General features: G+C 45.5%; 1 protein-coding gene and 1 long non-coding RNA gene across 2 annotated transcripts in view; one reads left to right on the top strand and one right to left on the bottom strand.

Moving 5' to 3' along the window:
* LOC116990218 overlaps window positions 1–9,928 on the bottom strand; it is a 25,221-nt gene extending 15,293 nt beyond the window's left edge. The window contains exon 1 of the long non-coding RNA XR_004416474.1: window positions 9,793–9,928. This is a non-coding gene — a long non-coding RNA (uncharacterized LOC116990218). The remainder of the gene's footprint in view (window positions 1–9,792) is intronic.
* A 76,159-nt stretch (window positions 9,929–86,087) lies between these two features.
* LOC116990052 lies at window positions 86,088–208,208 on the top strand. The gene is made up of 15 exons (XM_033047578.1): window positions 86,088–86,148; window positions 95,717–95,977; window positions 117,272–117,388; window positions 126,519–126,620; window positions 133,140–133,241; window positions 139,285–139,386; window positions 142,358–142,471; window positions 158,401–158,508; window positions 160,625–160,738; window positions 170,887–170,982; window positions 180,864–180,971; window positions 188,042–188,131; window positions 203,623–203,721; window positions 207,464–207,510; window positions 208,016–208,208. The coding sequence occupies exons 1-15, from the start codon at window positions 86,088–86,090 to the stop codon at window positions 208,073–208,075; spliced, it is 1,581 nt and encodes a 526-aa protein (XP_032903469.1). The 3' UTR covers window positions 208,076–208,208.
* Window positions 208,209–288,358: the final 80,150 nt, after the last annotated feature.

The raw sequence follows: 288,358 nt of genomic DNA, 5'->3' as shown, positions 1-288,358 counted from the left end.
GTTCACAAGAGGTACAACCCCCGGGGACGTTGGCATTCCATGCTTCCCTCCCTTTCTCACTGTCTCCCACCTTCTCTCTTCCAGTACCTTAGGTGTAACAATCTTACTGTAGGACTTGTCGAGGAACGACTCCGTTTCTCGGACAAACCTGAGGGCATCCACTTGCTTCTCCAGTTCCCCAACACGGCCCTTCAGGAGCTCTACCTGGATGCACTTCTCACATTTGTAGCAGCCAGAGGCACCAGCAGTGTCCTTGACCTCCCACATACTGCAAGCATCGCACTGAATCAGCTTGCCTGACATCTCCTTCTTTCGTCTCTCCCTTGCCAACGGTTTGCGTAGCCTCCTCTCCTCAGCCTCCTCTCCTCAGCCTCCTCGCCGAAGACTCTCGAGCCAAAGACTCACACTTTTCTCACAGGGCACTTCCCTCACAAGGCTGCTCCCTCACTGCTGCTTCCTAAGAGCCGTCTTGCTTATATTGACTGATTCACATTCCCCATATTCCAGACAATAACCATCGCTAACCAGAGTTGAACCACCTGCCTTTAGCAGGCAATGGCATTGCCATCCCAATATCACTTAGGTTAAGAATGGAAACAGGAATAATCCAGGAAATTCTAGGTCAGTGAGACTCATGCCAGTGGCAGAGGAGCGTTGGACAGGATTCTTAGGGATAGGTTTTATTCACATTTAGAAGCTTTGTACAGGACAGGGTTGTCTTGCAGACTTGCCCATGGGTATTTGGTGCAGGTGACTAAAGTGAGGAGGGTAGGGCAGTGGATGTAGAAAGAAAGAATGGCAAGTGCTGGTTTACAAAGAAGGACACAAAATGCTAGTGTAATTCAGTCTGTTCGACAGCATCCCTGGATAACATGGATAGGTGATGTTCAGGGGCAGGAGCCTTAGACTGATTGTAGGGGGGAAGCAAGCTGGAAGAGAGGATCGGCAGGAGAAGCATGGCAGGTTACAGGTGAACTCAGGTGAGGGGGGTTGATAGGCAGATGGCCAGAGATGAAAAAGCACTAGATGTAAGACAAATCCTTGAAGAGTTGCGAATTGTGAAGCCAAAGGAAAGGATCTAGGTGGAGGGGGAGGAGAAAAATAGGTGTGTCCAAGTTGGGCATGGGGGGGAGAAGGAGGGTGTGGGGGAGAAAGGGGGGGAGAGAGGAGAATGTTTGTTAGAGGGTATCTAACATTGGAGAACTAGATGTTCATAACTTTGGCAAGGCCCTTATCAGCACTGATGTACAGAGGAATCTTGGGGCCCAGCTCCCTGAAGTAGCGTGGTAACGAAGGCAATATGGTACGCATCCCTTCATAGGTCAGGTATAAGAGTCAAGAAATCATGTGTAGGAACTGTAGATGCTGGTTTAAACCGAAGATAGACACAAAATGTTGGAGTAACTCAGCGGGACAGGCAGCATCTCTGAAGAGAAGGAATAGGTGACGTTTCGGGTCGAGACCCTTCTTCAGACAATAAATCACATAATGTTACAGGAAGTGTGTGAAGACTCTGGGGAGGGTGCTGAAGAGGTTTACCATCATGCTGCCTGAATTAGAGGATAATAGCTATGAAGAGGTTGGATAAACTTAGATTGTTTACGTTGGATTGTTGGATGCTCTGGGAGACCTGGGTAGAAATAAATATAATGATGAGTTGCATAGAGAGGCTGGACACCATTTTCCCCTAGGATGGAAATGTCAACAATTATAATAATGTCAACACTCCGAGCCAGCCTGGTCATAACCATTATTCTAAAGCTGGAAAGATGTGTTAGATTGGTTCCCCAATCAGCATGGATCCACTTCTGACTCAGTAAGTGTCAAGTGTGTTTCATTATCATATGCCCTTAAACAGAACAATTAAAGTCAACTTACAAAAGCACCTCAGGTTTGGAAACACATGAAAACAAATATTCAATAAAAAAACAATATAGTACAAAACAAAACAAAAGCCCAACATCTCCACGCAAGGACAACAGTTCATTGTTCGCGGTTTAGTTGGTGTTTGTAATAGTGTTCAATAGCCTGATGGGTTTTGGGAAGAGGTTGTTCCTGAACCTGGAAGTCATGGTTATCAGCTCCTCTACCTTCTTCCTGATGGCAGGAGTGAAATGAGAACATGGCCAGCTTGATGATGCTGGCTGCCTTTTTGAAGCCGTGGGGAGATCAGGTGGGGAGACCAGGAACCATGATAGACCCTATGGTGGGGAGATCAGGAACCATGATAGACCCTATGGTGGGGAGATCAGGAACCATGATAGACCCTATGGTGGGGAGATCAGGACCATAATAGACCCTATGGTGGGGAGATCAGGACCCATAATAGACCCTATGGTGGGGAGATCAGGACCATAATAGACCCTATGGTGGGGAGATCAGGACCCATGATAGACCCGGGCAGTGTCCACTGATAAGAACAGAAATTACACTTAAACTGAGCCAAGAGGCTGGGATTATTTTTACCAAAAATAAACTTTATTCAGAATAAAAAACTGGATACAAAACATATGCAAAATATAACAGTGCAAAATATAACTCTTTTGACATTCTCAATGTCTATATATTGATCAGTGTCATATTCCACAGTTCTTCTTGGTTTCTTGGTCCTCCAAAATATTCCAACTGGAATTTAAACTGGAGGTGGTGAAGGGAGGGATTAAGCCAGAAAGGGTTATTGGGAAGAAAGAGCTACTTTAAATGTAGTTGCATCTGGTTGGGTAACTATAGTTGGGTGGAGATTATTCCATGCTTTAATTGTGCGTGGGAAGAACGAATTGCTGTACACATCTGTCTTTGTAGCTGGGATCACAAATTGGATCGAATGCCCTCGTCTGCTCCTAATTGGTTTGGGTTTGGTGTAGGTCTTGTAATCTATGTCGAGCTGACCATTTAACATTATATAAAAACAGGTCACACGGTGAGTTTCACGTCTGTCTTGGAGAGGGTTCCACCCCAGAGAATTCAGAAGTTTGGTGACACTCGCTTCTCTCTCATAGGTGTTAGTAACAAATCGAGCTGCCTGTCTTTGGACACGTTCGATGGAAGAAATATTTTTATTTGTGTATGGGTCCCATGCTGCAACTGTGTAGCCCAAATGAGGTCTAACGAGGGTGAAGTATAGTTTCTCCTTGACAGAAGTTGAACAATGATGAAAGTTGCGCCTCAGGAAGTTTAGGACACCTGTTGCTTTCACTGTTGCATGATGAGTCTGACCATTCCAACGCAGATCATTCTGCAATTTGATGCCAAGATACTTGGTTTGTTTGGATTCTTCAAGGGTGGCACCAAGTATATTGTAAGATGTTTCGCCTGGATTCCTCCTTCTGGTGACACGCATAGTTTCACATTTGGAAGGGTTGAACTGCATGCCCCATTGTTGTGACCACTCAACCATAGTATCGAGATCCTTTTGGAGAGCATAGTGTTTAGAAACTATCCTAAACCAAGCACCCATGTCATTCATCTGGTCCCTTGGGGTGACATCCCTTCCCTTGTGTGAGGGGTGTCTTCACCAGATTGTTCCCCTCAATGTCCCACTGTGGAATGACCCTAAACTGTGGTCCACCCCCACAGAGCCTTGGCGTGGTCTACACCAAGCTTCAGAGATGCCCTCAGCGTGTACTTCTGCAGTGTGAAATAGGCCAGTCAGCAACATTCCTGATGGACATCTAGCTGTGCTGGGACTCTAACAATGCTCTGGCTGGGAGGGCCCATCTCACCGCCACCCAAGCAAAGAGTTAGAGCTTTTTTGTGTGTTCTGGCGATGAGGCGTATCGGTAGACAAGCTGGGCATTCTGACTGCAATGCGTCTGTAGAGCTAGCTTCTTTCAGACGGGCCACTGGGGGAGGGGTTGTCAGTAATATCATCAACCACAAGCAACAGAGAAACAGAGTGCAGCCTCCCAAACCGCAGACTCACTAACATGGGGAATAAACAGCCAATGAAGCTATAGCTTGTCACCTGTTGCCGGGTAGGATCTGTTTTTGAAGTCTGGTTGGGACTAAGATATGTAGAGATCATCTGTATCTGAGGGAATGGTAAATAGAGGTGAAGGATGGCAGCGAAAGGGGAACATAATAACGCACCTATTGTCTCTCCACTTACTGGTTAGCAAACAGTAAATGCTTTTCACTGTACCTTGATACATGTGGCTATAAACTAAACTCAAACGCAAAACCGTGCTGGAGGAAGTCAGTGGGTCAGGCAGCATCTGTGGAGGGAATGGACAGATGACATTTCTGGTTGGGACCCTTCTTTCATCTTTGTTGTGGGGGTAGAAAGCTGGAAAAGACACATGAGGGCAGGACAAAGATGGGCAAGTGTTGGGTGGATACAGGTGGAGGTGGTGATTGATGGAGGGTTGGAGTGGGTGACAAAAGAATCTACAAAACTGTCTCACATCTCACGCCCACATGTCTCTGTATTTATCTCTGGCCTTTGTTGCAATCATCTATCTACCAAAACCCCCCTCGCCTGTGTCTACCTGCCGTGCTCTGTCCCCTTCTCCCCTCAACTACAATCAGCCCAAAGTAGAGTGTTGACTAGAAACATCATCTATCCATGTTCTCCAGTGTTGCTGCTAAACCTGCTGAGTTACTCCAGTACTTTATGTCCTTTTGTGCATTAACCAGCATCTGCAGGTCTTTTTTTCTAGGTTTCGACAAAAGCTGGAAGTGTAAAGAAGACAAGAAGGCGCTAGATAAGGAGAGATATCTCCCAAGTTACCTTTTTTTTGTGTTAATGTAGAATCTCATAGGATTCTGCGATGACATATCTGCCAAGATATTTGTGCCCACCTGATTTCTTTAAGTGCACTCCTATATTGCTTCTGCTCCTCAAGGGAATTGCTTAATCACAGCAATCTATACCTGACATATACCTCCTTCTGGATGTTGGAAATCTGAACTAACGGAGAATGTTGGGAATGTCCAGCAGGTTAGGTGGCAACTGAGCTAATGTTACAATGGATGATTTACATCAGAACCTGTCAGTAACCGGCACAAACTGGAACGGCTGGTTATCTGAAATTGAACCATGGTAGATGAAGACAGAAGGTGGGGTGGTGGGGTATGAGATTGAACGGTGGGAAACTGGAACAGAGGGTTTGTGGAGATTAGAAACAGCAGCAGATGATCCATATGGTGGTGTTGATATGAGGAAGGACAAGGATATAATTATGGAGATGGAGATCACACCAGGGATTTGCAGGGTTCTGATGAGTAGGAGTCAGGGGTGAGGACAACAGATACTGTAGTGATGATCCAGAGGGTGGGAGTGGGTGAGGAAGGGAAAGGAGGGAGGGAGAGCTGCGAGGGACCAGTGGCCATCCCAGGCGCTGAGAGGGTTTCAAGATGTCAGAGAGCTTGTTCAGATTGCTCAGTGGGGGAGGGTTTGGCTGGAAATCACCAACTCCAGGCAGTAGAGAAACAAAGTAAACCTCTCACGTCGCTGACCCACAAACTAACAAAACTAGCCAATACAACAGTGTGGTTACAGTTTGTCACGTGTTGCCGGGTAGGATTTATTTATGAAACCTTGTTTGGATAAAGATACGTCAAGTTTGTTTTAACCCCATATGTACTGACAATGGAGCAATGGAATACTTACTTCCTGCAGCTTTATCAGCCCATTAACGCAGCAACACAAATAAATGTACAATAGATTTATAATCAGTAATTGCAAAACTGATCAAAGTGTAAAACTGTTGTCAGCAGTGGAACCAAACCCAGTCCATATTAGATCATCGTTGCTGAGGTAGGATTGTGGTTAGTGTGGTGCAATGTTTAAGGGAAGAAGCTTCTTGCTCTTGAACATGGAGGGAATGATTCTCAACATTCTTCCCAATGGTAGCAGTGAGATGAGAGCATGGCAGGATGGTGGCAGTCTTTGATGATACTTGCTGCCTTATTCAGGCAGTGCTACCTGAAGTTCAGTTTGATGGTTGGGGGAGGGGTCAGTATCCATGAAAGACCAGGCAATGTCCGTCATTTTCTGTAGCCTTTGTTCCTGGACATGCCCCTGTGGTCATGTTCTCAAAACCTGCACGGACCAACTCACGGGAGATTTTGTGGACATCTGCAACCTCTCAATACTGAGGTGTAAGGTTCACACCTGCTTTAACAGGTTATTGATAATACCGGTGTCCAAGAAGAGTAAGGTGCATGTCTCAATGACACATGGCAATGATGGCAGTAATGTCAGTGGAGATGATGTGTTTTGAGAGGTTCGTTGTGGAACATATTCACCATCTCAACAAGAACCTGGACCCACTGGACCTGCTACAATAGATCAATGGGGGATGTAAACTGGCAACAACACTTCCTCCTTGATAACCATTAGGTATCTCAGGAACACCTCAATGCTGCATGCTGAGCCCCTGCCCTAACCACGCTATATCCATGACTGAGTAGCAGAACACAGTTCCAACTCCATCTTTAAATTTGCTGACGACACCATCGTTGTTGGAGGAATTATTGGTAAAGATGGATCAGAGTATAGGAGGGAGATCAATTATCTGATTGAATGGTGACAGAACAACAATGTTGCTCTCAACACCAATAAGACCAAGGAGCTGATTGTTGACTTTAGAAGATGTTGGCTAAGGATCCACTAACCTGTCTTTTTCATCATATAGTTGGAGGTGGACCCACGTAATAGTGATATTTCATGAATCAGGAATGGTTCCAGATGATTGTGAAATTGCCAATATTACTCAGTTGTACACGTAGGGAGCAAAGTAGAACAGTGGAATCACTGGGCTGACCAGAGATGCTTCATTCCTTCCATTCCTTCCTTCTCTCCAGAGATGCTGCCTGACCCACTGAGTTACTCCAGCATTTTGTGTCTACCTTCGATTTATACCAGCATCTGCACAGTGGAAACTATAGGCTGGTTAGTCTGACTCAGTGGGCCGAATGGCCTGATTCTGCTCCTATCACATGTGACATTCCACCCCCTCACTGATCCACTTGAGCCATGACCAGTTTTTCTGCCACCTGTTGTGTCACTGCTCTGTGGGCCAACAAGTGTTCATCCTGATGGCCATCTTTGTGTGTGACTGTATCAGGCTGTGTGTAGAGGCAAAGCATGTGAGCACGTGGGCACTAAGTGTCACGATCTGCTGAGGCTCCATCTGTCCCTGGTGTTGCGAAGGATGGGGCTGGGGAAGATGCCGCATAATGTCCTTCATGGAAAGGTTCTTTCAGACCAACACCCTTGACCACCAGGCCATCGGGCAGTGGTCAGCAGGGAACGTCTAGCAGACATTGTGGGGAAAGGATTAGATGGATGCTGTGGCATGGTTCACCAAGCAGACTGCCCAGCTTGTCTAGTGATTGCCTCAAGGGGTCTCCTAGACAGATCCTTCCTGCACCGTCGGAATCTTACTACCAGCACATGCTGTCCTCAGGGCGGATGCTATGGAGAAGAGATGGGTGCCCATCCCTTCCCAGAGTGTGGATTTGTGAAGAGAATCTGCAGAATGATTCAAGGGTCCCGGGCATGATTTATCCCATACAGCTCCTTCACAGAGGACTCTCTGATTTATGTTCTGCTCACAGGAACACATTCGGAGATGGACATCAACTGCTACTGGAAGGTCATCAACTCTGTGGAAGATGCTCTTCGGTCTGATCGAAACTTGCTGATCAACTAGCAGAGCGTAATGTCCATCAGGGAATGTTGGCTACTGGCCTGCTCCAGATTACTGAGGGACACACTGAATCTTGGTGCAGCGTATGCCAAGGCTCTGTGGGGGATGACCACAGTCTAGGGTCCTTCCGCTGCTGGACATTGGGAGGGGCAGGGTATGATGAGATGTCCCTTAAACGAGGAAGGGAGATCACCCCAGAGGGCCATAAGAGTGGTAAGGGTACCTGGTATTAAAATAGTTCTGTGAACACTACCAAAGGAATGTACCCAAGAAAGGAAAGAAAGTTAGTGTAGAAATAGCAGGGGCTATGACAGAAATATTTCAAATGTCATTAGAAACGGGAATAGTGCCGGAGGATTGGCGTACTGCGCATGTTGTTCCATTGTTTAAAAAGGGTTCTAAAAGTAAACCTAGCAATTATAGACCTGTTAGTTTAACGTCAGTGGTGGGAAAATTAATGGAAAGGATACTTAGAGATAATATATATAAGCATCTGGATAAACAGGGTCTGATTAGGAACAGTCAACATGGATTTGTGCCTGGAAGGTCATGTTTGACTAATCTTCTTGAATTTTTTGAAGAGGTTACTAGGGAAATTGATGAGGGTAAAGCGGTGGGTGTTGTCTATATGGACTTCAGTAAGGCCTTTGACAAGGTTCCTCATGGAAGGTTGGTTAAGAAGGTTCAATGGTTGGGTATTAATGGTGGAGTAGCAAGATGGATTCAACAGTGGCTGAATGGGAGATGCCGGAGAGTAATGGTGGATGGTTGTTTGTCGGGTTGGAGGCCGGTGACTAGTGGGGTGCCACAGGGATCTGTGTTGGGTCCACTGTTGTTTGTCATGTACATCAATGATCTGGATGATGGTGTGGTAAATTGGATTAGTAAGTATGCAGATGATACTAAGATAAGTGGTGTTGTGGATAATGAAGTAGATTTTCAAAGTCTACAGGGAGATTTAGGCCATTTGGAAGAGTGGGCTGAAAGATGGCAGATGGAGTTAAGTGTGAGGTGCTGTTAAGTATGAGGTGCTACATCCTGGCAGGACAAATCAAAATAGGACGTACATGGTAAATGGTAGCGAATTGAGGAATGCAGTTGAACAGAGGGATCTAGGAATAACTGTGCACAGTTCCCTGAAGGTGGAATCTCATGCAGATAGGGTGGCAAAGAAAGCTTTTGGTGTGCTAGCCTTTATAAATCAGAGCATTGAGTATAGAAGTTGGGATGTAATGTTAAAATTGTACAAGGCATTGGTGAGGCCAATTCTGGAGTATGGTCGCCTAATTTTGGTCGCCCAATTATAGGAAGGATGTCAACAACATAGAGCGAGTACAGAGGAGATTTACTAGAATGTTGCCTGGGTTTCAACAACTAAATTACAGAGAAAGGTTGAACAAGTTAGGTCTTTATTCTCTGGAGCGCAGAAGGTTAAGGGGGGACTTGATTGAGGTCTTTAAAATGATGAGAGGGATAGACAGAGTTGATGTGGACAAGCTTTTCCCATTGAGAGTAGGGAAGATTCAAACAAGAGGACATGACTTGAGAATTAAGGGACAGAAGTTTAGGGGTAACATGAGGGGGAACTTCTTTACTCAGTGGTAGCGGTGTGGAATGAGCTTCCAGTGGAAGTGGTGGCGGCAGGTTCGATTTTGTCATTTAAAAATAAATTGGATAGGTATATGGATGGGAAAGGAATGGAGGGTTATGGTCTGAGTGCAGGTAGATGGGACCAAGGGAAGATAAGTGTTCGGCACGGACTTGAAGACCGAGATGGCCTGTTTCCGTGCTGTAATTGTTATATGGTTATATGGTATCGTCGCTGAGACTGTCATAATATTTCACTGTTCTTGTTTTGTATATTTTTTTTTATATTAAATAAAGTTTATTTCTGGAAATAAAATAGATGGATCCTTCACTCATATCTCCTGTGTCCCTTTGCCCTGCTCTTGCTTCCCTTCCCCTAAACAGAACAAGGACAGGGTTCCCCTGTTCCTCACCTTTCACCACATCAGCAGCCGCTTCCAACACATTTTTCTCTGACCTTTCTGCTGCCTCCAACTCAGTGACCGCTTCACAGAACTCTTGCGTTCAGTCTGCCAGATCTCTGAGCTGCTGACCATTTTAATTCCTCCACCTTCCAGTCCCATACTGACCCTTCTATCCTGCACCTCCTCCATTGCCAGAGTGAGGCAACACACAAACTGGAGGAACAGCATCTCATATTTCGCTTGGATAGCTTACAACCCAACAGTATAAACACTGAGTTCTACAACTTTTGGTAACCTCTAACAAAACCACCTCTTTCTCCCCACACCCTCTTTCTACCCACACCCCCTCCCCCCAAACTAGATCTGTGCCTATTTCTCCTCTCCTCTCCAACTACATTGTTTCCTCTGGCTTCACAATTCGCAACTTTTCAATGCACTTGACTAGGGATTCACAACCATCTCATTTGTTTAAGATTACTGTATTTACCTTATTTACCCCTCTCCCCTGCCCTCCTTCGCCTCCTCTATTTACCCCTCCCTCAGACACATCAGCTGCATCAACAACCACGAGGGGGGGCAGTCTCTGCAGACCTGGGACTGGGGGTGAAACCTCCCGGGTCCCAACCAGGCCACAGAAACAAATCCTACCCAGCAACAGGTGACACGCTGTAGCCGCAGTATTTCACTGGCTGTTTATTCCCCATGGTAGTGAGCCTGCGGTTTGAGAGACTGCACTCTGTTTATCTTCCTCTTGTAGTTGGCCATTTTCCAGCCAACCCCTCCCCCCATCTGAATCAGATCTCCTCTCTCCCAATTCCAGGAAACACACCGGCATCTCTGGACAAAGTCCCGTGCAGCACCTCCCTCCCTCCCACCCACTCCCAGAAACAACCCCCTCCTTGTCTTTCCTTCACCACCCCACCATCTGTAACATTGCCTACAGTTTCTGCTCTCCTCACCCACACAGCTACCACTCTGTAATCACCTGTCACAGTCGATCACCCACCCACCCCGGGGGAGGGAGGAGAACACACACTCATGCTCGACGGCCTCTCGAGGTGGCAAACCATTTGAATTCTCCTTCCCATTCCCAAATTAAGAGAGAGCTAATTAGGGCTCTTTAAAATAGTGGAGTCAGGGGATATGGGGAGAAGGCAGGAACGGGGTACTGATTGGGGATGATCAGCCGTGATCATATTGATTGGCGGTGCTGGCTCGAAGGGCCAAATGGCCTCCTCCTGCACTTATTGTCTATTGTCTCTAACAACCCCAATCACCTCTCCCCATGCCCACTTTCTCCCCCTCTTGTGCCCATCTATACTCACACCTCTTTCTCCCCTCCCCATCTACCAACATTTCCTGTCTTCACAATTCGCAACTCCAATCCTTTTGACCCACTAGGAATTTCATACATTCTCCATTATTTCAGATTTCTAGCACCTGTGGTGTGTCCCTCCCACGATTCCGACGTCCTTGGTTACTCCTCTCCTCTGCCCTCTTCACCTCCTCTATTTACCCCTCCCTCAGACACATTCACAACAGAGGGGAGCGGTCTATGTAGCCCTGGACTGGGGTGAAAACTCCTGCGTTCAAAACAGGCCACAGAATTAAATCCTACCCGGCAACAGGTGACACACTGTAGCCGTGCTATTTCAGTGGCTGTTTATTCCCCATGTTAGTGAGCTTGTGGTTTGAGAAGCAGCAGTCTATGTCTCTGCTGCTTGCCCTTCCCCCTTCCCCCATTATCCATCTGAACCAGATCTCCTCTCTCCCTATCCTGGGAAACATACCAGCAACTCTGGACCAAGTCCCGTACAGCCCCTCCATCCCCGTCCCACCTTGTCCTTCCCTCCCCACACCCACCCTCTGGATCATTGTCTACCGTTTTCTGTTCTCCCCACCCCTCCGCGCTCGCCTGTCACAGGTCGATCACCTACCCCCACCCCCACCCCCCCCCCCTCCTCACATCTACATCCAGCACACATTAAATGATGGGACCCTGCCAGTGATGGCCAGTTGGACCCTGTGGTGCAAGTCCATAGCTCCCTGAAAGTGCCAACATAATGTGATGGGGTGGTGAAAAATGCGTAAAGCATGCTTGGCATCTTCAGTCGTGGCACTGAGTATAAAAGGTGGCAAGAAAGGTTGCTGCTACTGCGTGTGACCTGTTGCCGGGTAGGATTTGTTTCACCCCCAGTCCCGGGTCTGCAGAGACTGTCCCTCAGTTGTTGATGCAGCTGATGTGGCTGAGGGAGGGGTAAATAGAGGAGGTGAAGGAGGACAGGGGAGAGGGGTAAATAAGGATGTCAGAACTATGAGAGTGACAACACCACAGATGTTGGAAACCTGAAATCAAGGAGAATGTTGGGAATTCCCAGCAGGTCAGGCAACGGCTGTGGGCGAAGAATCCTGAACTAATGGTATTGTGGATGATCTTACAGCACAACCAGTCCCAACACTAACTGGAATGGCTGGTTATCTGAAATTAGCCATAGTCATGGATTCTTATCATATAACACAGAAGCACGCCCTTTGGCCGATCATTTCTATGCCAACCATCAGGTACGATCATTACCAATTCCAATTGCCAGCTCTTGGCAAAGGCAGAGGTGTGGGAGTGGGTGGATGAAGGATTATGTGAGGGAGACAGTGGGGTGGAAGTGGGTGAGTGGGCATTGAACATAGATCAATACAGTACAGGAACAGTCCATTTGTCCCATGTCTGTGTGGATAATTAATCCTATCTGTCTGCATATGCCTTATATCTGTGCATTCCCAGCCTGTTCATGTGTCTGAAAATGTCTCTTAAATATTGCTGTCATATCTGCTTCCACCACCTCATCTCTCAACACATACTAGGAAACTACCATCCTCTGAGTGAAACGCCTACCTTGTAAATATCCTCTAAACATACCCCCCTCTCACCATAACGCAATACATTCAATGCTATTTATCACTTCCATCCTGGGAAAAAGGCTCTGACTGTCAACCCTGCCTAAGATCAAAATACTGGAGAAACTCAGTGGGGGAGGAGGTACATAGATACATAGAAAATAAGTGGAGGAGTAGGCCATTCGGCCCTTCGAGCCTGCACCGCCATTCAATATGATCATGGCTGATCATCCAACTCAGTATCCTGTACCTGCCTTCTCTCCATACCCCCTGATCCCTTTAGCCACAAGGGCCACATCTAACTCCCTCTTAAATATGGCCAATGAACTGGCCTCAACTACCTTCTGTGGCAGAGAATTCCAGAGATTCACCACTCTCTGTGTGAAAAATGTTTTCTCATCTCGGTCTTAAAGGATTTCCCCCTTATCCTTAAGCTGTGACCCCTTGTCCTGGTCTTCACCAACATCGGGAACAATCTTCCTGCATCTAGCCTGTCCAACCCCTTAAGAATTTTGTAAGTTTCTATAAGATCCTCCCTCAATCTCCTAAATTCTAGCGAGTACAAACCGAGTCTATCCAGTCTTTCTTCATATGAAAGTCCTGACATCCCAGGAATCAGTCTGGTGAACCTTCTCTGTACTCCCTCTATGGCAATAATTTCCTTCCTCAGATTTGGAGACCAAAACTGTACGCAATAGTCCAGGTGTGGTCTCACCAAGTCCCTGTACAACTGCAGTAGAACCTCCCTACTCCTATACACAAATCCTATAAGGTGGGAGTGGAACAAAGCCTGGCAAATGATGGGCAGATGGAGATGGTTGGGGTAAGTGACTAGACTAGAGATGAAAAGGAAGAAAAAGAGTATCAGATGAGGGGAGGAAAGCAGTGAAATATAAAACCGAAAGGAGGGATATGGTGGAAACGCCAAGGAGGAGGAGAACACAGGTTCCACCAAGTCTGTCCGGATGTCGTGGTGGAGGTGGGAGCCTCCCGTGCTGGAGGTGGGAGAACACAGAACCTGTGATCTCCTCCTCCTTGGCGTTTCCACCATATCCCTCCTTTCGGTTTTATATTTCACTGCTTTCCTCCCCTCATCTGATACTCTTTTTCTTCCTTTTCATCTCTAGTCTAGTCACTTACCCCAACCATCTCCATCTGTCCATCATTTGCCAGGCTTTGTTCCACTCCCACCTTTTCTTGCCACCTTTTATACTCAGTGCCGCGACTGAAGATGTCAACCATTCCCCTTCATATTCCTATACTGAGCTAACTGTCGTGGGCTTTCTCCATTGCCAGAGTGAGCCCACACATAAACTAGAGGAACAGCATCTCATAATCTGCTCGGGCAGCTTAGAACTCAATAGTATAAAGGTTGAATATTAACTAACCTGTAACATCCCCCGACCCTCTCCCCACATCCACTTTCTACCCCTCCTGTGCCCACCCAGACTCGTGCCTATTTCTCCCCTTCCCTTCCACCAGCATCCTTTCCTCTGGCTTCACAATTTGCAACTCTTCAATCCTTCTGACCCACTTGGGATTTCCAACATTCTCCTTTATTTCAGATTTCCAGCATCTGTGGTGTGTCCCTCCCACAATTCCGATGTCCGTATTTACTCCTCTCCCCTGCCCTCCTTCACTTCCTCTATGTACCCCTCCCTCAGACACATCCGCTGTATCAACAACAGAGGGGTGAAACCTCCCGGTCCCAAACGGGCCACAGAAATAAATCCTACCCGGCAACAGATGACACATAGTAGCCTCGCCGTTTCATTGGTTGCTTATTCCCCATGTTAGTGAGCCTGCGGTTTGAGAGGCTGCACTCTGTTTCTCTGCTGTTGCCGATTTTATAGCCACCCCTCCCCCAGTGACCTGTCTGAACCAGATCTCCTCTCTCCCAATCCCAGGAAGCACACCGGCAACTCCGGACAAAGTTCCGTGCAGCCCCTCCATCCCGGTCCCACTTTGTCCCACTTAGTCCGGTTCATTGTCTCCCGTTTATCCTCTCTCCACCCATTCCCACCCCTCTGCCCCCACCTGTCACAGGTCGATGTGCCACCCATCTACACCCACCGCTTTGCCCTTTCCCACACCGCATCCAGCACACGTTAAATGGCAGCACCCTGCCTGTGATGGACATCAATGCCATAGCTGCCTGTCAGTGCAATTACAGAAATGTAATGCTGAGGGGCTCCATAAGGCACTGGTTAGGTCACATTTAGAATACTGTGAGCAAATACGGGCCCCTTATCTGAGGAAGGATGAGAGGGTCTAGAGGAAATTTACAAGAATGAGTGGGTTAGCATATGATGAGCGTTTGACAGCACTGGGCCTGTACTCGCTGGAGTTTAGAAGGTTGAGGGGGGAACCTCATTGAAACTTACAGAATAATGAAAGGCATAACTAGAGTGGATGTGGAAAGGAAGTTTCTACTGGTGGGAGAGTCTAGCACCAGAGGTCATAGCTTCAGAATTAAATGGCTCTCTTTTATAAAGGTGGTGAGGAAGAATTTCTTTAGTCAGAGAGTAGTGAATCTGTGGAGCACATTGTCACAGACGGCTGTGGAGGCCAAGTCAGTGGATATTTTTAAGGCAGAGATCGACAAATTCTTGATAAATAACAGATGTCAAGGGTTGTGGGGAGAAGTCAGAAAATGGGATTAGGAGGCAGAGATCAGCCATGATTGAATGACGGATTCGATGGGCCGAATGACCTAATTCTATATCTATCACGTGAACTTGTGATAGGGTGGTAATGAATGTATATAACTTGCTTGCCATCATCAGTTTACAAAGAAATGGGCCCGTCTGCAGTGTGTCACCTGTTGCCGGGTAGAATTTGTTTCTGTGGCCTAGAAATAAAGGTGAATGTTGGAAATCCCCAGCGACTCAGGCAGCGGCTGTGGGAAGAGGAACTCTAAACAAATCTTACAGTGGCTGATCTTACTGCACACACTGTCCCAACACAGACTATAAACCTGGTTATCTGAAATTGTTGGAGTGAATATCGAGGATTTTATTCATAGTCCTGGTCAGCAGAGAATAAGAGACTACTGCAGGCCCCGGGGCAGTGGGCATTGTAACATGTATCCCATACTACTGGATCAGTATTAAACTGTGGAGACCAATGTTCCACACGGATCTGTGTGGGACTGCTCTGATAGTCTGATTCCAAATAAATTCAAAGCCCCTGGTATCTTCTAACCTTTCCCACCCAAACCATCCCCTCCCCAGGTACCTTCCCCTGCAACAGCAGAAGATGCAAACCCTGTCCCTGTACCTCTGTCTAACCTGAAAGGACTGTTGGAGTCCCTGGACAGAGCCGAGGGAGGAGGTACAGGGGAGGGGATGGTTTGGGTGGGAAAGGATGAGTTAACCAGGGAGTTGCAGAGAGAACGGTCTCTGCGGAAGGTAGAAAGGGGTGGAGATTGGAAGATGTGACTAGTGATGGGTTCCCGTTTCGAAGGATTATATGTTGTATGCGACGGCTGATGGGGTGAAAGGAAAATGCTCGGTGGACTCTGTCTCTGTTGCGACTAGGGGGAGGGGAAGCAAGGGTGGAGCTTTGGGGTACTGAGGAGACATGAGTGAGGGCCTCATCTCAGATGTCTTGGTATTGAGCACCTCATCTTGTGCGCAGATGTGGCATAGAGGGAGGAATTGGGAATAGGGGATAGAGTCTTTGCAGGAAGACACAACATGCTGGAGTAACTCGGTGGGACAGGCAGCACCTCTGGAGAGAGGGAATGGGTGACGTTTCGGGTCGAGACCCTTCTTCAGACTGATGTCAGGGGAGTAGGCAGGCCAGAGATAGAATGTAGTCTGAGACAATAAGACTGGTGGGAGAACTGGGAAGGGCGAGGGGATGGAGAGAGAGAGAAGGCAAGGTGGTTTGAAGTTAGAGAAGTCAATGTTCATAATGCTGGGGTGTAATATGATCATATTTCATATTATATAATATGTAATATGTAATATGATGTAACAAGCAAAATATGAGGTGCTGTTCCTCCAATTTGTGCTGGGCTTCACACTGACAATGGAGGAGGCCCAGGACAGAAAGGTCAGATTGGGAATGGGAGGCGGAGTTAAAGTGCTGAGCCATCGGGTGTTCAGGTAGATTAAGACGGACTGAGCGGAGTTGTTCAGTGAAACGATCGCCGAACCTGCTCTTGGTCTCGCCGATGTAGAGAAGTTGACACCTGGAACAGCGGATACAGTAGATGAGGTTGGAGGAGGTGCAAGTGAACCTCTGCCTCACCTAGAAAGATTGTTGGGGCCCTTGGATGGAGTCGAGAGGGGAGGTAAAGGGACAGGTGTTGCATCTCCTGCGGTTGCAGAGGAAATTACCCAGGATGGGGGTGGTTTGGGTGGGAAGGGACGAGTTGACCAGGGAGTTTTGGAGGGAGTGGTCTCAGCGGAAAACAGATAGGAGTGGAGATGGGAAGATGTGGCTAGTAGTGGGATCCCGCTGGGTATGAGATAAAAGATTGAGGACCAGGCAAGTCCCGAGAAAACAAATGTGGCTGTAGTAATGGGTCTGGGTTAAGATGTGGTCGTAGAATCCCAGTCTTTACAGGAAGCAAGTGTAGTCGAGATAGTTGTGGGAGTCAGTGGGTTTTAAAAAGACGTCAGTCGATAGTATATTTCCTGTGATGGAGACTATGAGATCATGAAATGTGAGGGAGGTGTTGGAGATGGTACAAGTAAATTTGAGTGCAGGATGGAAATTGGTGGTGAAGTTGATGAAGTTGATGAGATCTGCATGGGTGCAGGAGGTAGCACTGATGCAGTCATCAATGTAACGGAGATAGAGTTTGGAGATAGGGCCAGTGTACGCCTGAAACATGGATTATTCAATGTACCCTACAAAAAGGCAGGCATAGCGGGTGCCCATAGATACCCTTTGGACTTGGAGGTAGTGGGAGGAGTCAAAGGAGAAGTTGTTAAGGATGAGGACCAGCGGGGTAGAATGTTAGTAGAGGGACATTAGATGGTTCTGTGGCCGCGGAAGAAACTGAGGCCTTTAAGGCCTTCCTGGTGAGGGATGGAGGTGTGGAGTGTCTGAACGTCCACAGTAAAGATGAGGGAGTGTGGGGGTCAGAAAGCAGAAGTCAAGAAGGGTTTTGGCCCGAAACGTCGCCTATTTCCTTCGCTCCATAGATGCTGCTGCACCCAGCTGAGTTTCTCCAGCATTTTGTGTACCTTCGATCTTCCAGCATCTGCAGTTCCTTCTTGAACACGTCATTAAAGAGACCAAGGGCATGTGAGGTATCTTGGACATATGTCAGGAGAGATTGGACCAGGGGGGATAGGATGGAGTCGAGGTACTTGGAAATCATTTCCGTGGGGCAGGAGCAGGCAGCACAATGGGTCTGCCAGGGCAGTTGTGTTTGTGGATTTTGGGGAGAAGGTAAAACCAGGCTAAGCGGGGCTGGGAAACGATAAGGTTGGACAGCCTGAATGATAAAATTTGAAATGGTCTGTGAGATTATGACCTGGTGCTCGTCTGTGGGATCATGGACCAAGGATAAGTAGGAGGAGATGTCTGAGAGTTGTCGCTTGGCCTCAGCGCCAGAGGTCAGCGCGCCAGACTACCACGGCACCTCCCTTGTCGGTGGGTTTGATGATAATGTCGGGGTTGGTGCAGAGTGAGCGGAGGGCTGTATGTTCAGAGGGGGTGAGGTTTGAGTAGGTAAGGAGAGTGGAAAAGTTGATGATGGTTGATGTCACGCCAGAAGTCAGAAATAAAGAGGTCTAGAGAGAGTAGAAGGGCATTCAGGGCAGTCCAAGAGGAGGGGGACCGGTGGAGATGGGAGGAGGTCATCACTGGATGGCAATGTCTCCTTCCCATAGAAAAAGGCACGGAGGTGGAGGCGATGGAAGCAAAGCTTGTGGCGGACCCGGAACTCGTTGAGGTGGGAGCGGAGGGGAACAAAGGTGAGGCCTCTGTTGAGGACAGACTGTTGCGTATTGGAAAAGGGGAGGTCAGGGGGGATAGTGAGGACACGAATAGGGTGGGGTTTGTGGGAGGAGGGCAGGTGAGTAGACGGAGTCCAAGGCGTGGTCTGGTGGGGTGGATGGTGGGTGTTCAGAGAGGAGGGCACCGTGAGGACTATTGTATGGGTGTGGTGTGGTCGGGGTAACCTGCTTAAAGGTGGGGGAAGGGAAAAAACATTAATTACTGAGGTTCCCTGGAGGAGGGGAGGACCAGTAGGACCCAGGATAGTCAGACGTTGTGTTGTGTCTGTGGGCACTGGAACTCAGGAGAGATGACGGGTCCGGCCCGCTGGTGGGTGGTGGGCAGGTGACGGTCAGTCGCTGGTGGAGGCCCCCAGGGACTGGAGTAAAGATGTGGGTCGGTGGCAGCAGCATCGGTGGCACCGAGGAGACGGTGATGGGCCGCAACTTTGCTACTTTTAAGAAATCCAATGCCTCCATCTTAACCAAGTGCTGACTTCTTCCAACTTCCTGAACGAAGGCAACCTAGAGTGTACAGCCCTGCATGGGTGGCTTCACCAATGCCAAGAGTGAATGGAGAGAGAGGGGGAGTCCCCGCACTTTTCCCATTCCTGAAGACCGGTTTATGGCCCATTACATTGACCCATCCCGACACCCTCTTTCCACCAGCAGGGACCAGGTGAGCCCCCCCCCCCCCCCTTCGCTGAAAGGGAACGGTTGCAGGGGCTTTGGTAAATCTATGGATGGGCTCCCACTTCCCAAGACCCAGCTGCCAAGGACCCTCAGCATGTGTCTTTCATCCAACACCCTCTGCCTCTGGTTCCTGATTCCAGCCGCTGTAGCTGGCTTCACTGCTGAAATCCTTCTGTCCCAACTGTGAGCACCACACCCTCTCTCTGCATTCACCCAGGGCATTGGGGGGGACCACACCTGCAGTGCTGTGCACTCTCACTCACCTTGGTTCAGGAAGTTGGAAGCAACTCGCAGAATGTTTATTATACCTGGGCTGGGCGGTGCCTGGGCATCAAAGGTTGGGCAGGCTGGGCTTGTTGTGAAGAGCAAGGCGGTGATGTAATTAAAACATCCTGAAACATTGTGAGTGTGGGGAGAATATTTCCTCATCTGTGTTTGGTCTCACCGATGTAGAGGAGGCCATATTGGGTGCAATGAAGACAGTAAATGAGGATGGAGGTACATGTGAATCTTTACCTCACCTTCTGTAGGTCCCTGAATAACGGTGTGGGAGGAAGATCACCAGATCCACACTCCCCTTTTGAATATAGCTCCAACTTCCCTTCATCATCCTCCTCCTCGGTCCAGTATTCACCTACTGGCCACAGCTGCACCACTCCAACTATCCCCTCTGTACTGGATCACTCTCTGCCCTAATGCAGAGTCTCAACTCAACATGTCATCTATCCCTTTACCTCCAGAGATGCTGCTCAACCCACTGAGTTCCCCCAACAGATTGTTTATTGCCACTAAATCCTTTGTTAGGTACACAATGAATGGCGGTGCTGGCTCGAAGGGCCGAATGGCCTCTTTCTGCACTTACTTTCTATGTTTCTATGTAACAGCTGTTGGATGTGGAACATCCTGAGGTTTGCTCCATTATTAATCACATTGGGAAACCACAGATACACTGAACCCCCCAGTACGAGATCAGGGGAGGTTCCAGACTGGCTTCTCTGCCATTAGTACATGGTTATAGACATAATTGTTCTGTCAATCTGGGGTGTTTGTATATCCAGAGAGCCATTCCTTAATACAGTGGTAAACGATGGCTGCAAAAAATTAAGAAGCTAAAGGAATTCAGTGGGTCAGGCAGCATCTGTGGAGGGAGAACAATGGAGAAGGTATCAGGTCCAGTGAAGGCTGCAATGCATGTCTGGATTCCCATTAGAGAGTTTGAATGTGCTGGGGTATCTTGTCAGGGTAGATATGCTCCCAATGTACATGTATAATTCTGCAGAACTATCCACCTACACACAATGTTGCAGTAACTCTCCCACAGGGTCATCTCCCACATGGACTCCTCCTGAATGTTCTGCAGGAAGGTCAGTAAAAGGCACTCTGTAGACTTCCCAAAACATGTTGGTCAAAACATCAAGATGTCCATAAAGGATAGTTGCCGACTGGCCCATTTCGAGTGCAGAACGTGCAAAGGGATGCACTGAAGGTTGGTGCATTCAACGTAATGGTTATGTGAAGATGGACCATAGTCAGAGGTAATTCTGCTACCAGTTATTGATGAGCTGTGTACTGTGCAACAAACACTCATCAAACGCAGAACATAGATCAATACAGGATAGGAACAGGCCCTTCAGCCCACAATGCCAAATAAGATGCCAAGATATATTAATTACCACTGCCGCTTGTGGTCCATATCCCCCTATTCTCTGCATTTCCATGTGCCTATCTAAACACATCTTAAATGTCACGATCGTATATGCCTCTCATAGAAACATAGAAATAAGGTGCAGGAGGAGGCCATTCAGCCCTTCGAGCCAGTACCGCCATTCATTGTGATCATGGCTGATCGTCCCCTATTAAGAACCCGTGCCTGCCTTCTCCCCATATCCCTTGACTCCACTAGCCCCTAGAGCTACATCTAACTCTCTCTTAAATCCATCCAGTGACTTGGCCTCCACTGCCCTCTGTGGCAGGGAATTCCATAAATTCACAACTCTCTGGGTGAAAACGATTTTTTTCACCTCAGTCTTAAATGACCTCCTCTTTATTCTAAGACTGTGGCCCCTTGGTTCTGGACTCGCCCAACATTGGGAACATTTTTCCTGCATCTAGCTTGTCCAGTCCTTCTATAATTGTATATGTTTCTATAAGATCCCCCTCATCCTTCTAAACTCCAGTGAATACAAGCCTAGTCTTTTCAATCTTTCCTCATGACCATCCCGCCATCCCTGGGATCAATCTCGTGAACCTATGCTGCACTGCCTCAATCACAAGGATGTCCTCCCTCAAATTAAGAGACCAAAACATAATACTCCAGATGTGGTCTCACCAGAGCCCTATACAACTGCAGAAGAACCTCTTTACTCCTATACTGAAATCCTCTTGTTATGAAGGCCAACATTCCATTAGCTTTCTTCACTGCCTGCTGTACCTGCACGCAACTTTCAGTGACTGGTGTACAAGGACACCCAGGTCTCGCTGCACCTCCCCCTTACCTAACCTAACGCCATTGAGATAATAATCTGCCCCCTTGTTTTTGCCGCCAAAGTGGATAACCTCACATTTATCTATATTATACTGCATCTGCCACGCATCTGCTCAATCACTCAACCTGTCCAGGTCACCCTGCAACCTCCTAACATCCTCTTCACAGTTCACACTGCCACCCAGCTTTGTGTCATCCGCAATCTTGATAGTGTTGCTCCTAATTCCCTCTTCCAAATCATTAATATATATGGTAAACAGTTGCGGCCCCAACACCGAGCCTTGCGGTACTCCACTCGCCACTGCCTGCGAGTCTAAAAAGGACCTGTTCACTCCTACTCTTTGCTTCCAGTGTGCCAACCAATTTTCTATCCATGTCAACACCCTACCCCCAATACCATGTGCTCTAATTTTAGTCACCAGTCTCCCGTGCAGAACCTTATCAAAGGATTTGATAAGAACACACCTGGGGTATTGTGTACAGTTTTGGTCTCCTAATCTGAGGAAGGACATTCTTGCCATAGAGGGAGTACAGAGAAGGTTCACCAGACTGATTCCTGGGATGTCAGGACTTTCATATGAAGAAAGGCTGGATAGACTCGGCTTGTACTCGCTAGAATTTAGAAGATTGAGGGGGGATCTTATAGAAACGTACAAAATTCTTAAGGGGTTGGACAGGCAGGAAGATTGTTCCCGATGTTGGGGAAGCCCAGAACAAGGGGGTCACAGTTTAAGGATAAAGGGGAAATATTTTAGGACTGAGATGATAAAAACATTTTTTAGACAGAAAGTGGTGAATCTCTGGAATTCTCTGCCACAGAATGTAGTTGAGGCCAGTTCATTGTCTATATTTAAGAGGGAATTAGATGTGGCCCTTGTAGCTAAAGGGATCAGGGGGTATGGAGAGAAGGCACAGGATACTGAGTTGGATGATCAGCCATGATCATATTGAATGGCGGTGCAGGCTCGAGGGGCCGAATGGCCTACTCCTGCACCTATTTTCTATGTTTCTATGTTTCTTTGCTTTCTGGAAGTCTAGATACACTACATCCACTGGCACCCCTTCATCCATTTTACTTGTCACATCCTCAAAAAATTCCAGAAGATTAGTCAAGCATGATTTCCCTTTCATAAATCCATGTTGACTTGGACTAATCCTTTTACTGCTATCGAAATGCCCCATTACTACCTCTTTAATAATTGACTCCAGCATCTCTCCCACCACTGAAGTCAGGCTAACTGGTCTGTAGTTCTCCGTTTTCTCTCTCGCTCCTTTCTTGAAAAGTGGGATAACATTAGCTATCCTCCAATCCACTCCCATTGTGCGATCCAGGCACTCACCAATCTCTGCGTAACAAACTTGCCCTGCACATCTCCTTTAAACGTTGCTACTCTCACATTAAAGTTATTGACATTCAAACGGTGTATTGTTTAAATATGAGTCGTTTTATACACTGAATATAACTGTGTCACTATGATTGTACAGATCTGACCACACCATGAATGTGGAGACTGGACAACACAATGGATGTAAAGAAAGCCAATTGAAAATGTTATGCAACTTCTATGAATGAAGTTTATTTTTGAAGTAAAATCTCTCTTGAACGAGCTCTTGTGCCAAATAAAGCCCCATCACGTTTCCTGATTTACCGTGTGTTTCTTTCAGTTACTGCAGGACAGGGGATTGCTGTGCTAGATGGGCCTGTGATTGCTGGCATTGAACAGAATAAGGACAGAATGAGATGATCTTATTCGCACCCAGTCAGCATGGTGCCCACCATCCACTGGACATGTGACAGCAACTCGCTTCTCCCTCCCAACAGCAGCCCTGGATGCATTTGGAAAGTTAAAGCAGGGCAGGGCTTGCATAGTGAATGACAGAGGCCTAGAGTGTGTTGTGGTATAGAGGCCTAGGGTACAGGTACATTGCTCTCTGAACGTGGTGAAAAAAGTAGACAGTGTAGTGAAGACAGAAGAGATTTGGCATGCTTACCTTCACTGAGTACAAACATTGAGAGGTTATGGAACAACTGAACAAGTTGATGGTGAGACCACAGAGTACTGTGCACAATTCTGCTCGCCCAGCTATTGGAAGGATGTCCTTAAAATGGAAAGGGTGCAGAAAGAATTCACAAAGATGTTTTCAGGATTTAAGGGCTTGAGTTTTAAGCTGAGTCGTAGACAGTTGTAGTGGCATCCAGCATGGAAACAGGCCCTTCGGCCCAACTTGCCCACACCGACCAACAGTGGCGGACTGGGTCTAAAAATATTGGTTGCCAGGAGACAAAGGGGACCCACCCACAACTACAATGCTATCATTTAACAGGGGCCCACTTGCCATCACTTGCTATCACTTCATCAGGGGCCCACTTGCCATTGGGCAAGCTGACACCCTGGCCAGTCCGCCACTGCCGACCAACATGTTCTATTCACACTAGTCCCACCTGCCTGCGTTTGGCCCATATCCCTCTAAACTTGTCCAATCCATGTACTTGTCTAAATGTATCTTAAATGTTACAATAGTACCTGCCTCCTCTGGCAGCTTATTCCATACACTCATCACCCTTTGTGTGGAAAATGTTACCCATCAAGTTCCTATTAAACCTTTACCACTGCACCTTAAATCGATGTCCTCTTGTTCTTGATTCCCCTACTCTGAGCACGAGACTGTGTGTCTACCCGATCTATTCCTTTCATGATTTTTTACACCTCTATATTAAAAAAAACGCACCCCTCATCCCCCTGTGATCCAAGGAATAGAGTCCTTGCCTGCTCAACCTCCCCCTAGAACTCAGTCCCTCGGGTCCTGGCGACATCCTTGTACATCTTCCCTGTGCCCTTTTCAGTTTGATAACATATTTCCTATAACATAGTGCCTAGATCTGAACACAATACTCTAAATGAGGCCTCATCGATGCCTTATATAACCGCAACATGACCTTCCAGTTTCTGTACTCAATATTTTAACTGATGTGCCAAAAGCCTTTTTGACCAACCTATCTACCTGTGATGCTACTTTCAATGAACTATGTATGTGCACTGCAATATCCCTCTCTCTACAACACTCCCCATAGTCCTACCATTCACTGTGTAGGTCCCGCCCATGTTAGCCTTCCCAAAATGCAACCTCTCACATTTCTCTGTATTAAACTCCATGAACCATTGCTAAACCCACCTACCTAACCGATCAAGATCTTGCTGCAATCCATCTTCACTGTCTACAATATCACCCACTTTTGTGTCAGTTGCAAACTTGCTAATCATTGATGTAGAATTGTAGATGACAAGTAAGCATGTGCCCAGCACCGAACCCTTAGACACACTATTGGTCACAGGCTTCCAGTTCAGAAAGCAACCTTCCACCATCCTGGACTATTTTTCCTGGAGTAGAGGAGGCTTAGAGGTGACCTGATGGAGATTTATAAAATCATTTCATAATAGCAATAGGAAAAATAATCACAATGTTTTCCCAGAGTAGGGGCATCTAAAACTAAACAATGTGAGAAAAGAATCCTAGGGGCAATTTTTCACACAGAGGATGGTGGGTATCTGAACAGAGCGGGCCGAAATGAAGAGGTGAACACATTTACAGCAGTTAAAACACATTTGGACATGGATGGGAAAGATAGCTAAGGATATGCGCCTAACGCAGGACATGGGACGAGCTGAGGAAGGCACCTTGTTTGGCTGCTGGAGAAACTCAGCGGTTCAGGCAACACCTGTGATGACAGAGCGTGTGTGTTTCACTGCTGTGTAGCGCGGCTTCTATGACTAAACAGTGCGCCCTGCCCCGGGACCGCGGACCTTGGACCGCTCTGTGTTTGGGAGGGGGGAGCTTCCACCCCGAGCTGGCATCCAGCCGAGAATTGGCCCGGGCTGGTCAGACCTGCGAGACAGGGACTTTCCAACAAAGCATTCGGTTCCCGCTGCTCCTGGACTGTGAATGGCAGGTGAATCTGCGTGAGGAAGCTGCTGGAGGCGTGACCGTGATGGAAAGTCCCGGCTCCGCTTCCCCGGCCCCTGCACTGATCCCTGTCCGGTAACAACTGCGGGCGGTCTGATTGGAGCAGCGGGAACCCAGCGCTTTGGTGGAAAGTCCCTGTGTCACAGGTTGGACCAGTCGGGGCTCAACCCTCGGGGCAATGACAGCTTGTGTTTACAGACCAGAATAGCAACGGGCTGCTTTATTGTTTGATTTCAGATATCACATTCATCAACAGACTCAGTCTGACAGACAACACACTCTGTGGCTCGGGTCACGGGTGGATCTGCCGAAGTCAGCATTGAATCACTCAGGGAGATGTCAGCGGCAAACAAACCACACATTGTGTCCCGGGATCAGTCCCACCTCACGGAACGCCGTTAAAATAAAGCCCAGCAAAGTAGACCTTGTGTCGGGAAGCATTAAAGTGTCGGCAATCGGAAGTCTATCATCTAGTTTTAGAGCAGATAATTAAAGAGAAATGCTGGAAGACAAGGTTATTGGGCGAGAGCCCCGGCTACTGTGGGAGTTCCCACCCGACAGACAATCGGTCAGCAGTCGCCGGACAGAGAGCGCCGCTGAAAGTTTCCTCCCGGAGCGGGCAGTCCCGACCCTACACTCAGGAGTGAGACCCAATTTACTTCTACAGGGCTAGAATACAAAAACAGGGATGTCATTCTGAGGCTCTATAAGGCGCTGGTCAGGCCGAAATTGGAGTATCGTGAGCAATTTTGGGCCCCATATCTGAGGAAGGGTGTGCTGGCTCTCGAGAGGGTCCAGAGGAGGTTTACAAGAATTATTCCAGGAATGAGTGGGTTAGCATATAATGAGTATTTGTCGGCACTGGGCCTCTACTCACTGGAGTTTAAAAGGATGAGGGGGCACCTCATTGAAACTTACCGTATAGTGAAAGGCTTGGATAGAGTGGATGTGGAGAGGATGTTTCCACTGGTGGGAGAGTCTAGGACCAGATATCATAGAAGGCGTGGAGGCCTTAAATGGATAGTTTAAAGGCGGAAATAGACAGATTATTGATTAGTACGGGTGTCCAGGTTTATGGGGAGAAGATAGGAGAATGGGTTTAGGAGGGAGAGATGGATCAGCCATGATTGAATGGTGGAGCAGACTTGATGGGCCAAATGGCTTGATTCTGCTCCTATCATTTATGAGCATACAACCACATACAACCACCCACCACCCCTCCAAGTGGCAAATAATACACCACCCCCTCAGGGGGGCTCACCCATCACTGCCTCTCCATCCCACTCCAACATCCATCTGGTGAAAAAACACAGGGGCCCAACCTCAGGTACACACCAGTGACCAGGTGTGTGTACACAGGACAGGTGTAGGGCCAGTGACCAGGTGTGTGTACACAGGACAGGTGTAGGGCCAGTGACCAGGTGTGTGTACACAGGACAGGTGTAGGGCCAGTGACCAGGTGTGTGTACACAGGTGTAGGGCCAGTGACCAGGTGTGTGTACACAGCACAGGTGTAGGGCCAGTGACCAGGTGTGTGTACACAGGACAGGTGTAGGGCCAGTGACCAGGTGTGTGTACAAAGGCCAGGTGTAGGGCCAGTGACCAGGTGTGTGTGCACAGAACAGGTGTAGGGCCAGTGTCCAGGTGTGTGTACACAGGACAGGTGTAGGGCCAGTGACCAGGTGTGTGTACACAGGTGTAGGGCCAGTGACCAGGTGTGTGTACACAGGACAGGTGTAGGGCCAGTGACCAGGTGTGTGTACACCGGACAGGTGTAGGGCCAGTGACCAGGTGTGTGTACACAGGTGTAGGACCAGTGACCAGGTGTGTGTACACAGGACAGGTTCCCCAGCCTTCACCGTTTACTCAACATGCCCACACAGTCCATTTGTCACGTGCACCAACCTCCAAACGATTAGTATTGATATTGGTTTATTATTGTCCCCTATACTGAGATACAATGAAAAGCTTTGTTTGTCTGCTTTCCAATCAAATCTTACCACATATAAGTGCAATCAATCCATAGACAAGTACAACAGGTAATGCAAGGAGTAAAATACCAAAATGTACAATATAGTGGTCAGCATTACAGTGTTATAGTTACAGAGAATGTGGCAGTTTAAAACAGACCAAGATCCAGAATGAGGATGTTGGGAGATCAGGACCACACACTATATTATGGGAGGCCATTCAGTAGTCTCATATCAAAGAAGAAGAAGCTGTTCTTGAATCTGGTGCTATGTGCTTTCAAGCTTTTGTGTCTTCTGCCCAGCAAAAAGTAGGAGTAAACGGGTCCTTTTCAGAATGGCAGGCAGTGACTAGTGGGGTACCGCAAGGCTCAGTGCTGGGACCCCAGCTATTTACAATATATATTAATGATTTGGACGAGGGAATTGAATGCAACATCTCCAAGTTTGCGGATGACACTAAGCTGGGGGGCAGTGTTAGCTGTGAGGAGGATGCTAGGAGGCTGCAAGGTGACTTGGATAGGCTGGGTGAGAGGGCAAATGCATGGCAGATGCAGTATAATGTGGATAAATGTGAGGTTATCAACTTCGGTGGCAAAAACAGGAAAGCAGACTATTATCTAAATGGTGGCCAATTAGGAAAAGGGGAGATGCAACGAGACCTGGGTGTCATGGTACACTAGTCATTGAAAGTAGGCATGCAGGTGCAGCAGACAGTGAAGAAAGCGAATGGTACATTAGCATTCATAACAAAAGGATTTGAGTATATGAGTATACCTGGAGTATTGCGTACAGTTTTGGTCTCCAAATCTGAGGAAGGACATTATTGCCATAGAGGGAGTGCAGAGAAGGTTCACCAGACTGATCCCTGGGATGTCAGGACTTTCATATGAAGAAAGACTGGATAGACTCGGCTTGTACTCGCTAGAATTTAGGAGATTAAGGGGGGATTTTATAGAAACTTATAAAATTCTTAAGGGGTTGGACAGGCTAGATGCAGGAAGAATGTTCCCGATGTTGTGGAAGTCCAGGACAAGGGGTCACAGCTTAAGGATAGAGGGGAAATCCTTTAGGACTGAGATGAGAAAAAAAAAATTCACACAGAGAGTGGTGAATCTCTGCCACAGAAGGTAGTTGAGGCCAGTTCATTGGCTATATTTAAGAGGGAGTTAGATGCCTTGTGACTAAAGGGATCAGGGGGTATGGAAGAGGGGGGCACGGGATACTGAGTTGGATGATCAGCCATGAACATATTGAATGGCGGAGCAGGCTCGAAGGGCCGAATGGCCTACTACTGCACCTATTTTCTATGTTCCTATGTCTAAGAGAGTGGAGAAAGGGAATGACCACTGTGAAAATAATTCTGAATTAAATTTGCAACTCTCCAATGGCAAGTGTCTATGACGGAAAGATCCTGGTGAACATCCAGGCAACATCCTCTGCACCCTCTCCAGTGCAAGAACATCCTTCCTATCAGTGTCGGATTTAGATGAAGAGAGGCCCTAGGCTATTCCACTTGTGAGGCCCCTCCCAATCCCCCATTCCCACGACTAGAGGAAGATGAAAGAGTGTTTTAAATAAGTTGAGTAAAACCAAGGATGATGAAGAAATCTGCTTCAAAAACTGTTTAAAAAAAGAGTATGCTTTTTCCTATTGTTAACAAAGATGCTATAAATAAGCTTAGTTTTATTACTAACCTGACAGTGGCAGCCACAGCACTACACAGTAGGTTTCTAGCAACAATTATCAGCTCTACCCCTAGCATTGCTCCTTGCCAACTTCCTAGTTCAAATATCTTTGCACTTTCCTAATTACCCCTGAGTTTTGACTTTTGAAGCCTGCCAGTATCCAAAGTTGTTCCCTGCACCCGCCATCGCTGTTTACTGGAGCCCGTGTGAAAGTTTGCCGGACCCCGGTGCTACCAGATTGACACCGATGTGCAGCCGAGAGTGGCCAATGAGATAAGAGGCTGGAAAGCTTTAAAAAAAAAAATGTATTGCCAGTGCTAGTGTTGAGTTATCGGCATGAAACAGTTTTATTCTGAAATGCAAGGAAAATTACTGAAGGGTTGTTTAGAGACTGCAGTGCGTTGTGACAGCCTATGACAGTGTCAAATATATTATACACCTTGGCCGGAGGCCCCCTAGATTTTGAGACCCTAGGCTTCAGCCTATCAAGCCTATAGGTAAATCTTGCACTGCTTCCTATAGTGTGGTGACTACAGTTGTGACTGAAATAATGTTGTAGAAATTTGGAGCATAACTTCCATTCTCCTGTGTGCTGTGTCCAGATAATAAACGCAAGTACCTCATGTTTAAATTACTACCATATCTACCCGTGCTTCCACCTTCAGGGATCCTTGCACTCGCACACCAAACATCGTGTTCCAATCCTCCTTCTGGTCTGACCATTCAGTGTGTCTTACCTTTATTGGTCCCCCCAAAGTACACATCACAATAATGAAGATTAAATTCCATGTCACATTGGCTGAGACCATCCTTCTCACAGTCAACATACCAATTTTCCTGCATTCTGCAAACTTAGTAATCACACCTCCTTCATTGAGACTTATCAACCTTAGGGAAAAGAGGGACTCCTGTGTTTTACAGAGACATGGCTCACCCCTTTCTCATCTGACTGTGCCATTCAACCTGAGAGCCTCTTGCTGCATTGGATGGACTGCATATCATCCTCAGGCAAAGTAAAGGGTAGAGGTGTCTGCTTTCTAATTAACTCCACATGATGTAACTAGTAGCGTGGATAGGGGAGAACCAGTGGATGTGGTGTATCTGGACTTCCAGAAGGCTTTCGACAAGGTCCCACATAAGAGATTAGTATACAAACTTAAAGCACACGGCATTGGGGGTTCAGTATTGATGTGGATAGTGAACTGTCTGGCAAACAGGAAGCAAAGAGTAGGAGTAAACGGGTCCTTTTCACAATTGCAGGCAGTGACTAGTGGGGTACCGCAAGGCTCAGTGCTGGGACCCCAGCTATTTACAATATATATTAATGATCTGGATGAGGGAATTGAAGGCAATATCTCCAAGTTTGCGGATGACACTAAGCTGGGGGGCAGTGTTAGCTGTGAGGAGGATGCTAGGAGACTGCAAGGTGACTTGGATAGGCTGGGTGAGTGGGCAAATGTTTGGCAGATGCAGTATAATGTGGATAAATGTGAGGTTATCCATTTTGGTGGCAAAAACAGGAAAGCAGACTATTATCTAAATGGTGGCCGACTAGGAAAAGGGGAGATGCAGCGAGACCTGGGTGTCATGGTACACCAGTCATTGAAAGTAGGCATGCAGGTGCAGCAGGCAGTGAAGAAAGCGAATGGTATGTTAGCTTTCATAGCAAAAGGATTTGAGTATAGGAGCAGGGAGGTTCTACTGCAGTTGTAGACCACACTGCTTGGTGAGACCACACCTGGAGTATTGCGTACAGTTTTGGTCTCCAAATCTGAGGAAGGACATTATTGCCATAGAGGGAGTGCAGAGAAGGTTCACCAGACTGATTCCTGGGTTTATGAAGAAAGACTGGATAGACTTGGTTTATACTCTCTAGAATTTAGGAGATTGAGAGGGGATCTTATAGAAACTTATAAAATTCTTAAGGGGTTGGACAGGCTAGATGCAGGAAGATTGCTCCCGATGTTGGGGAAGTCCAGGACAAGGGGTCACAGCTTAAGGATAAGGGGGAAATCCTTTAAAACCGAGATGAGAAGAACTTTTTTCACACAGAGAGTGGTGAATCTCTGGAACTCTCTGCCACAGAGGGTAGTCGAGGCCAGTTCATTGGCTATATTTAAGAGGGAGTTAGATGTGGCCCTTGTGGCTAAGGGGATCAGAGGGTATGGAGAGAAGGCAGGTACGGGATACTGAGTTGGATGATCAGCCATGATCATATTGAATGGCGATGCAGGCTCGAAGGGTCGAATGGCCTACTCCTGCACCTAATTTCTATGTTTCTATGTTTCTATGGTGCTTGAACGTGACAGTCCCCATAACTGAAATATCTTACGGTGAAGTGTCGACCCTACTACAGGTTGAATACTGATTTTCCGACACCCTCGGTGTAGGAGGGAATTTTGTGCTATACCCATTTACTCAGATAGGCACAGGCACAAAATAAAACAGTTCGTAGATCAGTGGTGAGTCTATTGAACAAGTTGGTTTATTGAAAGCCTTATCAATGCACACCGGGAACACTGATGAAACCCAAAGTAAACCGCATCCACTGACTCGCCATTGTCTATCCTGCTATTTACCTCGAGGTCGGGTCGGGCCGGGGACGAGGTCGGGTCGGGCCGGGGACGAGGTGAGGTTGGTTCGAGGACGAGATTGTGTTGGTTCGAGGACGAGGTCGGGTCGGGCCGGGGACGAGGTCGGGTTGGGCCGGGGACGAGGTGAGGTTGGTTCGAGGACGAGATTGTGTTGGTTCGAGGACAAGGTTAGGTAAGTTCAAGGACGGAGTCGGGTCGAGGACGGGGTTAGGTCCGGTCTGAGCCTCGAACGGTCGAACCTAGGATGGAGCCTCGGGTCGAGACAGGCCAAGGACAAGGTCCGGCTGAGGATGGGGTCGGGCTGAGGTGGACGGGTTATGTCACCAAGAACAAAGGGGCACCTAGTGGGGGGGATGAAAATGGATGAGTACTTTTAGTTACTTTTTCCGTGCATTTGTGGCGACTCTTTTGTGTACTTTGTGTCATAAACCACATCGACTGTGCTGTACAAAGAATTTTACTGCAGAGATTACCCAGCTTGGTACAAGTGACAATAAAGTATCATCATCATCATCATCATCATCATCACTCCCTTGGGAGAATGAGGAAACTCAGCATGAATGTCTCCAATGACTCTAACAAACTTCTATAGGTGCACCATGGAAAGCGTACTGTTGGGTGGCATCACAGCTTGGTTTGGGAGCAGCTCTGCTCAAGACCAAATAAATTACAGAGTTGAAGATGTAGCCCAGTCCATCACACAGACCAAACTCCTCACCATTGACCAAGCTATGTTGGAATACCAGCCAACATAATCAAGTACAAGGCTCACTCTGGTCATTCCATTTTCTCCATGTTCCCGTCAGACAGAATGTACAGAAGCTTGAACGTGAACACCAACCGACTCAGGAAGAGCTTCTTCCCCTCTGTTATCAGGCTACTGAATGGTCCCTCCCATAAGCTAGGTACTGTCTTTTTCACCTCTACCCCATTGCAGACATTGGACTTTGTGTAAGAAAATGATGCATTCTGCACTCTGTATCTACTTTTTACTCTACCTATTATACTTATGTTTGACTTGAAAGTATTCTTGCACAGTATTATCTGATCTGATTGGATAGCATGCAAAACAAAGATTCTCATTTAACTTCAGTTCATGTGACAAAATAAACCTAAATGATATTAGAACAAATTTGGATTGTTTTCTCTGGAATGTCAGAGGTTGAGGCCAGACATATATATAGAGTACACAGACATAGACATATATAGAGTACACAATCACAGACATACATAGAGTACACAGGCACAGACATATATAGAGTACACAGGCACAGTCATATATAGAGTACACAATCACAGTCATATATAGAGTACACAGGCACAGACATATATAGAGTACACAGGCACAGACATATATAGAGTACACAGTCACAGACATATATAGAGTACACAGGCACAGACATATATAGAGTACACAGGCACAGACATATATAGAGTACACAGTCACAGACATATATAGAGTACACAATCACAGACATATAAAGAGTACACAATCACAGACATATATAGAGGACACAGGCACAGACATATATAGAGTACACAGGCACAGACATATATAGTACACAGTCACAGACATATATATATAGAGTACACAGGCACAGTCATATATAGAGGACACAGGCAGAAGTTTTTTCTGCAGGGTGGTAAAGTCAAAGACTAAAGGGCATAATTTTAAGGTGAGAGGGCCAAACTGCGTAGGAGATGTGAAGGGCAAGTATTTTATACAGAGGGTGGTGGAGGCAGATATGATAGTGGCCATTACGAGTCTTTTAGATGGGCACATTGAAATGCAGAGAATGGAGGGATTACCTGCTTTTTATTCTACCTGTTATACTTATGCAGAGTTATTAGTTTAAATTTGCATTATGTTCAACACAGACATTGTGCGCCACTGTTCTGTGCTATGTTAGTCAGATCAAAATCGTTAATGTTTATAAGAATTAGTAAGTGCCCAGCTCCACTCGTTCTAGTTAGACATCCAATCACAAAAGTACCAAGACCCTCTGTCTTTAATTACCTGCCAAATTTAGATCTAATTAGCTCACTTGCCCTGTTCCACAGGCTCTAACCTTTTGGACCAGTGTCGCATGTGCAACCTTATCAAAGGTTCATAAACCACATCTACTGCACTGTCTTCATTGTCAGACAGGATCTCCCACCAACTAGGCCAAGCTGACTGTGATTAATCTCTATCTTCGCAAGGGTAGATTAATATTGTCCCTCAGATATATTTTTCCAATAATTTCCCCAGAACTGACATAAGGTTCAAGAAGGGTCTCGACCTGAAACGTCGCCTATTCCATCTCTCCATAGATGCTGTCTCACCCACTGAGTTTCTGCAGCTTTTTTGTCTACCTAAGGCTCACATGTTCTCTCCCATCTCCTCGTTTCCCTAAGCTGCAGCTTGTCCCTGTCCAACCAGTCACTCTGGTTTCAGACAATGGGAACTGGATCTGGGCTGGAAAGTCCCCAGAAGTGAAACCAGGAAATAACAGAAACCATTGAGTCCTGTCACATCTACCGCTTCCCTACCAGTATTCCCCAATCACAGGCCTAGTCCCTCACGCGTCATCAGTTGCCGGGTGAACTGCGCTGTTGACGGTGTTTATCTGCCCTAGTGGTGAGGATTGACCCCAAGAGGCCGCTGGTGGGACTGCAGATAAACCACTGCTGCTGTCTGTGAGGCGAATCATTCAATGACTGATCAAGTAACAGCGGGATAAGCAGCATCTGTGTATAGAAGGAATAGACCCTTCTATCCAGAGATGCTGTCTGTCCCACCGAGTTACTCCAGCATTTTGTGTCTGTCTTCGATGTAAGCGATCTGCAGTTGTAAGCGATCAAGCCCGTGCTGTTTGATCCACGGCCCAGGTGCATGAAATACTATAACAGTGCATGGCTCACTATGCTCATGGTATTATTGGTTCCATAAGTCTGTAGTACGAACACCCTCCATGTACAGAGTACATCACCTCCTGGGATGAGACAAACTTCATGTGTCTGAGAGATTTCTACACGGACTCAGCCCCTCAAGTCCAGCAGCAGAAGGACCCTAGACTGTGTCCTCCACCATTGAGCCTTCACGCTAGCTGCACCAAGCTTCAGTGCGTCCCTCAGCACATACGAAATTCACATATTATCGGAGCAAATTAGGCCATTCGGCCCGTCAAGTCGACTCCGTCATTTAATCATGGCTAGTCTATCTTTCCCTCAGCCCATACAAAGTTCATAAATTATTGGAGCAAAATTAGGCCGTTCGGCCCATCAAGTCTACTCTGTCATTTAATCATCGCTGGTCTATCTTTCCTTCTCAACCCCATTCTCCTGCCTTCTCCCCATAACCCCTGATACCCTTACAATCAAGAATCTGTCAATCTCTGCCTTAAAAATATTAATTGACGGCCTCCACAGCAGAAGGCTGTGACAATGAATTCCACTACCCTCTGTCTGTAGAAAATTCCCTCATCTCCTTTCTAAAGAAACGTCCTTTTATTCTGCTATGGCCTCTGATACTAGACTCTCACACTAACCATACTTGCAATTTAGACTTTTACTTTAGTAGTAAAGGAATGAGCCTTAGTAGTAAAGGAATGGGTAACATTCCCCGATGGACATCTTCCTGTGTGGGGAGACCAAGAAGTTTTGGGCAGACAAAGCAGTGTCGTTAATCAAATTGATGGTCTTCCCACAAGGTTTGATGTCTGTTTCCAAGTGTGAACCTGTGAAAAGCTTGTATATCAGAGAGTCCTCTGTTACGCAGTTGCTCGGGATGAAGTGACAAGGACCCATTCATTCTACTGCCTGAACTTCTTAGAAAATATATAGTCCACAAGGATCCTCTCATCCTCACTGTTTATATATCCTTAGATGACTTTATTGCTAGGATCGCTGTAGGATAAGGAGTGATCTTATAGTGTGTATAAGATCATGAGGGAATGGACAATGTAAGGGGAATCAAGAACCAGAGCACATAAGTTTAAAATGAGGGGGGAAATATTTAATAGGAACTTGAGGGACAACTTTTTCAAAGAGAGAGTGGAGGGTATATGTAATGAACTGGTAGTTCAACAGGAGGTAGTTGAGGCAGGTACTATAACGGCAGTTAAGACATTTGGGCAGGTACATGGATAAAAAAAAGTTTAGAAGGATATGAGCCAAACACAGGCAGGTGGGATTATTGCAGACGGGGCATCTTGTCTGCATGGGCATGTTCGGCCAAAGGACCTGTTTCTCTACTTTATGACTCTGACACTATAGCCTACCCCAGGCGCATTGGTTGTATTACTGTGATGGTACAAGAAAGAACTGACTGGGAGGGATCCTCTGACCACCAGCCTAGGTAAGGTCCTGGTGCTCGTTAGTGAATCATGGCGATAAAACATTTTGCCGGACAAGCTGGGCAGTCTGCTCAGTGAACCACCCCACAGGATCCATTAAGTTCTTCTTCTGCAGGATGTTCCATGCTGACCACTGCCCGCTGGACTTGTAGTCATAGGTGTTGGTCCAGAAGAACATTTCCACAAGGGCCAATAATGCGCCAATGTCCAGCTGACTGTCACATTGTGTGGCATCCGTACCAGGTTTATCCTTCGCAACACTGGACAATTAGACTTTAGAAATACAGTATGTAAACAGGCCCTTTGGCCTTCACCGAGTCAGTGCCGACCAGTGATCATCCCATTCACTATCACTACATCCCACACACTACACACTAGAGACAATTTACAATTTTTACCAAAACCAATTACCCTACATACCCGTAAAAGTAAAGACTCTATCCCCTACTCCCAATTCCTCCGTCTATGCCGCATCTGTACCCAGGATGAGGTGTTCCATACCAGGGTATCGGATATGTCCTCATTCTTTAGTATAACGGAGTTCCCCTCTTCCATTATAGATGAGGCTTTCACTAGGGTCTCCTCGATATCCCACAGCTCCGCTCTTGCTCCCCCTCCCCCCTGGAGCAGACACTCTCCACTGGAGCAGACACTCTCCACTGGAGCAGACTCTCACCACTGGGGCAGACACTCTCCACTGGAGCAGACACTCTCCACTGGGGGCAGACACTCACCACTGGAGCAGCCACTCTCGACTGGGGCAGACATTCTCCAATGGAGCAGACACTCTCCACTGGAGCAGACACTCACCACTGGTGCAGACACTCACCACTGAGGCAGACACTCACCACTGGGGCAGACACTCACCACTGGGGCAGACACTCACCACTGGTGCAGATACTCACCACTGAGGCAGACACTCACCACTGGGGCAGACATTCTCCACTGGGGCAGATACTCACCACTGGAGCAGACACTCTCCACTGGAGCAGACTCTCACCACTGGGGCAGACACTCTCCACTGGAGCAGACACTCTCCACTGGGGGCAGACACTCACCACTGGAGCAGCCACTCTCGACTGGGGCAGACATTCTCCAATGGAGCAGACACTCTCCACTGGAGCAGACACTCACCACTGGTGCAGACACTCACCACTGAGGCAGACACTCACCACTGGGGCAGACACTCACCACTGGGGCAGACACTCACCACTGGTGCAGATACTCACCACTGAGGCAGACACTCACCACTGGGGCAGACACTCACCACTGGTGCAGATACTCACCACTGAGGCAGACACTCACCACTGGGGCAGACATTCTCCACTGGGGCAGATACTCACCACTGGAGCAGACACTCTCTACTGGAGCAGACACTCTCCACTGGAGCAGACACTCTCCACTGGAGCAGACACTCACCACTGGAGCAGACACTCACCAGTGGGGGCAGTCACTCACCACTGGGGCAGACACTCACCACTGGGGGCAGACACTCACCACTGGAGGCAGACACTCTCCACTGGGGGCAGACACTCACCACTGGGGGCAGACACTCTTCACAGGGGCAGACAGTCACCACTGAGGGCAGACAAGCCACTGGGGCAGACACTCTCCACTTTTTCCCCATATCCCTTGATTTCTTCCAGTGAACATCCAGTGAATATGATGAGTAGTTTTGGGCCCCATATCTGAGGATGGCTTTGGAGAGGGGTCCAGAGGAGGTTTATGAGAATTATCCTGGGGATGATTGGGTATGAGGAGCGTTTGGAAGCTCTGGGCTGTAGTTTATAAGGATGAGCGGGCATCTCACAGAAACCTATCCGAGTTATGAAAGGCCTAGAGAGAGTGGACATGAATCAGTCTGAGGAAGGGTCGCGACCCAAAACGGCACCTATTCCTTCTCTCCAGAGATGCTGCCTGTCCCGCTGAGTTACTCAAGCATATTGAGTCTATCTTCGATTTAAACCAGCATCTGAAGTTCTTTCCTACACAATAAGAAAACTAAGGGGAGGAGGATTGAGATGGGGTGAGGGTGTCTCCAAGGGGAGAGATGGACTGAGATGGGGGTGGATGTTTTCTGAGGAGACACTGGCAAGAGGGATGAGGCTGGTGGGTTGAGGGAAAGTGTTGGGAGGGACGGGCTGAGATAGGGGTGGCTATTTCCTGAGGTGAGATACAAGGGCTAGGGTGAGGAAGGGAGAATGAGGGGAGGTTCTGGGAGGCACAGGCTGAAATGCAGATGGTGGTTTCTCGAGAGGGGATGCTGGGTGTTTGAAGGGAGATACTGAGAGGTTCGGGCTGAAATGGTAGTGTGTGTTTCCCGATGGAAAGGGATGGGTTGGGTGGGCAGGAGTTCCTGCTGGCTCCAGGGGTCTGTGGTACTGATCTGGATCAGTGAGCCACATAGAGGGTGGGTGTAGAGGGGGAGCTCATGACACATCAGGAGCAGCTGCAACAGAAGCCTGACACCAACCAGGACAGAGCAACTGCTGTTCAAACACTCCCTTTCTCCACACCCGGGGTCTCAGCAGGGCAGGGGTCCAGCAGATGTGGAGATGAGCATGATGCTGGAGTGTTGCTCTGGGTGGGTGGGCACGGTGTGGGAAGGGGTACGAGAATCTGGCAGAAGCGAGTGAGTTCACCGTCAGACGGAGCTTCTGTCAGCCCCCATCTCCACTGACATCCTCCCTCAATCGCTCAGCCACCACCCATATCCAGCATGGATGCGGTGGTATGTGAGAGCCCCAGTGCCCATCCCCACATGCAGGTCACCCCTCACTCCATCACTGGGATGATCTCCACCACTTCACAAAGCCCCTCTGCTTTATCCGCTAATGTGAAGGGTGGGGTCCCAGACAGCAAGGATCGGTGTAGCACCAGGGAGGCCACGTCTGATTCCATCCATGTGAGTGACCCCAGTAAATGAGGTGAACTTGTCTCCCATCTCCTCACTCCCCTGAGCTGCAGTTTGTCCCTGTCCAACCTGTCACTCGGGTTTCATACAATGGGAACTGGGCCTGGGCTGGAAAGTCCCCAGAAGTGAAACCAGGAACCAACAGAAACCACAAATTGCTGGAGCAACTCAGTGGGTCAGACAGCAGCTGGGGGGGAGGGAATGGGCAGGTGATGTTTCAGTCTGATGAAGGGTCCTGACAAGAAACATCAATGACCATTCCCTCCCCTGAAGAAGCCTGATCCGCTGCCAGCGATCCTCGAGAGCTTTGTGTTTTACTCAAGATCCAATCATCTGCAGTTCCTGGCATCAATCCACAGAAACTATTTACACCATGTCATGTTTATCTCTCTCCTACCAGTATTGTCCAATCACAGGCTGAGACCCACATGCGTCATCAGTTGCCGGGTGAACTGCGCTGTTGGTGGAGCTGATTTGTCCCAGTGGGTGCGGGCTGACCCCTAGAGGACGGTGACAGAACCACTGACGGACCACGACTGCCCTCACTCACCCGGTCTGTGGGACACCTGCCGTTGGGGGGGGGGGGGGGGGGGGGGGGGGGGGGGGGTGGGGGAATCATTCAATGGAGCAGACACTCACCACTGGAGCAGACACTCACCACTGGGGGCAGACACTCACCACTGGAGCAGACACTCACCACTGGAGCAGACACACACCACTGGGAGCAGACACTCACCACTGGAGCAGACACTCACCACTGGAGCAGACACTCACCACTGGAGCAGACACACACCACTGGGAGCAGACACTCACCACTGGAGCAGACACTCACCACTGGGGGCAGACACTCACCACTGGAGCAGACACTCACCACTGGAGCAGACACTCACCACTGGAGCAGACACACACCACTGGGAGCAGACACTCACCACTGGAGCAGACACTCACCACTGGGGGCAGACACTCACCACTGGAGCAGACACTCACCACTGGAGCAGACACTCACCACTGGGGGCAGACACTCACCACTGGAGCAGACACTCACCACTGGGGGCAGACACTCACCACTGGAGCAGACACTCACCACTGGGGCAGACACTCACCACTGGAGCAGACAGTCACCACTGGAGCAGACACTCTCCACTGGAGCAGACACTCACCACTGGAGCAATTTAAACCAGCATCTGAAGTTCTTTCCTACACAATAAGAAACCTAAACCTACTTGAAGGCCGAAGAGCCTGATTCCAGGCTGTATAACTCAATGACACTCTGATGTGAAGGGCCGGTGTTATTCCTTGTGTGTGGGGGGATTCCTGTGAGAAGGGAAGTAGTTGAACGGACCAAAGTTGTGGAGGGAATGGTGTCATCGAAGGAGGAATGGCAGGCAAAGTGAGGGGAGGGGTTAGTCCGGAGGGGCTTTCCTGGGGGAGATACTACGAGGGAGGGGGTCAGACTGTCGGAGGGGATTTGTTCCCTGAAGGAGAACTCAGTGAAAGCCAAGGTGGGTGGAGAGGGGGGGGGGGGAGGGGAGAACTGAGATGGGGTGAGGATGTCTCCAAGGGGGGAGATGGACTGAGATGGGGGTGGGTGTTTTCTGAGGAGACCCACTAGGGGTGGCTATTTCCTGAGGTAAGATACAGGGGATGGGGTGAAGAAGGGAGAATGAGGGGAGGTTCTGGGAGGCACAGGCTGAAATGCAGATGGTGATTTCTCGAGAGGGGATGCTGGGTGTTTGAAGGGAGATACTGAGAGGTTCGGGCTGAAATGAGAGTGTGTGTTTCCCGATGGAAAGGGATGGGTTGGGTGGGCAGGAGTTCCTGCTGGCTCCAGGGGTCTGTGGTACTGATCTGGATCAGTGAGCCACATAGAGGGTGGGGGTAGAGGGGGAGCTCATGTCACATCAGGAGCAGCTGCAACAGAAGCCTGACACCAACCAGGACACAGCAACAGCTGTTCAAACATCAAACAGCCCCCATCTCCACTGACATCCACTCTCCATCGCTCAACCACCACCCATATCCAGCATGGATGCGGTGGTATGTGTGAGCCCCAGTGCCCATCCACACGTGCAGGTCACCCTCACTCCATCACTGGGATGATCCCCACCACTTCACAAAGCCCCTCTGCTTTAGGGCACCAGTGTATCCGCTAATGTGAAGGGTGGGGTCCCAGACAGCAAGGATCGGTGTCACACCAGGGAGGCCATGTCTGATCCCATCCATGTGAGTGACCCCAGTAAATGAGGTGAACTTGTCTCCCATCTCCTCACTCCCCTGAGCTGCAGTTTGTCCCTGTCCAACCAGTCACTCGGGTTTCATACAATGGGAACTGGGCCTGGGCTGGAAAGTCCCCAGAAGTGAAACCAGGAACCAACAGAAACCACAAATTGCTGGAGCAACTCAGTGGGTCAGACAGCAGCTGGGGAGGAGGGAATGGACAGGTGATGTTTCAGTCTGATGAAGGGTCCTGACAAGAAACGTCAATGACCATTCCCTCCCCTGAAGCTGCCTGATCCGCTGCCAGCGATCCTCCAGAGCTTTGTGTTTTACTCAAGATCCAATCATCTGCAGTTCCTGGCATCAATCCACAGAAACTATTTACACCATGTCATGGTTTTATCTTTCCTACCAGTATTGTCCAATCACAGGCTGAGACCCACATGCATCATCAGTTGCCGGGTGAACTGCGCTGTTGGTGGAGCTGATTTGTCCCAGTGGGTGCGGGCTGACCCCAGAGGCCGGTGGCGGAACTGCAGATGAACCGCGACCACCCTCACTCACCCGGTCTGTGGGACACCTGCCGGGGGGGGGGGGGGGGGGGGGGGGGGGAATCATTCAATGACCGATCAAACCGCTCTACTTGCGAGGAGTTCACTGCTCATGGGTACTATTGCCTATGTACAAGATAGAATGGTGCACACCTGCCTGGTCCATGGCAAATATAGCCACCTTGAGAGCACCTCACACATGATGATCAAGTTTTAACCAGTTCTCGGGTGGGATACCAAAGATCCTCTAGTATCTTTGATTGCTTCTGCGCTGTCGGTTTGGTGCTGCTGGTGCTTATCGGCTAGATCCAAATGTAGTTGCTTGTTTTGGCCCCTCCAATCCAGATCCCTTCACGTAATAAGACCAGATGATGAAAGGGACAGGTAATTGATTGGGCCAGTTGCCGAAGAGCATAGCCTTGCTCTTCCTGCGGTTGACTCTGGCTGCTACTGTTAAGACATGTCATAGCTGCTAATCAATCTGCGGACCAACTATGGATCCCTGCAGAAGACGAGACATGTCCATGTATATGGTCCATCAGCTTTGATCTGAACCCCCACTGTCTGGCAATGTTATCTCGCTTAAGGTATCATTGGATTATCCTGGCAGCCAGTCCTTACCTCAGTGGGTACAACATATAATTCTCCAGCATTTTTGCCACCTCCAACGGGATCCCATCACTGGCCACAACTTTACATCTCCTCCCCTTTCTGCTTTCCGCAGAGACCGTTCCCTCCCTGGTCAATTTGTCACATGTACCTCTTCCAACCTCATTGACTGTAGGTGTCTCTTCCAGGTGTCAACTTCTCTACATCAGTGACACCAAGCGCAGGCATGGCAATCGTTTCGCTGAACACGTCCGCTTAGTCTGTCTTAACCTACCTGATGTCCCCTCAGCACTTCAACTACCCCTCCCATTCCCAATCTCACCTTTCTGGCCTGGGCCTCCTCCATTGTCAGAGTGAGGCCCAGTGCAAATTGTAGGAACAGCACCTCATATTTCACTTGGGTAGCTTACACCCCAGCGGTATGAACATTGACTTCTCTAACTTCAGATAGCCCTTGCTTTCTCTCTCCATCAACTCCCCCTTCCCAGTTCTCCCACGAGCCTTACAGTCTTCAACTACATTCTATCGTTGACCTGCCCCCTCCCATCACATCAGTCTGAAGAAGGGTCTCGACCCAAAACGTCACCCATTCCTTCTCTCCAGAGATGCTGCCTGACCCGCTGAATTACTCCAGCATTTTGTGTCTACCCTATAACCTGTACGTCTTTGGAAGTAGGAAGACACCAGAGTGCCCAGAGCAAACCCACGTGGTTACTGGGAGAATGTACAAACTGTACAGAAAAGCACACAGTCAGGATTGAACCCAAGTCTCTGGCGCTGTAAGGCCGCAACTCTACCGCTGTACCCACTGTGCTGCCCACTGTGCCCATGTGCTTTGTTTCTTTGCAGAACCTGATACAGTCACACCTGAGTTTGGCCATCAGGATAAGGGTGATGACGGGTATGCTTTATCCACATTGCCAGAGAACTTATACAGCATAACACTGGGACTCATTTATTTTGATCCCCAGACTGCCAGGGGGCGGATGAGTGGCAGTCCGGTACCTGACTGAATGGACTGAGGGCCTGTTTGGCAGCTCCATGAGCCACAGAGTTTACAGCATGGAAACAGGCCGTGGGTGGTCTTTCAATCCCCTCCCCCTGGAGGGTGGTCCCTCTCACCTCCCTCTTCTCCCGTGAGGGTGGTCCTTCCCGCAGCAATTCCCCTGATCCCCATCGGCAGGGTGGGGTCCCTGTAGCCTACGTCTCCACTCCTACAACTCCACAGTGGGTCAGGGGCTTCAATGGGAGCTTGGTCTGGGAACAGTGTGTACTGGTCTCTGGCACCTATGGGGTTTTCGGGCAGTGTCCAGCAGCCCCACCAATAGGTGCAGAGAGGGGTCCAGGCACCCGGGGGCAAGGTGCCCGCTGTCCTTGTGATGGGGGCGGCAGTGTTTCCACTTCCTTCCCAGTGTAATCCTCACACGGGGTCAGTTCTGTGTTTCTTCTCTCTCCTGATCCCAGAGCTCAACCGTATCCCACCCATCGCTCTGTTGACTCAAAGCAGACACTCACCACTGGGGGCAGACACTCACCACTGGGGGCAGACACTCCCCACTGGGGCAGACACTCTCCACTGGAGCAGACACTCTCCACTGGAGCAGACACTCACCACTGGAGCAGACACTCACCTCTGGAGCAGACACTCTCCACTGGGGGCAGACACTCACCACTGGGGGCAGACACTCTTCACTGGAGCAGACACTCACCACTGGAGCAGACACTCACCACTGGAGCAGACATTCACCACTGGAGCAGACACTCTACACTGGAGCAGACACTCACCACTGGAGCAATTTAAACCAGCATCTGAAGTTCCTTCCTACACAATAAGAAACCTAAACCTACTTGAAGGCCGAAGAACCTGATTCCAGGCTGTATAACACGATGACTCTTTGATGTGAAGGGCCGGTGTTATTCCTTGTGTGTGGGGGGATTCCTGTGAGAAGGGGAGTGGTTGAACGGACCAAAGTTGTGGAGGGAATGGTGTCATCAAAGGCGTAATGGAGATGGCAGGCAAAGTGAGGGGAGGGGTTAGTTCGGAGGGGCTTGCCTGAGCGAGATACTATGAGGGAGGGGGTCAGACTGTCAGAGGGGATTTGTTCCCTGAAGGAGAACTCAGTGAAAGCCAAGGTGGTTGGGGGGGGGAGGACTTAGATGGGGTGAGGATGTCTCCAAGGGGAGAGATGGACTGAGATGGGGTGGGTTTTTCTGAGGAGACACTGGAAAGAGGGATGAGGCTGGGGGATTGAGGGAAAGTGTTGGGAGGGACGGGCTGAGATAGGGGTTGGTATTTCCTGAGGTGAGATACAGGGGATAGGGTGGGGAAGGGAGAATGAGGGGAGATTCTGGGAGGCACAGTTTGAAATGCGGATGGGGGTTTCTTGAGAGGGGATGCTGGGTGTTTGAAGGGAGATACTGAGAGGTTCGGGCTGAAATGGTAGTGTGTGTTTCCCGATGGAAAGGGATGGGTTGGGTGGGCTGGAGTTCCTGCTGGCTCCAGGGGTCTGTGGTACTGATCTGGATCAGTGAGCCACATAGAGGGTGGGTGTAGAGGGGGAGCCCATGACACATCAGGAGCAGCTGCAACAGAAGCCTGACACCACCCAGGACACAGCAACCGCTGTTCAAACACTCCCTTTCTCCACACCCGGGGTCTCAGCAGGGCAGGGGTCCAGCAGATGTGGAGATGAGCTTGATGCTGGAGTGTTGCTCTGGGTGGGTGGGCACAGTGTGGGAAGGGGTACAAGAAGCTGGAAGAAGCGAGTGAGTTCACCATCAGACGGAGCTTCTGTCAGCCCCCATCTCCACTGACATCCTCCCTCAATCGCTCAGCCATCACCCATATCCAGCATGGATGCGGTAGTATGTGAGAGCCCCAGTGCCCATCCCCACATGCAGGTCACCCCTCACCCCATCACTGGGATGATCCCCACCACTTCACAAAGCCCCTCTGCTTTAGGGCACTAGTGTATCCACTGATGTGAAGGGTGGGGTCCCAGACAGCAAGGATCGGTGTAGCACCAGGGAGGCCACGTCTGCTGGAGCTGGTGGATCTCCAGTTTGAGCGGTTAAACAAGGCAAAGGTTAATGGGGGTCAGCAATCAAGGTGGTTCTGGCATTAATAGATATCAGGGGGTGCTGTGGAGTTGATTCCATCCATGTGAGTGACCCCAGTAAATGAGGTGAACTTGTCTCCCATCTCCTCACTCCCCTGAGCTGCAATTTGTCCCTGTCCAACCAGTCACTCGGGTTTCATACAATGGGAACTGGGCCTGGGTTGGAAAGTCCCCAGAAGTGAAACCAGGAACCAACAGAAACCACAAATTGCTGGAGCAACTCAGTGGGCCAGACAGCAGCTGGGGGGGAGGGAATGGGCAGGTGATGTTTCAGTCTGATGAAGGGTCATAGAATCATAGAATCATAGAAAGTAGGTGCGAGAGTAGACCACCAGGTCCGTCGAGCCCGCACCGCCATTCACTCATGGCTGAACACTAAACAGACACACTTACCCACAAACAGTAGACACAAGACACAGAACACAAGACACTACCCTCCCCTTTATACCGCTATCACCCCTCTCCACCCCAAGAACCGCGTGATCTCCTGGGGGAGGCAAAAAACCGGATAAAAACCCAGGTCCAATTCGGGAAAAAAATCCGGGAAATTCCTCTCCGACCCCAATCCAGGCGATCGACACTTGTCCAGGAGATCACTCAGGTCTACTATACTAACCATACCTAGGTCCATATCCCTGCCCTCTCCCCGTAGCCCCTTATCCCCTTGGCAGCTAAAAAACCATCTATTTTTGACTTAAATATATTTAACGTTTCTGCTTCCACTGCTCCCTGGGGCAGTGAATTCCACAAACTAACCACCCTCTGGGTGAAGAAGTTCTTCCTCACCTCAGTTTTAAAAGAGCCCCCCCTCACTCTGCAACTATGTCCCCTAGTTCTAGCCTCCCCGATCATTGGGAACATCCTCGGTGCATCCACCCGATCAAGGCCCCTCACGATCTTATACGTTTCAATGAGATCGCCTCTCATTCTTCTAAACTCCAAAGAGTAGAGTCCCAGCTTACTTAACCTTTCCTCATATGTCATTTTTGGGTCCTGACAAGAAACGTCAATGACCATTCCCTCCCCTGAAGCTGCCTGATCCGCTGCCAGCGATCCTCCAGAGCTTTGTGTTTTGCTCAAGATCCAATCATCTGCAGTTCCTGGCATCAATCCACAGAAACTATTTACACCATGTCATGTTTATCTCTCTCCTACCGGTATTGTCCAATCACAGGCTGAGACCCACATGCGTCATCAGTTGCCGGGTGAACTGCGGTGTTGGTGGAGCTGATTTGTTGCAGTGGGTGCGGGCTGACCCCTAGAGGACGGTGGCAGAACTACAGACGAACCACGACTGCCCTCACTCACCCGGTCTGTGGGACAACCCGGGACGTCCAGCCGGGTTGGGAGGGGGGGGGGGGGGGGGGGGTGCAGTGGCGGACCTACATTTTGGGGCCCTGAAGCTTGAACTGTTATGGGGGCCCCTTCGCAACCAGCAACGAGGTCTGGATAACCACTGTTATCTTCTTCAATAGTGTTGTTCCACGATAGGCTGGCTGGGCCCCCAGCGGGGTCTGGGGGCAGCACCCTGGTGGGAGTTCAGGGGACAAAATGCTCCTGCATTTTCAATAAATTGAAAGTGATTCTCAAGCTTTCTGCTGGTAGTTTACAAAACAGAAGCTTAGAATTTTTCTAACACATAAGCAATAAAATAACCTCGAAAATATATATATTTCATGAAATAGACAATAGACATTTTTATGATCATCCACAATCTGTACCCCATTCCTGCCTTCTTCCCATATCCCTTGACTCTGCTATCTTTAAGAGCTCTATCTATCGCTCTCTTGAAAGGTTCCAGAGAATTGGCCTCCACTGCCAATCCACTCTTGAAGATAGCGGAGTCAGGGGATATGGGGAGAAGGCAGGTACGGGGTATTGATTGTTGATGATCAGCCACGATCACATTGAATGGTGGTGCTGGTTTGTAGGGCCGAATGGCCACTCCTGCACCTGTTGTCTATTCACAACTCTCTGTGTGAAAAAGTCTTTTCTCATCTCTGTTCTAATTGGCCTACCCCTTTTTAGGGGGTTGGACAGGCTAGATGCAGGAAGATTGTTCCCGATGTTGGGGAAGTCCAGGACAAGGGGGTCACAGTTTAAGGATAAAGGGGAAATCCTTTAGGACCGAGATGAGAAAAACATTTTTCACACAGAGAGTGGTGAATCTCTGGAACTCTCTGCCACAGAAGGTAGTTGAGGCCAGTTCATTGGCTATATTTAAGAGGGAGTTAGATGTGGCCCTTGTGGGTAAATGGATCAGGGGGTATGAGGAGAAGGCAGGAACAGGATACTGAGTTGGATGATCAGCCATGATCATATTGAATGGCGGTGCAGGCTCAAAAAGCTGAATGGCCTATCCTGCACCTATTTTCTATGTTTCTTAAACTGTGGCCCCTGGTTCTGGACTCTCCCAGCATTGGAAACAAGTTTCCTGCCTCTAGCGTGTCCAAACCCTTAATAACCCTCATACAGCTGAAAAAATCTTTACACAAAATATGTTACCGGAAATGCCTCCTTGCCAAGCACTGAGTTGAGAATAAACGTTTTCACCCAGAGTTGTGAATTTGTGGAATTCTCTGCCACTGAAGGTAGTGGTCTCGTCTCCTTCAGCAGCACCCACTTCTCTTCCCGTCACCTACACACCTACACCACGACTAATCCCCTCGCCACACTAAACCCCTCACCTTGATGATACTTCACTACCAAACTTCTCACACCTAAACCTCGCCTCAATTAAACCGTACCTCTCTAAAACTCGCCCCTCAAATAAACCTCACACCTTAACCCCACCTCAACAACTAAACCTCCCACCTCACATCTAATCCACGCCTCGCCTAATCGCTGCCTCTCTCCCGCTCTTCATAGCCACCCCCCCCCCCCCCCTCACCCTCCACGGTCGTTGGCGGCACTTCACATGAACGGAACGGCTCCAACCAGGGGGGCAGGGCTGAGCGCAGAGAGCGGTGCAAGTGCATTCCCCGAGAGAGCGGTGGGAGGTGACGTCAAGCCCGAGCCCCGCCCGGGGCAGCGGGATTTAAATTGGAAGAATATGCTTCTGGGGCCTCTCCGGGAATAGAGGCCCTAAAGCTTAAGCTTCATTAGTTTCATAGTAGATCTGCCCCTACCGCGCTGCTTGCCCCACAGTCGAGGAGCAGCTGGTTTCCACTGCTCATGGATACCATTGCCTATGCACAGGATAGAATGGTGGACACATGCCTGGTCCATCGGCAAGAATGAGACAATAGACAATAGGTGCAGGAGTAGGCCATTTGGCCCATCGAGCCAGCACCGCCATTCGCTGTGATCATGGCTGATCATCCACAATCAGTACCCTGAAGATAGATGACATTGTTAGACAGTGGGGGTTCAGATCAAAGCCATGGACATGTCTCGTCTTCTGCTGGGATCCATAGTTGGTCGCAGATTGATTAGCAGCTATGACCAGTCTTAGCTGATATCGCAGCCAGAGTCAACCACAAAAAGTGCAAGGCTCTACTCTTCGCCAACTGGCCAAATGAACTGCTTGTCCTTTTCACCATCAGGTCTGATTACCTGAAGGGATCTGGTTTGGAGAGCCCAAAACAAACAACTACATCTGGATGTAGCCGATAAACACCAGCAGCACCAAGCGGGCAGCGCAGAAGCAATGCTCCCACTCGAGAACTGGTTAAAACTTGGTCACCATGTGTGAGGTGCTCTCAAGGTGGCTATATTTGCCGCAGGTGTGGCTGGTCCCACGCACCTCTGTCCTGGCAATCACCTGGGCTGTCTTCCAGTTCATCTGGCGACCAAAAATGGAGCGGATCCAAAGGTCACAATGCACAAATCCACAGACATTGGGACAAAATCGCACACAACATCTCTCTTATCCAGGCTGTGCATAGATCCAAAGCCCGTGGGCACCAAGTGTTACCTGTCCCTAGTGATGCAAAGGATGGGCCCAGCGTCATTGCTGTGCAATGCCACAGTCAGCTGGACATTGCCACACCACCTTGTCCTTTGTGGAAAAGTTCTTCTGGACCAACACATTTGACCACAAGTGCAGTGGTCAGTGTGGAACATCCAGGCATCAAGATATAGCTTGGCAGACATTGAGAGGGATTCTCCTTCAGTCACATCCTTCCTCTTGAGTCTTATTCCTGATGCACACTGTCCTTGGACAGGAGCTATGCTATGACTGTTGCCCACCTCTTTACAGAGAAAATTGCAAGGGTCCTTGTCACGTTTCATCTTGACCAGCCTCGTATCATATGACCCTCTGAATTACCGGCTGTTACCAGGGATGCATCTGGAGCTGAAGACCATCACTTCAGTGAAAGATACTCCTTGGTCTGCCTGAAATTTGTTGATCTCCTAGCACAGCAAGCTGTCTGCAAGAGAATGTTGCTGACCGACCCTTTGCAGACTGTAGAATTATTTGCTGAGAGATTCTGTGAAGCTAGATTAGCCATCACAATGCCATGATGGGGGAGGACCACTGTCAAAGTGTCTTCTGCTGCTGACATTGAGAGGTTGAGTCCAGTGGAAACTCCCCTCAATGAGGGAAAGGACTTCACTCTAGAGACACATGAATGTCAATGGGGCAATGCGCGAAGAGAAAGAAAGGTGCTAACGCTACTCGTTGAATGCATAGACAATGAAAATGTACTAAGAGTTTTGTAAATATTTGTGTATTTAAAAAAAATCACAAATTAAGTTTATTTTTGAAATTAAAAAAGATGAACTCAAAGGTATCAAAGGTATTTTATTAGTCACATACACACTAGGTGTAGTGAAATGCTTATTGCCATTTTGCAGCACATAAAGAAAGACCAGACATAACATTAATAAGAGTTTTAGAACATAAAAAACATCCCCTCACAGTGGTTCCCATTATGAGGGAAGGCACAAAGTCCAGTCCCCAACCCCAGTTCACCCATAGTCGGGCCTATTGAGGCCTCCACAGTTGCCTCTACGGAGGCCCGATATTCCAGGCCGTTCTCGCCGGGTGATGGTGCTCCGGCGTCGGGAGAGTCCTCTCCGTGGCTTGGGACACCTGGAACGGCCGCTTCCGTACTGGAGGCCGCGGCTTCCGAAGCCGACAAGGCCGCGCCGGTTGGAGCTCCACTACTGGCGATCTCGTCGCGAAATCCCAGGCTCCCGGTGTAAAGTTCAGCACCGCCGCCCACAGCTGGCCGCTCCACAGTCCCGCAGCTCCGCGATGTTTTCCTCAGCGAACTTCAGCTCACCGGAGCTCCAGCGTGGCGACCCGGGCAAGGCATCGCCCGCTCCGTGATAGCGCTCCAGCGCTGTGCCGCCGCCAAAGCTGAGGTTCTGGGCGGTCCCTGACAGGAAACGCCGCTCCAGGCCCGCTGGTAGGCCGCGAGGATGGGCCGAAGCTGCTGCCCGGAGAAAAGCTGCCTCTCCGACCAGGTAGGGACCCTGAAAAGTAGTTTCCCCCTCCCCCCCCCACATAAAAAAGTCTTGACCTCCAAACAAAACACTTTAACTAACTAAAAATAAAAATAAAACGATGAAAAGACAGACAGCTGCTGGCTGGGCAGCCATACACAGGACAGCGCCCCACTCCCAGGACTTGGCAAAGGTATTGTACTTCCTATGTTGATGTTTGCGTTGTTCTCAAATGCAGAATACTTGCCTGCACAATCTGTAATAGTGAGGGACAGAATTTGCGCTCAATCCATGACTCTCAATATCACAACAGAACTATCCAATGTATTTGTGACATTTAGTTGCTTGTAATTCCCATATATTCCACCCTTACCTGTTTCACTCTTGCTCTAAATAGTTTATTGTTATATTCTTTCATTCTATATTCTAATTGTGATTTCAAAATTCAATATTACAGCTTCAATGTTACTGCCAAATTATACCTTCTTTTTGCCAGTTAGATATGCTCTCCCCCTCTGGCCATCACGGTGGGGCCACCGCAATACACCAGTACACTGTCCAAGTCAGTGTTAGAATTCTAAAGCACCAAACTGTGGCTGGTGGTGAGAGTGGCTCTCACCGTTAGATCATTCCCACACTATCAATGCAGAATGCACGGGTCCTTGTCAAGATACACAGCAGCTGTACTACAGAGGATTCTCTTATCTATGAACTGTTCCCAGGCACACACACCAAGACAATTGTCAATGTATACACAGCAGTACAGGGCAGTTTTACATTTTTATATGAGCTTGGAGCCTGGATTAGTGCTTGGAATTGTGATACTGTGGCCAATACAGAAATAATGTAGGGTGACACAGTGGCAGAGTTGCTGCCTTATAGCGCCAGAGACCTGGGTTCGGTCTTGAGTATGGGTGCTATTTGAACTAAGTTTATACATTCTCCCAGTGACCATAAGGGTTTTCTCCGGATGCTCTGATTTCCACCCACACTCCAAAGGCATACAGGCTTGTAGGTTAATTGACCTGTAAATTGTCTCTAGTTTGTAGGATAGTGCCTGTGTACAAGGTGACCGCTGGTCAGCATAGACTCGGTGGACCGAGGGCCTGTTTCCATGCTGTATCTCTAAAGTAAAGTAAAACTAAAGGAAAGTACAGAAACGTGGTTGTGAGATGGACACAACTGGCAGCTCAGCAAGCCTGGGTTTCAATGTTTCAGATGTGATGGAGAGGGGGGTAAAGGTGGTGTTTTGCTAATCAGGGTGAATGTCATGGAGGTACTCAGAGAGGACATATTGGAGGGTACGACTACTGAGGCTTCATGAGGTGATCTTAAAATAAGAAAAGAGCAATGACATTACATTATAGGCCAGCAGGAGATAGAGGATCACATGTGTACACAGATTATAGAAGGATGTAAGAACCACAGGGTTGTTGTAGTGGGTGATGTTATTTTCTCCAATATTGACTGGGATTTACTCAGGGGAAGAGGATTAGACGAAGCAGAATTTGTTAGGTGTATTCAAGTATATTTTCCGAAATAGTATGTAGATAGTCTGACTCGAGGAGGGAGCATACTGGGCCATGTATTGGGAAAGGAGCTCCTGACTGGTGTTGCAGTGGAAGAAGAATTTGGAGATAGTGATCAGAACTCCATAAGTTTTAAGATTGTTTTAAATTGGGACAGGTCTGGATGTTGGGGGAAGGTACTTAGTTGACACAAGACAGATACAATGTCGTTACGCAGGAGATAAGAACCATAGTTTGGGAGCAGTAGTTATTGGGTAAATCCACAAATGACAGTGGAAGTAATTTAAAGGCTAGTTGATACAAGTATAGAATGAGCATGCTTTACTGAGGTAGGGGGATAAGGATAAGGAAAGGAAACCATGGATGACCAGGGAGGTTGTAAACTTGGTCAGGCAGAAAAAGGAAGTGTATGTCAGGTTTAAGAAGATGGCATCAGATGGAGCTTATGAGGAAAGTAAAGCAAGTAGGAAAGAATTCAAGTTGGTGATTAGAAGGGTCAAATTGGAAATTGGTGAGGCTTGACTTTAGAGATACAGTGCACCGAGTCTGTACTGACCAGCGATCACTGCATACACTAACCTACACACACTGGAGACAATTTTTACAACTTACAGCAGTCCATTAACCTCCATGTAAGAAAGGCATATTGGAGATTTCAATATGCAGGTAGTCTGGGAAAATCAGGTTACTGAACCCCAAGAAAGGGAATTTGTTGAGTGCCTCTAAGATGGATTCTTAGAGCAGCTTTTAGTGGAGCCTACCAGTGAAAAGACAATTTTGGATTTAGTGCTATGTTATGAACCGGATTGGATAAAGGAACTCAAGATAAAGTAACAACCGCAATATGATAAGTTTTAATCTGCAGTTTGAGAGGGAAATGGTGATATCGGATGTGATGGAATTGCAGCTGGGCAAAGGGGACTACAGAGGCATGAGGGAAAAGCTGGCCAAAGTTGACTGGAAAGGGACCCGAGCAGGGATGACGGTGGAACCGCAATGGCAGGAATTTCTGGGAATAATCGGAAGATGCAGGATCTTTTCATTACAAAGAGGAAAAAATATTCTAGGAGGAGAAAGAGGCGACTGTGGCTGACAAGGGAAGTCAAGGACAGTATAAACTAAAAGAGAAGGTGTATAACATAGCAAAGATTAGTAGGAAGCCAGGGGATTGGGAAGCTTTTAAAGAACAGCAGAGGGTAATTAATAAGACAATATGGGGAGAAAAGATGAAAACAAAAGTAAGCTAGCCAATAATATAATACAGTTTCTTCAGCTATATATAGAGCAAGAAAGAGGCAAAAGTGGAGGTTGGACTGCTGGAAAATGATGCAGGAGAAGTGAAAATGGGGAATAAATATCAGAGAATAACATTTTGTAGCAGTCTTCACACCAGCAAAGTGCCTGAAATTCAAGAGAGTCGGGGGGTGGAAGTGAGTGGAGTGGCTATTACGAGGGAGAAGGCGCTTGGGAAGCTACAAGGGCTGAAGGCAGATAAGTCACCTGGGCCGGATGGACTGCACCCCAGGGTTCTGAAAGAGGTGGCTTTAGATATTGTGGAGTAATTAACAGTGATATTTCCGGAATCACTAGAGTCAGGAGTGGTCCCAGAAGTTTGGACAATTGCCAATGTTACCCCACTGCACAAAAAGGGAGCAAGGCAGAATAGTGGAAACTATAGGTCAGTTAGTCTGACTTTGGTGGTTGGTAACATTTTAGAGTCCATTATAAAGGATGAAGTTTACTTAGAAGTTCACAATAAAATAGGCCAAAGTCAGCATGGCTTTGTGAAGAGGAGGTCTTGCTTGACAGATTTGCTGGAATTCATTGAAGAAGTAAATAGCAGGACAGACAAAGGAGAGTCAGTAGATGTTGTTCATTTAGATTTTCAGAAAGCCTTTGATACGGTTCCACACGTTAGACTGCATAGGATGATGACAACCCATGGTATCAAAGGGCAGACGCTAGCATGGACAACATGGATAGCAGGTTGGCTGGATGGCAGAAGACAAAGAGTGGCAATAAAGGGGTCTTTTTCTGGTTGGCTGCCAGTGACAAGTGGAGTTCCGCTAGGATCGGTGCTGGGGCTGCCACTCTTCACGTTGTATATTAGTGATTTAGACGAGGATTTAAGGCTTTATGGCAAAGTTCGAGGATGATATGAAAATAGGTGGAAGGGCAGGTAGTGTAGAGAAAGCAGGGACTCTGCAGAAGAGCTTGGACAGGTTGGGAGATTGGGCAGAGAATTGGCAGATGGAATATCGAGCGGCAAAGTGTGGAGTCATACATTTTGGTCGTAGGAATAAACGCACAGACTATTTTCTAAATAGGAAGAGAATCCAGAAATCGGAGCTGCAAAGGGACTTGGGAATGCCGGTACAGGATTCCCAAAAAATAATATGTAAGTTGAATCGGTAGTAAAGAAGGCAAACTCAATGCCAGCATTTATTTCAAGAGGGCTTGTATACAAAACAGGAATGTAATGTTGAGGCTTTATAAGGCGCTGGTGAGGCCACATTTGGAATATTGTGAGCAATTTTGGGCACCATATCCGAAGAAAGATATGCTGGCTCTGGAGAGGGTCCAGAGGAGGTTTAGAAGAATGATTCCAGGAATTAGTAGGTTAACCTATGATGAATGTTTGTCAGCACTGGGCGTGTACTCGCTGGAGTTTAGAAGAATGAGGGGGAGGGGGACATCATTGAAACATACAGAATAGTGAAAGGCTTGGAAAGAGTAGATGTTTCCACTAGTGGAGGGATCTAGAACTAGAGGTCATAGCCTCAGAATTAAAGGACGTTCTTTTACGAAGGAGATGACGAGAAATTTCTGTAGTCAGAGTGGTGAACCTGTGGAATTGTTTGCCACAGAAGGCTGTGGAGGCCAAGTCAGTGGATATTCTAAGGCAGAGATAGATCCTTGATTAGTACAGGTGTCAGAGGTTATGGGGAGAAGGCAGGAGAATGGGGTTAGAAGGGAGAGATTGATCAGCCATGATTGAATGGCGAAGTAGACTTGATGGGCCGAATAGCCCAATTCTACTCCTATTCCTTATGACCTACAAATGTGTACTTCTTTGGAGTGTGGGAGGAAACAGGAGCACCCAAAGAAAATCCACGTGGTCACAGAGAGAATGTACAAACTCTGTAAAGATAGCACCCACAATAAGGATCGAACCCAGGTCTCTGCTGCTCTAAGGCAGCAACTCGACTGTTGTGCAGTTGTGCCACCTAAAACAGATGAAGGTAAACCCCATGGCTTTGTATAGGTACATTAAAAATAAGAGGGTGACCAGGGAGAAGGTAGGACCGCTCAAAGATAAAGGAGGGAATATATGCTTGGTGTCGGAGGATCTAAGTGATGTACTAATCAAGTACTTTTGCATCTGTATTCACCGAGGAGAAGGACTTGGAGGAGAGATCAATGTGGAGAATATAAATATTCTAGGGCAGTTTGAAATCACGAAGGAGGCAATGCTGGCCTTTTTGAAGAATATTATGGTGGATAACTGCCCAGGGCTTGACGGGATCTATCTCAAATTGTTGAGATAAGCAAGAGAGGAGATTGCTTGAGTTTTGACAAGGATCTTGGTTGCTCCTCTAGCCAGAAGCACGGTCCTGGAGTACTGGAGAGTGGCCAATGTTGTTTAAGAAAGTAGTGAGAATCCAGGAAATTATAGGCTGGTGAGCCTCACGTCAGTGGTAGGGAAACTATTGGAGAGAATTCTTCAAGACAGGATTTATACCATTTGGAAGAGTTTAGGCTTATTAGGGATAGCCAGCGTGGCCAGCAAGGCGTTGTAAGCGGCAGGTCATAACTCACAAGCTTGAGTTCGTTGAGGAGGTGACAAACGAGCTGGATGATGGTAGGGCGATGGATATGTATACATAGATTTTATTAAGGTTTTTGATAAGGACCCTCATGGTAGGCTGACGCATATGATTAGGATGTATAGGATTCACGATGATTGGGTCATATAGATTAATAACTGAGTTATTCATAGAGGACGGAGTGTTGTGATGGAAGATGGATATTCCGTTAGGAGGTCAGTGACCACTGGAGGTCTGCAGGGATCTGTGCTGGGATCTTGTGATATATATATAAATGACATAGATGTAAACATACATGGCTCGATAAGTAAGTTTGCTGATGACACCAAAATTGGAGGAATTGCAGACAGTGAGGAATGTTGTCAGAAATTGTCAGCGCCGCCACTCCGGAAGTGGCGGCGCTGTGATACAGCTGCGGCTCGCCTGCAGTCTGTCTGTTTTTACTTTTTATGTCGGTTTTTTTTGTCTAGTTTAGTAATTTTTTTGGTTATTAGGTGGTGTTATGTGTGTGGGGGGAGGGTGAAACAGAGCTTTCTGTCTCTCCCTTCGGGGGAATGCGACTTTTTGTCGTATCCCCCTTCTCTTCCCCCGTCTGCGCTGAGGCCTAATGGCGGAGCTGGCAGCCTCCAACCTGCGACCGACCTCGAGGGTCCGGAGGTAGAGCCAGCCAGGACTCACCAACGCGAGGCTGGCCGACTTCGAGCTGTGGCGACGTCCGGGTAGCGGCACGACTCGGCGCTCCGGTGGGGGCGGACGGTGCGGAGCTGAGACACTCCTGTGCGGCCGGCACGGCTACCGGCTGGAAGGCGCTCCCGTGTGAGCAGCCCGGTGCGGGGCTGAGACGCTGCCTTGTGGGCGGACCGGCTACTGGCTGGAAGGTGCTCCCGTGTGAGCAGCCCGGTGTGGGGCTGAGACACTCCTGTGCGGCCGGCACGGCTACCGGCTGGAAGGTGCTCCCGTGTGAGCAGCCCGGTGCGGGGCTGAGACGCTGCCTTGTGGGCGGCCCGGTGCGGAGCGGAGACGGTGCTACGGCGGCTGAGACCTGGATCCTGGGCTCGGCCGCGGGCCGGTGGAGGACAATGTCGGGAGCTCGCAGGTCACAGGCTGGTGCCTGTTTTCCGGAGCACCCGTTGCAACAGCTGTGGGCAGCTTCGACCACCCCCGGGCCGCCATCGCCCGGTGGGGTATCGCCTCGGCGCAGAGGGAGAAGAGGAGGGAAGAGACAGTAACTCTAAGACTTTTGCCTCCATCACAGTGAGGAGGTGTTTGGTGAACTCACTGTGGTGGATGTTAATTTGTGTTTATTGTGTTTTGTTATTATTACATGTATGGCTGCAGGCAACAGCATTTCGTTCAGACCGAAAGGTCTGAATGACAAATAAAGGATTCAATTCAATTCAATTCAAATAACAGTGGGATAAAGACCAGCTGCAGAAATGGGTGAGGAAATGGCAAATGGAGTTTATCTCAAGCAAGTGTGAGGTATTGCACTTTGGGAGATTAAATGTGACGAGAGTTTACAGTTAATGCCAAGACCCTTAACAGCATTGAAGTGCAGAAGGATCTTAAAGTCCAAGTTCATAGCTGACTAATGGGCCTGTCCCACTTATGCGATTACAGGCGACTAGGCTGTCGCCACATGGTCACCGGGGTGCCACCTGTATGGTCGTTAGTAACCTCCTCAGTCGTCTAAATAGTCGCCGTTGGATTTTCAAGATGTTGAAGATTTTTCGGAGACAGTCGGTGACAGTCGGTTTGATGCCAATGAGCGTAGCTTGACCTCTCCTGACGTAGGTGCTGTCGTATTTGTCACCAGGTTAATCTAGGTTGTCACCAGGTTTATGTAGGTTGTCCCCAGGTTAATGTAGGTTGTCCCCAGGTTAATGTAGGTTGTCCCCAGGTTAATGTAGGTTGTCACCAGGTTAACGTAGGTTGTCACCAGGTTAACGTAGGTTGTCACCAGGTTAATGTAGGTTGTCCCCAGGTTAATGTAGATTGTCGCTGGTGCTGACTTTGTTTTTTTTTGTTGTGAAAGTAATGATTCTATTTCAAATTTATGTCGAAGGGGGGTCCAGTCGCCGGTTTATCAGCAACCTGCTATGACTATGACAGTCGCCGGCAGTCATCTAAAAATAGCATAAGTGGGACAGGCCCATAAAGGTGACAGCACAAGTGGACAGGGTGGTAAAGAAGAAGTATGGTATGCTTGCCTTCATTGCTAGTGGCATTGATCATAAGAGTTAGGAAGTCATGATGCAACTCTATAGGTTAGCCCATTTTGGGATGTTGCATGCAGTTCTGCTAGCCCGTTACAGGAAAGATGTGGAGGCTTTGGGGAGGATGCAAAGGAGGTTTGCCAGAATGCTGCCTGGATTAGAGGGTTTCAGCTACAGGAAGAAGTTAGATAGTCTTGGATTGTTTTCTATGGGATGTCAGAGGTTGTGGGACTTGATAGAAGTGTCTAAAATTATGAGAAACATTGATAGGGTAGACAGTCATAACCTTTTTCCCCCGGGTGGAAATATGCAACACCAGAGGACATAGCTAAAAGGTGAAAGTGGAAAAGTTTAAAAGAGATGTGCAGGGCAAGTTGTTTTTTTCAACTGACAGTGGTCTGGGCATGGAACACATTGCTGAGGGTGGTGGTGGAGGCTGATATGAATGTGGTGCTTAAGAGGCGTTAGATAACCACATGGAAGTGCAGGCAACAGAAGGATATGGATTGTGTAGAGGCAGATAACATCAGTTTAACTACGCATCAGGTTCAGCACAAACAGTGTGGGCCAAAGGGCCATTCCTGTGCTGTACTGTTCTATCTACTAAGAACATCAGGCTTTTTTGTGGAGTTTGGAGTTTTTAAATTATTGATTTATTTTTTGCTTATTATGTTGTATACTGTGTTTATTTTTCAGTACATATGACATTCTTGACCTCTATAAGTCACCTCTGAACCTCCCACGCTCCAGGAAAGCCAATCCCAGCCTATCCTTTCACTCCTTGTAATTTAAGCACTCCGGTACTGACACGATCCTTGTGAACTGTTTATACGGACTGAGTCCTAAATGACCAGAACTGCATACAACAATTAGGTCCAGTTTCACCAACTACTTATACAACTTGTCCCAACTATTGTACTCACTGCATTGATCAATGAAAGTAAGCATGGCACATGCCTTCTTCATTCCCCTCATCATTGGTGTTGTCACTTTCAGGGAACTGGCTTTATGTTCTAGAACACTCCGCAGGCCGTTTTAGTTACGAGGTAAGTCCTGCTCAGGTTTAACTTCCTTATCCATCTGTCATTCCTTTGCCCACTTTCCTAGTTGATCTAGTTTCTGTTGTAACTTCAAACTACCATACGACCAATTCTGGTGCCATCCACAAAAACTCTCATCCAAACCAGTATATGTGACAAATAACAGTGGACACATGGCTGGTCGCAGCCATTTAATCTGTAAATCCACCCTCCTATACCTTCCATCAAGACAATGTTATATCCAATTGGCCAGCGCATCCTGGATCCCATGTGATCTCACCTTCCCGACTAGTCTGTCATGCAGCACTTTGTCAAAAGCTTTGCTGAAGTCCTTATTGACATTTACTGCCCCTACCCCTTCCAAAGGCTCAATTACATTTCTGAGACATGACTTCCCACACGGAAACCCAAGCCGACTATCCCTAAACAGTCTTGCCCTTCAAATACAGATATTTTCTTGTCCAGTAAATTTCCCACCACTGATATTAGGTTGACCCTGACCGTATTTGCAGCTTCTTTTAAATAAAAGCACAAGATCAGTCTTCAGCATCCTCACCACTGACCAAGAAGCTACAAATATTTATCCCTGGGTCCCAGCAGTTTCTTCTCTAACTTCCCACAACATTCCAAGATACACGTGGTCAGGCTATGTTTATGCATCTCAAGTCTGTCACAGCCTCCTATCTTGTAGTGTGGATATGTTTCAGGGCTTCACTGATCTCTTTCCCAAATTCTCTAACTTCCATGACCATCATCACGGTAAATACAGTGAAGTGATATTTATTAAGGTCCTTGTTCATCTCCTCTGGTGACACAGGTTCACGATCTCACTGCTTCTGACGGGGGTCTATTCTCCCCATAACAACCCTTTTGTTCTTAATATACCTAGGATCTCTGAGAATCTATGTGCCTATAATGCTGCTGCAAGCAAGCTTTCCATTGTACCAATACCTCACTGCACATGTGCATATAAACTTGACTAGAGACTTCTTCCACACACCACCTGTCAAGAGCTGTCAGAATCACGTGATGTGATGAAGCTGCATGATGTGGGAAGTAGTGGACCCCTTGGTGATTATTAGAGACTACAAATGCAGCAAATACTGGTTGATTGAAAAACCCAGACTCCAAGTGGATGACATCGAGTCTGAGCTTCAGACACTGCAGCACATCAGGGACGGGAGAATTAGCTGGACACTGTATTTCTGGAGATAGACCACCCATTAGAGTAACTGCTTCCAACACGGTCCGTGGTCACAAGGAGGGTGTGACTGCAAGTGAGGCAGGCAGGGGAATAGAGCTAAGGAGTTTGAGGAGCCTCAGCCCTTGATCTTGTCAGGCAGGTCTGCGTAATTTGCTCCATGTGCGGATGAGTGTGGCGACTGTAGGAAGGGTGAACAACGTGACCATGGGATTATGGTTCAGGGGGGCATTCAAGTGGGGAGAGAGAAGAAGAGTATTTGCATTGGGGATGGGATAGTTAGGGGAATAGATACTATTCCCTGTCATGAGGATCGAGAGTCCCAGAGGCTGTGTTGCCAGCCCGATGCCCGCGCTCGGGACATCTTAACAGATCTGCAGAGGAACTTCGAGTAGGAGAGGAAAGATCCAGTCGGCGTGGCCCATTGGAGACCAATGACATAGGTAGGACATGGAAATAACATGGAAACATGGCTGCGCATCATCTGCAGTCTGTCTGTCTTTCTTCTTTTTGTCTTGCTAGATGTATGTTTTAGTCTATTTTTAGTTGTGTTTCTGTGGGAGGTGGGGGAACTTTAAAAAAATCTCTTTCTTCAAAGGGGATGCAACCTTTTCCTTGTCGTATCTCAGTTTGCGCTGAGACCTCACATCGTGAAGGTGGCGGCCTTCAACTGGAATCGACCTTAAGGGCTCCGGGTGCAGAACATGTGGACTTACCATCGCGGAGCTGGCTGACTTCGGAGGTTGTGGCGGCGCTGTGGCTACGACACGACCATAGCATCAGAGGCTATGGCCGCGGGCCCTGTAGACTCTTAGAGCAGCTTGTAATGGAGCCGACCAGAGAAAAGGCAATTCTGGATTTAGTGTTGTCCAATGAACTAGATTTGATAAGAGAACTAGAGGTAAAGGAACCGCTTGGAGGTAGTGATCATAACATGATTAGTTTTAATCTGCAATTTGAGAAGGAGAAGGTTAAATCGGAAGTGTCAGTGATGCAGTTGAACAAAGGGGTCTATAAAGGCATGAGGGAGGAGCTGGCCAAGGTAGACTGGAAAGGGATCCTAGCAGTAATGATGGTGGAACAGCAATGGCAGGAATTTCTGGGCATAATCCAGAAGACGCAGGATCATTTCATTCCAAAAAGGAAGAAAGATTCTAAGAAAGTAGGAGGCATCTGTGGCTGACAAGAGAAGTTAAGGATAAAATAAAACTAAAAGAAAAGATGTATAACACAGCAAAGACTAGCCGGAAGCCAGAGGATTTAGAAAATTTCATAGGACAACAGAAGAAAACAAAACGGGCAATACGGGCTGAAAATATGAAGTACGAGGGGAAACTGGCCAGGAATATAAAGAAGGACAGTAAAAGCTTCTTTAGATATGTTAAGGGAAAAAGAATAGCAAAGTTAGATGTGGGTCCCTTGAAGGCAGACACGGGTGAAATTATTATGTGGAACAAGGATACGGCAGAAGAGTTGAACAGGTACTTCAGATCTGTCTTCACTAAGGAAGACACAAACAATATCCCAGAAGTACTGCAGGACAGAGGATCTAAGGGGGTAGAGGAACTGAAATAAATTTTCATTAAACGAGAAATAGTATTGGATAGGCTAATGGGACTGAAGGATGATAAATCCCCTGGGCCTGATGGTCTGCATCCCAGGGTCCTCAGGGAGGTGGCTCTAGAAATAGTGGACGCATTGGTGATCATTTTCCAATGTTTAATAGATTCAGGATCACTTCCTGTGGATTGGAGGAAAGCTAATGTTATCCCACTTTTCAAGAAAGGAGCGAGAGACAAAACGGGGAATTACAGACCAGTTAGCCTGACTTCGGTGGTGGGAAAGATGCTGGAGTCAATTATTAAAGAGGTAATAATGGGGAATCTGGAGAGCGTAAAAGGATTAGTCCAAATCAGCATGGATTTATGAAAGGAAAATCATACTTGATTAATCCTCTGGAATTTTTTGAGGATGTGACAAGTAAAATGGATGAAGGGGAGCCAGTGGATGTAGTGTATCTAGACTTTCAGAAGGCCATTGATAAGGTCCCGCACGGGAGACTGGTGACTAAAATTAGAGCATATGGTATTGGGGGTAGGGTGTTGACGTGGATAGAAAATTGGTTGACAGACGGGAAGCAAAGAGTAGGAGTCTAGTCAAGTCAAGTTTATTCGTCACATACGCATACGAGATGTGCAGTGAAATGAAAAGTGGCAATGCTCGCGGACTTTGTGCAAAAAGACAAACAAACAAACAACCAAACAAACTACGAACAGAATGGAACAGCATCACATATTCTTTTACATATTAAATATTGTGGGCGGAAGGAAATAGGAGTTTACAGTCCTAATGGCCTCTGGGAAGAAACTCCTTCTCAACCTCTCCGTTCTCACAGCATGGCAACGGAGGCGTTTGCCTGAACGTAGCAGCTGGAACAGTCCATTGCAGTGGTGGAAGTGGTCTCCCATGATCTTATTGGCTCTGGAGTTGCACCTCCTGGTGTATAGTTCCTGCAGAGGGGCGTGTGAAGTTCCCATAGTGCGTTCGACCGAGCCTTCTCTGCAGAGCCTTCTTGTCCTGGGCAGAGAAATTCCCAAACCAGATTGTAATATTTCCGGACAAGATGCTTTCCACAGCCGCTGAGAAGCACTGGAGGATCCTCGGAGACACTCTGAATTTCCTTAATTGCCTGCAGTGGTAAAGGCGCTGCCTTGCCTTACTCACGAGTGCTGCGGCGTGTGATGTCCATGTCATATCCTCAGAGATGTGGACTCCCAGGTATTTAAAATAGCTCATCCTATCCACAGTATCCCCATTTATCCTCAATGGTGTGTACGTTCTCGGATGATGTGCCTTCCTAAAGTCCACGATCAGCTCCTTAGTTTTTTTGATGTTCAAGAGGTCCTTTGCAGAATGGCAGGCAGTGGCGAGTGGAGTGCCGCAAGGCTCGGTGTTGGGGCCGCAACTGTTTACCATATATATTAATGATTTGGAAGAGGGAATTAGGAGCAACACTAGCAAGTTTGCGGATGACACAAAGCTGCGTGGCAGTGTGAACTGTGAAGAGGATGTTAGGAGGTTGCAGGGTGAACTGGACAGGTGAGCAGATGCTTGGCAGATGCAATATAATATAGGTAAATGTGAGGTTATCTACTTTGGTGGCAAAAACAAGGGGGCAGATTATTATCTCAATGGGGTTGTTAGGTAAGGGGGAGGAACAGAAAGACCAGCGTGTCCTTGTGCACCAGTCACTGAAAGTTGGCGTGCAGGTACAGCAGGCAGTGAAGAAAGCTCATGGAATGTTGGCCTTCATAACAAGAGGATTTCAGTATAGGAGTAAAGAGGTTCTTCTGCATATGTATAGGGCTCTGGTAAGACCACATCTGAAGTATTGTGCACAGTTTTGGTCTCCCAATTTGAAGAAGGACATCCTTGTGATTGAGGCAGTGCAACGTAGGTTCACGAGATTGATCCCTGGGAAGGCGGGACCGTCATATGAGGAAAGATTGAAAAGACTAGGCTGTATTCACTGGAGTTTAAAAGGATGAGGGAAGATCTCATAGAAACATATAAAATCATAAAATGACTGGACAAGCTAGATTCAGGAAAAATATTCCCAATGTTGGGCAAGTCCAGAACTAGGGGCACAGTCTGAGAACAAAGGGGAGGCCATTTAAGAGGTGAGTAACACCTTTATCACCCAGAGAGTTGTGAATTTGTGGAATTCCCTGCAGAGGGCAGTGGAGGCCAAATCACTGGATGGATTTAAGAGAGAGATAGATAGAGCTCAAGGGGCTAGTGGATTCAAGAGATATGGGGAGAAGGCAGACATGGGTTATTGATTGGGGACGATGAGCCATGATCACAATGAATGGTGGTGCTGGCTCGAAGGGCAGAATGGCCTCCTCCTGCACCTATATTTCTATGATTGTAATATCTGGAGTTCGCAGGTCCCTGGTTGGTGACCGATTTTCGTGAGCTCCCGCAACAGAAGCTGCGTCCTCCACGAATCACGGGGTTTGAATCTGCCCGGTGCGGCTTAAAACCGGCTGCGGGATCTACCATCGCCCGGCGGAGGCTTCAATATCGATCGCCTCGATGCAGCAGTTTGATTTTTGCCTTCCATCACAGTGAGGAGGTGCCTGGATGTTTGTTTGTGTTAAATTGTGTTCATTGTGTGTTTTGTTGCTTTTTACTGTCATGACTGCATGGTAAAATAATTTCACTGTACCTTAATTGGTGCATGTGACAAATAAGTGTGAGCTTGAACTGCTAAATAAGCACTAAATAGAAAAGCACAACCAAAAAGGTAATAATCTCTGGATTGTCACCTGAGCCACGTGCTAATAAGTTTTATTTAAGAGGGAGTGAGATGTGGCCCTTGTGGCTAAAGGGATCAGGGGGTATGGAGAAAAGGCAGGTACAGGATACTGAGTTGGATGATCAGCCATGATCATATTGAATGGCGGTGCAGGCTCGATGGGCCGAATGGCCTACTCCTGCACCTATTTTCTATGTTTCTACCTTGCACAGGATTGAGAAGATTAGTGTTGAAAATGTGCCTCAAAGATTGGTGTGGTGGAAGTAGGTTTGAATTTGTGGGACATGGGCACCAGTATTGGGGAAAGAGGGAGCTGTTCCACTGGGACGGCCTCCACTTGAAGTCGGCTGGTACCGGGTTCCTTGCAAACTGCTTAACCAGGGCCGTAGATAAGGCTTTAAACACCAATGTGTGTGTGTGGGGGGGGGGGGGGGGGGGGGGGGGGCCAACAAATTGGTAATGTATGAATGAAATTAATTGGAATGACTGTGCAGGAGAGGTTATTGAAGTCTCCAGAAGTAATAGGACGGAAAGTTTAAGAGGGATAAGAGAGTAAAGTCAGGTAAAATCAGGACCAATGTGAGAGGAGTGGTGAATACCAAATTAAAGGTGTTATGTTTGAATGCATGTAGTATAAGGAGCAAAGTTGATGAGTTTGTAGTACAGTTAGACATTGGTAGGTACGTTATGAGCATTCCAGAGATGTAGTTGAGTGGATTACAGCTGGGGGCTGATTTTCCAAGGTTACAGATCCTATCAAAATGACAGACAGGTGGGCAAAAAAGTAGGGTAGCTCTGCTGGCAAGGAATGAAATTGGGTCCTTAGCAAGGAGTGAAATAGGATCACCAGATGACCTTGTGACTAGAACTAAGAAACTGTAAGGGTAAAAAGACCCTGATGGGAGTTATTTACAGGCCCCCGAACAGTAGCCAGGATATAATGTAGAAAGTACATCAGAGGATACAATTGACATGTAAGCAAGGCAATGTTGTGCAAGGCAAGGCAAAGCAAGGCAGTGATCATGGGGGATTACTGGGAAAATCAGGTTTGTACTGGACCCCAAGAGAGGAAATTTGTAGAATGCCTCCAAGATGATTACTTAGTGCAGCTTGTAGTTGAGCCAACCAAGGAAAAGGCAATTTTGGATTTGCTGTTCTGCAATGCTTTGGAAAATTAAAAAAATAAATAACCCCAATAATATTGCAAAACAATAGACAATAGGTGCAAGATTAGGCCATTCGGCCCTTCGAGCCAACACCGCCATTCAATGTAATCAAGGCTGATCATCCCCAATCAGTACCCCGTTCCACCCTTAAGCCCGTTGTGCAACCAACACAGTGCATAGTTTAGTATGTGTTCAACAGCATAATGGTTATTGGGAAGCAGTTCTTCCTGAACCTGGAAATCATGGAAGTTCTTCCTGAACCTGGGGACTCCTATACCTTCATCCTGATGATAGGAGTGAAACGAGTGCATGGCCTGGGTGGTGTGGATTTTGGTGATGTTGGCTGCCTCTTTGAGACAGTGCATCCTATAGATCCCTTCAATTGTGGGGTGGTCAATACCATTGATGGAATGGGCAGCATCCATCACTTCTTGTAATCATTTTCATTCCTGGGTGTTCGAGCTGCTGAATCAGGCTGTAATGCAACCAATCAATATGCTCTTTACTGTACACCTGTGGAAGTTCAAGAAAGTATTTGTCAACATACCAAATCTCCTCAATCTTCTAAGGAAGCAGAGGCTTGATGGGATTTATTGATCATTACATCAATGGACTGGGCCCATGACATATATTCAGAGATATGCATTCTCTCTCCATGACCGATCTAGCAACGAAGACAGGTTCGTGCATCCCCTGCTTCCCTTTTCTAAGCTCGTAGGTCTTAGTGATGTTGAGACCAGGTTTGAAAAAACAAGGAACTGCAGATGCTGGTTTACAGAGGAAGACACAAAGTGCTGGAGTAACTCAGTGGTTCATGGACCATCTCTGGAGAACATTGAGAGATGGCGATACATCTCTCTTATACTCCGCCTCATCATTAATCATAATTCATCGAACAAGACGGCAATAGAACTTTGTCAGGCCATACAGTCATGGGTGCAGACTGAACAGTGAGGGGACTGAGCAGCCCTTAGATGCAGAACAGTTGATGGTGTGGCAGTAATCTCATGGACAGGTGGAATAGAGTGAACTCGTATGGTTTATGTTATATCCACTGCGTTGCACCGTCGATGGCAGCCTCGTCAAAGGCCTGTCTCGTCCTCTTCCTTCTTTGTTGTTTATAGTATGTTGTTAAATTGTATGTTTTAGTGTATCTTTATCTTTCTATTATGTTAGGGGTGGGTAGGTTGGGGGAAACTTTTTTTATCTGTTTTCCTCGATGGAGATGAGATTTTTTTTTCCGTATCTTATCTCCGTCTGCACTGCAACCTAACATCGTCGTGCTGCCGGTCCTTTGCTGGGGATCGACCTCGGGAGCTCCACCGCAGGAACCTGCGGACTTAACATCGTGGAGCCCGTGGTCATAGAAACATAGCAAATAGGTGCAGGAGTAGGCCACTCACCCCTTCGAGCCTGCACAGCCATTCAATATGATCATGGCTGATCATCCAACTCAGTATCCTGTACCTGCCTTCTCTCCATACCCCCTGATCCCTTTAGCCACAAGGGCCACATCAAACTCCCTCTTAAATATGGCCAATGAACTGGCCTCAACTACCTTCTGTGGCAGAGAATTCCAGAGATTCACCACTCTCTGTGTGAAAAATGTTTTCCTCATCTCGGTCCTAAAAGATTTCCCCCTTATCCTTAAACTGTGACCCCTTGTTCTGGACTTCCCCAACATCGGGAACAATCTTCCTGCATCTAGCCTGTCCAACCCCTTAAGAATTTTGTAAGTTTCTATAAGAACCCCCCTCAATCTTCTAAATTCTAGCAAGTACAAACCGAGTCTATCCAGTCTTTCTTCATATGAAAGTCCTGTCATCCCAGGAATCAGTCTGGTGAAACTTCTCTGTACTCCCTCTATGGCAAGAATGTCCTTCCTCAGATTAGGAGACCAAAACTGTACGCAATACTCCAGGTGTGGTCTCACCAAGACCCTGTACAACTGCAGTAGAACCTCCCTGCTCCTATACTCAAATCCTTTTGCTATGAATGCTAACATACCATTCGCCTTCTTCACTGCCTGCTGCACCTGCATGCCTACTTTTAATGACTGGTGTACCATGACACCCAGGTCTCGTTGCATCTCCCCCTTTCCTAATCGGCCACCATTCAGATAATAGTCTATTATCTGAATGGTCCATTGGTTAGGGACTGACTTCGGGTGCTCCAAGCCGCTGGAGCTTCGACTGCCCCGATCACGAGAGCTACGATCACCCCCACTGCGGAAGCTTCGATCGCCAGTTAAAGGGATCAGAGCAACCTCCTATTGAGAAGGCACTGTCACAATGGTTACTGAGGAGCAGATTTTGATGCCACTTTGTATTCATTGTAATCTGTGATGAGCGCTTAAGGATCATGATGCATAAGGATGCTCAGAGACCCAGTTCTTGAAGCTTTATAACACGTTTGGAGGGGATAAAGATGTTTGAACAGTGAGCTGTAGCATTTTAATCAAAATAAACTTTATTCAACATTAAACATATATACCAAACATGAACCGTGCAACAATTCATCCGACATTCTTGAAGGCTATACATACATCCATTTGTGTTGGATCGTAGTGTTCACAAATATTTCACTGATACTCATGTGGCCCCCTGGTGTGTAAACCCTTTCCTTATTTAAGGGGCAGCTCCACCACACCCTGCCCTCTAATAGAATCGTACACTGTTGTCCTCCCCCACAGAGCCTTGGCGTTGGCTGCACCAAGCTTCAGTGCGTCCCTCCGCATATGCTCCTACAGTCTGGAGCAGGCCAGTCGACAACATTCCCTGACAGACATCTCACTCTGCTGGGAGACCAACAAAGTTCAGGCAGACCAAAGACCGTCTTTCACAGAGTTAATGAGCTCCCAGCAGCACGATGTGTGTCTGAATGTGTCCTGGGGAACAGTCTGTAAATCAGAGTCTTCTGTTACAGTGCTGTTCGGGATAAACCTTGATAGGGATGCTTGCAACCTTCTCCAGATTCTCTTTGCAAATCCATACTCTGCGAAAAGGTGAAAGATCCTCTTTGGTCTGCCTGAACTATGTTGGTCTCCCAGCAGGTGGGTGGCCATCCTGAGAGCAACGTGCACTGGTAATGAGGTTTTGACGCAGAAGAAGGATCTGAGGAGGGCTCCCTCTCACCGCCAGCCAAGCCAGGTTTTGGCGCTTGTTGGTGAGTTCTGGCCTTGAGGCATTTCGCCAGGCAAGCTGGGCAGTCTGTTCAGGGGACACATCATAGATCCATAGTCAGTTCCCCTCAGTTCCTGCAGGATATTCCGTGCTCACCACTGCCAAGCTAGTTTTTTTCAAATTCATAATAAACTTTATTCAGAGTAAAAAATATATACAACACTAGAAATGTGCAAACATTCTTCCAATATTCTTGTTGGCTCTACATACATTCCTTGCATCGTAATAAATGTTATCCCCCACCCTTTCCACTCATGTGCCCCCCTGGGGTGGTATCCCTTCCTTTAATTGAGGGGCGTCTCCACCACACCCTGTCCCCCAATGTCCAGCAGCAGAAGGGCCCGAGACTGTGAACTCACCACAGAGTCTTGGCGTTGGCTGCACCAGGCTTGAGTTGAGTGCGTCCCTCAGCACGTTCTCCTACAGCCTGGAGCGGGCCAGTCGGCAACAGGCCCTGACATGTGGACATCTCGCTCTGCTGGTGTCAGGGCGGCCGCTGACTTTCCACCATCATCTCCAGCATCTCCAGCATCATCTCCATCACCACCATCTCCATCATCACCATCTCCAGCATCTCCATCACCATCACCATCACCATCACCATCACCATCACCATCACCATCTCCTCCATCTCCATCATCATCTCCCTCCATCCCGGCGCCGTCAGCGAGTGACTGAGCGCGAGCGCGCGCTGCTCGGAAGCAACGGTCGGTGCGCGAGGGGCGCGGGAGGAGAGAGAGAGGCTGTGATTGGTGGAGCGAGGGGCGCGGGAGGAGAGGCTGTGATTGGTGGAGCGCGGGAGGAGGGGGAGGAGAGGCTGTGATTGGTGGAGCGCGGGAGGAGGGGGAGGAGAGGCTGTGATTGGTGGAGCGCGGGGAGCGGGAGAGAGAGAGAGAGAGGCTGTGATTGGTGGAGCGCGGGGGGAGGAGAGAGAGAGGCTGTCAGGATGCGGGGGGCGGGGCTGCAGCTGCGTCACCAGCCAATCAGCGGCGGCCAGGAGGAGGAGCACGTGAGCGGTTTGAAAGAGGCGGCGGGTGAGGGCGGGGCTGTGATTGGAGGAGAGCGGTGGCGCGAGGAGCCGGGCGGTGGCGGGTGGCGGTTGGCGGTTGGCGGTTGTCCGTTGGCGCGAGCGGCTGCGGGCGGAGGCGGCGAGAGTGAAGGTGAGGTGAGAAAGCCAGTGCCTGAGCCCAGCAATTCACTGAAGGAGGGAACAGGACGAAGGTCAGTTAAATCTAAAGAACTATGGAGGTAAAACTGACATCTTTAAACGTGCACAGTGTGAAGAGCACTGTCAATGTGTCAAGAGGTATGTGTCAATGCCTTGCAGTACCTGACCAACGTCAAGGTAAACATGACTTTTCTGCAGGAGTGTGTCTGCCACACCGCTACTATTGGAGGTGGTCCTGAGGGTAGCCATGTGGACTGTCTGCGTGGTTGGGGGGCAATGACTGTCATGCTTATGTCATGGGGATCCTGCTGCAGGGAGGAAACATGATCACTGAAGTCAAGGAGGTGGTTGGGGGCATCTCGTGGTGGATGTAATGTACCATAACTCTCCATTCTGCTGATCAATGTTTACGCCTCACCCATACGAAACGAGTGGCTGATCGTTCTCCAGCAGCTCCCACTGCTGCTGGTGACATCCTGGCTGGTCATTATGGCCGGTGGCTTCAACTGCATCGTCGATGTGTCTGGACAATCTGGCAGTGCTGACAACAGACTTGGACAGCACTTCCAAGCTCCTGATGGAGACGGTCAAAGATGCAAAGCTGTACGACGCCTTCAGCAACCCAGCCAGCGGATCTCAACCGCAATTCACGTGGATGAGACAGGATGCTTTAGTACGTTCCCGAATAGACTTCCTCTTCATGTCAAAGTTGTCACGGTCAGACACAACGACGTTCATCTCCAACTACTGCCTCCTTCAGGCTTCCTGTCATCTACAGGAGGACCGGGAGGCCGACAGAGGGACAAGGAAGTTAAATGTTAAGTTGCTGACCCCAGAGAATATCGATGAGCTAAAGAAGGAATATGCAGGTAGGTTGGAGAAATGTGAAGCTCCTTTCGACTCCCTGACACACTGGTGAGAAGCAACCAAGGGGAACATCAAGAGGTTCTTCATCCTCAAAGGTGTTCAGACAGTAAAACAGAATCAGGGAATTGTGCCAACTCCAGACAGGTTTACAGCAACTCCTGCATCTGAAGGGGGTGGAAGTGAGGGAGGAATTTCAAGAGGTGAAGGGCCAGCAAGCTCGACTCTGCCTCAGAATCCTCCAAGGTCAGCTTCCGTGTTCATACTTCTTTCATAAGGTTCACAGGGGGAACCATGAAAAATTTTACACGGGTTCTACAGCTTAAGGAAGGGGGCAGCACAGTAGCATGCTCGCAGAATAACATATTGAGGATCTGCAGATCCTTCTATGCTGGTCTGTATGATGGAAAGGCCACAGACAGCACAGCCTCCCAGAACTACTTGTCCTCTATCATGGAGGTCTTGGAGGACAGCAAGCTAGAGTGTGTGAAACAACCTCTGACCCTGGAAGTGCTCACTGGTTCCATCCATTCCTTTTGACTCGAATAAAACCACCCGGGTGCGGACGTAACCCTGGATAAGGGGCAAGTATCTGGCTCGGGTAAAGCCCTCTTCTGCCTGGCGCCGTGACTCGTGGATGGCCAGCTTGGCCAGGCCTTGGAGCAACCCAACCAGGACAACGTCCCTGCCTGGATCCCGTCATCAGTCCTTCCGTCGCTGACAGCATAACCACTCCTCCCTTACGCACCCTAGGTTGAGTGGCGGTGCTCCTTGCCCTCTGGACCCTGGCTGCAAGGGATGCTCTACTGGTCCTTCGACCCTCAACAGGAACAAAACCTCTCCTAGTCTTGGTGTCCACTAGGTCGTCCAAGAAAGACCTGAGCTGACGCCGGTCGTTCCCCTTCCCCCCTGCACCTCCTTTCCCCTCCCCATCCTTTTGAGGATGAGGTTCAGCCCATGTAGAAACATAGAAAATAGGTGCAGGAGTAGGCCATTCGGCCCTTCGAGCCAATGAACTGGCCTCAACTACCTTCTGTGGCAGAGAATTCCACAGATTCACCACTCTCTGTGTGAAAAATATTTTTCTCATCTCAGTCCTAAAATACTTTCCCCTTATCCTTAAACTGTGACCCCCTTGTTCTGGACTTCCCCAACATCGGGAACAATCTTCCTGCATCTAGCCTGTCCAACCCCTTAAAAATTTTGTAAGTTTCAATAAGATCCCCCCTCAATCTTCTAAATTCTAGCGAGTACAAACCGAGTCTATCCAGTCTTTCTTCATATGAAAGTCCTGCCATCCCAGGAATCAGTCTTGTGAACCTTCTCTGTACACCCTCTATGGCAAGAATGTCTTTCCTCTGATTAGGAGACCAAAACTGAACACAATACTCCAGGTGTGGTCTCACCAATGCCCTGCCCAACTGCAGTAGAACCTCCCTGCTCCTATACTCAAATCCTTTTGCTATGAATGCTAACATACCATTCGCTTTCTTCACTGCCTGCAGCACCTGCATGCCTACTTTCAATGACTGGGGTACCATGACCCCCAGGTCCCGTTGCATCTCCCCTTTTCCTAATCGGCCACCATTCAGATAATAGTCTACTTTCATGTTCTTGCCAGTAGATAACCTCACTTATATCCACATTATACTGCATGTCCCATGCATTTGCCCACTCACCCATCCTATCCAAGTCACCTTGCAGCCTCCTAGCATCCTCCTCACAGCTTACACTTCCCCCCAGCTTCGTGTCATCTGCAAACTTGATGTTGCATTCAATTCCCTCGTCCAAATCATTAATATATATTGTAAATAGCTGGGGTCCCAGCACTGAGCCTTGCGGTACCCCACTAGTCACTGCCTGCCATTCTGAAAAGGACCTGTTAACTCCTACTTTGCTTCATGTCTGCCAGCCAGTTCTCTATCCACATCAATACTGAACCCCCAATACCGTGTGCTTTAAGTTTGCATACTAATCTCTTATGTGGGACCTTGTCGAAAGCCTACTGAAAGTCCAGATATAACACATCCACTGGTTCTCCCTTATCCACTCTACTAGTTACATCCTTGAAAAATTCTATAAGATTCGTCAGACATGATTTACCCTTTATAAATCCATGCTGACTTTGTCCAATGATTTCACCACTTTCCAAATGTGCTGCTATCTCATCTTTAATAACTGACTCTAGCATTTTCCCCACTACTGATATTAGACTAACTGGTCTGTAATTCCCTGTTTTCGCTAAGTTTGGCCACTGGAGGGACGCCAGTCTGGGCTGATGTTGGGCTCCTTCGGTGGCCTCATTGTACTCGCGGATTTCCTCCACTGGAATGAGTGGAGTGGCATCGGGAGAAGAGAGAACATCCATTGACTCATTGTCTGAGGAGTTCCCTTCCACCTGCTCACTGCAGATGGAGTCACCATCCCCGGACACACCCTTCGTGCTCGATACTCCCGCACAACCCTGTGCAGCGGTTGCCTCTACCCACCCGCTGGTCTCTCCTCCACTTCAGTCCCAACCCTGAGGCCAGTGGCAGAGGGGCCTTCCCCAGATGTGTGCAGGGAGTCAATACCATCGACAGTGGGGGTGTCTATCCCTCCACCAGTCGGGCCCAGAGGGGACTCTGGTGCACCAGACAAGGGGAGTCCCTTTGGAGCCACATCCTGAGGGAGAGAAGGGCTGGTTTCCCCTAGCCCCTCCCCACCTATTGTCTCTAATGCCAGAGGCGTGCCCTGCGCCTCGTCCTGGGTGGTTTACTCTAGGGCTCCAGTGCATGATGTGGGACTCCCTCCCCAACATGAATCTCCCCCTGCTCCATATCACCCGAGGTCCCCATCGCCACCTTCCCCAGAATCTCCTCCAGAACATGGGACCGGGGCACGAACCAGAGGCTTCCTCTATCACAGTTCCCGTTCGTCCGCCTTCCACTCCTCCCTGGAATTCCTCTTTTTAGATGGGAGCTCACAAACTCGGGTCGCCTGAGCTACCTTCGTCTGCTGCACCCGCTCCTCCCGCCCGATCCCCTCCACCCTCGGTTGGAATATGGGCCTTGCGGACTCCCTAACGGGAGGTGACGGGATGGGTGGAACGTTCTTGTCTCTGCGGGTTTTGTTCTCCTTGTGTTTCATCTTCTTTGTCACCTTGCCCCCCCCCTCTTTTGACCCTCCCCACCCGCGCTCTGCGCAACCCCTAGGTTCCTTGACTCAACTACGGGGGGGGGGGGGGGGTGAGGAGGGGGGTTAGTGGCACCCCTCGGTACTTGGGGCAATTCCTCAGAATATGCCCTACTTCCTTACAGGCATGGCAGCTTGGGCACTCCAGAAGATGGTGAAGTAATTCCCATTCTGATGGACACGGAAGCGCCTGTCAACTACCTCCCCACAGTCCAGCATCATCGTCAGTTTGCTCCTACCTGGGATATCGGGGTGATGTCCGTGAGTACCTTCGCCAGAGTGTGATGGTGGGGAAGGAGGGCCTCATTTGTGATGTTGGACAGGACCACTTGACTGTGCAGTGGTCGTCAAGGGCTCGACCTGCAGGAATGTTTCCCCCACTGAGATCCCTTTACTCATGGCCGCGTTCACCCCCTCAACAGACTCGAGGAAGAACACGGCCTTCCCAAACATCCTGCCCACGTACAGGATGCCTGCAGTGTTGGCCGCCATAGCAGCCGCGCAGTCCTCCCAAGTTCATCTGGGGGGGGATAGTGGCACCGTATCCCATGCTCGAAAGGCAGGCTCCTCATGGGGATCCGGGCCCCAAGAGGAGCAGCTGAAGCAGCTTCCTTTGCATAGCTCCTGGAGGCCCCCGGTTCCCTAGAACACTGACCCTGCATGGTATCAGGTGCTACAATTTAAACATAGCACTTAAACACAATGCCAGACAGACACAGACAGTCCAAATGGCCCAGGGCCTAGTCCACACTATGGAACAGTTCGAGTGAGGGAGGCAAGTGGTGTTGCCTCAAACTTCCATTCGTGGGCGGCTACCATGAAAACTGCTGCGCCACCACCTCTTCGCCCGTCTATCTTGGCTTTCCTACGTTCCCTGGAGAGCTGCAAACTTTCTCAGTCAATCCCGGCTGGCCTTCGCCACTTCTGCAGCAACTAAACGGATTTGCTTGCAGTTTTTGTTGTTGGAAGCCTCCTGTCTCCGCCGGTCTTGCCGAAAGAAAGGAGGCTTCGTCAGCTCCAGGATCCAAGGCCACAGAAAATTGAGATGGTGCAGAGATCCTCCCACACCACACAAAGCCAGACCGGCCCAGACAGTACCGACGAGATAGTCGTGGGGGGGGGGGGGGGGGGGTTTATGGATGCAAGTGTAAAAGTCCAGATCGATTTTCTCCTCCTTTTGGTGCACGACAGTTTCCTGGCAGATTGCCAGCCACCGCTGTGGGAGCTACGCAGTTAGCTGATAATACTGCTTGCAGTCCCAAAACACGCAGAAACATTTTAAGCAAATCTCTGCAGCGTCGCACAGATACTCAAAGTACCTCCTCCGAATTCCAAAAAAGATGATAAACCTCACTAATTTTTATGTTTAGACAGGAGCTCCGCAACACCACACCTCCTTGCGTAACCAGCTTGGAGGGGATGATGATAATGAATGGCAAGCTGTGGTCTATAAGCAATAGCATGACATATGTGTTTTTATTGTCCACATGGGCCAGTTCAGAGTGCCGAGCCAGTGAGATCGCATCCTCCATTGACCTATTGTGGGCGGTAGGCAAACAGTAGTGGGTCGAGGTTCTTGTTGTTCACCATGGATGTTAGTGCCACAGGTCGATAATCGTTGTGGCACATCAACATTACTCTCCTTGGGTATTATTGATGCCCTCTTAAAGCAGGTGGGAACCTCAGACCTCAGTAATGATAGATTGAAAATGTCCACAAAATCTCAAGCCAGTTGGTCTGCACAGGTGTTGAGAACTCGACTGGGTATACCATCTGGTCCAGACACTTTCAAAGGTTCACCTACCTGAAGTATATTCTGACGTCGGCCTCTGTGACTAACTGTGACTGTCGTACCATCAGGGCATATGAGGGCTCAGAAAGGCACAACATTGGTCTCACCATCAAAGCGTGCGTACAATGCATTGAGTTTGTCAGGGAAACAGAAAAATAGGTGCAGGAGTAGACCATTTGGCCCTTCAAGCTAGCACCGCCATTCAACATGATCATGGCTGATCTTCTAAAATCAGTACCCTCTTCATGCTTTTTCCCCATAACCCTTGATTTCTTTAGCTAAATCTCACTCCCTCTTGAAAACATCCAGTGAATTGGCTTCCACTGCAGGGCTCTCACTTAACTTTTTTTCCCTGTTGCCAGCCGGGCAACCTTGGAACCTTTTTAGGTTGCTAAATGACAGTTTAGGTGGTCATTTAAGACGGTTTGCATGACGAAGTGCGTAGTTACCAGACGGAATTATGCTCAATGAAGCATTTACATATATTTCTGCTTCAAATAAAGACACAAACTAAACATATTCACCAATCAAGACATGATATATACCACAATGACATGCAGCAAAATTATAATACAGTATCTCAACTCTTTTTATACATTGCAATGAATGCAATTTCTATTAGTTCTTTCCACTTCCAAACAAAAAGGTGGTTGGATTATTCAGCGTATGATCAACCTGTGTCAATAAAACCTGGACCATGGTAACATATATGCTTAGCCATGCACACTACAGATTGATGCAAGCATGTTTTCTGTGAAGGACCGAAAATTACCATGACATGGCCATAGCATGGGTCGTTATTGCTATTGGTACAGAAACACTCTCGCTTCCCACATAATTTATCCATAACAAAATATATAGGTTGCAAGGACATTTCTAAAGGCATTTTATGATAATCGCTGTTAAAATCAACTATACCCATCTCACAGGTTAAACATTACACTAACTGACAAGAGATGGCCAAAGGATGTAACTGCAGCAAATGTTCTTTTGGTAATATGTTTAAAGGTGTCAAAATGCCACATTACCGGACATTCAGATTAGATGTACATGTTGTGAACAGCAATGAAGATACCCAGTTTGTACGCACCAGATTTAAAAAAAATTATTGATAAACACTGTGCGGTGCGGAATGGATGGATTGAGGCAGGTGAATTAGTACGTGTTGGATGGAGTATGTAAAATTGTGAGGGGAGAGCATGGGGGATGTCAGTGGTGTTGAATGGCGTGATCAGTACGGGGGGGATCCGCACAGGATAAATGGGGGGTTCAGTACAGGATGAAAGGGGTTAGACAAAAATGCTGGAGAAATTCAGCGGGTGCGGCAGCATCTATGGAGCAAAGGAAATAGGCAACGTTTCGAGTCGAGAACCTTCTTCAGACTGTTCCCCCCCCATTCTTCTTGAATTGCGGGCGGGGGGGGGGGGGCGGATCAGTACAGGATGAATATGGGGGGGGGGGGGTGAGTACAGTGTGGATCAGAGGGTCTGTGTAGGATGAACGGGTATTCACTACGGGATGGATGGGGGGGGGGGGATCACTACAGGATTAATGAGGGGTTTAGTACAGGATGAATGAGGGGGAATCAGTACAGGATGAATGAGGGGGATCAGTACAGGATGAATGAGGGGATCAGTACAGGATGAATGAGGGGATCAGTACAGGATGAATGGGGTTAGACAAAAATGCTGGAGAAACTCAGCAGGTGAGGCAGCATCTATGGAGCGAAGGAAATAGGAAACGTTTCTGTTCGAGACCCTTCAGACTGTTCCCCACATTTTTCTTGAATGGGGGATCAGTACAGGATGGATGGGGGGGGGGGGTCAGTACAGTGTGGATCGGAGGGTCTGTGCAGGGTGAATGGGGGATCACTGCAGAATGAATGAGGGGATCAGTACAAGGTGAATGGGGGGAGGGGGGACAGGACAGGATGAAGATGGGGGAGGTCAGTAAAAGATGAATGGGGGATCAGTAAAAGATGAATGTGAAGATCACTACAGGATGGATGGGGGGATCGGTGCAGGGTGAATGGGGGGGGCAGTATAGGATGAATTGGGGGACCAGTGTAGGATGGATCGGGGGGGTTGGCAGGAGAATCAATGCGAGGTGGATAGGGCGATCAGCGCAGGGTGAATAGATGGGGAGGGGAGCACAGGGGATGTCAGTGAGGACTGAATATATGCGGGAATAGGGATCGGTGCGAGATGGAGAGGAGGGGTCTCGGGATAAGGGGGGGAGGAGGGGGCATACGAGAGAGAGAGAGAGAGAGAGAGGGGAAGGGGCAGTGGGGAGGAAGGAAGGTCAAAGCTCCTCGGACAACATCGCCCCGCTGCCTTGCCCGTCCCTGTCCACCGCCAAGTGCCGCCGCCAAAGGGGGAGGCAGTGGGGATCTCCTCGCCACCGCCTCCTCTCCTCCGCCAGCCAACAGCAAGGTCCGGGGCCGACCTGTGCAGCTCCATGATCCTATAGCTATAGGATCTTTGGTGTAGCTGCCTCAGACGGCGGAAGGAGGCCTCCCCCTCCCTCCCTCCTGGCCTCTGCGTGCGAGAGGGTTTGTTGTGAAAGTGCAGTTAGTGGATTTGCAAGCAGCGGCTGCTATCAGGGAGGGCAGGGTGCGGGAGGAGATGGAGCCGCTATCGCGGCCGCTGCTGCCGCTGTGCGGGGCCCGTCATTCGCTCCAACCCTTCGTCACCCCGCACCTAATATCTTTGCCCCACATTACAGCCATCGCCGACACGAAATGTCAAATTCCTTTTCTCCAGAGATACTGCCTGACCCGCGGAGTTACTCCAGTTTTTTCTGTCTATCGTCGGTACAAACCAGTATCTGCAGTGCTAAGCTGGGCAAAATGACTCGGCGTTTAGCTTGCCCGGCGGCACTTTGGGTGGTCATTGGCACCCGGGTAACCGTTAATTTCGAGCCCTGCCAAGACCAGGAATTTGTAGAATGCCTACCTCATAGCTTCTTAGATCAGTTTTAGTCGAGCCCACTTGGGAATAGGCATTTGGTGTGCAATGAACCACACTTGATAGGGAGCTCTAAGTGAAGAAACCTCTAGGAGGCAGTCACAAAAAGCTGGAGTAACTCAGCGGGACAGGCAGCATCTCTGGAGAGAAGGAATGGATGACGTTTTGGGTCCTGAAGAAGGGTCTCGACCCGTAACATCACCCATTCCTTCTCTCCAGAGATGCTGCCTGTCCCGCTGAGTTACTCCAGCTTTTTGTGTCGATATTTGGTTTAAACCAGCATCTGCAGTTCCTTTTACACACTCTAGGAGGCAGTAATCATATGATAGAATTTAAACTACAGTTTGAGAGGGAGTGGCTGAAATTGGGCTTTACTTTAGAGATGCAGTGTAGAATAGGATCTTTGGTCCACCGAGCCCATGGCGACCAACCGTATCAGGTGTATCAGTATTACTGTTGAGCAGAGGTACCTACAGAGACACGAGGAAAGAACTGGCTAAAATTGATAGGAAGAGGACCAAGGAAAGATGCTGTAGCAGCAATGGCAGGAGTTTCAGACAATATGGAAAATGTAGGTTCTTTTCATTCCAAAAAGAAGGGAACATATCAAGGGAGAGTAAGCCCTCCATTGGTGACAAAGGTGACTACCAACCCGGTGGTATTAACGTTTGTGGTGATAAAGTATGGAAGAGGTTGGCTGTGGTGCATATTAACTTCAAACTCAACAAGAACCTGGACCTGCTACAATTTGCCTACTGCCACAATTGGTCAAGAGACGATCTCACTGGCTCTCCATTCTGCACTGGAGCACCTGGACAATAAAACAATATGCATCATGCTGTTATTCATAGATAACACCATACCCTCCAATCTGGTTACCAAGCTCACAGAACTGGTCTCTGCGCTTCACTCGGCAACCTCCTGATCAACAGACCACATAGACCAGGGATCGGCAACCTACAGTCCCCGGGCCGAATGCGTCCCGTAACCCGAAATCATCCGGCCCGCATCTCTGGTATCTCCCGTGACGGAGGCCCAGGCGCCCAGGCGCGATGACGGAAGAAGGCCTGTGCTGGTGGCCGCAATGGCGGAGGCGCCAAGCTCTGGCAGTACCTCATCCTGCACAAAGCCGCCGGCACGGCCTTGAACCTTCTGTGCCTGGGTTTCACTGTCGGGATCTCGGTTGTCAATAGACCGGGGACGAGTGTGTGTGAGTATTTGAGCCACTGCCATCAGGACAGAGCCTAGGCAATGGTGCGCAGGTGCGCCACGTTGGTGAGCGCCCGTAACTAGGGGCCAGTGTTCCAGCTGGTGTCCTCGAAGGGGCGGGATCTATGTGAATACGTGATTTGATGCCTGCCATCCGGGGTGGGATGGGGCGGGATCCATGTGTACATGTGATAGATGTGGCCCACCATCCGCTCACAGACGTGCGTCCTGGCCCCTATGCAGAACAAGGTTGCCGAACCCTGACGTAGCCCAATGTGGACTGAGCAAAACAATCGCTGTCTATGCTTCCTCTTGCTAGTATGCTGGTGTACGGGAGCCCACAGGGGGAACACCGAATACAGTAGATGAAATTGGAGGAGGTGCAAGTTAATCTCTGCCTCACCTGAAAGGACTTTCGGGGTACCTATATGGAGTTGAATGAGGAGGTGTAAGGACAGCTGTTGCCTCTCCTGCAGTTGCAGGGCAAGTACTTGGGGAGTGGATGGGAAGAGATGAGTGAACCAGGGAGAGTTGGGGAGGGAACAGTCTCTAAGGAAAGCAGAATGGGGTGGAGTTGTGAAAATGTTGGCTATCCAGCCTCCAGATTTAGGGACAGTTTCTTCCCAGCTCTTATCAGGCCACTGAATCATGCTACCACAACCAGAGAGTAGTGCTGAACTACTATCTACCTATTTGGTGGCCCTCGAACTATTGTTTATTGGACATTTCTGGCTTTACCTTGCAGTAAACATTATTCCCAGATCATGTATCTGTAAATGGCTTGATTGTAATCATGTATTGTCTTCTGCTGACTGGATAGCGCAACAGAAAAGCTTTTCACTGTACCTCGGTAATAATAAACAAAACAAAACTAATGTGACTAGTGGTGGGATCCTGTTGGAGGTGACAAATGTCAGAGGACGATGCAACAGCACATGGGTGAAAGGTGAGGACCAGGGGGACTGTTGTCACTGAGGGGAGGGCGACAGAGACCATGATCAAAAAGGTGAATCCTGGAATCCTTTTAAGGACTATACCTTCAAGGCTATGACATATTCTTATCAGTTTGCTGAGTTAGAGGTGGATTCATATTGGTTGGATAAACAAACTAACCCTTTCTCCAGTTGAAATTAGGATGGGTGCAGCATCAAGTTTAGTTTAGTTTAGAGATACAACGTGGAAACAGGCCCATTGGCCCACCGAGTCTGTACCCACCAGTGATCCCCGCACATTCACACTAGCCTACACACACTGGGGACAATTTACACTTGCACCAAGCCAATTAACCCACAAACCTGTATGTCTTTGGAGTGTGGGAGGAAACCAAAGATCTTGCAGAAAACCCATGTGGGCATGGGAGAATGTACAAACTCTGTACAGACAGCACCCATAGTCAGGAATGAACCTGGGTCTCTGGCGCTGCATGTGCTGCAAGGCAGCAACTCTACTGCTGCGAAACCGTGCCACCCAAGTGTGACAGGATGACCGGGTATTCGGAATACCCTAGTAGTGATGGTGGATGACCTCAATGAGGTGACTCCTTTCTCAAGGGATGTCTTCATCCGGAAAGACTGCTGGAGACCTGCAAGTTCTCGCTTAAGGACATCTGCCTCAAGGATTTCCTGGGTAATGGCAACTTTGACATTACCTTTAAACACCCAACGGGATGGCAGAAGTTGCCCCCGGGTATTTGGGAGAAGAGGAACAAAGTTCTGCTGTCACTGCTGAACCTGCAACCACTCTTCATCCTCCCTGCCCAGAAGGATGAATGATTGCAATGCACATGTTCAACCTGCATGTGCCCGTCGTGGATGGCCATGCCTTCCTGGCTCGTTTTGTTGAGGGAGAAGGGAGCTGTATCAATGTGAAGGACATGCACGTAACTGGGTCCAGATAAAGCAACTGAAGGTAACGCTGAAAGTGGATGGGAAAGGAGCCATCATCAGTGGCACACTCAGTGTTTGATATTGGCGGGAATCAAGGGTATATGCCTTTCGTTTAGTTTAGAGCTACAGCGAGGAAACAGGCCACCGAGTCCGTGCTGACCAGTGATCCCCGCACATTAACACAACACACTAGGAACAATTTACAATTTCACCAAGCCATCTAACCTACCAACCTGTACGTATTTGGGATGTGGGAGGAAACTGGAGCACCCAGGGAAAACCCATGCAGGTCATGGGAAGAACATATAAACTCCATATGGGCAAGCACCTGTTATCAGGATCTAACCCGGGTCATTGGCACTGTAAGGCAGCCAGCAACTCTACTGCTGCACCACCATGCCAACTCTGGGTGTATTGCAAGTGGGTTGTGATGGCCCAGTGCAGCGCCGTCTTTGCAAGAACGGCAAGCAAAAAGTGCGGAGCGAGTGGGTGGACATTCTCCAGCAGCTCCCACCGCTGCTGGTGATGTCATGGTCTCTCGTTCCGACCGGTGGCTTCAACTGCATCATCGATGTGGCTGGACGATCCGGTAGTGCTGACAGCATCTCCAAGTTCCTGATGAAGACGGTCAAAGATGCAAAGCTGTTCCGCAACTCTGAAGGCAGATGTCTGCTGCAATTCACCTAGTCTAGACTGGAGTGTTCAGGCCGGTCATGGATAGACTTAATCATCACGTCAAAGGCCATCACGGTCAGTCACACCTACACCATGCCAGTGTTCTTCTCTGACCACTGCCACCTTAAAGCTTCCTGTCACCTACAGGAGGACAGGAAAGGCAGGCAGAGGGACGTGGAAGGAATATGTGAAGCTGTTGAACACAGAGAACATAGAGAAGCCAAAGAGGGGTTGCACAGGCTTGAGAACCATGAAGTCCCTCAGCAACTCATTGACACACTGATGGGAAGTAACGAAGGAGAACATTCAGAGATTCTTCATCCTCAAAAGGTGTTCGGAGAGCACGACAGTCAGAGAGAATTGTGTCAATTCCAGACAGATTTGCAGCCAGTCTTTCTGCAGTCGAGGGAGGTGGACTTGAGGGAGGAACTTTGAGAGGTAAAGGACTGAAATTGTCAGCAGGTGTGTGATAAGAATTGCCTGGTGTAAATAGCCAGGGCTGGAAAATAAACTGAGCCTGGAAGCATTGCTCTGTCTCAATAACGGGAGGGGGAATTTGGTCATCATGTGTGAGGTGCTTGCATGACTGCTGCACCCGGGCCGTCTACCAGTTAATCTGGTGTTCAAAGATGGACCAAGTCAGATGGGTCACAATGCACAGGTTGGCAGGCAAGGGGGCAAAAGCATTCTGAACGTTGCCCTCACCCTGATGCCCACCTAAGTGTGTTGCTGCATCAGGCTGTGCATAGACCCAAAGCACCTGAGCGCTAAGTGTCACTACCTGCTGAGGTTCTACCTGTCTTTGCAAAGGTGTTGCAAAGGTTGGGCCTGATGCAGATGCCACGCAGTGTGCCAGTCAGCTGGACATTGCTGCACCATCCATCCTTCGTGGAAAAGCTCTTCCAGCCCAACACCTTTTAGAACAAGTCCATCAGGCAGTGGTCAGTATGGAACCTCGCTAGGTCCTGGGGCGTGGTTCATGAGCAGACTGCCCAGCTTGTCCGGCAAAATGCCTCATTGTTAGAACTTACCAACAAGCACCAAGTTCTGTGTAGGAAAGAACTGCAGATGCTGGTTTAAATCGATGGTACCTGTATATACAAAATGCTGGTGTAACTCAGCGGGACAGGCAGCATCTCTGGAGAGAAGGAATGGGTGACGTTTCAGGTCGAGACAAGTCTGAAGAAGTATCTCTACCCGAAACGTCACCCATTCCTTCTCTCCAGAGATGCTGCCTGTCCCGCTGAGTTACTCCAGCATTTTGTGTCTAGCACCAAGACCTGGGGTTGGGGTTACTCTCCCTGTCTGATCCTTCCTGCACTATCGGGATTTTACGATCAGTGCACACTGCCCTTGGGATGATTGTTATGGAGAGATTTTGTGAGGAGCATCTGGAAAATGATGCGTGTCCTTGTCACGGTTTATCCCAAACAGCTCCAAAACAGAACACTGCCCAAAACATATTGAACCCCCTCAGTAGAGCAAGAAGTCTGTCAGAGATGTTGCTGACTGGACCGTTCCAGACTGCAGTGTTAAGGGACTTGCTGAAGCTTGGTGCAGCCAACACCAAGCTCTGTTGGGGATGACCACAGTCTAGGGCCCTTCTGCTGCTGGACATTGAGGGGCAGGGTGTGGTGGAGATGCCCCTCAAACGAGGGAAGGGATATCACCGCATGGGGCTACATTAGTGGCAAGGGTGCCGGGTATAATGATATTTCTGTGAACACTACCATATACTATGCTAATGAAGGTCTGTGTAGCTGCTGGGAATGTCAGATGAATTTATGCACAGTTCTTGTTATGTATATTCTTTATTCTGAATTAGGTTTAATTTTGGATAAAATAATCAGTTGCCAGCTCTGATTTATTCTGGCCTTTTATTTCTTCCAGTTTATTCCCATCCTCCCCCCACCCCCTTTCCCGAACCAACATCACCTTTCAGTCCCTCCAGCATTTTGTGTCTACCTCTGGTGAGGGGGTTACCCGAGAGGCAAATTGTTGGATACATGATGCGAGCCCAAGAGGGATACATGGTGGTGAATTATGAAGCTGGTTAACAAACTGTATATGGAGTAGGGGGGAGGACGTTTGGGGAGAAAGTCACATAAGGTTCCAGACGAGGTGTAATAAATCAATTCGCAATCTATTTAAAAAAGGTTAGGCTCATTAATACAGAAATAGAGATTTTTCTTCACTAAGAGGGTTCAAGTGTTTGGCCTTCTATACCCCACATATTTAATGCATAGAGATTTCTAGATATTAATATCTAATATCTAGATAATCTTCTTCTTGCGTATGACGTGCACAGCCTAAAGTTGTAAGACAACTTGTTCTGTTTGATCTTCTGTTTGTGCACGGCAGGTTGATTGAATTCGTTGAAGCAGGGTGGACCAGGTGAAGGTTGCAATCTCCCAACCCATCTAGATAATAAAGGATCTAGAGAGGTGCAGCACAGCAATGTGTGGTGATGTGATTAAAGTGAACACAGGGCAGGTTTATGTTTTCTCAGTGGAGACACGAGGCGATAGATGCTGGAATCTTTGCTCAGCTGCTCACTCTGACCTGCCGGCATGTTGTACTTTGACCTTCTCATTACTTATCTTTCTCTATTATCTTGTTCATTCCCATAAATGGACTGACTGTAGTTTGTTTCTGTTTCACAGATAGATAGTACTGTTCTACTGTTTTTTCTCTCTCCACACCCACACCGGGTGAGTGAGGCTGCGGTCTGGTCTCCGGTTCCTGGTCTCTTCGATCCTGGCTTCTGGCGGGGAGTGGGTTCAGTGCCCCCGGTCTCAGCGTCGTAGACATGAAAAATTCACTCGCGTGGGTTTGGTGAGCAGACATGTTGCCGCTCGTTCGCTTACTTCCACTGCTGCTTGCACTGGGTGTGTTCTTGGCAAAAGGTAAGTCAGTACAAGGGAACAATTTTAACCGACATGGGACTCCACATTGTCCATTCCCACATTTCCCACCTGCCCAGAGTGGGATTGTATCTGCATGTTCTCAATGCAATGCTCTCAATAATGGGCAAGTGTCCTTTGAAACGTGGCAAAGTTCTGGTCAGTTCAGGTCTCTTTCACAGCCCGGGATTGGCAGAAAGTCTGCGTCGAGCGTGCAGTGTTTCTGAAGTCTTCGCAGTCTTCAGTGCAATAGGAGTTGGTGTCAGTGATGACATTCCTGGGCCTTGTCGGCAGTTGTTCCTTTATTGGACTCAGAGTTCAGTGTCAGTCACAGAATGATGGAGCACTGAAGGAGACTGCTCTGAATGTCATGTCTGTGTCATGCAGTCAGGATTTTTTATGTTTGGGGTTTGGCTGTCACACTGGACATAGATTTATTGGAGATAGAAGAGACTGCAGATGCTGTAATCTCCTCATACCTCCTCTTGGTCCATGGCCCCACAGACGAACACCCACATTAACTCTCAGACTGTCTCTGATTTCACCATCTCTGGCAATCTGACCTCCACAGCCTCCAACTTTATCGTTCCCCAGTCCCGCACTGCCCGCTTCTACCTTCTCCACAAAATCCACAAACTACCCTGGCAGACACGTTGTTTCTGCATCACTGAACCTCAATTCTATCTTACTTTCCCTTATCCAATCCTTTCCCACCTATGCCCAGGGCACCTCACATGCCTTTCAACTATTTTAATGCCAAATGTTATTAAAGCTATTAATTTCTAGACCCTAATTCTCTCATCTTGTTCCACATGTACACTGGCCTTATCCTCCAACACTTTCTCTGTTGCATCAGTGACTGCATCTGGGCTGCCTCCTGTACTCATGGACTTTATTCACTTCATTATTAACTTCAATCCTGCCCCCAAAATCACCTGGAATATCTCTGACAGCTCTCTCCCCTTTCTTCATCTATCTGTCTCCATCATAGGAGACAGACTATAGACGGACATCTACTACAAACCTACTGACTCAGACAGTTATCTGGACCACACTTCTTCCCACCCTGTCTTTTGCAAAGATGCTATCCCCTACTCTCAATTCCCCCATCTCTGCCGCATCTGCTCCCAAGATGAGGTTTTCCATATGAAGACCTCTAAGATGTCCACATGTTTTAGTGAACATTGTTTCCCCCCTTCTTTAACTTTATCTGGCTCGATTTGTCCTGTTCTTTCTTCGCTCCAGATTTCTCCCCCATTCTACATACTACAATCAGTCTGTAGAAGAGTCCTAACCTGAACCTATCCATTTTCTCCAAAGATGCTGCCTGACCCACTGAGTTATTGCAGCATTTTGTGCTGTACCATTATGCTTTAACGACTTTTCTTTTCCCAAATGCACCGCCACTGCATGCGCACACATTTCTCCCACCATCTCACTGCCCACTAAGTAACCCTACTCCTGCTTCCCCCAAATCCCTTTTAACCCTCCTCCTGTCCTATTCTATCCATATCCCTCCCTCTGGCTTTACATTTCATGACTCTTCTTTCCTTATTTGAGGTCTACTTCCACCTCGAGCCGTATCTATCCACCAGCCTTTGGCCCATCCTACCTTTTCTTTCCAGTTTTCGCCCCCTACTCCATCAGTGTGAGGAAGGGTCCTGAAAGTTTGCCTACCCATTCTCTCCACAGATGCTCCCTTGAAGAAACTTGCAGAGCACCTTCAGCATTTTGTTTTGTTTTTGCTCAAGATTCCAGCATCTATAGTTTCTCTTGTCTCCATGTAGATGTAGATTTTGCTCCTCTCTCTGGTTCTCTGGTATAAGTTGTTACATGCGGGGCTGTGGACTCGCTTACCAAGCCAGGCTATTCAAAATGAGAGAGACATTTGAAACAAAATTAGAGATGGATGATGGGCAGAAATGCTCACTTCTGATGCAGGCCCAAAACGAACCCAAGGTTAGAAAATTTGATATATTTTTGAAGAACAAAATGTTATGTGCCCTGGGTTCTGTATGATCTGGATCACTCTTAAGATTTTTTTTTTTTTTAATTGTTGAAAATCTGAAATAAAATCAAAAAAATGATAGAAAACTCAGCAGTTTGGGCACTGTCTATGGAATGTTTTATTTTACATCACATAATAAATATTAATGATTTACATCTGGGAGCTTTTATAAGATCTGATAGAGAAACAAATGACTGGGAGTGGTAGCCAATAAGCAAGTGCAGGACAGGGAGACACAAAGAGTGAGTTACAGTGGACTGATGCTAAATGGATTAAATAAAGAGTCAAGACCTTAATTGTCATGTCCGTTGGGAATGAAAAATGAAATTCTTACTTCCTGCAGCTTTACAGGCACATTAAACACAAAGAACACAAATAAACAGCAATACAATAAATTGTCAGTTTAATTACATAGCCAGGCCATAATAGTGCAAACAGAAGTAAGTGCCTATTAATGTCTAAAGTAGTTCAGTGCTGAAGTGCGGTTGTGGTTCCGTTTGTGCATGGTGCATAGTTTAAGAGCTTGATGTTTTAAGGGATGAACCTGTGTGCAATGGTTCTCAGGCTCTTGTAATTTTGTCCTGATGGCAGCAGTGAGATGAGAGTGACCAGGGTGATGTTAGCTGCCTAATTTGAGGCAGCACTACCTGTAGATACCTTTGATGTAGGTACAGGAAGACAGTACCTGTGATGGACCGGGCAATGTCTACCACTTTCTGCAGTCACCTTCATTCTTGGGCATTTGAATTATCCAACCAGGCCTTGATGCAACCAGTCAGTATTCTCGCCACAATACAACTGTAGATGTTTGATAAGAGTATTCGGCCATGTGTGAAATTATTGTTGTGTATCGATATACAGTGAAATATTTTGCATGCTATCCAGTCAAATCATGCCATACGTAAATCCAATCAAGCCATACACAAGTACAAACAGGTAATGCAAATAGAAAGATAAACAGTGCAGAATATGTTGTTCTGCACTGTTCCAGTTGCAGCAAATGTGAAGTAACATTGAAGCTGCCAACATACAACAAGTGCACCTCCTGTCTCTCCAGAGGCCATCATCCACTAATGAACAATCAAAGACACTCACTGCTCTTTCCTCTGATTGCATTTTGATAAATCTGACTACCGAGGCTACCTTTCGCTTACAAGCAGAGACGGAAGTTGCCGATCTGGTACAGAAAGTCATACAGTACTGATCTGAGGAAGCAGATGAGATCCATTACTTTGAGTCAGTGGGCTGGGGGTCCATAATCAAGAACTCAGCAGCCAAATTAAATGAGTATGCCACTGTTGTCACAGACTACATCAGCAAGTGTGTAGAGGATTGTGTGCCAAAGAAGATTTTATGAATGTACCCCAACTGGAAACCATGGATGAACTATGAGTTCCATTTCTGGGCAAAGACCAAGTCCACAACATTCAGGTCAAACAATCTTGAGTGGTACAATAAATCTGTGCATGGGTTTCACAAAGCCATCAAGGATGCTGAAGGGGATTCTGGGCCTATTTAGAATTGCAGTATAACCACATGGACACCCGTTGGTCTCGAAGGTTAACTTGTTATATTGGACTAGAAGGTAAAGCCAGGCAGAATCTGTGGCAACATTGCATCTCAACTCATTCCCTGTTTACCTTGAGGAGAAGATCAATGGCATGATGTCATCCACCCTGACAGGCTTGGATGCGCCTTTATGCAGATCACTATCGCAGATGTTAATCAGTCTACCTGAGAGCTAACCCACAGAAAGCAATTGATCCGTTTAGAGCACCTGGCTGTGTCTCGTTTAGTTTAGAGATACAGCATGGAAACAGGCCCTTTTGGCCCACCGGGTCCATGCCAACCAGTGACCCCTGCACATTAACTCTATTCTATACCCACCAGGGACAATTTTTACATTACCAAACCCATTAACCTATGTCTTTGGAGTGTGGGAGGAAACCGAAGATCTCGGAAAATACCCATGCAGGTCACGGGGAGAACATACAAACTTCATACAGGCAGCACCTGTAGTCGGGATTGAACCTGGGTCTCCGGTGCTGCATTTGCAGTAAGGTAGAAACTCTACTGCTGCACCACCATGCCAGGTTCCATAGAACCTGAGCAGATGTGCTGGTAGGAATGTCTTTAACCTCTCCCTATTCTATTTTGATGTTTCCCTGCTTTAAAATGTCCATGTCATCCCGGTGCTGAAGGAAAGCAAGGTAATGGTGGTTAATGATGACCATCGGGTGGCTCACATCATCCACCATAACAAGGACACCTATCCGACTCCGATGACTATAGCTCTGCGTTCAACACCATAATTCCAACCAAACTCGACCTGGATCTTAGCACCCTTCTCTGCAACTGGATATTTGACTTCCTGACCCTTTGACCTCAATCAAAAGGATCAGCAATGAAACATCCTCCATGATCTCAATACTGGTGCTCGGCAAGGCTGTGTTCTCAGCCCCCTACTATACTCCCATTAAAATTCCTCTCTTACTCCGTTTACTAATTTGCAGATGGCACCACCATAGGGGACCAGATCTTCAAAAGTGACCAGATGGAGTACAGGAAGATGTAATCAAGGACCAATTATATCCTGAGCACTCGTGCTTCTCCCCTTTCCTGTTGTGAAAGGACATAGCACCTGTTTAAGGAAAAGCTTCCCCGCTGATATCAGACTGTTGAACTTCTCAGAATCCATTTAGTCCCAATCTTTCAATTTAATGTAATTGTCAATTGAAGAATTTCTTCAAAGCCAATCTTGTGAGCATACTGGAGTTTGGCAGGATATCTACAGGCCCCTGAATGGATGATTTACAATGAGGATGTGTACAGTCAACAGATCTATGTTTTGTGGCTAATTGTCACTGCTGCTGTGGAAATACACTGACTGTAAGAATTATTATTATTATTATCAGGCTGACCTTTTGCTAATAGTGGGTATAACAAGGCAAGGTAATGTTGGAAGCATGAACCATTTGCTCATGTCCCTGTCAGCAGGTTGCAACATCCTCTCCATAAGGAAAGGGAAGCTTGTGGCGGTACAAACAGTTATCGTAGCAGACTGACTATTAGGAGCGTGCAAGAGATCAGAATGGGAAAAGCAAGAACTGCGATTTTCTTTGTATATTGTGGAAGATCCAGAGAAAAGGAGAAATGAAGGCCTGGAGGAATTTGAGAACTGAAGAATTGAGAATGTTAAAGCCAGTAGATGGATAGAACAGGTGCCAATATAGATCAATGAGCGATGTTCTGTTCAAACACGTAGCCTGTTCAAAGATAGCATTACGAAACATAGTCCACAGGTATTTGGAGGTAACAATGCAGTTAACAAGGTAGTTAATAATTTGCGAAAGATCCTGTGCTTTATGATCAAATTACAGCAGTTAAGAAGTTATGTTGAACTAACGCACGGTTCAGGCCATCCATAGTATCACCCATTTCTGCACACAGTAGGAAAGGTGTGAAGACTGAGAGACATGTGGAGGGGAATTAGCAGAGTAGTTCTACGGATGAGGAATCATTAGTCTCTGGAAAGACTGGAGGAGCTGAGGTTGGTAACTTTTAGTTCTGATTTTTAAAATTAGTCTGACTGGGAGAAATATAACATTAAGCTATCCTAAAGGATCAAGTGACATATGGACATAAGTAACTTTGGTTGTAATTCAGTTACATTTCTCTGAGTTTATGTGTCACTAAGTTGTTCAGCATGGAAACAGGTCCATTCAACCTGGACTTGACCATTCGCTGTTGCATTTCAATGTTTCACTGGCATCACTGAGTACTTAAGGAAGTAGCTCCAGAAATAGTGGATGCATTAGTAATAATCTTTCAAGACTCTTTAGATTCTGGAGTAGTTCCTGAGGATTGGCGGGTAGCAAACATAACCCCACTTTTTAAGAAGGGAGGGAGGGAGAAAACGGGGAATTACAGACCAGTTAGTCTAACATCGGTAGTGGGGAAACTGCTAGTCAGTTATTAAAGATGGGATAGCAGCACATTTGGAAAGTGGTGAAATCATTGGACAAAGTCAGCATGGATTTACAAAAGGTAAATCATGTCTGACGAATCTTATAGAATTTTTCGAGGATGTAACTAGTAGCGTGGATAGGGGAGAACCAGTGGATGTGGTGTATCTGGACTTCCAGAAGGCTTTCGACAAGGTCCCACATAAGAGATTAGTTTACAAACTTAAAGCACACGGCATTGGGGGTTCAGTATTGATGTGGATAGAGAACTGGCTGGCAAACAGGAAGCAAAGAGTAGGAGTAAACGGGTCCTTTTCACAATGGCAGGCAGTGACTAGTGGGGTACCGCAAGGCTCAGTGCTGGGATCCCAGCTATTTACAATATATATTAATGATCTGGATGAGGGAATTGAAGGCAATATCTCCAAGTTTGCGGATGACACTAAGCTGGGGGGCAGTGTTAGCTGTGAGGAGGATACTAGGAGACTGCAAGGTGACTTGGATAGGCTGGGTGAGTGGGCAAATGTTTGGCAGATGCAGTATAATGTGAATAAATGTGAGGTTATCCATTTTGGTGGCAAAAACAGGAAAGCAGACTATTATCTAAATGGTGGCCGACTAGGAAAAGGGGAGATGCAGCGAGACCTGGGTGTCATGGTACACCATTCATTGAAAGTGGGCATGCAGGTGCAGCAGGCAGTGAAGAAAGCGAATGGTATGTTAGCTTTCATAGCAAAAGGATTTGAGTATAGGAGCAGGGAGGTTCTACTGCAGTTGTACAGGGTCTTGGTGAGCCCACACCTGGAGTATTGCGTACAGTTTTGGTCTCCAAATCTGAGGAAGGACATTATTGCCATAGAGGGAGTGCAGAGAAGGTTCACCAGACTGATTCCTGGGATGTCAGGACTGTCTTATGAAGAAAGACTGGATAGACTTGGTTTATACTCTAGAATTTAGGAGATTGAGAGGGGATCTTATAGAAACTTACAAAATTCTTAAGGGGTTGGACAGGCTAGATGCAGGAAGATTGCTCCCGATGTTGGGGAAGTCCAGGACAAGGGGTCACAGCTTAAGGATAAGGGGGAAATCCTTTAAAACCGAGATGAGAAGAACTTTTTTCACACAGAGTGGTGAATCTCTGGAACTCCCTGCCACAGAGGCTAGTCGAGGCCAGTTCATTGGCTATATTTAAGAGGGAGTTAGATGCGGCCCTTGTGGCTAAGGGGATCAGAGGGTATGGAGAGAAGGCAGGTACGGGATACTGAGTTGGATGATCAGCCATGATCATATTGAATGGTGGTGCAGGCTCGAAGGGCCGAATGGCCTACTCCTGCACCTAATTTCTATGTTTCTATGTTTCTATCACAGCTAAAATTATTATTTCTTTTGAAATCATGAACAGTGAAAGCCAAAGACGTGCTTGGTGTCCTTGGCTCATCAATTTTACTGGATCCTGAACTCAAAGTTGATCCCAGCAAGAATGAAATTACTTGGACCTTCATTAGCAGGAGCATTTTACATCACATCCCAGGTCACCCCACGATGGAAACAAGTCAATGGTTCAAGTCTCGTTTGCAATATAATATTTCTAGCGGTACTCTGACGGTGAATAGATTGAAACATGGTGACCAAGGAGGTTACACCTTCGCTATAGATGGACAAGTGTGGAGAATAATCCAACTGCTGGTCTTCGGTAGGTAGTTTTATGTTTTATTATAGGATTGGTGAAATATTGAGTACAGAATCTGTTATTTCCATTTGTCTGTCAGCAACTCTTTGTACAGTATATCCATGTCCATCAGGGAATCCTCTACATAGTACAGTGAAGCTCAAGAACTAGACCTTTGGCCCAAAATGTCTGTGGTGTACATGGTGTCATGACCAACTGTTATTTGCCTGCACATAATGCATATACCTCCATTCTCTGCATATCCATATGCCCATCCAAAAGTTTCTTAAATGCCACTACTGTACCTGCCTCAACCACCACCCCCAGCAGCACACCACAGGCACTCACCACCCTGTGTGTAACAAAATACTTACCTTGCATATCTCCTTTAAACTTTGCACCACTTACCTTAAATCTATGACCTCTAGTATTTGATGTTTTCTATTCCGGGAAACAAGTTCTGACTGTCTATCTTATCTATGCCTCATAATTTTACACACTTTTATCAGGTCTTCCCACAGCCTCTTGAAACAATTCCAGGGGAAACAATCCAAGTCCAACCACAGCCTGCAACTTAATCCAGGCATCATTCTAGTAAACACCCCTCTGCACCCTTTCCAAAGCTTCCATATCCTTACTGTGGTAACCAAAACTGCACTCAATACTCCAAATGAGGCTAACCAAGGACATAAAGTTACATCATGGCTTCTTGACTCCTATACTCAATGCCCTTATGAATGAAAGCAAGCATATCATGCGCCTTCTTTACCACTCTATCAACTTTTACAATACAATATTTATTGTCATTTGAACGTCAGTGAGGCTCAAATTAAACTCTGTTTATACTGCCATACAAACCAAAACGATTCCTACTAGACACACAACCAATTTAATTCACACAAACATCCATCACAGTGAACCTCCTCCTCACTGTGATGGAAGGCAAAGTCTTTTCTCTCTACTGCTCTCCATTTTACTCCCGATGTTGAAGCCCCAGGCGGGCGACGGTAAGCCCCTCGACCATTTTAGGCCGTACCGGGCGATGTACGGCCCCGCTCCAGGTCTAAATGTCACAATGTTGGAGCCCCCGGCGGGCGCTGAACGTCCCGCGGCCATTAAAGCTGCTCCGGGCGATGCACGGACCCGCTCCAGGTTGTTCCAACCCCACGACACGGGCTGGAGAAGTTGCGTTGCTGGAGCTCGGAAAAGCGGTCTCCCACCCGGACCCGCGAGCTCCCGATGTCCCAGCCCACAGGTCTGCAGCTGCAACCTCCGAGCTCCGGAGTCGGGCCGCAGCAGCGAGCCACCAGCTCCACGATGGTGAGTCCGCAGGCTCCGCACTTTCAGGGAGTTATGTACTTGGACCACACAGTCCCTCCGTACATCAATGCTATTAAGGGTCATGCCATCAATTGAACATTTTCACCTTACATTTGACCTCTCAAAGTGCAACACCTCTCTCTTGTTCAGATCAAGCTCTATCTGCCATTTTCTTTCAAGCTCCCAAGCTCCTGCTCAATAAAATTGTAGTTTACCTTGCTGCAATTTGTACCTTCCTGCAAGGTCCAGCTTTCTCCCTATTCAAAACATTAAAAAACACATGAAATTGTGAACACTATTCCCCAAATGCTCTCCACTGTAACACCAGTCACCTGGTCAGGCTCCTTTTCCAAAGCAAGGTCCTGTATGTTCTCTTCTCGGGTTAGACTATCCATATCCCCTCAAGAAACCCTCTAGCATATGCAGTACCTCTCAATTCTGCCCCATCTAAGCCTTTGGCACTGATAAAGCAAGGTCCTCTATCTGCTACTTGCTATTGGGGGCTCATAGTATAATCGTATTAGAGTGCTTGCATACTACTTTGGAACACTGGCAACAGTTTTAATTTTCAGAATGTGGGCATAGATTAATTCATATTTTCCTCTCTAGATAATCTGACAGAAGCTTCCATTTTGCCCAACACCAAATCACTGGGGTTCACTGTCCAGCTCACCTGTGAGGTCAGTGGAGATCATATTGAGTATCAGTGGCAAAAAGATGGAGGAGAGGTCTCACATCATCACTGGCTAATAGATGGAAACAGGACCCTGGTCATCCCAAGCGCATCGATTGGTGATTGTGGAATGTACACCTGTGTTGCAACTAATCCCGTCAGCTCTATCCAGGCAAATTACACCTTAATTCTTCAAGGTAAGATTTTGTTTATGAATGATATTTTGTGAATATTTCTAACCACCTTGGTGAGCTATTAGATGCAGTTTGTGTGAATTAACACTGCAGCAAAGACAGGCAAGAGCCAAATTAATAGAGTTCACTGACTCGTGGAATGACTAATGTACTAGTTTTATGCTAAAGCAATCAAGTTAATCACACTATCACCTCCTCTCCCCATTGCCCTGCAAAGTTTCTTTAAGACATTTATCCAGATCCCTCACAGACACTACAATTGACTTTGTACACTGCCCTGAGTGAATTCCAGATCCCATCCACCTGCTGTGTACAAGAACTTTCCTCATGCCACTTCTTTCCTTTGCCAGTCACCTTCATTTTCTGTCCCTAGTTCCTGGCTCCTCCGTCAATAGGAACAGTTTCTCTATTTACTGTATCTGCACTCCTCTCAGTGTATAGTTATCACAATCAGATCTCCTGACAATCTATTCTGATCCAAAGACCTCCTCAGTTTCTACAATCTCCACATTTCTGAAAACTCCTATTTTGGACCCATTCCAAACTCATCACAACAATCCTAGTGATGGACACAAAGTGCTGGAGCAACTCACCTGGTCAGGCAACATCTCAGAAGAAAAAGGATGGTTGACATTTCCGGTCGTGCCCCTTCCTCAGACCATTGGGAGCAGCCGTATTTGGAGAGAGGCTGTGTTGAGGTGAAGTACTGTGGAGAGGTAAAGTGCGAGTCTTTGGCTCAAGAGTCTTAAGTGCTGTGGAGAAGTAAAGTGAGAGTCTTTGGCTCAGGAGTCTTTGGTGAGGAGACCGAGGCAAGGAGGCTATCAGAGCAAATCGGAGGATAATGTTCAATGTGCAAGACGTTATTTAATTATTGGTTTAGTTGCAAGTGGCAGGTAAGTTAGCACAATGTTCCTCCTTCAGGATTTGGGAATTCAGGGAAACTGCTGGTGCCCCGAGGGTATAAAGCGCGCGTAGATTTGAAAAAGGTTCACCATAGTATCTTTGATTTTCACTGGGAAAATCCTTGCCACGGAGATCGGACTAAGTATGACGACATCACAAATGGCTCTCAAAAGAAGCAGGGCCCTCAAGAACACATGGCGCGCGACTGTTGTACTGCTAGATGATTTTCGCGCGACCGTCACTGTTGGCCTGTCGCGTAAATGATGCGTAAATGATACCCAAGTGGGACAGGCCCTTAACATGGACAGGATCTTACACTGTGAATGGTAGGACTCTGGGGAGTGTTGGAGAGCAGAGGGGTCTCGGAATACAAGTACATAGTTGCTTGAAGGTGATATCATGTTCAGTTCTGGACACCACGTTATAGGAAGGATGTTGTCAAGTTGGAAAGCATCCAGAGAAGATTTATGAGGATGGTGCCAGGACTCGAGGGTCTGAGATATTGGGAGAGGTTGAACAGGCGGGGTCTTTATTCGTTGGATGGCAGGAGACTGAGGCTGATCTTAGAGGTGTACAAAATCATGATAGGTCAGGTAAAATCACAGAGTCTCTTGCTCAGAGTAGGGAAATTGAGAACCAGAGGACATAGGTTTAAGGTGAAGGGGGAAAGATTTGATAGGAATCTGAGGGATAACCTTTTCACACAAAGGTTTGTGAATGTATGGAATGAGCTGCCGGAGGAGTTAGTTGAGACAGGAACTATTACAATGTTTAAGAAACAATTAGACAGGTACATGGATAGGACAAGTTTAGAGGGATACTAGACTACGTGGGACCGGATGGGTCCCAGCATCACACGGGAAGGCTGGTCACCCAATGCAATATTCCACCTCTCCACCAATTCCAATATTGCTGGCAAGTGGGGGGAGGGGGGGGGGCTTTCTGTTGCTCTAGTATGGGTGTTGTGGGCCGAAGGGACTGATTTACAGAGGGCTAGTATGGACATTGTGTGCCGAATGGATTCTTGGACTGGCAGCTCAGTCACTGAGGCCAGGCAGCTCAGTCACTGAGGCCTGGCAGTACAGTCACTCGGACCTGGCAGGCTGGCAGCTGAGAAACTGCCAGAAATTCTGCCCAAAACAGGTGACAGACTCTGCGAGAGAGAAGGGAGAGAGGATGGACTGAATGGGTTATTGGGCTGGCACTTCAATCATTTACGGCTGGTGGGCTGTCAGCTCAGTCGCTTACAGCTGGTGGGCTGGCAGTTCACTTACTCACGGCTGGTGGGCTGGCAGTGCAGTCACTCATGGCTGGTGCGCTGGCAGTTCAGTCACTCACAGCTGATGGGCTGGCAGTATTCTTTAAAAAATCGCAAACCGTACATGGGTTTTGAATTACATTTTACACAGATGCAAGCCAAGGAATGGCATAATTGTTAGCTGTTAATTGGACATAATCAACCTCAGCAAATTGACAATATCATATTGAAAGGGAGTGGGTGTTTAAGCTGTCAGGCCATTTTATTATTTGCCAAAATATACATCTCAATACCATAATTATAGAAAATTATAGATATGAATTATAGAAAGTGACAGAACTTTTCCACACACCACTCGTAAGTCTGGAGATTTTTTTAATGATAAATGTAGCTTCAGAAGCATTTTCTTTTTGCATGTAAAAACCCACTTCAGAACCATGGGCGATTTAAAATTTTTACAGTCAGATTTATCACTTCTGAAACTTTCTAGATCAAAAAAAACAAGTGCCTTACTGTTGATGAAACGCAGTGAGAAAATGCGATAATTCCCAATATTTTCAATCTCGATATCTGCACAGCCAATGTTCGCCAAGCACTTTAGCTGTTGTTGTCCCTTCAGCTCTCGCTTCTCTTTACCTTCATTTCTCTTCACTTTTGGAATTCTGAAGTAGGATAGATGTCTCTCATGGTTACCCCGACGTCCACAATTATTTACAGCACAAAAAACTCACCATTTTGGCAGTTTTTAACAGATAGGAAAGTACGCGTTTCGTGTATTAACAACATATACCGGAAGCTGCGATGTCCAACCATATAACCATATAACAATTACAGCACGGAAACAGGCCATCTCGGCCCTACAAGTCCGTACCGAACAACTTTTTCCCCTAGTCCCACCTGCCTGCACTCATACCATAACCCTCCATTCCCTTCTCATCCATATGCCTATCCAATTTATTTTTAAATGATACCAACGAACCTGCCTCCACCACTTCCACTGGAAGCTCATTCCACACCGCTACCACTCTCTGAGTAAAGAAGTTCCCCCTCGTGTAACCCCTAAACTTCTGTCCCTTAATTCTGAAGTCATGTCCTCTTGTTTGAATCTTCCCTTTTCTCAAAGAGAAAAGCTGATCCACATCAACTCTGTCTATCCCTCTCATCATTTTAAAGACGTCTATCATGTCCCCCCTTAACCTTCTGCGCTCCAGAGAATAAAGACCTAACTTATTCAACCTTTCTCTGTAACTTAGTTGTTGAAACCCAGGCAACATTCTAGTAAATCTCCTCTGTACTCTCTCTATTTTGTTGACATCCTTCCTATAATTGGGCGACCAAAATTGTACACCATACTCCAGATTTGGTCTCACCAATGCCTTGTACAATTTTAACATTACATCCCAGCTTCTATACTCAATGCTCTGATTTATAAAGGCTAGCATACCAAAAGCTTTCTTTACCACCCTATCTATATGAGATTCCACCTTCAAGGAACTATGCACGGTTATTCCCAGATCCCTCTGTTCAACTGTATTCTTCAATTCCCTACCATTTACCATGTACGTCCTATTTTGATTTGTCCTGCCTAGGTGTAGCACCTCACATTTATCAGCATTAAACTCCATCTGCCATCTTTCAGCCCATTCTTCCAAATGGCCTAAATCACTCTGTAGACTTTGGAAATCCTCTTCATTATCCTCTTCACTATATTGGTATCATCTGCATACTTACTAATCCAATTTACCACACCTTCATCCAGATCATTGATGTACATGACAAACAACAAAGGACCCAACACCGATCCCTGAGGCACCCCACTAGTCACCTGCCTCCAACCCGACAAACAACCATCCACCATTACCCTCTGGCTTCTCCCATTCAGCCACTGTTGAATCCATCTTGCTACTCCTGCATTTATACCCAACAGTTGAACCTTCTTAACCAACCTTCCATGAGGAACCTTGTCAAAGGCCTTACTAAAGTCCATATAGACAACATCCACTGCTTTACCCTCGTCAATTTCCCTAGTAACCTCTTCAAAAAATTCAAGAAGATTAGTCAAACATGACCTTCCCGGCACAAATCCATGTTGAATGTTCCTAATCAGACCCTGTTTATCCAGATGCTTATATATATTATCTCTAAGTATCTTTTCCATTAATTTGCCCACCACTGAAGTCAAACTAACAGGTCTATAATTGCTAGGTTTACTCTTAGAACCCTTTTTAAACAATGGAACAACATGCGCAGTACGCCAATCCTCGGGGACTATTCCCGTTTCTAATGACATTTGAAATATTTCTGTCATAGCCCCGGCTATTTCTACACTAACTTCCCTCAATGTCCTAGGGAATATCCTGTCAGGACCTGGAGACTTATCCACTTTTATATTTTTCAAAAGTGTCAGTACTTCTTTTACTTTGAAACTCATAGTATCCATAGCTACTCTACTAGTTTCCCTTACCTCACATAATTCAATATCCTTCTCCTTGGTGAATATCGAAGAAAAGAAATTGTTCAATATCTTCCCCATCTCTTTTGGCTCTGCAGATAGCCGTCCACTCCGTCTCTCCAATGGACCAATTTTATCCCTCGTTATCCTTTTGCTATTAAGCTATTTTGTTATCCATCCTCCAGATGGATTGAGTGGTTCCATTCGTCAAGCCCTTTGTCCAGTGACCTTACGTGCAACCCCCCTACACACACAGAGACTCACACACACACACACACACTCACACTCACACTCACACATAGACATACACACTCACACACACACACACACACACACACACACACACACAGACTCACACACAGACTCACACACAGACTCACACACACACAGAGACTCACACCCACACACACATGCAGACACGCACAACCAATACTAAAATGCCAAGTAATTTCAGAACATGGTGAACATACAGTGTGTAAATCAAAGGATTCAAACGTTTAAAGCCTCTTGTTGAGGCTGCTGATGAAGCAAAAAAGTGCTTTAAATAACGTCCAACTGGATAAAATTACTATATGACAGGCCGACTGCTAGAATATTGACCAACCACATACTTTCTCTGAAATTTCTCTTATCCAGGGGCAATAGACAGGGTTGTGCACCCCTGCTATTTGCTCTTGCGATAGAGCCCTTAGCGGAAAGTATAAGAATGCATCCGAATATTCACGGTTATAATACTAAACATTCCAATAATAAAATATAATTATATGCAGTAATGGAGAGAGAGGATTGTTCGCCTTTTAACTTCGGCGCGACCCTTCTCTCCCCAATAAAGTTGAAGAATACAATATACAAGAAAAAACGATTATTCATAGCACTTTACGAATTTTGAGACAAGTAAAATTTATTCTTAAACTAAGAAATCTATCTCTTCTTTCTCCAATAGCTAATAATCCGTCGTTCAAACCATCTATTATAGATAAAACGTTTATTCATTGGGAAAGACTAGGAATTAAAAAGATTGGAGATTTGTACGAAATGGGAAACCTTTTAAGAACTCTTCAACAATAGTGGATATTGATGGTAGATATATTATATTAGTTGGAGAGTTAAATGGAGAAAAAGTGATTCTTCTTAATGTTTATGGACCTAATTTTGATAACCCCAAGTTTTTTAATAAAACATTTAATAAAATTCCTGAATTTACACAATATAAATTAATAATTGGAGGAGACTTCAATTGTACATTAGATCCATACTTAGACAGATCATCAAGGCAAAAAAAAGTAAAATCTCAATCAAGTGTATTTCTAAATTCATTTATTAATACCACTAATATTAAGGATATCTGGAGAATAGAAAACCCAACGGGACGGGAATATTCATTTTACTCACCAGTACACAAAACATACTCAAGAATAGATTATTTTTTAGTTGACTCTACGTTTATCCCATTTATTTATAATTCAAAATACCATAACATTATAATCTCAGATCATGCACCTGTAACATTCATGATTAAATTAAATGGAATGTCCGAGAAACAAGCATATTGGAGATTTAACCCACAAATTTTGAACGAAAGATCATGCCAGGAATATATTATTAAACAGATTCAAATATTTTTTGAGGTAAATGACAACCCTGAAACACCTACTTCTCTTATGTGGGAAACGTTTAAAGCGTATGTTCGAGATACATTAATTTCTGCTCAAGCATTTTATAATAAAGAGAACAGGATTAAGCAACAAACATTGGAAATTGAAATCAAGCAACTAGATATAGAAAATGCGAGAATGCCATCTACTTTAAAACATAATAACATTGCTGTATTGAAATATAAATTAAATAAAATGTATTCAGAACAAGTAATAAAACTTTATCAAAAAACCAAACAACTACATTTTGAATTTGGAGACAAACCACAAAAATTATTAGCACGTCAGTTACGAAAAATGGAAGGGGAAAAAACAATTCATAAAATTAGAACTGAGACAGGAGAATTATTAAAAATGCCCAAGGATATAAATGATAGATTTCTCCAATACTATCATAACCTTTATTCAACTAAAACCGTAGCACAATCAGAAGGAATAGCAGATTTTTTAATAAAATGTAATTTAAAAGGTTTAGATTCAAACGATAGAGAATTATTAGAAAGGGAGATTACGATAAAGGATATTGAGGAGTCTATTGGCTCTTTAAAAAATGGTAAAGCAGTAGGACCAGATGGTTTAGGTTCCGAATTTTATAAAAAATTTTATGATTTGCTTAGCCCACGTTTACAAAGACTGTATGAGTATATATATACTCAACAGAAACTTCCAGACACTTTAAATGAATCAATAAAGCTGATAAAGATCTGGAAGACCCGGGATCATACAGAGCAATTGCACTTTTAAATACAGATCAGAAAATTTTAACTAAAATACTAGCGCATAGATTAGGTACAGTGATGAATAAATTAATACACCCTGACCAAACAGGCTTTATTCAGAAACGGTACTCATATTACAATCTAAGAAGATTATTTAATATTATATATTCTAAGAGAATTATTAATGAAGATCTAGCAATAATTTCACTTGACGCTGAAAAAGCATTTGATCAGGTCGAATGGCCTTATTTATTTTCGGTGATGGAAAATATGCAGCTAGGGGAGAAATTCTGTACATGGATAAAACTGTTATATACAAATCCCACGGCTAGAATATTTACAAACCAAAGGTTGTCATCTAAATTTAGCCTATCTAGAGGTTGTAGACAAGGATGCCCATTATCTCCATTATTATTTGCGCTTGCTATTGAGCCACTGGCAGAAAGAGTTAGGGGGCATCCGGAAATACATGGGTATAACACAAAGGACACAGTGAATAAAATTTCTCTATACGCAGATGATGTATTAATTTACATTACAAAACCAGAAATTAGTATTCCAAACTTATTAAAGCTAATAACCCAATTTGGTTCACTTTCAGGATACAGAATAAATTGGAATAAAAGTGAAATTATGCCAATAAGGGAACATAACAAACAGACAATACAACAATTTCCATTTAAAATAGTAAATGAAAAATTTAAATATCTAGGTATTTATGTAACTAAGATATATACATCATTATTTAAAGCAAATTTCCCCCCATTACTGAACAAACTACATAAGAATATTCAATACTGGAAAACATTTCCTATCTCAATGGTAGGCAAAATCAATGCCATAAAAATGATTTTTTTACCGCAAATATTATATCTTTTTCAGACAATTCCGATATATCTGGCAAAAAACTTTTTTTTAAAATTGGACTCTATTGTTAATGATTTTATCTGGGATTATAAGAATCATAGGATAAACAAAAGACACTTGTGTAAATCAAAAATAAATGGAGGCTTGGTTTTACCCAATTTTTTGTTTTATTTCTGGGCAGTTAACATTAAAAATATGAATTTCTGGTTGGAAGAAATAGATCATCAACCAGACTGGTTAAAAATGGAAAAGGAAGATTGTTTACCTTTTGATATCGGTTCGATATTATTTGCTACGTCTAAATTAAACAAAAAAATTTATAGGGAAAACCCTATAATATTTAGTGCTATACGAATCTGGAAACAATTAAAAAAGACATTAAAATTAGATAATTTATCACTTTTTCTTCCAATTGTGAATAATCCTTTGTTTAAGCCTTCATGGTTGGACGGGGGTTTTACACAATGGAAGAATTATGGAATTAAAAATATGGGACAACTTTACAAGGAAGGCACTTTTCTGACATTTCAGGAATTGCAACAGACTTATGGACTTCGAGGAAATGATTATTTCAGATATCTTCAACTTAGAGATTATGTAAAATCGAACTCCCAAAATTTTCGAATTAGAAATTCAGAAATTCTTGATGAATGTTGGAACAAACATCCTAATACAGAAAAATTAATATCTTATATATACAATATCTTATTAGACAGTGACATTCCCTCGACGGACTTACACAGACAAACATGGGAAAAAGAATTAAATCAAGTAATAACGAAAGATACTTGGGAAGAAAGTTTGCAACACATACATCAGTGTTCACTAAACGCCAGACATTCTCTAATACAATTTAAAGTAATACATAGGTTACATTATTCAAAAACAAAACTACATAAAATTTTTCAACATATCTCACCTATATGTGATAAATGTCAACATTTAGAAGCTACATTATCTCATATGTTTGCAAACTGTATAAAAATTAAAAAATTCTGGGTAAATATTTTTAGTATAATATCTAAAGTAACCAGCACACAATTGGACCCAGATCCAAAATTAATAATACTCGGAATATTAGAATTAAATCAAACACTTAGAACAACACAAAGAAACTTTATTGATTATAGTTTAATAACAGGAAAAAAATTAATTCTAAAATTTTGGAAAGGCCCTACGGCCCCCACAATCAAAATGTGGATTATAGAAATGACGGAGACCTTAAACGTGGAAAGAATCAGATTTTCCCTGTTGGACAAACAGGAATTGTTCGTTGGAACATGGTCTCCTTTTATTGATTACTTAAAGGGTCAGAATGGTTCAGCACAGGAACCTGACTAGCACGCGGGCTAAAGAATGGATGAAATACTATACTCTGAAATGTACGAATATATCTCGAATGAAGTCTTTTTTATTTTAACAAATTTTTCCATTCTTCTTTAACTACCTTTTTTTTTTGTTGTTTTTGTTTTTTGTTTTTCTTCTCTTTCTTTTCTTTCTTTACTTCATCTATCTCTTTAGTTCTATCTAGTTTAAAAAAAAAAAAAAGGCAAAATGTATTGGAGACAATGTAATAATAATTGACAATATTATCAATTTAAAAATGTAAGACTGTAATGATGTATTTTGGTTATGTACCTATCTCCAATAAAAAATATTTTCAAAAAAAGAATATTGACCAACCACATACTTTCTCTGAAATTTCTCTTATCCAGGGGCAATAGACAGGGTTGTGCACCCCTGCTATTTGCTCTTGCGATAGAGCCCTTAGCGGAAAGTATAAGAATGCATCCGAATATTCACGGTTATAATACTAAACATTCCAATAATAAAATATAATTATATGCAGATGACTTATAATAATAATAATAATAAATTTTATTTTTATAGCGCTTTTCTAAGACTCAAAGTCGCTTTACAATAGTAACAGACAATAGCAAACGGAGAAGCGGCGAACAAACAGCGCCAGCGTCCTCTCCGTGCAGCACATAAAGAAAGAATACAGACATAACAATAATAGACATTTAATCGGAATAACATATAATCGGAATATAACAAATAATAAAGACATCACAGAGACACAAATTAAAAACAGAATTCAATCCAAAAACAGAAAATCAAAAACACAGTGTGAAGAGAGAGCAGCGGCAACCAATTCGTGCCAGCGTCCACTCTCCCTTCACGGCAGCCATCTTGGACACAGACCTACAAGACTACAGTTAGACAAAAAAAATCATCCCCCCACAGTGGATAGCACTATGGGGGAAGGCACAATGTCCAGTCCCCACCCCATGTTCACCCCAAAGTCAGGCCTATTGAGGCCACCGCAATTGCTTATTATTATACATTACAAAATCTCACGTTAGTATACCAAATATATTAAATCTAATAGAGGAATTCGGTTCTTTCTCCGGATATAGAATAAACTGGAATAAAAGTGAAATCATGGCGATAAAACACCAAGAGTCGACACACCTTTTAAAATTTCCTTTTAGAATTGCTACAGAAAAATGTAAATACCTGGGTATCCAAGTAACCAGAAAATATAATTATATATTCAATGCAAACTTCCTGCGTTTAAGTTACTAAATTAAACGTTCTGATTCAATTCTGGAAAACACTTCTGATGTCTCTAATAGGCAGAATAAATGCCATAAAAATGATAATTCTCCCACAAATTCTCTACTTATTTCAATCAATATATCTACCTAAAATTTTTTTTTTTAAACTTGATTCCCACATTACAAATTTTATTTGGGATTATAAATCACACAGAATTCATAGACGACATTTATGTAAACCCAAAGAAATTGGTGGACTGGCGCTCCCCAACTTCTTGTACTATTAATGGGCAGTGTATATTAAAAATGTAATTCACTGGCTGGACAAGTCATGTCAACAGGTAGATTGGGTAGTAATGGAGAGAGAGGATTGTTCGCCTTTTAACTTCGGCGCGACCCTTCTCTCCCCAATAAAGTTGAAGAATACAATATACAAGAAAAAACGATTATTCATAGCACTTTACGAATTTTGAGACAAGTAAAATTTATTCTTAAACTAAGAAATCTATCTCTTCTTTCTCCAATAGCTAATAATCCGTCGTTCAAACCATCTATTATAGATAAAACGTTTATTCATTGGGAAAGACTAGGAATTAAAAAGATTGGAGATTTGTACGAAATGGGAAACCTTTTTATCATTTCAGAAATTACAATCAAAATACAGTCTGAAAGGTAATCAATATTTTAGATATCTTCAAATTCGAGATTATTTGAAAACATATACCCACGAATATCAAACTCTGTTCCCAGATGTATTAGATGAAGGTATGAATAGAAACCCAGAGTCAAATAATTTAATATCATACTTGTACAATATCATTCTAAATATAGAAATTCCATTGTCAGATGTAATTAGAAGAGAGTGGGAATTAAGCTTAAAAATTTCCAAAGACAGATGGGGAAAATATCTTCTATATGTACATAATTGTTCGATTAATGCAAGACATATTCTAATCCAAATTAAAATACTACACAGAATATATTACTCAAAAACTAAACTGAACAACATTTTCCCAAATGTATCTCCCATTTGCGACAAATGTTTATTTCAAGAAGCAACTATAACACACTCCTTTGCCTCTTGCATAAAACTCCATAAATTTGGAAAGAAATCTTTATTTTGGAACAACAGGTGCCTGCTCAGAACTTTCAATATTTCAAAGACGTTTCCTGAATTACGGCAAAAAAACTTACACTTCCATTTTGGAAAAATGCATCCACCCTGACGTTTAAAATGTGGATCACAAGCATGCCTGAGACGCTACATCTTGAAGATATGAGACTCGTCTTAGCAGGAAAATCAGAGCAATTTTTAAAGATATGGTCTCCTTTCATTGATTCACTACAAGTATAGTATGGTGCAACACAACTCTGGAATTAAACCGATTCACGGACAGGGTGAGAAATGAAGCAGGTATATCAACACGTAAAGGTCCCTTTTTTCTTTTTCTTTATTATTTTTGGTCTTTGTCTTCTTATTCTTCTATAGGCTTTTACTCATTCACTCCTGGACTGCACTATCTGGTAGTCTAGGGGTTTACACATTCACTATTTTACTCTCCCTCTTTCTCTCTTGTTCTATTTATTTCTTGTTAAATTTAAAATGGAAGATTACATTAAATGTATTTTGTCATATGCCACGGTTTATACTACTGTACATTGCTTCTAATAAACATATTTTTTTTTAATTAAAAAAAAGCCAATTAGGCAAACACTTTGCAAGCCAACGAAACACGTTCTCCGAAAGCTCTTTAAAAGCCAAGCCAATTGGGCAAACACTTTGCAAGCCAACGAAACACATTCTCTGAAAGCCCTTTAAAAGCCAAGCCAATTTGGGTCTGTTTCCCCAACGCGCGTTTGAGGGGGGGGACTGTGGCAGGGGGTAGAGGGGGCGGAGTGGGGGAGAAGAGGGGGAGGGGAAGGAGAGGATGGGGGAGGGGGAGGTGAAGTGGGCGGGGGGGTTGGAGCGCGCGTGCATGAGTCGAGCCGCGGGCTGTGAAAGCTCGTTCTCTCCAAAGATCCTATAGCCACTTAGCCGCTATGGGATGTTTGGTTTGGCAATTTGAACAACGGGGAGCGTTGGAGTGACCGATGGAGAGAGAGGGCAGTGAGAGAGGGGAGAGACAGAGAGAGGACAGAGCCATCGTTTGGAGAGCCTTGGTATAGAGTCACCGGTTTGGCACCATTTCCAATTCCCAGTTGCAGAGATGTTGACCTGACCATGAAGGTCTATTTTCTGGGGGGGGGGGGGGGAGTGCGAGGACAGAGAGAGACAGGGAGGGCAGAGACAGGGAGGGCAGAGACAGAGAGGGCAGAGACAGAGAGAGGGGAGAGACTGCTGGCGTGCGTGGGGCGGCTTCTTTTTGGCCCCGGTCACGGCCCCATCCCAAACCCAGGGTTTGGCCCCCACTCCAGCTAGTTAGAGAGTGTGAGACCTCGCATCGTCTGCGGAGCGAGGATGTGGACGGGCGTGGACCCCGCGGCGGGCGGGGTTCTGCAGAACTTTCTCGATATTTCTGAGCTCCATGGGCTCGCATACTCGGCGCTTCAGACCCCTAGTACGGGGGGGGGGGGGGGAGAGAGGGCGGAGTGGGGGCAAAGTGGGGGCGAAGTGCGGGTGATGGGGTTAGAGGAGGGGGAGTGGAAGGAGAGGATGGGGAGGGAGGTGAAGTGGGGGGAAAAATCTTGGAGGGGGGTGTTGTTACCGAACTGAACTCACTGGGGAATGAAGTGAGTGAAAGCTGCGGTTAGAGAGTGTGAGGCGTGGCATCCTCGGCACTTCTGAGACTTCGGCTCTGTCACGCTGGGTGTTCCACCGCTGCTGGAAAAGCAGCGTTTGATGATGCGATGTTTGGCTTGAGACAGCGTGGCAGGCAAAAATGGCGGCGTCTTTGGAGGAGAGCCGGGCGTCAGCAGCCGTTATGGTCGCTGGCCAGCAGGAGGCGACAAAATGAGTGAGGAGGGGGATGGGGGGGGGGGGGGGGGGAGGGTGGATAATGGGTACATAAAAAATGGGTACATAAAAAAGAAAAAATGTTTTGAGGAGTGCAAAATCGGACGTAAACACTTTGCAAGCCAACGAAACACGTTCTCCGAAAGCCCTTTAAAAGCCAAGCCAATTGGGCAAACACTTTGCAAGCCAACGAAACACATTCTCTGAAAGCCCTTTAAAAGCCAAGCCACGTATAAAGGATTCAATTCAATTCAATTCAATTCAATTCAATTAAAAGTGAATGAGCCAGCGACATGGAAAAAATGACAGAGTTTAATGACGGAGTGCTGGCGTAACAGTGAATCAAAGGCCAAATCTGGCACCCTTAAACACACACAGCCAGAAACACACACACACACAGTTTTAATATATAATAGATATATATAAAACTAAAACTAAGTATAGTAAACTATATATATCTATACTATATACACATCTATATATATATATATACTATATACATCTATACTATATATATATATATACACATACTCAAAAAACAAACAATGCTAGTGCAATGATAATAATAATAATAATAATAATTATTATAATAATATAATAATTGATTGTAGTTCAGAGCTTATTTGAGGTTGTAGTGTTTAATAGCCTGGTGGTTGTAGGGAAGAAGCTGTTCATGAACATAGACATTACAGTTTCCAGGCTCCTGTACCTTCTTCCCGATGGCTGGGGTGAAATGAGTGTGGCCAGGGTGGTGTGGGTCTCTGATGATGCTGGCTGCCTTTTTGAGGCAGTGACTCCGATAAATCCCTTCAATGGTGGGGAGGTCAGAGCCGGTGATGGACTAGGCAGTGTTCACAATTTTTGACGTATTCTCCATTCCTGAGCATTCAAGTTGCTGAACCAGGCCATGATGCAACCAGTCAATATGCTCTCTACTGTTCCCCTGTGGAAGTTCAAGAGAATCCTCTTTCACATATCAAATCTCCGTAATTTTCTCAGGAAGTAGAGGCATTGATGCGCTTTATTTATAATTGCAACAGTGTGCTGGGTCCAGGAAAGATCTTTGGAAATATGCACGCCCAGGAATTTCAAGTATTTGACTCTCTCCACCATCTTGTGGGTCTTGATCCTTCCTCTTCTAAACTCCACAATCAGTTCATCGGTTTTACTGATATTGAGAGCCAGGTTGTTGTGCTGGCACCATTTGGTCAATTGGTCGATCTCACTTCTATACTCTGATCCATCACCATCAGTGATTCGTCCAACAGTGGTGTTGTCGGTGAACTTGAAGATGGAGTTTGGACTATGTCCGGCTACACAGTCATGGGTTTAGAGTGAGTAGAACAGGGGGCTGAGCATGCATGTCTATAGCCTTCCCTTGTCAACATTCTTAGTTATTTCATAAAACTAACTTTTTTTAAATCTGGTGTCGGAGGGCAAGCCTATTGGGACCAGTGACCACAATACTATTAACTTCAAAATAAATATGAATAAGGACATGGCCTGCCTACAAGATAAAGTTCTAAAGATAGACACAACATGCTGGTGTAACTCAGCGGGAAAGGCAGCATCTCTGGAGAGAAGGAATGGGTGACTTTTCAGGTCGAGACCCTTCTCCAGACCCAATTTGTTATTGACCCGTAACATCACCCATTCCTTCTCTCCAGAGATGCTGCCTGTCCCGCTGAGTTACTCCAGCATTTTGTGTCTATCTTCAGTTTAAACCAGCATCTGCAGTTCCTTCTTACAGGTACATTTCTGAATTGGGCAAGGCTAACTTTGATGGATTAGACATGAACTTGCAAAAGATGATTGGAGTAGGTTGATTGGAGTGGATTGTTTGCGGGCAAAACATTCACAAAGTGGGATGGTGGGAGTTCAAATCACGTACAGCTTGAACACCGATTTTCCAGCAACTGATGGTCTGCCCACCCCTATAATCTGGACAAAATGACGAGCTCAGTTGAAATTCTCTTGTAGCTACAGATGACATTGCGAGTGGTAAGCGTTCTTTCCGGTCATGTCCTCATTTTAACAACACTTTTATAACAGATGTCAGATATGTGGAGTATGTCAGTGACACACTGGAGGTGACAGCAGGTGAGAATGAAGGGAGCCCCTCGATGACTGAGGGAACACACCGTAACACTAAGTGCTGGAGTAACTCAGCGGACTGAATCAATGTGGAGAAGGGTCCCGATGTCGCCTATCCGTGTTCTCCAGAGATCCTGACCTGCAGAATTATTCCAGCAAACTGTCCTTCCGACGAGTGAAGTAAGGCTCGATGGTGCTGGGCTCGATCGGAAGCTAGAGCTCTAAACGGCCATGAAATGGCACAAGCCGGGGATGGGTTGGCAGGACATTCCATTCACATTCTGTTAACATTATATATTTGTTTTATTTCAGTTTCTGGCACTACAAGGTGCTTTAGACACATGGGAGGGGTGACATTAGTGGGCAGGGGTGTATTGTTGCTTCATTATCACGGGACCTCGGTTAGTCCAGAAAAACGGATAAACCAGAAAGGGCCCCTCATTGGGCCCCTCACAAACATAGAGGTTATCAATGTGAGGCCCCAACTCCCGAGCCACTCATTCATCTGGCCTTACTTCCTGTTCCTATCCTCACCAGTTTGTGGCACTGTGGACTAATCTGGAGATTACTACCCTGCCTTCTAACCTTCTGCCCAACTCCTTGTACTCATTCCACAGGATCCTTGCCTACCCATGTCATTTGTGCCAATTTGCACAAGTCAAGTCAAGTCAAGTTTATTCGTCACATACACATATACGATGTGCAGTGAAATGAAAAGTGGCAATGCTCACGAATTGTGCAAAAAACCAAACAAACAAACTACAAACAGAATGGAACAGAATCACATATTCACATATCACATAATTGTGGGAGGGAAGAAAAAGGAAAAAACAGCAATTTTAAAAAGACACCACACAACAGTAAAATGTTACAGTAAAGTTAGTCCCTGGAGAGATAGGAGTTTACAGTCCTAGTGGCCTCTGGGAAGAAACTCCTTCTCATCCTCTCCGTTCTCACAGCATGGCAACAGAGGCGTTTGCCTGAACGTAGCAGCTGGAACAGTCCGTTGCTGGGGTGGAAGGGGTCTCCCATGATTTTGTTGGCTCTGGAGTTGCACCTTCTGATGTATAGTTCCTGCAGGGGGGAGAGTGTAGTTCCCATAGTGCGTTCGGCCGAACACACTACTCTCTGCAGAGCCTTCTTGTCCTGGGCAGAGCAGTTCCCAAACCAGAGTCTGATATTTCCGGACAAGATGCTGTCCACAGCCGCTGAGTAGAAGCACTGGAGGATCCTCAAAGACACTCTAAATTTCCTCAATTGCCTGAGGTGGTAAAGGCGCTGCCTTGCCTTACTCACGAGTGTAGCAGCGTGTGATGTCCATGTCATATCCTCAGAGATGTGGACTCCCAGGTATTTAAAACAGCTCACCCTATCCACAGTATCCCCATTTATCATCAATGGTGTGTACGTCCTCGGATGATGTGCCTTCCTAAAGTCCACGATCAGCTCCTTAGTTTTTTTGATATTCAAGAGGAGGCTGTTGTCCTGGCACCAGAGTGCCAGTTCAGCCACCTCCTCCCGGTAGGCCTTCTCGTTATCTGAGATCATGCCCACCACCACAGTGTCATCAGCAAACTTGATTATCGAGTTGGAGCTGAACCTGGCCACACTGTCATGTGTGTAGAGGGAGTACAGTATGGGGCTGAGGACACAACCCTGGGGGGATCCTGTTCTCAGGGTGAGGGACTTCGATGTATTTCCCTTCATCTTGACTATCTGCGGCCTGTCGGTGAGAAAGTCCAGGGCCCAGGCACACAGGGGGGTGTTGAGCCCCAATTTATAACCATATAACAATTACAGCACGGAAACAGGCCATCTCGGCCCTACAAGTCCGTGCCGAACAATTATTTTCGCCTAGTCCCATCTACCTACACTCAGACCATAACCCTCCATTCCTTTCCCATCCATATACCTATCCAATTTATTTTTAAATGATAAAATCGAACCTGCCTCCACCACTTCCACTGGAAGCTCATTCCACACAGCTACCACTCTCTGAGTAAAGAAGTTCCCCCTCATGTTACCCCTAAACTTCTGTCCCTTAATTCTGGAGTCATGTCCTCTTGTTTGAATCTTCCCTACTCTCAATGGGAAAAGCTTGATCACGTCAATTCTGTCTATCCCTCTCATCATTTTAAAGACCTCTATCAAGTCCCCCCTTAACCTTCTGCGCTCCAGAGAATAAAGATCTAACTTATTCAACCTTTCTCTGTAACTTAGTTGCTGAAACCCAGGCAACATTCTAGTAAATCTCCTCTGCACTCTCTCTATTTTGTTGACATCCTTCCTATAATTGGGCGACCAAAATTGTACACCATACTCCAGAATTGGTCTCACCAATGCCTTGTACAATTTTAACATTACATCCCAACTTCTATACTCAATGCTCCGATTTATAAAGGCTAGCATACCAAAAGCTTTCTTTACCACCCTATCTACATGAGATTCCACCTTCAGGGACTATGCACAGTTATTCCTAGATCCCTCTGTTCAACTGCATTCCTCAATTTCAGCAGCTTCTCGGCCAGTCTGGTGGGGACTATGGTGTTGAAGGCTGAACTGAAGTCTATGAACAGCATCCTCACATAGCCCCCCTTCTGGCTGTCAAGGTGAGAGAGAGCGGTGTGCAGAACCTAGGAGACCGCATCGTCCGTGGATCTGTTCGGACGGTATACGAATTGTAGCGGGTCCATGTTGCGAGGGAGGAAGGCGCAGATGTGTTTCTTGACCAGCCTCTCAAAGCATTTCATGACTACCGAGGTAAGGGCCACCGGACGGTAGTCATTCAGACAGGCTGGGGAGGCATTTTTAGGTACCGGTACAATGATGGATTTTTTGAAGCAGGCAGGGACCACGGACTTGAGCAGGGAGAGGTTGAATATTGTAGTGAGCACCGGAGCTAGCTGCGTAGCACAGGACTTGAGTACTCGCCCCGAGATGCCATCTGGGCCTGCAGCTTTCCTCGTGTTCACCCGTGTCAGAGTCCTCCTCACGTCGTGCTCTGACAACGAGAATGTGTGCACATTCCTCCCTTCAGCTTCGATAGCCAGCCCACTGGCGGTATTGTCGATAGTCAGCAGACCTTTTTTAATTTTTTTAGTATGTTTTAAAGTGTGTATTTAATGTTTCTTTGTGTGTTTTGTGTGGGGGGTGGTGTGGGGGGGTGAGTGGGAAACCGCTTCGGTCGCCTCCTCCACGGAGAGGCGAGTTTTTCCAGGTCGCCTTCCCCGTGGCCTAACATCAAGGATCGACGCGGCCTTTCCCGGAGACGCGCCCGGGGCTTCAGCGGCGGGCGCAGCGTGGACTCTCGGCGTGGAGCGGGTGAGCCCTCGCTGGGGCTCGCTGGAGGGGAGCGCTCCGTTTCACTGACCCGGGGCAGCCGGCAGCCTGAAGTCGCAGCCTGAAGCCGCGGTCTGCAGAGCTCCAGCTGGTGCGGCGTCTACAGCCCGGGATCTCACGTTGGGGACCCGGGGGAAGAAGAAGCCATCACTGCCGGCCCGCGGCCAACTTCTACCGCGGGTCCGCATGGACTTACCATCACCCCTGGAGGGGAGCTTCGACCGCCGGCCCTGCAGTCTACGGTGCTTCTGGCTGCGGCGGGGACTTTAAAACTTGACCGCCGGCCTGCGGCCTACAACAACTTAAAGCCGCGGTCTCCGGTGAGGAAGAGCCGATCCTGGACTGACTCTGGACTCTGGTCCTGACCACGGGGGGGAAATGGAGGAGGACTGGCCAAATGTTGTGCCTTCCACCACAGTGATGAATGCTGTGGTGGATGTTTCTGTTACAGTTTTATTGTGGTTGTGTGTTCTTTATTATTGTATCGCTGCAGACAACCCAAATTTCCACCAGCCTGGCTGTGTGGCAATAAATTATATCTAATCTAATCTAATCTAATGTTGTCCATCTCGAAACGAGTGTAAAAGAAGTTCAGGTCATCAGCTAGGGAGGTGCTGGCACTTCCAGTTGAGGGGGGGCTGCTCCGGTAGTTGGTTACAGTCCGTAGCCCCTGCCCAGACGTCTGGTGTCCTGCTGCTCCATCTGTAACTCCATCTTGTCTCTGTACCTCCTTTTTGCATCCTTCACCGCCCTTCGCAGTCGTTAGGACTCTACAATGTAGATGTCCATGTTTCCGGATCAATTTAAGATAACTGCCATCTTTACTGCAGTACACCAAGAAAAGTTTAACAAAAGCTCACTTTCTGCGCCGAAGCCTCTGGAGCCAAATCCTCGCACTTACCCTTGTTTAAGCAAAATTTAAAACACAACACAAAGATTGGGTAAGACAATCAAGACTTTATTTAAGACCACCAAATAAAGGTCACTGGGAACAATCCAGCAATCCCCACCATCGAAAGCATCCTCATGACCCGCAGGAGATGAGGTGGCATCTATCATCTGTCAGATAAGGACACCCATGATCCAGACAAGGCCACCTTGCTGTTCAGTTTGAGCAGGAGGTACAGAAGCCCGAAGGACCACACCTCCAGGTTCCAAACAGATACACTTACAACTGTCAGCTTCTTAAATCGAACTGCAAAACCTTAATCTGATCTCTGCAAAGGAACGCTGCTGATCACCTCTTGCACCACCGTGGGCTTCTGTGTAATTTGTGTGTGATTTATGTTTATGTGTTGGTTGAGTCAATGTGCCTGCGGTGCTGCTGCAAGCAACATTTTCATAGTACCTGTACCTCACTGTACTTGTCTAGATGACAATAAACTCAACTTGATTTCAACAGATGTGTACAACCCTAAACCTCTTGTAAATGGAACACTACAGCAAATCTCATGCACTACCATGTTTTACACAACGTCTTGAATTTTTGCACAGTATTTATATTTTTATTGTCTTGCAGAATTTGTGTAATTTATATATAATTTGTTTTCTATGTGCTGTTTCAGCTTATCTGCCTCTGATGCTGCTGCAAGCAAGATTTATTATACCTGCATGACTTGACTTCTATGTACAATATTAAAGTTACACCTTGATTTATTTGCTCAATTCACAAAGCCCACCACCCAGTCGTCTATTAACGACTTCCTCAACCTGTCATGCCACTTTCAGTAAATCTCTAATCTTTGCAACTCTTTTAGAATTGTTTCCTTTAGATCATTGCTTCTTATTCTTCCAGTTCTTGAGATTATATCCATTGGGCACGAGTAACTCACTCAGTTCTCCACCATCATTGGAGTACATATCCCAAACATCAAGCGAGATGGTGATAATGATGAGTATCAGAGCACTCCCACTTGCCACATAGACATTAGTCTTCCCATCAGGAGGCAGCTAAATACTCAGCTAACGTATCATTGACCATATCATATAAATCAGCCAAAGGTACCCTCTGGCAAAACAAAAGTGATAATCCCATGGAATGGAACTAACAAGGAATTGCTCCGTGAGTAATTAGTGTTGGAAAATGGGAGACAGTGGAGGTTCCATGGGCTAACTAACCTGTTGTTAAAGGCATGGAACTAAAGATGCTGTGGGAAAAATGTGGTAATTTGAAGGGAGACCACCAGCACTGCTTTCTTCAAGATCTAGCTATCTCAGTGCTAGAAAACGCAGCCAGTGTAAAATGGTGACAGCAGCCTACATGTAAAGGTTGAACCATGTGGAAGACTCCCCAATCCATTCTTGACTGGTGGAATGATTCAGTGCCTTATTTACCCCCCTCTGTGGGCATGTAGTCAGTTGATGTTGGTCTGTTGTGGGTTGGTACATTCCCTCCCCTGCAGGAACTAGGTGGGATGGTTTGGTTGTCAAAAGCAATGGTACAAAGCCTGGTGCCCGATTGCATGTTTCATTATTTGAATTTATTTTAAATTGTAGGCCTTTCGCTCAAGGAAGTTGTACTTGTCGCAGCATCAACTGCAGGACTGATGCTCTCTTCAGCATCTCTTCATCCAGCTATGTTGCCGGACCAGTGGAGATGGAAAACACTTGGAGGTATTTGAAAATGATTACTTTGCTTTGTATGGACTTTCAGGTGTCTTCACCTAGATGCCTTCAATTTGTACAAAAGCAACCAAACAAAAGTGATATTGCAACTTTCTGCCATCCTCTTCCTAATCTCACCTCCCACTCTAGTTTCTGCTCTCAGTCCATGTGACCTGTGGAATGCAATTCTCCCACATTGTTGCACAAATTATGAACTGGTGCTTTGTCGTGTCGTGGAATTCCTGGAAAGATTCTGGAGTCTCCTTTGACCTAACTCCAGAGGGGTGTTGAGGAGGTGGCCTTGAGAGAAGTCTTGTCACTTCTTGTAACACCAGTCAGGTTAGAGGCGAGAGGAGTGTAGGTGGCAGTGGTGTGGAGGAGGGAAGCCTCTCTCATACCTTGTGGCATTGGGTGTGGAGCCTGATAGCAGGGAGCTGTGAGCGGTCCCCATGCACTCCTGGTTCAGCCACAGAGTCGCTCTCGTATCTCGTATCACACAGTATCTGGCAATGGCAATGTGAAAGTATCTGTCCTTCAAGCCTGGTGGTGATTTCTCTTGGATGTTAGGGCACAGTTCTTCAAAAGCATCTTTCAGTCCAGGATGTTTACCACAGAAACATTCATGCATGGACACATCACCATCGTGCAGTGCCTGTCAGGTTATGAACCATCCTATGTCCACCATCAGATACACTTGCCCTATTTGAGAGGACAGTCCTTCCCCTGAAACGTTTCCATGCAAATATATATATCCCCCGTTACGTCCCTCCATCCAGGGAGCCAAATAGTCCATCCAGGTGCAGCAGTGATTCCAATTTTGTGTACTCTATTTGCTGTTCACAATGTGGTCTTCTGCACATTGGCGAAACAATCACAGGTTGCATGACTGCTTTGCAGAACAGCAGCAAGAGTACTTCTCAGCTTCCAACAGCTTGTTACTTTAATTCTGCACCTCACACCCAATTGGCTTCTTCCACTGTGCCAGCAAAGCCCACTGCAAACTTGAGAAGCAGCATCTCATATTTGCTTTGTGTGTTCCTGCTTTTAGATAACTAGTCTTTTCGGTTTGTATCCAATCTAATCAGTTGTGATGAAACATAAAACTTGTACAATTAACTCAGTTTTCAGTTCTCCTCACTTGCTGGGTCCAGGGAATATCTTTCATTTTGAGTTTTCAGCTAATGTATTGATTTGACAGTCACAGAGGGTTCTTTGGAACAAAGGAGACTGAAGTGCACAGAATTATACAAGATCTAGAGAGTTTGAACAGGAAGGAAATATTCCTATCAGACAGGTGGAGAACAACATTAATTTATTTCATTTGGTAGAAAGACTTGAGGTGTTGAAAATTGTTTTGTAACCAGTGAGTGACGGGGATCTGGAGCTCACTAACTTATTGTTTCCAAAGTTGATGGAGGTGAAATCCCTCACCATGTTGTAAAGCACTGGAAAACCACTGACAAGGACAGGGAAATGGGATTGTCCTAAAGTCCAATATTGGCCAGCATGGTCACATTGGATAGAATACTCTTCTCTCTTTGCTCTTTATAAACATCCTAATAGAGGGGCCCCCTATATCACAGGCTGTCATAGATTCATAGTCATGGAGCTTGGAAACAGGCTTTGCCCCAAGTTGCCTACGCTGACCAGCATGCCCCATCTATAATAATCCCACCTGCTTGCATTTGGCCCATATCGTTCTGAACCTATCCTATTATTGTACCTGTCCAAATATTTTTTCAATATTGTGTTAGTACCTGCCTCAGCTACCACTTATGACAGCTCATTCTATATACCTATTCAATGATTCAACCAAGCACGCTTTGTGTTAAATAATTTGCCCCTCAGGTTCCTATGAAACCTGTGAAACCCTTCAACTTAAACCTATGTTCTTGATTCCCCTACTCAAGAGACAAGAGTGTTTTATTGTCATATGTCCCAGATAGAACTTGAAATTCTTACTTGCAGCAGCACAACAGAATATGTAAACATAGTACAGGTACACTGTAAACAATATGATAAATGAGAGAGAGAAAAAAATAAGTTCAGAGATAATATCTCAACTTATTTTTTGAGTTACCACTGATCTTATTTTTTCCTCTCTCATTTATCATATTGTTTACAGTGTACTATGTTTACATATTCTGTGGGGCTGCAGCAAGTAAGAATTTCATTTTTCTATCTGGGACATATGACAATAAAACACTTTTACCCAGTCTATTCCTCTCATGATTTTATACACCTCAATAAGATCACCCTCTATCAATGCACTCCAAGGAATAAAGTCCTAGCCTGCTCAACATCTCTGCATAGCTCAGGTCCTCACATCCTGGCAACTCCTCATGAATCTTCTCTGCACCATTTCCAGCTTAACAACATATTTTTTATAACAGAGTGACCAAAACTGAACATAATACTCCAAATTTGACCTCACCAATGTTTTATATGGCTGTAACATAACCTCCCAACATCTATATTCAATACTCTGACTGATGAAGGCCAATGTGTCAAAAGTCTTTTTGACCACCCTATCTACCTGTGATTCCACCTTTAAGGAACTATGTACCTGCATTCCCAACTCCCTCTGCTCTACAACACTCCAGAGCCCTGCCATTCATTGTGCAGGTCCTGCCCTGGTTAGACTTCCTAAAATGTGACACCTCGCATAACTGAATTAAACTCCAATTCGGCGCCCTGTACGGCAGCGGCTACTCCAGCTCCCGATAGCAATGTGCGTTTTATGTTTAATATGTTGTCTGTACCGTCACAGTCTTGTGCGAGAGTAGTCTATAACAGAACTACACTACTTGGACTAAGAAACTTCGACTTTTCCGAAAACCTTTCTGGAATTACAATGGCTTTGGAACGCGAGGCACTCTGCGAGCTAGGCATCCTACACCGGCAAGACCCAGGGGCCTGCAAGGCAGCGGACTCTCCTCCCATCACAGGTCGATACTGGAGGCGACACTGGAGGCGGTGCACGCGGCGTGTGAGACCTAGCTTGCGGCACAAGCGGTGTGCTAGACCTAGCAAGCGGGGCAGCTGAGCGGGTATCAGCGCCAGGCTAAAAGCTAACCCCTACAGACCTGCACTTCCTTCTATTCTGCTATCCAACGTTCGTTCGCTGGAAAACAAAATGGACTATCTTAGACTGGATTTAACTACACAAAGAAAGGTCAGAGACTGCAACGCCATCATCCTCACAGAGACGTGGCTTAACAACTCCGTTTCGGACAACGCCATTCAGCTGGACGGACTAACAACATTCCGGGCGGACAGGTGTCATGCTCTCAGCGGTAAATCTCGGGGGGGTGGTGTATGCATTTTCATCAATAACAACTGGTGTACAAACGCCGTAACTGTGTCAAGCCACTGTACTGAGGTTATAGAATTTCTGACAATTAAATGCCGACCATTCTACATGCCAAGGGAATTCACAGCCATCAACATCACAGCTGTGTACATTCCACCCAGTGCGAACACAAAGGACGCACTGTCTACATTGTATCAGTCTATCAGCTCAATGCAGAACTCTAACCCGGACTCTGTACATAATCGCTGGCGATTTCAATCAGGCCAAACTGAAGATAGTACTACCACATTATTACAAACATGTGAACTTTGCAACCAGGGGAAATAACATACTCGACCAAGTCTACACCAACATCAGACAGGCATTCAGAGCTGCTCACCATCCCCACCTGGGGAACTCAGACCACCTCTCTGTTATGCTAATTCCAGCTTACAGACCTCTATTGACCAGGAACAAGCGGTCTGTGAAGCAGATCAGAGCATGGCCAGAGGGAGCCACCTCAGCTCTCAAAGACTGTTTCGACTGCACAGATTGGACCGTTTTTAGGGAGGCTGCCACTACCAACCATCATGTCAACTTGACGGAATATACTGAATCTGTGACTGGATATATATTCAAATGCATGGAAGATGTGACCGTCATCAAAAACATCACCACGAGGGCCAACAACAAACGTGAGGTCCTGAGAGCACGGAATGCTGGTTTCAAGTCTGGGGACAAAGACGCCCTTAGTACTGCTAGGGCCAACTTGAACCGGGGCGTGAGAACAGTCAAGCGTGTCTATGGACAGAAAATTCAAGCACACTTCACAGACACTAAGGACCCCAAGCGCCTGTGGCAAGGCATCCAGTCTGTCACCGGCTACAGGCCAACACCCCCACCGTGCGAGGACAACACAGACTTCCTCAACACACTTAACACCTTCTTCAACCGGTTTGAGGAAGACAACCCCACCACACCAACAAAAGCCCCTCCCTGCCCAGACCATGAAACACTTCACCTGGACCCAGCTGATGTGCGGAGGACCCTACTCAAGGTGAACCCCAGAAAAGCTGCAGGTCCTGACAACATACCGGGGCGTGTGCTCAGAGACTGTGCTGACTAACTCACAGATGTTCTCACTGACATCTACAACACCTCTCTGAGCCAAGCCATCATACCAGCATGCTTCAAAGCCACCACCATCATACCGCTACCCAAGAAATCCCCAGCCTCAACACTGAACGACTACCGACCCATAGCACTCACGTCCATCATGATGAAGTGCTTTGAAAGGTTGGTCAAGGCCCACATAACATCCAGTCTCCCCTCGACACTTGACCCATTCCAGTTTGCATACCGTCCCAACCGTTCCACTGATGATGCCATTGCAACAGCACTCCACCTAAGCCTGGCTCATCTGGAAAACAATAACAGTTACGTGCGGATGCTGTTCATCGACTTCAGCTCCGCCTTCAACAGTCATCCCCCAACACCTGGTGAATAAACTCGATGAAATAGGCATCAGCACCCCACTATGCAACTGGTTACTGGACTTCCTCACCGACAGACCACAGACAGTAAGAGTTGGCAAAAACTCATCAGAGACCACCATCATGAACACCGGGGTCCCACAGGGATGTGTGCTGATCCCTCTGTTGTTCACGCTGATGACACATGACTGTTGTGCCAAACACAATTCGAACCACATCATCAAGTTCGCAGATGACACAACAGTGGTGGGTCTCATCAGCCACGATGATGACTCAGCCTACAGAGAGGAGGTACAACAACTCATCAACTGGTGTGACATCAATAACCTTCAACTCAATGTCAATAAAACAAAAGAAATAACTGTGGACTTCAGGAAGAAACAGACAGCACACACCCCACTCACCATCAATGGCAGTGCAGTGGAGTCTGTGAAAAGCACCAAGTTCCTGGGAGTGCACATCACAGATGATCAGACATGGTCCACCAACACCATCTCCCTAGTCAAGAAAGCACAGCAACGCCTCCACTTCCTTCGACGGATGAGGAGAGCCGACCTCCCCCCTTCTGCCCTCACCACTTTTTACAGGGGTGCCATTGAGAGCATTCTTACCAGCAGTCTCTCAGTCTGGTATGGCAGTTGCTCTGCTGCTGACCAGAAGGCCCTACAGAGAGTGGTGAGGACAGCGGAGAAGATCACCAGATCACCCCAACCAGCAATCCAGGACTTATACCCATCTCGCTGTTCCAAGAGAGCAACCAATATCATCAAAGACACCACCCACCCAGCACACAAACTGTTCACCCTCCTACCATCCGGCAAGCGCTACCGCAGCATGCGGAGCAAAACCACCAGATTCAAAAACAGCTTTTTCCCTCAGGGCATCAGACTACTCAACACACTCAAGAAAATTCCATGAACATTACACAAACAAAGACCAACTGACTGTCAAATTAACTTTAACTCAATGTCTGCAGTATGCTATTTGCACTTTTCTATATTGCACCTTTTATTATTGCACCTTAATAACATACCTCAAAATGTTACTACACTCTGGCACACTGTGAATATTTTATATAATGTATATATGTATGTATGTATGTCCACTATTTATCTTTATTGGTATATAGTCTGTCTGTGTTATAAATATTACTTGCACATTTGGAGTATGGGGAAACGCAATTTCAATCCTCTGTGTAACTACTTGTTGCATTATTTGAATTGACAATAAAGTTTACTTTGAACTTTGAACTTTGAACTTTGAACAATAACCAATCCTCAGACCAGCTGCCCAACCAATCAAGAGCCTGCTGCAATGTTTGATAAACAACTTTGCTATCTATGATACCACCCAATTTAGTGTTATCTGCAAACTTACTAATCATACCGTATGTTCTCATCCAAATCATTTATACAGATGATAAACAGCAATGGGCACACAACTGAAAAGCCTGCTAACTCTCCTTGGATTCCATGCGATCTAACCTTTCAGAGCAGCCTACCATGCGGAACCTTGTCAAATTCCTTGCAGAAATCCATATTTACAATGTCTGCAGCTCGACCCTCATCAACCTTTTTGGTTACACCTTCAAAAAACTACAATCAGATTGTGAGACAGGACCTCCCACGGACAAAACTGTGCTGACTATCCCTAACCAGCTGTTGTCTATCTAAATACATGTATATCTTATCCCTCTGAATACTCGCTCGTAATGTTCTGATCACAGATGTTAGACTCACTGGCATATAGTTCCCAGGCTTTTCCCTGTAGCCCTTCTTAAATAGAGGTACATTAGCCACTCTCCAGTCTTCTGACACTTAATCCGTATTTAATGATGACTCATAAATCTCAGCCAGGGCACCTGCAATTTCTTCTCCGGCAACCCACATTGTCCACAGAGATTTGTCTACCTTCATTCGAGTTAAAACATTTATCACCTCCTCAACCATAATACTGACTACCTTAAGACATTTCCATTGATTGCCCACGTTCCGCAGTCTTCATGTCTTCCTCCACAATATAGATAGGAGAAATCCTCATTGAGGTCCTTGTTCATTTCCTGTGGTTCCATGCAGTGGATTCCTGAGTGGCCCTATTCGCACTCTGGTTACATTTTTCCCCCTTAATGTACATAAAATCTCTTCGGATAAGATGAACTTTTATTATCCACAGAACTATTGTCTATTACCTCCACTGAGGTAATAGACAATAGGTGCAGAACTAGGCCATTCGGCCCTTCGAGCCAGCACCACCATTCAATGTGATCATGGCTGATCATCCCCAATCAGTACCCCGTTCCTACCTTCTCCCCATATCCCCTGACTCCGCTATTTTTAAGAGCCCTATCTAGCTCTCTCTTAAAAGTATCCAGAGAACCTGCCTCCACTGCCCTCTGAGGCAGAGAATTCCACAGACTCGCCACTCTCTGTGAGAAAAAGTGTTTCCTCGTCCCCGTTTTAAATGGCCTACTCCTTCTTCTTAAACTGTGGCCCCTGGTTCTGTTTAAGAATAAGGAGTAAGCCATTTAGAACGGAGACGAGGGAACATGAGATGGGATAGAATCTTGAAGGGGATGTAATTTAAACACAATGGGAACAAGGAATATTTGGGAGAATTCATAAACAAGGAACTGCAGATCCTGGTTTATATAAGAAGACACATAGTGTTGGAGTAACTCAGCGGGTCAGGCAGCATCTCTGGAGAACATGGATAGACAATGTTTTGAGTTGGGACTATTCTTCCGACTGATATTTGGCATATTTTAGTCCAGAGGGCAAAGGGAAGTGAGGGACGGTGCAGGGTCGGAGGGACAATCTTATTCACATCGAACTATGGGTTCCTTATACATTTTGAGAGTGACTTAGAGGCAGCAGTAAGTGAGCAGTTATTGTGGTACCACCGGATAATCTTCCAACAAATATGGTGATGTGGAACACAATGATGTGAAGTGGGCCTTAGATGGGGCTGTTAATGGTTGCCTAACTCAGTTTTGTACCAAGGACATTCAGGTTAAGTGCTTTGCACCTGGTGGATTTCAGTTGGGGTGCGCCATTGGAGCAATTCTGGTGAAAGACAATCAGTAATAATGGGGGGAAAGGATTTAGTAACTTTGATAGAAGGCAGAATCTGTACCTCAATAGCATTGACAAAGGTATGAATTTGAAAGTTACAGCAGTAATATTTTTGAGGAGTGAAATCTTGCCACCAGATTTTTGAGAGCAGATTGAAGAACAATAGATATCAAATCCATCCGCAATAGATGCTGCCTCACCCGCTGAGTTTCTCCAGGATTTTTGTCTACCTTCGATTTTCCAGCATCTGCAGTTCCTTCTTAAGCAATAAATGAATGATTTTGTTACGATGTGTGTCTGGGTGGTGGACTTCCTGGGCAGCCTCCATTTATTATCCCCATAATTGGGCAATTTGGCCTAAATGGTTGTGCAGTTCAGTCTTCATCTGGGGTCAGAGCAATGGCCATGAGTACCAGGATATAATAATGTTCCAATTCTTGGCAGCAGAATGAATGTTCTTAATTAAACTGCAACTTCAGACAAGACAGTGGCAACAGCAGCCTTGAGATTATGTATATAACACGGGAAGCTGATTTAAAGTGGGCTCTTGCCTCATCCACTGGATGTAGACAAGTAAGCATAACCTGCCTTTTTCATAGCCAGTGGATCGTTAGTGTTATCAAATGTAATGGTGGTTTTTGTCTCTCCTGTGCTCTCCACTTGCTGTCAATGCCGCACAGAGGAAGCTAGTCTGCCCTATGACTTACCAGGAAGTAGGATACATATAATCACTAGTGTCAAGCTATTATAATGGATGCCAAAGGTGGCAGGGTGGTGCTGCAAATGGTTAAATTGCCGTAAACATCTCCAGGGACCCGGGTTCAATCCTGACCAGAGGTGCTGTCGGAGTGGAGTTGCTCATTATCTTTGCGGCCATGTGGATTTTCTTCTCGTGCTCCAGTTTCCTCCCACGTTTCAAAGACATGTCGGTAGATTAATTGTTTAAGAAGGAACTGCAGATGCTGGAAAATCGAAGGTAGACAAAAGTGCTGGAGAAACTCAGCGGGTGCAGCTGCATCTATTGCTCCATAGGTGCTGCTGCACCCGCTGAGTTTCTCCAGCTCTTTTGTCTACCTTTGGTAGATTAATTGTCTGCTTGAGCTACTCTTAATGTACTGTAGGTCCTTAGCAAAAGGAATGAAAGGGATCCTTCACTATTAGCCAGCGAGAGGGAATAGACTAAAGGAATATAAAATGGGAGGAATGGAATTGTGTCTTCTGTGTTGTAATAAGTATGTTTGGATTTTCAGCAGTTTTTAAAATTCTTCTTTTTTTCTCCACAGCACTTCTGAAAACTAAATTTTATTTTTTGAGCCTATCTTTCAGTAATACCGTGTTTTTTATTGTCATCTACATTACCTTCTCCTACTGGATTTTATTTAAAGGTTTGTTCACATATTTTCTTTACCGACCTAAAAATGTCCACTGTCATTGACTGGAATGAGTATCTGTCAGTATCTGAGCTGCTTCACCAGGACCAGCAACACCTGCGGTCTTCTGTCCCACAGCCAGGCGCTGGAGAGCCTGCTGGAGGTTTTTGACTTACATAGCTGAATGACATAAGGAATAGGATAGAATTAGACCATTCGGCCCATCAAGTCTACTCAGCCATTCAATCATGGCTGATCTATCTCTCCCTCTTAACCCCATTCTCCTGCCTTCTCTCCATAACCTCTGACACCAGTACTAATCAAGAATCTCTGCCTTAAAAATATCCACTGACTTGACCTTCTGAGACAAAGAATTCCACAGATTCACCACCCTCTGAATAAATAGATTTATCCCCATCTCCTTCCTAAAAGAACCTCCTTTAATTCTGAGGCTATGACCTGTAGTCTGGACTCTCTCACTAGTGGAAACATCCTCTCCACATCCACTCTATCCAAGCCTTTCACTATGTATGCTTCAATGAGGTCCCCCCCTCACTCTTGTAAGCTCCAGCGAGTGCAGGCCCAGTGCCGACAAATGCTCATCATACGTTAACCTACTCATTCCTGGGATAATTCTTGTAAACTTTTAATTAATTCAGAAACAAATGTTCTGAACTTAAAGAAAGGTAACTTTGAGGGTATGAGACGTGAATTGGCCAAGATAGACTGCCAATTGATTCTTAAAGGGTGGATGTGCAATGGAAGGCATTTAAAGACTGCATGGATGAACTATAACAATTGTTCATCCCAATTTGGCAAAAGAATAGATCAGGGAAGGTAGTGCATCCGTGGATAATAAGGGAAATCAGAGATAGTATCAAAACAAAAGATGAAGCATACAAATTAGCCAAAAAAATCAACCTACCAGAGGACTGGGAGAAATTCAGAGTCCAGCAGTGGAAGACAAAGGACTTAATTGGGAAAGTGAAAATATATTATGAAAAAAAACTGGCAGAGAACATAAAGACTGACTGCAAAAGTTTTTATAGATATGTGAAGAGAAAAAGATTAGTTAAAACAAATGTAGGTCCCTTGCTGTCAAAAACAGGTGAATTGATCATGGGGAACAAGGACATGGCAGACCAATTGACTTTGGTTCTGTCTTCACTAAGGAAAACATAAATAATCTGCCGAAAATAGCAGGGGACCGGGGGTCAAATGAGATGGAGGAAATGAGTGAAATCCAAGTTAGCCGGGTGTTAGGTAAATTGAATGGATTAAAGGCCGATAAATCCCCAGGGACAGATAGGCTGCATCCCAGAGTACTTAAGGAAGTAGCCCCAGAATTAGTGAATGCATTAGTGATAATTTTTCAAAACTCTTTAGATTGTGGAGTAGTTCCTGAGGATTGGAGGGTAGCTAATGTAACCCGAATTTTTTAAAAGGGAGGGAGAGAGAAAACGGGGAATTACAGACCAGTTAGTCTAACATCGGTAGTGGGGAAACTGCTAGTCAGTTATTACAGATGGGATAGCAGCATATTTGGAAAGTGGTGAAATCATTGGACAAAGTCAGCATGGATTTATGAAAGGTAAATCATGTCTGACGAATCTTATAGAATTTTTTGAGGATGTAACTAGTAGAGTGGATAAGGGAGAACCAGTGGATGTGTTATATCTGGACTTTGATAAGGCTTTCAACAAGGTCCCACATAAGAGATTAGTATACAAACTTAAAGCACACGGTATTGTGGGTTTAGTATTGATGTGGATAGAGAACTGGCTGGCAGACAGGAAGCAAAGAGTAGGAGTAAACGAGTCCTTTTCACAATGGCAGGCAGTGACTAGTGGGGTACCGCAAGGCTCAGTGCTGGGACCCCAGCTATTTACAATATATATTAATGATTTGGACGAGGGAATTGAATGCAACATCTCCAAGTTTGCGGATGACACGAAGCTGGGGGGCAGTGTTAGCTGTGAGGAGGATGCTAGGAAGCTGCAAGGTGACTTGGATAGGCTGTCTGAGTGGGCAAATGCATGGCAGATGCAGCATAATGTGGATAAATGTGAGGTTATCCACTTTGGTGGCAAAAACAGGAAAGTAGACTATTATCTAAATGGTGGCCGATTAGGAAAAGGGGAGATGCAATGAGACCTGGGTGCAATCTTAAGAAAGAAATTAGAAAAGCTAAAAGAAGATATGAGGTTGCTTTGGCAAGTAAGGTGAAAGTAAATCCAAAGGGTTTCTACAGCTATATTAATCGCAAAAGGATAACGAGGGATAAAATTGGTCCATTGGAGAAACAGAGTGGGCAGCTATCTGCAGAGCCAAAAGAGATGGGGGAGATATTGAACAATTTCTTTTCTTCGGTATTCACCAAGGAGAAGGATATTGAATGATGTGAGGTAAGGGAAACTAGTAGAGTAGTTATGGATACTATGAGTTTCAAAGTAAAAGAAGTACTGACACTTTTGAAAAATATAAAAGTGGATAAGTCTCCAGGTCCTGACAGGATATTCCCTAGGACATTGAGGGAAGTTAGTGTAGAAATAGCCAGGGCTATGACAGAAATATTTCAAATGTCATTAGAAACGGGAATAGTCCCCGAGGATTGGCGTACTGCGCATGTTGTTCCATTGTTTAAAAAGGGTTCTAAGAGTAAACCTAGCAATTATAGACCTGTTAGTTTGACTTCAGTGGTGGGCAAATTAATGGAAAAGATACTTAAAGATAATATATATAAGCATCTGGATAATCAGGGTCTGATTAGGAACAGTCAACATGGATTTGTGCCTGGAAGGTCATGTTTGACTAATCTTCTTGAATTTTTTGAAGAGGTTACTAGGGAAATTGACGAGGGTGAAGCAGTGGATGTTGTCTATATGGACTTTAGTAAGGCCTTTGACAAGGTTCCTCATGGAAGGTTGGTTAAGAAGGTTAAACTGTTGGGTATAAATGCAGGAATAGCAAGATGGATTCAGCAGTGGCTGAATGGGAGAAGCCAGAAGGTAATGGTGGATGGCTGTTTGTCGGGTTGGAGGCAGGTGACTAGTGGGGTGCCTCAGGGATCTGTGTTGGGTCCTTTGTTGTTTGTCATGTACATCAATGATCTGGATGAAGGGTTGGTAAATTGGATTAGTAAGTATGCAGATGATACCAAGATAGGGGGTGTTGTGGATAATGAAGAGGATTTCCAAAGTCTACAGAGTGATTTAGGCCATTTGGAAAAATGGGCTGAAAGATGGCAGATGGAGTTTAATGCTGATAAATGTGAGGTGTTACACCTTGGCAGGACAAATCAAAATAGGACGTACATGATAAATGGTAGGGAATTGAAGAATACAGTTGAACAGAGGGATCTGGGAATAACCGTGCATAGTTCCTTGAAGGTGGAATCTCATATAGATAGGGTGGTAAAGAAAGCTTTTGGTATGCTAGCCTTTATAAATCAGAGCATTGAGTATAGAAGCTGGGATGTAATGTTAAAATTGTACAAGGCATTGGTGAGACCAAATCTGGAGTATGGTGTACAATTTTGGTCGCCCAATTATAGGAAGGATGTCAACAAAATAGAGAGAGTACAGAGGAGATTTACTAGAATGTTGCCTGGGTTTCAACAACTAAGTTACAGAGATAGGTTGAATAAGTTAGGTCTTTATTCTCTGGAGCGCAGAAGGTTAAGGGGGGACTTGATAGAGGTCTTTAAAATGATGAGAGGGATAGACAGAGTTGATGTGATCAAGCTTTTCCCTTTGAGAATAGGGAAGATTCAAACCAGAGGACATGACTTCAGAATTAAGGGACAGAAGTTTAGGGGTAACATGAGGGGGAACTTCTTTACTCAGAGAGTGGTAGCGGTGTGGAATGAGCTTCCAGTGGAAGTGGTGGCGGCAGGTTCGTTAGTATCATTTAAGAATAAATTGGATAGGCATATGGATGAGAGGGAATGGAGGGTTATGGTATGAGTGCAGGCAGGTGGGACTAAGGGAAGAAAAAAATTGTTCGGCGCGGACTTGTAGGGCCGAGATGGCCTGTTTCCGTGCTGTAATTGTTATATGTTATATGTTATATGTCATGGTACGCCAGTCATTGAAAGTAGGCATGCAGGTACAGCAGGCAGTGAAGAAAGCGAATGGTATGTTAGCATTCATAGCAAAAGGATTTGAGTATAGGAGCAGGGAGGTTCTACTGCAGTTGTACAGGGTCTTGGTGAGACCACACCTGGAGTATTGCGTACAGTTTTGGTCTCCTAATCTGAGGAAAAACATTCTTGCCATAGAGGGAGTACAGAGAAGGTTCACCAGACTGATTCCTGAGATGTCAGGACTTTCATATGAAGAAAGACTGGATAAACGCGGCTTGTACTCGCCAGAATTTAGAAGATTGAGGGGGGATCTTATAGAAACTTACAAAATTCTTAAGGGGTTGGACAAGCTAGATGCAGGAAGATTGTTCCCGATGTTGGGGAAGTCCAGAACAAGGGGTCACAGTTTAAGGATAAGTGGGAAATCTTTGAGGACCGAGATGAGAAAAACATTTTTCACACAATCTCTGGAATTCTCTGCCACAGAAGTTAGTTGAGGCCAGTTCATTGACTATATTTAAGAGGGAGTTAGATGTGGCCCTTGTGGCTAAAGGGATCAGGGGGTATGGAGAGAAGGCAGGCACAGGATACTGAGTTGGATGATCAGCCATGATTATATTGAATGGCGGTGCAGGCTCGAAGGGCTGAATGGCCTACTCCTGCACCTAGTTTCTATGTTTTCTATGTTTCACTTATCTCCTCCCAACCCCTACCCAGTCTTGCAGCAACTGACCCTCTAAGGTGGGTTAACAAGGCACTGATTTGTTATAAAAAACAGAAAACGCTGGAAATCCTCAGCGGGTTAGGCAGCATCTGTGAAGAGATACAGAAAGACTTAACATTTCTGTTTTGGGATTCTTTGACAAAACCCACCGTGTTGTTGTCAAAGACAGATGATTTACGAAGCCTGTTCAGTCTCCAGTTTAAAATGTCCATGTAGCCTGCTGCCAATATTCTACACTGGCTGTTCCTTCTGACGTTGGATTGGCTAGATTATATTGGGAGATAATTTGAGTTTTGAAAAATTATCTGGGGCTACTTCCTTAAGTACTCTGGGACGCAGCCTATCTGGCCCTGGGGATTTATCGGCCTTTAATCCATTCAATTTACTTAACACCACTTCCCGGCTAATTTGGATTTCACTCAGTTCCTCCATCTCATTTGACCCCCGGTCCCCTGCTATTTCCGGCAGATTATTTATGTCTTCCTTAGTGAAGACAGAACCAAAGTAGTTACTCAATTGGTCTGCCATGTCCTTGTTCCCCATGATCAATTCACCTGTTTCTGACTGCAAGGGACCTACATTTGTTTTAACTAATCTTTTTCTCTTCACATATCTATAAAAACTTTTGCAGTCAGTTTTTATGTTCCCTGCCAATTTTCTTTCATAATCTATTTTCCCTTTCATAATTAAGCCCTTTATCCTCCTCTGCTGGACTCTGCATCTCTCCCAGTCCTCTGGTAGGCTGCCTTTTCTTGCTAAATTATATGCTTCATCTTCTGATTTGATACTGTCCCTGAATTCCGTTATTATCCTTGGATGCACTACCTTCCCTGATTTATTCTTTTGCCAAACTGGGATGAACAATTGTTGTAGTTCATCCATGCAGTCTTTAATTGCCTTCCATTGCATATCCACCATCAACCCTTTAAGAATCAATTAGAAACATAGAAAATAGGTGCAGGAGTAGGCCATTCGGCCCTTCGAGCCTGCACCGCCATTCGATATGATCATGGCTGATCATCCAACTCAGTATCCCATCCCTGCCTTCTCTCAATACCCCCTGATCCCTTTAGCCACAAGGGCCACATCTAACTCCCTCTTAAATATAGCCAATGAACTGGCCTCAACTACCTTCTGTGGCAGAGATTGCCACAGATTCACCACTCTCTGTGTAAAAAATGATTTTCTCATCTCGGTCCTAAAAAACTTCCCTCTTATCCTTAAACTGTGACCCCTAGTTCTGGACTTCCCCAACATCGGGAATAATCTTCCTGCATCTAGCCTGTCCAACCCCTTAAGAATTTTGTAAGTGCCAGTCTATCTTGGCCAATTCACGTCTCATACCCACAAAGTTACCTTTCTTTAAGTTCAGGGCCCTTGTCACTCTCCATCCTAATGAAGAACTCAACCATATTATGATCACTCTTGCCCAAGGGGCCACGCACAACAAGACTGCTAACTAACCCTTCCACAATACTCAATACCAAGTCTAGAATAGCCTGCTCTCTCTTTGGTTCCTCTACATGTTGGTTTAGAAAACTATCCCGCATACATTCCAAGAAATCCTCTTCCTCAGCACCCTTGCCAATTTGATTCACCCAATCTATATGTAGATTGAAGTCATCCATTATAACTGTATAAACATTTTGGTTGTTGCAATAGGTGAAAGGTCTCCTGGTCATTTCTCATGAGCCTGTTTGTTAATTGAATTCATTTTTAATTGCAGGTCTTTCACCATTGGATGTCGTGGTTATTATTTCATTGATCACAGGACTGCGGCTTTCTTCAGCATTTGTAAATCAGCCCCACAACACGAGTTCAGATAAAGGTATTGATGCTGTTTAATGTACACGGGTATAAACTCCAAGCACTTCACATTTAACTAGTTCTTATTTTTACACAAAGTAAAGTTTGAATAATCAATCCTCACTCAAACAGCCCCAACCCCATGACACAAGGGATGTAAATGCTCTACCTTTTTGTCCAGTTGTGAAATGTTTAGTGCTGTAAACATTTAGGCGATGTTTCTGAACTGACAGGAGAGGGTTCTTTGGGAGAAGAGGCGCTCACAGGAGCATTTCAATTCTTTTGCATTTCACAGATTATGTTGAACTTTATTGTAGCAATGATTCAGTTTAGAGGTGAGGACTGAGGGAAAGGCTGAATGTGGACTGAAAGAGTAGAGGAGATGTGGCCAGTGTAAAGAGAAGGGGAGCAGGGGTTGGACACGAGCAAGCAAGCAATAGGTGAGGTGGGGTTGATTGCCAGATACAAGTCGGGTATGGTCAAGGGTGATATAACGATACAGGCTGAGAGGTGAAAAGTGGAGACACAAAAGCTGCAGATTTTGGAATCTGATAAGAAAGGAAAGTGAATAGTGCTTCACAGGGACCTAAACATCCTTTCCAGGTGAGAGAGACTCACCTGCACCTCCTTCCATTGTATTCATTCCAGCCAATGGGGTTTCCTCTATGTCATTTACAAAGTGACTACTTTCTGAGCACCTGCACCTTGTCCACTGTGACCACCTGGATCTCCTGGTTGATAGCCATTTTAATTCTCCTTCCCATTATGACACTGGTCTGTCCGTCCTCGGCCTCCTCCACTGGCAGAGGCCAAATGCAAACAAGAGCACCAGCTCCTCGTATTCTGCTTGGATGCTCTGCAAACCAATGTATGAACATTGAAATCTCTCATTTCAGGTAAACCCCTCCCCCTCTGCCACTTTCTCTCTGCTTCTATCTACCCTGGCCCTTTCACTCCATTCTTCCTGCAATTCACCCCCCCCCCCCTCCCCCAGCAACCCTATGTTCCTGTTTCTTTCCTCGTCTGTCAATTGCCCACAATTTCCTCTCATTAGAGCTGCTCCCCTCTGCTTCTGTTTTTCCAGATGCCATCATCCCTCCACACCGGTGTCCAGCAAGGCTGCATACACACCCCCTAACTATACTCATCATACACAACTGTGTAGCTAAATTCTGTAGTAACTGCATTTATAAGCTTGTAGATGACATCTACTCTTTACTCAGAGAGTGGTAGCTGTGTGGAATGAGCTTCCAGTGAAGGTGGTGGAGGCAGGTTCGTTTTTATCATTTAAAAATAAATTGGATAGTTATATGGATGGGAAAGGAATGGAGGGTTATGGTCTGAGTACAGGTATATGGGACTAGGGGAGATTATGTGTTCGGCACGGACTAGAAGGGTCGAGATGGCCTGTTTCCGTGCTGTAATTGTTATATGGTTATATGGTTATCTCCCTTGTGGGATGGATCACAAACAATGACAAGATGAAGTACAGGAAGGAGATGAACAACCTCTCCCTCAATGTCAGCAAGGTGAAGGAGTTGGTCATGAACTTCAGGAAGCGGAATGGTGTACCCGCTGCAGTCTGCATCAATGGTGCTCAGTGCTTGATGTTCCATCAATTTGTCCTGATCCAACTATATTGACGCTACGGGCAAGGAAGTTCACCAATGTATCTACTTTCTCAGAAGAAAATTCAGAAAGTATCGAATGACTTTTACTAATTTCTATTGATGTACCACAGAAAGCATCTTATCGGGATGCACGGCAGCTTGGTTTGGCGACTGCTCTGTCCAAGACAGCTTGAAATTGTAAAGTGTTATGGATGTAGCCCAGTCTGTCACACAGACCAGCCAACCCCCACAAATTTGATTGACTCCACCTAAACCTGCTGCTGTCTCAGGAAAGCAGCTAACATCATCAAGGACCACTTATACTCCTACTTATATTCCCTCTTCACCCATCACCTGCTGAGCAGAAGTTACAAAAGCTAGAAATCATGTACCAACAGATTTAAGAACAGCTTCTTCCCCACTGTCATCAGACTATTGAACTGACTTCTCATTAGCTAGGAGTGTAGTCTCAATCTACCTTATTGGTGGCCCTTGTTCACTTTATTATCTGCACTTTCTTTGTAGCTGAAACACTCTATTCTGTACTCTGTTTTTCTCTTTGCATGACCTTTTATATGGTTTGATTTGTATGGCGTTATTTCTTGTACACTAGAGAATAATATATCAATATCAATAGTAATATCTACCCTTTCTTAACCGATTCCAGAATCTGCAGCCTTTACTTGCCTCCACTAATCTTTCAGGTTGAAACGCTATTTCCACCCTTCTCACTCCCATCTGACTTCCATTTATCATGTAACCTCGCCACATGGAAATCATATAACCATATAACAATTACAGCAAGGAAACAGGCCATCTCGGCCCTTCTAGTCCGTGAACAAATCTGCTCTGAGCTGAAGCCACTACAAGGAGTAGGGATTAACGGGTCCCTTTCAGAATGTCAGGCAGTGACTAGTGGGATACCGCAAGGCTCGGTGCTGGGACCGCAGCTATTTACAATATACATCAATGATTTGGATGAAGGGATTCAAAGTAACATTAGCAAATTTGCAGATAACACAAAGCTAGGTGGCAGTGTGAACTATGAGGAGGATGCTATGGGAATGCAGGGTGACTTGGACAGGTTGGGGGAGTGGGCAGATGCATGGCAGATGACGTTTAATGTGGATAAATATGAGGTTATCCACTTTGGTAGCAAAAACAGGAAGTCAGATTACTATCTAAATGGCATCAGGTTGGGAAAAGGGGAAGTACAACGGGATCTGGGGGTCCATGTACATCAGTCTATGAAAGTAAGCATGCAGGTACAGCAGGCAGTGAAGAATGCGAATTGGCCTTTATAACAAGAGGAATCGAATATAGTCACAAGTCAAGTCACATTTATTTATATAGCACATTTAAAAAAACAACTCTCGTTGGCCAAAGTGCTTTACATTTGTTATAAGAATAGTATAACAATAAAGAATAGTATTGTCTGGACCTTGAGTCCGTAATAAAGTTTATTATTATTATTTATAGACAAACAAACTACATACCATAACCGTACAACAATTACAGCACGGAAACAGGCCATCTCGGCCCTTCTAGTCCGTGCCGAACACGTATTCTTCCCTAGTCCCATCTACCTGCACTCAAACCATAACCCTCCATTCCTTTCTCGTCCATATAACTATCCAATTTATTTTTAAATGATAAAATCGAACCTGCCTCCACCACCTTCACTGGAAGCTCATTCCACACAGCTACCACTCTCTGAGTAAAGAAGTTCCCCCTCATGTTACCCCTAAACTTCTGTCCCTTAATTCTCAAGTCATGTCCTCTTGTTTGAATCTTCCCTACTCTCAGTGGGAAAAGCTTATCCACGTCAACTCTGTCTATCCCTCTCATCATTTTAAAGACCTCTATCAAGTCCCCCCTTAACCTTCTGCGCTCCAAAGAATAAAGACCTAACTTGTTCAACCTTTCTCTGTAAATCACTGTCAAAAATGGGGGGACACCATTTTTTGGTGGCCGCGTGCACACACGCACGCGGTTCTTCGGCCCTGGGCCCCGTGGATTGTAACATCGGGAGCTGACCTGGTTGTTGACTGACTCCAAACTCCAGTAACAACAGCAACAAGAACAGCTCCCGAACCGCGGGGCTTCAATCGGCCCGTTCACGGGGCTTTTCATCGCCCGGCATGGTTTAAAATCGGCCACGGGATCTTCCATCCCCCGGCTGGGGATTCTACATGGGGAGCCTCAATAGCCTTGATGCAGCAATTTGAACACGGGGCGGTGGAAGATCCCGCGGCCAATTTTAAGCCATGCCGGGCGATGAAAAGCCCCGTGAACGGGCCGATTCAAGCTCCGCTCTGTGATCTTTGCTCCACCAGGACGTCTCCCTCCTCCAATCAACCCGCTCTATCCTCAGTCCTACCCCCTACTTCCGTCTCTGATCGACACCTCGCTCCTCCAATCATCGCGCTGAATCATCATGTCCTGCCCCACCCCATTGCCTGCTGACCGACGTCTCTCTCGTCCAATCGGCATCCTCGATCATCAGTCCCGCCCCCAATGTCTCGCAGAAAGCGGATATTTTTAATAGACTTTTTTTTCACTGAATTTCAAAATCCAGATTGCAAAACATGGGGGGGTGGATTGTCCCGCACCTCTCAAACCATGGAGGGACATGTCCCTCCGCCCCCGCCGCCCCCCCCCGGATTTCCGCCCATGGATAAACCTATTGCTTGTCAGCTCTTGCTCCATCCCACCTCCCCTACCTCTACCTTCCCTCCATTCTTTCAGTCCAGTACAGGGTCCCAACCTGAAACGTTGAATTTTCATTTCCCTCCACCGATCATGCCTGACCTGTTCCTCCAGCAGCTTTTCCGACATTTTAGAAATGGAAAAGATTGAGTGAATAGTGTGTAATTTTGTAGATGTTCTGCTTGGAGGGATGATGGGATGGAAACTAGAGATGTAATTTCAACACGTGGCCTTGCAGGACTGATGCAGAGACTTGAACCTAAACACCAACTATTCATTTAATTTCCCAGATGTTGCTGAACTCCCTGAATTCCTCCAGCAGTCGTCATTTTTGCTGGAGTATAGGTCTGATGATAATTACTAGGAAGTTGCCAGATCTGTTGATCAATGTTAAATCAGATTTTCAGTTGTGTTCTTATTACCAAGGCTTCCTAATGAGTGAATGGAGATAAGAAGGTGGAAGAGAGAGGTACAACAGGTGATGGAGACAAAGGACTTGGTGATATTGAAAAGGTTTGATGGAACACCAACAACATGTGAAATATGAACTGCAAGCTGGGAAATTTGTAAAGCCCTGGTGGGAGAATTGAAAGAGAATCTGTTCAATAAGTGAGATTTAAAATTGATGAGAATATGAGTGGCAATCAAAACAAAAAGGCAGCTCACGACCATCCAGCTTAGCAACTGGGGAAAGCACGCTGGTGCAGCAGTAGTGTTGCTGCAGCCTGGATTTGATCCTGACTACGGGTGCTATCTGTACGGAGTTTGTACGTTCTCCCCGTGATCTGCGTGTGTTTTCTCTGGGTTCTCCGGTTTCCCCCCACATTGTAAAGACGTATAGGTTTGTAGGATGTGTAGGAAGGAACTCCAGATGTTGGTTTACACCGAAGATAGATACAGAATGCTGAAGTAATTCAGTGGAACAGGCAGCATCTCTGGATGGGTAGGTGCCGTTTTGGGTTGACACCCTTATTCAGACCTTAATTGGCCAATAAAAAATTGTAAATTGTCCCTCGTGTGTGTAGAATAATGTGTGTGAGGATTGCTGGTCGGCGTGGACTCGGGGAAGCTGAACGGCCTGTTTCCGTTCTGTATCTCTAAACTAAACTGAAAAAACAGGAAGGGTCTGAAGAACGGTCTCTACCCAAAATGTCACTCATTCCTTCTCTCCAGCGATGCTGCCTGTCCCACTGAGTTACTCTAGCCTTTTGTGTCTACCTTTGAACAGACAGCATAACCAGTATTGCAACTGAGATTAGCTATTTCACAACTGGCAGGGCAATATCAAACGCACCCCTCGATTGTCGGGGTAAACAGGAGATAAAAGTTCAGTGTGTGTCTGATACAGGTGAGTTGAATGAAACTATAATGAATTCTCTGCTGGTACACAAAAATGCTGGAGAAACTCAGCGGGTGCAGCAGCGTCTATGGAGCGAAGGAAATAGGCGACGTTTCCGACCGAAACCCTTCTTCAGACTGATGGGGGGTGGGGGGGAGAAGGAAGGGAAAAGGGAGGAGGAGGAGCCCGAGGGCGGGGGGATGGGAGGAGACAGCTCGAGGGTTAAGGAAAGGGAGGAGACAGCAAGGGCTAGCAAAACTGGGAAATTCTCTGCTGTTGAGTTGCAGGCAAAATGTCACCAAAGGCAGATATCTCTAAACTAAACTAAACCTATCTTTAATGATTTGTATGTGTCTTATTATTTTGATTACCAAATCCTTTTAATCTTTTATTTTGTTTTTGACAAGAATCTCAGAGAACCAGACTTTGTGTGAAATTGCTGTCCATCTGTAAAGCAGTTCTTTTCAATTGTATCATCCTTGCCTTCGCTGTCAATGCTGTGATGACAGGTTTGTGCTCAAATATTATTATTAGCATAAATCATTAACTCAATACACTGAAATGTTTGGACTAGAATTGGTGTCTCAACAAATTGGTTTCAAGTCTGAGGTATGAGCTCAAATATTGTATCAACATGAAAATAATGAACAGTACTCAGCTTGAAAGGTGCTTGAATTGGAATGCGAGTCTCAGTCAGTATACCGTGAGCTGCTTTACCTGGACACCAGAACCTGGAGTCCATGGCACCACAGCTGAGAGTAGAGAAATCTGCTGAGGATTTCGAGGTTTATGTTTCATAGCTGAATGTTAGTGGTCCAATTCAGAAGTGCCAGCTACACCCAGTACTGTTTGGTCCAGTACACAAGTCGTGGAATGATATATAGGTCAGCCAGGTTGCATGTTAGACTTTCCAGGTGGCATTTAATAACATCCATCATGATTTGAAGCTCATGGATGTGAGTTTACATAGAAACATAGAAATTAGGTGCAGGAGTAGGCCATTCGGCCCTTCGAGCCTGCACCGCCATTCAATATGATCATGGCTGATCATCCAACTCAGTATCCCGTACCTGCCTTCTCTCCATACCCTCTGATCCCCTTAGCCACAAGGGCCACATCTAACTCCCTCTTAAATATAGCCAATGAACTGGCCTCGACTACCCTCTGTGGCAGGGAGTTCCAGAGATTCACCACTCTCTGTGTGAAAAAAAGTTCTTCTCATCTCGGTTTTAAAAGATTTCCCCCTTATCCTTAAGCTGTGACCCCTTGTCCTGGACTTCCCCAACATCGGGAGCAATCTTCCCGAATCTAGCCTGTCCAACCCCTTAAGAATTTTATACGTTTCTATAAGATCCCCTCTCAATCTCCTAAATTCTAGAGAGTATAAACCAAGTCTATCCAGTCTTTCTTCATAAGACAGTCCTGACATCCCAGGAATCAGTCTGGTGAACCTTCTCTGCACTCCCTCTATGGCAATAATGTCCTTCCTCAGATTTGGAGACCAAAACTGTACGCAATACTCCAGGTGTGGTCTCACCAAGACCCTGTACAACTGCAGTAGAACCTCCCTGCTCCTATACTCAAATCCTTTTGCTATGAAAGCTAACATACCATTCGCTTTCTTCACTGCCTGCTGCACCTGCATGCCCACTTTCAATGACTGGTGTACCATGACACCCAGGTCTCGCTGCATCTCCCCTTTTCCTAGTCGGCCACCATTTAGATAATAGTCTGCTTTCCTGTTTTTGCCACCAAAATGGATAACCTTAGTGTAAGGAGAACTTGATGGGGGTCAAATTGGCAGGATTTGACTCGTGGCCTCCTGCAAGAAACTTGTTGAGGCTTCAGCTTTTCATTGGATAAAGGAATTAAAAGTCACATAGCCAAGATTTCCAATGATGCAAAGGTGGGTGATACTTTAAGCAGTGTGATGGCAACATTAAATCACCAAGAAAAATAATAGCTGGTACAACTAAACAAATGTCTGGTAAGTAGATTTCAGCACAGGCAAATAAAAGCTCATTCCTGACTATATTCCCTGAATATATAATTATGAATAAAGAATATTTGGGAATTTAAAAAAAAAATCTCTCTCTCTTCCTCAAGGCAAGCAGATAGGGAATTACAGTAGTCTTGCCTGTGTTGCCCACATCCCCAGATCTAGTGCTGAGGAGGTCCTGCACTTTCAGAGATCTCTGCTTTTGAGTGGGACATTAAGCCAAGACACACCTGTGTTCCTTGGGAAGTTGTAAAAATAAATCCCAGTGTTATTTCCAAAGGAGTAAAAGTGGTCAGTCTGATATCTGTTTACCAGCTTCACTAAAGCACCAGGTGAAGCTCTTGAGCTGAAACGTTGACCATTCCTTTCCCTTCATTGATGCTGCTTGTTCTGCTGAGTTCCTCCTGCATTATTTTTGCTGTCTTATTCACCTTGCTTGGTTTCTGTCATATTACTATTTGTTCAGCCCAGCTCAGTGCAGATTGGATACCTTGTTCCCTCCAACAGTGACTGTACTTGAAGTACTTCATTGGCTGAGAGCCGCTTCTGGACAGTAAGTGAAAGCTGCTGTAAAACTGCAGGTTTCTTTTCTCCTTGGAGAAATTCAGTGCTCAAAGAAATGATCCACATTCTAGAAATCAACCAGAACTACCCTCTGATTGTAAAGTGGAATCGGGACAGAAAGGAATGATCCACAATGAGGCGCAGGCATTTGGCCCCAGCTATGAGTAGCAGATACGACAGACTGATCAGATTGAGGATGGGAGATTTGGCAATTTTCCAGTGAGTTTGCAGGACTGTTGAACAAAGCAGCAACTGACTTGTGGATGTAGGAAGAAGCAAACCATAGATCATCTCCTGGATTCCGTGTTATCCGTTCAGGTGGCACGCATGGCGCAGCGGTAGAGTTGCTGCCTTACAGCGCCAGAAACCTGAGTTCGACCCTGACTGGGTGCTGTCTGTACGGAGTTTGTATGTTCTCCCTGTGACTGCTTGGGTTTTCCCAGGGTTCTCCAGTTTCCTCCCACATTCCAAAGACGTTTGTAGGTTAATTGACTTTGATAAAGATTGTAAATTGTCCCTTGTAGGATAGTGCTAATGTACAGGGACCGTTGGTCAGCACGGACTTGGTGGGCCGAATGGCCTGTTTCCATGCTCTATTAAACTAAATTCATCCCAGCAACAACTGGAGCAGCACAATATTGGCTGAAGATGACAGGAAAAGACTGGACTGGAGACTCGTGAGGAAGACTGAACAAGGTCCAGAAATCATCCGTTGTTGCCTGCAATAACAGTTCAGTGTAATGTTCACCCTCCTCAGAGTGCAAGTAGAGTTAGTTGGCTTAGAGCTGTGGTCAAAGCTCGCAAGATAGGGCAGGGATTGGCATTTTCACTTTTCAGCTGAGATAAGTGGAACAGTTTGTTGCAACAATGGGCAGTTGTGGTAGTAATTTAGTAAACTCATTTATTTTTTATTGCAGGCTTTTCCATCAAAGCAAAGAAATCGATTGTCTTGTCGATCACAGTTTTGGTTGGGCTAATATTGATTCTTATGATAACGGGATATCTGTGGTGGAAGAAGAATTCAGACACAGGTATGTGTGTCATTTATACAGATTCCATGCTATCTGTAAAACCCAATGGTATGACCATTGAATTCTCCAACTTTAAGTAACTACAACCCTGCCCCCTTCATTCCCCGCTCCCTCTCTCCCCTGTGTCCCACCTGGAGGCCTGAAGTTTCTGCTCAATCTGCAACACTTCAATCATTCTCTCATGCTTCATTTTGTCTTTTCATCTCTGGCCTTTTGGCCAGCCATCTGCTTTCCAAAAAACTTCCTCACCTGCACCAACCTATTACCTGCCAGGTTTTGTCCTGCCTCTCCTCACTTCCAGCTTTCTCCCCCCTCCCCATTACAATCCATCTGAAGAAAGGCCCTGACCTGAAACATTGTGGATTCATGTGCTCCTCAGATGCTGCCAGATCTGCCTGCTGATATACGCCAGCATTTTGTGTCCCTTCAAGCCGACATCAAGACACCTCGCTCTCCTTCAATTCTTCAATAACTTTCAATTTCTAGGCCCCCGTTAACTCACCTTTACACCACCTTCCCCACCAGAAAGGGTTCAAGGCCATCTGGTTCCTTCTTGAATCAATTCCCCTCTACTAACAGTCTCTTCTGCCTGTCCTCACCTGCAACAGCTTCTCTTTTGGCTTCTTTTACTTTCTTCAAGTTAAAGTTGTAGCCATGGGCACTCACATGGGCCCAGCTATGCTTGTTTGTTAGTTATATCGAACAGTTCTTCCATATATACACTGGCACCATCCTCCAACTCTTTCTCAATATCACCGGCTGCATTCATGTAGAACTTAATGATTTCATTAACTTAACCACTAACTTCCTCCCTGCTTTCAAATTTACCTGAACTATCTTTGATACCTCTCTTTCCTTTCTTGATCTCTCTGCCGTAATCACAGGAAACAGACTATCAATTGACATCTACTACAAACCTACCTACTTCCACAGTGACCTGAATCATACCTCCTCCCACCCTTCTTCAGACTGGTTAGAGATAAGGGAAACAAAAGATATAGACGGTGATGTGGAGAGATAAAGAACAATAAATAAAAGATATGCAAAAAAAGTAACAATGATAAAGGAAACAGTAAGCTGTCTGTCAAAGTCAAATGTGGGTCCCTTGAAGGCAGACACGAGTGAAATTATTATGGGCAACAAGGAAATGGCAGAAGAATTGAATAGGTACTTCGGATCTCTCTTCACTAAGGAAGACACAAACAATCTCCCAGATGTACTGGAGGTCAGAGGATCTAAGGGGGTAGAGGAACTGAAAGATATTTTCATTAGGCGAGAACTAGTATTGGGTAGGCTAATGGGACTGATGGATGATAAATCCCCTGGGCCTGATGGTCTGCATCCCAGGGTCCTCAAGGAGGTGGCTCTAGAAATAGTGGACACATTGGTGATCATTTGCCAATGTTCAATAGATTCAGGATCAGTTCCTGTGGATTGGAGTATAGCTAATGTTATCCCACTTTTCAAGAAAGGAGCGAGAGACAAAACGGGGAATTACAGACCAGTTAGCCTGACTTCGGTGGTGGGAAAGATGCTGGAGTCAATTATTACAGAGGTAATAATGGGGCATTTGGATAGCAGTAAAAGGATTAGTCCAAGTCAACATGGATTTATGAAAGGGAAATCATGCTTGACTAATCTTCTGGAATTTTTTGAGGATGTGACAAGTAAAATGGATGAAGGGGTGCCAGTGGATGTAATGTATCTAGACTTTTGGAAAGCGTTTGATAAGGTCCCGCACGGGAGACTGGTGACTAAAATTAGAGCACATGGTATTGGGGGTAGGGTGTTGACATGGATAGAAAATTGGTTGGTGGACTGGAAACAAAGAGTAGGAGTGAACGTGTCCTTTTCAGAATGGCAGGCAGTGGTGAATGGAGTGCCTCAAGGCTCGGTGTTGGGGCCGCAACTGTTTCCCATATATATTAATGATTTGGAAGAGGGAATTAGGAGCAACACTAGCAAGTTTGCGGATGACACAAAGCTGGGTGGCAGTGTGAACTGTGAAGAGGATGTTAGGAGGTTGCAGGGTGACCTGGACAGGTTGAGTGAGTGGGCAGATGCGTGGCAGATGCAGTATAATATAGATAAATGTGAGGTTATCCACTTTGGCGGCAAAAACAAGGGGGCAGATGATTATCTCAATGGGGTTAGGTTAGGTAAGGGGGAGGTGCAGCGAGACCTGGGTGTCCTTGTACACCGGTCACTGAAAGTCGGCGTGCAGGTACAGCAGGCAGTGAAGAAAGCTAATGGAATGTTGGCCTTCATAACAAGAGGATTTCAGTATCACTATCATCCTTTTATTGTCATCATGCAAAGCAACAATTGTACAGTGCAAAATAAGAAGACGTTTCCCAGGGAATACCGGAGCATCGCACATAAAAAACTTAAACATTTCACGCATAAATAAAAAACAATCCAGTTCCTGATAAAAACAGTATGAATAGTTTTAAAAAAGTGCAGGTAAAAAAAAGCAACATTAAAATACAAGTTAAAAAAAAACAGTCATAAAATGTCCAGGGCAGCTGATTTAAGTGTAGGAGTAAAGAGGTTCTTCTGCAGTTGTATAGGGCTCTGGTGAGACCACATCTGGAGTGTTGTGTACAGTTTTGGTCTCCAAATTGAGGAAGGACATCCTTGTGATTGAGGCAGTGCAGCGTAGGTTCACGAGATTGATCCCTGGGATGGCGGGACTGTCATATGAGGAAAGATTGAAAAGAATAGGCTTGTATTCACTGGAGTTTAGAAGGATGAGGGGAAATTTTATAGAAACATATAAAATAGTAAGATTAAACGAGAACTTACCAGTTTGAAGTTTGATCTTTATTTTATGAGGAGTAACGTTGAGGGAATACGTGAAGAACCCCGCTAGGACGCATGCGTGTCATTCTTCAAAGCAGCAGTGTGAAATCACAGATAACTGTAATGACTAAGCATAGTAAGATTAAAGAAGAGATACCAGTTGAGTATATGATCAAGGGTGGGAGCGGAGGGCACATATTCCCTCAACGTTACTCCTCATAAAATAAAGATCAAACTTCAAACTGGTAAGTTCTCGTTTAATCTTACTATTTTACTTCGGAGTCACGTGAGTGACTACGTGAAGATTTTAAAGCTCTGTGATGTCTTGCCGTGGAACGAGTCCATGCCTCACATCTGCCTTGATTGTGGGGAGAATAGTGTTAACATCATTAGATATCAATACGATATTGAAACAACGAAAAAATGTTATTAACTCCAAATCATAGCCCCTATTTATGGGGTAAAATCATATTACAGAACTTAAAAGTGTTTCTGCAAATGTTCCAGGTTCAATGACCGGTTTATTATAAAATCGTTGGAACGTTCTTTCCGTTGACCATCCTGCAGTCTTGAGGATTTGGTCCATAGGAACATCCAACTGTATTGCTGCTGATGTCGCTGCAGCCCTGGTGGAGTGAGATTTTAAAATGTTAGTATCTACTCCTGCTTTATTAGGACCTGTTTTAGCCATCTTGAGATGGTCTGGACTGTCACTTTTTTGTGTGGCTGTTTGTGGCTGATTAACAGTGCCATTTCTTTCCCTCTGATGATTCTTGTCTGTTCCATGTATAATAGTAAGTGAGTTACTATACAGAGGCGATCATCCGTCGGGTAGGCCCTGAACTATTTTTTGCCCTGCTGTTCCCTGTCTGTTCTGTTTAATTAATTCATGGATATGAAAAGTCAAATTCCCAGATGAAATAGTCAAGTTGGCCAGCCTTAGTTTTTGTAGCGACTGGACCCTTTGTGCCGTGACCAAAGCCATCAGCATGACCATTTTCATAGTTAGTTTCTGTAGGGACAGAGCTGTAGGTGGAGACCAGTTTCTCAACATGGTCAATATAATGCTCACATCCCAAATTTGGGTGTACTTGGTTCTTGGGGGATTAGTATTGAAAATGCCCCTCATGAGTTTGGTTACCAGGGGGGGTGTCCCTACAGAATGCCGCTCTGTTCCTTGCCACAGGTAGTTTGACAGAGCACTTCTGGCGCAGTTGATGGCACTATAGCTGAGCCCCTCATCGTAGTGTAGGCTGGCCAGAAATTCCAGAACAGACAGAATGTTGTTTGATCTGTGGTTGAGGTTATTGTCGTGACAGTACTTCCCCCATTTCTTGATGTGCACCAAGTACTGTTTTTTGGTGGACTGTCTGTGGGCCGATGCAATAATGTCCATTGTTCGGTCCGTCAGTCCCATGTGTTGTAGAGGCGCTTTCAAACTCTACAAATTAATAGGTTTGTATGATTATGACAGGGGTGACTTTCCTGTGTTACCGGATGGACCAGTAAATTTGGTCTATGTTGGATGGTGATGCACGGTTCTAATACCATGTCTAGTATCACCGGGAACCATGGTTGAGTAGGCCAATCGGGTACTATCAAAATACCAGACGCAGAGTCTTGTTGTATTTTCCTTAATACCCGACTGATGAGGCAGAAAGGAGGGAATGTATAAATAAACAATTTCCCCCAATGCAGCGAAAATGCATCTGTAGCTGTTGCCCCAGGGTCTGGTTCCCATGAAACATAACTTGGTGACTGGTGATTGAGCCTGGATGCGAAAAGATCGATATCTGGTGTTCCATACCGTGCTGAAATTTCAGCAAATACATTTTATCCAACATCCATTCAGTGTTTTCATTGAATTTGCGTGACCTGGTGTCTGCCACTAAATTTAGTTTACCTGGTAAGTAGGTAGCTGATATCCAAATATTTCTCTGGATACACCATTGCCAAATTGTGTTGGCCAGATTGTCACATGATGTTGATTTATTTCCACCCATACGGTTGATATATGCTACCACGGTGGTGTTGTCAATTTGTAGTCTTGTAGGGACGACAGATGGCACAATGGGCTAAGTGTTCGGCTGGCAACCGGAAGGTAGCTGGTTCGAATCCCGCTTGGAGTGCATACTGTCGTTGTGTCCTTGGGCAAGACACTTCACCCACCTTTGCCTGTGTGTGTGGATGTAATTATGTGAAGCACTTTGGGGTCAATGCAAGTTGACTAAAAATGTGCTATATAAATAAAGAAATTTAATTTAAATTTAATTTAGTCTAACATGCTGGTGATTTAACCCAGAACAATATGACTTAAGGCCATGGAATGCACTTAACATTTCCAGATAGTTTATGCCCCGTGCTTTTAATAATGATGCCTCCTGTGCATTCCATCTCCCTCCACAGCTGGAGATGGAATTGGTGGCTCCCCAACCAAGTGCACTGGCATCAGTTTGTAGTACCATAGACGGGTTGCTGATAATTATTGGGTTGGAACAATACTTGATGTTGTGTTCCCACCATTTTAGTTCCATTATGGCCTCTGTAGGTAGCTTCATTGGTCTGTCAAAATGGCCACCATTAATTTTGAGTGCTCTTATTTTTGCTCTCTGTAAATTTCGATAATGTAAAGGTCCAAATTGTGTGGCTGGAAATGCGGCCACTATTTTCCCAATTATTCTGGCTACCGTCTAATGGATGGTTTGGTGATGTCAATGATTTCACTGCAAGCCTCTTTTAAGGCTGTAACCTTTTCTTTCGGCAAATTCACTGACATGAGAACTGAGTTAATGGTGAACCCCAGGTAATCCATTTTTGTTGAAGGCGTTAATTTAGACTTAACTGGATGGATGATAAATCCCAGTTCTTCAAACAATTGTTTTGTGGCTGTTACTGCTTGTTTAGCCAATTCCAGAGTTTTGCCAACAATAAATATGTCATCTAGATATGCCATTAACATGTGTTTTTGTTTTCGCAGTAACGCCAGGGCTGGTTTCAAAATTTTTGTGAATAACCTGGGGGCTGATGTTAGCCCATTTGGTAGTGCCCTGTATTGTCAGTGCTGTCCCATCCAGTTGAATTTTAAATAACATCTGTGGTCACCTCTTATGGGTACTGTATAGTAAGCATCTTTTAAATCGATGCTTGCCATGTAGTAGCCTTCGGAAACTAATTGCTTAGCAGTAACAAAGGTTTCCATTTTTAAATGAATATATTGTACAAAGGTATTTAAAATTGTCAAATCGATGATGATACGGCAACCACCATCTTTCTTGTTTTTTATAAAGATATTGGACACGAATTCCCGTGATTCGTGTTGGGTGTGTTCAATTACTCCTTTTTTATATAGTCGTTGTAGTTCAGCATGTGCTTTAGATTTTTCTATGCCTGTGAGCACGAACATTCGGTTCGGTACCTGCTGTACTGGAGGGTTATGTTTTAATATAAATTCTATGGTATAAACCTGGATACTGCTTAGAATGTAAGTGTCTGTAGTTATCTTATTCCATGCATCCAAATAATATCGTAACCTCCCACCAACTTTCATGCTCCCTTTAATTCTTAAGGAACCAGACCCACCTACCTCCATGGTTACCAGTGGTAGGTGTGTTATTTCTTCGGCATCCTCCGTGGACGTTGAGGTGCCGTTGTCTGGGTCTGTTGTTGGGTTGAAGGCTTGCGCATTTTCCAGGGCCACTGGGACACCATCTGTGCCCCTGATCCTGCAGCCGCTCCAACCGGCTCCAATGCTCACGGGCACTGGCCGCTCGTGGCTGCTCATCATCCTGCAACCACTCCAACCGGCCCCGGTGCTCACGGGCACTGGCCGCTCGCGGCTGCTCAAAGTCAGACTCATCGGAGTCTGGCATTCGGTCCGTTTTTTGCTTCGCTTTCCCGCCCGGCCGAGGAGTGGATTTGGCCGGTGCGGGAGCGAAGTTGGGCACAGCTGTTCCCATTTCGTGAGATTGGCGTGCCGTCGGCTGCTGCTGTTGCTGCTGGCTGCCTGCAACTCCGCGGTTCTCCCCATCCAGCTTTTTTGCAGCCTTCCTTCTCGTCGCTCTGTCCATCTTTCCACCTGCAAGGTAAGTGGGAAAAACGCAGAGTCTCCTTACCTGCTGTTCCCGGCTTTTAAATTCTGCCGCTTAAGGGGAACGTCCTTCCCCCTGCTGTGACTCGTTGCAATGCGTGTAGCGATATGTCACGCATGCGTCCTAGCGGGGTTCTTCACGTAGTCACTCACGTGACTCCGAAGTAAAATTATAAAAGGACTGGACAAGCTAGATGCAGGAAAAATGGTCCCAATGTTGGGCGAGTCCAGAACCAGAGGCCACACTCTTTGAACAAAGGGGAGGTCATTTAAGACTGAGGTGAGAAAATACTTTTTCACCCAGAGATTTGTGAATTTATGGAATTCCCTGCCACAGAGGCCAGTGGAAGCCAAGTCACTGGATGGATTTAAGAGAGAGTTAGATAGGGCTCCAGGGGTTAGTGGAATCAAGGGATATGGGGAGAAGGCGGGCACGGGTTATTGATTGGGGACGATCAGCCATAATCACAATGAATTGCGGTGCTGGCTCAAAGGGCCGAATGGCCTCCTCCTGCACCTATTTTCTATGTTTCTAAGTTTCTATTTCCAGTCAAAACATTGACTGTTCATGTCCCTCCATGGATACTGCCTGACCTGCTGAGTTCCTCCAGTCACTTGCTTTTTGATTCAGTCCCCCACATCTGCAGTCACTTGTGTCATTATTTGGAAGGGTTGGTCTCATGGGCAAGGAAAGGGAGGGAAGCTACAGCGACATCTGGTCTTCATTGCAAACTTCCAAATTATTGGAAAACTTGAGGGTTATCTTTGGAAACTGGATAATCTTTTATTATAGATTTTGGTGGAGAATTGAATCTGATGAAGCAGCCAGATATCTGATTGTGGTCCAATTAGTTTTTCAGGCAAGATATTCATGCTGAAACATCTCAAAACTTGAGTGAATGGAGATGGAAGGTACGGTAATGGAATCTCCTCCCAGGATACACTTAATTGCAACTTGCTCTACCTTTCCCATGCCTCATTTTTCCTGACTAGAGCCTCAATTTCTCTCATCATCCAATCTTCCTAAGTCACATCTACTTTGCCCTCCCCCCTAACAGGAAAATGCACCACACTTTTAGAAGAATCTCACTTTCTGGACGTTTTTTTGCCTGCTCACAAACTACTCCAATCAAGGAGCAAATTCCTGTCCAATACCATCAAAGTTCAGCCCAGTCTTTATCCATTACTATCTTAAACTAATAGAACATTGATTTCTGGTCGCAAAAGGCTCAACCACAGACACTTAGTTGCCCATCCCAATTTCCTAAGAGTAGATCCAGGTTTGCCTTCTTCCATGTAACGCCCTCCACACATTGCCTGTGGATCCCTGCTGATTTCTTCCAGCAGTTTGTATTGTATTGTACTTGTATTGTATCCAGGGTAAGGCAGGAGCAGGAGGCCCAGGGCAGTTTACTGTTCTGGATGTCAGATGTGGGAGGTTATGGAGTCGGATAGCCCTCCAGACGTCCACATCTGCGCCAGGTGAATCGAGATGGGGCTCCTAAGGGACCGTATTAGGAACCTGGAGCAGCAACTCGATGACCTTTGTCTGGTCAGGGAGAGTGAGGAGGTCATAGAGAGGAGTTATAGGGAGGTGGTCACTCCAAGACCACGGGAGACAGACAAGTGGGTCACGGTTAGGAAGGGCAAGGGGCAGAGGCAGGGACTAGTGAGTACCCCAGTGTCTGTACACCTTGAAATTAAGTACTCCTGTTTGAGTATGGTTGGGGGAGACAGCCTGCCTGGGGGTAGCGACAGCGGCCGGGACTCCAGCACAGAGACCGGCCCTGTTGCTCAGAAAGGTAGGGAAAAGAAGAGGAGGGCGATAGTAATTGGGGACTCTATAGTTAGGGGGTCGGATAGGCGTTTCAGTGGACGCAGTCAGGAGACCCGGATGGTAGTTTGCCTAACTGGTGCCAGGGTCTCGGATGTGTCTCAACGCGTCCAAGATATCCTGAAATCAGAGGGAGAGGAGCCTGAGGTCGTGGTACATATAGGTACCAATGACATAGGTAAAAAGTTAGAAGAGGTCCTGAAGGGAGTTGGGAGGAGAGTTAAGGAAAAGGACCAAAAAAGTAACAATCTCAGGATTACTGCCTGTGCCACGCGACAGTGAGAGTAGGAATGGAGCGAGGTGGAGGATAATTGCGTGGCTGAGGGACTGGTGCAGAGGGCAGGGATTCAAGTTTCTGGATCATTGGGACTTCTTTTGGGGAAGGTGTGACCTGTACAGAAAGGATGGGTTGCACTTGAACCCGAGGGGGACCAATATCCTGGCAGGGAGATTTGCAAAGGCTACTGGGGAGACTTCAAACTAGAATGGTTGGGGGGAGGGACTCAAATAGAGAAAGCTAGTAGACAGAGTGTGAGGCAGGAGGCAGAGATGGGAAGCACTCGGACCCAAAATCTAGGGGAGAAAGAAGAAAAAGAAAATAAACAGAGAATAAGAGGCGGTGGGTTTCTTAAATGTGTATATTTTAATGCTAGGAGCATTGTAAGAAAGGTGGATGAACTTAGCGCCTGGATTGACACCTGGAAGTACGATATTGTGGCGAGCAGGAGGGCTGTGATTGGAAACTAAATATTCCAGGATTTCGTTGCTTCAGGTGTGATAGAATTGGAGGGGCAAGAGGTGGAGATGTTGCATTGCTCGTCAGAAAAGATATTACCGCAGTGCTTTGGCAGGATAGATTGGAGGGCTCGTCTAGGGAGGCTATTTGGGTGGAACTGAGAAGTGGGAAAGGTGTAGCAACACTTATAGGGGTGTATTATAGACCGTCAAATGGAGAGCAAGAATTGGAAGAGCAAATATGTAAGGAGATAGCAGATATTAGTAGTAAGCACAAGGTAGTGATTGTGGTAGATTTCAATTTTCCACACATAGACTGGGAAACACATTCTGTAAATGGGCTGGATGGTTTGGAGTTTGTAAAATGTGTGCAGGATAGTTTTTTGCAGCAATACATAGAGGTACCTACTAGAGATGGGGCAGTGCTGGACCTCTTGTTAGGAAATGAGATAGGTCAGGTGGCGGAGGTATGCGTTGGGGAGCACTTTGGGTCCAGTGATCACAATACCATTAGTTTCAATATAATTATGGAGAGGGTCAGAACTGGACCTAGGGTTGAGATTTTTGATTGGAGAAAGGCTAACTTTGAGGAGATGCGAAAGGATTTAAAAGGAGTAAATTGGGACATTTTGTTTGATGGGAAGGATGTAGAAGAGAAATGGAGGACATTTAAAGGGGAAATTTTAAGAGTACAGAATCTTTATGTCCCTGTTCGGTTGAAAGGAAATAGTAAAAATTGGAAAGAACCATGGTTTTCAAGGGAAATTGGACACTTGGTTCGGAAAAAGAGAGAGATCTACAATAATTATAGGCAGCATGGAGTAAATGAGGTGCTTGGGGAGTATAAATAATGTAAAAAGAATCTTAAGAAAGAAATTAGAAAAGCTAAAAGAAGATATGAGGTTGCTATGGCAAGTAAGGTGAAAGTAAATCCAAAGGGTTTCTTCAGCTATATTAATAGCAAAAGGATAACGAGGGATAAAATTGGTCCATTAGATAGACGGAGTGGACAGCTATCTGCAGAGCCAAAAGAGATGGGGGAGATATTGAACAATTTATTTTCTTCGGTATTCACCAAGGAGAAGGATATTGAATTATGTGAGGTAAGGGAAACTAGTAGAGTAGCTATGGAAACTATGAGATTCAAAGTAAAAGAAGTACTGACACTTCTGAAAAATATAAAAGTGGATAAGTCTCCAGGTCCTGACAGGATATTCCCTAGGACATTGAGGGAAGTTAGTGTAGAAATAGCAGGGGCTATGACAGAAATATTTCAAATGTCATTAGAAACGGGAATAGTGCCGGAAGATTGGCGTACTGCGCATGTTGTTCCATTGTTTAAAAAGGGTTCTAAGAGTAAACCTAGCAATTATAGACCTGTTAGTTTGACTTCAGCGGTGGGCAAATTAATGGAAAAGATACTTAGAGATAATATATATAAGCATCGGGATAAACAGGGTCTGATTAGGAACAGTCAACATGGATTTGTGCCTGGAAGTTCATGTTTGACTAATCTTCTTGAATTTTTTGAAGAGGTTACTAGGGAAATTGATGAGGGTAAAGCAGTGGATGTTGTCCATATGGACTTTAGTAAGGCCTTTGACAAGGTTCCTCATGGAAGGTTGGTTAAGAAGGTTCAATTGTTGGGTATTAATGCAGGAGTAGCAAGATGGATACAACAGTGGCTGAATGGGAGATACCAGAGAGTAATGGTGGATGGCTGTTTGTCAGGTTGGAGGCCGGTGACTAGTGGGGTGCCTCAGGGATCTGTGTTGGGTCCACTATTGTTTGTCATGTACATCAATGATCTGGATGATGGTGTGGTAAATTGGATTAGTAAGTATGCAGATGATTCTAAGATAGGTGGTGTTGTGGATAATGAAGTAGATTTCCAAAGTCTACAGAGAGATTTAGGCCATTTGGAAGAATGGGCTGAAAGATGGCAGATGGAGTTTAATGCTGATAAGTGTGAGGTGCTACATCTTGGCAGGACAAATCAAAATAGGACATACATGGTAAATGGTAGCGAATTGAGGAATGCAGTTGAACAGAGGGATCTAGGAATAACTGTGCATAGTTCCCTGAAGGTGGAATCTCATGTAGATAGGGTGGTAAAGAAAGCTTTTGGTGTGCTAGCCTTTATAAATCAGAGCATTGAGTTTAGAAGTTGGGATATAATGTAAAAATTGTACAAGGCATTGGTGAGACCAATTCTGAAGTATGGTGTACAATTTTGGTCGCCGAATTATAGGAAGGATGTCAACAAAATAGAAAGAGTACAGAGGAGATTTACTAGAATGTTGCCTGGGTTTCAGCAACTAAGTTACAGAGAAAGGTTGAATAAGTTAGGTCTTTATTCTTTGGAGCGCAGAATGTTAAGGGGGGACTTGATAGAAGTCTTTAAAATGATGAGAGGGATAGACAGAGTTGACGTGGATAAGCTCATCCCATTGAGAGTAGGGAAGTTTCAAACAAGAGGACATGACTTGAGAATTAAGGGACAGAAGTTTAGGGGTAACATGAGAGGGAACTTCTTTACTCAGAGAGTGGTAGCTGTGTGGAATGAGCTTCCAGTGGAAGTGGTGGAGGCAGGTTCAATGTTATAATTTAAAAATAAATTAGATAGGTATATGGATGGGAAAGGAATGGAGAGTTATGGACTGAGTGCAGGTAGATGGGACTAGGCTAAAATAAGTGTTCGGCACGGACTTGTAGGGCCGAGATGGCCTGTTTCCATGCTGTAATTGTTATATGGTTAACACATTTTGCAAATTCCACCCCTATCCAAGCCCTTGGCACTATCTCTTTTGGTTTGGTGGTGATGGCTTCCTGAGTTCACCAGTACCAGTGAACCTTCATATAACATATAACCATATAACAATTACAGCACGGAAACATGCAATCTCGGCCCTACAAGTCCGTGCCGAACAACTTTTTTCCCTTAGTCCCACCTGCCTGCACTCATACCATAACCCTCCATTCCCTTCTCATCCATATGCCTATCTAATTTATTTTTAAATGATACCAACGAACCTGCCGCCACCACTTCCACTGGAAGCTCATTCCAGGTGAGGAAGAGCCGATCCTGGACTGACTCTGGACTCTGGTCCTGACCACGGGGGGGAAATGGAGGAGGACTGGCCAATTTTTGTGCCTTCCACCACAGTGATGAATGCTGTGGTGGATGTTTGTGTTACAGTGTTATTGTGGTTGTGTGTTCTTTATTATTGTATCGCTGCAGACAACCCAAATTTCCACCAGCCTGGCTGTGTGGCAATAAATTATATCTATCTATCTATCTATCTATCATTCCACACCGCTACCACTCTCTGAGTAAAGAAGTTCCCCCTCATGTTACCCCTAAACTTCTGTCCCGTAATTCTGAAGTCATGTCCTCTTGTTTGAATCTTCCCTATTCTCAAAGGGAAAAGCTTGTCCACCTCAACTCTGTCTGTCCCTCTCATCATTTTAAAGACCTCTATAAAGTCCCGCCTTAACCTTCTGCGCTACCATTTACCATGTACGTCCTATTTTGATTTGTCCTGCCAAGGTGTAGCACCTCACATTTATCAGCATTTAACTCCATCTGCCATCTTTCAGCCCATTTTTCCAAATGGCCTAAATCACTCTGTAGACTTTGGAAATCCTCTTCATTATCCACAACACCCCCTATCTTGGTATCATCTGCATACTTACTAAGCCAATTTACCACCCCTTCATCCAGATCATTGATGTACATGACAAACAACAAAGGACCCAACACCGATCCCTGAGGCACCCCAGTAGTCACCTGTCTCCAACCCGACAAACAGCCATCCACCATTACCCTCTGGCTTCTCCCATTTAGCCACTGTTGAATCCATCTTGCTACTCCTGCATTTATACCCAACAGTTGAACCTTCTTAACCAACATTCCATGAGGAACCTTGTCAAAGGCCTTACTAAAGTCCATATAGACAACATCCACTGCTTTACCCTCATCAATTTCCCTAGTAACCTCTTCAAAAAATTCAAGAAGATTAGTCAAACATGACCTTCCCGGCACAAATCCATGTTGACTGTTCCTAATCAGACCCTGTTTATCCAGATGCTTATATATATTATCTCTAAGTATCTTTTCCATTAATTTGCCCACCACTGAAGTCAAACTAACAGGTCTATAATTGCTAGGTTTACTCTTAGAACCCTTTTTAAACAATGGAACAACATGCGCAGTACGCCATTCCTCGGGGACTATTCCCGTTTCTAATGACATTTGAAATATTTCTGTCATAGCCCCGGCTATTTCTACATTAACTTCCCTCAATGTCCTAGGGAATATCCTGTCAGGACCTGGAGACTTATCCACTTTTATATTTTTCAAAAGTGTCAGTACTTCTTTTACTTTGAAACTCATAGTATCCATAGCTACTCTACTAGTTTCCCTTACCTCACATATTTCAATATCCTTCTCCTTGGTGAATACCGAAGAAAATAAATTGTTCAATATCTCCCCCATCTCTTTTGGCTCTGCAGATAGCTGACCACTCTGTCTCTCCAATGGACCAATGTTATCCCTCGTTATCCTTTTGCTATTAATATAGCGGTAGAAACCCTTTGGATTTACTTTCACCTTACTTGCCAAAGCAACCTCATATCTTCTTTTAGCTTTTCTAATTTCTTTCTTAAGATTCTTTTTACATTCCTTATACTCCTCAAACACCTCATTTACTTCATGCTGCCTATAATTATTGTAGATCTCCCTCTTTTTCCGAACAAGATGTCCAATTTCCCTTGAAAACCATGGCTCTTTCCAATTTTTGCTGTTTCCTTTCAACAGAACAGGAACATAAAGAATCTGTACTCTTAAAATTTCCCCTTTAAATGTCCTCCATTTCTCTTCTACATCTTTCCCATAAAACAAAATGTCCCAGTTCACTCCTTTTAAATCATCTCGCATCTCATCAAAGTTAGCCTTTCTCCAATCAAAAATGTCAACCCTAGGTCCAGTTCTGACCTTCTCCATAATTATATTGAAACTAATGGTATTGTGATCACTGGACCCGAAGTGCTCCCCAACACATACCTCCGCCACCTGTCCTGTCTCATTTCCTAACAGGAGGTCCAGCACTGCCCCTCCTCTAGTAGGTACCTCTATGTATTGCTGCAAAAAACTATCCTGCACACATTTTACAAACTCCAAACCATCCAGCCCATTTACAGAATGTGTTTCCCAGTCTATGTGTGGAAAGTTGAAATCTCCCACAATCACTACCTTGTGCTTACTACTAATATCTGCTATCTCCTTACATATTTGCTCTTCCAATTCTCGTTCCCCATTTGGCGGTCTATAATACACCCCTATAAGTGTTGCTTCACCTTTCCCACTTCTCAGTTCCACCCAAATAGCCTCCTTAGATGAGCCCTCCAATCTATCCTGCCAAAGCACTGCTGTAATATCTTCCCTGACTAGCAATGCAACACCCCCACCTCTTGCCCCTCCAATTCTATCACACCTGAAGCAACGAAATCCTGGAATATTTAGTTTCCAATCACAGCCCTCCTGCAACCATGTTTCACTGATCGCCACAACATCATACTTCCAGGTGTCTATCCAGACTCTAAGCTCATCCACCTTTCTTACAATGCTCTTAGCATTAAAATATGCACATTTAAGAAAACCCCGGCTCGTTTAAGAAACCCCCCGTCTCTTTAAGACCTTCAAAACAACTTCTACCATTAGCTACATTAAATGCATCAGCATTAGCACAGTTTAGTCTTTATCCTATGGCGGTTACGTTTTCATCAAGGACCAGAACACCTTTGTCTATCTGGGCATAATGCTGCTCTGTCTTTTGACATCAGAACAGGTTTTATTGTTATATGGTGAACATTCAGTACTGCAGTTTGGATTAGTTATCGCCATCACTGGCAGGATGATGTCCATTGTAGTCCTCCAGATGAAAGGGAGCATTCTGCAGAGTTGGTTTACTGTGGACTTGTACCTCATTCACTCGCAAACTGCAGTGTATCTGCCATTAGCATATGGATAAGCAATGTTCAAATTGAAAGGGCTTTTTTTCAGAATCAATAATAAGAGTATTTTTTGACTTTCCCTGAGCTCTCCCCTTGGTGTCAGTTTGATGGAGCTCTCTGAATATTCTAATGTGTGGTTCATTTATAACCATATAACCATATAACAATTACAGCACGGAAACAGGCCATCTCGGCCCTTCTAGTCCGTGCCAAACCCGTATTCTCCCCTAGTCCCATCTACCTGCACTCAGACCATTCCTTTCCCGTGCATATAACTATCAAATTTATTTTTAAATGATAAATTATATTTCTGAGTTTGTTGAATTGTTTTGCGCTTGGGACACTAAATATTACTTTAAAACTGATCAAACCTGTGTTCATTTCTGTTCACTAAAACATCTAATAAATCATTTGTCTAGATATGTACTCCGATTTTCAATTTTTTTTTTCATTTAGAAGAAGAATCTTGGAGAACCAAGATTTGGACATCTGTGCTGCTCATCTATACTGATACAATTCTCATTGTATTCCTCACAGCCATCACTCTCACCTTATTGATTACAGGTATGAGCTCAAATATTATTTTGTAACCACATAAAAATTATGAACTAATTATTCAGGAAGCCTCGACCCGAAACGGCACCCATTCCCTCTCTCCAGAGATGCTGCCTATCAGTTCCTTTTTAAGCCCGTCCCACTGTACGAGGTAATTCTTTTTTTTTTCCTTTTTTTAAAACATTTATTTTATTTTATTAGAAGCAATGTACATACATCTTAATCATGATATGCAACATACTACATTTCGTGTACAACTTCTTTATTTTTTTAAACTTTAACCTATAATAGAAAAAGAGAAAAGAGAAAGAAGAGAAGAATGAGGATAGTAGTGAAGTGTAGTCCGCAGCAGTTGACGTTAAATGAATGATGATGGTTAAGTAGACTGCGTGCTTGAAAATGTGAGAAAAAAAAGAAGAAGAAAAAAAGGCCCCTAAGAAAAGAGGGCCTTAAGAAAAGAAAATAAATAAGTCAAGAATCCACAAAAGCATCTATGGAGCGAAGGAAATGGGCAACGTTTCAGGTCGAAACCCTTCTTCAAGGAGGAGAACTTCTTCAGGGTAGGCATACGTTGAGGAGATTTCGCAGTGGAGTAGACAAAATGTTTGAAGCCCCTGTCCCACTGTACGAGGTAATTCAAGAGTTCTCACGAGTTTCCCCTGATTCGAACTTGGAGAATTACGGTAATAGCCATTCGTAGGTACTCGGGGCTCTCGTGGCCATTTTTCACACTGTTGAAAAAACTTCACGAGTTTACCGCGTTTCCCGAGTACCTGCCGTTAGCTTTACGAGCCGCTAAGAGACGTCCCGAGCTCCGACGTACCCGCTATGTACTTACCATGAGTTTGATTTTTTTTAAACTCGTGAGAACTCTTGAATTACCTCATACAGTGGGACAGGGGCTTCAAACATTTGTCTACTCCACTGCGAAATCTCCTCAAGGTATGCCTATTTTGAAGAAGTTCTCCTCCTTGAAGAAGGGTTTCGACCCGAAACGTTGCCTATTTCCATCGCTCCATAGATGCTGCCTCACCCGCTGAGTTTCTCCAGCATTTTTGTCTGCCTTCGATTTTCCAGCATCTGCAGTTCCTTCTTAAACATGTTGCCTATCCCGTTGAGTTACTCCAGCTTTTTGGGTCTAACTCAGGAAGGCAGTCAGATTCAAATGATTATATCAGTCAATACATTGCAAGATACTTTACCTGGACCACCAGGCCTACGTTTAACGTAGATGAAGGTAGCACGCACCTAGGAGGTCCACTGGTAGCGGGTGAACCAAGACCAGGCCAGTGAACCCTGCTGGAAGTTCAGAGTTCAATGGTCATTGTGAGCGGTTCCAAACAGAACTTCAGGCCAGCGGCCTGCATGATTCAGCTGAACATAGATAAATTATGGAAGGCCAGATGCTGTCTCTGGAATTCCAGAAGGCATTTCACAAAATCCCTCATTAGTTTATGCTCATGGAATGGGAACTGTTTTGTAGCACAGAGGGGGATCATTAGTCAGGTGTCATGTTGGAAAGATTTAACTAATGGTGTCTTGCAAGGATGTGAGTTTGGGCAGTCACTTTTTACCAGCTTGACTCAAGTGATGGGATTTAAAAAAATCCACATAAGTTTCCCCATGTCGCAAGAATAGGTGAAGTTATGAGCAGTGGGAATAGCAACATTGTCATAAAGAAAAGTATATGATGGTATGAGTGAATACATTTCTGGCAACAGGTTTCACTGCAAACAAATGCAAGGCGATTGACCTTGGATGTATAAGGGAAAGTATGTCTACTTCCCTTAACTGTGCTCTCACCTATCCCTCACCAACATACCAGCAACAAGAGTTGCTCGGCACTCACATTCCACCTCGCCAGCCTCTGCATTCAAAGAACAATTCATTGCAATTTCTGCCATCGTCAAGAAGCTTCCACTATCTTTCTGCTGGCTGGTTTACACACAACAAAAGCTTGTCACTGTATTGTCCGTTGATGTCGGCAAATTAGCAAGACTGGAGAGGGGTTGGCACATTTCCTTCCCTGCGGGAGATGAGGGGAACAGTTTAGTTGTTGCAACAATGGTAATTTCTCTAACATAATGTTACATGTATGTTTATTTGAATTTATTTTTAATTGCAGGTATTATCGCCAAGGACAATGTAGCTGTGGCTGTGTCAATCACAATGCTGATTTTATTAGTCGCATTGTTTATGCCATTTGTGTACCTGCTCCGAAAGATTAATTTACACCAAGGTAGCTGCAACTGAATACATTGAGAGCCCTTGACTTAATGTCTATCACAAAGAAAATATGTTCTATAATGACATGCAAACAAATATCAGATCAGACAAAGTTAACACCATTTTTGAGGAATTCGTGAATGAACAATTTATCTCAAGAAGGGTCTCGACCCGAAATCTCACCCATTCCTTCTCTCCAGAGATGCTGTCTGACCCGCAGAGTTACTCCAGCATTTTGTGTCTTCCTTCTGAACAATTTATTGATGCACAAATAACTTGCACTGTGGACAAAGGGGAACCGTTGGATTCACTGTACATTTGTTAATGTATCACATCAAAGGTCATGTGTAGGAAAGAACTGCAGATGCTGTTTTAAATCGAAGGTAGACACAAAATGCTGGAGTAACTCAGCAGGCCGGGCAGCATCTCTGGACAGGAATGGGTGATGTTTCGGGTTGAAACCCTTCTTCAGACATCAAAGGTCATTGTGAGAATGAAAATAGCTGGTGAAGGAGGTCATATACTGCCATGGATATGGCTGGCAAGCAAGAAACATCAGATATATATGGATCTTTCTCCAGTTGTCAAGTAACATATAATCACCACTGGGATCACTATTACAGAACTGATTTTCTCAAAGTTTACTATCTACTTTACAGGGGGAAATAAAATGAAGACTGGAAATATGGCACATTAAAATGGGTAGAAAGTAAGAAGATCCAAGTAAAAAATTCAATTAAATTATAAATGGAAGAGTGTTGATTAGGACCAAGTATTTGATGTAGTGCACTTGGATCGTAGAAAAGCTTTCATAAAGTTTAGGTTTATTATTGTCATGTCCTGAGTTACAGTGAAAAACTTTGTTTTGCATGCTATCCAAACAGATCAGATACTATCAGATATTAACACCAACAAACTTGAAGCTCTCAACTATTTCCAAATGCGCACCATTGGGGCATCTACTCTATCATACTTACTGAAGTCTGTTGCTGACATTAAGGGAGAGCTTATTGTCCTGACACCATTTTACTAAGTTCTCTATCACCTTCCTGCAGTCCGTCTCGTCACTGTTTGTGATTCTCCCACCATAGCAGTGTCCTCTGCAAACTTGTAGATGGAAAAACAGCTGAATTTGTCAGTACAGTTGCAAATGCACAGGAGGTATAGGAGGGAACTAAGAGCACAACCTTGCTGTGCACTGCTGTTGAGAGTTATCGTGGAGGAGGTGTTATCGCCTATCCTCACTGACTGAGGTTTGTTGGTCCAGTCGAGGATCCAGTTGCAAGCGAGCACCTGATCCTGAAGTCCCAGAGTTCGGAGATGACTTTGAATGGGATTATGGTGTTGAAGGGAAAGCTATAGTCGATAAATAGGAATCTAACGTAGAAATCACAACACCTGGAGTATTGTGTGCAGCTTTGGTCTCCAAATTTGAGGGACATTCTTGCTATTGAGGGAGTGCAGCATAGGTTCATGAGGTTAATTGCCAGGATGGCGGGACTGTCATATGTCAAAAGAATGGAGCAACTGGGCTTTTATACACTGGAATTTAGAAGGATGAGAGGGTATCTTTTTGAAACGTATAAGATTACTAGACTAAGTGGGACCAGTTGGGTCCCAGCATCACACGGGAGGGCTGGTCCCCCAACGCAATATTCCACCTCTCTACCAATTCCTATATTGGTGGCCAGTGGGAGGGCTTTCTGGAGTGTTGCGGGACTGGTTTCCAGAGGGCTAGTATGGACATTGAGGGCCGAATGGATTCTTGGGCTGGCGGCTCAGTCACTCAAGCCTGTTGTGCAGGCAGCTCACTCACTCACGGCTGGTGGGCTGGCAGTTGACTCACGGCTATTCCTTGAAATTCCATTCCAAGCAGGGTGCAAGGCCACCAAATTCAAGTGCAGTTTCCGACCATTTCAAGCAGGGTGCAAGGCCACTAAAGATAGCGAGTCGTGACCCCTCCCTCCTCCATCTTGCAGAGGCTGAGCCATGCCCACACTTCTGGGTTTTATAGTCCATCCCCCCTTCCCACCAGAAGGGGCACGGCCTTCATGGTGTGATTGACAGAAGAGAAAATCTCAACATTTCTTAAACACTAGTAACTCTTATTTTTCATCGATGGGAAAAATCCGCGGCACCTGACGAGCGGAACAGCTTTCCTAAAATTAATACAGCGCAAACAGGAAGTGGTCAAGATTAGATTTTTAATTATATAGACGGCAAGGCAACTTTAGCATTCTCAAACAAACTTTTCAATTAGGCAAGGCACCTTTAGCATTTTCAAACCGACTTTTCAATTAGGCAAGGCCACTTTTAAATTCTCAAACCAACTTTTCAATTAGGCAAGGCATTCTCAAATCAACTTTTCAATTAGGCAAAGCAATCTCAAACCAAATTTTCAATTAGGCAAGGCAACTTTGGCATTCTCAAACCAACATTTCAATTAGGCAAGGCCACTTTTAAATTCTCAAACCAACTTTTCAATTAGGCATGGCAACTGGCATTCTCAAACCAACTTTTCAATTAGGCAAGGCATTCTCAAACCAACTTTTCAATTAGGCAAGGCAACTATAGCATTCTCAAGCCAACTTTTCAATTAGGCATGGCATTCTCAAACCAACTTTTCAATTAGGCAAGGCATTCCCAAATCAACTTTTCAATTAGGCAAAGCATTCTCAACTCAACTTTTCAATTAGGCAAGGCAACTTTAGCATTCTCACACCAACTTTTCAAATAGGCACGGCAACTTTAACATTCTCAAACCAACTTTTCGATTAGGCAAGGCAACTTTAGCAATCTCAAACCAACTTTTCAATTAGGCAAGGCAACTTTAGCATTCTCAAACCAACTTTTCAATTAGGCAAGGCAACTTTAGCATTCTCTAAAAAAAAAAACTTTTCAATTAGGCAAGGCATTCTCAAATCAACTTTTCAATTAGGCAAGGCATTCTCAAATCAACTTTTCAATTAGGCAAGGCAACTTTAATTGGGCAAGGCAACTTTAATTGGACAAGGCAACTTTAATTAGGCAAGGCAACTTTAATTAGGCAACACAGCTTTAGCATTTCCAAACCAAAGGCAACACAGCTTTAGCATTTCCAAACCAAAAACAACACAGCTTTAGCATTTCCAAACCTAAAACAACACAGCTTTAGCATTTCCAAACCAAAAACAACACAGCTTTAGCATTTCCAAACCAAAGGCAACACAGCTTTAGCATTTCCATACCAAAGGCAACACAGCTTTAGCATTTCCAAACCAAAGGCAACACAGCTTTAGCATTTCCAAACCCAAAGGCAACACAGCTTTAGCATTTCCAAACCAAAGGCAACACAGGTTTAGCATTTCCAAACTATATTTTCAAACCACATTAAGGGCACTGACAGGTCAGTAAAACCACTCACAGTTTAGTGGTCAGAGTTATTCACAGCTCAGACTGAGGGACGTGACCCTCTCGCTCCCCCATCTTGCAGAGACCGACTGAGGCACTCAACACTTCCGGGTTTTATAGTCCCTCCGGAAGGGGCATGGCCTCAGGAGAGAGAATCTCAACATTGTTTACACACTAATAACTTTTATTTTTCATCGATGGCAAAAATCCTCTTGTCCTGCGCAGCGGAGGGGGGCTCTGAGTAAGATGGCCAAAAATCACAGCCGTAAGTGGCAGTGTTTTTTCTAAAATCAATATACAGAACAACAGGAAGTGGTCAAGATCAGACTTTTAGTAATATAGTTTAAGGGATTGGACACGTGGGTGACATTCCACCACGAACCACCTGTGCAAAGTGGGTGTAAATTGCATTTATCGGGGTGGGAGCCATTGTTACTAGTGATACTGCCTGCTTACACTTTGTACTGTGTTATAACAGTGTTGCACAGGGCCCCGGTGAGACCACACCTGGAGTATTGTGGGCAGTTTTGGTCTCCAAATTTGAGAAAGTACATTCTTGTTATTGAGGGAGTTCACCAGGTTAATTCCTGGGATGGTGGAACTATTGTATGTTGAAAGATTGTATACACTGGAATTTAGAAGGATGAGAGGGTATCTTATAGCCATATAACCATATAACAATTACAGCACGGAAACAGGCCAACATCCCTTCTAGTCCGTGCCGAACACTTATTCTCCCCTAGTCCCATCTACCTGCACTCAGACCATAACCCTCCATTCCTTTCCCGTCCATATACCTATCCAATTTATTTTTAAACGATAAAATCAAACCTGCTTCCACCACTTCCACTGGAAGCTCATTCCACACAGCTACCACTCTCTGAGTAAAGAAGTTCCCCCTCATGTTACCCCTAAACTTCTGTCCCTTAATTCTCAAGTCATGTCCTCTTGTTTGAATCTTCCCTACTCTCAATGGGAAAAGCTTATCCACGTCAACTCTGTCTATCCCTCTCATCATTTTAAAGACCTCTATCAAGTCCCCCCTTAACCTTCTGTCCTCCAAAGAATAAAGACCTAACTTGTTCAACCTTTCTCTGTAACTTAGTTGCTGAAACCCAGGCAACATTCTAGTAAATCTCCTCTGTACTCTCTCTATTTTGTTGATATCCTTCCTATAATTAGGCGACCAAAATTGTACACCATACTCCAGAATTGGCCTCACCAATGCCTTGTACAATTTTAACCTTACATCCCAACTTCTATATTCATGCTCTGATTTATAAAGGCCAGCACACCAAAAGCTTTCTTTACCACCCTATCTACATGAGATTCCATCTTCAGGGAACTGTGCACAGTTAATCCTAGATCCCTCTGTTCAACTGCATTCCTCAACTCACTACCATTTACCATGTACCATCTTATTGAAACATATAAGATTATTATGGGATTGGACACGTTAGAGGCAGGAAACATGTTCCCGATGGAGGGGGAGTCCAGAACCGGGGTCACAGGTTAAGAATAAGGGGTAGGCCATTTCGAACGGAGATGAGGAAAAACCTTTTCACCCAGAGAGTTGTGAATCTGTGGAATTCTCTGCCTCAGAAGGCAGTGGAGGCCAATTCTCCAGATGCTTTTCAAGAGAGAATTAGATGGAGCTCTTAAAGATAGTGGAATCAAAGGATATGGGGAGAAGGCAGGAACGGGGTACTGATTGTGGATGATCAGCCATGGCGGTGCTGGCTCGAAGGGCCGAATGGCCTACTTCTGCACCAATTGTCTATAACGTGTAACCCTTGTCACCATCTACGGATATCCATTTCATTGCCTCGAGACTCCACATTGGTCCAGAATTATATCTTGCCATTCTTTATGGTTCTGCATCGGTCGTTCCACATGACATGACCAAGAAAGTAGAAACTCATGGGATTTAAGAAAAGATGACGGATTAAAATTGGCTCAGGGGGAGAAAGCAAATTTTGATGATCAGTGATAGTTTTTCAGTTGTATGGATAAGCAGGGCTAAGTATCAAGTCCCTTGTTTTTGCCTTATGTATTAGTAATTTAGACTTTGGAGCAATGTCCATGCTCAAGAAGCTTTCCACTGACAACATAATTAGTCATGTGATTGATTGTATCACACAAATATATAATAGTTAAGTCCTGCATTATAGGAAGATATCAATGAAGTGGTTAGAAACATGAAAGTGCAATTTACAATTCAATCTGGTGAGATATGCATATAGAGATAACAAATATGGCACTCTGAAAGCAGAAGGAATAATCAAAGGAACATTCAGAAAGCAGGAGTGATCAAAGGAATACACAGTAAATAGTATACACTGAGGCTTTTTTAATACCTTATCCACCCAACTTCAGAGTTCTGTTGACATACATTTCCAAAATTCTCTATATTTCTTAGAAAAATGTGTGGGTTGGGACGTTAATTGGCTACTGTGAATTACATAGAAACATAGAAAATAGGTGCAGGAGTAGGCCATTCGGCCCTTCGAGCCTGCACCGCCATTCAATATGATCATGGGTGATCATACAACTCAGTATCCTGTACCTGCTTTCTCTTTAGTCCCTTTAGCCACAAGGGCCACATCTAACTCCCTCTTAAATATAGCCAATGAACTGGCCTCAACTACATTCTGTGGCAGAGAATTCCAGAGATTCGCCACTCTCAGTCCTAAAAGATTTCCCCTTTATCCTTAAACTGTGACCCCTTGTTCTGGATTTCCCCAACATCGGGAACAATCTTCCTGCATCTAGCCTGTCCAACCCCTTAAGAATGTTGTAAGATTCTATAAGATGCCCCCTCAATCTTCTAAATTCTAGCGAGTACAAGCCGAGTCTATCCAGTCTTTCTTCATATGAAAGTCCTGACATCCCAGGAATCAGTCTGGTGAACCTTCTCTGTACTCCCTCTATGGCAAGAATGTCCTTCCTCAGATTAGGACCAAAACTGTACGCAATACTCCAGGTGTGGTCTCACCAAGACCCTGTACAACTGCAGTAGAACCTCCCTGCTCCTATATTCAAATTCTTTTGCTATGAATGCTAACATACCATTCGCTTTCTTCACTGCCTGCTGCACCTGCATGCCTACTTTCAATGACTGGTGTACCATGACACCCAGGTACTGTTGCATCTCCCCTTTTCCTAATCGGCCACTATTCAGGTAATAGTCTACTTTCCTGTTTTTGCCACCAAAGTGGATAACCTCACATTTATCCACATTATACTGCATCTGCCATGCATTTGCCTACTCACCCAACCTATCCAACTCATCTTGCAGCCTCTTAGCATCCTCCTCACAGCTAACACTGCCCCCCAGCTTTGTGTCATCCGCAAACGTGGAGATGTTGCATTCAATTCCCTCGTCCAAATCATTAATATATATTGTAAATAGTTGGGGTCTTACGGTACCCCACTCGTCTCTGCCTGCCATTCTGAAAAGGACCCGTTAACTCCTACTCTTTGCTTCCTGTCTGCTAGCCAGTTCTCCATCCACATCAATACTGAACCCCCAATACCTTTAAGTTTGTATACTAACCTCTTATGTGGGACCTTGTCGAAAGCTTTCTGAAAGTCCAGATATAACACATCCACTGGTTCTCCCTTATCCACTCCCTTATCCATTAGAAAGGTAACTTTCTAGTTACCTCCTTGAAAAATTCTATAAGATTCGTCAGACATGATTTACCTTTCATAAATCCATGCTGACTTTGTCCAATGATTTCACCAAATTCGAATGTGCTGCTATCTCATCTTTAATAACTGACTCTAGCAGTTTCCCCACTACCGATGTTAGACTAACTGGTCTGTAATTCCCCGTTTTCTCTCTCCCTCCCTTCCTTACGTACTCTGGGATGCAGCCTATCTGGCCCTGGGGATTTATCGGCCTTTAATCCATTCAATTTACCCAACACCACTTCCCGGCTAACCTGGATTTCACTCAGTTCCTCCATCTCATTTGACCCCCTGCTATTTCCGGCAGATTAATTGAGTCTTCCTTAGTGAAGACAGAACCAAAGTAGTTATTCAATTGGTCTGCCATGTCCTTGTTCCCCATGATCAATTCACCTGTTTCTGACTGCAAGGGACCTACATTTGGTTTAACTAATCTTTTTCTCTTCACATATCTATAAAAATTATTGCAGTCAGTTTTTATGTCCCCTGCCAGTTTTCTTTCATAATCTATTTTCCCTTTCCTAATTAAGCCCTTTGTCCTCCTCTGCTGGACTCTGAATTTCTCCCAGTCCTCTGGTAGGCTGCTTTTTCTGGCTAATTTGTATGCTTCATCTTTTGTTTTGATACTATCCCTGATTTCCCTTGTTATCCACGGATGTACTACCTTCCCTGATTTATTATTTTGCCAAACTGGGATGAACAATTGTTGTCGTTCATCCATGCAGCCTTTAAATGCCTTCCATTGCATATCCACCGTCAACCCTTTAAGAACCAATTGCCAGTCTATCTTGGCTAATTCACGTCTCATACCCTCAAAGTTACCTTTCTTTAAGTTCAGAACCCTTGTTTCTGAATTAACAATGTCACTCTCCATCCTAATGAAGAACTCAACCATATTATGGTCACTCTTGCCCAAGGGGCCACGCACAACAAGACTGCTAACTAACCCTTCCTCATTACTCAATACCCAGTCTAGAATAGCCTGCTCCCTCGTTGGTTCCTCTACGTGTTGGTTTAGAAAACTATCCTGCATACATTCCAAGAAATCCTCTTCCTCAGCACCCCTGCCAATTTGATTCACCCAATCTATATGTAGATTGAAGTCACCCATTATAAATGTTTTATCTTTGTTGCACACATTTCTAATTTCCTGTTTGATGCCATCCCCAACTCCACTACTACTGTTAGGTGGCCTGTACACAACTCCCACTAGCGTTTTCTGCCCCTTAGTGTTTCGCAACTCTACCCATATTAATTCCACATCCTCCAAGCTAATGTCCTTCCTTTCTATTGCGTTAATCTCCTCTCTAACCAGCAACTTGCTTCCCTTCTCTGCCTCCTGCCTCACACACTGTCTACTAGCTTTCTCTATTTGAGTCCCTTACATCTGGTGTCTGGGTGGGATGAGGGGAGAATAGATTACAAGGAAAATCAGGAGAGGGGAATGGGATTGGTTTGTGACCTGGTCTATGCTTGGTCCTCCTTTCATGCTGTTCAGAACTATATAGAAAGAATGATTTACATAGATTGAAATCTTGTTATATTTTTGTGTAGAGGTGATGATGGAAGATTTGAAAGCAGTAGAAATGATACATAAAAGAAAACCTTTAAATGTCAGCATGCATTATACCCTAGATAAGTAGTTGATATTGCATGGTATCAAATAAAGTGAGACAGTGTCCTGCAGATAAATTGAGCTGAGAAAGCAGATGGCATAGAATCTTGGCAGAGATACATTTTCAGGACAGCAAAGACATTTGGTAGATTGGGACAGTCTGCAAAGTGTAGGAATGGATGCCACAGAGGCAGATGGATAGCCTGAATACCAACCATCCATGGGCTCAGAACATGTTATTGCAAGATTACAGGAGGATGAATTATGGAGTGGGTGATGAAATTGGCATTAAATTTACACTTATGGATAATCTTTACTTTAAGCTTGGTTATGGAGAGCAGGAGCTAATGATGCGTATTAGCTTGCAGCCAGAGCTCACGATTGCTGGTTAAACTACTTTTTATCCAAGGACATTCTCACTAGTGTCTCTTGGTATCGATGACACCTGCCCCTTAGCAGCAATTCAGCTATAACATAGACAAGGGATTCCTTGATATTGAAGAGGCTGTGATTCAGCATCTTAATAGCTTCTGAAACCTGGATTAGGGATTACAGTAGAGATCAAATGTAACGTGTTTTCCATGGTGTTTTTAACCCCTCCCTAGATTCACCACTTGCTACTTGTTTCCTTGACCCTTCTGCACCTTATTCAGACCAATGCCCTGACCTGCCCATGTTGGGCTCATTGGGTTACCTCAAGCACAGGACACTGAATAATGCCAGAAGTCTGACCAACCCTCAGTCCATCTCGTTTACCCGGAACATGTTATACATTAATGCAGGTGTTAAATCATTTATGTAAATCTGTAACTATATATTTGAAGTGGCTTTGTGGAGTGCTAGAGCTCTACTGCATGGAGACAGACCCTTTGGTCCAATTTATCCATGCTTACCAACTTGCTTAACTGAGTAGTCTCACTTACCTGCTTCAGGCTCATATCCCTCCAGAGCTTTCCTATCTAAGTCTCTTTTAAATGTACTTGCCTCCACTACTTCCTCTGGCAGCTTGCTCTGTACTTTCTCACTGTGTGAGGAACTTATCCATTAGGTACCTTTTAAATCTATCACCTCTCACTATCAATCAATGCCCTCTAGTTTTTCATTCCCCTGCCATAGGGAAAAGACTGTGGCTGTTTGCCTTATCTATGCCCTTCATGATTTTACATAAGGTTATCCCTCAATATCCAAACATCCAGAGAAAAATGTCCCAACGTATTCATCCCCTCTTCAAACTCTCCAGATTCGAGAACATCCTCATAAATCTTTATTGCATCCATTCCATTTCCATTTCCAACCTTTCCTGTAACAGGGTGATCATAAATGTACACAGTATTCCAAATGTAGCTGTACTATCATCTTGTACGCGGATACATGTTGTCCCAACAACTTTAACCTAATGAAGATAAATATACTAAATGCCTTCTTCACCCATTCTACCTTCATACTTTTTTTTCTTTTGTCAGAAAATTTCCTAATATCTGGAAAATGGCTGTCCATCTGTCAAGCTGGTTATCTTAGTGTCATCCTCATTGCTGTCATTTCCTGGGTGGCGATTGAAGGTATGTACTCACATTTTGAATCTTTCCATGTTGTCCGGAGTGAGGTTGGACTTAAATGAGTATCTCAGTCAGTACAATGCTTCATCTGGACTACCAGCCTCGGCCCCACAGGCAGAGAAACCTGCTGGAGGTTTAGGCATTTGATAAAACCCTCTGATTGGCATTTTATTAACCTGAGCAGATACTTATTTAACATATAAAACAGGCCATTCAGCCTTTTGAGCCAGCTGATCATCCAAAATCAGTACCCAGTTCCAGCTTTCCCCCCAGATCCCTTGATTCCTTTAGCCTAAGAGCTAAATCTAATTCTCACTTGAAAACATCCAGAGAATTAGCCTCCACTGCCTTCTGTGGCAGAGAATTGCACAGATTCACAACTCTGGATGAAAAAGTTTTTCCTTATATTAGTCCTTAATGGACTACTCTTATTCTTAAACTGTGACCACTGGTTCTGGACTCCCCCAACATCGGGTATATTTTTCCTGCATCTACCCTGTCCAATCCTCTAAGAATTTTATGTTTCTATAAAATATCCTCTCATCCTTCTAAATTCCAGCAAATACAAGCCCAATTGACCCATTCTTTCATCATATGACAGTCCTGCCATCCCGGGTATTAACCTGGTTAACCTACGCTGCACTTCCTCAATAGCAATAATGTATTTCCTCAAATTTAGAGACCAAAATTGCACACAATACTCCAGGTGCGGTCTCACCAGGGCCCTGTACAACAGCAGTAGGACCTCCTTGCTCCGAAACTCAAATCCTCTCGCAATGAAGACCAACATGCCATTAGCTTTCTTCACTGCCTGCTGTACCTGCATGCTTACTTTCAGTGACTGATGTACAAGCACACCCAGGTCTCGTTGCACCTCGCCTTCTCCTAATCTGACACCATTCGGATAATAATCTGCCTTCCTGTCCTTGCCACCAAAGTGGATTTATTCACATTCTCCTGCATCTGCCATGCTTCTGCCCATTCGCCCAATCTATCCAAGTCATCCTGCAGCCTCATAGCATTCTCCTCACAGCTCACACTGCCACCCAGCTTTGTGTCATCCACAAACTTGGAGATGTTGCATTTAAATCCCACATACCTCAGTGGTAAAATGCAGAAATGGATGTAGAGATTATTTGCAGAAGTTTATATGGCTCAAATTGGCAAGATATGAACTACGGTATCTGCAAGGAGTTGTATTGACGCTTGTCACTATGTTGGCTCGGATACTGGGAATAAACTCACCCAGCCACATTTCTCATTGACGCAAAGAGAAGTGATGCCAGATTTGTGGATAGAAAAAATAAAGTATAGAGATTAGTAGATTGAAAGTGTTCATGAGCAAAATTGGGGTTAATATACTTAATTGTAGTCAATTAAATGTAATTAACTTTGGACCTAAAAGTATAGACTAGATTAATTTTTTAATGGTGAATAGGGAATGCAGTGGAGGACCAACAAGCCTCAGTCAATAAAATGTCATGAATGGGTACTGAGCGTCACGAGAACAACAAATGGATTGCTGCCCTTCATATACAGAGCAGTGGAATGCAGGGTGATAGGAGGCTATTCTGCCAGAGGACCTCCCTCCTGCTCCCTCAATTCTGCCTGGCTAAACCACACCTGGGAGATAGGGAGCAGTTCAGTGCCGCACACCTCAGGAATGATACACAGTTCCTCGTCATCTGTAGGCAGGTGAGGAGGTTCAGGCAGTCTCAGGCTTGTCCCAGTGGATCTGTCTGACATCAACTCATGCAAAGGGGAAGGACAGTTGGTGGGGAAGCACCCCACTTTCTCTCTCCTCAAATCTACAAAGGTAAGCACAGCTAGTAGGGAGGTTTTATGTTGTCGCTCTCCTTTCTCTGGCTGGAACTGCCTTGGTTTTAAGGAGTGGGGTTGATGAGGTGCAGGTAAGTTAATGCAATCTTGATTAAGCGTATTTGCTCTTCTGGCTGTGGCTTCAGCTCAGTCACAGCACTGTCCAGGATGCAGTCATTTTACGGCAGGCAGGCACTGTCCATGGTGCTGGTCAATAGACAATAGATGCAGGAGTAGGCCATTTGGCCCTTCGAGCCAGCACCGTCATTCAATGTGATCATGGCTGATCATCCCCAATCAGTACTCCATTCCTGCCTTCTCCCCATATCCCCTGACTCCGCTATTTTTAAGAGCCCTATCTAGCTCTCTCTTGAAAGCATCCAGAGAACCTGCCACCACAGAGAATTCCACAGACTCACAACTCTCTGTGAGAAAAAGTGTTTCCTCGTCTCTGTTCTAAATGGCTTACTCCTTATTCTTAATCTGTGGCCCCTGGTTCTGGACTCTCCCAACATCGGGAACATGTTTCCTGCCTCTAGCGTGTCCAAGCCCGTAACAATCTTATATGTTTCAATGAGATACCCTCTCATCCTTCTAAACTCCAGAGTGTACAAGACCAACTGCTCCATTCTCTCAGCATATGACAGTCCCGCCATCCCGGGAATTAACCTTGTAAACCTACGCTGCACTCCCTCAATAGCAAGAATGTCCTTCCTCAAATTAAGGGACCAAAACTGTACACAATACTGCAGGTGTGGTCTCACTAGGGCTCTGTACAACTGCAGAAGGACCTCTTTGTTCCTATTTTTGATTCCTCTTGTTATAAAGGCCAATTCGCTTTCTTCACTGCCTGCTGTACCTGCATGCTTTCTTTTGACTGATGTACAAGGACCCCCAGATCCCGTTGTACTTCTGAGTCTGAAGAAGGGTTTCGGCCCGAAACGTCGCCTATTTCCTTCGCTCCATAGATGCTGCTGCACCCGCTGAGTTTCCCCAGCAATTTTGTGTACCTCCCGTTGTACTTCCCTTTTTCCCAACTTGATGCCATTTAGATAGTAATCTGCCTTCCTGTTTTTGCTAAAAATGTGGATAACCTCACATTTATCCGCATTAAACTTTATCTGCCATGCATCTGCCCACTCTCCCAACCTGTCCAAGTCACCCTGCATTCCCATAGCATCTTCCTCACAGTTCACGCTGCCACCCAGCTTTGTGTCATCTGCAAATTTGCTAATGTTACTTTGAATCCCTTCATCCAAATCATTGATGTATATTGTAAATAGCTGCGGTCCCAGCACCGAGCCTTGCGGTACCCCACTAGTCACTGCCTGCCATTCTGAAAGGGACCCGTTAATCCCTACTCTTTGTAGAGGCTTCAGCTCAATCAGAGCAGATTTGTTCACGGAGGCCAATTAACCTACTGACCAGCAGGTTTGGGAGGTGCGAAGAAACAAGGCATCTGAGCGAAAGCCACATGGTCACAGGGAGAACGTGTAAACTCCATACAGACCGCATGGGAGGTGAGGATCGAGCCCAGGGACCTGGATCTGTGAGGCAGCTGTGTTGCCTGCAGTGCCTCTGGCCCACATATTGGCTGAGAGGATTATTTTCTTTCACATTAGGGAGAACTTTGCACTTTTGGAAAGAGCGCAGTGGGATTTTTTACATCCTTTTGAGGAACACAGACAATCCTTGGCTTAATGTCCCAGCCAAATGCGGAGACATCTACAAGTGCAGCATTTCCCTCAACTAGTTCTGCAATGTTGATGGCACTAGGAAGGCTGCAGTTAATCCCTCCTTTTCACCCAGACAGGGTAATTAATATTCCACCTCCCACTGCAACTGCTCACAGTGATACTCGGTAGGGAATGCAGGATACTATCCCAGTGACAAAAACTGCTGAGGTATGCAGGATCTGACACGTCATCACAATCTCACTGGGTCAATGCAGGTGGATTTGAGAGTAATAAAAATAACTGCATAATCGTTTGCTTGTGTGTCAGACCACATTCTGCCATCGCTTTACCACAACCAGTGCCACATCTGTGCCTCTGTGGAGATCGACCGCAGTACATGCCTGTCCACCGCAAGTCAGTAGGTGGGCCATTGTCTATCTCTCACAGTTGCACTGGTCAGTGTCCGAGAAACCTCACTTCTTCAAGTTGAGTCCGCAACGTCCCACTCCAGTGCGGAGGCGCTTTAGGGCTTTCCAGGTAGTGTCCTGGTGCCATCTGTTTGGTTCCGGTATGCCACCCGCTGAAATCCAAAGCAAAGATTAGAGAGCTCCTCTATAATCTTTGATCCAAAGCAAAGATCCTCGAGTATCTTGTAGCGGGAACAGCCCCCTCCTTTGCGTAGTTTCCCTTGCATTGTATTGTGTAGTTTCCCTTGTATTGCTTTAACACACACTGCACAAAATTAAATTTAACGTATATATATTTTATATATTTATATGAATGTGTCTGTGTGTGAGAGGCAAGTTAGAGATAATAAAGTTTATTCTCATGGATCAGAAGCAACTTTGATTTAAATAATCACTATTAATTCATTTGTCTTGTAAGATGATATACATAAACCATAAAGGCAATTATATATATAATTATATAGTAATAATAAATATATGCATATATATATATATATATTTATACACATACATATATATACACATACATATATACACACATACACATACATATGCACACATACATATACACATATATAAACATATACATACATATATACACACATATACATATACATGCATATATACACATACATGTATATATACACATACATATATATTTATACATATGATCATTTTCCAACGATCAATAGATTTACGATCAGTTCCTGTGGATTGGAGGATAGCTAATGCTATCCCACTTTTCAAGAAAGGAGCGTGAGAGAAAACGGGGAATTACAGACCAGTTAGCCCGACTTTGGTGGTGTGAAAGCTGCTTGAGTCAATTATTAAAGATGTAATAATGGGGCATTTGGATAGCAGTAAAAGAATTAGTCCAAGTCAACATGGATTTATGAAAGGGAAATCATGTTTGACTAATCTTCTGGATTTTTTTGCCGCAAGGCTTGGTGTTGGGGCCGCAACTGTTTACCATATATATTAATGATTTGGAAAAGGGAATTAGGAGCAAAACTAATGCATACATACCTGCATATTTAAATTCATCTGAAAAGTTGGTCAAATAACATGGGCACCTCCTTGCTTTTTTTGAGACATGGATTTTTTAAATGTGAATGTCACATAGCAACACATTTGTGGGTCAGAAGTATTTTGTACCAACCCCCACAATTTCAAATAATTGTAAATTGAACTTCTTAAACAAGGAAAACAATTTTTATTTACATTATTTTGTGTGGCTGTCAAGGTGGCTGTGTTGACTGTAATTATGAGACTGCCGGGCAGTATCGCTGTGAATGGCGGTGGCTGTGTGTTTTAATGCAAGTGTGAAAAGGAGAGTAAATTTAAAGAGACAATGTGAGACCCATCAGGGTTTCATCCAAGAACCAATTTAAAGGCAAGGTTCCATCAATTACAGTATTTTAATTGAAAATCTTACTCTTAATATTCTTCCTAATTAGGCTTTTTGTGTTCCCTCTTGAACTTTGTGTCTCCCAGAGCCTCTGGGGAGGTTCTGGAGATACAATAATCCAATCTTGAGGCAAATAACCATCTTTAAAACTGGCATTGCCTCTGCCTTTAATTCTACATTCTCCGAGGATGCTGGATGCCACGACAATCTCTTGCAACAAGTACAGAAAGGCAGTCAACTGCTAAAATATCAAAGAGAGGAAAGAGTATGGAAGGGAAAGGCTTTTCAGAATCATAATCAGATTTTATTTGCCAAGTATGTTTTGCAGCATACGAGGAATTTCATTGGCCAGGTCAGTCATACAATTAAAAGCAACAGCACTCAAAAACACATTTTAATACGGACATTCACCAGTGACTCCTACACATTCCTCACTGTGATGGAAGGCGAAATAAAGTTCAAGTCCCTTCCTTTTGTTCTTCCTCGGTCGGGGGCCTCAAGCCCCCCGTTCAAACTCCGTTCAATGGTGAACTCCTCTTGGTCTCCAGGCCTATAGTGCTGCACAAATCACTGCACCACATGCATCTATTTATTCCCTGTTCCCATGGTTCATGCAGCTGGATATTAACTTGCCGACATGGAAAGAGATGCAGTGAGCATTCAATAGTTCAGACTTCTGGGTGAATTAAGGGGCTGCTTGATGAGCTGAGGGTAATCGAGATTGTATGATTGTCATTCTTTTGGAAGAACTGATGGAAGTTCTTATGGAAAAGCTGATGAATTGACTACGGGATGAGCTGGTGAGCTCGAGGATTGCTGGATGAGTGTTCTAGAAACATAGAAAATAGGTGCAGGAGGAGGCCATTTGGCCCTTCGAGCCAGCACCGCCATTCATTGTGATCATGGCTGATCAGCCGTAATCGATAACCCGTGCCTGCCTTCTCCCCATATCCCTTGATTCCACTAGCCCCTAGAGATCTATCTAACTCTCTCTTAAATCCACCCAGTGATTTGGCCTCCACTGCCCTCTGTGGCAGGGAATTCCACAAATTCACAACTCTCTGGGTGAAAACGTTTTTTCTCACCTGTCTTAAATGGCCTCCCCTTTGTTCTAAGACTGTGGCCCCTGGTTCTGGACTCGCCCAACATTGGGAACATTTTTCCTGTATCTAGCTTGTTCAGTCTTTTTATTCATTTATATGTTTCTATAAGATCCCCTTGCATCTAACAAGAGTGTTTTATTGTCATGTAGAACAATTTCCTGCATCTAGCTTGTCCCAGATAGAACAATTAAATTCTTACTTTCAGCAGCACAACAGAATCTGTAAACATAGTACACTGTAAACAATATGATAAGATCCCCCTCATCCTACTAAACTCCAGTGAATACAAGCCTAGTCTTTTAAATCTTTCCTCATATGACAGTTCTTTTAGGTTATTTGATGGTTAGGACAGGTTTAGAGGGGTATGGGCCAAATGCAGGTATGTGGAACTAGTGTAGATGGGACATGTTGGCCAGCGTGGGCAAGTTGAGCTGAAGGGCCTGCTTCTACGCTGTGAGACTCTATGACTAGGTGATCTGTTGAGGCTGGTGGTATGCCATGAGGAACAATGGGCATGGACCTTTGTAAACCACCACCTGGTTGAGTCTCCTTGAGTCACCATCGGCATTGATAACATCAGTCAGGGGTTGATGATCTGCAAAAAATAAGTTGGTCTCATTCTTGTTCTCTCATGCGATACAGGCAGCAGATCTGAACTGCCTGTGTTTGCCCTCTTGGCTGTCTTGTCAAATTACGCTGGAGATTAGAGTCACCCCTGAAACAAACAGTGCCTTGTGATCCACAGGGGGAAAAATAAAATCTAAATGCAGAACAATGGATGGTTTAAATCAAAGAAAATGATACAAAGAGGCCATTAGAGCAATACCGATCTAGGAAACTGAGAGCAGATTTTACAATGCATTTAAACCTCTCCCATTTTTATGAGATGCATTCCTGGAATATGTAGGAAGTTTATTGTAACCTAGTGCCCTAGTGGATTAAGGGCGGCATGGTGGTGCAGCGGTAAAGTTGCTGCCTTACAGTGGGTGCTGTCTGTACAGAGTTCGTACATTCTCCCCGTGACTGAATGGGTGTTCTCCGAGATCTTCGGTTTCCTCCCACACTCCAAAGACATACAGGTTTGTAGGCTTGGTATAAGTGTAAATTGTCCCTAGTGTGTGTAGGATGGTGTTAGTGTGCGGGGATCGCTGGTCAATGCGGACGCGGTGGGCCAAAGGGCCTGTTTCCGCGCTGTATCTCTAAGAAATAGAAGCAAGGATAAGCCATCTAAATTCAAACCACCATCAGTAAGATTATTGTTGATCCTGCAACTCAACACCTTATTCCCACATTCTCTCCATTATCCTTCATCCTTTTCGTATTTGAAAAAAAAAAATATCAAGGACTCGACTTCCACCATCTCACGCGATAAAGAATTCCAAGATTCCCAGCCCTTGAGTGAAGAAACTGCTCCTTGTCTCATTACTAAATATCATGACCCATATTCTGAGACTTTGGCCCTCGTTCTAGATCACCAGACCAACCGCAATCTCCACCCACGAGCCCAATCTAAACAGAGATAGACACAAAATGCTGGAGTAACTCAGTGGGTCAGGCAGCATCTCTGGAGAAAAGGAATAGGTGACGTTGCAGGTCGGAAGCCTTCTTCAGACTGCGTTCTGACACTTCTTCTTCTTCTTCTTGCGTATGGCGTGCACAGCCTAAAGTTGTAGGACAACTTGTACTATTTGATCTTATTTGACTGTGCACACCAGGTTGATTGGATTTGTCGAAACAGGGCGGACCACGTGAAGGTTGCAATCTCCCACCCCGCGTTCTGACACCAAAGAGCAAAATGTCCAACGTAGATACAATAATAAATATATTGCCATTTGCATTAGTTTTGTGCAGTTAACAAATCACAATTTCACACAATGTACATAAGACAGCAGTTATTTGACAAATACTCTGCAGTTCGGTGCAGGAGATCTTGTCGACGAATATTCTGGACCCACTGTTGACATCTGAAATTACAGGAGATATCATTTAGGATTAACTAATAAGAAATAAGATGATCATAACTACATGCCTGAACAATGGATGATATGTCACTTAAATGCAATTGTTTTCAGTTGTGTGGAGAGACCTGTATGTTGAAGATGCTTTTTGCCTCTAATATGTCAATTTACCTTAAATGTAGAAGAGCTTATTAAAATCTTCTTACAAAGACCATTAAGTATTTTCTTTCTATCCTCTTTTGGACCCAAGGCATAGCAGAGCTGCCAACTCTCACGAAGAGGTAAGGGAGGGAGCGAGGGAAGGGAGGGAGAGAGGGAGAAGAGAGGGAGAGGGAAGAGAGGGAGAGAGAGAGAGATTGAGAGAAGAGAGGGAGAAGGGGGAGAGAGAGATGGGGGGAGAGGAAGAAGGGGGTGAGGGAGAAGGGGAAAAGGGGGGAGAGGGAGAAGGGGGACAGGGAGAAGGGGACAGGGAGAAGGGGGAGAGGGAGTGGAACGATAACACATTATAACGCGCAGCCGTCCCATTCCGACCAAAGATTATAGAGCAGATCTCCTCTCCTATCTTTGATTGCGGCCGCCGCCGAACCCCCCGGCCCACCGCGGGCCATATTTTGGAGACCAATCCCTTACAAGAACAAAACCAAAAACGTACAGAAGTGTTAAAATTGTCTTTATTATTATGGTAAGTAAAGATCTATTAAAAATAAGTCTAATAACTTTCTAATGTACCGACAAACCTAGTTTCCCAATGGCCGTTGATGGGAGAACAGAAAATAACATTTTCACGACAGAATATCGACTGAAAATAATAATAATATTTTCTCACCTTTCTTTTTTATTGGGGAACCTAAAGATTTACAGGTTGGGTCGTTTAGATTTACGATTAGAACAATTGATAGCAGAGCAGTGATGTGAAGATTTAGATAAGGACACCATGACAGTGTGGGGGGAAGCCCAACAAAATGCCTCAAAAAATGGCGTCGACAATCACACGCGTCATACTACGCATTTTTCGAGGAGTGGTCTATCTTGCTCCTCTATGATCTTTGGTCAAGAGACTACCAGTGCCACTTCTTGGAGTAAGACCGAGCCGCTGGAACAAGCTTGCGACCGGCAGCAACTCCTCACCTCCCTACAGATGAAGAGGGACTGTGCCACCACATAGAGAGCAGGACCAAGCTGCTGGGACAAGCCCGAGACTGCCAGCATCTCCTCATTTGCTCATAGACAACGGATGATTATGTCCCCATATGGACCTGGACCATCTCACCATCCTCCTTTACAATAAATAAACCTTTTCATGAGCGTTCAGCCTACTATGAGTGTTTCGCTGTAGTCATTGTCCCAAGGTCTCTACTTCCCCACACCATCCCTGGCACCACAGCCTTCTGATCGCAAGAGAGATTTCTGTTTTGGTTACAGGTTTAGTTATTCAAACTATTTTTTACCTACAGGCTTTTCACCAGAGGACACTGTGACTGTCATTACATTGATCATGGGACTGGTGCTTTCGACAATATATGCCATTGCATTTCTCTGCTGGGCATGGAAAGGATTTCCAGGTAATTATTATTGTTTAATTTGTACTTAAGCATAAACTCCAGTGACACAGTAACAAAACAAGAGAGCAAAACAAAACGTTCCCCTTTTCCTGGCTCTGCTCTACCCCACCCTTCCCCACAAGTTCCTGTAACCTTCAACTACAATTGTGACAAGTTGTGAAGTGGTGCTTTGCATTCAGGAAAGCCAGGAATGATTCAGGATTCACACCTGGACACACTCCAGAGGGGTCTTTTGGAGTGAGCTAGAGTGTGAGGAGTATCAGTTTATTTATGATGATATATCCTGTCAAACTTTATTGTGGATTTAGAGGTGGGAATTGAGGTAAATGTCTCCCTTGATCTCGATGGCATTTGTTGAGGGAGGACAGCGTACTGAACATCTCTTAAGAGTAGGACATGTTGGCGTGTGTCCCTCAACCTGGCTGCAGGTGGATGGGATTACTCAATTCCTTCTTCACCTCTGACTGTGATTTGAAGGTGGTAGGTGGGGAGGTGATCCCTTCTATAGGCCTGGTGGCATTTTCTCTTAAAGGTTTGCGATTATTTTTTACTCCAGCACCTCTCAATCCCATGCTTTTTCTGTAGGCAATGAGTGCATGAGGTCACCAACAACTCCCAGTCCCTGAACAGGTTAGAAACCATGCAGTCAGAATATTACTCAATATATTAGTTACTAGACCAAGTGGGACCCGTTAGGTCCCAGGTTCACACGTGAGGGCTGGTCCCCCGATGCAATATTCCACCTCTACACCAATTCCAATATTGGTGGCCAGTGGGGGGGCTTTCTGGAGTGCTGGTATGGGTTCTTGGGGTGGCAGCTCTGTCCCTCAAGCCTGATCTGCTGGCAGCTCACTCACGGCTGGTGGGCTGACAATTGAGTCATGACTATTCCTTGAAATTCCATTTCAAGCAGGGTGCAAGGCCACCAAATTCAAATCCATGTTCCTACCAGTTCAATCAGGGTGCAAGGCCACCAAATTCAAGTGCAGTTTCTTACCACTATGAGCAGCGTGCAAGGCCACCGAAAGGTTTCGGCCCGAAACGTTGCCTATTTCCTTCGCTCCATAGATGTTGCTGCACCTGCTGAGTTTCTCCAGCTTTTTTGTGTACCACCGAATTCAAGTGCAGTTTCCAACCACTTCAAGCAAGGGTGTAAGACCACCAAATTCAAGTGCAATTTCATACCACTTTCATCAGGGTGCAAGGCCACCAAATTCAAGTGCAGTTTCATTCCACTTCAAGCAGGGTGCAAGGCCACCAAATTCAAATGCTGCTTCATACCATTCATGCAAGGTGAAACCACCATAAAACCACACAAAACACCAAACCCACAGTTCAGTATACATTCAGTGTGTTCAGTCGATTCACAGCTCAGACAGAGTCATGACCTCGCCCTCCCCTATCATGCAGAGACTGAGCCACACCCACACTTCTGGGTTTTATAACGCCTCCCACCTGAAACGGTGTGGCTTTCAGGGTGTGATTGACAGGAGAGAGATCCTCAACATTTTTTTTAAACACTAATAACACTTTTATTTTTAATTGATGGGAAGAATTCTCTGCACCTGCTCAGCGGAGGGGGGACTGAGTAAGATGGCCAAAAATCACAGCCGCAAGTGGTAGCGTTTTATCTAAAATCAATATACAGTGCAAACAGGAAGGAAGTGCATTTGCAGAGTTGCCTTTTAACTTCAAGCCAAACTCCCAAGCGGCCATTTGCAGTAAGTAGTGCCTTTCAACTTCAAGCCAAAGCACCCAAGCCACCATTTGCAGTAAGTAGTGTTGAACTTCAAGCCAAAACACCCGTCACCATTTGCAGTAAGTAGTGCCTTTCAACTTCAAGCCAAAGCACCCAAGCCACCATTTGCAGTAAGTAGTGCAACTTCAAGCTAAAGCACCCAAGCCACCATTTACAGTAAGTAGTGCCTTTCAACCTCAAGCCAAAGCACCCAAGCCACCATTTGCAGTAAGTAGTGCAACTTCAAGCTAAAGCACCCAAGCCACCATTTGCAGTAAGTAGTGCCTTTCAACTCCATGCCACCATTTGCAGTAAGTAGTGCCTTTCAACTTCAAGCAAACCACCCAAGCCACCATTTGCAGTAAGTAGTGACTTTCAACTTCAAGCCAAAGCACCCAAGCCACAATTTGCAGTAAGTAAGGCCTTTCAACTTCAAGCCAAAGCACCCAATCCACCATTTGCAGTAAGTAGTGCCTTTCAACTACAAGCCAAAGAACCCAAGCCACCATTTGCAGTAAGTAGTGCCTTTCAACTTCATGCCACCATTTGCAGTATGTAATGCCTTTCAACTTCAAGCCAAGGCACCCAAGCCACCATGTGCAGTAAGTAGTGCCTTTCAACTTCAAGCAAAACACCCAACCCACCATTTGCAGTAAGTAGTGCCTTTCAACTTCAAGCCAAAGCTCCCAAGCCACCATTTGCAGTAAGTAGTGCCTTTGAACTTTAAACCAAAGCTCCCAAGCCACCGTTTGCAGTAAGTAGTGCCTTTCAACTTCATATCCAAGCACCCAAGCCACCATTTGCAGTAAGTAGTGCCTTTGAACTTCAATCCAAAGCACCCAAACAACCATTTGCAGGCAGTGCCTTTTTACTTCAAACAAACCATATTTTCATTTGCAAACCACATTAAGGGTACTCACAGTTGTGTAGACATTTGTTCAGTGTTATTCAGAGCTCAGAGAGACGTGATCCTTGGCTTCATCCATCTTGCAGAAACTGAGTGAGGCACACCACTTCCTGTTTTTATAGTCCCTCCCCCTCCCTCCAGCAGGGGCAGCAGAGAGAATGGTGAATTTTTTTTAAACATTAATATCTCTCTGATTTGTCATCGATGGGAAAAATCCTCCGCACCCGTAAGGCGGAGGGTGGCTCTGAGCGAGGTTGCCAAAAATGACGGCCGTACGTAGCCGCCTTCTGTCAGAAATCGCAGCACAGTGGGCCAAAAGCGGTCAAGATCAGAGATTTAGTAATATAGATATTGTTGCTTAATTCAAGGACTCTTGCCAGATCACTCTGAGAATAACTTCTTCTGACTATAATTAAAGCAAATAGTAGGCACAATTACAGCTACCACTATTCGGGGAAGAAAACATCACATGCTACTTCAAACCAAAACAAATTGCTGATGCTGGTATCTAGAATCAAAAACAATTCTGGAAGAACACAGCGAATCAAGCGGTGGAGGCAAAAGGTGCATGTTTACATTTTGCATTGGGAAACTGCATCAGGACTGATGCAGGGTCTTGTCCCAAAATGGTTATTTTAGGAAGGCATTTGACAAACTTCTACATTGGTCAAGCAAGTCAAAGCAGTTAGCATTGAAGAGAAGGATTACAAATTGGCTCAGAAGGTGAAAGCAAGATATGAAGAACAGTGGGAGAGTTATATACATTGCGATTCAAATTCTATATGAGCTTCTTCTCATGGTATGTATGAATGATTTAGACTAGTTGAAGAAGTAAAATTAAGATGATTTCTGATGACCCCAAAAATAACAGTGACTGAATTGATGAAGGATATTCTGAGTACATGAAGATATCAAGGTCTTGCTTACGTGCAGAATCGTGACAAATGCAATTTCATCAAGGGGAATGTGAAGGGGATACTGGAATCTTTGCCCCAGGAATACAAGGAATGCACATAAGGTGACTAAGAAGAGTAGAGGAGCTGACCGGTTCAAGATTGCATGCCCACTAATCCCAGAAGAAAGCAAAAAGAGTGGATAAAGCAGTTAAGAAGCCATATGGTTTTACTTCCATTGGCCAAAGTGCAGAATACAAGACCAGGACCATCATGTAAAACTGTATATTTGATTAATTCGGCCATAGCTGGGGTGATGTGGACAGTTCTGGTCATGACTCTGGTTACACAAGATGAGGTGCAGAGGAAATTTCCGAGAATGTTGCCAAAATCGAAAAATTGTATATATGAGACAAGACCGATTCAGCTGGAAATTTTTTTTAATCAAAAAAATTGAGGTATATAGGATTATAAAAGGTGGGATGAAATGGGATGGACCTATTTACTCCAAGGGGGAACAATAACTCAGGGACATTGAGTACAAAAGCAACTTAACTCTCCTCCATTCCTAACTGATTGAAATAAGTCAATGAGTATTGGGGTCTAGAAAAGGAAGGTGGAGTCAGAAAATCAAACCCCGATTTAAAGTACCTGGGTGACAATAGACAATAGGTGCAAGAGTAGGCCATTCAGTCCTTCGAGCCAGCACCGCCATTCAATGTGATCATGGCTGATCATCCCCAATTAGTACCCCATTCCTGCCTTCTCTCCATATACCTTGACTCCGCTATCTTTAAGAGCCCTATCTAGCTCTCTCTTGAAAGCATCCAGCGAGCCGGCCTCCACCGCCCTCTGAAGCAGAGAATTCCACAGACTCACAACTCTGTGAGAAAAAGTGTTTCCTTGTCTCCGTTCTAAATGGCTTACCCCTTATTCTTAAACTGTGGCCCCTGGTTCTGGACTCCCCCCAACATCGGGAACATGTTTCCTGCCTCCAGCATGTCCAAACCTTTAACAATCTTATTTGTTGCAATAAGATATCCTCTCATCCTTCTAAACTCCAGAGTGTACAAGCCCAGCTGCTCCATTCTCTCAGCATATGACTGCCCCGCCATCCTGGGAATTAACCTTGTAAACCTGCACTGCACTCCCTCAATAGTAAGAATGTCCTTCCACAAATTAGGGGACCAAAACTGCACACAATACTCCAGGTGTGGTCTCACCAGGGCCCTGTACAACTGCAGAAGGACCTCTTTGCTCCCATACTCGACTCCTCTTGGTATAAAGGCCAACATGCCATTCGCTTTCTTCACTGCCTGCTGTACCTGCATGGTGACCGCAGAGAGCTGTGATCTTTGAGGCCATGGATAGAGACTGGGAAATGGGATTGTCCCAAGCTGCATTGTTGGCCGATTTGGACACAATGGAATGAGCGCCCTCCTTCTGTGCATTTGCATTGAAGATACCTTGATGGAGGAGAGTGGGTCACCCATATCACAGTGTGTGGAAGAGTTTAGGAGGAGTAGGTTACTGCAGGTGAGGTCACAAAGGTAATTCGTAACCCTGATGGGGTGCGTCATTATTGTGGTTGGGTTAGACACTGACAAGCTCAAGTTTTTGGAGAAGATAAAAAGAGGTTAATGAGAGAGGGCTGGCATTCTAAAGGACAATATGAAATTATGTTTGTTTTATGTGGAGAGGGTGATGATGGAGACTCAGAAGGAAAAATATTTAGGAAGAGTGAACTATTAACAATGTCAATTAACATTGGGCATAAGAAGGGAAGTTGGTAATGACTAGGATCAAGTGATTAATTTTACAGATAATTTGAGCTTGCAGTGGGAATATGATAGAATTTAGAGAGAAATGTACTCTCAAGTCCTCTCAAGGAATGTACTCTCAAGAAGAGTTAAATGCAGATGAGGTGATATTGGTGACATTGAAAAAGGTGTGATTCAGTAGCTCCTGAAATATGGATGCATAGTTGGAATAAGGGAATACAGTGGGAAGGGATATGAGAGAGAATCGGTTACAGAAACTGAGTTCTGAAGAGAATGGGAATATGTGGTGAGCATTGCCAAGGGCAAGAAGAGAACTCTCTTGAAAATTATTGAAGAAAAATAATAAATGATGTCCACAAGTGGAACAGGCTGAATGAATTGAAGACACCATTTGAAGGAGAGATGTCTCTTAGGGAGTGATGGATTCATTGGATCTGGTGCACTCAATAACAGTGATCCCCTGGCCAGCCTCTACCTTCATCCACCATTAAATGCACAAACACTTGCACAGTTCATAGATATTCAGAGTCGAGTCGGTCACACAGCTTGGAAACAGGCCCCTCAACTCAACTTGTCCATGCCAAGCAAGATGTCCATCTAAACTCATCCCATTTGCTGTGTTTGACCCAGATCCTACTAGACATTTGCTATCCATGTACCGTGTGCTTTTTTTATTCACAAAGGATGGCTTGCCTATTATTCCTTGCTGTTGGTGTTTCTGGCAGATCACATCCTAGAAGCTGTTTAAGGGCCAGACTGCCTATTTTAATGAATAATCGTAACTTTTTCAACTTTAGTAACATTTTTGTCATTTAAAAAATCGTTAAAAATTCTTCTTTACTTTTGCAAGGTGCCAATATGCCATACATGTGCATACCGCCACAAAAACAGCAGTGTCTTTTGAATGTTTTATTGTACCTGCCCCAACTACTTTTTTTTGTGTAGTTTAGAGTTACAGCACGGAAACAGGCCCTTCGGCCGACCGAGTCAGTGCCGACCAGCGAACCCCGTACATTAGCACAATCCTACACACTGCGGACAATTTACAATTTTTACCAAAGCCAATTAACCTACAAATCTGCACGTCTTTGGGGTGTGGGAGGAAACCAGGGCACACGAGGGAAACCCACAGTTACGGGGAGAACTTACAAATTCCATACAGAAAACACACGTAGTGTCTGGCGCTGTAAGGCAGCATCTCTACCTCTGAGCCACTGTGCTGCCCCAATTATGGCATACTTCTGGCATTCATTCCAAATACCCAGCACCCACTATGTCAGGGAGTTGCTACACAGATCCCTTTTAAATCTTTCCCCTCACGTTAAACGGGGAAGTTATTGATCACTAGAATAACACAGCAGGGCTGATTTGCCGTGAGTTCTTATCTCAATCACTCGACATTACATGGGAAAACTGCAGTGTCGCTGTCATTTCCAACTGCATGGCCTGCAGATAAAAGATAATCAAAGTCATCAAATGTGTTTCCATAGCAACTTCAGTCTCCCCAGGGATCTCCACACACTGCCAGTGTGGCTGAGCTCGCTGAGCCTCCAGTGCTCTGATGCCTGGTCCGTTCCTGAGCTGAATGGAATGTTGCATGTTCAGGAGATCGAATATCACAACCAACCTGACCAGTTCCCGATACATCTGTTACTTGAAACGCTTTCTGTTAACGTTTGTGTTGAAGCATTTGCGACGATCTGTTTTCAAACAGTTTTAATGTTGTTATTCATTTCTCTACACCACTCCAGGAAACAAATGGTGGTGGATCCTGAAAATTTGTAGCATCGTGTCTCTGGTCGTCATCCTCATTGCCCTCATTTGCTGGATTGTGTTCAAAGGTACATGCACAATGATTGTTTATTCTTTGGTTAATGGTGAACAGTACTCTGCAGGATGATTGGAATGCTATGAATGTCGCAGTCAGTGAACTGTGAGCTGCTTCACCTGGACCAGTCCTCAACCCCACAGCTGGGAACACAGAAACATGCTGTCGGTTTAGACCTTAATGGTTGAATGTCAGTTATTCCATTCAGAACTGTTGACCATTTGTAGCACATTTTATCCCAATATAGGTAGATAGATTATAGGGTACTCGGACGTGGCGCCGACAGACAAGAGGCCGATGCAAAGAAGTCGAAGCCAAAGAACCGAATGGAAACGAGGCCGAAACGCCAATAAACCGAAAGAGTCCGAAGACGAAACGCCCACAAACCGAGAGGATGGGACGCCTAAATGCAAACTAACCAAAAGGGCGGGACGCCTAAAAGCCAACCAACCGAAAAGCTGCGTCGCCTACAAGCAAACTTACCGAATGGCCGCTCTGTCGAAACGCCACCTACCCGAAAGGCGGCGTCGCCTACAGGCCAAAGGACCGACTGCCGCTCAACAGAAAAGTCCAATAACGGACATGACGTTGCCGGGGGGCGGGACTTGTCAGCGATTGGTCCAGACCCCCGCGTCCATCACATCACTGTAAAGGCATGAACATTGTCCCAAACCTCAGCTCCACCCGACCCACAGCCCACGGAGGGTGACCGTGGGAGAGTGGGGGCTGTACATCTTAGGCCGCTTTCAACTTGGTGCTTGGGTTCAGATTGCCCAGTCACCTATGGCTTGTGTGGGAAAATGAACCCCACGCTCCCGTCTCCCCTCTTCTCTCTCTCTCCCTTCTCTCTCTCCCTTCTCTCTCCTCCTCTCTCCCCTCTTCGCTCTCCTCCTCTCTCCCTCTTCTCTCTCACCTCTTCTCTCTCCGAAGCGGCCGAAGATGTGCAGCCCCCACTCTCCCACGGCCACCCTCCGTGGGCTGCGGGTCGGGTGGAACTGATGTTTGGGACAATGTTCATGCCTTCACAGCGATGTGATGGACGCGGGGGTCTGGACCAATCGCTGACAAGTCCCGCCCCCAGCAACATCATGTCCGTTATTGGACTTTTCTGTTGAGCGGCAGTCGGTCCTTTGGCCTGTAGGCGACGCTGCCTTTCGGGTAGGTGGAGTTTAAACAGCGACCATTCGGTAAGTTTGCTTGTAGGTGACGCAGCTTTTCGGTTCGTTAGCTTTTTGGCGTCCCGCCCTTTCGGTTAGTTTGCATTTAGGCGTCCCATCCTTTCGGTTAGTAGGCGTGTCGTCTTCAGACTCTTTCGGTTTATTGGCGTTTCGGCCTCGTTTCCATTCGGTTCTTTGGCTTCGACTTCTTTGCATCGGCCTCTCATCCGTCGGTGCCACGTCCGCACATGAGATTATAGAATGGTTGACTTTGTATGTCAGGATTCCAGAAGGTAAGTGATGAATTCCTACGGTTAAAGCTCAAGGAATTTTATGCATATTATTGACCAGGGTGGACGATTAACTTGGTGACAAGAGAAAGAGAGTAAAGCCAATCCACAGACGCTCAGGTCTGAAGGGTTTCGGCCCGAAAAGTTGCCTATTTCCTTCTCTCCATAGATGCTGCTGCACCCGCTGAGTTTCTCCAGCATTTTTGTGTACCTACAGACGCCCACGTTGGCCGGGTGTGCCTTATGGTGTCTATCATGCAAGAGATTAGTATACAAACTTAAAGCACACGGTATTGGGGGTTCAGTATTGATGTGGATAGAGAACTGGAAGACTGGAAGCAAAGAGTAGGAGTAAACGGGTCCTTTTCACAATGGCAGGCAGTGACTAGTGGGGTACCGCAAGGCTCAGTGCTGGGACCCCAGCTATTTACGATATATATTAATGATTTGGACGAGGGAATTGAATGCAACATCTCCAAGTTTGCGGATGACACGAAGCTGGGGGGCAGTGTTAGCTGTGAGGAGGATGCTAGGAGGCTGCAAGGTGACTTGGATAGGCTGGGTGAGTGGGCAAATGCATGGCAGATGCAGTATAATGTGGATAAATGTGAGGTTATCCACTTTAGTGGCAAAAACAGGAAGGTAGACTATTATCTGAATGGTGGCCGATTTGGAAACGAGACCTGGGTGTCATGGTACACCAGTCATTAAAAGTAGGCATGCAGGTGCAGCAGGCAGTGAAGAAGGCAAATGGTATGTTAGCATTCATTGCAAAAGGATTTGAGTATAGGAGCAGGGAGGTTCTACTGCAGTTGTACAGGGTCTTGGTGAGACCACACCTGGAGTATTACGTACAGTTTTGGTCTCCTAATCTGAGGAAAGACATTCTTGCCATACAGAGAACCAACAACCAGGTTCAGGAATAGCTACTTCCCCTCAGCCATCAGGCTATTAAACCTGGCTCAGACAAAACTCTGATTATTAGCAACCACTTTCTGTTATTTGCACTACCAGTTTATTTATTCATGTGTGTATATATTTATATCATGGTATATGGACACATTTATCTGTTTTGTAGTAAATGCCTACTATTTTATGTGTGCTTAAGCAAAGCAAGAATTTCATTGTCCTATACAGGGACACATGACAATAAACTCACTTGGACTTGGACTTGGAGAAGGTTCACCAGACTGATTCCTGGAATGTCAGGACTTTCATATAAAGAAAGACTGGATAGACTCGGTTTGTACTCGCTAGAATTTAGAAGATTGAGGGGGGATCTTATAGAAACTTACAAAATTCTTAAGGGGTTGGACAGGCTAGATGCAGGAAGATTGTTTCCGATGTTGGGGAAGTCCAGAACAAGGGGGTCACAGTTTAAGGATAAGGGGGAAATCTTTTAGGACCGAGATGAGGAAAACATTTTTCACGCAGAGAGTGGTGAATCTCTGGAATTCACTGCCACAGAAGGTAGTTGAGGCCCTTGTGGCTAAAGGGATCAGGAGGTATGGAGAGAAGGCAGGTACAGGATACTGAGTTGGATGATCAGCCATGATCATATTGAAGGGCCAAGTGGCCTACTCCTGCACCTATTTTCTATGTTTCTATGAACTATGCTCGGCCTACGAATGCAAAGTACATAAACAAGTGCCATTGACACAAAGCTAGATGATATTGTAACAAGGTGGATAAAACAATGTCGCAAAAAGAGATTGAAAGGTGATGCAAATGGGGTTTTTAATGCTGGCCACCAAAAAGGTATTTTCCTTGGATGTTAACAGGTCAGGGCAGAATAGTTACTAAACGCTGCAGAACATTGGATTAGAGAACAGTGTCATAGGTCAGACAGAAACAATTTCCACTGTTAAAGACACCCAGGATATGTAAACGTCAGTGCAATCACCCTGACAGCAACCATTGTTTCTCCTGCTGCTGATTTTTCTTTCCCCCTCCTTCCACTTCCACTCCTTTGGTCAACATTACCGGTTTTATGGCAGTGGAATTCTCGGAGCTAGATCTGGACTCTGCAGATTCTGATCCAATTTCCTCCCCCAAAACATCAGGAAGATCAATTCATAGAAACATAGAAAATACGTGCAGGAGTAGGTCATTCGGCCCTTCGAGCCATTCAACTGATCATCCAAAAACACCGTTCCTGCCTTTTCCCCATATCCCTTGATTCTGTTAGCCCAAAGAGCTATACACCCTAGTTCTGGACTCCCCAACATTGGGAACATTTTTCCTGCATCTAGCCTGTCCAATACCAATACCTTAAGAATGTTTCTATAAGATCCCCTGTCGTCCTTCTAAATTCCAGTGAATATGAGCCCAGTCGATCTATTCTTTCATCATATGTCCCGCCATCCCGTCATCCGACGAATTAACCTGGTGAACTTACGCTGCACTCTGTCAATAGCAAGAATGTCCTTTCCTCAAATTAAGAGACCAAAACTGTTATATTTGTGTTTTATTTGTGTATGCATAAAAGCAATAAAGACTAAAGTGAAAAAAAAGAGACCAAAACTGCACACAATACTCCAGGTGTAATCTCACCAGGACCCTGTAGGACCTCCTTGCTCCTATATTCAAATCCTCTCGCTATGAAGCCCAACATGCCATTACCTTTCATCAAATGTCCCATTACCTTTCTTCACTGCTTTCTGTACCTGCATGCTTACTTTCAGTGACTGATGTACAAGGACACACAAGTCTTGTTGCACCTCCCGTTTTCCTCATCTGACTCCATTCAGATAATAATCTGCCACCTTGTTCTTGCCACCAAAGTGGATAATCATATTATACTGCATCTGTCATGCACCTGCCCATTCACCCAACCTATCCAAGTCACCCTGCAGCTCACACAGCTACCCAGCTTTCTGTCATCCGCAAACTTGGAGATGTTACATTTAATTCCATTGTCTAAATCGTTAATATATATTGTGGCACCCCACCTGCCATTCTGAAAAGGACCCGTTAATTCAGATTCAAACTTTATTGTCATTGTGCAGTGTACAAGTACAGAGACAACGAAATGCAGTTAGCATCTCACCCAGAAGTGCGAACATAGAATAACGGAACAGTAAAATATATATATGTATATACAGTAGCAGTAGTGCAAATTTTGGGGGGGGGGGGGGGGGGTGGGGGAGATCAGTCACTGGGGGAAGGAGTGTCCGGGGGGGGGGGGGGGGTGACTGGCAATCACCAAGGTGCAGAGTTAAGTAGAGTAACAGCTGCAGGGACGAAGCTATTCCTGAACCTGCTGGTCCAGCAACGGAGAGACCTGTAGCACCTCACAGATGGGAGGAGAGTAAACAATCTGTGGTTGGGGTGAGAGCAGTCCTTGACGATGCTGCGCGCCCTTCGCAGACATCGCTTGCTCTGGACAGACTCAATGGAAGGGAGTGTGGAACCAGTGATGCGTTGGGCAGTTTTCACCACCCTCTGCAGCGCTTTCCGGTCGGTGACAGAGCAGTTGCCATACCATGCTGTAATACAGTTGGTAAGGATGCTCTCGATGGTGCAGCGGTAGAAGTTCACCAGAATCTGAGGAGACAGATCGACCTTCTTTATTCTCCTAAGGAAGAAGAGACGCTGGTGAGCCTTCTTGATCAGTACTGAGGTATTGTGGGTCCAAGAGAGGTCATAAGAGATGTTGACCCCCAAAAACCTTAAGCTGGAAACGCGTTCCACCTCCGTCCAGTTAATATGGATGGGGGTGTGCGTGCCATCCCTAGACCTTCTGTAGTCCACAATGAGCTCCTTGGTCTTTGTGTTAAGGGCCAGGTTGTTGTCAGCATACCATGCTGCTAGGAGCTGGACCTCCTCCCTATAGGCCAACTCATCGTTGTTGCTGATGAGGCCAATCACCGTTTAAGCATCTGCATACATGATGATGGTGTTTGTACCATGTACAGGTGTGCAGTCGTAGGTGAAGAGGGAGTAGAGGAGAGGTCTCAGCACACAGCTCTGTGGAACACTGGTGTTTATGGTGAGGGTTAGAATAGAATTAGAATTAGAATGACCTTTATTGTCATTCAGACCTTACGGTCTGAACGAAATTTCGTACCTGCAGTCATACATACAATAATACAATAATAAACAACAATAAACACAAATTAACATCCACCACAGTGAGTCCTCCAAGCACCTCCTCATTGTGGTGGAGGCAAAAATCTTAGGGCTGCAGTCTCATCCCTCCTCTTCTCCCTCTGCGCTGAGGCGATACCCCACCGGGCGATGGTACAAACAGTCCCGCGGCTCACCGAACCCCGCAACGGGCCGGCTCAAACACCGCGGCCCGGGGTGGTCGAAGCTGCCGCCCTCCAGTCCAGCACACGCAGCCGCTGGCCCGCGCTGAACCCCGGACTCAGGTCGCCGCCGCCAGAACGCCGTCCCAGCCACCGGAGCACCGTTCCAGCCCCGAGCCGGATCGCCCTCACGTGAGTGCCGTTCCTCCCTCGAGCTGGGCCGCTCCGACGGGAGTGCCGATCCACCCTCGGGCTGGGCCGCCCCGACGGGAGCGCCACAGCCCCTCATGGGAGAGTCTCAGCCCCGCGCCAGGCCGCCCTCACGGGAGCGTCACAGCCCCTCACGGGAGCGCCATTCCAGCCCCGAGCCGGACCGCCCTCACGGTAGCGAGCCCAGGGCAAGTCCTGACTGGCTCTGCCTCCGGAGTCTCCAGCTCCGCCATTAAGCCTCCCCCGAAGGGAGAGACAGCAAGCCCTGTTTCAACCCCCCCCCCCCCCCCCCCCCCCCCACACACATAAACACAACCTAAAAACCAAAAACTTAACTAGACAAAACGAAAAAAAACGACACAAAAAAGTAAAAACAAACGGACTGCAGGCGAGCCGCTGCTGCCAGGGCAGTGCCGCCACTTCCGGATTAAAGAGGTGTAGTTGTCTAATCTAACAGACTGGGGTCTGTTGGTTTGAAAGTCCTGTATCCAGTTGAGGAGGGAGGGGTCGATGCCCAAGTCGATGAGTTTGGTGAACAGTTTGGAGGGGATAATGGTGTTGAATGCTGAGCTATAATTGATGAACAGCATTCTTACGTAGGTGTCTCTGTTGTCGAGGTGGGAGAGGGCGGAGTGAAGTGCCGTGGAGATGGCATCCTCCGTATTCCTGTTCTTGCAGTAGGCGAACTGATGGGGGTCCAGTGTGGGAGGTAGGCAGCCTTTGAGGTGTGCTTGGACCAGCCTCTCAAAGCACTTAGTGATGTAGGGAGTAAGTGCAACTGGGTGGAAGTTGTTGAGGCTTGCCGCTGTGGAGTGTTTTGGCACCGGCACGATGGAGGTGATTTTAAGGCACGTGTGGACAACTGCTTGGGCAAGTGGCAGATTGAAGATGTCAGTCCAGACGTCTGTCAGCTGTGCAGCACAGGTCCTGAGCACGCGCCCGGGGATGCCGTCAGGGCCAGCAGCCTTTCGTGCATTAATCCTGTTCAGTGCCGCATACACGTCGATGGGGGTGAGTGTGAAGGGCTGGTGATCAGCAGGGAGCACAGCCTTGATGGCCATCTCTTGATTGTCCCTGTCAAAGCGGCCATAAAAGTGGTTAAGCTCCTCAAGGAAGGAGGCGTTGCTGGATGTGGGGGTGGTGTTGGTGGGTTTATACTCCGTGATGGCCTGGTTGCCTTGCCACATGCGTCGGGGGTCAGAGTTGTTCTTGAATGGCTCCTCGATCCTTAGCTTGTAGCTGTGCTTGGCCTTCTTGATGCCCCTCTTCAGGTTAGCCCTGGATGAACTGTAGGCTTGAGCATCGCCTGACCTGAAAGCGGTGTCACATGCCTTCAGCAGTAGCCTCACCTGTCTGTTCATCCATGGCTTCTGATTCGGGAACGTGGTTATCCGTTTGAGGGAGGTGACACTGTTAATGGTGGAGTTCATAACGTCCAAAACAGAGGAGGTATAATTCCTACTCTTTATTTCCTGTCTGTCAACTTGTTCTCTATCCATAACAATACCCTTCCCCCAATACCATGTGCTCTAATTTTGCACACTATTCTCTTGTGTGGGACTTTGTCAAAGGCTTTTTGAAAGTCCAGATACACCACATCAACTGACTCTCCCTTATCAATTCTACTTACATCCTCAAAAAATTCCAGAAGATTAGTCAAACATGATTTTCTCTTCATAAATCCATGCTGATTTTGACCGATCTTGGTCAGAGACCTGGGATACATGAGGAGTCTGGGGGATTGGATCTAAGTTTTGATTCTGGGAGTCCGGCAGTTTGTTGTTTGACAATAGAGTGATATAGCATGGAAACAGGCCCTTCAGCCCAACTTGCCCACACCGGCCAATAAATCCCAGCTACATTAGTCCCACCTGCCTGCGTTTGGCCCAAATCCTTCCAAACCTGTACCATCCATGTACCTGTCTAACTGTGTCTTAAATGTTAGGATAGTCCCTGCCTCAACTACCTCCACTGGCATCTCCTTTCATACGCCCACCACCCTTTGTGTGAAATAGTTACCCTTCAAATTCCTATTAAATCTTTTCCCCATTACCTTAAACCTTTGCCTCTGGTCCTCGATTCACCTACACTGGGCAAGAGACGCTGTGCATTTACCCGATCTATTCCTGTCATGATTTTATACACCTCTATAAGATCACACCTCATCCTCCTGCACTCCAAGGAATAGTGTCCTAGCCTACTCAACATCTCCCAATTGCTCTGACCCTCAGGTCCTGGCAAAACCCTTGTTAATCTCATCTATACCCTTTCCAGCTTGACATCTTTCCTAAAACATGGTGTCCAGAATTGAATACAAAACTCTAAATGTGGCCTCATCAATGTCTTATACAACTGCAACATAACTTCCCAACATATACTCAATACTCTGACTGATGAAGGCCAATGTGCCAAAAGTATTTTTGACCACCCTATCCGCCTGCGACTCCACCTTCAATCAACCATGCACCTGCACTCCTAGATCCCTCTGCTCTACAACACTCTCCAGAGCTCTACCATTCACCATGTATGTCCTGCCCATGATAGACTTCCCAAAATGCAACACATTCCATCAACCATTCCTCAGCCCACCTGGCCAAACGATCAAGATCTTGCTGCACTTTTTCATAACCATCCGCACAATGTGCAAAACCATCCCCTTTCGTATCATCTGCAAATTTGCTAATCTTGCCAAGATTAGCTTTTGGTGTGCTGGCCTTTATAAATCAGAGCATTGAGTATAGAAGTTGGGATGTAATGTTAAAATTGTACAAGGCATTGGTGAGGCCAATTCTGGAGTATGGTGTACAATTTTGGTCGCCTAATTATAGGAAGGATGTCAACAAAATAGAGAGAGTACAGAGGAGATTTACTAGAATGTTGCCTGGGTTTCAGCAACTAAGTTAAAGAGAAAGGTTGAACAAGTTAGGGCTTTATTCTTTGGAGTGCAGGTTAAGGGGGACTTGATAGAGGTCTTTAAAATGATGAGAGGGATAGACAGAGTTGACGTGGATAAGCTTTTCCCACTGAGAGTAAGGAAGATTCAAACAAGAGGACATGACTCCAGAATTAAGGGACAAAAGTTTAGGGGTACATGAGGGGGAACTTCTTTACTCAGAGAGTGGTAGCTGTGTGGAATGAGCTTCCAGGGAAGGTGGTGGAGGCAGGTTCGATTTTATCATTTAAAAATAAATTTGATAGTTATATGGACGGGAAAGGAATGGAGGGTTATGGTCTGAGTGCAGGTAGATGGGAATAGGGGAGGATACATGTTCGGCACGGACTAGAAGGCCCAAGTTGGCCTGTTTCCGTGCTGTAATTGTTATATGGTTATACGTTATCATCTGTTGATATAGATGACAAACAGTAACGAACCCAGCACCAAACCCCGAGGCACACCACTAGTCACAGGCCACCGAGAAGCAATACTCTGCGATAGTTTTCCTGTTTTGCAGTTGATCTGATGTAGTGAGTGAGTGTGATTTCTATTTCCTGTCGTCTTAAAAATGTAACTACCATGTGTATTGGCAAAATCAAGAAATAAATTGTTAAACAACAGAAGATAGACACAAAAAGCTGGAGTAAGCAGGTCAGACAGCATCTCTCGAGAAAAGGAATAGGTGACAATTTGGGTCGAGACCCTTCTTCAGACTCTTCAGAAATAATAGATTAGCCAACACTGTTATGAGAGGGGTGAGAGGAGGAAGTTACCGTCAGTATTGGAGGGGGAGGGTGAAGGTACGATCATTGTTGGAGAGATGATGCACTGTTAGCAATTGCTAATGCACAATGTAATTAGCGCTGACATTACAGGGTGCAAAAGCAGGGATCTGTGTGTGTGGGAAATTTTACAGGTTTTACAACTTTCTTGTTTTGCTCTTAATGTTTAACAAATTTACTGGTTTGAATTTGGTCTTTTTCACAGTTAGTTGGCTTATTCGAGACAGAAAATTAGAACAGAAAATCTGCAAAAGCTGGAAACAACAATAGAAAATGTAGGAACATTTGGCAGGTCAGGCAGCATCAGTGGAAAGAGTTGTGAAGACGGCTATTTGACTTTACATGTTAACGGTTTCTCTTTCCATGGATAAAAATACCTCCTAATTTGTTTCACTGAGTGGCGAGCAGTAACGGTGGACCTGACGATCACTGGGGCAGAGATGGACTCACATTTATGAACATAGAATATAGAACAGTACAACACAGGAATAGGCCCTTCTGCCCACGATGTTCATGCCAAACACGATACCAAGATAAACATATTTCTGCTGCCTTCACGTGACCCTCTATTCTCTGCCTATCCATGTGTTTATCAAAAGGACACAGTCGTGTCAGCTCGCACCACCACCCCTGACTGCGCGTTTCAGGTACCCATCTTTGTTTTTTTTTAAACTTGCCCCGCATATCTCTTTAAACTTTCTCCCTCTGATCTCAAAACTATGCCTTCTGGTCATTGACATTTCCATCCTGGGAAAAAGGCTCTGATTATCTCCCTATCTGTGCCTCTCATAATCTTAAATACTTCTATCAACCTCCAATGTCTCAGGGAAAACAATCCAAGTGTGTCCATCCTCTCCTTGTAGCCAATAGTTTCTTGCAGGAAACATTCTGGTAAACCTCTTCCTCAGGTCTGTATCCCTCAATGAGGCGACCAGAACTGCAACAATACTCCAGAGTATTATAAAGCTCCAAGCTTTCTGACTGTTATACTCAATGTCCTGACCGATTCAGGAAAGCATTTCATATGCCTTCTTTACAATTCTATACTTGTGTTGCCACTTTTCGGAATCTATGGACTAGAACCCTAATTCTATGTTCTAACCCTGCGTTCAAGGATGAGGTCGAGCATGCTTGGACTTTATTCCTTGGAAGATAGGAGACTGGGGGGCAATTTTGTAGAAATGTATAAAATCATGTAGAAATTATAAATCAACGGAGTCATTTCTCAACGGTTGGGGAATCAAGACCATCCCTCCCCATCCTAGTCTGACTATCTTCCTGATTCAATTTTATCTTTGTATGCTTCATTGCCACCTTCCCCAAGCTAACAATGATCAATTTTACATTTACCCTGAGCTCTGTCCCCTTTGATGTCTCATGTACACATCTTACCCGGTAATAGGGGAATTCATTTACACCGACGGTTAAACATATATGGAATGAACCGCTCGAGGAAGTGGTTGAGGCTGGTACTATAACAACATTTAAAAGACGTTTGGACAGCTACATGGAGAGGAAATGTTGAGAGGAATATGGGTCACATTAGACTAACATTGATGGGCATTTGATTGTCATAGATGAGCTGGGCTGAAGGGCTGTTTCCATGCTATATGGCTCTATGACTCAGATATTATAGGGCAGGTTGCGCACCTGACTGCAATGTATCATCGAAACATCACCCATTCCTTCTCTCCAGAGATGCTGCCTATCCCGCTGAATTACTCAAGTTCAAGTTCAAGTGAGCTTATTGTCATGTGTCCCTGTATAGGACAATGAAATTCTTGCTTTGCTTAAGCACACAGAACATAGTAGGCATTTACTACAAAACAGATAAGTGTGTTCATATACCATGATATAAATATATACACACATGAATAAATAAACTGATAAAGTGCAAATAACAGAAAGTGGTTGCTAATAATCAGAGTTTTGTCCGAGCCAGGTTTAATAGCCTGATGGCTGAGAGGAAGTAGCTATTCCTGAACCTGGTTGTTGCAGTCTTCAGGCTCCTGTACCTTCTACCTGAAGGTAGCAGGGAGATGAGTGTGTGGCCAGGATGGTGTGGGTCTTTAATGATACTGCCAGCCTTTTTGAGGATGCGACTACGATAGATCCCCTCGATGGAAGGAAGGTCAGAGCCGATGATGGACTGGGCAGTGTTTACTACTTTTTGTAGTCTTTTCCTCTCCAGGGCGCTCAAATTGCCGAACCAAGCCATGATGCAACCGGTCAGCATGCTCTCTACTGTGCACCTGTAGATGTTAGAGAGAGTCTTCCTTGACAAACCGACTCTCCGTAATCTTCTCAGGAAGTAGAGGCGCTGATGAGCTTTCTTCGTAATGGCATTAGTGTTATCGGACCAGGAAGGATCTTCAGAGATGTGCATGCCCAGGAATTTGAAGCTCTTGACCCTTTCAACCATGATATAAATGGGGCTGTGGGTCCCCCTCCTACTCCTTCCAAAGTCCATAATCAGTTCCTTGGTTTTGCTGGTGTCGAGGGCCAGGTTATTGCGCTGGCACCATATGGACAGTTGCTCGATCTCTCTTCTATAATCTGACTCATCCCCATCGGTGATACGCCCCACAACAGTGGTGTCGTCAGCGAACTTGATGATGGAGTTCGCACTGTGATTGGCTACGCAGTTATGGGTATAGAGTGAGTACAGCAGGGGGCTGAGCACGCAGCCTTGAGGTGCTCCCGTGCTGATTGTTATCGAGGCTGACACATTTACACCAATATGAACAGACTGTTGTCTGTGAATGAGGAAGTCGAGGATCCAATTGCAGAGGGATGCGCAGAGACCCAGTTCGGCGAGTTTGGTAACCAGTTTGGAGGGGATGATTGTGTTAAATGCTGAGCTGTAATCGATGAACAACAGCCTGACATATGAGTTTTTGTTGTCCAAGTGGTCCAGTGCGGAGTGGAGGGCAAGCGAGATCGCATCCACCGTTGATCTGTTGTGGCGGTAAGCGAACTGTAGTGGGTCCAGGTTTTTGTCGAGGTAGGAGTTGATTTGCTCCATGATCTACCTCTCAAAGCACTTCATCACCACCGGCGTTGGTGCCACTGGTCGATAGTCATTGAGGCACGTCACCTTACTCTTCTTGGGCACTGGTATAATTGATGCCCTTTTAAAGCAGGTGGGGACCTCAGACCTCAGAAGTGAGAGGTTGAAAATGTCCGTAAAAACTCCAGCCAGTTGGTCCGCACAGGTTTTTAGGACACGACCGGGTATACCATCAGGTCCAGGTGCTTTTTGGGGGTTCACCCCTCTGAAGGATTCCTGACGTTGGCCTGAGACTGAAATGCTGACTGAGACTGAAATGCCATCACAGCGAATGGGGGATCGGGAAGGCACATCAGTATTCTCCCTATCAAAGCGTGCGTAAAACGCATTGAGCTCGTCAGGGAGTGATGTTTCGCCGACATTCGAGCTGCCTCCTGGTTTCGCCTTGTAGGAGGTGATTGCATTCAGGCCCCACCACAGCTGCCGAACATCTGTTTCATCCTCCAGTTTGGAGCAGAAGTCCCTTTTGGCCTTTTTGATGGCCTTACCAAGGTCGTATCTGGACTTCATGTAGGCCACTGTATCATTGGAAGTGAATGCCCTGTGACTTCAGAAGAGTGCGGATCTCAAAGTTCATCCAAAGTTTCTGATTGGGAAACACGCGGAAAGTTTTTGTCGGGATGCAGTCCTCCACACATTTCTTTACGAAGTCTGTAACAACTGTGGCGTATTCGTTCAAGTCCGTTGCCGAGACCTTGAACATTGCCCAGTCTACAGACTCCAAACAGTCCTGGAGTTGTTCTTCTGCCCCCCCCCCCCCCCCCCCCCCCCCGACCAGCTCTGTACTGTCCTCACTTCTGGGGGTGCGCTCTTTAATTGCTGTCTGTAGGCAGGAAGAAGCAGCACCGCGGTATGGTCGGATTTACCGAAGTGAGGGCGAGGGATAGAACGATAGGCATTCTTGATGGTGGTGTAGCAGTGGTTGAGGGTGTTAGGTCCTCTGGTGCAGCAGGAGACATGTTGGTGGAAGCTAGGGAGTGATTTCTTTAGGTTTGCCTTATTGAAGTCCCCAGCAATGGTGGTAAGTGCCTCGGGGTAAGACGTCTGGTGTTTGTTGACCACGGCGTGCAGCTCCTCCAGTGCCAGATGGACGTCTGCCTGGGGTGGGATGTAGACCGCGGACAGGATAATGGAGGTGAATTCCCTTGGGAGGTAGAAGGGACGGCACTTCACCGCCAGATGTTCGAGGTGTGGAGAGCAGGAGTTGGACAGGACTGCCACGTCTGAGCACCACGCAGAGTTGACCATGAGGCAGACGCCCCCTCCTCTCCCTTTCCCAGATGCCAGGGTACGGTCCATACGGTGGATGGAGAACCATTCAGGCTGGACCGCTGAGTCTGGGGAGCTGAGGGTGAGCCATGTCTCTGTGAAACAGAACACAGAGCATTCCCTCAGCTCCCTTTGATAAAGCAGTCTTGCCCTTAAATCCTCCACTTTGTTTTCAAGCGACTGTACATTGGCCAGTAGGATAGTAGGGAGAGGGGGCCGAAGTCCCATGCGCTTCATTCTGACCTGGTCCTGCCCGTCAGCCACGTTTCCGGACACAATGGAGGCCTCCCCTTTGTTTCCAGGTACTGTACTTGCTGTACCTGCTGTTTCTGCGAACCTGCGCTGGAACGGGGCTTCCCTCACAGACGGCAGCTCCAGCTCCGTAACGAACGGGGGTTCCCTCAAAGTCGGCAGCTCCAGCTTCGTTGTTCCTGGAAGATCCAGCTCGTCGGCTCCGGGGGTCACCCCGGTGTCGCCAGATACCGTACCTGGGTTCCTCAGTCGGGTCGGGAGTTCCACAGCCAGCGTGGGAAAATTTAAAGTCAGGGGCTCCCGCAGCTGCGGGAGGTCGCGAAATTGCGAGAGCCTTGAGGTGCTCAAGCAGCTTGTCCGAAACGGCACCGATTTCTGCCGTTTTTCTGATCCAGGTAAGTTGTTGGAAGTTGTAGTTGAGCCAGCTTTTTATGTCATACTGCCTGACATGCTGAGTTACACCAGCACTTTGTCCATTGGTGCATTAACCAGCATCACCAAAGAGCAGTGTGAAGGGATTAGCTTGGAGTCAGTGTCAAGGGTTCCAACGGTAGGCATAGCATTTCCCAACCGGTGATGTGCAAAGTTGAAAGTGGCTAAGTTTATTGTGCATCTAATTTTTATTATGTTTTAAAAGATCACATTGTTTGATTAATAACTGATTTATCTGGGATAAAATTGTCCACCTTACTTTTATTAACTCATTGCTTTGTGTTAGATACTGTTTAACAATGCTGTTCCAGAAAGTGCTAATGGACATGTTACTGTGTTAAAAGTGCAGTTAAAATGTTGAGCAGATGTGGGGCAACTTGTGAATTTACTTGTTGTGTGCACTGTTATAACCATATAACCATATAACAATTACAGCACGGAAACAGGCCAGCTCGACCCTTCTAGTCCGTGCCGAACACGTATTCTCCCCATGTCCCATCTACCTGCGCTCACACCATAACCCTCCATTCCTTTCCCGTCCATATAACTATCCAATTTATTTTTAAATGATAAAAACGAACCTGCCTCCACCACCTTCACTGGAAGCTCATTCCACACAGCCACCACTCTCTGAGTAAAGAAGTTCCCCCTCATGTTACCCCTAAACTTCTATCCCTTAATTCTCAAGTCATGTCCCCTTGTTTGAATCTTCCCTACTCTCAGTGGGAAAAGCTTATCCACGTCAACTCTGTCTATCCCTCATCATTTTAAAGACCTCTATCAAGTCCCCCCTTAACCTTCTGCGCTCCAAAGAATAAAGTCCTAACTTGTTCAACCTTTCTTGTTATATATTTCAGATCAAGACTGTGACACCAACATTCCCATCTGGATCATACCCATTTTATCAATGGTCACATGTGTGATAGCATTATCCAGGTCCTTCCCGGTTTGCCAAAGTAAGTGTCAAAATACAGGCATTTTCTAAAGAATATGGTCTCCTCCCAGGTCTTGCATTCTGAAAGGAGCAGTTATGGGGAAACCTCTAGCACATTCCCAGTCTGTCCCCGACTGTCTGTTGGCATTCAGGAACTGCTCCAGCCTGGAATTTGCTAGGTCCTGCTGGAAATTCCACTCTTGGCTGCTGATATTTCCAGCACAAATGCCAGTGGGGGTCAGGATTCCCCTGGAATATAGAGATCAAGTTGAGAGTGTTTATTTGCCATATGTACTGCAATGGAACAATTAAATCCTTACTTGCTGCAGATTTACCGGCCGTTAATGGAAAATACACAAGTAAGTTTACTATAATCAATAATACAATAATTTAATAATCAATAATACCAGATCATAATAGTGTAATGCCGATATGGTGTAACCAAAACAAAGTCCAGGTAGATTATTGTTGCTGAGGCAGTGATTAGTGTTGTGCAGTAATCAAGAGCTTGATGGTTGCTGGGAGGAAGTTGTTTTTGAACATGGAAATCATGGTTTTCATGTTCCTATACCTTCTTCCTGATGGTAGCACCGAGATGAGAGTATGGCCCAGCCGGTGTGGATAGAATGTAGAACAATGCAGCACAGGAACAAGCCCTTCGGGTCACAATGTCTATGCCGATCAAGATGCTAGGACCAACCCATATCTGCTTGCACATAGTCCATATACCTCCAGTCCCTGTATATCGATGTGCTTGTCCAAATTCTCATTATTGCCACTATTGTATCTTGTCTGCAGCAGCATCCGCGCCAGCGCATTCCAGACCCTCACCAACCTCTTTGTTAAAAATAAATTGCCCAGAATATTTCCTTTAAACTATGCCCCCTTCACCTTAAAGCCCTCTAGTATTTGATATTTCCATCCCTTCAAAAAAAGTTCTGACTATACCCTATCAATGCCTCGCATCAATTCATATGAAATATTTATTTTCTGTCATAGCCCCTGCTATTTCTACACTAACTTCCCTCAATGTCCTAGGGAATATCCTGTCAGGACTTGGAGACTTATCCACTTTTATATTTTTCAAAAGTGTCAGTACTTTTTTTTTTCTTTTCTTCTTCTTCTAACAGGTCTCCCTGCAACCTCCAGTGGTCCAGGGAAAACAAACCAAGTCTCTCCAACCTATCACTGTAACTAATACCCTCAAATCCAAGCAGCATTCTGGTAATCCTCCTCTGCACCCTTTCCAAAGTCTCCACATCCTTTCTGTGACCAGAACTGCACGCAATACTCTAATTGCAGCCTAACCAAAATCCTACAAAGCTTCAACATGACCTCCTGACTCTCATGTTCAATACCCTGACCTATGAAGGCAAGAATACAACATGACGTCTTTACCCCTCTATCTACTTGTGTTACCACTTTCAGGGAGTTGTGGATGTAGACCCCCAAGACCCCCTTGTACATCAAAGATGCTACAGATAATGCCATTAATTATATTTTGCCCTTACATTTGACCTCCCAAAGTGCAATGCATCACACGCACAGACTAAACTCCATCTGCCATTTTCTGTACCTGGCCTACATCCCACTGTATACTTTCCTCAGAATCCATGATGGCCTTCCTCACAATCCATGACCTTGGTGTCATCTGCAGACTTTCCAACCAACCTGTCTACAAATACATCCAAGTCATTTATATATATCTTTGAATATTCGTTTTTTTTTGAGGCAGCACCTTCTGTAAATCCCTTTGATGGCGGGGTTATCAGTAAACGTTATAGGCCATGCAATTTCAATATCCTTGAACTTTCTGGCTGAATTCCCCATTGAACGGCTGCTGCACTATGCATGGATCTACAGGTGGAGCAGAAACTAACTGAGCTTTCCTGGTTGAGGAATCTGCTCTCAGACTCTGTGCCAGGGTGGTGGAATAAACTATATATTTTAATCAATTTAGTTTAGAATTATTTAAATATTTTCATTTTGATCAAGTTATTTCAAAGTTAACAGTTGTAATGTCTGTCATTGGGCGAGGGCTGTGGATGCCTGAGGTTTCCAGAGGTGTTTGTCTGTGGGTCTTGCTCTAGGCGGCCTACATCACCCAATCCAAAGCCTTGGACTGTCGGGCATCAGGATTGGTGTTCCGGATCCGTAGAGGGTACGTCTGGAGCAGGCATGGGCCATGAGTAATTACTCAGCGTAGGCAGTCAGTCGAATTAAAAAAATCTGGAAAACCGCGCATGCGCAGATTGGTCTCCTCTCCAGTAGGCAGTCAGTCGATTTATATAAAGTAATGTGTCTTCAAAAGCCTTATCACTTAATAAAATATTTTAAAAACATATAGTGCGAGGAAATTTACGTACCACATTATTTGTACACAAACTCCATTCTTCTCCCTTTGATTGAAAAACCCGCCAAGAAAACAGGTGGACGATGAACACAAAGCAGAATTTCAGCTGCCTTTATTGTCCGCTGTAAGTGAAGGCTTGAAGCAGCATCCATGGCACGTGCATTGAACATAGTTTCACGTATTACATGCACTGTGGATTAAAGGCATGAGAGAATTATGCCTACCTTAGAGATCGATGAAATCGGGAAAATAATAACCATTAAATAAATGATGCATGTAATTTTGTGCATTAAGTTGCCAATAGTAAATGAATTGGAAATCTTTACTATTTATATTTAATAATTACCTTTTTATAATTTTAGTCAGGGTAGGCACTGCCTACTTTGCCTACCCTGACGGCACGTCCCTGGTCTGGAGGAGTGGTGAGTGCAGGCGGGGAACCCATTTGGGAAAATCTGGTCTCTGTCGTCACTAGAACATCAGACAGCGGGGGTGATTGAAACAGGTTGATGGGCCTTGTCATTTTCTATCTGGAAATTCCAGCAATCCTGCAGGCAGAGAGTCAGGAGCAGTCCTTTGAGGGGCATGTTTGAGCCACAAAGAGAAAACATAGGTTTTTCCATCCCATGGAGGCCAATCAGTGGTTGGAACCTTTCCCAGGAGGGGAGGGATGGTGGAGACCCAGCCCTGGGTTATTGGAAGGAACAGCTGGATGCTCCAGTGGGGGGGATGGGGCTCTGGGAGTAGATCAATGAGCTGACTGACATCTTTCATGTCATCCCGCTTGTGACAAGAGTAAATTTGGGTTTCCACACACATTCTCAGGATGGCTGGTGAAGGGATTCACGGACAATGGGAGCAGATGTGGGGAATTGGCCAATGATCTGCTGCTTGATTGCCCGCCTGTTGGATTGATGAGGCTGTGCCGGGAGCAAGGGTACAGGGAATAATGAAGGAAATGGGAATGAGATGACTGACCTCATGGGAAAGACGAGCAGTGAGAAGGCAGATTTCCTGACCCGGCTCCCGGTGCAGGTTGGGAGTCTGTATCCAGTCTCCATGCTCTCCGAGCCCAGGGGACAGTCACAGACCGGGGAAGCAGAAGTTCCTGATTTTCTCTGTGTGAATCTCCTCAGAAAGTGACCTTTAGGGCCCTGTAGGTAAAGCAACTCTCATTGATCGGTTCACCTTTTCCCACGGTCTCATCCCGCACCTTCCTCAGTCGGTTACCCAGAGAGACCAACTGCACTTACTATTCAAACTCACCTGGGCGGAATGGATGCACTGATATCGGTTAAAGTGATAGAGCAAAGGTGAGTTGTTACTGTTTAGGGACTGGAATGAGCCACAAATAATCTGGCAATATTGTGTATATGTGCAGAGTTGTAAAAGGTTATTTTATTCATTATAGGCAGACATGAAGAAACTAACAGAGACAGCTGTGCAGAAAGAGAACAGGTATTTTGTTAAGATAACTTTCTGTTGAATTCTGTAGAGGATTGTTTAATAAGTTTATAAATCTACTGATATCCTCCCCTTCCTCTTGCTCTCATGCACGTACACATTGATCGAAATCTGCTACTATATTTATATCGCCACGGTCTGACAGACATTGACACACATAACCCAGAGGGAATCTTAGCCTCTGTTAATGTGCATGATACAGTATCTGGTTGGATTTAATGTGGTGTTCAGTTTCTCTCAGTGCTTTATTTACAGCCGTGTCTGGTCACGTTCTCCATGCAACATGTGGACATTCACTTTCTCTCCCAGTCTGGATCTGGTTCTGCAGACTGTGGCCTCTTTGGTTGTCTCCCTTTGCATCATTTGTTCTGTCCTGTTTGTACCTCTACACTCTCTCACCATATTCTTTCCTCCCTGCCTGTCTTGTCCTGCCCTTACTGCTGTAGTTTGAATGTGAAGTTTTGCCATTCAAATAACAAATGGATTCTGTTTATTCTAGGATAATGGAGAATTGCAAGAATTACAAACTATCAGACCAGATCATGAATCGGGACCCTAAAACCTTCAGCAGGATCGGAGAGACCCCGACAGCCTTCAGTTTCAGATGTCACTGTGAGGGCAGCTACTGTAAACAGTGGCCTGGAAAATCTTCCCTCCGGTTCAGTTTAGTTTCATTTAGTTTATTGTCCCGCTCACTGAGGTACAGTGACAATCTTTTGTTGCATGCTAACCAGTCAGCAGATAGACAATACATGATTACAATCGAACCATTTACAGTGAATAGATACATGATAAGGAAATATGGTTTAGTGCAAGGTAAAGCCAGCAAAGTCCTATCAAGGATATTCCGAGGGTCACCAATGAAGTAGATAGCAGTTCAGCCCCTCCTGAAAAAACCTAACCTCGACCCCACCTTGCCAAGCAACTACAGACCCATTTCAAAACTGCCTTTCCTTTCAAAAGCCCTTGAAAAGGTAATTTTAAGTCAACTTATGCCTTACCTTCACCAAAATACTATCTTGGAAACTTTCCAATCAGGTTTCAGGGCTCACCACAGCACAGAGTCGGCCTTGTTAAAGGTACATAATGACCTACTGCTCACCTTTGACTCCGGCAACTGTGCAATCCTGCTCCTTCTTGACCTCAGCGCAGCATTTGACACTGTCGACCACACAATCCTAATTGACCGTCTCCGGTACGGGGTTGGTATTGATGGCACTGCCCTGAGATGGTTCATCTCCCACCTCAAAGGTAGGAGTTTCTCTACTAACATAGGGAACTCTTTCTCCTCCCCAGCTAGCCTCTGCTGTGGGGTTCCACAAGGTTTCATCCTTGGCCCCATTATCTTCTTCCTGTATATGCTCCCCTTAGGCCAAGTCATTGAAAGGCACGGCATTTCCTTCCATTGCTATGCAGATGATACACAACTCTATCTCCCCCTGAAGCCCAAAAAACGATCAAATCTGCTTAGCCTCAAGTATATAAAGTGTTGGATGGCCCAGAACTTCCTCCAACTAAACGAGAGTAATCCTTCTGAGGTCATCCTTCTCGGCCCCTCGGACTCAATCAAAATGATAGCAGGCAGCCTTGGAAGCCTTACCCCACTACTCAAACCTCACGTCGAAAACCTTGGCGTGATATTTGACTCGGCATTGAAATTTGACAAACTTGTCAATGCCGTGGTAAAAGCTAGCTTGTTCCAGCTTCGGACTATAGCTAAAATAAAACTATTCCTCCAGTTTGATGACCTCGAAAAGATCATCCACACATTTATATCCTCCCGCCTAGATTACTGCAACTCTCTCTACACTGGCATCAGCCAATCTTTCATGTCCCGCCTGCAAATGGTCCAAAACGCCGCATCGAGACTACTGAAGGGCACCTGAAAAAGGGACCACATCACCCCGATCCTGGCCTCTCTCCACTGGCTCCCTGTGTGGTTCCGAGTATATTTCAAGATCATAGAAATATAGAAAATAGGTGCAGGAGTAGGCCATTCGGCCCTTCGAGCCTGCACCGCCATTCAATATGATCATGGCTGATCATCCAACTCAGTATCCTGTACCTGCCTTCTCTCCATATCCCCTGATCCCTTTAGCCACAAGGGCCACCTCTTAAATAGAGCCAATGAACTGGCCTCAACTACATTCTGTGGCAGATAATTCCAGAGATTCACCACTCTGTGTGAAAAATGTTTTTTTCATCTCAGTCCTAAAAGATTTCCCCATTTATCCTTAAACTGTGACCCCTTGTTCTGGACTTCCCCAACATTGGGAACAATCTTCCTGCATCTAGCCTGTCCAATCCCTGAAGAATTTTGTAAGTTTCTATAAGATCCCCCCTCAATCTTCTAAATTCTAGTGAGTACAAGCTGAGTCTATCCAGTCTTTCTTCATATGAAAGCCTTGACATCCCAGGAATCAGTCTGGTGAACCTTCTCTGTACTCCCTCTATGGCAACAATGTCCTTCCTCAGATTCTCCTTTATGTCTCCAAAGCCCTTAACGGGCTTGCCCCCACCTACATCAAAAGCCTGCTTACCCACCACACCACCTCCAGGTCACTCAGATCAGCCGACTTGGGGTTACTGAACATCCCGCGGTCTTGGCATAAGCTCAGGGGCGATCGCACCTTTGCTGTTGCGCCTACTAGACTGTGGAACAGCATCCCTCTTCCCAGCATAACTGCCCCCTCCATTGACTCCTTTAAGTCGAGACTTAAAACTCATCTTTGCTCTCAAGTCTTTCTTGACGTCCTCTGAGTGAGGGTTATATATATGTATTTATGTATGTACTTAATCTATGAACCACTGTTGTATAACGTTAGTACTTCCACCAATGTTAAGCACTTTGGCCAACGATAGTTGTTTTATAAATGTGCTATATCAATAAAAGTGACTTGACTTCAGCACTGCTCTCTGGTTGTGGTATGATGATTCAGTTGCCTGAAAACTGCTGGGAAGAAACTGTCCCTAAATCTGGTGGTGTGTGTTTTCATACTTAATCTATACCTTTTGTCTGATGGGAGAGGGGAGAAGAGGGAGTTGGCCAGGGTGCGATGGCCTCTATGGTGCATATGTAGAAGTTTGTGAAAGTTGTAGGGGACATACAAAACTTCCTTAGCCTACTAAGGAAGTAAAGGTATTGGTGCGCTTTTTTGGTTGTTGTGTTAATAAGCGAGTTTGGTAATCCGAAAAACGCAAGGAATCATGGGATTTGTCAAAGGTTGAACGCTATAAATAAAAATTGAATGAGGCGCTGTTGATTCAGTTTGGGTCCAATTTTTTGTCTTTTTTTCAGTGGGAGGCGGGGGTGGGGAGACCGGCAGGGTCAGGGGGGGGAGGAGACCGGGCGGGCGGCGGGGAGCGCTGCCGAACTGCCACTGGACCATCCCCGGTCCCCCCCCCCCCCACTTGAGACGTCCGGACCGACGGGACACTGGCTCCCAGGCCCAGCGCCAACCTCAGCTCACCTCCACCCTCTCCCGCCAGGCCAACTGACAGCCCAGACCGACAACACCAGCGACCCCAGACCCTCAGAACCCACAGCCAGCGCCAACTCCAGCCCGATCCTGCTCCAACTCCAGAGGAACCCACTGCCTAATGGGTCGCTACGGCGACAAGTGCCACCTCGCCCACGGACTCAGCCACTACCCCAAGTACAAGCCATGCCCTGCACGCCACTGGCTTCTGCCACTTCATCCACAACCCCGAAGAGGAGCGAGGGCCCCGGCCTCGCCTGTGCCAGAGCACCAGCCTGGGCTCAGCCACCTCCGGCCCGGTCTGGGCTCTGCCTCCTGCGGCCTGGCGCTAGACTGGGCCACACTGCCAATCTGGAGTTGGAGCTCACTCAGACTTTGGGCTTGGGGCTGGGCAAGGGAGGGGGAGGAGGTTGCTGCAGCCGCCAGCACCACCATCACCAGCAATACCCGCAGCTCCAGCGGGCACCGGGCCGGCCCATGCCGGCAGGAGCCCGTCCGCAGACTCTCTCTCCGACCAGGACGACTACGGACAAAACGCAAGCCTGCACACAATGCAGCCCCACCGTTGCCAAGACTGTTTTATAGCTAGTGACCTATGACCTCGGCATGCGCAGTAAGAATACCGAACTCGCTTATATGGCTGGTCCAGGAGCGTTGTCGGCGAGATTGTCTCCTAGGAATTTGAAGTTTTCAACCATCTCCACTTCGGCACAGTTAATGCAAACTGGGGTATCCAGCAGTGGGAAACAGAGTGCCCTGCGTTTGTAACTAGACGTATCCCGGACAAGAACATCTGGAGCAAGATGGCACCTGCCTGCGGCAACTTTTGCGGAGCTCCGGAACATAAAAGGTTCAATTACAACTTCCAACAACTTACCTGGATCAGAAGAACGGCAGAAATCGGTGCCGTTTCGGACAAGCTGCTTGAGCACCTCAAGGCTCTCGCAATTTCGCGAGCTCTCGCAGCTGCGGGAGCCCCGGACTTTAAATTTTCCCACGCTGGCTGTGGAACTCCCGACCCGACTGAGGAACCCAAGTACGGTACCTGGCGATCCCGGGATGACCATCAGAGCCGACGGGCTGAAGAATCTTCCAGGAACGACGGAGTTGGAGTTGCCGATTTTGAGGGAACCCCCATTCGTTACGGAGCTGGAGCTGCCGGCTGTGAGGGAATACCCGTTCCAGCGCAGGTTCGTAGAAACAGCAGGTACAGCAAGTACAGTACCTGGAAACAAAGGGGAAGCCTCCATTGTGTCCGGAAACGTGGCCGACGGGCAGGACTTCAGGTCAGAATGAAGCGCAGGGGACTTCGGCCCCCTCTCCCTACTATCCTACTGGCCAATGTACAGTCGCTTGAAAACAAAGTGGAGGACTTAAGGGCAAGGCTGCATTATCAAAGGGAGCTGAGGGAATGATCTGTGTTCTGTTTCACAGAGACGTGGCTCACCCCCAGCTCCCCAGACTCAGCGGTCCAGCCTGAATGGTTCTCCATCCACCGTATGGACCGTACCCTGGCATCTGGGAAAGGGAGAGGAGGGGGCGCCTGCCTCATGGTCAACTCTGCATGGTGTTCAGACGTGGCAGTCCTGTCCAACTCCTGCTCTGCAGACAGGGAACATCTGGTGGTGAAGTGCCGTCCCTTCTACCTCCCAAGGGAATTCACCTCCATTATCCTGTCCGCGGTCTACATCCCACCCCAGGCAGACGTCCGTCTGGCACTGGAGGAGCTGCACGCCGTGGTCAACAAACACCAGACATCTTACCCCGAGGCACTTACCACCATTGCTGGGGACTTCAATAAGGCAAACCTAAAAAAATCTCTCCCTAACTTCCACTAACATGTCTCCTGCTGCACCAGAGGACCTAACACCCTCGACCACAGCTACACCACCATCAAGAATGCCTATCGTTCTACCCCTCGCCCTCACTTCGGTAAGTCCGACCATACCGCGGTGCTGCTTCTTCCTGCCTACAGGCAGCAATTGAAGAGCGCACCCCCAGAGGTGAGGACAGTACAGAGCTGGTCGGGGGGGGGGGGGCAGAGGAACAACTCCAGGACTGTTTGGAGTCTGTAGACTGGGCAATGTTCAAGGACTCGGCAACGGACTTGGACGAATATGCCACAGTCGTTACAGACTTCGTAAAGAAATGTGTGGAGCACTGCATCCCTACAAAAACCTTCCGAGTGTTTCCCAATCAGAAACCTTGGATGAACTTTGAGATCTGTACTCTTCTGAAGTCACAGGGCATTCACTTCCAATGATACAGTGGCCTACATGAAGTCCAGATGCGATCTTGGTAAGGCCATCAAAAAGGCCAAAGGGACTTCTGCTCCAAACTGGAGGATGAGACAGATGTTCGGCAGCTGTGGCGGGGTCTGAATGCAATCACCTCCTACAAGGCACCGTTAAATGTCGGCGAAACATCACTCCCTGACGAGCTCAATGCGTTTTACGCACGCTTTGATAGGGAGAATACTGATGTGCCTTCCCGACCCCCCATTCGCTGTGATGGCATTTCAGTCTCAGTCACAGAGGCCGACGTCAGGAAATCCTTCAAAGGGGTGAACCCCCGAAAAGCACCTGGACCTGATGGTATACCTGGTCGTGTTCTAAAAACCTGTGCGGAAAAACTGACTGGAGTTTTAACGGACACAAGACCAAGGGCAGACCCATTTGCTCTGCTCCCCAAACGCAGCCGTTCCCTACCCGTAGCCCCCATGGGAGACATGGTCCTCCAACTCAAGCGGCTCAGGAATGAGCAGTGCGGCTGGTTTTAAATGGCGTCTTTGAGGCGAGATGCGGGCGCCAGCAGCCGTTATGGTCGCTGGCCAGCAGGAGGCGACAAAATGAGTGAGTGGGGGGGGGGGGGGGGTGGAGAAGGATTAGGGGGTGGGGGTGGGGGGGGAGAAGGATTTGATTAAAAAGGTGTACTTAAACACGACGAAATGTAATGGGGAGCGGATACGTAGAAAGAAAAGTGAAATCTCTACCGAAATGTAAAAGATCTCAGCGATTGTGCGTCTGGATTCGGCGTGGCAATGAATCAAAGGAAGAAATGCAGCCGGCAGCCATACATGTAAATGGATCCATTCCGATTGGACATCTGCGAGCATCGGCCATTCCGATTGAACATCTGCGAGTATTGGACATTGTGACATCACACGATGGAACGAATCAAAAGGCAGAAAGGCAGCTGGCAGCCGGACGGATGGCAGGCGGCAGGCACAGAGTTTTAATAGTATATAGATTTTCAGCCTCTCACTTCTGAGGTCTGAGGTCCCCACCTGCTTTAAAAGGGCATCAATTATACCAGTGCCCAAGAAGAGTAAGGTGACGTGCCTCAATGACTATCGACAAGTGGCACTAACGCCGGTGGTGATGAAGTGCTTTGAGAGGTTGATCATGGAGCAAATCAACTCCTACCTCGAGAAAAACCTGGACCCACTGCAGTTCGCTTAAGCGGCCTTTTCACGGGGCGACTTGACGCAAGAGTTAACCGGAGTTTAACATCGTGGGAACCTCGTGCGATAACAGTGCGGCATTCGTGGACCACCGTGGACCACCGTAGCGCTAACGGCAGGTCATCGTGTAACTTGGTCACTCGGGAGAAAATTCAAGAAAGTTTGAATTTCTCCAAGATTGACTTGTACACTTGTGGTTGAGTATTGCAACATTATATGAACGTAGTGGCCAGTGCGATATCCGTAATAACTCTTGCGGGTACCGTGGGAACTCCTGCGAACCCGGAAGCTGGACAGAGGGAACAGAAGGTGAGTAAAAATTATCTTATGTGGGATTGAATTTAAAAAATAAATAAAAATAAAGATTTGCATCCGCATATGGACATCAACTTATTCATGAGTTATGTTAATGAGATTCAAGAAAATAAAGAGACTTTAAAAGGGACTTTACTGAAAGGTTACGCATTTTTATGGTCCGTGAGAAATTTTTCACATGTACTTCTTTGAGAGATACAGGTCGGAGTCCTCGGGTCCAGGGGTCCGGAACGCTACCAATCAATGTTGTACAGAGACCCGTGTAAGGAGTGAACTGTACATGCTGGTTTAAACCGAAGACAGACACAAAAAGCTGGAGTAACTCAGCGAGTCAAGCAGCATCTCTGGAGAAAAAAAGCTGATGTTTCGGGACGAGACACATCTTCAGACTCAATTCCGATTAGGCTGTCTGAAGAAGGGTTCCGGTGTTGGGGGAGTCCAGAACCAGGGTCCCAGTTTTACAGTCTACCGTGGGAACTCTTTAACTCAGTAAAGTAAAGTAGCCTTTATTGTCATATCAGCGCACAGGCAGCAGTTGACTGTTGCTCTATTCAGTTTCCCAGGGGGTCGGGACGGGACTGGAGTTGGGAGAGAAAGGTGGGGGAGTCGAGGGAGAGGAGGGGGAGACAGATGGGGGTGTCTTCATTTACTGACGGCGGGTGTCTGTCACTGAAACAGGCAGGTGAGATTTCACATCCACCTTGTGTGTGCCTCTCTCTCTCTCTCTCCCTCCCTCTTACACAGGCTGAGAGACTCTGCCTCTGTGAGTGTACGTCTCTTTCTCCCCCTCTCCCACACACAGTAAGACCGAGGTACTGTGCTCAGTCCATCTGTGTCTCCCACATACACAGTAAAACATGTCTCCAAATGAGCCAATTCAACCAAGGGAGGATATATATAGTGTGTGAAAAAAAAAGTTACATCATTTGTGTCACGTGTAGTTCACGATGTTCATTCAAGATTTAACGGGAATGCTCGGGAAACGGACAAGTCACTCGCACAAATAGCAGAAATGCCGAGTACCGTGGGAACTCTTTATCTACTGCCGTTATATCATGCGAGACTCGTGCTGGACCACGACCTCTTCACTCTGGTGACATCTTGCGTCAACTCGCCCCGTGAAAAGGCCGCTTTACCGCCACAACAGATCAACATTGGATGCGATCTCGCTGGCCCTCCACTCCGCTCTGGACCATTTGGACAACAAAAACTCATATGTCAGGCTGTTATTCATCGATTACAGCTCGGCATTTAACACAATCAATAACCTTCAACTCAATGTCAATAAAACAAAAGAAATAACTGTGGACTTCAGGAAGAAACAGACAGCACACACCCCACTCACCATCAATGGCAGTGCAGTGGAGTCTGTGAAAAGCACCAAGTTCCTGTGAGTGCACATCACAGATGATCAGACATGGTCCACCAACACCATCTCCCTAGTCAAGAAAGCACAGCAACGCCTCCACTTCCTTCGACGGATGAGGAGAGCCGACCTCCCCCCTTCTGCCCTCACCACTTTTTACAGGGGTGCCATTGAGAGCATTCTTACCAGCAGTCTCTCAGTCTGGTATGGCAGTTGCTCTGCTGCTGACCAGAAGGCCCTACAGAGAGTGGTGAGGACAGCGGAGCAGATCACCAGATCACCCCAACCAGCAATCCAGGATTTATACCCATCTCGCTGTCGCAAGAGAGCAACCAATATCATCAAAGACACCACCCACCCAGCACACAAACTGTTCACCCTCCTACCATCCGGCTACCACAGCATGCGGAGCAAAACCACCAGATTCAAAAACAGCTTTTTCCCTCAGGCCATCAGACTACTCAACACACTCAAGAAAATTCCATGAACATTACACAAACAAAGACTGTCAAACTGACTGTCAAAATAACTTTAACTCAATGTCTGCAATATGCTATTTACACTTTTCTATATTGCACCTTTTATTATTGCACCTTAATAACATACCTCAAAATTTTACTACATTCTGGCACACTGTGAATATTTTAAATAATGTATATGTCCATTGTCTATCTTTATTGGTAATAGTCTGTCTGTGTTATAAATATTACTTGCACATTTGGAGTATGGGGAAACGCAATTTAAATCCTCTGTGTAACTACTTGTTGCATTATTTGAATTGACAATAAAGTTTACTTTGACTTTGACTTGACTTTGACAATCATCCCCTCCAAGCTGGTTACCAAACTCGCAGAACTGGGTCTCTGTGCATCCCTCTGCAATTGGATCCTCGACTTCCTCATTCACAGACCACAGTCTGTTCGTATTGGTGGAAATGTGTCAGCCTCGATAACAATCAGCACGGGAGCACCTCAAGGCTGCGTGCTCAGCCCCCTGCTGTACTCACTCTATACTCATGACTGCGTAGCCAGTCACAGTGCTAACTCCATCATCAAGTTCGCTGACGACACCACTGATGGGGATGAGTCAGAGTATAGAAGAGAGATCGAGCAACTGTCCATATGGTGCCAGCGCAATAACCTGGCCCTCAACACCAGCAAAACCAAGGAACTTATTGTGGACTTTGGAAGGAGTAGGAGGGGGACCCACAGCCCCATTAATATCAACGTGTCAATGGTTGAAAGGATCAAGAGCTTCAAATTCCTGGGCGTGCACATCTCTGAAGATCTTTTCTGGTCCGAGAACACTAATGCAATTATCAAGAAAGCTCATCAGCGCCTCTACTTCCTGAGAAGATTATAACTATATAACCATATAACAATTACAGCACGGAAACAGGCCATCTCGGCCCTACAAGTCCGTGCCGAACAAACATTATGGAGAGTCAGTTTGTCAAGGAAGACTCCCTCTAACTTCTACAGGTGCACGGTAGAGAGCATGCTGACCGGTTGCATCGTGGCTGGAGCGCCCTGGAGAGGAAAAGACTACAAAAAGTATTAAACACTGCCCAGTCCATCATCGGCTCTGACCTTCCTTCCATCGAGGGGATTTATCGCAGTTGCTGCATCAAAAAGGCTGGCAGTATCATCAAAGACCCACACCATCCTGGCCACACACTCATCTCCCTGCTACCTTCAGGTAGAAGGTACAGGAGCCTGAAGAAGCAACAACCAGGTTCAGGAATAGCTACTTCCCCACAGCCATCAGGCTATTAAACCTGGCTCGGACAAAACTGATTATTAATAACCCATTTTCTGTTTTTTGCACTTTATCAGTTCATTTATTCATGTGTGTATATATTTATATTATGGTACTAGACCAAGTGGGACCCGTTGAGTCCCATGTTCACACGTGAGGGCTGGTCCCCCGACGCAATATTCCACCTCTCCACCAATTCCAATATTGGTGGCCAGTGGGGGGGGGGCTTTCTGGAGTGCTGGTATGGGTTCTTGAGGTGGCAGCTCACTCCCTCACGCCTGATCTGCTGGCAGCTCACTCACGGCTGGTGGACTGGCAGTTGAGTCATGACTATTCCTTGAAATTTCATTTCAAGCAGGGTGCAAGGCCACCAAATTCAAATCCATGTTCCTACCAGTTCAATCAGGGTGCAAGGCCACCAAATTCAAGTGCAGTTTCTTACCACTATGAGCAGGGTGCAAGGCCACCAAAGGGTTTCGGCCCGAAACGTTGCCTATTTCCTTCGTTCCATAGATGCTGCTGCACCCGCTGAGTTTCTCCAGCTTTTTTGTGTACCACCAAATTCCATTGCAGTTTCCAACCACTTCAAGCAGGGTGCAAGGCCACCAAATTCAAGTGCAGCTTCATACCACTTTCAGCAGGGTGCAAGGACACCAAATTCAGTGCAGTTTCATACCACTTCAAGCAGGATGCAAGGCCGCCAAATTCAAGTGCAGTTTCATTCCATTTCAAGCAGGGTGCAATGCCACCAAATTCAAATGCAGCTTCATACCATTTCATGCAGGGTGAAACCACCATAAAACCACACAAAACACCAAACCCACAGTTCAATAGACATTCAGTGTGTTCAGTCGATTCACAGCTCAGAGTCTTGTCCTCGCCCTCCCCCATCATATAACCATATAACAATTACAGCACGGAAACAGGCCATCTCGGCCCTACAAGTCCGTGCTGAACAATTATTTCCCCCTAGTCCCATCTACCTGCACTCAGACTATAACCCTCCATTCCTTTCCCATCCATATACCTATCCAATTTATTTTTAAATGATAAAATCGAACCTGCCTCCACCACTTCCACTGGAAGCTCATTCCACAGCTACCACTCTCTGAGTAAAGAAGTTCCCCCACATGTTACCCCTAAACTTCTGTCCCTTAATTCTGAAGTCATGTCCTCTTGTTTGAATCTTCCCTACTCTCAATGGGAAAAGCTTGTCTACGTCAACTCTGTCTATCCCTCTCATAATTTTAAAGACCTCTATCAAGTCCCCCCTTAACCTTCTGCGCTCCAGAGAATAAAGACCTAACTTATTCAACCTCTCTCTGTAACTTTGTTGCTGAAACCCAGGCAACATTCTAGTAAATCTCCTCTGCAATCTCTCTATTTTGTTGACATCCTTCCAATAATTGGGCAAACAAAATTGTGCACCATACTCCAGAATTGGTCTCACCGATGCCTCGTACAAGTTTAACATTGCATCCCAACTTCTATACTCAGCAGAGACTGAGCCACACCCACACTTCCGGGTTTTATAACCCATCCCCCTCCCACCGGAAAAGGTGTGGCTTTCAGGGTGTGATTGACAGGAGAGAGATCCTCAACCTTTTTTAAACATTAATAACACTTTTATTTTTCATTGATGGGAAGAATTCTCTGCACCTGCTCAGCGGAGGGGGTACTGAGTAAGATGGCCAAAAATCACAGCCGCAAGTGGTAGCGTTTTATCTAAAATCAATATATTGTGCAAACAGGAAGTAAGTGCATTTGCAGAGTGGCCTTTCAACTTCAAGCCAAAGCACCCAAGCCACCATTTGCAGTAAGTAGTGTTGAACTTCAAGCCAGAGCACATCATATAACCATATAACCATATAACAATTACAGCACGGAAACAGGCCATCTCGACCCTTCTAGTCCGTGCCGAACACGTATTCTCCCCTAGTCCCATATACCTGCGCTCAGACCATAACCCTCCATTCCTTTCCCGTCCATATAACTATCCAATTTATTTTTAAATGATAAAAACGAACCTGCCTCCACCACCTTCCCTGGAAGCTCATTCCACACAGCCACCACTCTCTGAGTAAGGATGTTCCCCCTCATGTTACTCCTAAACTTCTGTCCCTTAATTCTCAAGTCATGTCCCCTTGTTTGAATCTTCTCTACTCTCAGTGGGAAAAGCTTATCCACGTCAACTCTGTCTATCCCTCTCATCATTTTAAAGACCTCTATCAAGTCCCCCCTTAACCTTCTGCGCTCCAAAGAATAAAGCCCTAACTTGTTCAACCTTTCTCTGTAACTTAGTTGCTGAAACCCAGGCAACATTCTAGTAAATCTCCTCTGTACTCTCTCTATTTTGTTGACATTCTTCCTATAATTAGGTGACCAAAATTGTACCCCATACTCCAGAATTGGTCTCACCAATGCCTTGTACAATTTTAACATTACATCCCAACTTCTATACTCAATGCTCTGATTTATAAAGGCCAGCACACCAATAGCTTTCTTTACCACCCTATCTACATGAGATTCCACTTTCAGGGAACTGTGCACAGTTATTCCCAGATCCCTCTGTTCACCTGCATTCTTCAATTCCCTACCATTTACCATGTACGTCCTATTTTGATTTGTCCTGCCAAGATGTAGCACCTCACACTTATCAGCATTAAACTCCATCTGCCATCTTTCAGTCCACTCTTCCAACTGGCATAAATCTCTCTGTAGACTTTGAAAATCTACTTCATTATCCACAACCCCACCTATCTTAGTATCATCTGCATACTTACTAATCCAATTTACCACACCATCATCCAGATCATTGATGTACATGACAAACAACAGTGGACCCAACACAGATCCCTGTGGCACCCCACTAGTCACTGGCGTCCAACCTGACAAACAACCATCCACCATTACTCTCAGGCATCTCCCATTCAGCCACTGTTGAATCCATCTTGCTACTCCACCATTAATACCCAACCATTGAACCTTCTTAACCAACCTTCCATGAGGAACCTTGCCAAAGGCCTTACTGAAGTCCATATATACAACATCCACTGCTTTACCCTCATCAATTTCCCGAGTAACCTCTTCAAAAAATTCAAGAAGATTAGTCAAACATGACCTTCCAGGCACAAATCCATGTTGAATGTTCCTAATCAGACCCTGTTTATCCAGATGTTTATATATATTATCTCTAAGTATCCTTTCCATTAATTTGCCCACCACTGACGTCAAACTAACAGGTCTATAATTGCTAGGTTTACTCTTAGACCCCTTTTTAAACAATGGAACAACATGCGCAGTACGCCAATCCTCCGGTACTATTCCCGTTTCTAATGACATTTGAAATATTTCTGTCATAGCCCCTGCTATTTCTACACTAACTTCCCTCAATGTCCTAGGGAATATCCTGTCCGGACCTGGAGACTTATCCACTTTTATATTTCTCAAAAGTGTCAGTACTTCCTCTTCTTTGAATCTCATTGTTTCCATAGCTACTCTATTTGTTTCCCTTACCTCACATAATTCAATATCCTTCTCCTTGGTGAATACCGAAGAAAAGAAATTGTTCAATATCTCCCCCATCTCTTTTGGCTCTGCAGATAGATGTCCACTTTGACTCTCTAATGGACCAATTTTATCCTTCGTTATCCTTTTGCTATTAATATAGCTGTAGAAACCCTTTGGATTTACTTTCACCTTACTTGCCAAAGCAACCTCATATCTTCTTTTAGCTTTTCTAATTTCTTTCTTAAGATTCTTTTTACATTCTTTATACTCCTCAAGCACCTCATTTACTCCATGCTGCCTATAATTATTGTAGAGCTCCCTCCTTTTCCGAACCAAGTGTCCAATTTCCCTCGAAAACCATGGCTCTTTCCAATTTTTACTATTTCCTTTCAACCGAACAGGGAAATAAAGATTCTGTACTCTTAAAATTTCCCCTTTAAATGTACTCCATTTCTCTTCCACATCTTTCCCATAAAACAAAATGTCCCAATTTACTCCTTTTAAATCCTTTCGCATCTCCTCAAAGTTAGCCTTTCTCCAATCAAAAATCACAACCCTAGGTCCGGTTCTGACCCTCTCCATAATTATATTAAAACTAATGGTATTGTGATCACTGGTCCCTAACTGTTCCCCAACGCATACCTCTGCTACCTGACCCGTCTCATTTCCTAACAGGAGGTCCAGCACCGCCACTTCTCTAGTAGGTACTTCTATGTATTGCTGCAAAAAACTATCCTGCACACATTTTACAAACTCCAACCCATCCAGCCCATTTACAGAATGTGTTTCCCAGTCTATGTGTGGAAAATTGAAATCTCCCACAATCACTACCTTGTGCTTACTACTAATATCTGCAATCTCCTTACATATTTGCTCTTCCAATTCTCGCTCCCCATTTGGCGGTCTATAATAAGTGTTGCTACCCCTTTCCCATTTCTCAGTTCCACCCAAATAGCCTCCCTAGACGAGCCCTCTAATCTATCCTGCCAAAGCACTGCTGTAATATCTTCCCTGATAAGCAATGCAACACCTCCACCTCTTGCCCCTCCAATTCTATCACACCTGAAGCAACGAAATCCTGGAATATTTAGTTTCCAATCACAGCCCTCCTGCAACCATGTTTCACTGATCGCCACAACATCATACTTCCAGGTGTCAATCCAGGCTCTAAGTTCATCCACCTTTCTTACAATGCTTCTAGCATTAAAATATACACATTTAAGAAACCCACCCTCTCTTATTCTCTGTTTATTGTCTTTTTCTTCTCTCTACCCTACATTTTGGGTCAGAGTGCTACCATTCTCTGCCTCCTGCCTCACACACTGACTGCTAGCTTTCCCAATTTGAGTCCCTCCCCCCAACCATACTAGTTTAAAGTCTCCCCAGTAGCCTTTGCAAATCTCCCCGCCAGGATATTGGTCCCCCTCGAGTTCAAGTGCAACCCGTCCTTTCTGTACAGGTCGCACCTTTCCCAAAAGAGGTCCCAATGATCCAGAAACTTGAATCTATACCCACTGCACCAGTCCCTCATCCACTCATTTATCCTCCACCTCGCTCCATTCCTACTCTCACTGTCGCGTGGCACAGGCAGTAATCCTGAGATTGTTACCTTTGCAGTCCTTCTCCTTAACTCTCTACCTAACTCCCTAAATTCTTCTTTCAGGACCTCTTCTCTTTTTTTACCTATGTCGTTGGTACCTATATGTACCACAACCTCAGGCTCCTCTCCCTCCCATTTCAGGATTTCTTGGACACGTTCAGACACATCCCTGACCCTGGCACCAGGGAGGCAAACTACTATCCGGGTCTCCTGTCTGCGTCCACCGAATCGCCTATCCGACCCCCTGAGTATAGAGTCCCCTATTACAATTGCCCACCTCTTCTTTTCCTTACCCTTCTGAGCAACAGGACCGGTCTTTATGCCAGAGGCCCGGCCGCTGTCGCTGCCCCCAGGTAGGCTGTCTCCCCCACCTTTACTCAAACATGAGTACTTATTTTCAAGGTGTACAGCCACCGGGGTACTCACCAGTCCCTGCCTCTGCCCGTTGCCCTTCCTAACTGTGACCCAGTTTTCTGTCTCCCGTGGTCTTGGAGTGACCACCTCCCTGTAACTCCTTTCTATGACCTCCTCGCTCTCCCTGAGCAGACAGAGGTCATCGAGTTGCTGTTCCAGGTTCCTAACACGGTCCCTTAGGATCCCCATTCGACGCACCTGGCGCAGATGTGGACGTCTGGAGGGCACTCAGACTCCATGACCTCCCACATCTGACATCCAGAACAGTAAACTGCCCTGGCCCTCATTCTCCCCCTTATCCCAATACAATAAAGCCTTACCCGGGATACAAGCCAATCAGCTGCTTCCTCTAGTCCGTTTGACCAATCAGAGGCTTCCACCAGACTCCTTCTCTGGAAGTGAGATCTGCGAATGGAACGTTGCAGATTTTGGTTCCTCCTCCCTCTGTCACGGCTCCCGGGCCTCTGTTGAGGCAAGCCCCGCGATGGGTTTTTTAACTCACCACACGTAGGTCGCTCCTCCCTCTGTCACGGCTCCCGGGCCTCTGTTGAGACAAACCCCGCGATGGGTTTTTAACTCACCACACGAAGGTCGCTCCTCCCTATGGCTCCTCACACAAGCCACCATTTGCAGTAAATAGTGCCTTTCAACTTCATGCTACCATTTGCAGTATGTAGTGCCTTTGAAATTCACGCCAAGGCACCCAAGTCACCATGTGCAGTAAGTAGTGCCTTTCAACTTCAAGCCAAACACCCAAGCCACCATTTGCAGTAAGTAGTGCCTTTCAACTTTAATCCAAAGCTCCCAAGCCACCATTTGCAATATGTAGTGCCTTTCAACTTCAAGCCAAAGCACCCAAACCACCATTTGCAGTAAGTAGTGCCTTTCAGCCTCAAGCCAAAGCACCCAAGCCACCATTTGCAGTAAGTAGTGCCTTTCAATTTCAATCACAGCACCCAAGCCACCATTTGCAGTAAGTAGTGCCTTTCAACTTCAAGCCAAAGCAACCAAGCCACCATTTGCAGTAAGTAGTGCCTTTCAACTTCAAGCCAAAGCACCCAAGCCACCATTTGAAGTAAGTAGTGCCTTTCAACTTCAAGCCAAAGCACCCAAGCCACCATTTGCAGTAAGCAGTGCCTTTAAACTTCAAGCCAAAGCACCCAAACAACCATTTGCAGGCAGTGCCTTTTTACTGGCTGCTGGGGATTTCAACCAGGCAGTCTTACATCTGTTCTGCCTAAATTTTACCAGCATGTGAACATTGCAACCAGGGGAAAGAACCTGGTGTACACAAACATCAAAGATGCATATAAAGCAGCCCCCCTCCCCCATATCGGCAACTCTGACCACTTGGCGGTTATGCTCACACCTGCATAGAGACCCAGGGTGAAACAGGACAGGCCAATGGTCAAAGAAGTCAGAACATGGCCACAGGGATCTACCGCAGCACTACAACACTGTTTTGAAATCACACAGTGGGCCATTTCCAGAGAGGCAGCAACAGATGACAGTGGCATTAACCTCCAAGAATACACAGAATCCGTCATCGGATACATCAATAAATGCATTGATGATGTGACGGTGGTTAAAACCATCAAGAGGCGTGCCAATCAGAAACCTTGGCTAACTGGGGAAGTTTGTTCTCTACTGAGAGTCCGGAATGCTGCATTTAAATCTGGGGACAACGCAGCATACAAACTGGCACGGAGTAACCTATCCCGGGGGATCAGGGAAACGAAGAGGCGGTATGTACAAAAACACATAGACTGGGAAACTTTAGTCCAGCGGCTCTCACACCCATATTAATGAAGTGTTTTGAGCGGCTGGTTATGCAGCATATTAAAACTTGTCTCTCTGCCGACCTAGACCCACTGCAGTTCGCTTATAGAGCCAACCGGTCCACAGAGGATGCAGTCTCCACAACACTCAACCTCGCACTGTCACACCTCGACCGGAAAAATACTTATGCCAGGATCCTCTTTATTGAGCAGCAGCTGGTGGAGAAGCTGAAGCTGTTAGGGGTGGATACTGGCACTTGTAACTGGGTCCTGAACTTTCTATCACAACGGCAGCAGACAGTCAGGGTGGGCAGTAGGACATCAAAAACCATCGCCGTGAGCACTGGCTCACCCCAAGGCTGTGTCCTAAGCCCCCTGCTGTTTAGTCTGCTTACACATGACTGTACTGCTAGACTCAATAGCAACTATATCAACAGGTTCGCTGATGACATCAGTGGTGGGTCTCATCAGTGACAATAATGAGTCGGCGTACAGGATGGAGGTGGAGCTGCTCACAGAATGGTGCAAATCCCACAACCTCACTCTTAATGTGGGAAAAACTAAGGAGATGGTGGTCGACTTCAGGAGGGCGGGAAAACAACACCATACACCGCTGTATATTGATGGAGCTGCTGTGGAGAGGGTCAGCAGTGTGAAGTTCCTAGGACTCCACCTGTCGGATGACCTGACCTCTATGACCAACACCACAGCACTGGTCAAAAGACCCCAACAGCGACTCCACCCTCTCCGACTAAGGAAAGCAGGTCTCCCCACTGCACATCTAAGGACCTTCTACAGGGGCACAATTGAAAGCATAATAACCTACGGCATCACTTCCTGGTTCGGGAGCTGCAAGGCTTATGAACAATATCAAATAAATAGGATAGTGAAGACCGCCAGCAGGATTATTGGTGCCCCACTCCTTTTCCTGCTGGAGATATACAAGAAGAGGAGCATCAGTAGAGCCATCTCCATCATCCAGGACCCCTACCACCCATCACATCACATCTTTTCCATTCTGCCATCTGGGAAGAAGTACAGGAGCATTAGCTGCAAAACCAGCAGGATGCCCCTCAGCTTCTTCCCACAGGCAATAAGACTGATAAACGGACTTTGTCCCCTCCCAAAATATCGCTCACCAACACATCCAGACCCACTGAAGTAAAGCCGCTGTCGATCGGACTGTCTGTTTGTATTATATTGTTAATTTTTAGTCCTACTTTTTATGTATTATCCTTTGTTTTTATTATACACTGAATGGGAACTGATTGAGAAACGTTTTTTCGCTTCCTCTGTGTATGCGAGTACTCAGGGAAATGATATTAAAGGAATACTACTATACTACTATAAACTTTAATGCGGAATCAAATATCACGCCAAGGTTTTTGATGCGCGGTTTGACTAAGGAGGTTAGGCTTCCAAGGCTGCCTGTTATCGTTTTGATGCAGTCAGAGGGGCCAAGTAGGATGACCTCAGAATTGCTCTCGTTAAGTTGGAGTAAGTTCTGAGCCATCCAACATTTTAAGTCATCGAGGCAGTGCATGAGGCCATTTAAATTAGACCGGTTGTTGGGTTTCAGGGGGAGATAGAGCTGGGTATCATCTGCATAACAATGGAAACACTTCTACCAACACATCACGTGTGCCACCAGGGGGGGAGAACTTTGGGCCACTGCTACACACCATTCAGGAAAGGCTACAAGGCCGTTTCACTCCCTCCCCTAGGAAAATCTGACCACGCTGCCATTTTCCTGTTGCCGGAGTATAAACAGAGGATAGTTCGGGAAGCGGTAGAGGCAAGGGACGTAAAGCGGTGGTCCGACCAGTCAGAGGCCATGCTGCAAGATGCACTGAGTGATGTTGACTGGAATATGTTCGAAGCAAGTTCCAGTGATGTCAGTGAGTTCGCGGAAGCAGTCACGGACTTCATCGCAACAATAACCGACAACATCGTCCCCACGGTAAGGGTAAGCACCTTTCCGAACCAAAAACACTGGGTAGACAGGTCTGTTCGTGTGGCCCTGAATGCTCGCACCGCTGCCTACAACTCGGGCCTGGCATCAGGAAACATGGACGTCTACAAGGCAGAGTCCTACCGACTGCGAATGGCGGTGAAGGACGCAAAGAGGAGGTACAGAGACAAGATGGAGTTACAGATGGAGCAGCAGGACACCAGAAGCCTGTGGCAGGGGCTATGGATTGTAACCAACTACCGGAGCACCCCTCCCTCATCCGCAAGTGCCGGCACCTCCCTAGCTGATGACCTGAACTCCTTTTATGCTCGTTTCGAGAGGGGCAACACCACCCCAGATCTGCCGACTATCGACAATACCGCCAGCGGGCTGGCTACTGAAGCTGAAGGGAGGAATGTGCACACATTCTTGCTGTCCGAGCACGACATGAGGAGGACTCTGACATGGGTGAACACGAGGAAAGCTGCAGGCCCCGATGGCATGGCGAGTACTCAAGTCCTGTGCTACGCAGCTAGCTCCAGTGCTCACTACATTATTCAACCTCTCCCTGGACAAGTCCATGGTCCCTGCCTGCTTCAAAAAATCAATCATTGTACCGGTACCAAAAAATGCCTCCCCAGCCTGTCTGAATGACTACCGTCCGGTGGCCCTTACCTCGGTAGTCATGAAATGCTTTGAGAGGCTGAAGAAACACATCTGCGCCTTCCTCCCTCGGAACATGGACCCGTTGCAGTTCGCATACCGTCCGAACAGATCCACGGACGATGCGGTCTCCCAGGTCTTGCACACTGCTCTCTCCCATCTGGACAGCCAGAAGGGGGGCTACGTGAGGAAGCTGTTCATAGACTACAGTTCAGCCTTCAACACGATAGTCCCCACCAGACTGGTCGGGAAGCTACTGGAATTAGAAACATAGAAACATAGAAATTAGGTGCAGGAGTAGGCCATTCGGCCCTTCGAGCCTGCACCGCCATTCAATATGATCATGGCTGATCATCCAGCTCAGTATCCCGTACCTGCCTTCTCTCCATACCCTCTGATCCCCTTAGCCACAAGGGCCACATCTAACTCCCTCTTAAATATAGCCAATGAACTGGCCTCGACTACCCTCTGTGGCAGGGAGTTCCAGAGATTCACCACTCTCTGTGTGAAAAAAGTTCTTCTCATCTCGGTTTTAAAGGATTTCCCCCTTATCCTTAAGCTGTGACCCCTTGTCCTGGACTTCCCCAACATCGGGAGCAATCTTCCTGCATCTAGCCTGTCCAAACCCTTAAGAATTTTATAAGTTTCTATAAGATCCCCTCTCAATCTCCTAAATTCTAGAGAGTATAAACCAAGTCTATCCAGTCTTTCTTCATAAGACAGTCCTGACATCCCAGGAATCAGTCTGGTGAACCTTCTCTGCACTCCCTCTATGGCAATAATGTCCTTCCTCAGAATTGGAGACCAAAACTGTACGCAATACTCCAGGTGTGGTCTCACCAAGATCCTGTACAACTGCAGTAGAACCTCCCTGCTCCTATACTCAAATCCTTTTGCTATGAAAGCTAACATACCATTCGCTTTCTTCACTGCCTGCTGCACCTGCATGCCCACTTTCAATGACTGGTGTACCATGACACCCAGGTCTCGCTGCATCTCCCCTTTTCCTAGTCGGCCACCATTTAGATAATAGTCTGAGGCTATTATTGGGGCTCAACACCTCCCTGTGTGCCTGGGTCCTGGACTTTCTCACCGCCAGGCCCCAGGTAGTCAAGATGGGAGGGAATACATCGAAGTCCCTCACCCTGAGCATAGGATCGCCCCAGGGTTGCGTCCTCAGCCCCCTATTGTACTCCCTGTACACACATGACTGTGGCTAGGTTCAGCTCCAACTCAATAATTAAGTTTGCTGATGACACTGTGGTGGTGGGCCTGATCTCAGACAACGACGAGAAGAGGAGGTGGCTGATCTAGCACTCTGGTGCCAGGAAAACAGCCTCCTTTTGAACATCAAAAAAATGAAGGAGCTGATCATGGACTTTAGGAGGGCACATCATCCGAGGACGTACACTCCATTGAGGATAAATGGGGATCCTGTGGATAAGGTGAACTGTTTTAAATATCTGGGAGTCCACATCTCCGAGGATACGACATGGACATCACACGCCTCAGCACTCGTGAGTAAGGCAAGGCAGCGCCTTTACCCCCTCAATTGAGGAAATTCAGAGTGTCTCCGAGGATCCTCCAATGCTTCTACGCAGCGGCGGTGGAAAGCATGTTGTCCGGAAACATTACCATCTGGTTTGGGAATTGCACTGCCCAGGACAAGAAGGCTCTGCAGAGAGTAGTGCGTTCGGCCGAACGCACTATGGGAACTTCACTCGCCCCCCTGCAGGAACTATACAACAGGAGGTGCAACTCCAGAGCCAACAATATCATGAGAGACCCCTTCCACCCATGCAACGGACTGTTCCAGCTGCTACGGTCAGGCAAACGCCTCCGTTGCCATGCGGTGAGAACGGAGAGGTTGAGAAGGAATTTCTTCCCAGAGGCCATTCGGACTGTAAACGCCTATCTCATCAGGGACTAACTCTACTGAACGTTTTTCCTTCCAATATTTATTATGTAAAAGAATATGTGTGTTTATGATTGTGTTTATAGTTTGTTTGGTTGTTTGGTTGTTTGTCTTTTTGCACATAGTCCGCGAGCATTGCCACTTTTCATTTCACTGCACATCTCGTATGTGTATGTGACAAATAAACTTGACTTGACTTGACTTGAAAGAAATGCCGTGCCTTTGAATGATGGCCGAGGAGGAGCAGGTACAGAGAGAAGAGATTGGGGCCAAGGATGGAGCCTTGTGGAACCCCACAGAAACGGCTAGCTGGGGAAGAGTAACAATTGCCTACGTTAGTAGATAAACTCCTATTTTTAGGTAGGAAACGAACCAGCTCAGGGCAGTGCCATCAACACCAACCCCGTACCGGAGACAGTCAATTAGGATGGTGTGGTCCACTGTATCAAACGCTGCGCTGAGGTCGAGAAGGGGCAGGATTGCAAAGTCGCCAGAATTGATGGCGAGAAGCAGGTCGTTGTGTACCTTCAACAAGGCAGACTCTGTGCTGTGGTGGGCCCTGAAACCTGATTGGAAACTTTCCAGGATGGAATTTTGGTGTAGATAAGGCATTAGTTGGTTTAGAATTACATTTTCAAGGACTTTTGAGAGGAAAGGCAGTTTGGAAATGGGTCTGTAGTTACTAGGCAAGGTGGGGTCTAGGTTAGGTTTTTCAGGAGGGACTGGACCACCGCGTGCTTGAAACGGGTTGGAACAGTGCCTGTGGCCAGAGAACTGTTGATGACAGAGAGGAAGGTACACAAAAATGCTGGAGAAACTCAGCGGGCGCAGCAGCATCTATGGAGCGAAGGAAATAGGTAATGTTTCGGGCCGAAACTGAGGATACTGGGACCGGCTATTGTAATGACATCCTTCAGAAGGGCAGTGGGAACAATGGCAAGGGGGCAGGTTGCATAGTGGAGACCAGCTTTACAAGGGAGGATAGAATAATGGATTGGAAGCAGTCTAATTTGGAAGAACAGACGAAAGAGACAGGTAGGTCACGGGTGGGAGGGGTTCTAATTTGTTCTAATGTTCTCAACTTTACTGGTGAAAAAAGTCGAGAATTCTTCGCACTTGGCAGGGGACCCAGCTAAGCTGGTACTGGAGGCGGAACATATGGCAGAGGTAATAGTACTAAATAGGACCTTGGAATTTTGAGCATTTTTGGAAATAAGTTCGAAAAAGGATTGTGTTCTCGCAGACTTTACTGCTTCCTGGTATTTGAGAAGATTGTTTCTCAGAAATTCGAAGGAAATTTGAAGCTTATCAGATTCATACTTCCATTCTGATTTTCTGTGCTCTCTTCTTAGGGCTCTAGTAGTGTCATTGAGCCAAGGCCAACCCAAGGCTTAGGGTTTTTCATTTTAAGAGGAGCACAGAATCTAGGATGGAAGAGCAAGTGATATTGAATAGGAAAATGAGATCGTCAGTGCTGAGATGGGGGGGAACAGCCTCGATGGTGCAGATGTCGGGAGCAGCTATGAGAGTCTCAGAGAACTTACTACCAATCAATGAGTTTAGCGGGAGTAGCGAACAGGGAGATGAGATTTTGAGGAAGAGAAAGGCAGAGATGCATCAAATATGGCCCAGGAGCCGTTGGGACAGAGGCCCGGGAGCCGTTGGAGAAAGAGGAGGAGTGTCTGGGCGGTGAGTCTAAATCGAGCGCGGGACTTTACTGCACAGAGGCCCGGGAGCCATTGGAGCAAGAGGAAGAGTGTCTGGGCGGTGAGTCTAAATCGAGCGCGGGACTTTACTGCACAGAGGCCCGGGAGCCATTGGAGCAAGAGGAAGAGTGTCTGGGCGGTGAGTGTGTAAATCGAGCGCGGGGCTTTACTCCACAGAGGCCCGGGAGCCGTTGGAGCAAGAGGAGGAGTGTCTGGGTGGTGAGTGTATAAATCGAGCGCGGGGCTTTACTCCACAGAGGCCCGGGAGCCGTTGGAGCAAGAGGAGGAGTGTCTGGGCGGTGAGTGTCTAAATCGAGCGCGGGGCTTTTTTACCGAAATCTGTAACCTTCCACACTTCATAGGAAGGTTTCTGGTGGAAGCCGCTGAATGGTGGAAGCAGACTAGAGGAAGCAGCTGATTGGGTGCAACCTCAGGTTAGCATTTCTGCTTTCTGGTTAAAGGTAAAGTGCTTTTTTTTAGTAAAGGTTACAGTGAGTTAAAGGTACGGTCCTTTTTTTTTAGTAAAGGTACAGTTTAAAGGACAAGAGGGAGCAGCTGTTTGTGAGTCAGATCCCTGCTGATTTCTCCCAGCAGTTCGTATTGTATTGTACTTGAATTGTATCCAGGGTAAGGCGGGACAATGACGGCCAGGACAGTTTACTGTTCTGGATGTCAGATGTGTGAGGTCATGGTAGAAAAAGAGAAGGGAGAATTTAGGGACTTAGGAGGAGAGTTAAGCAGAAGGACCAAAAAAGTAACCATCTCAGGATTATTGCCTGTACCACGCGACAGTGAGAGTAGGAATGGAGCGAGGTGGAGGATAAATGCATGGCTGAAGGACTGGTGCAGAGGGCAGGGATTCAAGTTTCTGGATCATTGGGACTTCTTATAGGGAAGGTGTGACTTGTACAGAAAGGACGGGTTGCACTTGAACCACAGGGCGACCAATATCCTGGCGGGGAGCTTTGCAAAGGCTACTGGGGAGACTTTAAACTAGAATGGTTGGGGGGAGGGACTCAAATAGAGAAAGCTAGTAGACAGAGTGTGAGGCAGGAGGCAGAGAAGGGAAGCACTCGGAACCAAAATCTAGGGGAGAAAGAAGAAAAGGGAAATAAACAGAGAATAAGAGGCGGTGGGTTTCTTAAATGTGCATATTTTAATGCTAGGAGCATTGTAAGAAAGGTGGATGAGCTTAGAGCCTGGATTGACACCTGGAAGTATGATGTGGCGATCAGTGAAACATGGTTGCAGGAGGGCTGTGATTGGAAACTAAATATTCCAGGATTTCGTTGCTTCAGGTGTGATAGAATTGGAGGGGCAAGAGGTGGAGGTGTTGCATTGCTTGTCAGGGAAGATATTACAGCAGTGCTTTGGCAGGATAGATTGGAGGGCTCGTCTAGGGAGGCTATTTGGGTGGAACTGAGAAGTGGGAAAGGTGTAGCAATACTTATAGGGGTGTATTATAGACCGCAAAATGGCGAGCGAGAATTGGAAGAGCAAATATGTAAGGAGATAACAGATATTAGTAGTAAGCACAAGGTAGTGATTGTGGGAGATTTCAATTTTCCACACATAGACTGGGAAACACATTCTGTAAATGGGATGGATGGTTTGGAGTTTGTAAAATGTGTGCAGGATAGTTTTTTGCAGCAATACATAGGTACCTACCAGAGGAGGGGCAGTGCTGGACCTCCTGTTAGGAAATGAGACAGGTCAGGTGGCGGAGGTATGCGTTGGGTAACACTTCGGGTCCAGTGATCACAATACCATTAGTTTCAATATAATTATGGAGAGGGTCAGAACTGGACCTAGGGTTGAGATTTTTGATTGGGGAAAGGCTAACTTTGATGAGATGCGAAATGATTTAAAAGGAGTGAATTGGGACATTTTGTTTTATGGGAAGGGTGTAGAAGAGAAATGGAGGACATTTAAAGGGGGAATTTTAAGAGTACACAATCTTTATGTCCCTGTTCGGTTGAAAGGAAATAGTAAAAATTGGAAAGAGCCCTGGTTTTCAAGGGAAATTGGACACGGTTCGGAAAAAGAGAGAGATCTACAATAATTATAGGCAGCATGGAGTAAATGAGGTGCTTGAGGAGTATAAGGAATGTAAAAAGAATCTTAAGAAATAAATTAGAAAAGCTAAAAGAAGATATGAGGTAGCTTTGGCAAGTAAGGTGAAAGTAAATCCAAAGGGTTTCTACAGCTATATTAATAGCAAAAGGATAACAAGGGTTAAAATTGGTCCATTACAGAGACAGAGTGGACAGCTATCTGCAGAGCCAAAAGAGATGGGGGAGATATAGAACAATTTCTTTTCTTCGGTATTCACCAAGGAGAAGGATATGGAATTATGTGAGGTAAGGGAAACAAGTAGAGTAACCATATAATAACCATATAACAATTACAGCACGGAAACAGGCCATCTCGACCCCTCTAGTCCGTGCCGAACACATAGTCTCCCCTAGTCCCATATACCTGCGCTCAGACCATAACCCTCCATTCCTTTCCCATCCATATAACTATCCAATTTATTTTTAAATGATAAAAACGAACCTGCCTCCACCACCTTCACTGGAAGCTCATTCCACACAGCTACCACTCTCTGAGTAAAGAAGTTCCCCCTCATGTTACCCCTAAACTTCAGTCCCTTAATTCTCAAGTCATGTCCCCTTGTTTGAATCTTCCCTACTCTCAGTGGGAAAAGTTTTTCCACGTCAACTCTGTCTATCCCTCTCATCATTTTAAAAACCTCTATCAAGTCCCCCCTTAACCTTCTGCGCTAGAGTAGCTATGGATACTGTGAGATTCAAAGAAAAAGAAGTACTGACACTTTTGAAAAATATAAAAGTGGATAAGTCTCCAGGTCCTGACAGGATATTCCCTAGGACATTGAGGGAAGTTAGTGTAGAAATAGCAGGGGCTATGACAGAAATATTTCAAATGTCATTAGAAACGGGAATAGTGCCCGAGGATTGGCGTACTGCGCATGTTGTTCCATTGTATAAAAAGGGTTCTAAGAGTAAACCTAGCAATTATAGACCTGTTAGTTTGACTTCAGTGGTGGGCAAATTAATGGAAAAGATACTTAGAGATAATATATATAAGCATCTGGATAAACAGGGTCTGATTAGGAACAGTCAACATGGATTTGTGCCTGGAAGGTCATGTTTGACTAAACTTCTGGAATTTTTTGAAGGTGTTACTAGGGAAATTGATGAGGGTAAAGCAGTGGATGTTGTCTATATAGACTTTAGTAAGGCCTTTGACAAAGTTCCGCATGGAAGGTTGGTTAAGAAGGTTCAATTGTTGGGTATAAATGTAGGAGTAGCAAGATGGATTCAACAGTGGCTGAATGGGAGACGCCAGAGAGTAATGGTGGATGGCTGTTTGTCAGGTTGGAGGCAGGTGACTAGTGGGTTGCCTCAGGGATCTGTGTTGGGTCCACTGTTGTTTGTCATGTACATCAATGATCTGGATGAAGGTGTGGTAAATTGGATTAGTAAGTATGCAGATGATACAAAGATAGGTGGTGTTGTGGATAGTGAAGTAGATTTCCAAAGTCTACAGAGAGATTTAGGCCATTTGGAAGAATGGGCTGAAAGATGGCAGATGGAATTTAATGCTGATAAGTGTGAGGTGCTACATCTTGGTAGGACAAATCAAAATAGGACGTACATGGTAAATGGTAGCGAATTGAGGAATGCAGTTGAACAGAGGGATCTAGGAATAACTGTGCATAGTTCCCTGAAGGTGGAATCTCATATAGATAGGGTGGTAAAGAAAGCTTTTGGTGTGCTAACCTTTATAAATCAGAGCATTGAGTATAGAAGTTGGGATGTAATGTTAAAATTGTACAAGGCATTGGTGAGACCAATTCTGGAGTATGGTGTACAATTTTGGTCGCCCAGTTATAGGAAGGATGTCAACAAAATAGAGAGAGTACAGAGGAGATTTACTAGAATGTTGCCTGGGTTTCAGCAACTAAGTTACAGAGAAAGGTTGAATAAGTTAGGTCTTTATTCTCTGGAGCGCAGAAGGTTAAGGGGGGACTTGATAGAGGTCTTTAAAATGATGAGAGGGATAGACAGAGTTGACGTGGACAAGCTTTTCCCATTGAGAGTAGGGAGGATTCAAACAAGAGGACATAACTTCAGAATTAAGGGACAGGCGTTTAGGGGTAACATGAGGGGGGAACTTCTTTACTCAGAGAGTGTTAGTTGTGTGGAATGAGCTTCCAGTGGAAGTGGTGGAGGCAGGTTCGATTTTATCATTTAAAAATAAATTGGATAGGTATATGGATGAGAAAGGAATGGAGGGTTATGGACTGAGTGCAGGCAGATGGGACTAGGGGAAAATAATTGTTCGGCACAGACTTGTAGGGCCGAGATGGCCTGTTTCCGTGCTGTAATTGTTATATGGTTATTATATGGTTAAATATAATTGCACTATGATCTGACAGACAAGAATCAATCATTTCTATATTACAAATTGGGAGACCCGACGATAGCACCAGGTCCAGTGTATGGCCAAGCTTGTGAGTGGGTCCAGTGGTGAGTTGAGACAGATGGAAGGTCTCAACCAAGTGCATAAATTCACTCAGAGGCTTAGTAGGGCAGCAGACATGAATGTTAAATCACCAAGAATCATTTGGGCAAAAGTCAAATTTGGGCAAAAGTCTAGAGATAAGATCAGCAAATTGGGTGATAAAGTCCTTATGCATTTTTGGTGGGTGATACACATGAACAATTAAAAGTGGATAGACTAGACCTACTATAATTAGTTGCACTTCGAAACTGGAGATATGATCAGCGTTCAGGAGGCGGCAGTTGAAATGTTTCTTAAACACAGTGGCTAGGCCCCCACCGCGTCCGGAGAGCTTGGGCGAGCTGAAAAAGTTAGTTATCAGGACAGAGTTCCCTGAGTGGAGCAAGCTAACCAGGATTAAGCCAAGTTTCTGTGGCCAGTAAAAAGTCCAATCCACGGATGGTGAAGAAGTCATTGAGAATGAACATTTTGTTCGATATGGATCTTGCGTTGATCAGGGCCACTTTAACAGGGACAGCAGGTGAGTTGTGGTTCGTTAGTGGCTCCCACGCCAGCGGGTGGAGGTTCAGGGAGACCACGCCGCTGCGTTTCACAGATGGCCTGGCTGATGTTGAGCAAGGTAGGCTGATGTTGAGCAAGCGCAGGCGAGATTCTTCAGCTTAGCCAGGGCGCCCGCACGTTTAATCCTCCTCCTGGTTCGGTTTGTACGGCGATAACTGTAAGGCCGGGCCCGCACACCTACCGGGAGTTGAGCGAGGCGTGATCGCTGGAGGAAGTTTTGTCCAGAGGCTCGGACGAAGAAGTCGACGACAGAGGCTCTGATCTTCAGGAGAGCCTGGCGTTGGTAGGCCAAGACTGCCTGCGGATCATGCGGACGTCCAGACGAGCGACGATGGGCAGCCAGACACAATGGCGCGGCCATCTGCGGACCAACCCTAGATCTGTGCAGAAGATAGTGACATCATCCACGTCTGTAATTTCAGGTCCTGTCACTGTGAATGAGAAACTTTTGAAACATGAAGAACACTCAGTTCCAGCTCCTGATGCAGAGTTTCAAGGCAACAAGGTATTCAAGGAATCTGCAGCTAATCGGGATGAATATTCCATTGCTGTCACAGACTTTATCAGCAAGTGTGTAGAGGACTGTATACCAAAGACATATTCCATAACCAGAAACTATGGATGAACCATGAGATCCACTCCCAGGTGAAGTCCAAGTCTGCAGTACTCAAGTCAAATGATCCCTGGCAGTACAAGAAACCCATCAATTACCTGATCTGATCAGATATATTCGAGGACACTGGGAAGCTTAAGAGGAAATTACAAATGCCCTCACGAAGATCTATGAGTCGTTGTTAAATACAGGCGAGGTGCCAGAAGACTGGGGGAGGCAAATGTTGTGCCTCTTCAAGAAGGGGTGCAGGGAAAATGCTGGAAATTACCGGCCAGTAGGCTTAACATCTGTGATCGGAAAGTTACTAGAGATTATTCTGAGGGATAAGATATACATGCACTTAGATGGACAAGGACTGATTAGGGATAGTCAACATGGTTTTGTATGTGGATGAGTGTGTCTCACTTGAAGATGTTCACCAGCTACTGCAATTGTTTAGTTCTACTACTTATATAATAATACCTTATTCAGTTATAGCAGATAATGGGAAAACATGGACATCATTATCCCCTCCCCCGTTATGGTCTGTTATAACGGGGCTTTACTCTATTCAATTGGGGGCATGGCAGGTTACAATGTCATTAGGCAGGAGCTAAGGAGGGGAGATCGGGAGCAATTATTATTGGACAAGTCCACAGATGACATGTGGGAATCGTTTAAAGACTAGCTGATCCAAGTGCAGGATCAGAATGAAAGAATGGTTTGACTGGGCTTGTATTCGCTAGAATTTGGAAGGATGAGAGGTGTTCATAGAAACATATACAATTCTTAAATGATTGGACAAGCTAGATGCAGGAAAAATGTTCCTGATGTTGGGGGAGCCCAGAACCAGGGACACAGTTTAAGAAAAAGGGGTAGGCCATTTAGGACTGAGATGAGGAAAAACCTTTTCATCCAGAGAGTTGTGAATCTGTGGAATTCTCTGCCACAGCAGGCAGTGGAGGCCAATTCACTGGATGTTTTCAAGAGAGAGTTAGATTTAGCTCTTAGGGTTAAAGTAATGAAGGGATTTGGGGGAAAAGCAGGAACAGGGTACTGATTTTAGATGATCAGCCATGATCAAATTGAATGGTGGTGCTGACTCAAAGGCCTACTTCTGCACCTATTTTTCTATGTTTCTATGTTCCACTAAGGAAGAGGGATAAGTACAGCAAGGTATAGGAGCTATGGATGTTCAAGGAAGTTATAAACTTGGAAGAAAAAGGAAGCATGTTTGGGTTTAAGAAGGTGTCATCAGACTGGGCTTATGAGGAACACAGTGCGTGGGAAAGAACTCAAGCTGGCAATTAGTAAGGCCTAAGGGGGCCATGAAATGTCGTCAGTGAATCAGATTAAGGAAAATACCAGGGCTTTTTATATTTATATTAAAAAGTAAGAGGGTGACCATGGAGAATACAAGGCTGCTCAAAGAGATGGATTCTATTCCATGGTGCATGTTGCAAGAGAGGAAAGGATGTAGAAGAGAAATGGAGGACATTTAAAGGAGACATTTTTAAGAGTACAGAATCTTTATGTCACTGTTCGGTTGAAAGGAAATAGTAATAATTGGAAAGAGCCATGGTTTTCAATGGAAATTTGACACTTGGTTCGGAAAAAGAGAGAGATCTTCAATAATTACTAGACCAAGTGGGACCCGTTGGGTCCCATGTTCACACATGAGGGCTGGTCCCCCGACGCTATATTCCACCTCTCCACCAATTCCAATATTGGTGGCCAGTGAGGGGGCTTTCTGGAGTGCTGGTATGGGTTCTTGTGGTGGCAGCTCAGTCCCTCAAGCCTGATCTGCTGGCAGCTCACTCACGGCTGGTGGGCTGGCAGTTGAGTCGTGACTATTCCTTGAAATTCCATTGGAAGCAGGGTGCAAGGCCACCAAATTCAAATCCATGTTCCTACCAGTTCAATCAGGGTGCAAGACCACCAAATTCAAGTGCAGTTTCTTGCCACTATGAGCAGGGTGCAAGGCCACCGACGGGTTTCGGCCCAAAACGTTGCCTATTTCCTTTGCTCCATAGATGCTGCTGCACCCGCTGAGTTTCTCCAGCTTTTTTGTGTACCACCGAATTCAAGTGCAGTTTCCAACCACTTCAAGCAGGGTGCAAGGCCACCAAATTCAAGTGCAATTTCATACCACTTCAAGCTGGATCCAAGGCCACCAAATTCAAGTGCAGTTTCATACCACTTTCATCAGGGTGCAAGGCCACCAAATTCAGTGCAGTTTCATACCACTTCAAGCAGGATGCAAGGCCACCAAATTCAAGTGCAGTTTCATACCATTCATGCAGGGTGAAACCACAATAAAACCACACAAAACACCAAACCCACAGTTCAGTAGACATTCAGTGTGTTCAGTCGATTCACAGCTCAGACAGAGTCATGACCTCACCCTCCCCCATCATGCAGAGACTGAGCCACACCCACACTTCCGGGTTTTATAACCCATTCCCCTCCCACCGGAAAAGGTGTGGCTTTCTTTTTTTTTTTTAATATATTTTTATTAGAAGTAGACATATTATTAAGTATAGTTACATATTATAGTAAAAAGACTTTTCATATACATCAGTCATACATTATTAAAATTTTCAATTATCAATTACTTCTGCTTCTAGTGTTTTTATTTTTTATAGAAAGAGAGAGAGAGAGAGGGAAGAAAGTTACAAATTTAAAAAAAACATAAAAACAGAGGAGGTGGAATGGGTTACCTGTAATACGTCAATGGAGATAGGTTCGTAGATTATAAAGTATAGCTTTTCATCTGATCCTGAGTTCAAGTTTCAGTTGGGTCCTCGTGCTGTGCCAATCTATCCCTTCAGATAGTTAATGAATGGAGCCCAGATTTTATCGAAAATATCTTGTTTGTCCATTAAGACAAGTCTAATTCTTTCTAAGTATAGGGTCTCCGACATTTCCGTAATCCACATATTAATTGTGGGGGTTGTAGGGCCTTTCCAAAATTTTAATATTAATTTTTTTCCGATTATTATACTGTAGTCGAGGAAATTTCTTTGGTTTGTTGTGAGTGTTAAACTTTGTTCTGATATTCCAAGTATTATTAATTTTGTGTTTGGGTCCAGTTTTGTATTAATAACTTCTGAAGTTATTTCAAAAATATCAGTCCAGAAATGTTTAAGTTTTATACAGTTTGCAAACGTATGTGTTAAATTAGCCTCTAGATGTAGACATTTATCACAAATAGGAGAGATTTGTGGGAAGATTCTATTTAGTTTTATTTTAGAGTAGTGTAGTCTGTGTAAGACCTTGAATTGTATTAAAGTATGTCTGGCATTTAATGAACATTGATGTATTTGTTGTAAACTTTCGTCCCACATATCTTTCGTTATAGGGTGACCTATTTCATTTTCCCATTTGTATCTATATGGTTCGGTCGGTGGTACCTCGTTGTTTAGTAGGGTGTTATAAATATAAGCTATTAGTTTTTCAGTATTAGGATGCTTGTTCAAACATTCTAATTTCTGATTCCCTACTCCTGTAGACTTGTGTATTAGATTTAACATAATCTCTAATTTGTAAATATCTGAAGAAGTTATTTGAGTGCAGTCCATAATTCTGTTGTAACTCTTGAAATGAAAGAAAAGTGCCTTTCCCAAAAAGATGTCCAATATTTTTGACTCTATAATTTTTCCATTGTGTGAAACCTTTGTCCATAAAGGATGATTTGAATGAAGGATTATTTACAATCGGAAGGCATAGTGGTATATTATTCAATTTTAAATCTTTTTTTATTTGTTTCCAAATTCGTATTCCACTATGTATTATGGGGTTTTCTTTATAGGTTTTTTTGTGCAGTTTTGTGGGGGAAAATATGATCGGACCTATTTCAAAAGGTAGACAGTCTTCCTTCTCCATCATTAACCAATCTGGTTGTCGATCCATTTCTTCCAGCCAGAAATTCATGTTTTTAATATGGACTGCCCAAAAATAAAATAAGAAATTTGGCAAAGCCAAACCTCCATTTATCTTTGACTTACATAAATGTTTTTTACTTATTCTATGATTCTTATAATCCCAGACAAAACTTGTAACAATGGAGTCGACTTTTTTGAAAAAAGTTTTTGGAATATATATCGGAATTAATTGAAATAGGTACAGCAGTTGCGGTAAAAAAATCATTTTTATAGCATTAATTCTCCCAAGCATAGAAATGGGGAGTGTTTTCCAGTATTGAATATTCTTATGTAGTTTATTCAGTAAGGGTGGGAAATTTAATTTAAATAAAGAGGTATATGTCTTAGTTACATTGATTCCTAAGTATTTAAATTTATCTTTAACTATTTTAAAAGGGGATTTTTGAATTGTATGTAAATTGAATTTTGTTATTGGCATGATTTCACTTTTATTCCAATTAATTCTATATCCCGAAAACTGACCAAATTGAGTTATTAGATTTAATAAGTTTGGAATACTAGTTTCTAACTTTGTAATATATATTAGTACATCATCTGCATATAAGGAAATTTTATTCCTTGTGTCTCTAGTATTGTATCCATATATTCCTGGATGGTTTCTAACGCTTTCTGCTACGGGTTCGATTGCAAGAGCAAATAATAATGGGGATAGTGAACATCCTTGTCTACAGCCTCTAGAGAGATTAAATTTAGTTGATAACATTTTGTTTGTTAATATTCTGGCTGTTGGATTAGAATATAACAATTTAACCCATGTACAGTACTTCTCTCCTAGTTGAAATTTTTCCATCACCGAAAATAAATATGGCCATTCTACCTGGTCAAATGCTTTTTCAGCATCTAACGAAATAATTGCTAGATCTACATTAGGAATTCTATTGGAGTATATAATATTAAATAATCTTCTCAGATTATAAAATGAATAATGTTTTGGGATAAACCCTGTTTGGTCGGTATGTATTAATTTACTGATCACTAAGCTCAATCTATTAGATAAAATTTTAGTTAATATTTTCTGATCAGTATTTAAGAGGGCTATAGCTCTGTATGAACCTGGGTCTTGAAGATCCTTGTCCGTTTTTGGTATGAGTATGATTGTAGATTCATTTAGAGTTTCTGGGAGTTTCTGTTGAGTGTAGGCGAATTTGTACATTGTCTGTAGGCGTGGGGAAAGCAAATCATAATTTTTAAAATAAAATTCAGAACTTAGACCATCGGGGCCTGCAGCCTATCCGTTTTTTAAAGATTTGATTGACTCTTCGATGTCTTTTATCGTAATTTCAGCCCCTAGTAATTCTCTCTCTTTCTGATCTAGACCCGCAAACTTACAATTCTGTAAAAATGTTTCCATTCCCGTTGATTGTTCCGTTATTTTAGATGAATACAATTTTTGGTAGTATTGTAGAAATCTATCATTAATATCTTTAGGCAGTGTTAATGTTTCTCCCTTGTCTGTTCTAATTTTGTATATTGTTTTTTCCCCATCCAATTTACGAAGTTGACGCGCTAGTAGTTTTTGTGGTTTATCACCAAATTCAAAATTTAATTATTTTGTATGTTGATAAAGTTTTATAACTTGGTCTGAATATATCTTGTTTAATTTATATTTCCACTTACTATAACCACTTACGCGCAATAAACTCAACTAACGTTAAAGGCGCAATGTACTATACTAACACGACCAACTATATAGCAGGAAGGATGGGGGAGGTTAGACATATATTTTAAATACTAAATACTAATTATGAATTAATTACCATACAGGTAAATGAAAAGTGTCATTATTGACGAGGTACTTTAACCCATAATTTCTTTAATTTTAATCCAAATCTTCTACCTTCCCTTTTATTTTATTCTATTTTAAACTGTTCAGCGATTAATTAGATTAGATTAGATTAGATTAGATTAGATAGCCTTTATTGTCATTCAGACCGATGTCTGAACGAAATTGAAGCAGTCATACATACAATACAATACAATAAAAAACAACAATAAACACATATTAACATCCACCACAGTGAGTCCACCCAACATCTCCTCACTGTGATGGAGGCAAAAGTCTTAGGTCTCCAGTCTCTTCCCTCCTCTTCTCCCTCTGCGCTGAGGCGATACCCCCCGGGCGATGTTACAGCTGTCCCGCGGCTCAAACACCGCGGCCCGGGGTGGTCGAAACTGCCGCCCACCAGTCCTGCTGACGCAGCCGCTGGCTCGCGTCCGAACCCCGGACTCAGGCCACCGCCGCCAGAACACCGTCCCAGCCACCGGAGCACCGTTCCCGCCCCGAGCCGGATCGCCCTCACGTGAGTGCCGTTACCGTCTCAGCCTCGCGCCAGGCCGCCCCGACTGGGCGCCGCTCCTCCCTCGGGCTGGACCGCCCCGACTGGGCGCCGCTCCTCCCTCGGGCTGGGCCGCCCCGACTGGGCGCCCCTCCTCCCTCGGGCTGGGCCGCCCCGACTGGGCGCCGCTCCTCCCTCGGGCTGGGCTGCCCCGACTGGGCACCGCTCTTCCCTCGGGCTGGGAACACCGTACCTCCCCGAGCTCGGCCACTCTGACGGGAGCACCGTTCCTTCCTCGGGCCGGCCGTCCTCACGGGAGCGTCACAGCCCCTCACGGAAGCCCTGTTCCAGCCCTGAGCCGGGCCGTCCTCACGGGAGCGAACCCAGTGCGAGTCCTGGCAGGCTCTGCCTCCTGAGCCTCGAGGTCGCCAGCTCCGCCATTAGGCCTCAGCGCAGATGGAGGCAGAGAAGGGGAATACGACAAAAAAGTCGCATTCCCCTGCAGGGAGAGACAGCAAGCCCCGTTTCAACCCCACCCCCCGAAAACAGAAACTAAAAACCAAAACTAGACTAACCGAAAATAAACAACCCAAAAAACACAAAACAAACAGGACTGCCGGAGAGCCACTGCAGCCACAGCCGCGCCGCCACTAGGCCTGATATGATCATTTTGGTAACAATTAGAGGGAACCGACTAACGTTGGGTCAAATTCTAATAGGGGGATAAGGCCCAGTGCATAATCTCATCGACGGAGGTCAATTTAAAAACAAATCTAGCTACCTTAGGTGGCTTTTTTGTAATTTATCGTTTTTTTGATAAATTACATTCACTTTTTTTGTTTATTCACAATTATTTGTTGTATGACTTAACAATTTTTATGTACACTTCATTTGTGCTTTTCTCTTTCCCTTAATTATGTTTAATAGTGTCAGGAGATGTAGAACTACTGTAGAAATTATGAAGGACAACTCTGGATTCGGGATTCCGAGGTACTTGGCTGCATCACATAAATCATACAGTCTGGTAATAATAGCCAATGCAAGATAATAGTCGAATAAATATCGGAGGTCTCACCTTCTGTAGTTGGAACATCAGAGGTGCGAATGAGCCAATTAAGAGGGGTAAAATTCTGGCACAATTAAAATAATTAAATATGGATATTGCTTTCCTACAAGAGACACATCTGAAACAACAAACTCAGATCAGATTAAGGGCAAATTGGATAGGTCAAACCTATTACTCCTCATTTACCTCTAAAGCAAGAGGCACGGCTATTATAATTCGGAAGGGCATACCTTTTAAATTAAAGAAATCTATATCTGATAAAGAGGGAAGATATGTTATAGTCACGGGAGAAATTTACAATACACCATTAACTATGATAAATATTTACGCGCCTAATTTTGATAACCCACAATTTTTTAGGAAAATAATAGATTTAATCGCAGAGCATAATTATCAAAATATAATAATGGGGGGAGATTTTAACTGTGTTATAGATCCATACTTAGATAAATCAATAAAGCTAGGGAAGCGTCTTGTTAAAACTAAGACCTGTGAATTTTTAAATACTTATATAAAAAATAATAACATAGCTGATATTTGGAGAATAGCAAATCCAAGCGGTAGGGAATACTCATTTTATTCATCAGTTCACAAAACTTATTCGCGAATTGACTATTTTTTATTGGACACAAAATTAATCCCGTATACGAATAAACCATCATATCATAATAGTATTATTTCTGATCATTCACCATTGACTTTTATACTTAAAATTGAGGGAATGCCGAGTATAAAACCTTTTTGGAGATTCAATGTACATATATTAAATAACCCGCTGGGTTTTGAGTATATAAAAGAACAAATAAAACTTTTTTTCGAAATAAATGACACGCCGGGTATTTCTGCACCGCTATTATGGGAAACCTTCAAGGCATATATTCGCGGCGTCATAATTTCTTACCAAAGTTTTCAAAATAAGGAAAATAAAAGAGAACTTCAGCGGATAGAACAGAAAATAAAACTACTAGAACTGGACAATGCAACTGACCCAACCATAAATAAACATAATAAGATAACTTTATTGAAATATAAAGTCAATAGAATACTATCGGCTAGAGTAATAAGATTATTCCAAATTACAAAACAAGCACACTTCGAATTTGGGGATAAGCCACATAAACTACTTGCGAGGCAACTGAAGCAACGAGAAAAAGAAAAAACTATTACTAAAATTAAATCGGATAAGGGTGAGTTTTTAACACTGCCTAAGGATATTAATAAGAGGTTTGCCCAATTTTATCACAATTTATATACATCTAAAATAAATACAGATGTAAATAAAATTACAAATTTTTTAGATAATTGCAAGCTCCCAAAATTGGATAGTTTAGAACAAGAGCAATTAGGAGCACGGATTACTAGTGAAGAAATAAAACAAATAATAAACTCACTGAAAAATGGGAAGACCCCAGGACCAGACGGTTTTAGTAATGAATTTTATAAAAGATTTCAGGAGTCAATTATACCAAGATTATTCAATTTATACACGCAGGCTTATACCGAAAATTAACTACCAGAAACCCTAGCAGAAGCAACAATAACACTTATACCAAAAAAAGATAAAGATTTAGATGAACCGGGTTCTTATAGAGCTATTTCACTACTAAATACGGATCAGAACATTTTAGCAAAGATTTTAGCTAGAAGGCTAAATAATTATATTAACAATTTAATAAATACGGATCAAGCGGGATTTATACCCAAAAGACAATCATTTAATAATTTGAGAAGGCTTTTCAATATAATGTACTCTCATAATGAGGACAATGAAGATATTTCAGTTGTCACGCTGGATGCAGAGAAGGCATTTGATCAAGTAGAATGGCAGTATTTATACAAGGTACTCCAAAAATTCAATATGGGAGAGAATTTTATTAGATGGGTTTAATTACTTTACGATAGACCTACGGCAAGAATACTAACTAACAATACGCTATCTCCAAAATTTTACTTATCAAGGGGTAATAGGCAAGGGTGTGCCTTATCACCATTGCTATTTGCCCTTATGATAGAACCGTTGGCCGAAAAGATTAGAAATCACCTGAATATTCACGGATATAACACTAAGGACTCAAAGAATAAAATTTCACTATATGCTGATGATATCCTTTTATATATTACTAATACACAAACGAGTATACCTACCTTATTAACACTAATTGAGGAATTCGGTTCTTTTTCAGGATATAGAATAAATTGGAATAAAAGCGAAATTATGTCTTTAAAACCACAGGATTCGAGACACTTACTAAAATTCCCCTTCAAAATTGCAACAGAAAAATTCAAGTATCTGGGTATTCAAATTACGAAAAGACACAAATCATTATTTAGTGCCAATTTTATACCACTATTAAATAAACTGAATGATGATTAAATTTTGGAAAACACTTCCGCTCTCATTGATAAGTAGAATTAATGCTATAAAAATGACTTTCTTACCACAATTAATATATTTGTTTCAAGCGATCCCAATATATATTCCAAAATATTTAAATTGAAGGATAATCAATATTTTAAATATATACAGGTATGTGACTTTATGAAGAAATATACACATAGATTTCAAACTATATTTTTAGACCCTTTAGAAGAAGCAATGAATATTAAGGCTGATTCACAAAAATTAATATCATACTTTTATAATAATATATTATATAGAGAATCACCCTCAACAGAAGCACTAAGGGAAGATTGGGAACATGAGCTAATGATAAAGATCTCAAAGGATAGATGGGAAAAATATTTGATGAATACACATAACTGTTCTATTAATACAAGACATAATTTAATTCAATTCAAATTATTACATAGACTATATTATTCAAAAACGAGGTTGAATAAATTTTATCCAAACGTCTCTCCCAGATGCGATAAATGTTTGTTTCAAAACGCTAATATAACACATTCATTTGTAGGATGTACAAAGTTGAATAAATTTTGGAGTGATATATTTGATATATTTACAAAGCTCTTCAAGTCAAGAATAGAACCCAAAATGGAATGGATTATATTTGGAATAATAGGACAAGATACCAATTTAAATAAAGACCAAAATGTTTTTTTTAATTATGGGTTAATAATTGGAAAGAAATTGATACTTAAATTTTGGAAAAATACAACCATACCAACTGTTAAAATGTGGATTAGGAATATGATGGACATAGCACGCCTTGAAGAAATGAGACTCCGACTAATAGATAAATATGACCAATTCTTAAGGAGTTGGTCTCCTTTCATCGACTTTTTGGAATCATGTGATGCAGCGGTACCATAAGGATTGCTGATTTCAGTTCACGACGTGGATAGATCTACATCTCCGAATATAGATTTGAAAAATTCTCTTTTAAGGGGCCTTCTCTTCTATTTCTACTTTCCACCTTTTCTTTTTTATTTTATTTTTTTATTTTTATTTTTTATATCCACACTTCACATTTTTCTACTCTCTACCATCTATTTTTCCACTCTTTCCCCTTTCTATTGTTTTCTTTTTCTTGTCTTGCTTACTTCCTTCTCATAACATAAAACTAGAGGTTGTACATAGAATGGATTACGGTATGACATAGTTGGCACCTAAAATTAGGTGCCACTGTATTGTTTTGTATTGTATTAACTTCTAATAAAATAAACAAAAAAACAAAAAAACAAAAACAAAAAAAAAAAAATTATATTTCAGTACTGCAATTTTATTGTGTTTTATCGTGGATGGTGCTGCTGCATTTTCTGTGTCTAATTGCTTTATTTCCAATTCCAGTTTCTGTTGTTTGGCCCTATTCAACAGAATAGGGCCAAACAACAGTGGTCCTGGCAAACAGGAAGCAAAGAGTAGGAGTAAACGGGTCCTTTTCACAATGGCAGGCAGTGACTAGTGGGGTACCGCAAGGCTCAGTGCTGGGACCCCAGCTATTTACAATATATATTAATGATCTGGATGAGGGAATTGAAGGCAATATCTCCAAGTATGCGGATGACACTAAGCTGGGGGGCAGTGTTAGCTGTGAGGAGGATGCTAGGAGACTGCAAGGTGACTTGGATAGGCTGGGTGAGTGGGCAAATGTTTGGCAGATGCAGTATAATGTGGATAAATGTGAGGTTATCCATTTTGGTGGCAAAAACGGGAAAGCAGACTATTATCTAAATGGTGGCCGACTAGGAAAAGGGGAGATGCAGCGAGACCTGGGTGTCATGGTACACCAGTCATTGAAAGTGGGCATGCAGGTGCAGCAGGCAGTGAAGAAAGCGAATGGTATGTTAGCTTTCAAAGCAAAAGGATTTGAGTATAGGAGCAGGGAGGTTCTACTGCAGTTGTACAGGGTCTTGGTGAGACCACACCTGGAGTATTGCGTACAGTTTTGGTCTCCAAATCTGAGGAAGGACATTATTGCCATAGAGGGAGAGCAGAGAAGGTTCACCAGACTGATTCCTGGGATGTCAGGACTGTCTTATGAAGAAAGACTGGATAGACTTGGTTTATACTCTCTAGAATTTAGGAGATTGAGAGGGGATCTTATAGAAACTTACAAAATTCTTAAGGGGTTGGACAGGCTAGATGCAGGAAGATTGCTCCCGATGTTGGGGAAGTCCAGGACAAGGGGTCACAGCTTAAGGATAAGGGGGAAATCCTTTAAAACCGAGATGAGAAGAACTTTTTTCACACAGAGAGTGGTGAATCTCTGGAACTCCCTGCCACAGAGGGTAGTCGAGGCCAGTTCATTGGCTATATTTAAGAGGGAGTTAGATGTGGCCCTTGTGGCTAAGGGGATCAGAGGGTATGGAGAGAAGGCAGGTACGGGATACTGAGTTGGATGATCAGCCATGATCATATTGAATGGCGGTGCAGGCTCGAAGGGCCGAATGGCCTACTCCTGCACCTAATTTCTATGTTTCTATGTTTCTATGTTTCTATTCTCTTTATTAAAAAATGATTGGGAAGAAATTAATGCTCCACGTACAAATGCTTTAAATGTTTCCCAAAGAAGGGAAGCAGAGATTTCAGGGCTATCGTTAGCCTCAAAAAACATTTTAATCTGTTTTATTAGGTATTCATTACATAACTTATCTTTTAAGATTTGGGGATTAAATCTCCATTGTGACTGTGTCTCTACCATTCCGTTTAGTTTGATCATAAATGTTAGTGGAGCGTGGTCTGAGATTATGATGTTATGATATTGCGAGTTATAGGTAAATGGGATAAGTTTTAAATCTACTAAAAAATAGTCTATCCTTGAGTAAGTTTTATGTACTGGTGAGTAAAATGAATATTCTCGGCCCGATGGATTTTCGATTCTCCAAACGTCCTTAATATTAGTAGTATTAATGTATGAGTTTAAAAATTCACTTGATCGAGATTTTAGTTTTCTTTGAGTTGATGATCTATCCAAACAGGCATCCAATGTACAATTTAAATCTCCACCGATTATTAAGTTTTGTTGTGTACATTCCGGGATATTGTTAAGAATTCTCTTAAAAAACAGAGGGCTATCAAAATTTGGTCCATACACATTGAGGAGAGTCACCTTTTTTAAGTATAACTCCCCTATTGTTACAATATATCTGCCTTCAGTGTTTTCTATCGTTGATATATGTTTAAAGGGTATACCTTTACGTATTAATATTGCAACACCTCTAGATTTATGTGAGAATGAAGAGTGGTACGCTTTAGCAATCCATTTTGCTTTCAATCTGTATTGTGCTTCCTTTTTAAGATGTGTCTCCTGGAGAAATATTATATCTGTTTTCAATGATTTTAAATGGGCTAACACTTTGCCTCTCTTGATAGGTTCATTAATTCCCTTAACATTCCAACTACAGAATTTAATTCCCTCACCCCCAATTTTTATATTCATGTCTTGCATCTTGTGATTAAGTGGTAGAGCAGATGATTCAGCACACTCAACCCTACCTTATACTCGAACATCAGGTAGATGAATTTTAGGTCACGTCTGTTTTCCATCCGAACATATCTCCTTAAGTAAAATATGCAATTCCATTCCAAATACAAAATATAATATGATATAAAATAAAAAAAGTGATAGCAAATTGGATTAGTAAAGTGTGGAAAGTAAGAAGAAAAAGCAACTACAACTACAATTAGTGCAGTTAGTGATAGCCACCCTAATGTGGCTAAGCATCTATGGACTTCCATAGCTTTTGGTTAATAAAAATACTAGCTCCGTACTTTCCTTGAAAGGAAAGTTTCCAATTCGATGCAAACAATTTGTGGGGGGGAAAGAAATAATGATTATATTCCATTAATGATATAATTAGTAGTCTCAAATGGAAATGTTTGTTTTGTATAATATAAACATTTATAAAAGAATAATCAAAAACAAAAACATCAGAGAGAGAGCCACCATACATTTTTCATTGTAAAATATCTGAATCACACTTTACTTATGTTTCATACTTTTAGTTCATTCTTAAATAATTTAAATAATCTAATTATCAATAATTAGTGTTAGTTAGTATTCATGATTATTAATAGTTGTTAGAAGTTAGTACTAAAATGTAAGTATTATATATCCGTTGCAGGATATTTACCCAAATCTTATTGCAAATTTTAGGCAACTCTTAAATATAATAGTTTAAAGTTTAGAGTTTAGAGTTCCATATCTTCTCTGTGAGATAGCAGTATCCAGGTAGGTGTTGAGTGTTGAATATTTTTCAATCTTCGATCTTGTCCTCGATGTTCTTGGCAAATTCAAATGCTTCTGTGTGCTTGATGAAGAAGTGTTCCTTCTTTTCGTAACTAACTCTTAGTGTTGCGGGGTATAACAGTCCATATCTCAAATTCTTTATGTTCTTCAGTATTCTTCTTGTTTCTGTGAACAATGCTCTTTTCTTAGCAACTTCCACAGGATAATCTCTGAATACGCTAATCTTGTCTCCTTCATATACAAGATTTCTGCTTTTGACAATTTTCCTCATCATGTCATCCAATACATGGTCATATTGGACCTTTACTATCATTATTCTTGGAGGGTCGCCCACCTTTGGGGGACGTCTCGGCACTCTGTGCACTCGGGCAAGTAATGGCGCCTGGTCCAGGTTCAAAATTGTTTTCAGTACATCTGCAGCAAATTCACGGGGGTCACGAGTCCCCTCTCTGCCTTCCTGGATGCCCACCATTCTTAAGTTCTGACGCCTCTGTCGTCCCTCCAAGTCTGTACATTTTTCGGTTATTTGACGCAATAACTTTGATAGGCGTTGGTTCTCAGTGATGAGTTGTTTTGTAGTTGCGGTGCTTGTCTCAGCAAGTTCCTCAAGTTCTTTTACAATCTTGTGGTGTTGGTTTAATGTCTGGAAGATAGGTTCAAGTTTAGAATCATATCTGGATTCCATCATATTCAGTTTTTCATTTACTTCTTCAACATTTTGAGTCAAATTTCTTTCCATATCTAATTTCCAGTATTCAAGGACTTCGTGTACAATCTCTGTAACATCTTCTTTAATTTGTTCTTTAATTTCTTTTTTAAAAGATGTCAGCTCTTCTTTAAAGCTCTGTCTAAGATTTTTAAGTTCCTCCGTAAGAAACATTTTTAATTCTTCCATCTCAGTCTTTTTCTTCTTCTTTGAGATGTCTTCTCGGGATGCTGTTAAACCTGAGGCCGAGGCTTCAGTTGGGCCTACCTCTTTAGTTTTGCCGGTTTTTGTCTTGGGGGGAGTATGCTGAGTCGACATACTGCCGGTGTCGCGCGCCTGATGACGTCACGGGCCTATTCCAAAACAATCGGTGCCGTTTTCTGCAGGTCTGTCTTTTCCCCCCGTTTTTTTGGGTTTTTTCACGGAGCTAGTTGGCGCGAGTCTCTCCTACTCCATAGTGCCACCGGAAGTCAAGGTGTGGCTTTCAGGGTGTGATTGATAGGAGAGAGATCCTCAACATTTTTTTTAAACACTAACACACTTTTATTTTTCTTTGATGGGAAAAATTCTCTGCACCTGCTCAGCGGAGGGGAGACTGAGTAAGATGGCCAAAAATCACAGCCGCAAGTGGTAGCGTTTTATCTAAAATCAATATACAGTGCAAACAGGAAGTAAGTGCATTTGCAGAGTTGCCTTTTAACTTCAAGCCAAAGCACCCAAGCCGCCATTTGCAGTAAGTAGTGCCTTTCAACTTCAAGCCAAAGCACCCAAGCCACCATTTGCAGTAAGTGGTGCCTTTCAACTTCAAGCAAACCATATTTTCATTTGCAAACCACATTAAGGGTACTCACAGTTGTGTAGAAATTTGTTCAGTGTTATTCAGAGCTCAGAGAGACGTGAGCCTTGGCTTCATCCATCTTGCAGAATCTGTGTGAGGCACACCACTTCCTGGTTTTATAGTCCCACCCCCTCCCTCCAGCAGGGGCAGCAGAGGGAATGGTGAATTTAAAAAAAACATTAATATCTCTCTGATTTTCATCGATGGGAAAAATCCTCCGCACTCGTGAGGCGGAGGGGGGCTCTGAGCGAGGTGGCCAAAAATGACGGCCGTAGGTAGCGGCCTTCCATCAAAAATCGCAGCACAGTGGGCCAAAAGTGGTCAAGATCAGAGATTTAGTAATATAGATAGGCAGCATGGAGCAAATGAGGTGCTTGAGGAGTATAAAGAATGTAAAAAGAATCTTAAGAAATAAATTAGAAAAGCTACAAGAAGATATGAGGTTGCTTTGGCAAGTAAGGTGAAAGTAAATCCAAAGGATTTCTACAGCTATATAAAATAACAAAAGGATAACGAGGGATAAAATTGGCCCATTAGAGAGTCAGAGTGGACAGCGATCTTCAGAGCCAAAAGAGATGGGGGAGATATTGAACAATTTCTTTTCTTCAGTATTCACCAAGGAGAAGGATATTGAATTATGTGAGGTAAGGGAAACAAGTAGAGTAGTTATAAAAACTAGAGTAGTTTGAAAACTTTCAAAGAAGAGAAAGTACTGATACTTTTGAAAAATATTAAAGTGGATGTCTCCAAGTCCTGACAGGATATTCCCTATTGAAGGAAGTTAGTGTAAAAATAGCAGAGGCTATGACAGAAATATTTCAAATGTCATTAGAAACGGGAATAGTACCGGAGGATTGGCGTACTGCGCATGTTATTCCATTGTTTAAAAAGGGTTCTAAGAATAAACCTAGCAATTACAGACCTGTTAGTTTGACGTCAATGGTGAGCAAATTAATGGAAAGGATACTTAGAGATAATATATATATGCATCTGGATAAACAGGGTCTGATTAGGAACAGTCAACATGGATTTGTGCCTGGAAGGTCATGTTTGACTAATCTTCAATTTGTTTGAAGAGGTTACCATGGAAATTGATGAGGGTAAAGCAGTGGATGTTGTCTATATGGACGTCAGTAAGGCCTTTGACAAGGTTCCTCATGGAAGGTTGGTTAAGAAGGTTCAATTGTTGGGTATTAATGCAGGAGTAGCAAGATGGATTCAACAGTGGCTGAATGGGAGATGCCAGAGAGTAATGGTGGATGGCTGTTTGTTAGGTTGGAGGCCGGTGACTAGTGGGGTGCCTCAGTGATCTGTGTTGGGTCCACTGTTGTTTGTCATGTACATCAATGATCTGGATGAAGGTGTGGTAAATTGGATTAGTAAGTATGCAGATGATACTAAGATAGGTGGTGTTCTGGATAATGAGGTAAATTTTCAAAGTCTACAGAGATTTAGGCCATTTGGAAGAGTGGGCTGAAAGATGGCAGATGGAGTTTAATGCTGATAAGTGTGAGGTGCTACATCTTGGCAGGACAAATCAAAATAGGACGTACATGGTAAATGGTAGGGAATTGAAGAATGCAGTTGAACAGAGGGATCTAGGAATAACTGTGCATAGTTCCCTGAAGGTGGAATCGCATGTAGATAGGGTGGTAAAGAAAGCTTTTGGTGTGCTGGCCTTTATGAATAAGTGTTCGGCATGGAATAGAAGGGCCGAGATGACCTGTTTCTGTGCTGGATGTTGTGTCCCTGTTGGCCAATGTTGTTCCTTCGTTTAACAAAGGAAGTAGAGAGAACCTTGGGAACCACAGGCTGATGAGCCTCACATAATTGGTAGGAAAGCTATTGGAGAAAATTCTTCAAGATAGGATTTACTCCCTTTCGGAAGAGAATGACCTAATTACGTGGCAGGTCATCTCTCACTAACTTACTTTAGCTTTTTGAAGAATTTACGAAGGAGAAGGTAGTTTAGTGGATGTCGTGTACATTATTTCTCGTAAGGTTTTCGACAAGGACCCTCAAGGTTGGATGATCTTGAAGATTAAGATGTACAGGATTCTTAATGACTTAATTGTATGGATTCAGAACTGACTTACTCATACAAGACAGATGGTTGTGGTGGAAGGTAGATATACTGGCTGGAGGTCTGTGACCAGTGGGTTCCTGTAGGGATCTGTGCTGGGACCTCTGTTGTTTGTGATATATATATATAAATGACCAAGACGTAAATGTAGATGGTGTGGCGGTCCCTGGATGTTAGGCCACTCCTTGGATCATCCCCCTTGGCACTTGAGGCACAGGGACAAGGGACTGCCCACAGGCTTCCGGTTCCTGCTCAGGGGTTTTTGGGAGATTTTCATTCCTTCGGTGGAACTCGTTGTGAGTGGATGCTCACAGCCAACATTAAAGAACTTTTGTATCTGCCTGGAATCTAGCCTTTTTCTGACCGCGTACAGGCCACTACATTGGTGACCCCGTCGTTCATTACACGTAGTGATGGACCAGAACTTCCATGCTGTCGTGCTGAAGCTCTCGACTTTGTGGACCTAAGAGCGTGATATCCGGTTTTAGCAGGTAGAGGCACAGTTTGCTCTGCGAGGTGCGATGGTGGATGAAACCAAATATTATTACATCGTCAGCGCTCTTGACCAGGCGACTGCGAGGAGAGTAAACCCTTATCTCCGCGACCCTCCCGGCAGGTAACAAAAATGCGGGCCTCAAGGCCCTGCTCATCAGGTTAGGTCTGAGCGAGTCCGAGCGGGCAACTCGGATTCTGCGCATGGACGGCCTCGCTGACCGCTGGCCATCGGCCCTCCTGGAGGACATGCTCGCTCTTATGGGCGACCACGAACCCTGTTTTTTGTTTAAACACGCCTACCTTCAGCAGCTCCCGCCCGACATCCGCCTGCAGCTCGCCAGCGATCCCTTTCGTGGATACGCAGGCCAGCTGTGGATGTCCCATCAGCGAGACCTGCAAGTGAGCGCCGTCCTTCCCGCGGCGTCAGGAAGCGCAGAGCAGGTCGGGGCCTCTATCGACAGCGTTTAGTCCATCGATGTCTGTTATTTGCCTGAACTTTAGTCCTTTTATATCAGTAATCCATCTGGATTTGGTCCATCAATATCTATCAAGTCTCTGGATTTGATACATCCAAATTTGCCGATGGTTCTTGAACTTCAATCCATTACTGTCAATGGTCCCTAGATTCAGTCCAAACCTTAGTCCCTTTGTATCAGTAGTCCCCTGAATTTGGTCTGTCAACAGTCTCTGGATTTGGTCCACTGATGTCTGTTAACGGTGCCTGAATATTATTCCATTAGTATCAATGATCCTTGGGTTTATTCAATCGACTTCTGGATGTTATGCCATTCATGTTTGCCGATGTCCCTTGTTGCACCACCTGGTGGTTAGTCCTCCTGTATCTGAACTCTTGGCAGTCGGGGGTAGGGTCATGTGACTGGGTAATGGCTGGAAGCAGTTGTCATGAGGTTTAGGGGTGTGCCCTAGTATAAGTATGGAGACCTGTGTCAGCCCTCTCCAATTCGTGTTTGTGTTTATGTCTTTACCTGAGCAATAAAGTTATCTTTGTTTTCATCACACGTGGCTCATTTATTCGCCCACCATATTGGTGACCCCGACGATCCAAATTGGTCATTTTGGATTTCAAACATGTTCACAGCCATCGACCAACCTCAACAGCCTGAGGCTGCTGACATTCCAGCCCAGCAGAACGCTGTCTCTCTGAAGTTGCCCGTGTTTTGGACATCGCAGCCCTAGGTGTGGCTCCAACAAGCCGAGGTCCATTTCTATGTTCGGCGCATCACAGTCGATGACACCTACTACTACTAGGTGGTCGGCGCGTAGGGTCAGGAGATGGCCAGTCACCTGCTCCATTTCATCCGCGTGGTGCCAGGTCAGGACAAATATGAGGGCCTTAATGCGCTGCTTTTGCGGACCTTTGGGTTCAGCCACCGGGACTGCGCAGTGCAGCCTCTACACATGGGCGGCCTTGGCGATCACAAGCCGTCGGAGCTGATGAGCGAGATGCTCACCCTAATGGACAGCCTGCTGTTCGAGCCGCCTTCCTGGATCAAATGCCAGACGACATCCGCCGGTGAGGATTTCGCGGGCCCCCCTGCTGCTAGCGGAGCAAGCCGACGAGTTGTGGCAAGCCTGTGGCTCGATCGATTGATTAGCGGCGGTGCCTAGGAAGACACAGAAACCAGGCGCTGCACCCACCGGGAGTCCAGCTGCGCTGCCTGTCCCGAATGACCCGGGTAAGGGGAAGTGGTGTTATTACCCCCAGCATTAGTCGACGGTTCCTTGTCAACACGGGTGCGGAGGTTTGCATTTTACCCCCATCAGGGATGAACACTCGTTCCGGCAAGCGGGGGCTTTCTCTCACTGCAGTTAACGGCAGACGTATGGAGTTCGCACGATCCTACTCATCTTTGGCCCCTGTCATTTCACCTGGACCTTTACGGTTGCCGACGTCTCCCAACGGTTGCTGGCCGCAGATTTCCTCTGGGCCCAATCCCTGCTGGTGGATGTGCGGGGGCAATACCTCGTTCATGTTGCCACAATGGACCTAATCTCCTTATGCCCCGCAGCATTCGCTAAGCCATCCAGCGACCCGGTGTCTTGTGTGGACAATATCTATGCACAGATACTGGCAGAGATCCCGGATATTTTGACCCCTCAATTTCATTCGACCAATCCTAAACACGGTTTGGAGCATCACATCCTTACCTTAGGCCCCCCGCCCCATGCACGGGCATGCAGACTACCTCCCGACAAGCTCGGTATCGCTAATGAGGAGTTTCACCAAATGGAGGCCTGGGGGATTGTACGACATTCGGAAAGTCCGTGGGCTTCCCCCCTCCACATGGTTTCTAAGGCGTCTGCGGGTTGGCGACCTTGTGGGGATTATTGCCACATCAATATTGACACGATCTCTGATCGGTACCCGATTCCGCATATCCAAGAGTTTTCCGCCCATCTCGCCGGGGACCGTTTCCTTTCCAAAGTCGACCTGATGCGGAGTTACCACCAGATCCCGGTGTGCCCTGAGGACGTGCCCAAGACGGCTATCATTACTCCCTTCAGCCTTTCTGAATTCCTATCAATGCCTTTCAGCCTGAAGAATGCCGTGCTGGCTTTTCAGCGCCTGATGTACAGAGTCGTGGCTTGGACTCTCTATTTATTTACATGGACCATCTCGTTGCTAGTCGCACCCGGCAGGAACACTGTGTGCACCCCCCCTCCTCTGCCAGTGCCTCAGCAAGCATGGCCTGGCCATCAACCTCGATAAATGCCACTGGCCTCAGTTCCATCGACTTCCTCGGCTATCGGGTTACCCAGCATGGTGCGATTCCGTTACCGGACAAGGTGGAGGCCATTCGCCGCTTCCCTCAGCCTTCCACGGTGCGGGGACTACAGGAGTTCATGGGTATGGTCACCTTTTACCACCGATTCGTACCTGCGGTCGGATTATGCGGCAGTTGTTTCCGTTTCTGGATGGTAAGCAGCGGGACATTACGTGGAGCGCCGATGCCATGGCCACGTTTGATAAGGCCAAGGAGGCGCTCGCTCACGCCACCATGCTGGTCCACCCTTCAGCTGTTGCCCGCACCGCTTTAACTTTCGACGCCTTGGACTATGCTGTGGGGGTGTCTTGGTGCTGGCGGCCTCTGGCCTTTTTAAGTCGACAGCTCAAGCCTGCGGAGCAAAAATACAGTACTTTCGATCGAGAGCTCCTGGCGTTGAACCTGGCTGTGAGGCACTTCCATTATTTTCTCAAGGTCTTTTACTGTCTTCACGGACCACAAGCCTCTCACTTTTGGGTTTGTGAAGGTGTCGGATCCCTGGTCTGCCCGGCAGCAGATACACTTGGAATACATCTCCGAATCTACCACTGACGTCTGCCACGTCGAAGGAATGGACAACCGAGCTGCCGACACGTTGTCATGGCCTGCTATCGCTGCGGTTCTGGATGTTGCTCCGGGGATTGACTTTTCCGCCTTGGCGGCAGCTCAATTGCAGGATGCCGAGATGCCCGCCTACCTCACTGCCATTTCCAGGCTTGCATTAGAGCATGTCCCGTTTGGCCCCGCGGGTGCCACTGTCCTATGTGATGTCTCCACTGGTCAACGCCCATCGATCTGACTGCCTGGCACCGGCGAGTGTTTGACGTCCTCCACGGGTTGCCACACCCTTCCATCCGGTCCACGATTGCGCTGGTGGCGGCCTGGTTCATGTGGCATGGCTTGTGCAAGCAGGTCAGTAACTGGGCCCGGGCGTGTGTTCCGTGCCAAATGTCCAAGGACCAGTGGCACGTCCGGGCGCCTGTTCAGGAGTTTGCTGTGCCGCATTGGTTGTTTGATCATGTTCATGTGGATATTATGGGTCTGCTGCCTCCATCCCGGGTGTCACGCATCTCCTCACCATGGTGGATCGTTTTACGCGGTGGCCGGAAGCTGTTCCGCTGACTGACACCATTGCTGCGTCATGTGCCCGTGGATTGCTAGTTTTGGTGTGCCTGTGGATCGCGGGCCTCAGTTTACCTCTGAGTTGTGATCGGCTATGGCTTGCCTAATGGGGGTTCAGCTCCACCTATGGCCTACCATCCCCGTCCAACGGTTTGGTGGAGCGCTTTCACCGGCATTTGAAGGCCGCCTTCAAGGCAAGGTTTACCAGGCCAGAGTAGATGGACGAGTTACCTTGGATGTTGCTGGGGATTCACACTGCTCCAAAGGAGGATTTGGCTTCCTCATCGGGGCTTGGTGTATGGTGCTCCGCCTACGGTTCCAGGGTATTTCGTTGTGGCGGCGTGTGGGTCGCAGGAGCCTCCTTCCTCAGTGTTGGCAGAAGGTGGGCACACTTGCTCCGGTTCCGACATCTCACCATGCTGTGGTGCCTTCACACGTTCCAGCTGCTCTTCAGGACTGTGCTTTTGTGTTCCTGCACCGTGACGCGTATCGCACGCTGCTGCAGCGGCCTTTGAGGGGCCCTTCCGTGTGCTGCAGAGGCATCTTATGACTTTTATTTTGGACGTGAGACTGTCTGTGGCTCGGTTGAAGTTGACCATGTCGACATGAGTCAACCTATGTTGGTGGCCCTGCGTCGTCGTCGGGGGTGTCCGTGGTCCTTCCCACTCCCATCTTCGCCTTTCTCAGGGGAGTCCCCTATGGGGGTGTGTGTACGAGGTCCAGCGCTTCGTTCGCCTACCCTTACGGTTTCGTGCTTTGGGTTTGGGGGTGGTGTGGGGGGGGGAGAGGAGGTCCTGTGGGTGCACCCGGTGGTTAGGCCACCTGTATTGGAACCCTTGGCAGTGGGGGGAGGGTCACGTGACTGGGTAATGGCGGAAAGTAGTCACGAGGTTTAGGGGTGTGCCCTAGTATAAGTATGGAGACCTGGGTCAGCCCTCCCCCATTCGTGTGTGTGTGTTGATCTCTTCACCTGAGGAATAAAGTCCATTTGTTTGCACCACGCGTGGCTCGTTTATTCGCCCTCCATATCCTTGAACTTCGGTCCATCACTGGCAGTGGTCCCTGAATCCTGCCCATCTATGTCTGTTAATAGTTCATGGGTTTCGTTCTTTGATATCAGAGATATCAGGTTCTGTGTGTCAGTCAATGAAGCCTGGATTTTACTTCATCGGTGTCAGTGACCACTGGATTTCAGTGTTCTGTATCAATGGCGTCTGCATTTGGCCACTCAGTGACAGAGGCACTGGGATTTGGTGCCTGGTTGCCAGGGCCGGATTTAGATGAAGAGTGGCCAATTTCACTTGTGAGCCCCCCCCCTCCCAATCCCCCACCTCCACTACTAGAGGACCATGACTACCCGACAGTGACAGTGTGACACTTTTAGATCCTACTGTATGTTGTCATTAAACAGTTGGTTTTAAAATACATATTAGAACAGTATGTCACAGAACCGACAAGGGGGGAGGCAATCTTGGATCTGGTCCTGTGTAATGAAGCAGGATTAATTAAAAATGTCATAGTTAGGGACTCGTTGGGAACAAGTGACCACAATATGGTCGAATTCCATATTCAAATAGAAGGGGAGCAGGTTGAAACTCAGGCTAGGGTGCTTAGTCTAAATAAGGGGGATTATGAAGGTATGAGGACTGAGCTGATCAAAGTTGACTGGGATAGCAGACTCAAGAATAAGACGGTACATGAGCAGTGGTGTACGTTTAAGGGTCTACTGTATAACCTTCAAGAAAAATTTATTCCTATGAAGAAAAAAAGGGGTAAGGGTAAGAACAGTCAGCCATGGCTCAGTAAAACTATAAAGGATAGTATTCGGCTGAAGGCAAGGGCATATAAGGTAGCCAGAGATAGTGGGAGGGTAGAGGATTGGGAAGCATTTAAAGGTCAGCAAAAAATAACTAAGAGATTAATTAAGACGGGGAAAATAGACTATGAAAGGAATTTAGCGAACAACATAAAAACTAATAGTAAGAGTTTTTATAGCTATATAAAAAGAAAAAGGGTGGCTAAGGTGAACGTTGGTCCATTGGAGGGTGAGACTGGAGAGTTGTTGGTGGGGAACATGGAAATGGCAAAGGCATTAAACGAGTATTTTGTATCAGTCTTCACCATAGAAGACACAAAAAATATTCCAACGCTGGATAAACAGGGGGCGGTAGGAATGGAGGAGCTAAATACTATTAAGATCACCAAGGAGGTGGTATTAGGGAAATTAATGAGACTGAAGGAGGATAAATCCCCTGGGCCTGATGGATTACATCCAAGGGTCTTGAGGGAGATAGCGGTGGGGATTGTGGATGCATTGGTGATAATTTTCCAAAACTCCCTGGAGGCAAGAACGGTCCCAGTGGATTGGAAAATGGCCAATGTAACACCTATATTTAAAAAAGGAAGTAAACAGAAGGCGGGTAACTATAGACCGGTTAGTCTAACATCGGTGGTGGGTAAAATGTTAGAGACAATTATTAAAGAAACACTAACGGGGCACTTGGATAAACATGACTTCATCGGACAGAACCAGCATGGTTTTGTGAAGGGGAAGTCCTGTTTAACGAATCTGCTCGAATTCTTTGAGGAAGTAACAACCCGGGTGGATAAAGGGGAACCGGTGGATGTGGTATACTTGGACTTCCAAAAGGCTTTTGACAAGGTGCCACATAAGAGACTATTGCTAAAAATAAAAAATTATGGGATTGGGGGTAATATATTAGCATGGGTAGAGGATTGGCTAACAAATAGGAAGCAGAGAGTGGGGATAAATGGTTCATACTCGGGATGGCAACCGGTAACTAGCGGGGTTCCGCAAGGGTCGGTGCTGGGACCCCAGTTGTTCACAATTTATATAAATGATTTGGAGGAGGGAACCAAGTGTAATATATCAAAATTTGCGAACGATACAAAAATGGGAGGAAAGGTAGGGGATGAGGAGGATAGGAAGAGCCTGCAAAAGGATATAGATAAGCTAGGTGAGTGGGCAACAACTTGGCAGATACTAATAAATGTGAAGTCATTCACTTTGGGAAAAAAAATGATAGGGCAAGTTATTTTCTAAATGAGGAGGAGCTGCGTTGTAATGCAACGCAAAGGGATCTAGGGGTATTAGTACATGAATCACTAAAAGTTAGTATGCAGGTGCAGCAAGCAATCAGGAAGGCCAATGGAGTTTTGGCCTTTATTGCTAGGGGGATTGAGTATAAAAACACGGAGGTCTTGCTGCAGCTGTACACAGTATTAGTGAGACCACATTTGGAATACTGTGTACAGTTCTGGGGTCCATACTTAAGAAAGGATGTACTAGCCCTGGAGGCAGTGCAGCGAAGGTTTACAAGATTAATTCCTGCAATGAGGGGATTGACATATGAGGAAAGGTTAAGTAGGCTGGAACTCTACTCTTTGGAGTTTAGAAGAATGAGAGGCGATCTCATTGAAACATATAAGATCGTGAGGGGCCTTGATCGGGTGGATGCACCGAGGATGTTCCCAATGATCGGGGAAACTAGAACTAGGGGACATAGTTGCAGAATAAGGGGGGGCTCTTTTAAAACTGAGATGAGGAAGAACTTCTTCACCCAGAGGGTGGTTAATTTATGGAATTCACTGCCCCAGGGAGCAGTGGAAGCAGAAACGTTAAATATATTTAAGACTAAAATAGATGGTTTTTTAGCTGCCAAGGGGATAAGGGGCTACGGGGAGAGGGCAGGGATATGGACCTAGGTATGGTTAGTATAGTAAGACCTGAGTGATCTCCTGGACAAGTGTCGATCGCCTGGATTGGGGTCGGAGAGGAATTTCCCGGATTTTTTTCCCGAATTGGACCTGGGTTTTTATCCGTTTTTTTGCCTCCCCCAGGAGATCACGAGGTTCTTGGGGTGGAGAGGGGTGATAGCGGTATAAAGGGGAGGGTAGTGTCTTGTGTTCTGTGTCTTGTGTCTACTGTTTGTGGGTAAGTGTGTCTGTTTAGTGTTCAGCCATGAGCGAATGGCGGTGCGGGCTCGACGGACCTGGTGGTCTACTCTCGCACCTACTTTCTATGTTTCTATGTTTCTATGGATTCACCGCGGAGCGGGCAATGTCTTACCTGGAAGCTCTGGAGTGTTGGGCCAGCTGCTTCAACATCATGGAGCTGTGGTTTGCGGAGCTCCCAGCCTCGGGCGGCGCCGATTTCAACATCGTGGAGCCCTGAGATCCCTTTGCCGAGGGCCGCCAGCGTGAATCTCCGCCCATCTCAGCCTGTGGACTTCGGGAGCCGCGGTCTCCGGTAGGAAGTGGCTGATTCGTAAGTCCAAGTCGCTGAGAATGTTCTCCCGTTCCGACGTCGGATGGTGACCCCTAATTTAATTGGACCAATTGGTGCATGTGACAATAAGTGTCTCTTGAATTGGATCTTGAGTTTTAAGTAATAAAGATACTAAGAGCAAAAATGTTTTTTTTCTCGCCTTCTTCATAGCAAAATCATCCAGAAGTTCACCAAGATCTGTTTGTCACTCTCAATGCACAGAATGATCATTGCAGACAACCTCTCCTGAGACATTGTGGACCTTAAATCATTTTTAATTATTTTGAGTCTTGAAAAAGACCTCTCTCCCGAGCAGTTGGTGACCATTAAGCTAAGAAACAGCTGCAAGATTGCTTCCACGTTATGGAAGGCCATCTGAATTGTTTCCTTGTATATTATTTGATAACGGTCTGTGTGAGACAGAGAGTGCTCTTCTGTATGCCTGTGGCTTTGTCTCACGTACGAGTGAAAGTGCAAAAGTTCATTAGTAAGTTTCAGGTCAACATCTTCTGGGTATGCTTCCATCAACAGTTCAACACCTTGCTGAATTTCTTGCATAGAAGCAGTCAGATTAGCAAGAAAGGAAAACTGTTGTGCAACTTCACTATACACAGTACCTCTTTTTAAATTGGTTTCAAATGCATCTACTATAAGAATAAAGGATGTTATCCTAAACTTATCTCTTGAAGAGAGTTTACCTAAAGCATCAGGACCAGGTGCACTTCCACCATTTCCTTACTCTTTGTCTCCCTGTGACAGTTCTGTAGTTAACATTTGGCAAGGTGACCTTTGCTTGTTGCTCAAGCTCATCAAAATCTTCTCTAATTTTGCTTACAAATTCCTGGTGAACTGAACAAACTTGCACAAGTACTCAATAACAGTTTTGATTTCTGAATGGCTTTGTTGACCTTGTGGAAATGACCTAGCAGACAGGTCCAAAAATGCAGCATAAACACAAATTCCAGTTCTTCCATTTTCTGCGAAAGATTGTTAGCTTGAAGCCAGGCATCACCCTCCACATTAACATCAGATGACTGAGGGCATCAGTGATAGCGCTGTAACTTTCCAAAATAGCTTATGTGGCTTTTGCATGTGCCTCTCGCCTAGTGTCTGACAAATATTTAGGCACTTTTGACTGAGGTTGCAAAAATTATTTTGGAACTGTCCATCTCTTTGTGGAGAATGAAAAGAAGGTATAAATTTCATTGATAATTCCAAAACAGTTCACTGCATCAAGGTAGCAATCAACAGCCGAACGGCCCACCAAATTTAATGAGTGAGCAGCGCATGGAATAAATCTTGCAAATTTGTTTTTTTCGAGGATTTTTTTGCTGCATACCCTTGTACCTACCAGCCATGATGGCAGCATTGTCATAAGACTGCCCTCGGAACAAGGGATCCAAATCATGGCGGGCGCGGAACTCATTGAGGTGGGGACGGAGGGGGACAAAGGTGAGGCCTCTGCTGCGGGCAGACCGTTCGGTATCTGAGAGGGGGAGGTCAGGGGGGATAGGGGTTGGGGCCAGAGGAAGGTAGGTGAGTGGACTGGGGCCGAGGTGATGTTTGGTGGGTGGTCAGGGGGTAGGGCGTATGAGGACTGTAGTGTGGGTGGGAAAGAGCTGGCGTCACATGGTTTGAGGGGAATGGGGAAGACCCAGTGGAACAGCCACTGAGGTTACCAAGGTTGGGGGGCACTAGCACTAGGACCCAGTGTGGTAAAACTCAGGGGAGTTGGAGTCTGCAGCGTGGAAACTCCAGGCCCGGTGCTGAGTCCAGGCTGCAGGTAAGGTGACGGCTGCTGGAGGGCGGTGGAGTGGCGAGGGTCAGCGGGCAAAGCATGGGAGGTCCCGGTGGGCGGGAAAGCAGCCCCATCAGAGCCTGTGAGCAGGGTTAACTATAGAAAGGACCATTCTGCCTATGGTAGCGGGTTCCCACCCACCCTTTACCCTGCCCAGAGCCTTATCTCTTCTCTGCTGAAGCAGGCAGGTCGGGCACAGTCGGATCTGGTTCTGACATTGTGACTGTTGACAAGGCTCAGAAAATACGAATATGTCAAAGGTTTTATACACCTTGGTGGAGCGGTCGGAGGCCCCCCTAGATCTCCAGGCCCTAAGCTTAAGCTTGTCTAGTTTAACCTGCTGGTTGCCTGCGGTGCCGGCTGTGGTGTCAGGGAGGCCGCTGACTTTCCTCCACATTCTCCCTCCCTCCCTCCCTCCATCCCGGCGCCGTCAGCGAGTGACTGGGCTCGGATGCAACGGACGGTGCGCGAGGGGCGCGGGAGGAGAGAGGGGGCGAGGCTGTGATTGGTGGAGTGAGGGGCGCGGGCGGAGAGAGAGAGGCTGTGATTGGTGGAGTGAGGGGCGCGGGAGGAGAGGCTGTGATTGGTGGAGCGCGGGGCGCGGGAGGAGAGAGAGAGGCTGTGATTGGTGGAGCGCGGGGCGCGAGCGGCAGGATGCGGGGGGCGGGGCTGTGATTGGAGCAATCAGCGGCGGCCAGGAGAAGGAGCACGTGAGCGGTTTGAAAGAGGCGGCGGGTGAGGGCGGGGCTGTGATTGGAGGAGAGCGGTGGCGCGAGGAGCCGGGCGGTGGCGGGTGGCGGTTGGCGGTTGGTGGAGGCGGCGAGAATGGGGAGAGTGAAGGGAGGGTGGGGTGGGGGTGGGGTGAGGGTGAGGGTGGGGTGGGGGTGAGGTGAGGGTGGGGTGAGGGTGGGGGGAGGTGAGGGGGGGGGGGGGGGGTGAGGGGGAGGGGAGGGGGGTGGGGAGGGGGGAGGGGTGAGGGTGGGGGGGGGGGGGTGGGGAGAGGGGGGGTTGGGAGGGGGGGTTGGGAGGGGGGTGGGGGAGGGGGTGGGGGGGGGGGGGGGGGAGGGGTGGGGGGGTGGGGGGGGGTTGGGAGGGGGGGGTGAGGGGAGGGGAGGGGGTGGTGGGGGAGGGGGGGGGAGGGGGGGGGGGGGGGAGGGGGGGGTGGGGGGTGGGAGGGGGGGGGAGGGGAGGGGGGGTGGGGGGGGGGGTGGGGGGAGGGGAGGGGGGGGGGGGTGGGTGGGGGGGGGGGGGGAGGGGGGGGGGGGGGAGGTGAGGGTGGGGGGGGGGGGGGGGTGGGGGGGGGAGGGGTGGGGGGAGGGGGGGGGGGAGGGGGAGGGGGGGGTGAGGGGGGGGGGAGGGGAGGGGTGAGGGGAGGGGTGAGGGGGGGGTGAGGGAGGGTGGGGTGAGGGGAGGGGGAGGGGAGGGTGGGGGGGGTGAGGGGGGGTGAGGGGGGGGGGAGGAGGGGGGGAGGGAGGGGGGGAGGGAGGGGGGGAGGGGGGGGAGGGGGGGGGGGGGGGGGGGGGGGGGGGGGGGGGGGGGGGGGTGGGGTGGGGGGAGGGTGGGGGGGGGGGGGTGAGGGGGAGGGGGGGGGGAGGGGGGGGGTGAGGGGGGTGGGGGGGGTGGGAGGGGGAGGGAGGGGGGGGGGAGGGTGAGGGGGGGGTGGGGGGGGTGAGGGGTGGGGGGAGGGGAGGGGGAGGGGGGAGGGGGGGGGGGGGTGGGGGGGGGTGAGGGGAGGGGAGGGGGGGGGGAGGGTGGGGTGAGGGGGGGGGGGGGGGAGGGTGAGGTGAGGGGGAGGGTGGGGTGAGGGTGAGGGGGGGTGGGGGGTGAGGGGAGGGAGGGGGGGGTGGGGGAGGGGGGGGTGAGGGGAGGGTGAGGGGGAGGGGGGGGGAGGTGAGGGGGGTGGGGTGAGGGGGGTGAGTGTCGAGGGTGAGGTGAGGGTGGGGGGGGGTGGAGGGGGTGGTGGGGGGGAGGGGGCATGGGGTGAGGGGGGGGGGGGAGGTGAGGGTGAGGTGAGGGGGGGGTGGGGTGAGGGGAGGGTGGGTTGAGGGAGGAGGAGGGGGAGGGTGGGTGGGGGGGGGGTGAGGGGGAGTGGGGGGTTGGGGTGAGGTGAGGGGAGGTTTGGGAGGGTGAGGGTGGGGTGAGGGTGAGGTGAGGGTGGGGTGGGGTGGGGTGGGGTGAGGGTGGGGTGAGGGTGGGGTGGGGTGAGGGTGAGGGTGAGGGTGGGGGGAGGGTGGGGTGAGGGTGGGGGTGGGGTGTGGGTGGGGTGGGGGGGGGGGGGGGGTGAGGGTGGGGTGAGGGTGAGGGTGAGGGTGGGGTGAGGGTGGGGTGAGGGTGGGGTGAGGGTGAGGGTGGGGTGGGGAGGGGAGGTGAGGGTGGGGTGGGGTGAGGGTGAGGGTGAGGTGAGGGTGGAGGTGAGGGTGAGGGTGGGGTGAGGTGGGGTGAGGGTGGGGTGAGGGTGGGGGTGGGGTGAGGGTGGGGTGAGGGTGATGTGAGGTGAGGCGGGTGAGGGTGAGGTGAGGGGAGGCGGCGCGAAGCCCGGGTGGGTGGAGGGGTCCAAGAGGCCGCAGTTAGCGGCTGCGAGCGGAGGAGGAGGAGGAGGGAGATAACGAGCCACAAGATTCGAGAGGGAGAAGGAGCTCAGACTGGACCTTTCCCCACAGCCTCCGGTTGATGCTCAGCGCGGACTCCTGGACCCTCCCGGACATCTCACTGCGCTGGAGAAGCACCAGCTGTGGGGCAGGACAGAGGCGTCTCTCACCCACTGGTGCAACATTTGATGTGTGGCCCTGGGAACAGCACGGAGTTCAGGGAGTCCTCTGTTAACCAGCTAGCTGCTTGCGATGGACCTCGGTAAGGACCAAGGACTCTTGCATCCTTTTCCGCACCATTTTTGTAAATCCACTGTCTTTTAAGAGTTGTTGATCCCCTTCGCAGTGCTCATTAGGGCAGCATGTGTCGGGAGTGACTCTGTAGGAGGAAAACTCTGATGGGAAGGGTTCCTTTCACTGCCAAGCAACTGATTCCTGGTGCTCATTGATGAGTTCTGCAATGAGGTGCTTGCCAAATATTCTTGACCGGCTGTTCAGGGAACCATACCACAGGATCTAGTGTGTGATTCTCCCCCAATATCCGCACAATGTTCCATGCTGACCTCTGCCTGATGGACGTGGAGAGCGGAGTTGGTCTGAAGGATGGTTAGTGCCGCATTATCCATCAGACTGATGTTGCCTGGCAGCAGACCCAAGTCCATCTTGCACCACACTGGGAATAGGTAGAACCTCAGCACTTAGTGGCACCTACTGTTTGTGTACTTTATTTCAATGTATGCAACAAGGAAAGTGTTCCCCTGGTCCTCACCCGTCACCTCAGTCTTTTCAGGTTAAACAGTGGTGCACATGCACCTTCTCTAATCTCTTCTACTGCAACCAGTGTTCTTAATGTGGGCCCCTGTACATCAACGAGATTAAACAAAGATGTGGGGACCGTTTCACTGAACACTTGCACTCGGTCTGCTGAGGCCTGTGGGTTCTCCTGGAAGCTAACCATTTCAACTCGCCTTTCTCTCCCAAGAGTCCTCCATTGCCAGAGTGAGGCCACACACAAATTGGAGTAACTGTACCTCATTCTGCTTGGGTAGCTCACAACCCAACAATATGAATATTGAATTCATTTCACTTCACTTTATGGGCAATGTGATGAATAAAACTGATTGTATTGTATTGAATATCCCAATGTTAAATAACTTCTATCATCTCCACCCCCCCCCCCACCCCCCCCCCCCCCCCCCCCCCTCTAGTAATTTTGCAGTTCCATAGTTCGCCATATTGCATTCCTCTTGAGATTACACCTTCCCAAGCCAACAATTGGGCACTGTTTATTTTTTGTCAGGACTTGCACTGTGAGTCATAGACAGTAGTTCCTTTAGGCAGCTGTCTATGTAATTCCAAATTCAATCACTTAAACTTTTTAAAAACATATTTACAATATTTAAATTTTCAATTTAATTAAAAAATCCAGAATAAATGACAACATCATCCTTATCACGATGCACTTCAGCCTTTGCAGCACTCACTAGTTCCTGAAGTCCTCCAGAGAGTCTGTGAAGCGTGCTTACACTCTCTCTGAAGACACCAGGCATTCACACAATCTCGGAAGAGTGTCAAGTGGTCAGCTCAGGCAACAGCTTGGATGGGCTACTGCCCAGACTAGTGAAAGGCCACCTTGGCCAGGCCCACGAGCAGACTGACGAGAAGCTGCTCAGACCAACTCAGTCAGGAGTCAAGCGAGCTTTGTCATCTGTCCCAAACAGAAATTAAATTTGTACTACAGGGTACCAGCAACACAACAGATTATGGAAATGGTAATCTAAACTATATAATAAATGAAAAAGTCCTCTATAGGATTCCTCCAGGATAGTCTGAAGTATTTTGTTTACATTAACACTCAAATGGTGCACTGAAAATGCAAATTAATCCAGTCAGGTTATAATGTGAGGGAAATACAAGACAGCAATATCGTGGCTGAATAGAGCATTTGTTGTTTAGAAGGCTTTTTGTTTTAAAGCCTAAGATCATTGGAAGGAGTTGGAGACAAAACAACAACATAATTCTACTCAGCACCTTTAATACTGCACACAGTCCCAGAGCACATTACAGAAGTACAAACAAACACAGCCTGACATTTGTGTCAATGAAGACAGAGATCGGCACATATTGTGCAGTCAGTGGTGATGGGACAGTACTACTCCGTGAATCTTCCCCACAAGGATGAGACGAGGTCCCCAGGTGAGAGATTCTCCTTTCCTGTCAGCCAATCTCAGCAAGACAGGCATAAAATGCTGGAGTAACTGGGTCAAGCAGCATCTCTGGGGTAAAGGAATTGGCGACGTCTCGGGTTGAAATCCTTCAAACTGAGAGTCCGGGGAGAAGGGAAATTAGAGGTATGAAAAGGTACAAATAACAAATGAGTGACAGGTATGAAAAGAACAGGCTGCACAGCAAGATTCCAGTGCCAGCAGTTGGTTACGTGAACAGCCAATCCCATTGCAGAATTATCAACCACAGCAAATCAGGAGTGATTTTTTTTTTTTAACTTAACTTTATAGAAATGTGTAAAAAGTGCTAGATGTTAAAATACGATTAAAGTTGACATAGCTTTCATATAACCATATAACAATTACAGCACGGAAACAGGCAATCTCGGCCCTTCTAGTCCGTGCCGAACACGTATTCTCTCCTAGTCCCATCTACCTGCACTTCATCAATTACAGTCTGGTTCAGCAGTTTAGACACTCACTCCCGTAATAAATTACAGCGCATAGTTAACAAAGCATCCAAAATCATCAGCACTCCCCTTCCATCAATAGAATCACTCCATCACAAACGGTCCGTGTCAAGGGTGAAGAAAATCATCTCTGATCCCTCCCACCCAGCTCACCACATCTTCCACCTGCTGCTATCAGGAAGGCGCTACAGCTCACTGCAGGCCAAGACATCTCGATTTAAAAACAGTTCTTACCCACACGCAATCCAAATTCTGAACACACTATGACAACAGCACATATCCTCCCCATGCATGTACTGTATATTGTATGATGTTGTGTTTTATGTTATGTTTGACGGGAATCAGCCTACCTTATAACATCCTGTACTGAACCTGAATTCCACCAGCTTGACTGTGTGGTCATTAAATAATCTAATCTAATCTAACCCTCCATTCCTTTCCCGTCCATACAACTATCGAATTATTTTTAAATGATAAAATTGAACCTGCCTCCACTGGAAGCTCATTCCACACAGCTACCACTCTCTGAGTAAAGAAGTTCCCCCTCATGTTACCCCTAAACCGCTGTCCCTTCATTCTCAATATAAAGTGATAAATAACCTCAATATAAAATTCTCAATATAAAGTGATAAATAAGTACAAACATTTTGTTGAGGTCTAGATTGTTGAACAATGAATCACTAAAGACCTTTGAAAGTGCAGCCATGTGCATAAGTGCATCTAACATATAGGAGACCTTAACATACTTGGTTTACATGAAGCCTTGTGTACAGAGGCATTGATCCTCAGAAATCTTTCTACAAGGCTTTGAGCTGAGAATACATCTGAAAATGATGGCTGTTGTGCCCATTCTCAATCGGGTGGCAGGTATCCACGATCAGCTGTGTGGCCTGGTGTGGTTGTTTTCAATTGTTGCAATTCTGTAATATCCTAAAATAAAGAGTGCATTTGTTACATGCAGTGGTAAATTCCAGTTAATCAACAGAAATATGATTCTTTGAGGGAGATGGAATCAGAAGACTAATGCAGACATCAATTTGAATCGGGTACAAACTTGGATAAAATATTACATACAGTTCAGTTAAATTTCTATAAATTGGAATGTGCCTGAGCACAGGTTCTGAAACAGCGAAAGACAATGCACTAGAGAAATTACTCGAAGCTAGGAATCTCTCTGGATTGAGTTGTCAGTGTCAGAGAACAGCAGTAAGAACACAGTAGAATGATTTGTGCTCGTACCTGGATACAAGTCTGTTAGTTTAGAACTCAAAATAAGCTTTAAAACAAAGCTACAGGACTTAATTATCAAAATACCTGCTGTTGATTATCAGCGTCGATGTTCCCACTTGTACATTTGCCTGGAATGAATAAAATATATGTAAATTGTTGACATAAGGCACAATATTGTCAGAGGTTACTTGTCTCATCACAGGACTTTAAATAGGTATGTTACAAAACTTGCCTTCAGCGGCGCTGCAGTTCTGCCACTGCCCGTGTGCGCGACTTTGGTGCCTTTGAGAGGGGGGGGGGGTGGGTTTAAAATGCAATTTTTCTGCAGCCTATCAGGGCTCGAAATTCACGGTTGCCCGGGTGCCCCAGACCACTCAAAGCGCCGCCGGGCAACCTAAACATCAAGACATTTTGCCCGGCTTGGCAACTGGATACTGGTTTATACCGAAGATAGACACAAAAAACATCGCGAGTCAGGCAGCATCTCTGGAGAAAAGGAACGCGACGTTTTGTGTCGGCGGAGACGGCTGTATTGCGTGGGAAAGATACTAGGTGCGGGGTGACGAAGGGTCGCAGCGAATGACGGGCGCTGAACTGTGAGCGACAGCGGCTTCATCTTCTCCTCCTCCCGCACCCCGCCCGCCCTGATAAGGGCCGCTGCTTTCAATGCAAACCCTCCCGCACGCCGAGGAGGGAGGGAGGGGGAGGCCTCGGCGTGCGGGAGGGTTTGTATTGAAAGTGGTTTTCGCCGTTAGCGGGATTGCTGTCGCAGCCGCTGCTGCCGCTGTTCGGGACCCGTCATTCGCTCCGACACTTCTGAAGCAGCTACACCATAGATCCTCTAGCTATAGGATCTTTGAGCTGCACCGCTCGGCACCGTTGGCTGGCGGAGGAGGGAGGCGGTGGCGAGTTCCCAACGGCCAAGGCAGCGGGGCGATGTTGTCCGAGGAGCGCTGACCCTCCTTCCTCGCCCCCCTTCTCTCTCTCTCTCTCTCTCTCTCTCTCTCTCTCTTGTACGCCCCCTCCACCCCCCCTCTTATCCTGGGACCCCTCCTCTCCATCCCGCACTGATCCCCATTCCCGCCTCTATTCAGTCCTCACTGACATCCCCTGTGCTCCCCTCCCCATCTCCCCCCCCCCAATCTATTCATCCTGCGCTATCACCCTACCCACTTCGCATTAATTCTCCTGCTCCGCCCCCCCCCCCATCCATCCTACACTGGTTCCCCAATTCACCCTGTACTTACCCCTTTCCCATCCATCCTGCACTTCTCCTCCATCCATCCTGTACTGATCCCCCATCCATCCTGTACTAATCGACGCATTCATCCCGTACTGACCCACCCTCCATTGACCCTGCACCTTCCCTTCATTCATCCTGTAGTAATCCCTCATTCATCCTGCACAGACCCTCCGATCCACACTGTACTGACCCCTCCCCCCTATTCATCCTGTGCTGATCTCTCCCCTCCCCCCCCTATCCATCCTGTACTGATCCTCCCATTCAAGAAGAATGGGGGGAACAGTCTGAAGAAGGGTCTCGACTCGAAACGTTGCCTATTTCCTTCACTCCATAGATGCTGCCTCACCCGCTGAGTTTCTCCAGCACTTTTGTCTACCCCCATCCATCCCGTACTGAACCCCCCGGTTCAACACCACTGACATCCCCCGTGCTCTCCCCTCACAATTTTACCTACTCCAACCAACACATACTAATTCACCTGCCTCAATCCATCCATTCTGCACCGACTGCCTTCTAATCTCCCCCCCGCCATCTACCCACCCCGCACTGATTCACACACACCCCCCTCCCTGACCCTATTGTCCTGGAAATCTCTTCTGAGCGAACATTGACTATGTTTGATAACGGAATGCAATCAAATGTGTTTTCCTAATGTTACTATTTGTTTTAATCCATAAAGATGGATGTAGTGGCCATTTGGCCTGTTTTGCATGTCATTGTGGATGGCATGTTCTTTTAAATTTTAGACTGCCCGTTATAATGTGGGTGGGATTTATGACGTGTCTTTGGGCGTGTTTATGCAGCTTAACTGCTTGCATGGTTGGTTAGATTCGTTTTGGAGTGAAGAGGGAGAAGGTTAATCCTTCGACCATGTCAAGCCACATGTCGAGCATGTCAAGCCACATGTCAAGATCATGTGAAGCATGGAGACGCGAGGAGTTTTCTAGTATCTGAAGTAATGAGCTGGAGTTCGAAGAAGATTGCCGGAACAAGTCGGAAAACCTTGGATGTATCTTATTGTTTTATATCTACAATAAAGAAAATATTAATTAAAAGACTGTGCTGAAGCTTTATGAAAGGAGAAGCTCTGAAGGTCTCTGAGGCAGCTTGCATGCGTACCGAAGATATTCCCCTTATCCCGTCTCACCCAATTAGTGGCTAGGGAGTTAATTTCCTGAAAGATTTGAAAAGTCTGCCGCTACATTAAGTCGAAGGATACCTCCGGCGGGGGTAAATACCAGTCCCTGAGATAGGGACAGAAGATCGAAGTGCGAAGGCTAAGACCTCGGAGAGGCGCAGCCAGAGCAGGACGACCAGGCTAAGACCTCAGAGAGGCGCAGCCATAGAAGATTGGTTCCAGTCGTGGAACTGAAGAAGAAATACCAGTCCCAGAGAGTGGGACAGAAGATTTAATTGAAGACGGCAGGGCTAAGACCTTGGAGAGGCATAGCCAAAGAAAGAAGATTGGTTCCAATCGTGGAACTGAAGAAGATCTCGGCCAGGAAGAGCCTTGAGGTCTATCAACAGCATCGGAACGTATCTGAAGACGTATCACTGGATTTGTGAGTACGAATCGATTATTACCGTTTGAATTAAAATCACGGTTTTAATTAAAATAATTCTGTTACAGAGCTCAAGAAGCTGTTTTCTCCAGCGTGTCTGGGAAAGGCAGACCGACCTTGGATTGTTTTGAATCTCTTGTGATAAAAGCGCATTCCATTTGAATTAGCATTATTTATTTTGCACCTGGAATTAGAGAGAGGTTCTCTACATTATCGGTATGTTTTAGTTTTGGAAGAAATTGTTGATAATAACAAAGTCACTTAGAAGCAGAGACTTTTTCGACTAATTTAAAGACTTGGGAATCTGCCAAGACCTCTTTTAAATCATGAATAAAGATGAAGATGAGGGCAGAGCTATGCCAGAAAAGCCACGTGGTGGTGAAGAAAGAACCAGACAACTTGAAGAAACAGATATTTCACATGCTGCCTGTCTGAGGGAAACCGAGAAAGAGAGAAATGAATTATGGTTGCAGGTTACCAGAGTAATTGATACACAGAAAAAACTAATGGAATCAGAACAGAACGTGATCGAGGTGAAATCGTATATGAGCCAACTATGGAACCTCTACCAGGAGGTTGGCAAGAAACAGAATGTACTGCTGTGTTCAGTGCTGTCTTGGGAAGAACACAGACGTCATACCCAGTGGGATGAATACACGAAGAAGATATTCAATGGGTTCAAGAAAAATGCAGAGAAGTGGTTATCTGAAATTATGTCGTAAGTGACGAGCTTAATAGCTGAAGATACTAAGCATGAAGAAGAAGGTGATGAAATAGAACCAGGAGATAGTATCTCAAATGTATCTTCACGAAGATCAGGCCGTAAATCTGGTAGCTCAGCCAGTTCGGTTTCGAGGGCTTCTGCTCGTTTGGGAGCCAAGGCTGAGTTAGCAGCGCTCTCAATAGAAGCGGATGCTATGAAGAAAAAACATGAGATGGCCCGACGGCAAGAAGAGATGATGCAACAGATGGCCCGACAGCAAGAAGAGATGGCGCGATGTCAGGAACAACTGGAATTAGATACAAAGTGGAAGGTGGCTAAAGCCAGAAAGGACATACTGGAAAGTGAAGGGTCTAGATGCAGCTCTAGATCGTCAAAGACGATGAGCTCTAGACAGAGAGCCAAAACTGCTCAGAGTGAATTGGCAGTTGGATCGATTCCACGGTCAAAGTCCACAGGATACCTTGGATTGGAAAACCTAAATAGGTTGAGTGAACCTTCAGCTCAGCAAATGGGTGCTAGACCGAAACTAGCTACTATGGGAACATCCGTACAAACTCGAGATGGACCAGTGGACCAAGGAGAAGGGATTCAGGTTGGTCTATTGGCACTGTTGAATAAGCAATCTGAATTCAGCGAGATTATAGCTCGACAAAATACCTCTCTCATTCTGCCACCAGTTGAAATTCCTACGTATGGTGGAGATCCTTTGGGGTTTGAAACTTTCGTAAGAGCCATAGAAGAGGTATTAGAGACGAAAGTTAAGGATGAAAAGGAGCGCTTACGATTTCTGGTGAAGTACACAAAAGGAAGTGTGAAGGTGCTTGTGGAAAGTTGTCAGATAGAGCCAGGCAACCAGGGCTATAATAAGGCGAGAAGATTACTAAAGGAACGTTTTGGTGATGAACAGAGGATTGCGAATGCATACATTGAAAAGGCCCATGCTTGGAAAGAAATCAAGCCAGAAGATGTGGATAAATTGAGTGAATATGCAATATTTCTGAGAAGATGTTGCAGCTCGATGAAAAATCTTGGCTACATGGAGGAAATTAATCTTTCAAGTAATATGAGAATCATCATTAACAAGTTGCCCAGAAGAATGAGAGAAAAGTGGAGAGATAGGGCTGATAAATTACGAGATAAGAGCAAACAAGTAGCCAGACTACCAGATCTGGTAGAATTTTTAGAAAGAGAAGTACGGTACATGTCAGATTCATGCAACGGGATTATTGAAGAAGCCAAGCCACTTGCAATTTATAAGGGTTCTACCTATGTCAAAACTAAACAAAAGACAGGGCCTAAGAAAAGCAATTTTGCTACCAATATAATACCTGAGAAGATGTTGGGTTGTGCCAAAGAGGATGCACCGACCAGAAAGAACAAATTTTGTCCATTTTGTGATGAAGTAGGTCACACCATAAGATGATGTTGTAAATTTAAAGACAAGAAATATGAAAAAAAGATGGACTTTTTAAAAAGGAATGGAATCTGCTATGGATGTTTAAAGAAGGGGCACATGGTAAAAGACTGTGTGCCCAATAATTTGTGACAAATGTAAGCAGAATCATCCTGATGTGCTTCATACTGTAAAGAAAGAGCCAGATCTTACTGAGCAGAAAAAGGAGTCAGCGGATGTTAATGCTATCACCTCGCCTCAAGTAACTGCACAGATTGGGGCTGGAGAGAAAGCATGCATTTTCTCTATTTTACCAGTACAAGTGAGAAATAGGGAAACTAATGTAGTGTTGCAAACATATGCATTTCTGGATCATGGAAGTTCAGCTACTTTTTGCACAGAGAATTTGATGAGAAGGTTGGACATTACTGGAGAGAAAGTTAAAATTCAAATGCGTACCATGAATAAAGAAAAGGATTACCATAGTTATTATATAACAAATATGGAGATATCCAGTTTGGATGAAGATGATTTTATTCCAATTTCAGAGGTTTTCACACATGAAACAATGCCTGTTGGTCGTCAAAATGTACCCAGATGTGAAGACTTACAGCAATGGCCTTACCTGAAAGATGTCAAAATATCAAGGATAAATTCTGATATTGACTTACTTATTGGAACGAATGCTCTGAGAGCATTAGAACCTGTACAGATAATTAGGAGCCAAGGGGATGGACCGTATGCTATGAAGACCCTACTAGGATGGGTTATCTATGGCTCCTTGTGTAAGAATAAGGAAAGCACCAGCAAAATGAATTGCCGTGCTGTTGCTGTTAACCAAATATCTACAGGTAAATTGGAAAAGCTGTTAATGAAGCAATATAACCATGACTTCAATGAAAGTACCAGCCAGGAATATGAAGAAATGTCTAGAGAAGAATTAAATTTCTTAGATATTATGAACCATTCAGTTAAGATGAAAAATGGACATTATTGTTTGGAGTTACCTTTCAAGCAATAAAGTGTTAATTTAACGAATAATCGTCATATGGCTGAACAGCGTATTCAAAGTTTGAAACATAAGTTTGTTAAGAACACGAAATTTCAAGAGGAATATACATCCTTCTTACAGAATATGATTAATAATGATTATGCTGAAAGGATACCAACGAATCAACTATACCGAGATGATGGAGAGATCTGGTATATTCCGCATCATGGGGTGTACCACTCGAAGAAAGGGACATTGAGGGTGGCCTTTGACTGCGCGGCAGTCTTTAAAGGGACATCACTTAACAGTGAACTACTGCAAGGTCCAGACCTTACTAACTCGCTCATTGGAGTTCTCATCAAATTTATGCAAGAACCGATAGCTTTGATGGCTGATATCAGATCAATATTTCATCAAGTGAAAGTAACTGGTAAACATATTGATTATCTGCGATTCTTATGGTGGCCTGAAGGGGATGTGCAACAAGACCTTGTTGATTATCGAATTAAAGTACATCTTTTCGGAGCAGTGTCATCTCCAAGTTGTGCGAATTTCGCTTTGAGGAAAACCGCAGAGGATAATAAAGATTATTTCCCAGAGGAGGTAATTTCCACTTTGATAAATAATTTTTACGTGGACAATTGCCTAAAATCCATATCTACTGAGTTAGAGGCAATTCAAATTGTGAAACACCTAACCTCTCTCTGCAATAAGGGAGGATTTGTGCTTGCCAAGTGGGTCAGCAACAGTCGTGCTGTTTTGGAAAGCATTCCACCAGATGACAGAGCGGAAGAAACCAAGGAGTTGGATTTAGACAAAGACAACTTGCCAATGGAAATGGCACTGGGACTGCACTGGTGCGTGGAAACGGATGTGTTTAAGTTTAAATTGTCAATTCAGGAACAACCATGCACAAGAAGGGGTATCTTATCTGTGATTGGTTCAGTATACGATCCTTTGGGATTTCTTGCACCATTTACACTGCTAGCCAAGTTAATTTTACAGAATCTGTGTAAAGAAAAACTTGGTCGGGATGAGAGTATAACTCAAACATCCTCGCACAGTTGGACAGAATGGCTAAAAGACCTCCACAAAATTTCAAAGTTTAAGGTAGATCGGTGTATAAAGCCTAAAACCTTTGGTAAAATCGGAAATGCACAACTGCATCACTTTTCGGATGCCAACGAAAGTGGTTATGGGACTGTTTCATACTTAAGACTACAAAATGTAAACAAAAGAGTGCATGTTGCATTCTTAATGGGAAAAGCCAGAGTAGCACCATTGAAGCAAATGACGATTCCCAGAATGAAACTTACAGCAGCAGTCTTAGCTGTTAAAATTGACATAATGCTGAGAAAGGAACTACAATTTCAACTGGAAGAATCTACCTTCTGGACCGATAGCACTACGGTTTTGAAATACATTAACAATGAAAACAAACGTTTTATGACATTTGTTGCAAATAGAGTTTCCTTTGTAATAGGAGCTACTAATGTTTCTCAATGGAGATATGTAATACAAAGGAAAATCCTGCGGATGAAGCCTCTAGGGGACAAACAGCAAATTGCTTTCTTAATAACAAGAGATGGATCAATGGGCCAAAGTTTCTTAGTAAGCCAAGTAGAGAATGGCCAAAGCTTGAACTCGGATTTGAAATCTCTACAAAAGATCCGGAAATTAAACAAAACATTTCGGTGAATGTGATTGGAAAAAACCTCATATGACACCGTGAATAATTTAATTACCCACTTTTCATCATGGAATAAATTGATAACATCGGTAGCCTGGTTTCTTAAAATAAAAACAAGATTGTTGATGAAGATTCGGGAAAAGAAACAAATAACAGAAAGTATCTTGGAGGAGAATCCTGAGGAAAGGGAAAAGGAGATCAAAGTCCAGATGCAAGTTTTTGAAGCTTCACATAGCCATATGTCTTGATGATCTCCTCAAAGCAGAAAATGCGATCATTTCTTTCTGTCAAAGACAGAAATACAAAGAAGAGATATTAATATTGCAAGCTGGAGGAGAGGGGGTAAAAAGAAGTAGTCAATTGTATAAGCTCGACCCAATCTGGGAAGGAGATCTGCGGATGGGTGGGCGCCTAAACAGATTGGCAATGCCTGAAGAAATGAAACGTCCTATCATTCTCGCTAAGGACTTTTACATAACGACATTATTATTACGGCATATTCATGAACAAATTGGGCATGGAGGAAGAAATTACATGCTATCCCAACTTCGTAAAAAATATTGGGTTACCAAGGCTAATTCAGCAGCAAGAAAGATAATAAAAAATTGCATCATATGCACACGAGAGCGTGGGAAACTTGGTATACAGAAGATGGCAGACTTGCCTGTGGAGAGGATCACTACAGACAAACCTTCATTCACGGATGTGGGGGTGGATTATTTTGGTCCTATGGAGGTTAAGAGAGGACGTAGCCTTGTGAAAAGATATGGTGTGATCTTCACTTGTATGGCAAGTAGAGCGGTACATCTTGAAGTTGCATCTACACTCGACACGGACTCATGTATTCAAGCATTAAGGAGATTTATTTGTCGACGGGGTCAAGTTACTTTGTTAAGATCGGATAATGGTTCAAATTTCGTTGGAGCGGATAGGGAACTAAAAAAGGCACTCAAAGACTTAAATCAGGATAAAATCCAATATACTATGCTTTAACAAGGCATAAAATGGAGCTTTAATCCTCCAATGGGTTCCCATCATGGCGGTATTTGGGAACGATTAATTCGTATAGTACGAAATGTGCTGCGCTCCGTTCTTAGACAACAAATTTTGGATGATGAAGGGTTACAAACTCTGTTTTGTGAAATTGAGGCGATTTTAAATGATCGGCCTATTACGAAAAGTTCTGATGATCCTAATGACCTGGAAGTACTCACACCAAATCATATTCTTCTGCTGATAACTAATCCAACACTTCCACCTGGGCTTTTTGTAAAAGAGGATTTGTATATGAAACGTAGATGGAAGCAAGCACAATATATGGCAAATCTTTTTTGGAGGAGATGGATACAAGAGTATTTGCCTTTAATCCAAGAACGACAACGATGGCTAAGGATTAAAAGGAACTTTGTTCCAGGCGACATTGTGTTGGTAGCTGACTCTACAGCATCTCGAGGTTCTTGGTTAATGGGAAGAATACTAGAAATCATGCCTGATGTTCAGGGTTTGGTGCGTATGGTGCGACTGAAAACAAAAAACAATGTTTTAATAGGGCAGCTGTGGCTACAGAAGTAGCTTACCACCACCGAGTGTGACTGAGGAGTGAATGAATAATGCGATGTAAAGCGCCTTGAGTATTTGAAAGGAGCTATATAAATCCCATCCATTATACTAGAAGGCGAAAGCGAAGATGGAAGAGTCGATAAAGAATTGTGATTGCAGATATATAGTGCATGCTATTTTTTACTTGTTAGTATAGTGGGTTAGTATCCACGCCTAGCACGCGGGAGATCGGGGTTTGATTTCCCGACGAGGAGCTACAGGGTTCTATTCCCTGATATTTTGATTTTGATGTATGTTAAGCCTTTATGGCCACTTTTTTGATGTTTATTGGTAATTGCCTCATTATGTATTCGGAACAATTAGGGGCCGGTATGTACTGGCCATTTGGCCTGTTTTGCATGTCATTGTGGATGGCATGTTCCTTTAAATTTTAGACTGCCCGTTATAATGTGGGTGGGATTTATGACGTGTCTTTGGGAGTGTTTATGCAGCTTAGCTGCTTGCGTGGTAGTTTAGTTGGTTAGATTAGTTTTGGAGTGAAGAGGGAGAAGGTTAATCCTTCGACCATGTCAAGCCACATGTCGAGCATGTCAAGCCACATGTCAAGATCATGTGAAGCATGGAGACACGAGGAGTTTTCTAGTATCTGAAGTAATGAGCTGGAGTTCGAAGAAGATTGCCGGAACAAGTCGGAAAAACTTGGATGTATCTTACTGTTTTATATCTACAATAAAGAAAATATTCATTAAAAGACTGTGTGCTGAAGCTTTATGAAAGGAGAAACTCTGAAGGTCTCTGAGGCAGCTTGCATGCGTACCGAAGATATTCCCCTTATCCTGTCTCACCCAATTAGTGGCTAGGGAGTTAATTTCCTGAAAGATTTGAAAAATCTGCCGCTACAATGGATTCATTATATTGTGAACACGTGAAACATTAAAACTGCAGTGTTCGATTGTCACTGCTACCATTGACACGTTATTACAGAATTCATTTTAACAGCAAATCAATGCTCTTAATATGGAGTATCAGTACTGTTATTTAATGAGCAACATTCACAACTATAAGACACAGGTTGATCATACGCTGAATAATCCAACCACATTTTTGTTTGGAAGTGGAAAGAACTAATAGAAATTGCATTCATTGCAACGTGTAAAAAGAGTTGAGATACTGTCTTATAATTTTGCTGCATGTCATTGTGGTATATATCATGTCTTGATTGGTGAATGTTTAGTTTGTGACTATTTGAAGCAGAAATAATATGTGAATGTTTGAGTAAGGGTGGGGGAGACAGCCTACCTGGGGGCAGCGACAGCGGCCGGGCCTCTGGCATAAAGACCGGTCTTGTTGCTCAGAAGGGTAAGGAAAAGAAGAGGAGGGCAATTGTAATAGGGGACTCTATAGTCAGGGGGTCGGATAGGCGATTCGGTGGACGCAGACAGGAGACCAGGATGATAGTTTGCCTCCCTGGTGCCAGGGTCAGGGATGTGTCTGGACGGGTCCAAGAAATCCTGAAATGGGAGGGAGAGGAGCCTGAGGTTGTGGTACATATAGGTACCAACGACATAGGTAAAAATAGAGAAGAGGTCCTGAAAGAAGAATTTAGGGAGTTAGGTAGAGAGTTAAGAAGAAGGACTGCAAAGGTAACAATCTCAGGATTACTGCCTGTGCCACGCGACAGTGAGTAGGAATGGAGCGAGGTGGAGGATAAATGAGTGGATGAGGGACTGGTGCAGTGGGTATGGATTCAAGTTTCTGGATCATTGGGACCTCTTTTGGGGAAGGTGCGACCTGTACAGAAAGGACGGGTTGCACTTGAACTCGAGGGGGACCAATATCCTGGCGGGGAGATTTGCAAAGGCTACTGGGGAGACTTTAAACTAGTATGGTTGGGGGGGAGGGACTCAAATTGGGAAAGCTAGCAGTCAGTGTGTGAGGCAGGAGGCAGAGAATGGTAGCACTCTGACCCAAAATGTAGGGGAGAGAGAAGAAAAAGACAATAAACAGAGAATAAGAGAGGGTGGGTTTCTTAAATGTGTATATTTTAATGCTAGGAGCATTGTAAGAAAGGTGGATGAACTTAGAGCCTGGATTGACACCTGGAAGAATGATGTTGTGGCGATCAGTGAAACATGGTTGCAGGAGGGCTGTGATTGGAAACTAAATATTCCAGGATTTCGTTGCTTCAGGTGTGATAGAATTGGAGGGGCAAGAGGTGGAGGTGTTGCATTGCTTATCAGGGAAGATATTACAGCAGTGCTTTGGCAGGATAGATTAGAGGGCTCGTCTAGGGAGGCTATTTGGGTGGAACTGAGAAATGGGAAAGGGGTAGCAACACTTATAGGGGTGTATTATAGACCGCCAAATGGGGAGCGAGAATTGGAAGAGCAAATATGTAAGGAGATTGCAGATATTAGTAGTAAGCACAAGGTAGTGATTGTGGGAGATTTCAATTTTCCACACATAGACTGGGAAACACATTCTGTAAATGGGCTGGATGGGTTGGAGTTTGTAAAATGTGTGCAGGATAGTTTTTTGTAGCAATACATAGAAGTACCTACTAGATAAGGGGCTGGACCTCCTGTTAGGAAATGAGACGGGTCAGGTGGCAGAGGTATACGTTGGGGAACAGTTCGGGACCAGTGATCACAATACCATTAGTTTCAATATAATTATGGAGAGGGTCAGAACTGGACCTAGGGTTGAGATTTTTGATTGGAGAAAGGCTAACTTTGAGGAGATGCGAAAGGATTTAAAAGGAGTAAATTGGGACATTTTGTTTTATGGGAAAGATGTGGAAGAGAAATGGAGTACATTTAAAGGTGAAATTTTAAGAGTACAGAATCTTTATGTCCCTGTTCGGATGAAAGGAAATAGTAAAAATTGGAAAGAGCCTTGGTTTTCAAGGGAAATTGGACACTTGGTTCGGAAAAAGAGGGAGATCTACAATAATTATAGGCAGCATGGAGTAAATGAGGTGCTTGAGGAGTATAAAGAATGTAAAAAGAATCTTAAGAAAGAAATTAGAAAAGCTAAAAGAAGATATGAGGTTGCTTTGGCAAGTAAGGTGAAAGTAAATCCAAAGGGTTTCTACAGCTATATTAATAGCAAAAGGATAACGAGGGATAAAATTGGTCCATTAGAGAGTCAGAGTGGACAGCTATCTGCAGAGCCAAAAGAGATGGGGGAGATATTGAACAATTTCTTTTCTTCGGTATTCACCAAGGAGAAGGATATTGAATTATGTGAGGTAAGGGAAACAAGTAGAGTAGTTATGGAAACTATGAGATTCAAAGAAGAGGAAGTACTGACATTTTTGAGAAATATAAAAGTGGATAAGTCTCCAGGTCCGGACAGGATATTCCCTAAGACATTGAGGGAAGTTAGTGTAGAAATAGCAGGGGCTATGACAGAAATATTTCAAATGTCATTAGAAATGGGAATAGTGCCGGTGGATTGGCGTACTGCGCATGTTGTTCCATTGTTTAAAAAGGGGTCTAAGAGTAAACCTAGCAATTATAGACCTGTTAGTTTGACGTCAGTGGTGAGCAAATTAATGGAAAGGATACTTAGAGATAATATATATAAGCATCTGGATAAACGGGGTCTGATTAGGAACAGTCAACATGGATTTGTGCCTGGAAGGTCATGTTTGACTAATCTTCTTGAATTTTTTGAAGAGGTTACTCGGGAAATTGATGAGGGTAAAGCAGTGGATGTTGTCTATATGGACTTCAGTAAGGCCTTTGACAAGGTTCCTCATGGAAGGTTGGTTAAGAAGGTTCAATGGTTGGGTATTAATGGTGGAGTAGCAAGATGGATTCAACAGTGGCTGAATGGGAGATGCCAGAGAGTAATGGTGGATGGTTGTTTGTCAGGTTGGAGGCCAGTGACTAGTGGGGTGCCACATGGATCTGTGTTGGGTCCACTGTTGTTTGTCATGTACATCAATGATCTGGATGCATCAATGATGAGTATAGGAGCAGGGAGGCTCTACTGCAGTTGTACAGGGTCTTGGTGAGACCACACCTGGAGTATTGCGTACAGTTTGGTCTCCAAATCTGAGGAAGGACATTATTGCCATCGAGGGAGTGCAGAGAAGGTTCACCAGACTGATTTTTGGGATGTCAGGACTGTCTTATGAAGAAAGACTGGATAGACTTGGTTTATACTCTCTAGAATTTAGGAGTTTGAGAGGGGATCTTATAGAAACTTACAAAATTCTTAAGGGGTTGCACAGGCTAGATGCAGGAAGATTGCTCCCGATGTTGGGGAAGTCCAGGACAAGGGGTCACAGCTTAAAGATAAGGGGGAAATCCTTTAAAACCGAGATGAGAAGAACTTTTTTCACACAGAGAGTGGTGAATCTCTGGAACTCTGCCACAGAGGGCAGTCCATTGGCTATATTTAAGAGGGAGTTAGATGTGGCCCTTGTGGCTACGGGGATCAGAGGGTATGGAGAGAAGGCAGGTACGGGATACTGAGTTGGATGATCAGCCATGATCATATTGAATGGCGGTGCAGGCTCGAAGGGCCGAATGGCCTACTCCTGCACCTAATTTCTATGTTTCTATGGATGATGGTGTGGTAAATTGGATTAGTAAGTATGCAGATGATACTAAGATAGGTGGGGTTGTGGATAATGAAGTAGATTTTCAAAGTCTACAGAGAGATTTATGCCAGTTGGAAGAGTGGGCTGAAAGATGGCAGATGGAGTTTAATGCTGATGAGTGTGAGGTGCTACATCTTGGCAGGACAAATCAAAATAGGACGTACATGGTAAATGGTAGGGAATTGAAGAATGCAGGTGAACAGAGGGATCTGGGAATAACTGCACAGTTCCCTGAAAGTGGAATCTCATGTAGATAGGGTGGTAAAGAAAGCTTTTGGTGTGCTGGCCTTTATAAATTAGAGCATTGAGTATAGAAGTTGGGATGTAATGTTAAAATTGTACAAGGCATTGGTGAGGCCAATTCCGGAGTATGGTGTACGATTTTGGTCGCCTAATTATAGGAAGGATGTCAACAAAATAGAGTGAGTACAGAGGAGATTTACTAGAATGTTGCCTGTGTTTCAGCAACTAAGTTACAGAGAAAGGTTGAACAAGTTAGGGCTTTATTCTTTGGAGCGCAGAAGGTTAAGGGGGGACTTGATAGAGGTCTTTAAAATGATGAGAGGGATAGACAGAGTTGACGTGGATAAGCTTTTCCCACTGAGAGTAGGGAAGATTCAAACAAGGGGACATGACTTGAGAATTAAGGGACTGAAGTTTAGGGGTAACATAAGGGGGAACTTCTTTACTCAGAGTGGTGGCTGTGTGGAATGAGCTTCCAGTGAAGGTGGTGGAGGCAGGTTCGTTTTTATCATTTAAAAATAAATTGGATAGTTATATGGACGGGAAAGGAATGGAGGGTTATGGTCTGAGCGCAGGTATATGGGACTAGGGGAGAATACGTGTTCGGCACGGACTAGAAGGGTCGAGATGGCCTGTTTCCGTGCTGTAATTGTTATATGGTTATATGAATGCTTCATTGAGTATAATTCCCACTGGTAACTATGCACTTTGTCCGAGCACATTATCGCACGCGTCATGCAAGCCATCTTAAATGACCACCTAAACTGTCATTTGGCAACCTAAAAAGCGGCCAAGGTTGCCCGGCTGGCAACAGGGAAAAAAAGTTAAGCGAGAGCCCTGCCTATTCAAATTGATCTCTGTCAGGCTGTTTAGTTGCTACAGAAAAATCGCTTCGACTGCCGTTTTATTAAGTTTATTAAAATTAGCGCTGGATAATTTAATTGTTGGAGTAAAATTAAAATCATCTTCAAATGCCGACAATGGGACGGATCTCACGTCGGGGACAAGGCAAGGTATGCTATTTATTTTTTCATATAAACTTGCTTCTTAGGATTCCTTTAATCAAAATTTCACGTTGCGAAAATGTCATGTAAATATACGAACCCGCAGTATTTTTCTTGCCGATATGGGGGTTTAAATTCACTGCAACCGCAAGTTCCAAACCAGCGCGTTCCACAAAATCCCACACGCAAGATGATTTAAATGCCCATTCATTTACAGGAATTAAACACTAAATTCCTTCCATTTGGCCTATAAATTCATGGCAATGAGATTTTAAAATCATGTTATATTGTGAATTCTTGTGTGAATGTTATTTGGACACTTAGGCTTTTTAAAAATGTTAACCTTTTCTTAAGAAATGGATAGATGTTTAGATCTAGTAATTGAATTTTGTAATTAGCTACAATTGGGTAACTAACTAATTATATGCTTTAATTTCAGGTCATCCAAGTAAGATTGTTTCATATTTGTTTCGGAATGCTTCAATCTATAATAACTGAAAATTTCATTCCGTTCTCTAAAAAAATTTAAAGAAAGTTATGGGCTTTTGACTGTCCTTGATCACAGCTTTTGTGTTAAGTCAAGGGAAAAGCAAAGGGACCAAGATGCTAATTTCCGAGTATGAAAATGGCCATAACCTTTTTAATACTGAAGATATGAAAGTGAATTAGGTGTCAAATTAAACTTATTTTTATGCTTTATATGATGGGATAAATTACAGACTTGATTTTTTTTAAATCTCAAAATTTTGTAACATTGCTACTTTAAAATGTTACAATTGACTAAACTCATATTTTACTCCTCGTGTCATATTTTACTCCCAATGTCTTCTCTACAGTTGAGCTTGAATACTTGAATGGTCCCTCTGATTAACTGATTGGGGTGATTCCAGGATCAGACAGTGTGAAAGTGTTCAATCATCAATGCAAGTCGTTTTAGGCACAGGTGACCCAAGACATTTCACATATCTTCTACCTCCCACACCTCAGCTTCTACCCTTTGTCCTAGACAGAGCACAATGTACTCTCACTACACCCAAACACTCATTGGTTTCAACAGTTCATCCCCTGCAGTTTCTTCAGGTTTCAACAAGTTTATTCCACCCAACACCCATTTAATGATGCAATTGTACTTTTTTCCAATCGAGTGTACTGCACTCGGTGTTCACATTATGGCCTGCTTTACATCAGAAACCAAACACAGACTGAGTCACCAGTGTGGGAAACTACAGACTCAGCCAGGAAGTTTAGGGTTTCCTTGCTCCTGCAAGAGTCCCAACAGCCATCAGGACGATGCTGTGAAATACAGGGAGCTCCAAGCAGAATTTCCAGCGAGGTCCAGCAAAATCCAGCTCAGAACTGTTCCCAAATGCCAGCATCCAGTCAGCAATAGACTGATAACGTGCTGTGGATTAGACAGCTGCTCCCTTTCAGAAACAGAGATAACGGAATGACAAGAGTAAATGTTTTAACTGACACCGAAAGTGATGGCTTAGATAATTTTGCTACTTACATTGATGGACCACACTAAGAGAGATGAAGATCACCACACACCCGATCCTTGAAGTGAAAAATACTCCCCAGGTTGTAAGGCTGCTGTCACAACCTAAGAATGTACAAAGTGAAGCCACTGAGT

This window comes from Amblyraja radiata, chromosome 30 (assembly GCF_010909765.2).
Source record: "Amblyraja radiata isolate CabotCenter1 chromosome 30, sAmbRad1.1.pri, whole genome shotgun sequence".
Classification (NCBI taxonomy): domain Eukaryota; kingdom Metazoa; phylum Chordata; class Chondrichthyes; order Rajiformes; family Rajidae; genus Amblyraja; species Amblyraja radiata.
This window is presented reverse-complemented; position numbering and strand designations above follow the sequence as displayed.

Bases quoted from the DNA above. Each gene is read 5' to 3' on its own strand.
- LOC116990052 (XM_033047578.1), top strand. From the start codon at position 86,088: ATGTTGCCGCTCGTTCGCTTACTTCCACTGCTGCTTGCACTGGGTGTG. The intron at 86,149-95,716 runs GTAAGTCAGTAC...TTTCCTCTCTAG, and splicing joins GGGTGTGTTCTTGGCAAAAG to ATAATCTGACAGAAGCTTCC. The intron at 207,511-208,015 runs GTATTTTGTTAA...TGTTTATTCTAG, and splicing joins GCTGTGCAGAAAGAGAACAG to GATAATGGAGAATTGCAAGA.